We start from the raw sequence: 288,358 nt of genomic DNA on the forward strand, positions 1-288,358 counted from the left end.
GCGTCCCCAGCCCCCTGTCTTCAAGGGCACACGGCCATCGATGCATGTTCATCCTGCAGGTGCAGCCCCAGCAATGGCCATCACTAGTGGTGGCGCTGCTGACTGGCAGCTCTTGGGGGTGTTCTGCCATTCCTAATAGGGATGGCAGCCCCAGTGGCGGCCGCTTAATTGGCCACCATTGGAAATATGCCTCCCTGGGTCCTGCTGCCAACAGAATCAGGGTTGCTTCCCACTTGCTGCCCCAACGGCGGGACTTCAGCCTCCTTCACAAAATTCAGCCCTATGCTTCTAATAGTGTCAGACAGCTCCTCTTGTTCTATTCCAGGTGGTGAAGGATACAACTGGAGACAATGTTTACACACTTTTCTAAGCTTTTAGTCACAGAGATACATATTCCAAACATGCACCTCATAACCCAACAGCCACAGTTCCTGGACATTACTATTCATAGAAGCAAAGTGAATCCCCAGTTAATTCCCCCCACCTGCATACAATTAAACAAAATGAATATACAATTATCTGGTTCCCTTGTCTCTTTCAAAATAAAAACAGCAGACGTTATAAGTACAATATTTCAAAAACAAACTAAATCAAAGACTTACATGTTCCACACAAAGCATTATATTGGAGATGCCCCTCGTCTAGGACCTCTAACAATTTCTTTGTTTGACTAAAAGAAATGCAGGTACAATAAGACTGTTGACTTTCAATCACCATTTAATTTTAGAGATTTCCCTTCTTTCCAGCTTTTGTTTCAATCTTTGTGCAGTAGCATGATGATAAACTGGAATGGAAGTAAAACTAAATCGGATTGTTTATTGAAAATGATTTCAGACCTACTTTTCTTAACATCTAAACCAATATATTTAAAAGTCCCACAAGCCTGACTCCCAGTTTTAAATTCTACTCAATTCTTATCAATAACACATTTCTCCAATTCCACAGTACCACACATAAGAAATCATCAACATGCACGATGAAGATGCCAGAACATTTTATTTAATAATACTAATAAAACACTGTGCGATCTGCTTTTAGTTAAACACAATCTATTTCAGCAAAACATATCTTACTGAAAATTACCACACCCTGGAAGGCATCATTCAGGCCAGAGACATTTTTGTTTAGGTTACATTATTTTCCTTCTGCTTCTGTTGCCCCTTTAGGTGGTTTCAGAAAGGCTTCTCTCTGAAAAGCACCACCCTGCAGAAATCCAGCTTTTATGTCGATTGATCTTACACTCCCATGAATATGTGGCCAAAAGAACTAAAATAATTTTTAAACTACTTTTACGCCATGGCAAAGTCCTCTCTAACATCTGTATCACCCAGTCGTTCTTCAAAACCCCAGCTTCCAGCCCTTCTTTAGCCTCATAACTACCATCTACAAGGACTTTTTCAGTACAAATCCACCTATGCGGCAAAGCTGGTTGCCCCTTATCTGCTACCTCAGAAAAAACTCCCGTTTTCCTAATTCCCTTTGTTTTGCCTCTCTTATTAGTTTATCCTCAAGTTTATCAGCAACCACCAAAACGTCACCATCATGAGGATTTCTACTTCTAGTTCTTTTATGTGACTGTTCGGTGGCCTTTATTTAATTGTCGAATCTATTCAAGCTACAGCCTCTACTTCTACTTTGATGTCCGTTGGGACGACTACAGTGGGATCTTCCTCTGCACTAATGGAGGGTTTTTTCTCCAGCTTGTGATAATTTTCTGATGCAAGAGTCACTTCCAGCCCCGCTATTAGAACTTGTACTGCACTTCCTTACTCTCCACTCTTTCACCCTATTCTGCCAGTCCATGGACCTCACTTCTTGGCCATTATCCTGAACATTAAACTTACCGGTAGCTCTTCCTGCACAACCTACAATCATCGCTTCCCTGCAATCATTAGATTCCGTTGGAACATATGTCACCCGAGCACCCACTCTGGGTAATAGTCTTGTAGATGTGTTAGCTTTGTCATGTGTGTCATGTCTTGATCTACTGAAGTGATTTATGATTTTAACCCGTTACGGGGACTAAACCAAATCAGGAAACAAACAGAGAATATTACCATCTTTTGGATAGCCTATTTTAAAAATAATTATGGCTAAGTCAGAAATATCCCAGATATTATAAAGGTCTGGGAAACGCTCTTCAATATGTGTCTCCCCACTTAAAGGGACATAGAGAGGCTGAGTGGTTCCAGCATTTCTTGTTTTTATTTCAGATTTACAGCATCCACAGTATTTTGCTTTTATTATAGAGAGGAGGTTCTTGCAGCTGTATACAGAATACTATATGAGACGATTTATTAACTTTAACATGCAATACACTTTTAAGTGGATAAGTATATCACAATATTAAATATTACTAAGAGATGTAAAACATAATCTTATTTCTAAAATAGAATCCAAAAGTTTAACCTTGACATTGTTACAGCAAATATCTTAGAATATCCATCAAAATTTAACGTAAACTTTTACCTTAAATTCCCCGAGTAAGCCATCGGGTGAGAAGTATTGTTGAGGAATTCAACACTTCTAATTTTTGCTTCAGGACCCCTCGTGTTTATACTGTTTTGAAGATATCATGTGACCTTTTAGCATATAGGTGTTACCTTTCTGTGTGTGTTTTTCCTGCTCTTGAAATCCATATATGGTAGTATCATGAACTAACATCTCCACTTAATGTTTTGCTGGAATTCCCCTGCTCTTGAGATTGTGAGCATTTATCTGGTCAAAATGTTTATAATTGTGTTTACTTGACCTCTTGTTCCTGTAAGTACTATTCCATTTATTGTTTTATTATCTATAATTGTGTTTTTATGGTACCTTATAACAACCTTTTGAGCCGATCTGTCTACATCACCAACCAACACTATCAATTAATTTTATTGCTACCTCTTACTGATGTCACACAGGATATTTCAATGTGTGTTTATCCTCCAAGTCCCTCGCAACAGAAACGCTGAAATGGATTTCCCAACTTAAAAGGTGTTTCTCGTTCACTTTCTATTGTAACAGGGACTTTGAAAGACCTTGAAATTTCTAACTCTACCTTCTGAAAGAGGAATTTCAGTGAGTCTTGAAAACTGACCATTTATTCAATCTCTAATTCTAAAAGGTATAATATATTAACTATATCTGAATTCTACCTAATTAAGCCTATTATACCTATATTCCATCACACTACTGCATTCTGTTGCTCAGGCCCCTCAAAAGGTGCCTCAATTGCTTCTATCATTTGCTCAGAGTCTGAGATTTTGTAATTATTTCTGATTAATTATGTAGAATGAACCTTAACAGTTTGATTACCATGCTTGATAAGTACCATCTTGCCATCGGGACCTATGACCTTATCAAGGCCTTTCCATTCCCTATGATCCTCTCTTCTATAGTATTCCAGGTCTCCTGAATCGATCTCTGTTTCAGATGGTCTAATATGACTCCTCGAAGCTCCACAAATTTTCTCTGAGACCTCAGCCTTGATAAAAGCCAATCACTCTTCATGGAAAGCATTCAAATGTTCAGAAAAAAAATGGAACAAATTGTAGTACCTTCTAGACTAGTTGAAAAGGATTATATTCTCTAACCATCTGGAGAGAATTCTTTGTATGAACCCCCATGTCAGGATGGTTGTCAATTCACAGTCTGGTGGATCAGATAAAATTTTATGCACCATTTCATCGATCACAGCATGATTCCTTTCACAAAGACCATGTTTATGGCCATGATGTTCATGTTTTCACATATCTCTGAACTTGTCGTTAGCAAACTTATGTGGGTGCCTTTGCCTGGACCGACTAGCTGACAGGCAACTGGACGGGTACTGTTGGCGTGGCAATGGTGGGAACACTGTCATCTTAAGAGAGGACAGCAGGTTCACACTCCATGGAGACATTTCCACTTCCCCAAGGTGGTGCCTCAGCAATCCTAGTAATCTGTTGGGGATTGCTGGATGGCTGTGAGACCCTGAACATTCCTCTGAGCATTGTTATTCACAGCCATGATGGCAACGGTGTGAGCTGGTATGACAACAAGCTGAGATTTTATGACCTCAGACTGAGCTTCTTCTGCATCACTCAGATGTTCGGTGGCTTCTGCTTGTGCTGCAATGGAAGCTGGGACATCAACTATCAGATGCTGCATCATAAATAGATCCCCAAATGTTACCTTGGAGTTACCACTTCCACACTGGAAAGGATGAGCTCCAAGCTCTGTGCCATGTTAGAGCCAGATTCCTCTGTGATGCTTGACAGTGACAGAAGGCTCTCTGTGAGCCTGCCAATGTGCCATGCATTTCTAAGTGCATGCCCATCAGCACTTTTCTGTACATTGTCCCATCAACTGATTCCTCTGCAGCAGCTCCCCTCTGGGGAGCTGGCACCTGCACAATCCTTTCCCCCTGCCCTTGCTGCAGCCCACTCATGTCTGGTGACTCACTACCTATAGATCCTGCCTTTATTTTACCCTTTATAGTACGTGCAGTGTTTTTTTCTGAGCTGGTGACAGTGAGTGTGAGACCACTGCCTGACCATGTGTCAGTTCTTGGGCATTTGAAAGGAGAATAGCACAAGGGTAGAGTTGCGCTGAGGGGATAGAGTTGGGGGAAGTAAGAAGTTCATGCTGAAGCCATTCATTTGGAAGAGGGTGAAGTGGGGTTAGGTGGGATCTTCCGCCATCTTTTTTGGTCTGAGGGTGTAGTTGAATGTACTCCCAATATTGCCTGTAAGCTGTGCACAGGGCTGCTGAGCAATCTGGAAGGTGCCACACAGACTACTCACAAGTTGCTCCATTTAAAGTGTCAGCTGTGGCTCAGTTGGTCTTTTCTCCTCTGCAAAGCTTGAGTATTCGAATCAGGCTCAAATCTTAACAGCCTTTTGCTGTATTGGTGATCAGAGAGCAGCTGTCCCCTCAGAAACAGCCCACTGGTCTCTCTCTCTCTCTTTAGGCTGTGCAGCAGACTGCCAATCTTCACCTCCTTTCAGTTCCCAGACCTAGGAAAGCCTGTCAAATTTATCCAGATCAACAGACAATAGTCCTTTACCTTTGACAATTCTCAGAGACCATAGCAAAACAACTAGGGCCTTCCTTTGCATTTTTGAGCCCCTGGTTCCCTGTTTAGAATCTAAGAGTCTAGGAGAATGAAACCCATTGTTTTTTAGGTGTGACAACCTTGCACCCTGTTTTCAAAAGGGTCTTTGAATGGCTTCCTTGTTCCCATGGTAACCAAGACCCTTGGCTTGTCTCTGGCTTGATTTTGAATGAGGTCACATGTTTCCTCTGAATGTTCAGAGAGAGGTGAAGAAGGCCGAGTATGAGATGTGTGTGGGGGAGAGAGCAAGAGAAAGATGTTTGAGGTAGGTTAGGACGGACATTGAGTGTGAAAGAAAGGAAGCAAGAGAGAGTGAGAGAGGTGAGGTAGCCAAGGCAAGAGAGAAGATATAGATAGATAAACAGGTATGAGGCAGGCCAGGCAAGAGGATTGTGGGAGAGAGAAGGAGAGGTGAGGCTGGTCAAGTGATAGAATAAGAAAGTGATGAGACAGAGACAGAGAGAGAGAGAGGAAGTGAGGCAGACCAGAGAGTGTGTGTGTATGTGTGTGAGAGAGAGAGACAGAGACAGGTACAGAGAGAAAGAAAAGTGAGACAGGCCAGGTGAGAGTGACTGAGATTTGCCTTTAGGAAACCCGTGACAGTGTGCTACTAATATCAATGGGTCTCTATATGTGTGTTAATATATATTGTGTATTTGTTGGAGAATTTTATTGTACAAAGAATGTATCTGGTTGTGTTTTAATGTGTGCAGGTTGTTATGTAATTCAGTTAATATTTACACCGGGAGTGAGTTAATGTTCACGGGGTTTCTCTGCCTCTCATTGTAAATATGAACTAGGTGTCTGTGGCAGTGTTTTATTCATTACTGTCAGCCTTTGGCAGTAACACTGGCCGCTCACACGCTGTAACGTTTAAGATACCGTGCGTGCACGACCGTGCAAGAAAACTTTGAGTTACTGCACATTCAAATGAACAGGCTATATGCAACAGAAACAATTCAGTGGGGTCCTGCTTAGGCCTTTAAAGCACTTTCAGCATTGAATGCATGAGTGTGGAATCACACTCCTACTGCTGATCTCGTAGGCAACCACCAGTCAGGCCTTCTTTGTTTCGATGGCAGGCTTCTTCCTCCTGACTGGAGAGAACAGTGTGTTCTCACCAGCCCTAGCATTACATCCAGGGAGGTGCCACTAAACCAAGGCACAGCCTTTCAACCTGTGTACTTCATTCTGTCAGTTTGTTCTGTTCTACTCCCAACCCTAGAATCCATCAAATTCCATGTTGAAATGTCCCATTAAATACTGGAATTGAAATCAATACATGTGGGTTGTCACCATCATCTGCTCAGCTTATTAACAATATGTTAATGCAATGGCTGGATTGAAAAGCTACTGATAGACACACAGCACTCACTTCCGGGTTCCCACTCACAAACAAACCTCCACGCCAGTGTCCTCTTGAAGTCTATTGCAATCTACCTATCTGTTTCCTCCTACACTTCCAAATTTCTCATTCTCTGCAAATTTCAACACTGTGCCCTGTACCCTCAGTTCCAAGTCATTAATGTGTATTAAATCCAGCAGTGTCCTGGTACTGAAACCTGGGGAACACCATTAAATACTTCCCTCGATGCTGCTACTGCAAAAAGCCTACTTGACCTTGCCCTCACCAATTTACCTGTCGTAGATGCATCTGTCTATGACAATATTGGTCGGAGTGACCACCACAACACTGACCTTGTGGAGATGAAGTCCCATCTTTACTCTGAGGATACCCTCCATCGTGTTGTGTGGCACTACTACTGTGTTAAATGGGATGAATCAGAACAGATCTAGCAGCTTAAAACTGGGCATCCATGAGGCACTGTGGGCCATCAGCAGCAGAATTGTATTTAACCACAATCTGTAACTTCATGGCCCACCATATCTACACTCTACCATTACCATCAAGCTGGGTTCAATGAGGAGTGTAGGAGAACATGCCAGGAGCAGCACTATGCGTAATTAAAATGCAGATGCAGAAGCAACACGAGATAGACAGAGCTAAGTGATCCCAACAACCAATGGATCAGATCAATGGTCTGCAATCCTGCCACATCAAGACGCGAATAGTGGATGCACTGGCCATGATTTTCCAGAATCGCTTAGATTCAGGAATGGTCCCGTCAGATTAACAAATGTTACACCACTTTTCAAGAAAGGAGGTAGAGAGAAAACAGGGAACTACAGGCCAGTTAGCCTAACATCAGTCATTGGGAAGATGCTGGAAACTGTTATTAAAGAAGTCTTAACATTGCATTTGGAAAAGCATAGTATGATTAGAACAAATCAGCATGGTTTTACTAAAAGAAGATCCTGTTTGACAAATTTATTGGAGTTTTTTGAGGATGTAACTAGTAGGGTGGATAAAGGGGAACCAGTAGATGATGCATACCTGGATTTCCAAAAGGCATTTGATAAGCTGTCTCATAAAAGATTAATAGGCAAGATAAGGGCTCATGGTGTTGGTGGCAATATATTAGCGTGGATAGAGGATTGGTTAACAGACAGGAAGCAGAGAGTGGGCATAAATAGGGCATTTTCAAGTTGGCAGGCAGTGAATAATGGGGTGCCACAAGAATCAGTGCTGGGGCCTCAGCTATTTACAATCTATATTAATGACTTGGATGAAGAGACAGAGTAATGTATCTAAGTTTGCTGATGATACAAAGCCCAGTGGAAAGGTAAGCTGCGGGGAGGATGTAGAGAGGTTGCAAAGAGATATAGACAGGTTGAGTGAGTGGGCAACAAGATGGCAGATGGAGGATAATGTAGGGAAGTGTGAAGTTGTTCACTTTGGTTGTAAAAATAGAAAAGCAGAATATTTTTAAAAGGTGTGAAACTGGTAAGTGTTGATGTTCAGGGAGACTTGCAGTACACATACAAGGAACACACAAAGTTAACATGCAGGTGCAGCAGGCTATTAGGAAGGCAAATGTCATGTTGGCCTTTATTGCAAGGGGATTGGAGTACAGGAATAAAGAAGTCTTACTAAAATTGTACAGGGCTTTGGTGAGACCGCACCTGGAATATTGTGTGCAGTCTTGGTCTCCCCATTTAAGAAAGGATATGCTTGCACTGGAGGAAGTGCAGTGAAGATTTACGAAATTGGTCACTGGGATGAGGGGATTGTCCTATGATGAGAGGCTGAGTAAATTGGGCCAATATTCTCTGGAGTTTAGAAGAATGAGAGGAGATTTAATTGAGACATACAAGATTCTGAAAGGGCTTGATAGGGTAGAAGCTGAGAGATTGTTCCCACTGGTCAGGGAATCTAGAACACGGGGACACAGTCTCAGGATAAGGGATCAATCATTCAGGACTGAGATGAGGAGAAATTACTTCACTCAAAGGGTTGTGAATCTTTGTAATTTTCTACCCCAGAGGGTTGTGGATGCTCCATCATTGAATACATTTGAGGCTGGGATAGATAGATTTTTGGCCTCACAGGGAGTCAAGGGATACAGGGAGCAGACAGGAAAATGGAATTGAAGCCCAAGATCAGCCATGATCATATTGAATGGCAGAGCAGGCTCGATGGGCCATATGGTCTACTTCAGCTTCTATTTCTTGTGTTCTTGTGTTGGACAATTAAACAACTAACCGGAGTAGGAGTTTCCACACACATCCCCATCCTAAATGATAGAGGAGCCCAGCACATCAGTGCAAAAACCACGACTGCAGCTTTGCAACCATCTTCAGCCAGAAATGCCAAGTGGATGATCCATCTTGGCTTCCTCTAGAGGTCCCAACCATCATAGATGCCAGACTTCAGTCAATTCGATTCACTCCAAGTAATACCAATAAATGGCTGAAGGCACTGGATACAGTAAAGACTACGGGCCTAGAGAACACCCCAGCTCTAGTAGTGATGACTTGTGCTCCAGAACTAGCTGCACCCCTAGCCAAGCTGTTCCAGTACAGCTACAACACAAGCGTCTATTCGACAAAGTGGAAAATTGTGTAGGTATGTCTTGTCCACAAAAAGCAGGACAAATTCAATCCAGCCAACTACTGTCCAGTGTACTCTCAATTATCTGCAAAATGATGGATGATGTCACTGACAGTACTATCAAGTGGCTCTTACTCAGCAATAATCTGCTCACTGATGCTCAGTTTGCGTTGCGCCAGGGCACTCATTCCAGACCTCATTAAAGCCTAAGTTAAAACATGGACAGAAGTGCTGAATTCCAGAGGTGAGGTGAGAGTGACTGCCCTTAACATCAAGGCAGCATTTGACTGAGTGTGGCATCGAGGAGCTCTAGCAAAATTGAAGTCAATGGGAATTGGGGAAAACTCTCCACTTGTTGGAGTTATACCTAGCACAAAGGAAAATGATTGTGGTTGTTGGAGCCCCATCATCTCAGCCCCAGGACATTACTTTGGAGTTCCTCATTATAGTGTCCTAGTTCCAACCATCTTCAGCTGCTTCATCAATGATTTTCCCTCCATCATCAGGTCAGAAGTGGGGATGTTCGCTGATGATTGCACAATGTTCAGTATCATTCGAGACTCCTCAGATACTGAAACTAACAACAGTTTTTAAACTAAAAGAATATGATGGGAGGGGTGGGGGTAGAAGAGAATAGGGGTGCTCACATGCAGAAAGACCTGGACTACATTCAGGCTTGGGCTGATAAGTGACAAGTAACATTTGCACCACACAAGTGCCTTTGACCCTCAAGGATGCCCTCTCTTATTAGTACTAAAATATTTTCCTTAATCAAAACAGCTACCCCTCCTCCTTTCTTTCCTTCCCTATCATTCTTGAATACTTTGGAATATGAAGCATTTAATCCTCCTCTTTTTGACACTGGTCTCTTTTCTCACCTTTACATCATATTCCCATGTGGCTATTTGTAGCTTCAGCTCACGAACCTTATTAACCACACTTTGCTAACTTACACACATGCACTCCAAGCCTAACATAGACCTGTTTGAATTTTTGATAATCCCACTTAATTCTGTATTATTTCTAACTCTATCTCTCCCAGCATTCTTAGCACTTTTTTTCTACTTTTTAATTCTACATCTTCGTGCCCAAACCCCTGCCAAATTAGCTTAAACCCTCTCCATCAGCACTCGGTAAAATGCCCACAAGGACATTCGACCCAGATCCGTTCAGTTTCTGCCCATCCATCTTGAACAATTCCCTTCTGCCACCAATCTGGACCTAATGTCACATGAATCTGAAGCCCTCCCTCCTGCACCATGTCTCTAGCCACACATTAACCTGCCATATCTTCCTATTTCTATTCTCACTAGCACGTGGCACTCGGAGTGATCCATGGATTAGTGCCTCTGGGATCCTGCTTTTTAACTTCCTCCTTAGCTCCTTAAACCCTGACTGCAGACAGAACTCAGGTAATGGTAGTAGAACTGCCTGTCTGTCTCCTGACTATAGAATCTCCAATTGATACTATGTTCCTACACTTTGCTGTATCTCATTGTGCAGTCCTTTGTCTCACGGTGACAGGCTCAGGACTGCACTCCTTCAGGAAGTCGTCACCCCCAATGGTATTCATTGCTGAATACCGGTTTGAGAGTACCACACTCCCAGAGGATTCCTGCACTGCCTGCCTCTTCCTAACCTTCCAGGTGGCCTCTCACTTGCTATTTTGAACTCTATCTGGCTGTGGGGTGACTACATCCTGGAACCTGTGATTCAGGAAACATTCAGCCATGTGCCCTGCAGTGAATGTAGCTGCTCCTCACGATAAGAAACCATCTGTTTGAGTTCTAGCAGCTGGAGGCACTTCCTGCACAAGTGGTTCTCTGGGACACATGAAGCATCCTGAGGTTCCCACATGGTGCAGGAATTGCTACAGATCACAGCTGTCCCTCCATTCCCATTAGAAACTTAAAATCTCCTTAGATGTAAGATGATTAGATAATAGCCTTTAACTAGAGTCATAGAGTTGCAGAGTGACTTATGGCACAGAAGGAGGCCATTCAGCCCATCGAGTCCATGCCAGCTCTCCACAGAGCTATGCAGTCAGTCCCACTCCCCTGCTCAATCCCCATAGCACTGCAAGTCTATTTACCGTAAGTGGCATCCAACTTCCTCTTGGAGTCCTTGACTGTCTCAACTTCCACCACCTTTGTGGGCAGCAAGTTCCAGGTCATTACCACCCACTGTGCAAAAAAGTGCTTCCTCATATTCCTCCTTGCATCTCTTGCCCAAAACAATCAATCTGTGTCTCCTATTTCTTGTACCATTAGTTAATGGGAATAGTTTTTCCTAGTCTAACTTAACTAACCCTGTCATAGTCTTATACGCCTCTACTAAATCTTCCCACAATCTCCTTTGTTTTAAAGAGAACAACCCCAGCTTTTCCAACCTAACCTTATAACTAAAATCCTTCATCCCTGGAACCATTCTGGTAAATCTCCTCCGCATTCCCTCAAGGACCCTCACATCCTTCCTAAAGTGTGGTGACCAGAAGTGGATACAATGCTCCAGTTGGTGGCTTACCAGAGCTTTATAAAGATTCAACATAACTTCCCTGCTTTTGTACTCAATGTCTCTATTTATGAAGCTCAAGATCCCATATGCTTTACTAACCATTCCCTCAATATGTCCTGCCATCTTCAATGATCTATGCACATAAACCCCCAGGTCCCTCTGTTCCTGCATGCTCTTTAGAATTGTGCCATTAATTATATATTGCCTCTCCCTATTCCTTCTGCCAAAATGCATCACCTCGCACTTGTCTGTATTAAATTCCATCTGCCACCTGTCTGTCCGCTAGCCTAACTATGTCCTGTTGCAGGCGATTCATGTCATCCTCACTGTTTGCCACACCTCCAGGTTTGGTGTCATCAGCAAATTTTGTGATTCTACTCTGTATTGTAAGATCCAAGTCATTTATATATAGCAAAAATAGCAGTGGTCCCCGCACTGACCCTCGGGGAACACCACTGTCTACTATCCTCCAGTCTGAAAATCAACCATTTACTACGACTCACTGTTTTCTGTCCTTATACCAATTATTTATAAGGACAGATGAGCGTCAATTTTAATTGCTAGCATTTTATGTGATACCTTATCAAACGCTTTCTTAAAAAATCCATATTGACAACACCCACCTCATTCCCTTCATCAATCTTCTCCATTACTTCATCAAACAATTCAATTAGATTGTAAGCATGATCTGCCTTTTACAAATCTATGCTGGCTATCCATAATTAACTTGAACTCATCCAGTGCCTGTTGCTATTTTCCTGATACTTGTTTCTAAAACCTTACCCACCACTGATTTTAAACAAACTATCCTGTAGTTGTTAGGATTGTCCTTACACCCTTTCTTGATTAAGGGTGTTACATAAGGGTGTCTCCAATCGTCTGGTATCTCCCCCGTATCCAAGGAAAATTGGAAGATTATGGCAAGTCCTTCTGCTATCTTCATCCCCACTTCCTTTTGCGACCTGGGATGCAAGCTATCGGACGAGGTGACTTATCAACCTGAAGTTGACTGAGGTGACTTATCAACCTTCCTTAGTGAACACTTATACAAAGTACTCATTAAGTATATTAGCCTTATCCTGCACCTCTAAGCTTAAATTACCCTCTTTGTCCCTAAGAGGCCTCACTCCACTTCTTACTACTCGCTTACTAGTTACATGCCAGTAGAAGATCTTTGGGTTCCCTTTTATGATGACTGCCATTATATTCTCATGTTTCTCTTTACCTGTCTTATTTTCCTCTTCATCTCCCCTCACAACTTATTGTACATGGCCTGGTTCTCACTTGATGAGTTCACCTGACATGCATTATACATCCTCTCTTTTTGTTTTGTCAACATCTCTATCTCACTCGTCATCCAAGGAGCCTTGTTCTTAGTTCCCCTACCTTTTACCCTTATTGGAGTATACCTAACCTAGACCTGAAGCATCTCTTTCTTAAAGATAACCTATTGTTTTGATACAGCTCTTCCAGACAGTCTTTGGTTCCATTCTATTCTGGTTAGATTCCTTCTCATTGCATTGAAATTAGCCCTCTTCCAATCTGGACATTCTACCTTATTCTGTTCATTGCTTTTCTGCATTACTAGTCTAAACCTTATGATACGATGATCAGTCTTACCCAAACCGACAGACACTTGGTCCACTTGGCCTCATTTCCCAGCACTAGATCCAGCAATGCCTCCTTTCTAGTTGGGCTGAGAACATACTGATTGAGGAAGTTCTCCTGAACACATTTCAGAAATTCTTTCCCCTCCTTACCCTTTACTCTCAAATTATCCCAATTGGTATTTGGATAATTAAAATGCCCCAATATCACCACTCTATAGTTCTTGCACATCTCTGTGATTTCCCCGCAGATTTGCTCCTCTATCTCTCACTATTTGGAGGCCTATAGATACTTAGAGTAATGTGATCATACTCTTTTTGTTCTTCAACTCTAACCAAATGGATTCTGTCCTAACCCCTACAAGTACATCCTCCCTTTCCAACACTGCAATATCTTCCCTAATCAGTACTGCCACCCCACCTCCCTTTTTTCTTTCTCTATCCTTTCTGAACACTTTATATCCTTGCATATGAAGCACTCAGTCCTTGCCGTTTTTAAGCCATGTTGCCGTTATTGCCACTACATCATGTTTCCAAGTTGCTATTTGTGCTTGTGGCTCACCAACCTTATTCACCACACTTTGCATGTTCACACACATGCTTTGTAATCCTGTCTTTGCATTCCTTGTAGTTCTTCTCAGTCCACTCCCATCAAATATGGAATTACTCCCTTCTCTAGTACAATCTAACACTCTCACTCTGACCCCAACTAATACTTTACTATTTCCTACTCTAGTGCTATTGGTCTCTTCCAATTCTCTGTGTACCTTGGTGTTACTCTCTTGTATTAACTCCTGGTTCCCACACTCCTGTAAAGTTAGTTTAAACCTTTCCCAATAGCATTAGCAAATCCCTCCACAAGGAAATTTATCCCAGCTCTGTTCAGGTGCAACCCGTCCGATCTGTACATGTCCAAGCTTCTCCAGAACTGGTCTCAGTGTCCCAGGATAAATTCCTCCCTCCTGCACCATCTTTCCAACCATGCATTCATCTGCACTATTATCCTCCTATTTCTACACTCACTTCCACGCGGTACTGGGAGTAATCCGGTGATTACTACTTTTGAGGCACTGCTTGCTAATTTGTTACCTAGCTCACTGAACGGTTTCTGCAGGATCATATCCCTCTTCCTATCTATGTCATTGGGACCAATGTGGACCACGACTGCTGGCTGTTTACCCTCCCCCCTCAGGGTGCTCTGCAGCTGTTCAGTGACATCCTTGACCCTGGCACCAAGGCGGCAACACACCATCATCTGCGGCTGCAGAAACGCCGGTCTATTCCCCTATCAAATCTCCTATCACTATCGCTCATCCAGTATTCTTTGTGCCCCCCTGTGCAGTTGAGCCAGTTGTGGTGCCATGGATATGGCTCTGACTGCACTCCCCAGATGAACCATCACTTTCCTCAGTATTCAGAACTGAATAGGTCTAAACCATGTTAATATATTAAACAACACTGTTATTTCCTATTACCTTAAAGTAAACTAAACAAAGAATAATTATTTACTCAAGGTTAGGATGAATCACTGAGATCACGAAAAACAAAGACTCTAAGTATCAGATGTCAAGATACTTAACCTACTTACCAGAAAATCTGTGATTTGTTAAACTTCACTACTTCCTTTTGAGTTGGATGTGAGAAACTTCCTTCCTCCTCTTCACCGAATTCCTAGTATTACCGTATTCTCTGCTTTCACTATTTGTGATCCAGTCCAATTGCAATTTACCCAGCTCCATCTCCCAGCTCTGTGCCCAAACACAAATCAAATCAATGCCAGTAGAGATACCACAAAGGAGGGAACAACGCAACTGAAATTCTTTTCAGCAGCTTTATGTCCCACACATTTCTCAGAGTCAACTCTACAACTTTTGACATGTTTTTAAATTAAACAGCCAATAGTCTAAATTAAATAGCCAACCCCACACAAATCACACCACACCTCACAGATTCATATAAACACATAGTCAGTGATCGGAGATGGTATTAAACCAACTTTCTCCCTTCTGGCGCATATCATCCCCATCCCACCAGGTCTGTCACCCCTAACAGCTCTGCTAAGACTTATTCTGACATCTGTTTGTATTGTTAATTTTAAAGTTTGGACCCCTCGACATTCCTCCCCCCCCCCCCCCCCCCATATTGGGCTGAACCTTCATTCCAGTCATCATTCCTCACATAGCATCAAGCACCAACCCTGCTCCAACTCCAGGTTCCGTGTGGCTCTGCTCTGGGTTAGCTAGACTGGCAGTGCATACAATCATCTCCAACCAATGTCAGCTGAGGATCCACCTTGGGATTGAACAGAAAAGTTTCAAGGAGAGATTCTCCAGTTGTTGCCTGGATTATGTAGACTGGGATGTGCTGGTTAAGATCACTCACCAGCCAGTCGCTGCCAACCCAGTTCACACCATCGTGAGAAACCAACTTGTCCTGAAGCCTCCCAGGATAAAGGGGAAGGAGAGCCTGTCTCTGCTTCCAGCTGGTTCTGAGATTTCTGTGCCTCATGGTGCCAGAATGAAGGTGGTTCCCCCAAGTACTACCAGCTACAGTTGGTGAGCCTTTCACCAGAGACATCGATTGTCCCCTTTGGTGGCACAAACCCAGACATGAGACATTTGCGCCAGTTGATTTGTGGGACTCCCCACTCAGGGTCACCAATGCTGCAGGTGAGTTCCACTTTGGTGAAAACAGTTGTAGGTCTCCATTCACTTTTTATTGATCTGTTTCTGCCCATCAACAACTGTGGAACCACCTTCAGCCTCTACCACCAGCCCACAGTGCTATTCTGGTTCTAAGGGCTCTCACTCCCAGGGAAAATATGGCTTAATTTAGTGAGCCTGCTGCTGGTCCTGGTGGCGGGCCTGGAAATGGGAACCGTTCCTATTTGTCACCAGCGCAATCCCATGGCGGACGGCCATTTTGCATAATGGAGGCATAGGAACCCCCTCCACCCCCCTCACCCCAATTACATAGCAGGGGCAGGAGGGTCAACAATCTCCTGCGTTCTGCCATGGTGAGTGCTCCACATCTCTCTCCTTTTTAGTTATTGCAAATGGCTAAGCAGGATGACGCAGGGCATGAGGAGGGTGGCACTACAACAGCGATGGCTGTTAGTTGCGTGGCTGCATCTCGGCCACAGGCCACCTCTTTCACAGCTCACCCCCCCTTAACTCCCCTGAGAGTGGACAGTAGCACGACCTATATGTGAAATCCCAGTAGGGGATGAGGGGCTGACACAAGCAGGACTGTCATGTTGATTTCTCTGTGAAGTATAACTATCTCCATCTTTCTTCTTGCAGGACCAGAGGGCCCACAACAGGAGGGAGGCTTCCCGAACAGGCGGAAGCATTCCGGATCTTCGGCCTCTCAGCACAGCCGAGGAAGAGGCCTTAGAATTGGCAGGGACACAGGATGGCCGCACCATATCCGATGAAGAGACTGGAGTCTCCATGCAAGAAAGTGAGGATCGATTTCCATCGACATAGAGTTCACTTCTGGAGACCCACATCATGTATAGTTGGTATGCTGAGGTTTGCACTGCATAACCCACGTATGTTTGCGTTCTCTCATGCAGGTCAGCAGCCACAAAAGACTCAACCAGAAGGGGGACAGACGTCCACCTCTGAGGAGGAGGAGCACTCAGAGGATACACCATCCCATGACTCTCCTGCACTTTCCACCAGTGCAGGTACTTTCATCTCGGGTGCGTTACGACTCAGCTGTAGAATTAGGGTCACAAGCCAGTGAGAGTACAATACACGCACCCAAGAAGCTGGCTGAGGCTAAGACAGCCGAGGGCCCTGACCGTCGGAGGACTGTGGGTGGCCAGCTCCATACTGAGCCCAGGCTGATGTCGAGCCTCTGGTGTCAAGAGCACAGGGCATGCTGGAGTTGCAGAGAGAAGTAAGGCAACATCTGGCAGAGATGCCAGAGGCCATGTGCAGCCATGAGTGGATGATGGAGGAGTCCATCCTTGCCATGACTGCTGCCATGTCTCAGCCATGTGAGAACATGGCTTCCTCCATCAAGAGGTTAGTGACCCTCATGGAGAGCCAGATCCAACAGGTTCACGCAGACCTGCAGACCGTCACCTTGGCCATGAGCTCAACATAGCAGGGGCAAGACGAAAGGACGACGAGGTCCCTGGAATCTTCTCCCACTCCTTGTCCTTCTCTGGTGAGCAGGGAGGTTCCAGTAAGCCTTGAAAGGGAAGAGGCGAGGCTGACCTCCACATCTGGGGGCTGCCCTCAGTGTGCTCAGAGTGTGGACAGCAGCACCTTAACCCCTCTGCCAGAGGGCCCAGCTCCAGCAGTCGCGATGCCTAAGGAGAGTCTGGCACCAGTATAGGAAGCCCTCAGGTAGCTGGTACCCTCCAGACCTCAGGCAGCCACAGGATGAGTGTTGAAGTCATCACACACCAAGGGGCAGCCTGATCAGAAGCGTGCCTCCAACCCAGCTGCTGGTGCTGGGTTCACACCTCGTAGAAACACTCGCAAGAATATAAAGAATAACACCTAGAGACACTTGGGGAGTTTACGGGTGTTTGCTATCTGACATGTGATGCTTCATATGAAGTTCTTTTGTTCAAGCCATTAACGTTCATTGTGCCACCAGCTTTTAATGGTCATGAATCTGTAGGCAGGCCCCCACCCCCCCATCTTGAAGACCCCTGGGAGGCTGCCAAGTTTCACTGGGTGGTCTCCCCAGGCGGCTGCAGGCCCTCCTGACGCAGGCAAAGTGCCCGTGGAGGTGGCAAGTGGCCCTTAATTCACCACTTAAATGGTTCATTTGCTCTCGGCAAGTGGCTGATCTAGGTTTTCCTCTGCTGGCAAAATGGCATGGCAGCAGAAACTCCACCCCCGATGCCTGCCCGTGCCATTTTGCCTGGCTTCCCACCTCCCAGTCCGTCACCAAAGGGCTGGTAAAATTGAGCCCTGCTTCACACCATGCTGTTTGCTGGTAGTTGGTGAGCTTTAGTTACAAAAACATCAGAAGGAAGGCGATCTCTCAGTAAACTAGTCTTGTTCCTCCAATCAGAATCCAAATTGTGGGACATGTGGATCTGGTGGGGACCCTCCTACAGGGTTTGGTGCATTTCACAAATTCCCTGCCACCAAATGCACTGAGACCAGATTTACCTAACCAGAACCCACCTGCCATCCTTATTTGGACAGTGAACCTGGGGGTGGCCTGCTAATTGGCCGCCTCTTGTACAATTCAGCTGGCAGGCTCACTGTGACCTCAAACAGGGTCGGGACCCAAAAATGGTTCCAATGTTGGGTTCCTGACGTTTGCAGCAAAATTCAGCTCAATGTTTCTGCCTCAGTAACTGAATTCCACTTCATTGAGCCTGGCACAGCTTAAAGAAATGGTATCAGCTCACAGAACAATAAGCATGACACCTTCCGAAGAAGGGTCGCTGACCCGAAACGTTAACTCTGCTTCTCTTTCCACAGATGCTGCCAGACCTGCTGAGTGATTCCAGCATTTCTTGTTTTTGTTTCAGATTTCCAGCATCCGCAGTATTCTGCTTTTATATAAGCATGACACCATTATCACTTAAAAAACAAATTGAGACAGTTTTCACTCAAGCTGGAATGACACAGAAGTGGGAAATCTGGAAAACCCGCCGATTGGTTTCAAGTCTTTGCCAAATGTTGAGGTTGTGATTTTGCTGGTGCAGAGTTTGACTATAAGATCATTGGAGATCAGGCTCTGAGGCCCTGTATTCAGATCATGTCAGCAAAGTCAATGTGGAAAAGTAACAGCTTTGTCAGGGCCTGTGTGATCTCCTGGACTAGTTTTGATCGCCTAAAGGGGTCGGAGAGGAATTTTCCAGATTTTTTTCCCAGATTGGCCTGGGTTTTTGGTCTGGTTTTTCGCCTCTCCCAGGAGATCACATGGTCTGGGGTGGGATGGGGAGTGTACGTATGTGATGCACAAGGCGGGATGGATCAGAGGGGCTTTTCCTCTCTGTCATTTTTCATCTGTTTTAAGTCACGTGGTGACACTGACTGAAATTAAAGAATTTTAACATCTGGAAATAAATGTGGAATGAAATGTAACTAACATACTGTGTGTTTTCTGATTTGTACACGGATCATAGCGAGGAACAGAAAGGTGAAGAGAGATGAGTTCTCCGATGGGAAATGGGCATTGTCCCTGGGCTCAGTTACTGAACGGTTGAACTCCCCTGAGCCACACACCAGGCAGCACACAGCGTTGACTCAAGTCTGCACATATAAATGTATAAAAACACTATTGGTAAATAAATTCTATTAGGCCCAGCAAGCTCTCCCATCTCACAGACAGTATAACCTCACTTGCTGCTTTCCCATCTACTAGTAATGCTTTATCTTAGAACAGACAAGGAAACATGGCCAATTCAGCAAATAAAAATCTCTGGACAATTTAAAGAATCACAGAATTGCGACAGCGCAGAAGGAGGCTATTCAGCCCATCATGTCCGTACCAATTCTCTGAAAGAGCACCCCCCTCAGTTCCATTCCCCTGCCTTCTCCCCGTGACCTTGCACATTCTTCCTTTTCATATAACTGTCTAACTCCCTTTTGAACCTGCCTCCACCATGACCTCAACCACTCGCTGTGTGAAAAAGTTTTTCCTCATGTCACTTTTGCTACTCTTACCAAATATTTTAAATCTGTGCCCTCTCGTTCTCGATCCTTTCACGAGTGGGAACAGTTTCTCTCTATCTACTCTGTCCAGACCCCTCATGATTTTGGGTACCTCTATCAAATCACCTCTCAGCCTTCTCTTCTCCAAGGAAAACTGTCCTAACTTCTCCAATCTATTTTCATAACTGAAGTTCCTCAGTGGAGGAACCCTGGTCCACTCCTCCATTACCCCCACCACCTCGTCCCCGTCCCAGGGCACCTTCCCTTGCAATCGCAGGAGGTGTAATACCTGCCCATTTACCTCCTCTCTCCTCACTATCCCAGGCCCCAAACACTCCTTTCAGGTGAAGCAGCGATTTACTTGTACTTCTTTCAATGTAGTATACTGTATTCGCTGCTCACAGTGTGGTCTCCTCTACATTGGGGAGACCAAGCGCAGACTGGGTGACCGCTTTGCGGAACATCTCCGCTCAGTCCGCAAGCAGGACCCTGAGCTTCCGGTTGCTTGCCATTTCAACACTCCCCCCTGCTCTCATGCTCACATCTCTGTCCTGGGATTGCTGCAGTGTTCCAGTGAACATCAACGCAAGCTCGAGGAACAGCATCTCATCTACCGATTAGGCACACTACAGCCTGCCGGACTGAACATTGAGTTCAATAATTTCAGAGCATGACAGCCCCCCACTTTACTTTCATTTTTAGTCATTTTTAGTTATTTTTTCTTCCTTTTTTTTTGCATTCCTTTTTACATTTTTTACATTCTTTTTTTGCATTTATTTCATTTCATCTTAGTTTGTTCAGTTTGCTTACCCACTGTTTTTTTCAGGTTGTTTTTCTTCAGGTTTGCACTTGCTGATGTTCAATATTCAGTATATTCACACCTAATCTGTACTAATGCTTTGTCTTTCAACACACCATTAACATATTGTTTGCCTTTGCTCCATGACCTTTTGGTCAGCTATGTGGCCTGGTCCAATCTGCACCTTCTCCTTTGTTATCTCTTGCCCAACCTCCACCTCACTTGTTTATAATCTGTGACTTTTCTAATATTTGTCAGTTCCGAAGAAGGGTCACTGACCCGAAACGTTAACTCTGCTTCTCTTTCCACAGATGCTGCCAGACCTGCTGAGTGAATCCAGCATTTCTTGTTTTTGTTCCTCATTCCTGGAACCATTCTCATGAATCTTTTCTGTACTCTCTCCAATGCCCTCATGTCTTTCCTCAAGTGTGGTGCCCAGAATTGGACACAATACTCCAGCTGAGGCTGAACTAGTGTCTTATACAGGTTCAACATAACTTCTTTGCTCTTGTACTCTATGCACCTATTAATAAAGCCGTGGATGCTGTATGCTTTATTAACTGCTCTCTCAACCTGTCCTGCCACTTTCAATGACTTATGCACATATACACACAATACCCTTTATTTTATATTGTCTCTCTGTATTCTTCCCACCAAACTGAATCACTTCACATTTCTCTGCATTGAACTTCATCTGCCACCTGTCTGCCCATTCCACCAACCTGTCTATGTACTTTTGAAGTTCTACACTATCCTCCTCACTGTTCACAATGTTTCCAAGTTTTACATCATCCGCAAACCTTGAAATTGTGCCCTGTACACCAAGGTCTAGGTCATTAATACATATCAGGGAAAGTAAAGGCCCCAACACTGATCCCTCGGGAACTCCACTACAAACCTTCCTCCAGCCCAATAAACATCCATTAACCACTACTCTTTGTTTCCTGTCACTCAGCCAATTTTGTATCCATGTTGCTACCATCCCATTTATTCCATGAGCTACAAGTTTGCTCACATGTCTGTTGTGTGGCACTGTATCAAATGCCTTTTGAAAGTCCATGTACATCACATCAACAGCATTGTCCTCATCAACCCTCTCTGTTACCTCCTCAAAAAACGTCAGCAAGTTAGTTAAACATGATTTTCCCTTAAGAAATCCATGCTCGTATTTGTCCATGTGACTATTGATTTTGTCCCAAATTATTTTTTCTAGAAGTTTTCTCGCCACCGAAGTTAAACTGACTGGCCTGTAGTTGCTGGGCTTATCCTAACACCCTTTTTTGAAAAAAGGTGTAACGATTGCAATTCTCCAGTCCTCTGGTACCACCCCTGAGTCTAAGGAAGACTGAAAAATTATGACCAGTACCTCTGCGATTTCCACCCTCACTTCTCTTAGTATCCTTGGATGCATCTCATCTGGCCCTGGTGCTTTATCCACTTTAAGTGCACACAGCCTATCTAAGACTTCCTCTTTATCGATTTTAAATCCCTCTGGTGTCTGACTTATCTCCTTTTTCAACATTGCCTGGGTTGCATCTTCTTCCTTGGTAAAGACAGATGCAAAGTATTCATTTAATACCTGAGCTATGCCCTCTGCCTCCATATGTAAATCCCCTTTCTGGTCCCTAATTGGCCCCACTCCTCCTTTTACCACCCTTTTACTATTTATATACCTATAGAAAACTTAGGGATTTCCTTTAATACTAGCTGCCAGTCTCTTTTCATGCTCTCTCTTTGCTTCTTTTATTTGCTTTTTCACTTCCCCTCTGGACCTTCTATATTCAGCCTGGTTCTCAATAGTATTTTCTACCTGGCATCTGTCATAAGCACACTTTTTCTTCTTTATCTTAATCTCTCCCTCTTTTGTCATCCAGGGAGCTCTGGATTTGTTTGCCCTACTTTTCCCTTCAAGGGAACATACCTTGACTGTGCCCGAACTGTCTCTTCTTTGAAGGTAGCCCATTGTTCAGCTACCAGTTTTGCTGCCAGCTTTTGACTCCAATTTATTCGTCCCAGCTCCATTCTTACCCCATTGAAGTTGGCCTTCCCCCAGTTAATTATTCTTACCCTGGATTTCTCTTTGTCCTTTTCCATAGTTAGCCTAAACTTTATGATACGATGATCACTATCCCCTAAATGCTCTCCGACTGATACCTGATCCACTTGCCCCACCTCATTCCCAAGAACTAGCAGTGCCTCCTTTCACATTGGACTAGCAACATACTGTTGTGGAAGATTTTCCTGAACACACTCTTGGAGCTTTTGCCCCTCACTGCCCTTTACACTACTACTATCCCAGTCTATGTTTGGATAATTAAAGCCCCCATTATAACTACCCTATAATCTTTGCACCTCTCTGTAATTTCCTTGCAAATTTGTTCCTCCACGTCCTTCCCATTAGCTGGTGGCCTATAGACAACACCGAGCAATGTAACTGCACCTTTTTTGTTCCTTAGCTCTAGCCAAATTGATTCTGTCCTCGACCCCTCTGGGACATCCTTTTTCTCCAGCACTGCAATGCTTTCCTTAATCATTAATGCCACCCCTCCCCTTTTTTCCCTTTCCTATCTTTCCTGAACACCTTGTATCAAGGAATATTTAACACCTAGTCCTGCCCTTCTTTGAGCCAGGTCTCTGTTATAGCCACAACATCCTATATCCACATGGCAATCTGCACCTCTACCTCACCAGTCTTATTAACCACACTCCGTGCATTCACATACATGCACATTAATCCTGATTCAGACTTCGTTACTTTCTCCCTTACTCTGACCCGACCTAATAACATACTATTCCCTACTCTCGTGCTATCTATCTCCCCCAGTATTCTGTGCACCTTGGTATTCCTCTCTAATACTTGCTCCTGGTTCCCACACCCCAGACAAGTTCTAGTTTTGCTTCCTACCAATCTGAGCTCCCTCTCAGCTTCCCACCCCCTGTCAATTTAGTTTAAACCCTCCCCAACAGCCCTAGCAAATCTCCCTGCGAGAATATTCACCCCAGTCCTGCGAAGATACAACCCATCCATCTTGCACAGTTCCCACCTGCCCAAGAACATAGAAACATAGAAAAATAGGAGCAGGAGTAGGCCATTCGGCCCTTCGAGCCTGCACCGCCATTCAATACGATCATGGCTGATTATCCAAACTCAGTACCCTGTTCCCGCTTTCTCCCCATATCCCTTGATCCCTTTAGCCCTAAGAACTATATCTCACTCTTTCGTGAATATATTTAATGATTTGGCCTAAACTGTTTTCCATGGTAGAGAATTCCACTGGTTCACCACTCTCTGGGTGAAGAAATCCCTCCTCATCTCAGTCCTAAATGGCTTACCCCTTATCCTTAGACTGTGACCCCTAGTCCTGGACACCCCCACCATCGGGAACATCCTTCCTGCATCTAGTCTGTCCAGACCTGTAAGAATTTTGTAGGTTTCTATGAGATCCCTTCTCACTCTTTTAGACTCTGGCGAGCACGAGCCTAATCGAACCAGTCCCAATGTGTCAGAAATCAGATGCCCTCCCTCCTACACCAGTTCTCTAGCCATGTGTTCAATCAGTCAATTCTCCTATTCCTATGCTCACTTGCTTGTGGGACTGTGAGTAATCTTGAGATTATTGCATTTGAGGCCCTGGTTTTTTACCTCCTTCCTAGCTCCCTAATATCTGCTTTCAGGACCTCATCCCCTTCTTACCTATGTCATTGGTACCAATGTGGACCATGACTTCTGGCTGTTCATCCTCCCCCAGAAGAATGTCCTGCAGCCTCTCCGTGTCATCCTTGACCCTGACAGCAGGGAGGCAGCACACCATCCTGGAGTCACGTTTAGTTTAGTTTAGTTTAGAGATACAGCACTGAAACAGGCCCTTCAGCCCACCGAGTCTGTGCCGACCATCAACCACCCATTTATACTAATCCTACACTAATTCCATATTTCTATCACATCCCCACCTGTCCCTATATTTCCCTACCACCTACCTATACTAGGGGCAATTTATAATGGCCAATTAACCTACCAACCAGCAAGTCTTTGGCATGTGGGAGGAAACCGGAGCACCCGGAGGAAACCCACGCAGACACAGGGAGAACTTGCAAACTCCACACAGGCAGTACCCAGACTTGAACCCGGGTCGCTGGAGCTGTGAGGCTGCGGTGCTAACCGCAGAAATGCCTGTCTGTTCCCCTAATTAATGAATCCCTAATCATCACAGCTCTTCCACTCCTCTTTCTCCCCTCCTGTGCAGCTGAGCCACCTGTGGTGCCACAAACTTGGCTCTGACTGCACTCCTCTGAGAAACCATCACCCTCACCAGTATCCAAAATGGAAAACCGATTAGCAAGTGAGATCATATCAGGGGACGATACCTGCCTTGGTCTCTTATACTGCCTGCATGCTCGTAACCCATGATGTGACCACCTCCCTAAACATGCTATCCATGTAGTCCTTCACCTTGCGGATGCACAACAGTGACTCCAGCCATCGCTCGCTTTCCAAAACCCGGAGCTCAAGCTTCTGCAGCCAGTGACATTTCCTGCAGATGTGTTTGTCTAGGACACGTGGGACTTCCCACATGCCACAGGCTGTACATTCCACTCAGCAGAGCTGCCCTGCCATACCTTAACTTTACAGACTATTTATTATAAGTAGAATAGCTTATCGGGAAAAACAACCCAACCTGAACCCGACCGAACCACAGCGGACCTGAGCCCGACCTGGCCCGAGTCCCTCCGATTTTGCCCCGAGCCCGAACTGACCCGAGCCTGACCCCAACTCGACCTGACCCGAGCCTGACCCCAACTCGACCTGACCCGAGCCTGACCCCAACTCGACCCAACCCCAGCTTGACCTGACCATCTCTTTACTTACCTTCCGACTCGGCATCTCCAGGAAGCTGCCGTGCATGCGTGATGACGTCATAGTGAAGTCACTCGCTCACTTCGCAGACTCAGTTTCGTCCCGGACTCCCAGCTCAGGTAAGTTTTTTAATTTCAATACTTCCCGGCAGAGCACTTACCGTGTGTGTCCAGCCCAACCTGACCCGGCCCGGCCCGGCCCGACCTGGACTCGGCCCGACCCGACCTGAGCCCGAAAGCCAGATCCGGAACAGGGGCCCGACCTGACCAGAACCCGACACGTGGTCGGGTCCCGTTGAGTTTGGGTTGGATAGCAGGCCTTTATTACCAGGTACTCACCAAACTGCTCCTTCCACTGCACCGAAGCAGGAAACAAATACTGGAGGGGAAAAAAAGTAAGGAAAAAAAGTAGAAAAATGGAGCACCTCCTCCCCTTCACCGAACTCACCACTCACCAAACTCAAATCTCCACACTCAGTTTGCAATCTGCACTCCATTTGTAGGCTGCACCCAGACCTCTGTATTTATATCTTTTGAAGCTGAAACTGCAGCAACTAGATTGGACTGGTCAGCTACTTAACTAATCAACTACTCTGCAGTAGAGCCTGTTAATTGTTGCCTAAGACTGGAAGAAACTTACTTTCTTAACCCTACTTTATCGAGAAAACAAATCACAGTTAAATGCTAACTGCAGACCAGACTTTTATAAAGATAACATTTAAAATCCCTACTCACCAAACTCAAATCTCCACATTCAGCTTGCAATCTGCACACCGTTTTTGCTGTCCAGCTCCATGAGGTTCCAGGAGGCAGAGCACTGTTGCTCCCGACACAACACAATCCCAACAGACAGTAATCCCCTGTGATTGGGAATGCCCTCTAGCAAACTTGTCAAGTTCTCCTTTAAAGGACAGTATTGATAACACATAGTGCATGTTGTGCACAATGTTCTAGAGGGTGATGACTCTGTGACAAGTCATTTTTTTATTATTTTTTATTTATTTAGAGATGCAGCACTGAAACAGGCCCTTCAGCCCACCGAGTCTGTGCCGACCAACTACCACCCATTTATATTAACCCTACAGTAATCCCATATTCCCTACCACCTACCTACACTATGGGCAATTTACAATGGCCAATTTACTTAACCTGCAAGTCTTTGGTTGTGGGAGGAAACCGGAGTACCCGGCAAAAACCCACGCGGTCACAGGGAGAACTTGTAAACTCCACACAGGCAGTACCCAGAATCGAACCCGGGTCCCTGGAACTGCGAGGCTGTGGTGCTAACCACTGCACCACTGTGCCGCCAAGTCATAGAATCATCCAGCACAGAAGGAGGCCTCCTGGCCCATCGAGCCCATACTGGATCACTGAAATAGCCACCCAACCAGACCCACACCTCTTCCCCCTCCCCACTGTCCTGCAAATCACTCCCTTCCATGCACTCATCCAATGTTATGGTGGATGCAAGTTGAAGTGGAAGGAATTCTGTGATTCCCAAATTCTAAATCTCCAAATTCCATGTCAGTAAAAACTGAATTTTGCTGATTCAACAACAACTTGCATTTATATAGCACTTTAACACAATTAAACATCCCCAGGCACTTCAACAAAAGCATTTTCAAACAAAATTGGACACTGTGGCACAAAGGGGCTATTAGGACAGATGGCCAAAGCCTAGTCAAAGAAGAAGGCGTTTTAAGGAGCATCTTAAAGGAGGAGGTAGATGTATAGAGGGAGGAAATTCGAGGACTTAGGACCAATGCAGCTGAAGGCACGGCCTCCCATGGTGGAGCACTGAAAATCGAGGATGCACAAGAGGCCAGAATTGAAGGGCAGCACAGAGCTTGGATGCCTGTTGGGCTGGAGATGATTATAAAGATAGCAAGGGTCAATCAAGGCCATGATGGGATTTGAAAACAAGTATAAGAATTTTAACATTGACACATTCTCAGACCAGCAACCAATGTAGTTCTGTGAGCACAGGGGAATTGGTTAATGGGACAGCATAGTTTTGGATAACCTCAAGTTTACAGAGGGTAGAATGTGGGAAACCAGCCAGGAATGCATTGGAATAGACAAGTCTAGAGATAACAAAGGCACGAATGAGCATTTTGGCAGCAGATGAGCTGAGGCAGGGGCCAAGTTGTGCGATGTTCTGGAGGTGGAAATAGGCGGTCTTAGTGATGGTGCCAATAGGAGGTCAGAAGCTCATCTCGGGGTCAAATCTGACGCCAAGGTTACGAACAGACTGATTTAGTCTCAGACTGTTGCCAGGGAGAGGGGTGGAGGCAATAGCTAGGGAACGAAGTTCAGAGTGGGCACCGAAAATAATGGCTTCAGTCTCACCAATAATTAGAGGAAATTTCTGATCATCCAGTATTGAATGTCAGATAAGCAGTTTGATAATTTAGCAACAGCGGAGAAGTCAAGAGAGGTGGTGGTGAGGGAGAGCTGAGTATCATGAGCATACATGTGAAAACTAACGCTGTGCTTTCAGATGATGTCGCCGAAGAGCAGCATGTAGATGAGAACTAGCAGAGGGCCAAGGGTAGATCCTTGGGGATCACCACGGTAACGGTGTGGGAGCAGATAGCAAAGCCATTGCAAGTGATACTCTGCCTATGATTAGATAGTTAAGAATGAAACCAGGTGAGAGCAGTCCCACCCAGCTGGATGACAGCGGAGAGGCATTGGAGGAGGATTCAGCCCGATGTTTCTGGCTCACTAACTGAATTCCACTTCATTGAGCCTGGCACAGCTTAATAGAATGGCATCAGATCCCAGAACAATACGCATGACACCATTATCACTTAAAAAACAAATTGGGACAGTTTTCGTTCAAGCTGGAATGACACAGAAGTGGGGAAGCTGGAAAACCCGCCGATTGGTTTCAGTGTCTTTGTCAAATATTGAGGTTGTGGTTTTGCTGGTGCAGAGTTTGACTGTAAGATCATTGGAGATCAGGCTCTGAGGCCCTGTATTCAGATCATGTCAGCAAAGTCGATGTGGAAAAGTAACAGCCTTATCAGGGCCAGTGTGATCTCCTGGACTAGTTTTGATCGGCTAAAGGGGTCGGAGAGGAATTTTCCAGATTTTTTTTCCCAAATTGGCCTGGGTTTTTGATCTGGTTTTTCGCCTCTCCCAGGAGATCACATGGTCTGGGGTGGGATGGGGAGTGTATGTATGTGATGCACAAGGCGGGATGAATCAGAGGGGCTTTTCCTCTCTGTCATTTTTCATCTGTTTCAAGTCACGTGGTGACACTGACTGAAATGTTAGAATTTTAACATCTGGAAATAAACATGGAAGGAAATGTAACTAACGTACTGTGTGTTTTCTGATTTGTACACGGATCATAGCGAGGAACAGAAAGGTGAAGAGAGATGAGTTCTCCGATGGGGAATGAGGATTGTCACTGGGCTCAGTTACTGACTGGGTGAACTCTCCTGAGCCACACACCAGGCAGCACACAGACTTGTCCCAAGTCTGCATATACAAATGTATAAAACACTATTGGTAAATAAATTCTATCAGGCCCAACAAGCTCTCCCTTGTGACAAAGTGGGTAACCTCACCTGCTGCGTTCCCATCTTCTAGTAATGCTTTATCTTAGAACAGACAAAGAAACATGGCCAATTCAGCAGAAAAAATCGTCTGGATAATTGTTGTCCAACTCCATGAGGTTCCAGGAGACAGAGCACTGGTGCTGCCAAAACAACGCAACACAATCCCAACCAAACCCCTGTGACTGGGAATGTCCTCGAGCAAACTTGTCATGTTCCCCTTTAAAGGACAGTGTTGACCACACATAGTGCATGTTGCGTACATTGTTCCAGAGGGTGATGACTCTATGGCAAGTCATAGATTCATCCAGTACAGACGGAGGCCTCCCAACCCATCGAGCCCATACTGGATCACTGAAATAGCCACCCAACCAGACCCAAACCTCTTCCCCCTCCCCACTGTCCTGCAAATCACTCCCTTCCAAGCTCTCATCCAATGTTATGGTGGATGAAAGTAGAAGTGGAAGGAATTCTGTGATTCTCAAAACCTCCAGATCTCCAAATCCCATGTCAGTTGAACAACAACAACTTGCATTTATATAGCACCTTTAACACAGTTGAACATCCCAAGGTGTTTCACAAACAAACATGGACACTGAGTCTCAAAGGGGATATTAGGCCAAAACATAGTCAAAGAAGAAGGCGTTTTAAGGAGCATCTTAAAGGAGGTGGTAGATGTAGAGAGGGAGGGAATTCTAGGACTTTGTAGCTAAGCAGCCGAAGACACAGCCTCCCATGGTGGAGCACTGAAAATCGGGGATGCACAAGAGACTAGAATTCAAGAACTGCAGGGTTCTCAGAGGGGAGGAGAAGGTTACAGAGGGGTATGACCGAGGAATTTGAAAGCAAGCATGAATAATTTAAATCGAGGCATTGCTGGACTGGGAGTCAGTGCGGGTGAGCGAGCACGTGTGATGCCTGATCATGGCGGATCTGTAGCTGAACTACATTTATCCAAGGTTATCACCTTACCCAACAAATGTCTATCAATCTCGGTCTTGAAAACTTCAATTGACTCTTTGGGGAGACAATTCCAAATTTCCACTGCCCAGTTGTGAAGAAGTGTTTCCTGATTAGATTCCTAAATGGCGTAGCTGTCAAATTTTAAAATGTTGTCCCCTTGTCTGTATTCTCACACTTGGGGAAATAATTTTTCAATATTTACCCTGTTAAATTCTTTTATAATTTTAAAGATCCCAACTAGATCATTCTCAACCCTTTAAACTCAAGGGAACACAAGCCATGTTTATATAATCTGTCCACATAATTTAACCCTTTAAACCCCAGTATTATTCTGGTGACTCTGTACAGCACCCCTTTCAAGACGAATATATTCTTTCTGGGATGCAGTGTCCAGAACTGAACAGATGGCATCTGAGAAAGGCTCCACATAACTGATGCACCACATCCTCCCCTTTGTACTCCAGCCTCTTTGAGATAAATGCCATCTTTCCAATAGTCCTCTTGATGACTATTTATACCTGTGCACCAGCTTGTACTGATTTTTGTACGTGGACACCCAAACCCCTTTGCTCTTTCACACTTTCTTCTTTTTCCCACTAAGAAAATGTTCTGATTTTTTTTTCTTGGATCCAAAGTGGAAGATCTTCCAACCTTCCAAAGTTTTGGAAGCAGTGCCAGAGGACTGGAGTATTGCAAATGTGAAACCATGCTCAAGAAAGGGGAAAGGGATAAACACATCAACTACAGGCCAACCAGCCTAACATTGGTGGTGGAGAGACCTATAGAGATGATAAAGAGACACATTTAATTCTACTTGGAAAAAATAAGAAACAATAAATGACATCCAACACAGATTGTTAAAGGCAAAACAGTTACATGGCAAGACTAGAGAAGCTGGGATCGCTCTTCGAACAGAGAAGGTTAAGAGGAGATTGAATATAGGTGTTCAAAATCATGAAGTATCTTGACAGACTAACTAAGGTTAGCAAGATATAATTCAATCCAGGCGGTGATTCCCATCCCTATATACCTAAATTGATCAAGGTTGCGGGATTAAAAACAGCTAAATGGAGTTCAGGTGCAGATATGCCATGATCTAAGTAAATGGTGGAGCAGGCTTGAGGTGCTGAATGACCTACTCCTAATGTGGTAAAGATATACAATTACTTAACATAATGTGTAGAAGGAAAACAATTTCACCGCTGCCCACTCAAGAGAGCAGTTTGGGACTGAATGAATGGGAATAAATAAGAGGAGAGGCTGAGAACGAGACGCAACAACTAAATAATCAACGACTCAAAACATACACCAGCACTGAGTGCTCAGGGTTATGTCTCTAAGAATGAAGGTTCATATAACAAGTGGCTATTGAGATAAAAACTATAAAATCATTTAATAATGAATTGGATATTTGAAAAGGAAGAATGTAAAACGGTACAGGGAAAGGCAAGGATTAGTTGGTATCAGTTGAAGAGCTTGCACTGGGTACAGGTGGACAATCCAATTGGTCACCTTCTGCGCTGTAATTGAGCAGCAGTAGATGGGGAATGGGCTGGGATGGTCAGTGGGCTACAGTCATCATCTGTTCCAGCACACAGATCGAGCCAATTCGACTGTGTGAACATTTACACAGATTCAGTAACACTGAGACACTGCAAGGTCGCGTGCTTCATTTGTTGTCACTGCGAGATCTCCTGTGACTTTACCCACAGGTAGGCCGAGGCCTGGAGTGCAGTTACTGACACTTACTGGATCCAAAGTAGAAACTTAATGCTGGATGTTACTCCTCCCATTAATCCACTTGATCCGTGTTGACTGAGCTTGGTACCTGCCCACACATCTCCCAACACTGGCCCAGGTATTAACTTGCAAAAGGGAATTGAATACACATTTGTTAAAGGAGAAATATTCAGGCGACCAATTGGATAGCTCTTTCAAACAACAGCGCTGAACCAATGGGCTGAATGGCCTCATTCTGTGCTGTATAATTCTATGATTCTAGATGGGATTTCTTGAAGAGGAGAAAAGAGAGACAGACACAAAGAGCTCAGAGAGGGAGGTGGGAAAACCTTCACAAGATGGAGACCCTCACAGAGGCAACTACTGCTGAAAATGAGGGCTGTAGCAACACCTTCTATTATTTGAGCTGTCAGCGAAATCTGAAACACAAAATACTGCATTCTGGGGTTAAAAGTTGTGCTTTTTTAAACAGACAATGGAAATACTGCTCCTGAATTACTTTGTTCTGGAAAAGTTTATTTCTTAATTGAGGACTGTCAATTAAAATTTCAAAAAATCTGGAGCTTCGGCTTAGCATGTCAGTGATGCTGAAGGAGTTGGGGAGAAATTCTTGTCACAGGTGTTACTGCTGTTGTCTCTTTAATGATGAGGATCTCGCCTCCAACACTTGCTGACCAATCAGATGGCCGACAGCTCAGTAGTATTGGCAGTGCCATTGGGAGGGTGGTCACTGCCAGTACTACAAGAGGCCTGAAGCAAGCCCAGCACTGGAGACCCGGACTAAAGGTAAGTGAGGCGGGGTCACTAGGGCCAGTCCGGCAGACCCTGGCAATGGTGGGGGTGGGAGGGTGAGCGATGAGTGCAGGGGGAGGTGGTGTTAGGGGAGGTGGGTTGTTTGCTGCCAGGGCATTCCGTAGGCCACAGATTGCCCATAGAGGAGGTCCCCCCCTCCAAGCCCACAAGGAGGTCGCATCATTTCATTGGGTGACCTCCCCACATGGTGGCCCCCCCCCCCCCCCCCCCCCCACCACTGGCTTAATTCCAGCTGCGGTGAGAAGAGGCCCTTAAGCGGCTATTAATTGGCCTCAATTGGCCTCTGGGCGGGAAGGCCATCTTCAGCCTTTCTTGCCCCCTGTGACATATTCTCGGTGCGACGGGCACTCCGTCCCCTGTCTCCCAACACAGTCCTATGGGTCCCCCACCTCCTAGCCTTTCCTGGGAGGGCCATTAAATCCAGCACTCTGGCACTGAAGCCATTCTGGACCTTGTCTCTGATTCTGATGAAGATATCAATTGTGCAACTTCAAAATGGAAGGAATCTTCTGCCTTTAATACTCAGTTGGTGTTCCATGTGGTGTGTAAAATGGCGACTGCCATTTACATTTCATAACTTCAGAGGTCACGTGTACTGCAAGCCAAAGTGTACAGAAGTATTTATCCAAACATTACCCTTTTCATTAAAAAAAGTCTGTTCATTCTTGTCATTTCTGTGCCTCATATTCGCCCTGCATCTTTTGCCCAAAACTTTCAATATGTGTCTCCTAGTCCTTGTACCATTTGTTAATTGGAACAGTTTTTCCTTGTCTAACTTATCTCAGCCTGTCATAATCCTGTCCATTTCTATTAAATCTCCCCTCAATCTCACAAACACAGCCTTTCCAACCTAACCTTTCCCAATCAATCATGAAGCATCTGAATTCTTCACCCATGAACTGAGGGCCATGGTCGCTCATCACAATGTCGGTAATGCCATGACGACTGAAGTGTGATTTCAGGTGTTCTACGATCTCACTGGTGGTTGTTAACATCAGCTGGTTTAACGCCCAGTAATCTGAATGGTAGTCGCCTGTGACAAGATAATCAGTTCCAGTGAGAGTGAAGAGGTCTACTCCAAGCTTCATCCATGGTCTGTCTAGGATATCATGAATCATGAGGGAATCTTTAGCTTGTTCAGCTTGATGCTCATTGCAAGCAATGACACTGGCTGATGTAGTCCTTAATGTCATTGCCCATGTTTGGCCAGTAGAGCACTTCACTTGCCTTCCTCTGACTAGACTCGATTTCTTGATGGTTTGTGTGGACGTGCTTCAGCATCTCTTTTCTCATCTCTTTAGGGATAGTTACCATAGTCCCTTTGTACAAAATGTAATCTTGGGCAGTCACTTCATCTCTGTATGCCGAATACTCTCTTACAGCAATAGGTGTGCCCTTGATGGTTTCAGGAGTCATGCCCAGTAAAGGCATGTCCTATTCTTAACTTTAAACATGGACTGTATCCAGCATAGAATCTTCAGGAACTGAATTTTCCTTTTTTTGAAAAGTGAAACACAATGGATATTAAAAGGGCTGAATAAGATGGCTGCCGAGGGCCAGTTGACTTTTGCAATTGAATAACCATGGGTGGTGTGCTTCCTGTGAATGGGCATACCAAGACAAAACCATTTATGAAATTCACACCTCCAATTTTTTTTATTCGTTCATGGGATGTGGGTGTCGCTGGCTAGGCCAGCATTTATTGCCCATCCCTAATTGCCCTTGAGAAAGTGGTTGTGAGATGCCTTCTTGAACCACTGCAGTCCAGGAAGGGTAGGTACACCCACAGTGCCCTCTGACCAGACTCAGACACTGTTCCTGCCATCATCATATGTTCTTGCTCCCTTGTGAAGTGAGAGTCACCAGGTGAAAACCCAAACATCTGCCTTTCTGGTCCCAACAAAATGTAAATATCTGAGCTGGTGCATTGTCTGCATGAATCCTTTGACGGTGCACTCTCAGAACGATTAAGCTCCTCTGAAGAATCATTATCTGTAAATCCTGCTGTGTCTGTGAAGGGCCTGATGGAGAGAAAAGATATGAATTAGCCCTGGCAAGTTAAGAATGTAGTAATTACAGTAAAGATGATCATATTTTACTCGCTTTTGAAATCAAGTCAATGTGGATGAGTATTCTATGACATGTGGGTTGCTGATATTTAATTCTATCACTCAGTAACAGGGATGTTCCCATCTCCAAGGCAAAAGATACCGAAACACCACGAATTTCCAGTGCTTCCTCCTCTGCAGTTGTGAGCTGTGGGAGCTGGAGGGCACCATCTCCGGTTCTCTCCCTCTCCCTTGTGTTCTGGACTTCTTCTCCTGCTATGAGTAACTGTCATGGCATGTGTTCACCCGATGGATGCAGTGCATTTGTTGAGGGTGGCGATCAGGGAGAGACATGAAACTGTAGAAGGATGAGGGTAAGTGGGAGTGGTTGATGGATCAATGGGGATGTGTGGAAGTGTATAGACAGAGAGATGGGTGAACCTGAAAGCATGTGGATGTGAGGGGTGATGTGATGCAGTAGGCTTGAGAAGGCAGAGCAAGGGGATGGGGTGAATGGTAAAGCAGGAGGTAGATGAATGTGCAACTGTACTCATTTTCCTGACCTGTTTAGGTTACTAACGTGCTTCCTGCACTGAATCCAAGAGCGTGGCACACTGTTCCTGCTGCTGACCAACTGGGCCCCCTCCAGCCAGGCCTTTCTAATGGCAGCAGCACGTTTCTTCCTCCCACTGCTGGGGAAACGTTTACTTCTCCAGCTTCTCACTGACTCCAGTAACTCATCAAGTGAGGTGTCATTAAAGCCTTTAAGCATCCTGAGTCTATTCTGCAATTTCCGTCTCTGTAACAAACCTTCCAACTCCTCCAAAGTTCATCTTTGGACTGGTCCTAGTGAAGTTCAGATTGTGACATGCCCGTTGCGTGATTTCAATGGCAAACCCCAGAAGAAAAATGATAATTAAAATTCCACAGGCAGACTTACTGAACTGACTCAACACAAAAGCAAAATACTGCAGCTGCTGGAGACCTGAAATATAAATGGAAAGTGCTGGAAATACTCAGCAGGTCAGGCTGCATCTTTGGAGAGAGAAACAGAGTTAACGTTTCAGGTCGATGACCTTTCATCAGAAGTCAAACTGCAGCTTCTCTCTCCACAGATGCTGCCAGACCTGCTGAGTATTTCCAGCACTTTCTGTTTTTATTGCTAAACCTACTTCCACATTTTCCACGTGTTATCAGGCCCTATCCCATTCCCAATGCGCCTCCAAGTTAATATTGAGGTCACAGTGTCTGGGACCGAGATAAACATGCTCTGGAAACATAGGATTAAGAATTGAATATGGCCGGTCTGGAGGTGCGGGAGCAAAGCCCCGTGTACTCGATCAAGGTGATGCAAGCAGCAAGCAAACATCATGCTGTCTGCTCCTTTCCATGACTGTGGCATGCAGTCCAGTGCTAAACATGCTGCTGATGAGCTACACACTCAGCAGGGAGCCCAAGTTTGTGTAAGGCTAGCTTACACATAGCCTACACTTCTTAAAGGGGAAGTGTATTCTGGCTGTTGCAGGGGCTAGAACTGTTTGTGAAAGAATTTCCCAGCAGGAAGAAAGGGAAACAATGGAGCAGCAGGCCAGAGAGAGGGCTTCCAGACTTTTCTGATGTGGTGCTGGAGGCTTAGAGATGGAGGTGAAGAGGAGGAGAGAGTTCATCTTTCCACAGGGGACCAGCAGACCCGACAGACATACACTGCAAAGGGAATGGAAGTAGCAGTCAAGGAGGTCAATGCAAGGAGTCTGGTCCCGAGGAGCTGGTTACAGTGCCAGAAAAAATTCAATGACCTTACACGAGTGGCCAAGGTCAGTGACTGAACCTACAACTGCCATCTCCTACCCACCTCACACCAACCTCACATGCTGCTCAATGCATCACATACCCATCACTCACCCATCAGCAATATCAATCAATCAGCACTCAGGCCTAACATTCACATGCCGCACTTCACTCTCCACCCTCACACACTTATCACTGCTGCAAGCCTTACACTCACATCTCGCAGCTTCCACATACTTTCAGCTACTCAGCTATGACAGACACATCACCCAAACAAATTGCAACATACTCACTGACACGTTTCCCTCTCTCTTGCAAGACAAGGTGGCACATAACGGGGGGCAGGAGCAAGGTACATGCAGGGGACAGGCACAGCTGCATATCCTCAGCCCCTTAGAAGAGATGGTGCTCCAAATTATTGGCACAGTCACTGAGGCTGTTACAACCATCCAGGATGACGGTATATTCCTGCCTAATGCACCTTCTCAAATCCCACTTCATCCTCATCCCGCAATCTGGAATCACATACAAGATTTGAATGGTGTAACCAAGCACCTCTTGCTTTCTAGCCATCCTCTTCCCTCACCCCAACCCTCCCCTTCTGCAGTTAATCTTTCAGCTACCCAAGACCTGCCACTTGACCAACCACTGCAGCCGAACGATGAAGGGTGAAAACAAGTGCATACATCTGATGAAGAAGTATCCTCAGATACTGGCACTACTTTAGAGGCTAGTATTGAGGTGGGATTTGCACGTGGTGAGTCACTGGGCACCAAGGGGCTGCAGTCAAGCTGGGGGAAAGGATAGTGCTTGTTCCAGCTGCCCGGAGGACGAGGTCCAAGACAAGGAATGCGACGGAGTGGCATATAGAAAAAGACTGATGGGTATGCACACAGAAATGTTGGGGCATTTGCAGACCTGCCAGAGAACCTCTTTACATTGCGACACGCACAAAGGAGTCCAGCTTCAACTTGGTACAGAGCTTGGAGCTCATCCTTTCCAGCATGGAAGTGGTGACCAACTCCATGGCAGCACTTGTGGACCCAGCCGTGATGCAGTCTCTGGTGACCAATGTCTTAGCTTCCATTGCAGCACAGGTGGGAGCAACCCAATGTCTCAGTGCAGCAGTGGAAGCTTAGACTGAGGTACTGTGATCTCTGCTGACTGACTTGCAAGCCTGGCTTGGTGCTGTGCAGGCTCAGACTGCTGCCAACATAGCTGCAGATACCAGTGCTTAAAGTGACTTGCAGGCTCTCATGGCAGTCCAATAATCTGTTATGAAAGTGCTTCTGTTTTTTATTAAAAAAACATATTTTCTGAGGAATTCATAGTCAAACTGAAGAGTTGTTGACCAGTTTTTTTTCAAAGAGGGTCATCAAGAGGACACTGAAAGAATTGGTTCGACAACAACATTTACTGCTTGTCACATGACTCAGGTTAAAAACAGAACAGAAATCCTGGTAACTCGGGAAGATGTGTGCAAAGAAGTAACAGTCACGTGCCCCGTGATAGGAAAAGCACTTGAGAGAGCAGCAAACTCACAAGCTTTTGGCTGTAATGTCAGTGCTTACCTTCTGGAATGAGATAAAGTTAGTTCATGCTGCTGAAGAAGTGTCGGTGAAGGAAGAGACCAGATTCTTGCTGAATGTTTAAAGAAAAGCCTGCTAAATTAATTCTCAACACTGTTCTAAAAGATCCCAGTGACCTGTCTACATGTATTTGGAGGCTAGACTGGCCAGTTTTGGAACACAACATATCTCATCTGCTGTTTCCTTCAAGAATGAGCAAGTATTCAGCCCAAGTGTTTTTTTTTGTCTGTAACAGAGCTCTGGACAAAAAAATCCTTAATTTGTCTGGTTAACTGGTGTGTATGTGTGTGTGAGTGTGAGGGGCTAAGGTAAAAAGGGAACTTTAATATTTCAATCTGTATGTTTATTCATTACTTCATTACTGGCCAAGACTTGTTTTATAATAAAGTGATAATTTTGTTGTTCATTAAAGAAACCTGATTAGTGTGTTTCATTGTGGGAAAAATAGAGCATATGACTGACCGTATCAGTAAGTGGGAAAATTAAAATATATGTTGTAACCTGTGGAGAAGTGGAACTGGAATAAACAGTGTACTCCTCCCGCCTCGGTCGTAGCACTATGCAGGCTCAGACTGCTGCCAACATGGCTGCAGATACCAGTGCTTACAGTGACTTGCAGGCTCTCACAGCAATCCAATAATCTGTGCTCCAGCACAGGGCTTGTCGGGGTGCTACCCCGGGGGAGTGGCAAGGCCACCATGGAGCACAAACCCAGTGTCCTCACTCAGAGTGACAGCATTCATGCTCCCACTTCTGCCACCAGCCCAGACTGCTCCCACCCATGCCAAAATGGTGCAGTCAAAAGCTGGCCTGCAAGGCAGCCACCAGTGTATCACTGCGTAGGAGCACTAGGAGAGGCAAAGGCACTGGTAAGACAGGTACTAAGGGAAAGGTTGAATAGCTGAGTATTGTATGTATTATTGGAAATGTTTTTGAATAAAGCTGGTTTGGAATGATTGATTTGTGAAGTTTTTTTATTTCAGAATTGTAGCCAAGAGGATGCTTTAATAGTAAAGTGAGGAAGTTTGGAGCAGCGGTGATCTGGGAGTTTTTTCACAGGTACCACAGTCTGATCAGCCACTTCTGGACAGCACGTCTGGAGTAGGATATCCTGGATGCCTCCTCCCTTCCTCCTTCTCCTCCCTTCCTCCTTATCCTCTTCCTCCTCTTCCTCCTGAGGCAGTCAACGAAGGCCTGGTGGCAAGGGTTGCATGCTCATGATTGCAGGTTGTGGAGGAGGCAGCAGACCACCAGGAATCATAGGACATGCTGTGATGAATATTGGAGAGCTCCTCTCAAGCAGTCCAGGTAACAGAACTCAAATTCCTGGTTGTAGATTAGCTTATATTGTAGGAGCGCTGTCCACATGTGATTGGGTGTTGCAGGGAAGTCAAGAGCCACTTGTAGAGCAGGTAGCCCTGTTGCCAAGAAGACAATCTCTGGTTCGAAGTTGTGACTTGAAGACAATGAGAACGGCTGACTGGTGCGGGATGATAGCATCATGGTTGCTGCCAGCATTGTGGGAATTCACCAACATGATGCTCTGTGCTTGGTCGCACATCAACTGCATGTTCAGGATGTGGAACCATTTGGTGTTCTGGTGTATCTCCCCATTGATATGTGACTCCCACAGAGGCGCGTGCAGTCGCTGGCTCCCTGCACCATTGGGAAGCCCACTAACCGAGCAAAACCATGTGCCTGCTCCTTCTGTTTCTGTCTTAGACTTGGACTCATCAGCTGGAAAATGGAGTTCAATCTGGAGAAGTGTGAGGTAATGCATTTGGGGAAGGATAACAAGGCAAGAGAATACACAATAAATGATAGGATACTGAGAAGTGTGGAGGAACAGAGGGACCTTGGAGTGCATGTCCACTGCTTCCTCAAGGTGGCTGGACAGGTAGAAAGCTGGTCAAGAGACCATATGGGATACTTGCCTTTATTAGCCAAGGCATTAAATACAAGAGCTGGGAGGTTATGCTGGAACTGTATAAAACACTAGTTAGGCCACAGCTGGAGTACTGTGTACAGTTCTGGCCACTGCACTATCGGAAAGATGTGATTGCACAAGAAAGAACATGAAGACGATTTACGAGGATGTTGCCTGGACTAGAGAACTTTAGTTATGAGGTAGGCTAGGGCTGTTTTCTTCTGGAACAGAGGAGGCTGAGGGAAGACCGCATTGAAGTGTTTAAAATTATGAGGGCTCTAGATAGAGTGGATAGGAAGGCCCTTCCCCTTGGTTGAGGGGACCATAAACAGGGCATAGATTTAATGTAAGAGTTAGGAGGTTTAGAGGGGATTTGAGGGGAAATCTTTTCACCTAGAGGGTTGTGTGTATCTGGAACTCACTGCCTGAAAGGGTGGTAGAGGCAGAAACCCACAGAACATTTAAAAAGTACTTGGATATGCACTTGAAGTGCCATAACCTACAAGGCTACGGACCAAGAGCTGGAAAGTGGGATTGGACTGGATGGCTACTTGCAGCCAGCATGGACACGATGGGCCAAATTGCCTCCTTCAGTGCTGTAAATTTCTACGATTCTATGATTCATTGACAGAGGTCTAAGAACTACAACAATAACAACTTGTATTTATATAGCACCTTTAATCTGAAAAAGGCACAGCTAGTACAAGTTAAGGTGACCTAATTAGGGCTGGGCAGAGTGGCCTCATTCTGTGTGGTAAATATTTCTGAATTTTCTAAATATTCTAAATGTCTTAAGAGGAGGAATGTGCAGGGATGTGGGAAGGGGGTGGGGGAGTGGCAGTACGTGAATTGTTCCTGAGGACGGCCAGCACAGACACGAAGGGTCAAATAACCTTCTTCTTTGCTCTAACAATTCTATGATTCTATGATTCTATGTCCCAAGACACTTCACAGGAGCATTATAAAGCAAAATTTGACACCAAGCCACATAAGGAGATGTCAGGACTGGTGACCAAAACCTTGATCAAAGAGGTAGATATTAAGGAGCATCTTACAGGAGGGAAGAATGATAGAGGTGGAGAGATATAGGGAAGGAATTCCAGAGTTTAGGGCACTGGCAACTAAAGGCACGGCCACCAATAGTGGAGCGATTGAAATAGGAGATGCGCGAGAGGTCAGAATTAGAGCAGTGTAGATATCACGGAGGGTTGTAGGGCTGGCGGAGGTTACAGATATAGGGAGGGATGAGGCAAAGGATAGGTTTGAAAACGAGGATGAGAATTTTAAAATCGAGCCATTGCTTAACCATGAGCCAGTGTAAGTCAGTGAAAGGTGATAGGTGAACGGGACGGTGTAAGTTAGGAAATGGGCAGCAGAGTTTTGGATGACCTCAAGTTTACAGAGGGTAGAATGTGGGAGGCCGGCCAGGCATATGTTGGAATAGTCAAGTCTAGAGGTAACAAAGGCATGGATGAGGGTTTCGGCAGCAGATGAGTTGAGGCAGTGGATTCAGGCCATGTGACAGAGGAATGGAACAGATAGCTCATCTTGGGGTCAAATATAACACTGAGGTTATGAACAGTCCAGTTCAGCCTCAGAGAGTTTTCAGGGAAAGGGATGGAGTCGGTGGCTGGGGACTGACGTTTGTGCCGGGCGTCAAATATCATGGCTTCAGTCTTCCCAATACTTAATTGGAGTAAATGTCTGCTCATCCAGCACCTAATGCCAGACATGTAGTCTGACAATCTAGAGACAGTGGAGTGGTCAAGAGAGGTGGTGATGATAGAACTGGGTGTCATTAGCGTACAGGTGGAAACTGATGCTATGTTTTTGGATGATGTTGCTGAAGGGTAACGTGTAGATGAGAAATAGGAAAGGGCCAAGGATCGATCCTTGAGGGACCCCAGAGGTGACAGTGTGGGAGCAGGAAGAGAAGACATTGATGGCAATTCGCTGGCTATGATTAGATAGATAAGAACGGAACCAGCTGAGAGCAGTCTCACCCAGCTGGACAACTGGGGAGAGGTGTTGGAGGAGAATGATTTAGTCAACCATGTCAAAGGCAGCAGACAGGTTGAGGAGGAAGGGGAGGGATAGTTTACCTTTGTCACAGTCACATAGGATGTCATTTGTGACTTTGATAAGAGCCATTTTAGTACTGTGGCAGGAACAGAAACCTGATTGGAGGGATTCAAGCATAGAGTTCCTGGAATGTTGGGTACGGATTCGGAAGGCGACAAAGACTTTGGAGAGGAAAAGGAGGTCGGAGATGGGGGAGTAGTTTGCAAAGGCGGAGGGGTCAAGGATTGTTCTTTTGAGGAGAAGTGTGATGTTGACAGATCTGAAAGAGAGGGGGCAGTACCTGAGAGAGAGAACCATTAAAAACATTAGTTAACGGAGCAGGATGCAGATAGGAAGAAAGAGAAATTGTTGTTCAATCTTAAGACACATTTCCCAACAGTGACTGCACTTACAAAGAACTTAATTGGCTGTAAAGTGCTTTGGGATATCCTGAGGTTAAATACAAGTTATATCTTCCTTCCATTCTTTGTTTCTTAAGAAATAGGTGGTGGTGAGTTCATGGGCAGCTGCTGGCATTTGTAAATCAAAGCAGGTGTGCTCTCTGGCAATTTGAGACTACAGGAGGACTACTCCACCATTTCCTGCTGTAAACCTGATGTAACATTGAGATATAGCAGGAGGAGAATGGAACCAGAAAAATATACCAGAAAATTTTACTGATAAACAAAGAAATAGAACAGAATGGGAAACATTTAAAACAGTGATCAACAGAGTCCAGGAGGGATATATTTCACAAAAAGGCAAGAATAAACTGGTTGGTAATGACATATCATGGATGAATAAAGAAATAAGGGGAAAATCGAAACTGAAGGTAAAGGCAAACACACAGTACTTAGGGCTGATGCCAGTGCTCTGTAAGCCCCCCTAAGCAAGATAATGGCATTGCCCATGCTTCAGGCCACTTCCTGAACAGCCTGCGTGCAGCCTCACACTGGGAGGGGCGCCAGCATGGGCGTGCTGTGTGTGCACCGGAAGTAACAGAAGTGGTGCGATCATGACATTCCAACTGTTTTGTTGTTACTTTCAGGAACTTCACCTGCACATGTCCAATGAAAGTCTGTGCTATTCCCAGCTGAACAAGCGTTCTGCAGCATGAGGGCCCCAAATATTTCTATTTAAAGGGCCAAACGCCAACTTGCAGGCAAAGTGCTTTTGACCAACTTCTGCTTAGGCTGAGTTTGTGGAAGTTCTGTCATGTATTTTTGGAGGTGTCTTGGTGAGCTGGCACTTAACATCAGGAAGGACACAGGATTTGGTTACCAAGGTATGGGGACTGTGGCTGCAGTACCTCTTAGTCTGCAACTTGACCGTGAAATAGAGTGAAGGCTGCAGAGTGGGGGAACTCTGCAAAGAGGCTCTCCACAGAAGGCCCTACCTACCCTGGGTTTTAGAGAGTAATTCTTCTACTTCCACCTCACCCAGGAGCAATGCCTGAAGTGACTCAGGTTCAACAAGGAGGTGGTTTCTGAACTGTGACAACACCTGCAACCTGACCTGGAACCTCACACCAGGGCGCGAATGGCCCTTCTGTGGAGAGCCCTCAAGGTCACAATGGCACAGAACTTTTATGCATCCGGGTCTTCCCAGGTGGGAGTGGTGACACCTCAAATATTTCCAAGCATGCTTTCTATTGGAGCACTTGGGAGTTCACAGGGGCCATCTATTTCAGAAGAGTACTTTATTTTTTTCCTCTGTGGGGACAAGTACGATGAGAGGGTGTGTGGCTTCACTAGGATAGCAGAGGTCCTGATGGTGCAGGGCACCAACAACTGCATGCACATGGCACTGTGGGCCCCCATGACAAGAGGGAGAGGTACAGGAACCATAGGGCTACCACCCTGTAAATGTGAGTAGGTGTACAACCACTCCCAAATAATCATGTCAGTGTATGCCCACTATCCTGGCAGCAGCCATCCTGTACCAGTCAGCTGTACCCACTGTCTTTAGGCCTCCAGACAGAACCAGAGGCTGCATCTCAGGGACAAAGGCTATCCCCTTTGCATGTGACTGATGACCACCTCCAACACTATGTGAGGGCAGCGAGCGTATAATAAAAGCAACAGAGCCTCAAGAAACGTAGTGGAATAATTGGCCTGCTCAAGCGATGGTTCCACTGCATTGACCATTCCTTATATGCCAAAGGACCAGGGTCAGAAAGGGGTATAAAGTCACAGCTCACAAGTACATTGTTGCTGCAGTCAGGTAGAGTGACCTGGTCAGTCACTGAAGACATGAAGAGAACTCGTTCGGCAGACCGACCACACGGGGACGAGCTCTTGTATGCGGGGTTACCAACTACCAGTACAGTGAGTATATCTGTAGTTTGGGTATAAGGTAAATAAGCTAGTTTGTGAGAACAAATGCTTGTTATGTGCCATTGATATCAAGAGTAAAGCAAGATCCCACAATATCTGGGGGAAGATACCTTGGGGTAAAGGGGTGACCGCTGTCCTTGAAAAGGTGCTGGTGAGCAGCCTTCTTGAACTGCTGCAGTGCATGTCGTGTAGGTACTCACACAGTAGTGAGTTCCAGAATTTGATTCAATAACAATGAAGGAGCAGCGATATACTTCCAGATCAGGATGGTATCTGACCTGAAGGGAACCTTGTAGAGATCACAGGTTTGGAAGGAACTATCAAAGGAGCCTTGGTGAGTCATTGCAGTGCATCTTGTAGATCAGGGGTGTCCAACCTTTTCACAAGCGGGGTCGCATTATCATTTTTGTCCTACATAGTGGGGCTTGAGCAAATTTTGGAAAGGTAAAGGAATTACAAATTTATTTTACTATTAATCACTCTCACAAAAAATGTGCAATTTTGTGCAGAAGCTTTAAATGAGGAGACTAATTTATTAACTTACTTTCTCATCACTAGGCTGGAATTTACACTCTTGCCGCCAAAATAGGCAGCGGGCGATAACAATGATGGGCCACCCACATGGGCCACATGTCACAGAGCCACCTCGATATTAAGTGCAGCAGCTCATTTAAATAGCCAGGGCGGGCCACCCCCCCCCCCCCCCCCCCACAATGTCATAGAGCGGGCGGGCTGTCCATCCCCAGCAATGGCGTCAGCTGCCTGTGCGCAGGCGCTGACACCATTTTTCAAAGACGTCGAGCCCTACCGATCATTTAAAAGTTTTGAAGATACAGGCAATATAAAAATTGTGGGACATTTAATTTGCCCCTCTCCCACTCCCCCAATAACCACAGAACTAATTACTTGCCCTCTTCTCCCCCAAAACATTTACCTTGTCCACCTGACCTCCCCCCCAAGTACATTATCTTTACACTATAATCCTTCCCACCATCCCCTCTTCAAATGATATTAGTTTGACCCCGCTCCCACAACTCCCGCGCTAAGAAACTTACCTGCTCCCCCTTCCCCACCAGTGTTACGCTTCAGTTCCCCGGACAGGGATCCGAAAACATGGGAGTTCCAGCCACCGGCACGAATATTGCATAGGGACAGACGGTGGGAATGTAAAGGTAATCAAATGTATTTCAATATGTTAATGGCGATCCCGTCGCAAGCGGCGGGGGTGGGGGGGGGGAGGTTGCCACCACAAGCACTCACTGCCGCTGACAATATCGGGTTGGGCCCTCACGGCATCAGGGTGCATGGCGTCCCTCTTCCAGAGGCATTTTTCAGCCCCCTCTGCCATGACCGCTGACATCGGGGGGGTCTGTAAAATTCAGCCCATTATGTTGAGCACTGATTTAGTGAGGTACCTGGCATTGTTTTTGCTTGCAGAAGTAGACAATGACTGCCCTCACACTTGATGTAGCGATGCGGAGTATTCTGGATAGATGTCCATCTGTCAGGAAAGATCTCGATCCTTCTCTCCTCTCTGTCTCCCTCTCTCTGTCTCGCTTGCTTTCTCTGTCTCTCCCTCTCCCCCTGTCTCTGTTCCCCCTCTATCTCTCTCTATCTCTTACTGTATCTCCATCTCTCTCTGTGTTTCTGTTTCTGTGTCTCACTGTCTCTGTGTCGCTGTGTTTCTCTTTCTCCCCCTTCTCTCGGTGTCACCCACACCCCCCTCCCCTCCCCGCAAAACTACTCCTGGGGCCCGGTTACCCCAGCAAACTGCCCCCAGGTCCTAGGCCTGAGGCCTGCCGCCTCCTCAGGTGGCTCCTCCTCGGTGATGGTGGCAGAGATGAAGAGCCCAGGGCTTGAGGCCCAGGCTGGGTCCATACACAGGCAGAGCCAGTGCTGGGCCTGGAACCTGAGCTAAAGTTCAGGAAGGCTACACTGGGAATGGAGTTCGGGTGGGAAACACTGGCAGACATGCTGCTCAGCCTGGGTGCCGCCATCTTACTAAAGGAGCCAGAACATAAGGCACTGAAGAGCGTCCACCATCTTGGTAAAGGAAGGCATGCACAGTGAGGCGTCTCCGCCATGTCAGTAAAGGAGCTGTAGCCGTTGTCAATTGCAGAAGATTTTGGCGAGTTGGAAGAAGCCAATGGCGGATTTCCAGTGGAAATTTCTCATCATAGGTGGGCCAGATGGAAATCTTTGGCGGACCAGATTCTGGCCCATGGGCCATAGGTTGGACAATCCTATTGTCGATGGTACATATGCAGCCATTGTACACTCATGGTGGAGGTAGTAAATGTTTAAGATGGTGGATGGGGAGCGAAACAAGCAGCTACTTTGTCATGGCTGGTGGTGAGCTTCTTGAGTGATGTTGGAGTAATAGAGTCATTTATGGCACCAGAGGAGGCCATTCGGTCTATCAAGTCCATCTTCAGGGAGTCCTCAGTCAGTTCCACTCGCCTGCTCAATCCCCAATAAAATGGATGAGAACATTTCTCACCAATACTAGGAACCATGTTCTGGTCTAGATTGATAGTTTCTTTACATTCATATTCAAAGCATAGAATCATAGAATAGAATCATAGAATGGTTACAGCACAGGAGGCCATTCCATTATTCCATTACATTTCTGACTTGTGCCTTGTAGATAGGGGACAGGCTTTGGGGAGTCAGAAGGTGAGTTACTTGCTGCAGAATTCCCAACCTCAGACCTGCTGTTGCAACCACAGTATTTATGTGGTTGGTCCAATTAAGTTTCTGGTCAATGGTAACCCCCAGGATGCTGTGAGAGATTCAGTGATGACACTGCAATTGAAAGACAAGGGGAGATGGTTAGGCTCTTTGTAACATGGAACAGAAAAGACCCATATCCAGTCTCTGGCCTGTGCAGTTAGATGATCCTTTTTGGCGGACCACTGGAGTGGGACAGAGGGGTTGGGGAGGGGGCATTGCAATTGGCATCGAGGGTTGAGATTTATAATTAACATGAATCACCATTTTCAGAACAGGAGGGCAGGGAATGGGGCAAGAATATCACATACTGCTGGGCTCAGAAGCCTGCTATGTGAGGCTGCCAAGAATCAAATGAGAGATTACAAGTAAGGAACGTGTTAACATGGGCAAAGCAGTGAGTGTGAATTCCAGCACATCTTTTATTGCGATTCTAGAGCTATATGTATTCAATTACGTACATAGGATTAACAGAATTAGACGGTAGCCCAGAGTTCCATTCTAAATATAAATATCATTTATAGTTAATTAGTTACTAAAGTCAAAAATTCAGACAATGAATCAATTGTAAGTTATAAATCAATGCAAAGGCTGTGGTTTTATTGTGAGCAGCCCTGCTGGGAGGTAAGGTGACCTGTCGCTCAATCCCTCAGGTGTAGTACAAAGGTTTTCTTTCAGCTGTGTTGTTGGAATGCCCAGACTCAGCGTGTGGTGATTAGCTGTCTGTTTCTCTCTTTGCCCATCCTCTGGCTGGCACTTGCTTGCACTCTCTATCCATTATCATTGTTACAAAGTCTTTTCACCAGTCCCTACTTTCACCGAATGTACTGAAAACTTTTATAAATTTCCCTTTTTGGCATTTTTGGATTCTTTTTCGACCTTCCTTGGCAAGATTTTTCAGAAGTACGAGTTTTTTTTTAAATGACATTGTGATAATTATAACTTTTGGAAAGTTTATTTTTAAACATTTTTCAAACAACATTCCCTTCTCTGAAGTTTACGACGGCCTGGAAATGTCCATCACCGGCACTCCTGTAGCTCAGTTCGCTGTGTGGGATTATGTGGTGTTTGTGGCCATGCTGCTTATTTCTACCTTCATTGGAATCTATCACGCGGTTAAAGCCAGGGGCCAGCAATCCAACAGTCAGTTCCTGTTGGGGGACAGGCAGCTGAGGGCAGTGCCCGTGGCCATGTCCCTTACTGCCAGCTTCATGTCTGCAGTTACTGTGATTGGGACACCAGCAGAGGTTTACCGCTATGGAGCCATCTTCTTGATCTTCTGCATTAGCTATGCTGTAGTGACCATCGTCAGTGCTGAAATCTTCCTGCCTATATTCTACAGTCTGAACATCACCAGTACCTATGAGGTAAGGCCAAAAAAATTGCAAATCTAACTAAATAAACCTTACTTGTCTGACATTCAGTATTAGATGAACAGGTGTTTCTTACAACTGAAATTGTGAAGACTGAATTCATTGTCTTTGACCCTCACCACAATCTCAGTTCCTTCACCACCTACTCCACCTCTTTTCCTGGCAACTGTCTAAAGCTGAACCAGACCGTTCACAACCTTAGTGTCCTGGTTGACCCTGAGCTGAGCTCAATCCCATAATCCTCTCTATTGCCAAGACCAGCTACTACCACCTCCGTAACATTGTCCATCTTCATAGCTGCCTCAGCTCATCTGCTGAAACCCACATCCAAACCTTTGTTATCTCTAGACTCGACTATTCCGGTGGTCTCCTGGCCAGTCTCCTACCTTGCACCCTTCATAAACTTGAGATCATCCAAAACTCTGCTGCCTGTATCCTAACTCACACCAAGTCCTGTTCACCTAGCTTGCTGACCTACATTAGCTTCTGGTACAGCAATGTCTCTATTTCAAAATTCCCATCCTTGTTTTCAACTCCTTCACCTCTCCCTATCTCTGTAAACTCCCCCAGTACTACAACATACTCGACATATCTGCACTACTCCAGCTCTGGCTTCTTGCACACCCTAAATTTTAATGTCTCTACCGTTGTGGCAGTGCTTTTAACTGTCTAGGCCCGATGCTCTGGAATTCCCTCCCGAAACCTCTTTGTTGATCTCTCATTTTTTCAGTCAGTCTTTAAAACCTGCCTCTTTAATCAAGCATATGGTCACCTGTGCTAATATTTTTTTATGTGGCTTGGTGTTAAATTCTTGTCTAATTATGCTCCTGCGAAACACCTTGGTACATTAAAGATACTATATAAATGCAAGTAGTTGTCATTGCTGAACAAGAAAGAACTCCATTGTGGAGCAAGAACATATGTTTATATAGCATCTTTCAGGACCTCAGGGTGTCCCAAAGCACTTTGCAGCCAATGGAGAATGTTTAAAGTGTACTCACTGTTGTAATGTAGGAGACTTGGCTGCCAAATTGCACAGAGCATGCTCCCACAAACACCACCGGCATATAAGATCAAATAAATAAAGAAGTTAATAGGGTAGATAGAGAGAAATTGGAGTACAGAACAAAGCGGCATAACCTTAAAATTAGGGCTAGAATGTTCCATGGTGACGTCATTAAGCACAAAGACTAGTGGAAATCTGGAACTCTCTCCCCCAAAAAGTTAAATATTTTAAAACTAAGATTGATAGACTTTTGTTAGGCAAGGTTATTAAGGTTTATGGGACCAAGGCAGGTAGATGGAGCTAAGATTCAGGAAAGCCATGATCTAAGTGAGTGGCAGAACAGGCTAAAGGGACTGAATGGGCTACTCCTGTTCCTATGTCCCTATACATTATGTTACGATCAGGTGAGAAATGTGTCTAGGGGTCATTTGCTGTCCTTACCTGATCTTATTGTAACAGGGTTTAATTTTAAACACACTGTGTTTTGAGCTCCCTCTTTGTGAATCCTTGTTCACAACTTTCCAATTATAAAGCAAAAAAATGAGCACCAACAGGCTTTCTTTGCTTTAAAGAAGATGAAACTTATTAAACTTAAACTAAAAACTTTAATACTGTTCATGCTTATGGATATACAGCGCGCCCAGGCTAGCATGCACACATGATATAAACATGCAGATAGGAATAGAAAAGAGCAGAAGGAAAGATAAGTTGAACAGTTTGAGGCAATATCTTGTTACTGTTTCTCAAGCTTGCTGTAGTACTTGATTGCAGATATGGTCTTATGTTTTGTTGGGGCCCACTAGTCTTCTTAAAATCTTGTTCATGTAGGAAATCTTTCTCTCTTTGAGTTTCCTGTGTTTTCACAAGATTCAGTTCCATGGGAAGAGATGAAGGCAGGCAGACAGGAGGGGAGATGTTCTCAGTCCATGAACACATGGCATTCTGTTCAAATCCTTTGTTGGAAGTTCAAATTATCTGCAACAACCAGTTAGTCATATGACACAAACTGGTCTAACCACTTCTGTGTATTGGGGAAGCAACTACTAGGTCCCCATTGTTTCAATATTATCTGGGACTATGCAAATGTCCTTCCAGTCAGGGATTGTAATTTTAAGTTTTTGTTCATGTTGTGAAATAATGTGTGCCTCAGTCTTGGTAGGTGTGGGGGTGGGGGGTGGGGGTGTGGGGGGAGCGGTGTTGGCTGACAATTATTTAAATGTTGTTGGTTGAGGGATAAACATTGGCCAGGACACCAGGGAGAATTCCCATTATCTCCAAAAATAGTGCCATGGGATCTTTTGCATATAGCAGGGAGGACAGCTGGGGCCTCAGTTTAACTTTGCATTCAATAAACAGCATCTCCAAAGGTGCAGCACTCCCTCAACCGTGGTCTGAAGCATCAACCTAGCACAGCTGCGGCACAGTGGTTAGCACTGCAGCCTCACAGCTCCAGGGACCCGGGTTCGATTCCGGGTACTGCCTGTGTGGAGTTTGCAAGTTCTCCCTGTGTCTGCGTGGGTTTTCTCCGGGTGCTCCGGTTTCCTCCCACAAGCCAAAAGACTTGCAGGTTGATAGGTAAATTGGCCATTATAAATTGTCACTAGTATAGGTAGGTGGTAGGGAAATATAGGGACAGGTGGGGATGTTTGGTAGGAATAGGAGATTAGTGTAGGATTAGTATAAATGGGTGGTTAATGTTCGGCACAGACTCGGTGGGCCAAAGGGCCTGTTTCAGTGCTGTATCTCTAATCTAATCTAATCTAATCTAATCTAATCCAATCTAATCATATTGCACTTCAGTTTCTGGAGTGGGACTTGAACCTACAACCTTCTTACTCAAAGGTAAAAATGCTACCAACTGAGTCACCTGGTGGGCAACTGACCCAAGAGACTGCAAGTTTCGATTCCTGATCTGTGCTGAGTTAGCTGATTTCTGTTGGGATGGTCCTATTCAGTCATATGCCCAATTATCGGGCACGAGCCTGACAAGCCATGTCCCCACCTTCCTTTTTCCTTCTTGTTGGAATTTTTGATCCATTTTTGGGACAGTATATCCAGCTTTGTGAATGACTTCATTTGGCAGGATTCCCTTAGTGAGGTCATGTGTGTGTCCCAGCATCCAGCAAACTCTGCCCCCCACTGCCTCCTTATCCACATACCCTAATCCTTCAGGTCATCGAGTCATAGAGCACAGAAACAAGCCCTTCAGCCCAACGCACCTGCGCCAACCATCAAGCACCCGCCCAAAAGTAATCGCACTTCCCCGCACTTGGCCCGTAGCCATGTATGCTATGGCGTTTCAAGTGCTCATCTAAATACTTCTTAAATGTTGTGAGTGTTCCTGCCTCTACCACCCCTTCAGGCTGTGTGTTCCAGATTCCAACCACCCTCTGGGTGAAAACATTTTTCCTCAACTCCCCTCTAAATCTCTTGCCCTTTACCTTAAATCTATCCCCCCCAGATATTGACTTCTCCACTGAGGGAATATGTTTTATAGACTTTTTTTATAGAGAGATACAGCATTGAAACAGGCCCTTCTTCCTATCTATCCTATCAATGCCCCTCATAATTTTGTATACCTCAATCAGGTCCCCCCTCAGCCTTCTCTGCTCCAAGGAAAACAACCCCAGCCTATCCAGTCTCTCTTCATAACTGAAATGCTCCAGCCCAGGCAACATCCTGGTGAATCTCCTCTGCACCCTCTCCATTGCAATCACATTTTTCCGATCATGTGGTGACCAGAACTGTACACAGTACTCCAGCTGTGGCCTAACCAGCATTTTATACAGCTCCATCATAACCTCCCTGCTCTTATATTCTATGTTTCACTTAATAAAGGCAAGTATCCCATATGCCTTCCTAACCACCTTATCTACCTGTGCTGCTGCCTTCAGTATTCTATGGACAAGCACCCCATGGTCCCTCTGACCCTCTGTGCTGCCTAGGGTCCTACCATCCACTGTATATTCTCCTGCCTTGTTAGTCCTCCCAAAGTGCATCACCTCATACTTCACAGGATTAAACTTCATTTGTCACAGCTCCACCCATCTTACCAGCCCGTCTATATCGTCCTGTAATCTAAGGCTTTCCTCCTCACTATTTACGACACCACCAATTTTCGTGTCATCTGCGAACTTACTGATCATACCTCCTATATTCGCATCTAAATCATTAATGTACACTGCAAACAGCAAGGGTCCCAGCACTGATCCCTGCAGTATCCCACTGGTCACAGGTTTCCATTCACAAAAATAACCCTCTACCATCACCCTCTGCCTCCTTCCACTAAGCCAATTTTGAATCCAGTTTGCCAAATTACACTGGATCCCATGGGCTCTTACTTTCTTAACCAATCTCTCATGCGGGACCTTATCAAAAGCCTTACTGAAGTCCATATAGACGACACCCTCATCTACACCTCTAGTCACCTCCTCGAAAAATTCAATCAAATTTGTTAGACACGATCTCCTCCTGACAAAGCCATGCTGACTATCCCTGATCAATCCCTGCCTCTCCAAGTGGAGATTAATCCTGTCCCTCAGAATTTTTTCCGATAATCTCCTGACGTTAGACTCACAGGCCTGTAATTACCTAGTTTATCTCTGCTACCCTTCTTGAATAATGGTACCACATTCGCTGCCCTCCAGTCCTCTGGCACCTCTCCTGTGGCCAGAGAGGATCTGAAAATGTGTGTCAGAGCCCCTGCAATCTCCTTCCTTGCCTCACATAGCAGCCCGGGATACATCTCATCTGGGCCTGGGGATTTATCCACCTTTAAGCCTGCTAATACAGCTAATACTTCCTCCTTTTCAATGCTAATTTGATCAAGTATATCACAATCCCCCTCCCTGATCACTACACCTACATTGTCCCTCTTCATAGTGAACACAGACGAAAAGTAATCGTTCAAAACCTCACCTATGTCCTCCGGCTCCACACACAGATTGCCTCTATGATCCCTAATCGGCCCCACTTTTTCCCTGGTTACCCTCTTGCCCCTAACATACTTATAAAACACCTTGGGATTTTCCATTATCTTGTCTGCCAGCGATTTTTCATGCCCCCTCTTCGCTCTCCTAATTACTTTTTAAAATACTCCCCTACATTTTCTATACTCCTCTTGGGCCTCCGCTGTTTTCAGCACTCTGAATCTGCCATATGCCTCCTTTTTTATCCTTATCCAAACCCTATATCCCTTGACATCCAGTGTTCCCTGGACATATTGGTCCTACTCTTCACCTTTACGGGAACATGTTGGACCTGAACCCTCACTATTTCCTTTCTGAATGACTCCCACTGGTCTGATGTAGACTTTCCTATAAGAAGCTGTTCCCAGTCCACTTTGGCCAGATCCTGTTTTATCATATTGAAATCTGCCTTCCGCCAATTCAGTACTTTTATTTCTGGTCCCTCTATGTCCTTTTCCATAACAACCTTAAATCTTACAGAGTTATGGTCACTATCCCCGAAATACTCCCCCACTGACACTTCTACCACTTGTCCAGCTTCATTCCCTAGGATTAAGTCCAGTGCTGCCCCTCCTCTTGTAGGACTCTATGTACTGGCTCAAAAAGCTGTACTGAATGCACTTGAAGAATTCTGCCCTCTTTAAGTTTTTTGCACGAATACTATCCCCTCTAATATAGGGGAAGTTGAAATCCCCTACTATTATTACCCCAGTATTTTTGCACCTCTCTGAGATTTGCCTACATATCTGCTCCTCTATCACTGCCTGACTGTTTGGAGGCCTGTAGTACACTCCCAGCCAAATGATTGCCCCTTTTTTGTTTTTAAGTTCTACCTATCTGGCCTCATTAGAGGAACCTTCTAAGATATCATCCCCCCTTACTGCAGTAATTGACTCTTCAATCAACAGTGACATGCCACCTCGTCTTTTACCCCTTCCCCATCACGTCTGAAGATTCTATACCCTGGGATATTAAGCTGCCAGTCCTGCCCTTCCTTCAACCATGTCTCAGTAATAGCAATAATATCATATTCCATGTGTTAATCAACGCCCTCAATTCATCTGCCTTACTCGTAAGACTCCTTGCATTAAAATAGATACAATCCAGCCTTGCATTATTTGCCTGAGCCATAACAGGTCTATATTTACTCTGCCTTCCAGGCTGACTTAGCTTCTCACTTATATTTGATTGTACATCACCCCCTACTGTACCTCCACTCTGTATCCCATCCCCCTGCCAAATTAGTTTAAAACCACCCCCTCCCCCCGCAACAGCACTAGCAAACCTCCCAGCAAGGATGTTGGTCCCATTCCAGTTCAGGTGCAACCCGTCCAACTTATACAGATCCCACCTTCGCCAGAAACAGGCCCAGTGATTCAGGAAACTAAAGCCCTCCCTCCTGCACCATCTCCCCAACCATACATTCATTTGCTCTAACCTCCTATTCATATACTCACTAGCCCGTGGCACCAGAAGAAACCCAGAGACTACAACCTTTGAGGCCCTACTTTTTAATCTGCTGCCTAGCTCCCTAAATTCTTTTTGCAGGACATCATCCATCTTACTACCTATGTCATTGGTACCAATGTGGACCACGAGCTCCGGCTGTGCACCCTCACCCTCCAGAATACTTTGTAGCCGCTCGGTGATATCCAAGACCCTTGCACCAGGGAGGCAACATACCATCCTGGAATCATATCTGCGACCAGAGAAACGTCTATCTGTTCCTCTAACCATAGAATCCCCTACCACTGTTGCCCGCTTGTCTCTTTTTCTCCATCCTAGCACAGCTGAGTCAGCCATGACATTCCGGTCATGACTCTCGATGCATTCTCCAGAGGAACCCTCTCTCTCATCGGTATTCAGAACTGAATACCGGTTAGAAAGTGGGATGGCCTCTGGGGACTCCTGCACTACCTGCCCTGACTTCTTTGTCCGTCCGGCAGCCACCCAGTCACCCCCCAACTGTGCTTGCCTCGGCACCGGCTTGACTACCTCCTGAAACGTGCCATCCACGTAGTCCTCCACCTCGCGGATGCACCACAGTGACTCCAGCCGCCGCTCGAGCTCCGAAACCCAAAGCTCAAGTTTCTGCAACCGGAGACACTTTCTGCAGACATGTTCGCCAAGGTCACATGGCATGTCCACAACTTCCCACATTCCGTACATTCCGCTTGGCCAAGCTGCCCCGACATTACTTACTTTTACAATGAAGAAACCTGGGCTGCAGCCTTCTGCTGCCAGAAACCAGGCTCCTGCCTGCCGACCCTTTTGCCATTCCCGCTGGGTCCGCGAGTCAGTTTACCATCATTTAAATGAGGCCTGTGAGTTAAAATTGCCTCGGCCTCCCTCTAATGGGGCTTTCCCACCAGCCACGGCCTCTCCTGCCCAGTGATAAAATTGGCTCTCAGGTGCTTTATGCACATGTTTTGCTGCCATCACAGCTTTCCACTATTTACATCATGGGTTAATTGGGAAGTGACATCCAATTTTATATATTGTCATCAGGATTTTGAACACAGTGCATTTCCTATGTGACGGGGTTTGGAGAGTTTTTAATTGGCCCTTCATAGAGTCTTACTCATGCATAGTTTGCTCATTGTAGCATAAACTCCTTCCCATTCTTCATTAGAAATCTCTATCCCACACAGTTTTCTTTACCTCCAGGAGGAGAGAAGAAAACTGGATCCATAGAAACCTGGGAAATCTCTACCCTTATGGCAATCGTCCTGGGAGTCTCACACCGCTGCCTCTTCCTCCTCTATGGCCTGTGATTAACATACAAGACAGCTGGGACTTTACTCATGTATCATGCTGATGAGAAAAAACAATTAAACCTATAATTCCTAGTGTTTCCCCAGCATGTTCATTTGTACTATATGTATCTATATATACAAAACAACGATCCCAAACAAGTCCAACCCGGCTCTCACAGCAATAAAGCCACAAGAATAAGCAGCTTCATGCAAACCATTATAATTAATTTTCTCCGGATCCTGACTCCCACTGAGAGCTGTATTTAATAAAAACACTGGTCAAACCTGATAAATACAGAATGAACACTATAGAAACTGATCATTGCTGTAAAATTGATAGCTATTTACATTTAAAACAATGTGGAGAAAAAATTGAACTACTCAGTGTCAACAAAGAGACATCAGTGCTTTGAACAAGGAAGTACTACAGTTAAATAACTTATCAACACTTGATATCCATGTACGCAGGTGAGCAATGGTCACTGGTATAGGTGCCAGGTAGTTCCCAGCACTTGTTTAACTGCATTCCAGCGTCACAGCCTTCAGTGAGGTGAGGAGAAAAGTGGATGTGGGGGGTGAACGGTGAAACTGAACTAATAAACAGTGTGTCATTGCGTGTGAGACTCTACCCAATTCTAAAATGTACACAATTCGCAACTGTACCCAATCCATAACAACAGCTTACTTATAACACATACTATACGTAGCAAAAATATCCCAAAACACTTCCGGGAAGCATGATCAGACAAAATTTGACACCAAGCCACAGAAGATTTTAGGACCGGTGACCAAAAGCTTGGTCAAAGAGGTAAATTTTGAGGAGCAACTTAAAGGAGGAGAGAGAGAGTTAGTGAGGCAGAGAAGTTTAAGGAAGGAATTCCAGAGCTTAGGTCCTAGACAGCTGAAGGTACAGCCATTCAATGGTGGAGCATGTTGCACAATTGCCCCCTGAGCCTGCTCTAAATTCAATAAAATCATGGCTGATCTGACTCCAACCTCGACTCCACATTCCCGCCTACCCCCAATAACTTTTACCCCCTTGCTTATCAAGAATTTATCTACCTCTACTTTAAAAATATTTAAAGACTCGGTTTCCGCTACCTTTTGAGGAAGAGAGTTCCAAATGCTCACAACTCACTGAAAGAAAAAAATTCTCCTCATCTGTCTTAAATGGGCGACCCCTTATTTTCAAACAGTGACCCCTAGTTCTATATTCTCCCACAAGAGGAAACATCCTTTCCACATTACCCTGTCAAGACCCCTCAGAATCTTACATGTTTCAATCAAGTCATCTCTTACTTTAAGCTCCAGTGGATACAAGCCAAGTTGGACCAGCCTTTCCTCATAAGCAACCTGTCCATTCCAGGTATTAGTCTCGTAAACCTTCTCTGAACTGGCTCCAGCGCATTGGCATCCTTCCTTAAATAAGGAGACCAATACTGTACACAGTACTCCAGATGTGGCCTCACCAATGCCCTGTTTAGCTAAAGCATAACCTCCCTACTTTTGTATTCAATTCCCCTGACAATAAATGATAGCATTCTATTAGGTTGCCTAATTACTTGCTGAACCTGCATACTAATCTTTTATGATTCATGCACTAGGACACCAAGATCCCTCTGTATCTCAGAGCTCTGTAATCTCTGACTTTTTATATAATATGCTTCATTTTTATTCTTCCTGCCAAAATGGACAATTTCACATTTTCCCACATTATACTCCATTTGCCAGATCTTTGCCCATTCAATTAACCTATCTATATCCCTTTGTAGCTTCCTTATGTCCTCTTCACAATTTACTTTTCTACCATTCATTATGTCATCAGCAAATATAGCAACCATACCTTCAGTCCCTTCATCACTTATATAAATTGTAAAAGATTGAGGCCCCAACACTGATCGCTGTGGCACACCACTCGTTACATTTTGCCAACCAGAAAATTATCTATTTATACCTACTCTCTGTTTCCTGTTAGCTAGCCAATCTTCCATCCATACCCATATGTTACTCCCTACACGTGAGCTTTTATTTTCCGCAATAACCTTTGATGTGGCACCTTATCAAATGCCTTCTGGAAATCTAAGTACAGTACTTTCACCAGTTCCCCTTTATCCACAGCACATCTTACTTATTCAAAGAACTCCAATAAATTCGTTAAACATGATTTCCCTTTCACAAAACCATGTTGACTCTGCCTGATTACCTTGAATGTTTCTAAATGCCCTGCTATAACATCTTTAATAGTAGCTTCTAACACTTTCCCTATGATAGATGTTAAGCTAACTGTCTTGTAGTTTCCTGCTTTCTGTCTTCCTCCCTTTTTGAATAAAAGGAGTTACATTCACTATTTTCCAATCTAATGGAACCTTCCCCAAATCTAGGGAATTTGGGGAAATTTAGACCATCACATCAACTATCTCACTAGCCACTTCTTTTAAGACACTAGGACGAAGTCCATCAGGACCTGGGGACTTGTCTGCCCACAACTCCAACAATTCACTCAGTACCACTTCCCTGGTGATTGTAATTTACTTGAGTTCCTCCCTTCCTTCCATTTCCTGATTTACAGCTATTTCTGGGATGTTACTTGTAGTGAAGACCAATGCAAAGTACCTGTTCAATTCATCTGCCATCTCCTTATTTTCCCTTATTAATTCCCCAGACTTACTTTCTATAGGACTAATGCTCACTTTGTTAACTCTTTAAAAAAAATATCTATAGAAACTCTTACTATCTGTTTATATATTTCTAGTTAGCTTTCTCTCATACTCTAATTTTTCCCTCCTTATCAATCTTTTAGTCATTCTTTACACCTGCCACCCATCTTTGCGCAATTAGGTGCTTTTTCTTTAAGTTTGATACTAACTTTAACTTTTTTAGTTAACCACGGATAGGGGATCCTCCCCTTGGAATTTTTATTTCTTGTTGGAATGTATCTTTTATTTGTGTACTCTGAAATATCCCCTTAAATGTCTGCCACTGCATCTCTATTGACCTAGCCCTGAACCTAATTTGTCAGTTCACTTTAACTAGCTCTGCTTTCATGCCCTCATAAAAGTTTAAAATACTAGTCTTGAACCCATTCTTCTCTCCCTCAAACTCAATGTAAAATTCAATCATATTATGATTGCCTTCATTATGAGATCATCAATTCATCCTATCTCATTGCACAATACCAAGTCTCGTATAGCCTGCTCTCTGGTTGGTTCTGGAACGTGCTGTTATAAGAAACTATTCCGTAAACATTCTATGAACTCCTCAGCTAGACTACCTTTACCATCTGATTTTTCCAGCAAAATCCCCCATGATTATCACCATACTGTTCGGACAAGATCCCATTATTTCTTCCTTTATACCCTGTCCTACTGCATGGTTACTGTGAGGGGGCCTGTACACCACTCCCACGAGTGACTTCTTGCCTTTATCATTTCTCATCTCTACCCAAACTGCTTCCACATCCTGGTCTCCTGAACTTAGGTCATCCCTTTCTAATGTGCTAATACCATCATTAATTAACAGAGCTCCACCTTTTCCTAGCTTCCTGTCCTTCCTAAATGTCATGTACCCTTCAATATTAAGGTGCCAATCTATGTCATCCTGCAGCCATGTCTCTGTAATGGCTATCAGATCGTACTTATTTATTTCTATTTGTGCTGTCACTTCATCCGTTTTGTTTCGAATACTATATGCATTCAGTTTTGACCTTATTATTATTTTTGTAACGTCTAGCCTTGACTGCTGATTTACTCCTAGATTTGTACATACGACCATACGAACATACGAATTAGGAGCAGGAGGCCACTCGGCCCTTCGAGCCTGCTCCGCCATTTAATAAGTTCATGGCTGAACTGATTACTCCACATTTCCACCTACCCTCGATTTGTCACTGTCTGTTTGTCATTCTATTAGCACCTTTCTCTCTTGCTTTGTCTTTAATTTTTAATTTACCACATCTTCCCAAATTTGATCCCTTGCCCCCACTATTTTGTTTAAAACCCTCTCTACTTCCCTAGTTATGCAGATCACTAGAAGACTGGTCACAGCATGGTTCAGGTGTAGACCGTCCCAACGGTACAGCCCCCACTTTCCCCAGTACTGGTGCTAGTGCTCCACAAACCGGAACCCACTTCTATCACACTAGTCATTGAGCCACACATTAATTTCTCTAATCTTATTTGCCCTATGCCAGTTTGCACGTGGCTCAGGTAATAATCCAGAGATTATCAGCTTTGAGGTTCTGTTTCTTAATTTGGTGCCTAACACCCTGGCACCGGGCCGGCAACACAGCCTTCTGGACTCTCAATTTTTGCTGCAGAGAACAGTGTCAATCCCCCTAACTATACTGTCCCCTGCTACCACTACATTCCTTTTTGTTCCCCCACTTGAATGGCTTCCTGTACCACGGTTAGTTAGTTCATCCACCCTGCAGCTTGCTCTCTCATCCAAACAAACTGAAAGAACCTCAAACCTGTTGGACAATCGCAAAGGCTGAGGCTCCTGCACTCCTGCCCTCTGGGACCTCTTACCTGCCTCAGCTGCAGCCACACTCTCCTGTCCCTGACCACTGTCCAAATCAGAAGACCTTATCCTAAGGGGTGTGACCAACTCCTGGTACAGAGTGTCCAGGTAACTCTCCCCCTCCCTGATGTGTCGCAGTGTCTGCAGCTCAGCCTCCAACTCAATGACTCTGAGCCGAAACTCCTCGAGCTGCAAACAATTATTGCAGGCGTGTTTGTCCTGGATAACACTGGCATCCAGGAGCTCCCACATGCTGCAACCATGACACATCACCTGTCCTTCCATCCTTATGTGTTTAACTACTTAATTATTTTATTTATTTTCCTTTTATATATATTTTATTAACCTTACCACCAGTACCTATTTTAAACCTTAGGAATGGAATAGACCTTAACTACTTACCAGATACTCATCAAACAGCTAGTTTCTTCCCCTGCAGTAGATTAAGAACCAAATCCTACCAGGTGAAAACGTTAGAAAAGACAATGCAAAGGAGCTTCTCCTTCCCCGATTCACCCAACTTCCTCAACTCACTGAACTCCCAGCACTCTGTTCAAGTTGCACTCAATGCTAAGTCACACTGAGATGTCTGTATTTACACATTCTGAAACTAAAGAGATTAGCTGAGCCCCAGGTACAGAAAAAACAGTTCAGGCTAGTTTCTTTAATTAACTAACTACAGCTTCTCCCCGGTGGATAGCTTGTATATCCCTGCTTAGGTCCCTGGATGAAATTTAGAACTTAAACAGTAACTTTTACTTAAATGTTGAATACAAACAAAATTAGATTTTTTAGAAAGAGATTAAGATTCCCTCAACTCACCGAACTCCCAGCACTCTGTTCAATTCACACTCAATCTCAGGGTGAAATACGAATGCCAAAAATGCAAACAGTCTGGTTTCACCTCACATTTCTATCAAAGAAAGGACTGGAGCTTGTGGCAAGGAAACAGAATTTGTGGGAGGTTGGGGTGGGGAACCAAAGTCAATGGAGTCTCAAAATTTAATTGGAGGAAATTTTGGCACATGCAACATTGGATGTCGGAGAAGCAGTGTTAAAAATTCAGAGATAGTGGAGGGGTTGAGAGGTGGTGCAACAGTTACCAATCCATTCCTATCCCCAATCTCCAATGGTACGCAATGCATCCTTGTACCAAATAACCAACTGTACTCAATCTCTTACTGTACCTTATCCCCAAGTGTGCCCAATCCATCACTGCACACAATCCATTACTGTACTCAAACCTCAACTGTACCCAATCCATTACTGTGCCCAAACCATTACTGTACCAAATCCCCAAATGTACCCAATCCATTCCTGTGCCCAAACCATTACTGCACCCAATAATCAACTGTACCTAATCTATTCCTGTACCCAAATCTCAACAGTACCCTATCCCTTTCTTTACGCAGAGAGTAGTAGGGGCGTGGAACGCCCTGCCTGCAACAGTAGTAGACTCGCCAACTTTAAGGGCATTTAAGTGGTCATTGGATAGACATATGGATGTAAATGGAATAGTGTAGGTCAGATGATCGGCGCAACATCGAGGGCCGAAGGGCCTGTACTGCGCTGTAATATTCTAATTCTAATTCTAATTCATTACTGTACCCAATCCCAAACTAGTCCCAATCCATTACTGTACCCAATCCTGAACTGTACACAATCTATTACTGTACACTATCCATTACTGTACTCCATCCCCAACTGTACCCAATCTATTACAGTGCCCAACCCATTATAGTATCCAATCCCAAACTGTACTCAATCTATTACTGTACACATCGAATACTGTACCCAATCCATTACTGTGCCCAAAACATTACTGTACCCAATCCTCAACTGTAATCAATCCATCACTTTAATCTATCCCCAACTGTACCCAATCCATTACTGTGTCCAATCCTCAACTGTACCCAATCCATTACTGTACCAAACCCTCACTTTAACCAATCCATTACTGTACCCAAACTGTTAATGTACCTGAACTGTAACTAGTCCATTACTGTACCCAATCCCCAACTGTAACCAATCCATTACAGTACCCAAACCTCAACTGTAACCAATCTATAACTGTCCCAAACCATTACTGTACCCAAACCTCTACAGTACCCAATCCATTACTGTATCCAAACCGTTACTTCACCTGAACTGTAACTGATCCATTACTGTCCCAATCCCCAACTGTAACCAATCCATTACTGTACCCAAACCGTGACTGTACCGGAACTGTAATCGATCCATTATTGTACCCAAACCTCAACTGTACCCAATTCCCAGCTGTACCCAATCCATTACTCTACGCAAACCTCAACTGTACCCAATCCTTTACTGTACCCAATCCATTACTGTCCCCAAATCATTACTGTACACATTCCCCAATTGTACCCAATCCATTACTATACCCAAGTCTCAACTGTACCCAATTCCCAACTGTACCCAATCCATTACCCTACCCAAATCATTCCTTTACCCATTCACCAACAGTATCCAATTCATTACTGTACCCAAAAATCAACTATAACCAATCTATTACTGTTGTTATGACCAGGTGAGAAAGGTGTCGAGGGGGTCCGTCTCAGCCTTCACCTGGTCTACTGTAACAGGGTTTAATTTTAAACACACTATGTTTTTAGCTCCCCCTTGGTAGAGTTGATGATGGGGTACAGTAATGGATCCCTGCTTTCCAATTATAAGACAAAGAAACCGCACAAACAGACTTTCTTAGGTTTAAAGAAGAAAAGTTGAAATTTATTAAACTTAAACTCTAATTTGGTTGACGTCTACGGATATACGACACGCCCACACTAGCATGTATACACAATACACACATGCAAGTAGAGACAGAAAAGAGCAGAAGAAAAATAAAGTGGAAAGGTTTGAGACAATATCTAAAGAGTTGTTGTTACGGGTCTTCGAGCTCACTGTAGAGCCCTTGATTGTACATAGTTGTTGCTTTTCGTTGGGGGCTCAGTATTCTGCTAAACCTTGTTTTCTGTTGGAGACTTTTCTCTCTTGGGGTTCATGTATCTTCAGTGGATTCAGAGGCTTGGGAGAAAGAGATGGGACCAGACAGGAGAGAGATCTTCTCAATCCAGGAGCAAACAGACTTTCTGCCCAAACTGATTGTACAAATTCAAAAAACTCAGGTTGCCCAGCAGGTTAGTCATGTGACGAGCTGGTTTGACCTTGTCCGTTTGTGTATTCAGCTATCTTAACAGTCAACCTGGAATGCGAGTTCCCCCACCTTCAACGTCTGGTGATCAAGAGTCCATTGTGGGTTGAATGTGTCAGGGAATGGCTGCTTTGTCCTTCCAAACACTGTTGGTTAATATGCAAATGTTTTTCCAGCCACGGCTGATCTGTTTAACAAGTCCTTTCTTCACTCCAGTAACAGTTTAAAATCAATGTTCATGACAAAATTCATCTGCCTCATTCTTGGCAGGTGGGGGCCTAGCATGGCACTGTACCCAATCGCCAACTGTACCCAAACTGTTACTGTATGCAAACTTCAACTGTACCCAATCCATTACTGTACCCCATCATCAACTCTACCCAATCCCCAACTATACCCTATCTGAAACTGTACCCATCCATTACTGCACCCAATCCACAACTGTACCTAATCCATACTGTACCCAATCCCCAAATATACCCAATCTATTACAGTACCCTAAAATAAAAGCAAAATACTGTGGATGCTGGAAATCTGAAATAAAAACAGAAGGTGCTGGAAATAATCAGCATGTCTGGCAGCATCTGTGGAGAGAGGAACAGAGTTAATGTTTCAGTTCGATGACCTTTCATCAGAACTGGCAAAGGTTAGAAATGTAATATGATTTGAGCAATTGAAAGGAGGCATGGTGGAAGAAGAACAAAAAGGAAGGGCAGAGGGCAGCAGAGATGAAATGACAAAGATGCCATTGAATAAAAGGCAAAGGGAGTGGTAATAGTTGTAGTAAAAGACAAAGCAATACTTTCACCCTGCACTACCTCCTGAAAGTCAGAATATGGATAGTGTGCTCGCGCTTGCAACATTTGGCGAGAGAGGAGTGTCACTCTGCACCACTATCACAGATCAGTCCCTACCTTCTCCAATAGTCTGGCAAAGGGTAAAGTCTACAGTGAGCTCTCTCATCATTGTTGTTGACAGGTGGATCAGAAGAGAAATTCATTACGAGCATGAACCAGGAATTTGTTGTGTTTGTCTGAGAGAGGGAGATCTGCACACAGACCAAATTCTCTTTTATTAAAGTGACAATGAACCAAGAGTGGACAGAAAAACAAACCATTCAGTCAAACAGCTGACCATTTATGGATCATGTACAAAGCCATTGTAAATATAAGTTACTTGACACTGTTTTTTTATTCTCCAGTATTTAAGCATGAGATTCAACAAACTAGCTCGCTACATTGGGACCTCTTTATACATCATTCAAACAGTGAGTATCAAATCTGAGCTCATATGCACTTACTGTCCAGTTACATCCAAGACACTTTAGATTTTAATTTAAAAGCAAAATACTGTGGATGCTGGAAATATGAAATAAAAACAGGCTGGATATACTCAGCAGGTCTGGCAGCATCTATGGAAAGAGAAGAGAAAGAGTTAATGTTTCAGGTCTGTGACCTTTCATTAGGTCGGTCAATGATGAAGGGTCGCAGACCTGAAACGTTAACTCTGTTTCTCTCTCCACAGATCTTGCCAGACCTGCTGAGTATTTTCAGCACTTTCTGTTGAGATTTTAATTTGTCTGGGTCAGTGAGGGAAATATCAATTACAGTTCCAAAGCTACCTATCTCAGTCAAATAGCCTGTTGACACTGTCAAGGCTCGTACATGAAGACTGACCACTTGGGCAAGATATCAGGAGATGGGCAAGTTGAGTTAGCAGCTTACAGTGAGCAACTGAGGAGGAAATTGGAGGATTTATTCTAACTCCTTGAGTTTCACTCAGCTCCCCCATGTCCAGCACTAAGCATGTGGTACAATCTAGTGAGGCCTCATTAAGTTTATCAAGTGCATGAAGTCATTGATTTAATATCAGATTTGGGTCTGATTGAGATTATTGATTAATGATATTGGATGACTTTTACAGGTGCTGTACACTGGGATTGTCATTTATGCCCCTGCATTAGCATTGAATCAGGGTAAGTACAAGTTTACTGGTAAAGAATGTCAGGATTCCATACTCATCTATTGGACAATTATACTGCCACACTCGCTGTGGACGACAGGACCAAGATGGTTCTTTGTCCCACTTTGCTACTCGCCCTCACTCTTTGTCCCCACTCGGCCATTGCTGCCAGTCTCACTGTGCTCCCTCTCGGCCCCGCTCCTTTACAATCACATACGCGACAAGGATGCACGAGAGAAACCAGCAGCAGGAACACAGGAAAGTGGCAGCAGTGGTAGAGTGAGGACAAAGAGCGATGAGCCGGGAGTAAAGCCAGACAAAGAGCGAGGGTGAGGGGCAGAGTGGGACAAAGAGACATTTGGTCCTGTCGTATACATCAGAGCATCAGGAAGACACAGGCCCCGAGGCAAGTGACAGGGGTTCTCCAGGACCCTTCATGGAGCTGGTAGACTTGGAGCAGGCTTTTAGATACCCTTACAAAAACACCCTGATGCAGATCCACACGGCCTGTAACCGGGCTCACCAGCTGGACATTCTGGCCATGTGTATAATAAAAACAAGAAATGCTGGAAATACTCAGCAGGTCTGGCAGCATCTGTGGAGAGAGAAGCAGAGTTAACGTTTCAGGTCAGTGACCCTTCTTCAGAACTGACAAATATTAAAAATGTAAAAGATTTTAAGCGAGTAAAGTCGGGGTGGGGCAAGAGATAACAAAAGAGCAGGTGTTGATAGGACAAGGGTCACAGAGAATAACTGACCAGAAGGTCATGGAACAAAGGCAGCCGGTATGTTAATGGTGTGCTGAAAGACAAAGCGTTAGTACAGAGAGGGTGAGAATAGAATGTAAAGAAGGGTGAAAATTAGAAGCAAAGTTGATCAAGTTTTCTAGTTCCAGGCGGGAGCAGGAAACTTCTCTGTCAGCGAGCAGGAGAAGGCCAGCTCAAGGAACAAGGTGGTTGATGCACCTTCTTCTGGAAAGGTAAACCAGAAGAAGCGAGCCGAATCCACGGGATTGGCGTCACCATAAAAAATTAACTAGCCGACCGCCTCAGTGAGCCCCATTGTGGGATAAATGAACATCTCATGACCCGCTGGCTCACGCTAGCCCAGAAACAGCAGGCCACAGTCGTCAGCGTGTACACCCCAATCCTAGAAGCAACAGATGAGGCCAAAGAGGAATTGTACTCCAGCCTTGATCACTTGTTGTCCCATGTTCCCAAGGAAGACAAGTTGTTCCTTATCAGAAACCTCAATGCCAGAGTTGGGAGGAACACAAACCTTTGGAAAGGTGTGATTGGCAAGGAATGTGTTGGAAAGGCTAACACCAACAGAGTCCTTCTTCTGACGAAATGCCTTGAACATGGCCTGATCATAACGAACATAACGAACACCCAATTTTGTCAGTCACAATTTGTCAAGGTTAGGGGAATGAATGGTACTAATGATGGGTGTAAGGGAGCAAGGACCTTGGATGAGTAACTTCAATGTGCTGGCAGCTATTACAGGATGTGAGAGAATTGCATCAGTGATGCAAAGTAATTTTGCTTGTCTATCTCTCCCAATCATTATTGAAGAGGAATGTTTCCACATGCACTGGTAATCAACATTCCTCACACTCTCTCAGCTGTGATAATTTTACCTCTTTCAACTCTGTGTGTGCCTTTCTGTTGTAACTTAGCTCAATATTATAAAATTTTATATAATGCCAATTAGCTTATTCTATTTAATAATTTATCCAAGCCTATCCTTACAGCGTACAATCTCTTTGGCCCTGACATTGTTACAATGGCATTTCAGCAACCTTTGCTTTCCTCTGTTATCAGAAGATAACATCAAAAGACAAGATTTGCAAGCACACAGTTTAATCCAATTCTGCCTACATTATTGTTCTGTCTTTGTTTTGACTAAATTAATGTAAAAACCATATCTTATATACAGGCTCTGAGTGCCCCAGGTATTTGTGTGTATCAGTGTGCTCTATATGTGAAAGGCACTGAGATGCCCTCATATTTCAGCACATCTAAAGCAACAAACAGACACCTGAGGCTGGATTTTCCTTATGGAAGCGGGAAACAGGAGCTGGGTCTGGTTTTGGGTCAGATACCCAACTCCAGTGGGAAACTGATTCAGATTTAGATTTTCAAATGGGTAAGCCCTTAATTCCTATGGAGACAGGTTTCCTGTCCACTTAGTACCAGTCAGATCAGGAATGGAGGTCAGTCAAATCAAGTGTGGGACTCATTGCAGAAACCCCACGAGAGCCGTCACTGGGGTTGCTGGTTGTCCTGAGAGAGAGAGAGAGAGATCTGCAATTTGTGCCAAACCTTCCACTGCACCAGAGGGAAGTGAGATGTCACAAGAGAGCTGGAAGCCTGCCACCCGGGGCAGGGCAAACCCTCGCTTCATTGATGCCGACCTGGATCTAATGCTGGAGGCAGTGAGGGAGGGAAGTCCTCTTCTCAGATAGTGGCAGGAGGGGCACCTCTCTGTTCAGTGCTATCCCCCTCCGTCTCTTTTTCCTCCTCGTCTCTTACTTTCAGCACCTCTCCCCATTAGCTGTCTCTTTCCAGGGCTTCACTGTTCTCTAGGTCCACACCTCTATGGAGGGCCATGTTATGGAGAGCACAACAGATCACTACAATGACAGAGACCCTTGCATATTCAGAAGCCTGGCTGCCTGCTCAATGGTTGGCCTGCTGAGTAGGTGGCATTGGTTGTTTTGTCTCTGTGCATTTGTCTGGGGCTCCCGTAGAGGTGTCAGTAGCCATCTCTTCAAGGGATATCCCTTGTCCTCTTGGATCCATCCATGCACTTTGTCAGGTGGAGTGAAGATCTGAGGCAGCCTGGACTGGCGGAGGATTAAGGAATCACAGCAGCTGCCAGGAAAGTGTGCGCACACATGAAATAAGCTCTTGTTGTGGTCACACACCAGTTGGACTTTGAGAGAGTGGAAGCCCTTCCTGTTGATGTATTTCACTGGCCGGTCACTGGGTGCCTTGATGGCCACATGCCACAAGCGATGATGCCCTACATCTGGAGGAATCCAGTGATGGAGGTGAAACCCAATGCCCTCTGTGCCTGCACAGGACCATATGTGTCAAAGTGGATGTAGTACCCTGCCCTCCTGAATATGGCACCCATGACCTGCCTGATGGCATGACACGCTGCTGACTGCAGGATGCCATCTAGGTCCAAAGCAGATCCCTGGAATGATCCAGTTGTATAGAAATTAAGGGTGACAGTGACCTTGACAGCTGCAGGTAGGGGACTGCTTTGGGGACTGTAAGGCCTCAGGTCATTGTGGATCAGAGCACATAGGACCAAGACCATCTGCCATAGGCACAGTATCCTACGGCACTAACGTTCTGTCATTTGCAGGTAGCTGACTCTTGGAGGGGAGACTCCATGTCTTGGGTAGTGCCTTCCTCCCCTTGCAACCCCCACTGTGCTCTTCTGGCCTCCTGCTGTCCAGGAGGTTGCATCTGCTGAAGCTCATCCTAGCTGCTCTGTCCAATGTCAGGGTAGCCCGTTCCCATCTGACCTCCCTCAGCTGGGCTTTGAGTGTTCACCAGGCCTTCCCCGAACAACCTCAGCTGCCCAAGTGATGCCAGCGGCGTCATGTCCCTCTCCAGATTCCTATTGCTCACCAGTAAGAAAAGCAAGTCTTCCAGCTCCAGCAATGCCTACTCCGTGGCAATTTTGAAGCAACTGAGCTTTATTTTGTGCCTCTAAATTATTTTATTCAGCCCTTCCCATGGACCTCATTGTCCTATGCATTGTTCATGATTTGTACACATTTGAACACATGCTCCAGACATGGTGTTTTCCCCATTCCCCTCCTTTAGAAGTTGTAAACTGTGCTGACAAGCCTGTTAATGAGGTCCTCAATGAGCTCAACAGGTGATTAATTGAAGGCATGTGGGCTTGCAGTTCCCTTTAAAAATGGCGTCGTGTTCCGGAGGCAGCAGGACCCAGTGCTGACCTCCAAGAACACGACCTTTAAATTGAGCTCGCACCTGCCCCTGCACCCAGTAGGCTTTAAAAATCTAGCCTTTGATGTCCAGGGAGCAACGATTGGATTATTGGCCCCTTTGTCTCTGTTCTATTTCTGTCTGCCTTTTGCTATCTCTTGTTACACAAAGATGCAAAGGGGTGTGGGTGGTTCCCACTGTTCAACTCCTAACTGTTCACAATCGTGTTTTGTTAAAAAGTTGCATTAGCCCCGAGTGTCTTTCGGGTCAAACAAAAAGACAGGTTTTCTCGTAGGTTAAAAGAAAACTATTTTTACACAATTCCCAAAATGGTCTCAGCCTCACCAACACACACTTTCTCTCGCATGCACATTGGTACGACCAACCGCTCCAGTCAAAGCCCCCAATCAAAATATACGATTCTGATTTGTGGTGGCAGAAACGCACTGTGAATTTAATCCCATCCCTCCACAGATCACCTAACATATCATTTTAAACTTTCCAACTTAAAGAAAGACCCAGCCAAATTGTACCATCTATTAACCCCCGAATGAGGCTAACTAAACCAGGTGTCTTTAAATCAACAAATTAACTGTTTAATTAGAAAAACTAAATTCTTAAACACTACTAAGATATAAACAACATTTAAAAATAGTAAAAATGAGAGTCCTTGCAGATTTACACTCCTGCTGGATATGGAACAGTCCAAGGTTGCTTGAAGACCTCACAGATGTCCAATGGGGGAAAAAAAGGTTGTTCAACAGTAGAACAGTCCGTAGTCTAATTCAGAAGTTGAAATTGTTGCTCCTTCTTCAGCGATGAATTTCAACAATTAACAACTTGCAAACACTTTTTAGTGAAGCAATTTGGCTTTAGAATTTTTGAGGGATAATAGATTGTCACAGTCTAACTTCCCTTCCTTCAGTTTAAATTATCAAAGATCTCTGTTTTGGCTGACATTTTAGAATTTTGAGAGAGAATAATAAATCAACAGACTAAATTCTCTTCCTTCAGTTTAAATCATCTGAGAGCTCTCCTTTCAGGTGCTTCCTCTGTTAGAACAGGCAGTTTTTCCACTATAAGCCAGTTCAAAATTAAATTGTAACAATTGTATCTCTCGATGCTCAGTCCGAGTGGCTGTATCCAAGGCAACGAGAATGCACACTTTGAATCGCTGTCTCCTAATGGCTGTATCCCAGGGCAATGAAAATGCATTCTTTGACTCACCTTCTGGAGCCTGCTGCCTTAAAGCAGTATGGCTCCTTTTCCCAGCCTTAAAGGCACACTGCATTCTTCCTGGAAAAAAACTACAGGATCATAAGAACATAAACAATAGATAGGCAGAAAAGGTTAGGTAGTTTAAAGTCCAAAGTGAGGTAAGTGTTCGTGGTTTACAGTAAACCTGTTGAATACACTCAGGAGGACCATCTCTTTTAAAGGTGCAGGCCTCGGTGTTTGTAGTCTTGAACTTGTTGAGGTGTTGTACAATTCTAGTGGTTACAACTCAGCACAAAGCAGTGGTGTGAATTTTTTTACCTTCACAGATTGAGAGTCTTGAAGTCACTTTGTGATGTCTCTGCTATAGTAGCTGTTCAGTTATTGTTCAGCAGGGTTCTTCTTGCTTGGCTGGAACTCGTGCACAGCCTGTGACTAGATTGGCTTTCTAAGGTGTTGGTTTGCTCCCCCCTCTCTCTCCAGAGGACTGCCTTTTTAAGGTAAAAATCCATCAAATTAGAGTTTCTGTTCGGAGGCATTTGGCCCTCTCCCCTGTTGTGACCACACAATGGGCCAGGATATGATAACCAAGTTTATTGATTGATGTCTGAATGGGGACCATTTTGTAACATGGTGCTACTTCACACTCATTCATCTTGGTTTGGGCTGTGAGTCAGTCTGTCTCGAGAATCCTCTGTTAGTTTATTCATGTTGATAAGAGTCATTAATATGTAATAGTGTTCCTTTCAATTTCAAAGGGGTTCTCCCCAGAGCTTAACAAGGTTAATGAGTTCCATCTTTTCATACAGGTTTGTTGATTTCTAGTACAGGAGGGGGGAATCACATGAAGGGGGTCATGTGACCGCTACTCCATTTTGACTGTGGTGCAAGTGTTCATGTTCTTGTGGTTTTGTTTAACAGTTGATTTTTAAAAATTCATAATTCTTCCATTTCATTTTTTATTTCAACACGGCTCCTTCCATGCACGAGACTATATGTTTTCTGATCTTTGTCGCTCACTACCTCCTATCTTTGTTACCCTCCCTCTTGCTCTCTCCCTATTTTTCTGTCCCTCTTTATATTTCAGTTTCTACCTTAAATCACACTCTGCTCCTAACTTTCTGCCTCTCTCTCGACACGTCCGTGTGTTACTTTCTCTGTTTTCCATTCTTTTTCACAATGTTTGTCACATGTCTCTGTCTATTGTTCTGTCTCCATCCATCTCTGTATCTCTTTAATTTTCTGCTGTTGCCCTTTCTTTATACACTATTACTTGCCTCTCACTCTGCTCGACTGTTTTTATTTCCCTCATTGTCCCCATCTCTCTCTCTACCTCTGGCATAAGGATTAATTCATTTATTATTTTAGAATTACATTTAATTTTATAAGGTAAAACTATTACTGTGTAAAAGTGGATTCATTCTTTGCACTAAGTTGAAACAACATTTATTTTTTTACCAGTAACTGGATTTGATCTCTGGGGCATTCTTGTTGCAACAGGTCTTGTCTGCACCTTTTACTGTACTCTGGTAAGTTTACTCTGGTTACATTGATACATGTCTGCTAGTGCATGTATGTTCCATGTGTGTTAGTGCAGGTGGGCCATTCATATATGTTGGTAAAATATGTAGGCATATTCTGGTGTCTTTGTACAAGTACTTATGGGCACAAACCTTGGTGAAATGCGTAGGTACGAGTGTGAGACAGGTGTTTTGATACAGGTGAACCAGTATAGGTGGGTTCGTGTGGGTGTGCTGGTATAGGTGTGACAATGTAGGTGTGCTTTTACAAATGCAGGTGTTGGTAATGTATCATTGGTACAAGGCGCAGGTGAATTGGTGATGGAGAGTATTGTTGGGGATGCACTGCAAGTAGGTTCATGGGGAAGTGTTGATGTAGTTGAATTAGTGCACCTATCTTGGTCCTGGATCAGATCTGCTCATGGAGGTGTGGGGGTGTGTGGTTACGAGTGGGTGGGGTGTGTGGGTGGGCGTGTGTGATCAGGAGTGGGTGGGGTGTGTGGGTGGAGATGTGTGGATGGGGGTGAGGGTGTAGGTGAGAGTGAGTGTGTGGGTGTGGGTTAGGGTGTGGGCGGGGCAAGGGAAGGGATGTGGGTGAGGGTGGGAGTGGGGGTGAGGGCGGGGGTGGGAGTGAAGGTGTGGGTAGGGGTGTGGGTGGGGGTGAGGTTGTGGGTTGGGGGGTGAGGGCGGGGGTGAGTGTGGGGTGGGGGTGAGGATGTGTTTAAGTGTGGGGGTGAAGATGTGGGTGGGGGTGAGGGTGGCGCTGTGGGTGTAGGTGAGGGTAGGGGTGTGGGTGAGGGTGGGGGTGTGGGGTGTGTGAGAGAATAATGTACAGGCATGGGCAGTGCCCCCCGATGGAATGGCATGCCTTGCACCTGGGGGAATCCAGCGATGATCCTGAAGCCAATGGCCCTCTCTGCCTGATAGTCAGGGTTGGTGCGGTAGCACACAGTCACCGGCTCTTTGGAACATGGCATTGGTTAGTTCCTTGATGCAGGGGTGGGCTACTGCCTGGAAGACCCCACACATGTCTCCAGTGGATCCCTGGAAAGAGCCAGACACGGAGAAGTTGAGTGCCACAATGATCTTCAGGGCCATGGGCATAGGATGTCCACCAAAGCCCATAGATCACAACTCATCCTGCAGCGTGGTGCTTAAGTCAGTGATGACCTCCCTGGAGAACCACAATCCTCACTGACAATGTCACTCATATATGTGGAGATAGCTGAGGCAAGTCCCATACACTCTATGGCATAGGTGGACCCTTCTTGGCGTGGCTGGCTGCTGCCGCTCTCCTCTTGGAGCTTCACAGGTGGGCACAGATGCACCCTGGTCATCCTTTCTTCTGAGCCACTGCTGCGTGTCACAGAGATCCACAAAGATGGCGTGTATGAGACCCATGCCAGCTGATCAGTAGCCCTCCAGAGCACTGTCTTGCAGAGATGAACTTGCCTTGGCATCTTTCCCTTTGCTACTCCCCTCAGAATATGTGCTAATGCCCCTCATTGCCCATCCTTACAGAGAGGCCAGCACATGATACTATGACCACTCGGCCCTGTCACCGAAGAATGAGCCCATTCTGCCCTGTCACCCAATACTATGGCCATCTGACCCTGTTGTTAATTGTATATCAACTGTGTTTAATTATATGCAGGTGAAGGGTATTAATTAGGGTCTTACTTAAGCACATATAAGAAGCCACTTACTGAAACTGAGTGGGAGTTTGAGTTAGATGGTATGGCCAGGATTTTATTCTGGCAACAGGGGTCTCGACATTGGAAAAAGCAATGTTGAGATCTCGCATTGCCTCTTGCCAGAAGGCCCACTGAATCTAGTACCAATTAGGCACTGAAATGGACAGTGGCGGACCTTCCACAGGATCAAGGACCCTATTGCTGGAAGTGCTGCCCTTGGAGAGTTTCTGGCCAATCAGAAGCCAGCAGCTGCAGTGCCACTGCAAAGGTAGTGGCTGCTGTTGGAGGGGTACCTACCGGAGGCTCAGGAGTGTCGCTGGAGCCAGGCCACAGGTAGGTCAGGGCAGGAGGGGTCTCATGGGGTGAGGGTTGCGGGGGAGAGGGGAATGGGGGAGGCAGCAAGGGCAGGGGGTGGCTTTCAGCAAGCCCTCCCCTTCCTGATGCCGGGTCCTTTGTTTGGGCACTAAGTGCCTTTTAATGAGCGACACCCACCCTCACCCCCACCCCCAGAGCTGGGAAGCAGCCTGCACGATTTTCCCTGCTGTGCGCTTCCCACCTGGTGACACGCCCATCCACTGCTCGACTAATTGCGGCTGCGGTGGGAAAAGGCCAGTCACAGGCCTTGCCGCCCCGGACTAAATTTTGAAAGAGACAATATGGTCGCAGGAACCACTCCCACCAACCCCCCCACCCCCTACTGCCAGCATCCCACCTGATTTTATGCTCTCCCTGCTTCCAAACCTGCCACATTGGACAGCATAAAATTTCCCCCCATATATTTGTAACCTTTCAGTCTTACATTTATTTACAGAGTGAGTAAAGGTTAGCTCTCGTTTCATCTTTCAACAACTGGCTTTCTGGAGTAGAACATAGTAGCATAGGACGGTTGCCTAAAGGTGAAGGTTGAAAACTAAAAAAATGTAAAACAGAAAACTAAAATCCTAGAAGATATTGTGAGAAATGGCAGAAAGCAAGTGTAAAATGTTGGGGTTTGATTAGGCTCTGATACTCGTGGAGTCTGAATCATATGACCAGTGGAAGAATGAAGTGGCTATGTGGACATGTTTTACGTCCTGCCAAAGAGGAAACAAGGTACAGCCTTGTTGCTGTCACTTCCTACCAAAAGTAAAATCAGAACTTAAGTATTTTGTGAACTAGATGTTGATCAGTTGGATCAGTATCCAACTGACCCAGTTCTGATGCAAGGTCATCGAGCTGAAGCGTTAACTTTGTTACTCTTTCCACAGATTCTGCCAGACCTGCTGAGTATTTCCAGCACTTTCTGTTTTTATTTCAGATTTCCAGCATCCACTGTATTTTGCTTTTATATTAGGATACTGATGAAGGTTTGAATCGTCTGTTAGAATTCTTGGACGAAATTTATGAGAAAGGTGATCGAATAAATGTCTGAGGCATTCTCAGACTTTGATATAGGAAAACTGATGGTTATTCAATGGAGGAATAGATCATGAACTTTAACAGACTGTATAGAAGATTGAGGAAATTTAATTTAGAGAACCCTGGTTCAGCGCAAGCATTTAAGTTGCTAGATTGTGATAGGGTGTCACATAAGAACAGGCTCCTGGTTCCAACTGTGGTTCGGTTCTAGAAAAAAAAATCTTTGTTAGATCAGATGGCTGTTGCCGTAAAATAATTCCTGGAATAACGGTCATTTCCTGCAGCCTTGGTGGAACAAATGGGACATTCTCCATTGACACAAAGAATGGAGGACTCAATGATTGCCATATTTCGAAATGGTTCATATACTGGACGTGGGCATCAATCAATGGAAGAGTTACAGATAGGTGCAATCAGGATGAAAACATTTTTATCAGATCTGGCTATTACAGCAGAAGTCAGAATTGGAACAGTAATAATAGGCAAATGAATCCAAGGAATGCTCAAGGAGCAGTTAATAGGTGCTTCAGGCGTGACTCAAAGTATTATTATACGATGAACTGTTCAAAGTGGAGAGACAGGGTCCTCAAAATGACAGAATTCTGAAGCAGAAGATGAAGATAATGATGAAACTGAATGAATTGTACTGGTCACAAGGAGTTATAGACCTATGATGAATGTATTAGTTGCAGATTTGGTCACCTGTGCTGCGTTAGATAGTGCTTGCACTTCAGTATGTGGAACAGATTGGTTAAAATGGTATCTGGATTCATTCAGTAGTGAGGATCGACACAAGGTTAAGGAGTATAAAAATCCTTCTTGCTTTAGGTTTGTTGATAACAACACACTGAGGTCACTAAAGAGTTGTAATTCCATGTAAAATAGCTGAAATAAGCCACTTATCAGTACTGATGTAATCTCTAGTGAGATACCTTTGCTGTTGACTAAATCTTCTTTGAAAAAGGCACAAATGAAACTTGACATGGAGCAGAATAAGGCAATTGTTTTTGGAAAGTCAGTGGATTTGCAGTTAACCTAGTCTGGGCATTATTTTATCCTCAACAAAACCTAATGTTTCTCGTCAGAGTGTTAGAGAAGTATTAATAGCATCAGGTGATAAGAATCAGGAAAAAAAAGCAAATTCTCTTAAAAATACACAGACAATTTTCTCACCCTTCTTGTCAAAGATTAAAAACCCTGCTAAAGGATGCATGTGTGTTTGATGAAGAGTATACATGGTTAAAGAAGAGATTAGTGAGAAGTGTGAAATCTGTAAAAAGTATCGGAGGATGTTGTCATGCCATATTGTAAGCCTTCCATTGGCACATGACTTTAATGAGGTAGTTGCCAGGGATCTAAAGGTCTGGGACAAATACCAAAATATCTGTATTCTACATTTTATAGACCTGGCAACCAGATTTTGTCTTTCTATAATAATACATAGCAAGGACAAAAGGGATATTATAGACAAAGTCATGGAGAAATGGATAGGGACTGGACTTGCAGCACCAGCTAAGTTTCTGACTGATAATGGAGGGGAATTTGCCAATGACGAGTTCAGAGATATGTGTGAAAAAATGAACATTATGGTCATGAATACCACAGCTGAAAGTCCTTTCAGCAATGGGCTCTGTGAAAGGAATTACATGGTGATTGATGAAATGCAGCATAAAATCTTAGCTGACAAAATATACTGCGAGTTGACAACCACCCTTGCACAGGCAATTGATTGCAAAGAATTCACTTTAGTTGGTCGGAGGGTGTAGTCCCTATCAATTGGTTCATGGGCCAAATCCCAAATTGCCTTCTGTGCTATGCAATAGTCCTCCTGCTCTAGCAGGTACTACAATTAGTTCCATTGTTTTCTGCACATTTGAATGCTTTACTTGCAGGGATATAGGCTTTCATAAAGGCTGAGGTCTCTGAGAAAATCTAGAGAACTCTGAGACATCGGATAAGGCCATCTGAGAGAGAATTGAATTCAGGAGATTTGGTGTATTATAAAAGAGAAAGTCATAGGGAATGGAAAGACCCTGGTAAGGTAATAGGACATGACAACTAAAACAGTGGCTATCAAACATGCCAAACTGTTAAGGTTCATTCCTCACAATTAAACGGGATTAATTACAAAATTTCAGAATCTGAGCAGCTGATAGAAGGAAACGAGGCAACTTGTACCTCAAATGCTCATGTTTTTTGATGAAGCCCTGAGGAACAGAAGATGGTAGATCGAGGATTGGATAGTGGTAATGTCAGTTATCATGATGCGCAGAACAGAACTATCACATCCAAAAGTGAGTGGAAACTTTGATGTATATTCCAAGGGGTCCAGTGAGTGAAGGGATGCGACAATTGTGGGACATGCAGGAAAATTTAATGGTAAGTTTAAATATATTTTGAATGGTCACGATGATAGCCAAGAAGCAAGGACCATGGACTGGCAATATGGGGTGAAGGAGTGGAGAGTCAGAAAGCAAAGTTCAAGTTCGAATAGTAGGTTTGGAAGTGACTCTTGCTTTAGGAAATGATCACGTACTGGAGAAAGAGCATCCAATAGTGCAAGAGGGAGATCTCGCAGTAGTAGTCCCCGCAGACAAAAAAGTGCAAGTAGAGACCATAGCTTGCAGAGATTAGGCATTGAAATAAAGGTCATAGAGCTAGAAGCAGTCATACTCATGACCATGAAGTTTTGGTGGCTGCCAATAAACGTCAGAATAAACTAATGAGAGGCAAACAAAAGGAATTGGATAGTTGGAGAGAGTTTGTTTAGTTTAGTTTAGAGATACAGCACTGAAACAGGCCCTTCGGCCCACCGAGTCTGTGCCGACCATCAACCACCCATTTATACTAATCCTACACTAATCCCATATTCCTACCACATCCCCACCTGTCCCTATATTTTCCCTACCACCTACCTATACTAGGGGCAATTTCTAATGGCCAATTTACCTATCAACCTGCAAGTCTTTGGCATGTGGGAGGAAACCGGAGCACCCGGAGGAAACCCACGCAGACACAGGGAGAACTTGCAAACTCCACACAGGCAGTACCAGGAATTGAACCCGGGTCGCTGGAGCTGTGAGGCTGCGGTGCTAACCACTGCGCCACTGTGCCGCCCTAGCAGACTAGTTTGGTGTTTATTCTGAGGTACCAGATGAGGGACAGCCAGCCTCGTCACACAGATGGATTTGGACTGAAAAAGTCCTTGCAAATGGGACTTACAAGGCTAAAGCAAGGCTAGTTGCTTGGGGTTCTGAAGAGTGGCTGCATGATACAGATGTTAGTGAACTCTCCTACAGCTGGGGAAAGAATCTTGAGAATTTTTTAACTCTTTTGAACACATATTGGGAATAGATCATGTCGACATAAAAGCCACGCTTGTGCTGGGTGATACTTTTCAAAAAGAAGTGTTTCTGAAACTGTCCAAAGAGGCACCAGATGCAGAAGGAAAAGTATGGAAAGTAAACAAAGGTGTCTATGACCTGAATGATGCTTTCAGGGTGTGGTATTTTTTGGTGAGATCTGTTTTGATGAAAATAGGTTGTGTTGAATAAAAAGCAGACTTGGCAATGTTTTATTGGTGTTTTAAATGAAAACTTCCAGGCACCTTCATTAAGCATGTTGATTTCTTATAGGGTGGTACTGCAGAATTTGAGATATGTTATTAATAAGATTAGAGTAGAATTTAAGGTTAGGAGTCAGGATTGTGGGGCTTTTAAATATATTGGTTTAGATATTAAGCAGACTAGGTCTGGAATAATTTTAAATCAGCAATCCTATTTAGCGAGTGTAACTCCCATCCTGGTTAATTGTGCTTGCTTATCACAGAAAGATGATATATCTTAAGCAGAGGGCAAATAAAACACAAAAAAAATTAAACCTGGAGAAATGCAAACTTAATTTCCCATCCTTAGGTGATCCAAAGAATATGAAACTAGTTATTTTTAGTGATGCTTCACATCCTAATCTTCCTGATGGCTATTCGAGTGCAGCTGGTTTCAGAATATTTCTGATGGGTGAAAATGTTGTCCTTTAGCTTGGGAAGCTAAGTAAATAAAAACTGTTAAGTTACTAAAAGTATTTTCGCAGCAGAAATACAGGCTCTTGTGGAGGCAGTGGAAATGAGATTCTATTTGTCAAATATTTTAGGTGAAGGAGAAGAAGCTCCCAATGGTTGTCTTCCCATGGCGGCACTGAGGCTTCGCCCTGGAGCTGCCATTTTTCAACGGCCGGGGATCAGAAGGCACATGATTCCCGCCTGCTGTTGACTAAATTCCAAGCTCCCCATTGAATCACCATCATTTCCATGCAAAGGTATTAGAATGAGCTGTTCAGCAATTTAAATGGCAGTCCCGCTGCATTGAGGCAGCAACGCTGCCTCCAAATTTTCCTACCGCTGACAAAATCCGGAACCAATGTCACAATGTTGGGTTTCTGGATGATTCCATCTGTCCCTATTCTTCCTCTTCCACGCCTCCATTCCTGCTTCTGCTGGCCTCACAAAATTCAGCCCCACACGTGCAGTGACGACAATCAACTCCATCTCATCAACACCTTGCTCGACCCCTCCACTATCTCTAAATTGTCTGACTGAATGAGGAGAAATTTCTTCCAATTAAATTTTGAGAAGACTGAAGCCATTGTCTTCGTCCCCGCTACAAACTCCATGCTGAAGCTGAACCAGAGTGTTTGCAACTTTGGTGTCATATTTGATCCAGAGATGAGCTTTCAACTACATTTCCGCAGCACCACTAAGACAGCCTATTTCCACCTCTATAACATTGCCTGACTCCACCCCTTCTCAGCTCATCTTCTGCTGAAACCCTCATTCATGTCTTTGTTACCTCCAGACTTGACTATTCCAAAACACTCCTGGCCAATCTTGCAAGTTCTACCCTCCATAAATTTAAAGTCATCCAAAACTCTGCTGTCATGTCTTAACTTGCACTAATTCCTTGTTCGCATTGACCTACAATGGCTCCTGGTTAAGCAACACCTCAATTTTCAAAATTCTCATCCTTGTTTTCAAATCTGCCCATGGCCTCGGCCCTCCCAATCTCTGAAATCTCTTCCAGCCCTACAACTCTCCGAGATACCTGCGTTCTTCTAATTCTGGCCTCTTGAGCATTCCTGATTTTAATTGCTCTGCCACAGGCAGTCATGCCTTCAAATCCCTAGGCCCTAGCTTTGGAATTTCCTTCCTAAACCCTCCCTACCTCGCTTTCCTCCTTTAAGACATTCCTTACCTCTTTGACAAAGTTTTTGGAATCTGCTCTAATATCTCCTTTTGTGGCTCAGTGTCATTTTTTTTATAATGCCCGTGTGAGGTACCTTGCGATTTTTTTTTTACATTAAAGATACTATATGAATACAATTTGTCATTGCTTTTATTTAGATCCCAGATAAAGTAGATGCCATGTTCACTACCTCTTGTGTTTTTAGGGTGGTCTGAAAGCCGTGGTATGGACTGACGTGTTCCAGATGGGGATTATGATCTCTGGGTTTTTGGCAGTGATAATCCGAGGTGTGGTAATCCAAGGAAGCTTTGAACGGATTTGGAATATCTCATATCATGGAGGGAGACTCAACTTCTGGGAGTAAGACTCTGTCAATTATCTTTAGGGATATGGGAATAAGTTTGCGGAGAGGGGAGGGTAGCTTTCTCAGAGGATTTGATGATTTTGTAATCTGATTTATACCTGTCTGGGATTGAGTTAATGGCAGGCCATGCTAGTACTCAGATTTACACCCTGTCTGTCTGGGAGTGAGTTAGGGACAGGCAGCCCTGAGATTAAAGCATTCACTACTCAGAGATACGGTTTTAAATAAGAGAACATGGATGTGCTTCCGATGAACTGGAACATGGAGCACAATGCTTGAGAACAGAAAGAGCAGAGCCTGTCTTAACCTCTGAGTTGGTTAAAGAGGTCAGAAACTACAAATACTGAATTTACCAGCTGAAAGGATGTTGATGTCACATTTACTGCTGATTTCAGACCTCTAAATCATCACATTTATGTGAGATTTCTCCTGGGAAGTTGGCTAGAATTCTACATGAACCTTGCAGTGCTGTTGCTGGTTGACTAGGACATGGAGCCAATTTCCTGTCCTAACTTTCACTGCTGCATAACATGAGCACTGCACTCCTCGTGTACACTGGATTTGACCTCGGCGGAACCTAGCTGGTCTCGAGATCAGATAACCCCCGTGTATTGGCTGAACACATGGTGCCATTGTTGCTTCAGGCAGGAAGCTTAGGCAACCCAAAGACGCACCTATAGCACAGAACCAGTCACAACTGAACACAACCTGAACCAAGCCTAGCCATGAGGATGGACAGGGTGGGAGGTGAGAGGTCACAGCGGCACAGTGAAGGATATTCTTTATAAATCTGGAATTAAGATATACTTTTGGGTAGAAGTTTGCAAAATAAGATTCTCATGGTTCCCATGACTCAGAGGCCAGGATTTTCAATTGCTAATGGGGTCAGGAAGGAGTGCAAGTGCAGTTTAAAAACTGCGTTTCCTGGAGGGTGGCTCTGGACCCTGCCATCTCTGAAATGTGAGGCAAATTTCAAAGGGAAGGCAAGAAGAGGGGAAAGGGGAACCCACTTGCCTCCAACTGATGGCCCATTAAACTCCTTGAGAAGGTTGTTAATGAGCCAGAGAGAGGAAGAAGGCAATTTTCAATGACTGCATCACTAAACCTAAACAGTCTGGTGCACATTGGCGCACAACTGTTTGGCTCAAAGTATTGATGATGAAAAATTTTGGGAGCTGGGGGCTCTTGCGCTTTGCCTTCTATTTGGCCAATTTGGCCACTTTTGTGCCCACTGAGGCTGCTGGCCTTTTGAGGTGCTGCCTGGTCTCATCTGCTAGGCCCTTACCTCCAGCCCAATTAGGGCATTTACATTTAAAGATAGCATCACATGAGCAACATAGTTGCAGCGCAGGGTTGAGAGCCGGAAATTATCTGGGCGTAGGATTCCCAACTCTGATTTGAAAATCCTGCTAGAGACTCTGGATATCTAACTCTCAAAACTACATTCCAATTTCCAGTGTCTACCTTGCTGTATAACTCAGTCTCCACTACGTGCGTCTCAGACTCTGTAATCCACTCTACACAGTTATCAGACTTACCTGACCTTAGTAAGGGCCTACCGCCAATATTGGCATCAAGCTCAAAAATTGCCGACCCGGAGGTGCCGCAATCTGAAGCACGGCGGCTCATTTAAACAGCTGGCAGCCCGCCTCCCACTCCCCCCCAACAATTCCTGTGGAGGGGCGCAGGCTGCCATCCCTGAAATGGCATAATTTGCCTATACGCAGGTGCTGGTGCCATTTTTAAAGGGTAGCCAGCCCTGCTGGCATATTTTATAAAGAAAGATTCCCCCAAAATTAAATAAATACATTTCTTATGCCCCTTTCCCACACCCCCCCCCCCCAAAACAATTACAATAACTGTTTGCCCTTTCTCTCCAAAACACTTACCTTTTACATCTGACCTTACCCTCCCCCCCACAAAGTGCACAAAGGTTAAGATTCAACCCTTTCCACAATCCCCTACACCCATTATGTATACTTGACTCCACCCCCCCCTCCCCACCAGTGTAGCACCGCATTTCCCTGGACAGGGATCTGAAAGCAAGGGAATGCCGGCTGCCGCGCTAAAGTTCACGGCAGGCTCTCAAGATTGGAGGTAAGTGTATTCATAGAGTCATAGAGTTATATAGCACAGAAACAGGCCCTTCAGCCCATCGTGTCTGTGCTGGCCATCAAGCACCTAACTATTCTAATCCCATTTCCCAGCACTTGGCCTGTAGCCTTGTATGCTGTGGCATTTCAAGTGCTCATTTAAATACTTCTTAAATGTTGTGAGAGTTCCTGCCTCTACCACCTCTTCAGGCAGTGTGTTCTAGATTCCAACCACCCTCTGGGTGAAAACATTTTTCCTCAAATCCCCTCTAAACCTCCTGCCCTTACCTTAAATCTATGTCCCCTGGTTATTGACCCCTCCGTTAAGGGAAAACGTTTCTTACTATCTATGCCCCTCATAATTTTGTATACCTCAATCATATCTCCCCTCAGCCTTCTGTGCTCTAAGGAAAACAACCCTAGCCTATCCAGTCTCTCTTCATAACTGAAATGCTCTTGCCAGGCAACATCCTGGTGAATCTCCTCTGCACCCTCTCCAGTGCAATCACATCCTTCCTATAGTGTGGTGCCCAAAACTGTACTCGGTACTCCAGCTGTGGCCTAACTAGCGTTTTATACACTCCATCATATCCTCCCTGCTCTTATATTCTATGCCTCGGCTAATAAAGGCAAGTATCCCATATGCCTTCCTGACCACCTTATCTACCTGTGTGTGCTGCTGCCTTCAGTGATCTATGGACAAGTACACCAAGGTCCCTCTGACCCTCTGTACTTCCTATGGTCCTACAATCCATTGTATATTCCCTTGCCTTGTTAGTCCTCCCAAAAAGCATCACCTCACACTTCTCAGGATTAAATTCCATTTGCCACTGCTCCGCCCATCTTACCAGCCCATCTATATCGTCCTGTAATCTAAGGCTTTCCTCCTCACTAATTATGACACAACCAATTTTCGTATCATCTGCGAACTTACTGACCATACCTCCTATATTCATGTCTAAATCATTAATGTATACTACAAACAGCAAGGGTTCCAGCACCAATCCCTGTGGTACACCACTGGTCACAGGCTTCCAATTGCAAAAACAACCCTCGACCATTGCTGTCTCCTGCCACTCAGCCAATTTAGATTTAATTTGCCAAATTGCCCTGGATCCCATGGGCTCTTACCTTCTTAACCAATCTCCCATGCGGGTCCTGATCAAAAGCCTTACTGAAGTCCATGTAGACGACATCAACTGCTTTACCCTCATCTACACGTCTAGTCACCACCTCAAAAAATTCAGTCAGTTAGACACGATCTCCCCCTCACAAAGCCATGCTGATTATCCCTGATTAATCCCTGCCTCTCCAAGTGGAGATTAATCCTGTCCCTCAGAATTTTTTCCAATAGTTTCCCAACCACTGATGTTAGACTCACTGGCCTGTAATTACCTGGTTTATCCCTGCTCCCCTTCTTAAATAAAAGTACCACATTCGCTGTCCTCCAATCCTCTGGTACCTCTCCTGTGGCCAGAGAGGATTTGAAAATTTGTGTCAGAGCCCCTGCTATCTCCTCCCTTGCCTCACATAGCAGCCTGGGATACATCTCATCTGGGTCTGGGGATTTATCCACTTTTAAACTATTAGCTGCTAAAACAGCTAATACTTCCTCCCTTTCAATGCTAATATGTTCAAGTATATCACAATCCTCCTCCCTGATCTCTACACTTACATCATCCTTCTCCATAGTGAACACAGGTGAAAAGTAATCATTTAAAACCTCACCTATGTCCTTCTGCTCCATACACAGATTGGAACTTTGGTCCCTAATGGGCCCCACTCTTTCCCTGGTTATCCTCTTGCCCTTAATATACTTATAAAATGCCTTAGGATTTCCCTTTGTCTTGTCCACCAGTGTTTTTTCATGTCCCCTCTTCAATCTCCTAATTACTTTTCTAAGTAGCCCCCCCCACCCCCAACACTTTCTATACTCCTCCAGGCCCTCCACTGTTTTCAGCACTCTGAATCTGCCATAAGCCTCCTTTTTTCCTGATCCAATCCTCTATATCCCTTGACATCCAGGGTTCCCTGGATTTGTTGGTTCTACCCTTCACCTATTCAAATTTATTAATTCTATTGAGTTGTATATTTAAATTGTGTTCCCATCACCTAGTGGTGGGGGGCCCACCATGGAGCCTGGCCGCCACCGGGAGGATCAGACTGGGCCCTGCCGGCTTTGAGGTCCATGGCGGGCCTCATCCGGAACTATCTTCAGGCCCCCCCCCCTCACCCCCCAGGTCACAATGTCGAGGGCTTGTTAAAATCCAGCCCAGTGTTTCAGCTACCTTGAAAGGAGATGGCTGAGAGGGAACTTCATAGAGAGGCCTAAAATATTAAACCGTGTCGGAAAAGAGAAAGCGAGAACCCTGCTGCAAACTGAATCATGACAACAGAATAAGAACTCATTGGTCTACTTTAGAACTGATGTGAAAAAGTTCTTTGTTACACAAAGTTTAATGAATACATGGAATGGAATCGCAGCACCTGATATAAAGCCAGGGAGAATAGTTGTCAAGCTATACTTTACTTTAGATTGTTAGAAGAGCTATTGCACTAAATTAGACCTGCCCTGTTTGCAAATTGTTCAGGATAAGAGCGGAGTCTCCTCACAGCATCTTTCTTGATGACTAAATGAACTTTGATTTTGGAATTGGTCCCTGTGTTGGATAAGGTGCAGAGGTGTTGATGTGAATATTTTCTCATGCAAACGTCAGATAGGAATACCACTATGATATTGTGCTGTTATAATTATTTCCCCTTTCCCTTCCTTCCCACTAAAGTCACACTTGCTGGGATACATCCTACATGTGCTGCAGCTTCAGCCCTCTAATGCCTCATCCAAGAATCATTTTTTCATATGGTTACCCAGAATGCAAGGTTTTTAACTGTATATAACTGTGTTCATCAAGTCAGAGTCATTACGGCTGAGAAGGAGGCCATTTGGTCCATCAAGTCCATGCTCTCTGTAGAGCAATCCAGTCAGTCCCGTTCCCCTATTCTATTCCCATAGACCTGCAGTTTTATTTCCCCCAAGTGCCATCCAATTTCCTTTTGAAATCATTTGAAAGCCTTCATTTCCACTAGCCTTGTAGGCAGAGAATTCCAGGTTATTACCACACGCTGCGTCGAAATGTTCTTCCTTGCATCCACCCGTATCTCTTGCCTCAAACCTTAAATCTGTGTCCCCTAGTCCTTGTACCAAGAGAGTGTGGGAAAATGGCGCACTGACACGGAACACAAAAGTCCGAGTGTATCAGGCCTGTGTCCTCAGTACCTTGCTCTACGGCAGCGAGGCCTGGACAACGTATGCCAGCCAAGAGCGACGTCTCAATTCATTCCATCTTCGCTGCCTTCGGAGAATACTTGGCATCAGGTGGCAGGACTATATCTCCAACACAGAAGTCCTTGAAGCGGCCAACACCCCCAGCTTATACACACTACTGAGTCAGCGGCGCTTGAGATGGCTTGGCCATGTGAGCCGCATGGAAGATGGCAGGATCCCCAAAGACACATTGTACAGCGAGCTCGCCACTGGTATCAGACCCACCGGCCGTCCATGTCTCCGTTATAAAGACGTCTGCAAACGCGACATGAAATCGTGTGACATTGATCACAAGTCGTGGGAGTCAGTTGCCAGCATTCGCCAGAGCTGGCGGGCAGCCATAAAGACAGGGCTAAATTGTGGCGAGTCGAAGAGACTTAGTAGTTGGCAGGAAAAAAGACAGAGGCGCAAGGGGAGAGCCAACTGTGCAACAGCCCCAACAAACAAATTTCTCTGCAGCACCTGTGGAAGAGCCTGTCACTCCAGAATTGGCCTCTATAGCCACTCCAGGCGCTGCTTCACAAACCACTGACCACCTCCAGGCGCGTATCCATTGTCTCTCGAGATAAGGAGGCCCAAAAGAAAAGAAAGAAGAAAGAAGTCCTTGTACCATCAGCTAATGGGAACAGCTTTTCTTTGTCTATCTTATCTAACCCTGTCATAATCTTCTACACCTCTATCAAATCTCCCCTCAAACTTTGCTCCAAGGAGAACAACCCCAGCTTCTCCAACTTAACCTTGTAGCTAAAATCCCTCATTCTTGGAACTATTCTGGTAAATGTCCTCTGTACCCTCTCTTGTAACCTCACATCCTTCCTAAAGTGTAGTGACCAGAACATGAGGGGTGGTCGATCGAGAGGGCAGAGGGATTTGTTCTAGCAGGGGCAACCCATGCCACTGGGGGGGGGTTTCCATGAGGCACTAGATGCCCAATCATGAGGGTCCCTCTTCTATCCTGCAAGTAAGCTGCCAGCTATTAGTGAGCAGCCTCCCCAAGTAGTGAAGTGACTATCCGCTGTTGGTAAAATGCCAGTGGCTGCAGGAAGAGGCCATTAATTGACCACTTAAGGGCCTCAATTAGAACCATAGAAAAGTTACATAACAGAAGGAGGCCATTCAGCCCATCGTGTCTGCTCCAGCAGAAAGGAACTAGACACTGAATCTAATCCCACCTTCTAGCACCTGGTCCATAGCCTTGCAGGTTACAGCACTTCAGGTGCATGTCCAGGTATCTTTTAAATGAATTGAGGGTTTCTGCCTCAGCCACCATTCCTGGCAGTGAATTCCAGACACCCACCACCCTCTGGGTGAAAAAGTTTTCCTCTTCTAATCCTTCTACCCATCACCTTAAATCTGTGCCCCCTGGTAATTGACCTCTCCGCTAGGGGAAACAGGTCCTTCCTGTCTACTCTATCTAGGTCCCTCGTAATTTTGTACACCTCAATTAAGTCACCCCTCAGCCGCCTCTGTTCTAAGGAAAACAACCCTAGCCAATCCAATCTTTCCTCATAGCTGCAACTTTCAAGCCCTGGCAACATTCCTGTAAATCTCCTCTGTACTCTCTCCAGAGCAATTATGTCCTTTCTGTAATGTGGTGACCAAAACTGTACACAATACTCCAGCTGTGGCCTAACCAGTGTTTCATACAGTTCCAGCATTACATCCCTGCTTTTGTATTCTATACCTCAGCCAATAAAGGAAAGCATTCCATATGCCTTCTTCACCACTTTATCTACCTGTCCTGCCATCTTCAGGGATCTGTAGACATGCACTCCAAGGTCTCTCACTTCCTCTACCCTTCTCAATATCCTCCCGTTTATTGTGTATTTCCTCACTTTGTTTATCCTCCCCAATACATTACCTCACACTTCTCTGGATTGAATTCCATTTGCCACTTTTCCTCCCACTCAACCAAACCACTATCATTCCGGAGTCTACGGCTATCCTCTTCACTATCAACGACATGGCCAATATTTTGAGGCATCTGCAAATTTCCCAATCATACCTCCCACATTTAAGTCCAAATCACGGATATATACTACAAACAGCAAGGGACCCAACACTGAGCCCTGTGGAACGCCACTGGAAACCATTTCCATTCACAAAAACATCTGTCGACCACTACCTTTTGTTTCCTGTCTCTGAGCCAATTTTGGATCCAACCTGCCACATTCCCCTGTATCTCATGGGCTTTTTCTTTCTGACCAGTCTGCCATGTGGGACCTTGTCAAATGCCATACTAAAATCCATGTAGACCACATCCACTGCACTACCCTCATCATTCCTCCGAGTTACTTTGTCAAAAAATTAAATTAAGTAAGACATGACCTTCCATTAACAAATTCATGCTAACTATCCCTGATTAATCCGTGCCTTTCTAAGTGGTAGTTTATCCTGTCTGTCAGAATTGATTCTAATAATTTACCCACCATCAAAGTCAGACTGACCAGCGTATAATTATTTGGCCTATCCCTCGCACCCTTTTTAAACAATGGTACAATGTTTGCAGATCTCCAATCCTCTGGTACGTAGGGGCGTGCCGGCTGCCTGCCACCTCACCTGCTGCTGGTAAGATACCAGTGAGGAGGGTAGATGACGGACATGGCACCCCTGCCATCCCAACAGATTTTACAGCTCGCCCCCCCCACCCCCTCCCAGTCTGCCCCAAGGAGGGTGTATTAAATTCCAACCACTAAGTCTATTTGCCCCTCCATATCCCTTCTGCCAAAATGCATCACCTCACACTTCTCAGTATTAAATTCCATCTGTCACTTGGCTGTCCATTCTGTTAACCTATCTGTCCTGTTGCAGTCGATCGGTATCATCCTTGCTGGTTGCACCATTTATAAGTTTGGTATCATTGTCTAATTTTGAAAATTTACTCTGTATTCTAATATTTAAGTCATTTATATATCAAAAAAAACAGTAGTCCTAGCACTGACCCTTGGGGAATACCACTGTCTACCATCCTCCAACCATTTACCACGATCCGATGCTTTTTGACCTTAAGTCAGTTTTCTATCCAAGCTGACACTGACCCTCCTTTTCCATGAGCCTCAATTTTGTTAACCAGCCTTTTACGTGGTACTTTGTCAAATGCTTTGTTAAAATTCATATGCATTCTCTTCATCAACCTTCTCCATTACCTCATCAAAAAATTCAATTAGATTAGTCAAACATGATCTGCCTTTTATAAATCCATATTGGCTCTCCTTAATTAACTCAAACCTCTCCAAGTGCCTATTAATTTTTTCTTTGATTATTGTTTCCAAAACTTTACCCACCACAGATGATAAACTTCCAAGCCTGTAGTTCCTAGGAATGTCCTTACACCCTTTCTTGAACAAGGGTGTCACATTTGCTACTTTCCAATCCTCTGGCACCTCCCCTGTATCAAGGGAAGATTGTGGACTATCTTCACTCCCACTTGCCTTAGCAACCTGGGATGCAAGCCTTAGGCCCAGGCAACTTATCCACTCTTAGCATAGTCAGCCTTTCCAGTACATCTTGCCTATCAATTTTCACCCCATCCATTACCTCTACGATCTCTACTTCTACTGATATTTTGTCATCATCTTCCTTAGTAAGCACCAACACAAAGTACTCATTAAGTATTCTAACCTTGCCCTGAGACTCTAAGATATATCACCTTCTTTGTCTTTAACAGGCCCCACTCTACCTCTTACTACCTACTTACTATTTACATGCCAGTAGATGATTTTTGGGTTCCCTTTTCATGTTAACTGCCACTCTGTTCTCATAGTCTCTCTTTGCCAGTCTTATTTTCCTCTTCACTTCCCCTCTCAACTTATTGTATTTGGCCTGGTTCTTGCTTGAAGAATTCACCTAACATGCATCATACTCCCTCTTCTTTTTGTTTCATTGCATTCTCTATCTCCCCCACCATCTAAGGAGTTCTGGCTTTGGTTTTCCTGACTTTCCGTCTTGTTGGAATGAACCTAGTCTGTACCTGAAACATCTCCTCCTTAACGCTCAACAATTGTTCCATTACAGTTTTTCCTGTCAAACTTTGATTCCATTTTACCTTGGCTACATTCCTTCTCATCCCATTGAAATTAGTCCTCAAGAAGTTCTATTTTTGATTGTCCCTTGTTCTTCTCTATTACCGATCTAAATTCTATGATACTTGGGTAAGAGTGATCATTATATTCCCCCACAGACACTTGATCCACTTGGCCCACCTCATTCCCCAGCACCAGATCCAGCAATGTATCCTTCCTAGCTGGACCAAAAATATATTGGTCAAGGAAGTTCTAAACATATTTCAGAAATTCCTCCCCTTCCTTTCTCTTTACCTTAACATTATGCCAATTAATATTTGGGTAATTAAAGTCCCCCAATATCACCACTCTATATTTCTTGCACATCTGACTTCCCTGCAGATTTGCTCCTCTATCTCTTTCTCACTATTTGGAGGCCTATAGAATACCCTCAATAGTGTGATCATGCCCTGTTTGCTTCTCAGCCCTAACAAAATGGATTCTGTCTTGCCTCCTCAAGTCCTCTCTTTCCAACACTACAATGTCTTCCCTAATCAGTATGTAACCTCCCTATTCTCCTGCCCTATCTTTTCTGAACACTTTGTATCCATGGATATTAAGCACCCAGTGTTCATCATTTTTAAGCCATGTTTCTGTTATTGCCACTGCATCATATTCCCACAAGGCTATTTGTACTTGGAGCTCATCAACCTTACTCACCACACCTTTTGTGTTTACATACATGGTTCTAAACCTGTCTTTGTATTTCTTGTAGTCCTTCTTAGTCTGCTCCTATCTAATATGGTACTATTGCTTCTCTAGTACTATCCACCACTCTCACTCCTTTATGCACCTTATTCCTCTTTTCTACTTCTATATGCTGGTGCCCATCCACCCCCTGCCAGTTTAGTTTTAACCCTTCCAAACCATACTAGTGAACCTCCCTGTGAGGGCATTGCTCCCAGTCCAGTTGAGGTGTAACCCGTCCCTTTTGAATAAGTGCTTCCTGCCTCAGAACTGGTTCTAATGTCCCAAAAGTCTGAAGCCCTGACTCCTGCACCATGCCTCAAGACACACATTGATCCTCCCTATCTTTATAGTTCTACTCTCACTGGCGCGTGGCACTGGGAGTAATCCAGAGATTACTACTTTCGAGGTCCTACTCTTTAACTTCCTCCTTAACTCCTGAAAGTTTGACCATAAGCCCTCAATACCTCTCTCTGTAAGGCATTGCTACTGACCTGTACTGCAACTTCTGGCTCACTCTCTTCCCCCTGCAGAATATTTTCCACCCTCTCCATGATGTCCTTCACCCTGGCACCAGGGAGGCAGCACACCATGCAGGACTCTCAATGATGATTACAGAAATGCTTGTCTGTCCCCCTAATTATGGAATCTCCTGCAACAACTGCATTTCTCAGTGTTTCTTTTTCCCCCCCACCCCACATGCAGTCCCTTTCCCATTGGTGCCAAGGTCTGGACTGTACTCCTTCAGGGTACTGTCACTCCCAGCTGAGTACCGGTTTGAGAGTGGCACTCCTAAAGACTCCTGCACTTCCTGTGTCTTCCTACTCTTCTGGATGGCCACCTATCTACTATCCTGAACTCATTGACCTACATTGGCTCCCAGTCCAGCAATGCCTCAGATTTAAAATTCTCATCCTTGCTTTCAAATCATTTCCTGGCCTTATCCCTTCCTATCTCTGTAACGTCCTCAAGCTCTACAACCCTCTAAACACCTCACGCTCTTTGAATTCTAGCTTCTTGAGCATGCTCGATTTTCTTTATCATGCAGTTGGCGGCTGTGCCTTCAGCTGCCTAGGCCCCAAGTACTGGAATGCCCTTCCTAAACCTCGCACCCCCCACCCCCCAGCTCCTTCAAGACCCTCCTTAAAACCTATCTCTTGTCCTAATTTCGCCTTATTTGGCATGGTGTCAAATTTTGTCTGATAACACTCCTGTGAAGCACCTTGGGACATTTTATTACATTAAAGCTATACTGTTGTTGATACTTGGCTTAAAAGGCAGGAAAATGGCCACTGCCCAACACTAACATCCTACCCCAGCTTAGGGGATAGGCTTACTACTAATATTCATTATAAGCCCACTGACTCCCACAGCTACCTTGACTACACTTCCTCACATCGTGCCTCTTGTAAGGACTCAATTCCATTCTCCCAGTTTCTCCATCTTTGATGCATCTGCTCTGATGCAACTTTCCAAGACAGTGCTTCTGATATGCTTTCCTTTTTCCTCAACCGAGGATTCCCCCCCACTGTGGGTGACAGGGCCCTCAAGCGTGTCCGGCCCATTTCCCGCACCTCCACCCTCACCCCTTCCTCTTCCTCCCAGAACCGTGACAGGGTTCCCCTTGTCCTCACTTTCCACCCCATCAGCCTCCACATCCAAAGGATCATCCTCTGCCATTTCTGCCACCTCCTACGTGATGCCACTGCCAAACGCATCTTCCCCTCCCTTCCCCTGTCAGCATTCCAAAGGGATCGTTCCATTCCCTCTGTGACACCCTCGTCCACTCCTCCATTATTCCCAACCCCTTATCCCCTTCCCACAGCATCTTCCCATGCAATCACAGGAGGTGTAATACCTGCACTTTTACCTCCTCTCTCCTCACTATCCAAGGAGCCAAACACTCCTTTCAGGTGAAGCAGCGATTTACTTGTACTTCTTTCAATGTAGTATACTGTATCCGCTACTCACAATGTGGTCTCCTCTACATTGTGGAGACCAAATGCAGATTGGGTGACTGTTTTGCAGAACACCTCCGCTCAGTCTGAAAGCAGGACCCCGAGCTTCTGGTTGCTTGCCATTTCAACACCCCCCCACCCCACCCCCCCAACCCCGCCCCTGCTCTCATGCCCACATATTGGTCCTGGGATTGCTGCAGTGTTCCAGTGAACATCAATGCAAGCTCGAGGAACAGCATCTCATTTACCGATTAGGCACGCGACAGCCTGCCGGACTGAACATTGAGTTCAATAATTTCAGAGCATGACAGCCCCCCCTTTTTTATTTTCAGTTATTTTTTCTTTTTTTTATTTTAGTTTGTTTCATCATTCATTTTTCTTACCATGTGCCTGCCCACTGCTTTTTTTCATGTTTGTGCTCTGGCCCAGGGCTGTTCATTTTTCTGTCCATTAATACCCTCTCTGCACTGACACTTTGTCTTTCACCACACTAGTAACATACCATTTGCCTTTGCTCCATGACCTTCTGGTCAGTTATTCTCTGTGACCCTGTCCTATCAACATCTTCCCTTTTGTTATCTCTTGCCCCACCCTTGCTTTACTTGCTTAAAATCTATTACATTTCTAACTTTGCCAGTTCTGATGAAGGGTCACTGACCTGAAACGTTAACTCTGCTTCTCTCTCCACAGATGCTGCCAGACCTGCTGAGTATTTCCAGCATTTCTTGTTTTTATTTCAGATTTCCAGCATCTACAGTATTTTGCTTTTATTATTGGAGATGGTCATTCCTGTCCCAGACTATAATATGGACCAGGCTCATCCTGTTGGAGATCCTACCCGCTTTCAGGCTTCAGCACTGGCAGAATGGGGAGAAAGTTTGAGGCAGTTGTAGGTATCTTAGTGCCTGCAGTGTGTGCTGGACCTTTGAGACAGGCACCTTCCAGTTGCTGAAGGAGGCAGCACAGTGATTAAGGGAGCAGAGTGACATTTACACTCATCTTCTCCCAGGTGTCTATATCATCCCAGGATTACAATGCTTGCAGGTGCAGGCTTCCTTCAAGCAGCTCTTCAACACTTACAATGGGGAACATGAGTTTAACCAATAGTTTGGAGATAAAGTGGTGCATTGTTGACGCTAATGGTTTCCTGTGAATAGAGCAGGTGTCTTTTCACCCAGTTAGTGACAGACAAGGTACAAGAGGTGAGTGAGGGGGGGGTGGGAGGTCATACCACTGATCATTCTTATAGGATATGCCTGGGAAGCAATGCCTTCACTTACCTAGGTCCACTTGTGAGGGCATTGAATCCCTACCTGGAGTGAGTAGCACTTTGTGGGGTTGAAGAGGTGGCACTCACTGCCTCTGCCACACTCCCTCCATAATGCCTGTACCACCCTATTATGGGGTGTCTTGTCCTCAGGAGTCCATCCCTTTCATCTGTGGATAGGTGCAGTTCCAACAACACTCAAGAAGCTCAACATCATCCAGGACAAAGCAGCCTGCTTGTTTGGCACCACATCCACCACCTGCAACATTCACTCCCTCCACCACCGGCGCACAGTGGCAGCAGTGTATACCATTTAAAAGATGCACTGCAGCAACTCACCAAGGCTCCTTCGACAGCGCCTTCCAAACCTGTGACCTCTACCACCTAGAAGGACAAGGGCAGCAGATGCATGGGAACACCACCACCTGCAAGTTCCCCTCCAAGCCACACACCATCCTGACTTGGAAATATATTGCCGTTCCTTCATTGTCACTGGGTCAAAATCCTGGAACTTTCCTTCCTAACAGCACTGTGTACCCGCACCAGATGGATTGCAGAGTTTCAAGACGGCAGTTCACCACCACCTTCTTAAGGGCAATTAAGGATGGGCAACAAATGCCAGTCTTGATAGCAACACTAACATCCTATAAAAGCATATAAAAAAAAAAGCCTAAAGCAATTCCTGGCAATGGCTCATCACCACTCTGTCCTTGTTTCTTCCCAGCTTTGACCCAGATCCATTAAGAAGACACACCTTCTGGACGATTGTTTTTGGTGGGAGTTTTATGTGGACAGCAATTTATGGAATCAATCAATCTCAGGTCCAACGATACATCGCTTGTATAAATCAATGTGAGGCTAAACTGTAAGTACCAGCTCCGCAGTTGCCTGGGTCTATTGGAATGTGAGGCACAGGGTGCATTTTACCAGTCCCCTGACGTCAGGGGTTGTGGCGGGGGGGTGGCCCGCAAACTGCCTCCAAGAGGGTCCTGCCGCCCTCAATGCCAGGAAGGCCAGGCCCCATGATGCCAGCGGCGGCAAGGCCTCGTGGCAGCCCCTCCGCCACTCAGCGATGGGACCGCCGTCTTAATATGTTAATTAATGTTAATGAACGCATTAATTACTTACCTGGTCTCACCAGCCGTTCTGCTGCGATATTCTGGTCGGTTGCTGGGATTCCCATACCTTCGGATCACTCTCCGGAGATCCGATGCGGGACACTGGTGGGGAGGGGGGAGGAGGTCCGTTTTCAGGGTGTGGCGGGTGGGGGGGGGGGGGGGGGGATCGGGATGAAACCTTTTTGATTGGTCTAGAGGGTGGTCAAAAGGGGTAAAGTTCATAGTTTATAAACCTATGGGGGGGGGAAGGTCGGGATCGCAGGGTAAGTTCTTTTTGGGGGGGCAGAGGGCAAGTAATAAATTGTTTAGTCATTGGGGGGGTGGGAGAGGGGCTTGAAACTTTTATTAAATTTTTTTACTTTAAATTTATAATGCCTATAACTTTAAACATTCAAATTCAATGGAACGGCTTGAAGCCCTTTAAAGATGGCGTTAGTGCCTGTGAAGTGGCGCCAGATGGCGTTGCCAGTGACAGACCGCCCGCCCCCCTCCACGTCGTCGGGGCAGACCGCCCGCCCCCCTCCACGTCGTCGGGGCAGACCGCCCGCCCCCCTCCACGTCGTCGGGGTGGGTAGTTTGCCCCGGCCATGTAAATGAGCCGCTGTGTATAATATTGCGGCGGATCCACGGAGTAAAACATCTTTGACAGTTGCAGCTGATTACGGCAGAGGCAAAATAAAATGCAGGCCACAGTGCCTGGGGAGCTTGAGCTGTAACTAGTGGCTATGTCACAGGCCCTACAAATAAACAAACACACCCTGTGTTGCTCACAATCTCCACATATTCACCCACCACAGCACACCTCCTCCCCTCCTGCCGCAAACTCCATCCTGTTTGTAATACACTGCAGGAGATGCTGCAAATACCAGCCCAAAAATTGATACAATTGTGCCACTCAAGGCTTATGTTATGAATTCATAAATATGTTGAGGGATAGATCAGGACTCAATGTTGTGATAAATCTACACACAACACACATACTGAACAGGACTCACTGATTTGATTGATCTAGGCACAACATACCTTGGGCTGGATTTTGTGCTCGGTATGGAGGGAGGGTGGGGGGCCGTGGTATGTCGGAGAATCGGTGCAGCTTCGTCCACCATAGAACCCGATGCCATAACGCTGGGTTCCGATTTTCTCGGATGCAGCAATGTTCTGCGGCATCAGCTCCGCTGCTCTACGACGGAACCGTACTTTAAATATCTTGAATAGCGTTTTGCATTAATTAGTATCTAGTTTGCTGTGATCTTAGCAGCCGTTCGCAATCTTCTGCATGACGTGCGGCACTAACGTGCCTTCACTTTACCGTCTCTGAAAAGCTGGTGCCACCGCGACGAGAATCATCGGTGTCTGCAAAGGTTAGGGAAGTTATGCCTTGTTATCTTGTGGAATTTGTTTTAACATCGGACATTGCCACTAAGGTTAATCTGTAGCTGTGAAGGGGTGGGAGGAGCTCTGCAAGTGGATACTGATTGGGGGATGGGAAGGGTGGACTGTACAAGGATACTGTTGGAACTCTTCAAGTGGAAACACTATTTGTGGGGTGCAGAACTGAGAAACTGTATAGGTTGTTTTTGTCGGGGGTTCAGCGCAGGCAACTCTAATGGTATTTTGATGATCATGATAACTTGCACTTATTTACAAGTTGAGGGCAACATCAAGCCATACCATAGAGCTCATGCCAGAATACTGCCGAAGCAGATATTCACACAAATCTCTGCCCAGATAGGTGAAATTGACTTGTTGAAGGAATCAGAAGTTCAAGGAGAATAGAGATGGGTATGATTCAAATAAAAACAAGAAATGCTCGAACCACTCAGCAGGTCTGGCAGCATCTGTGGAAAGAGAAGCAGAGTTAATGTTTCGGGTCAGTGACCCTTCTTCGGAACTGGGTACGATTCACCCTGTTTTCCCGCATCCCCTTGCTGTGCTGAGACATCTCCATCGCAGGCAGGTGCAGCTCAAGAAGCTCCTGGACGTGAGCAGCAGCAGCCACCAAGGCGAAGAAAAGCCCAAATATGCCCGCGAGTCTATAGGACTCGGATGACATGCCAGTAGATGTCGGAGCGCCAGTGCCAGAGATGACTGCAGATGTCCAGAGAGGCCGCCACACAGCTCTGCACACTGCTGAATAATGATTTGCAACCAATGGGTTTTGGTGGTCACCCTGTGCCTGTGGCCCTCAAAATTACTGTGGTCATAAACATTTACACCTCTGGATCATTCCAGGGATCCACTGGCGACATATGTAGGGTCTTTCAATCCGCAGTGCACCGCTGCATCAAGGAGGTGACTGATGCTCTGTTCAGGAGGGCCGGCAACAATGTCCGTTACAGGACTGACCGAGAGTCAGGCCGAGAGGGCCATTCGATTTGGGGCCATTGCAGGATTCCCGCAGGTCCAAGGTGTGATCAACTGCACGCATTTGGCCATCAAGGCTCCCAAGGATCAACCAGCCACCTTCATAAACAGAAAAGGCCTTTTTCAATTAATGTCCAACTAGTGTGAGAGCACAGAAAGCGCTTCCTACAAGTGTTTGCCCACTTCCCGGGCAGCTGCCATGACTCGTACATACTCCACCAGTCCCAGGTGCCACTGCTTTTCACTCCCCCCGCTCACCTTCAGGGGTGGATTCTTGGGGATAAGGGCTATCCATTGATGACATGGCTTTTGATGCCAGTGAGGAACTCCACCAATGATGCAGAAGAGCTTAACAATGCCTGCCACGTCTCCACGCGAGGGACCATCGAGTAGGCCTTTGTTATGCTGAAGATGCGGTACTGCTGCTTCAATAGATCTGGTGCAGCCCGACAGTACGTACCAGACAGGGTTGGATGCATTGTTGTAGTCTGCTGCATTCTGCACAACATTGCATTATAGAGGGGGGAGGCCTTGCAAGATGAAGAAGTATGGGAGCAGGAGACAACCTCTGATGAAGAGGACATAGAGGGCATACAAGGAGATGTCCAGGACTGATCGTGGGGTGCTTGACCAAGCACGCATGGAAAATCAGAGAGCAGTGATGGAGGCCAGACATGGTGAGCAGCACACAAGGGAGTCAAGGCAGAGATTTGGGCGTTTCCACAATCCATGAATTTCTATAAATATGTTTGCTAACAAAACTCACCACCATGTATGTCGCCTCAACTCTTCTGCCTCCGTAACATTTGTCTCTCCAGCATGACTGGCAGCAACAACGGAGCCATTGCCCATGTGACATCATTCATCCAATTACACATCATGCATATTGGCATGGTAATGATGTCAGTGGTCACATTGGCAATGCTGTAAGGCTTATGATGGGATTGTAGGAGTCACAATCACTCCATGGTGGAATGTGGTTTTCAGACAATAAAGGCTGATGATTAGCAGGAAAACACATTTAATTGAAGTACACATGACATAATCTGTCTCACCCATGAATACTCATGTGTGTCAAGATGTCTTTTTATAACGTTTACGGGTGCTCCAACGCAATCTGGCCCCTGCTCTAGCAGCTGGACTGGAGGCAGGCTGCTGATGAGAATGCCCCTCGGCCTAGGATGACTTTGGCAGTCGTCCTTTGGGTGTCTGCGACCTGGAGAGCCCAGTTGCCTGAAGGCTTTCTGCACTGAAGTACTATCCAGCTGCTGGAGCTGGATTCACTAGCGGAGGAGCTGAGGAACCCGTGTCCACACTTGAATCACCCTGAGGGGAGACCCCAGATCTGCAGCGCAGCCTCTCCTCCTCCCTCTCAAGGCTTGTTGGAACTTTCCTGCTCTCCAGCGAAGGACAAGGAGCGGGAACAGTCTCCAGGCTCCTGGTCCTTCTCTCACCCTGTCACTGCTGATTTGAAGTCATGGCTAAGGTGAGGGTTTGCAGGTCTTGGTGCATCTGTGGAATGTGGCTCTCCATAAGGGTTGCTAACCTCTCGATGGATGAAGCCATATGCTCACATGCCTGGGACATGGCAGCAGTCATGGCATGGATGGACTCCTCCATCGTCTGCTCAAGGCTACGCATGGCCTCTGGCATCTCCACCAGCTGTACCTTATCTTTCCCTACAACTCCAGCATGCCCTATGCTGTTGACACCAGAGGCTTATCATCGGCCTGGGGCTCTGCCCGGGCCTGAAAACCCACAGTCCTCCCACTGTCAGAGGCCTTGGCTGTCTCAGTCTCAGCCAGCTGCTTGGGCATGTGTGTGGTGCTCTCCCTGAATCTAATCCTGTGACCTGAATTTAATGCTGATCAGATACCCACTGAGGTGAGCGTATCTACGCTGGTGGAAGGTGCAGGAGAGTCATGGGACGGTGCATCCTCTAAGTTTTGCTTGTCCTCAGACATTGTCGTTGCACCCATCATTGTCTCTAAGCATTTGTGAGCACCATCCTGCACGATACAGTGTGAAGAACAGATATGCCAACATTGCGCTTCTATATAAAATGTAATTTCATTTCCTTCTGTGTTTGTCAGTAATCACTCTCTTCAACTAGGACCCTGAGTTCAACATCCGATATGGCAGGTGCTTCCTTGTGCTCCCAACTAACTCCAGCACCTCCTTTTGGCCTGTGACCGAGGTTGCAGGTCAAGCACCCCACCATCAGTCCTGGACATCTCCCTGCTGTTGTGGGCCTGAAATGATTTATGACTTTAACCCCTTATAGGGACTAAACCAAATCAGGAGTACATCCCTATGAATCTTCTTTAATTTAGTTCAAACCAGACAAACTCTTATAGACACTTATTTGGGTCCAAAGATTTGAACTAGGTTTCCCTCAAAGAAAGAAAACTAACAGAATATTACCATCTTTCGGAGAGCCTATTTTTGATGATTATGGCTAAGTCATAAATATCCCAGACATTGTAAGGTTCTGGGAAACTCTCTTCAATACGCATCTCTCCACTTAGAGACAGAGAGAGGGGGTTCTTGTAGTTGTATACAGAATGCTACATGAGACAATTTATTAACTTTTATATATTTATTAAAGAGTTTAACATGCATTTCACTTTTAAGTGGATAAGTATACTACAATATGAAAGATTACTAAGAGATGTAAAACATAATCTTATTTCTAAAATAGAATCCAAAAGTTCAACCTTGACAATGTTACAGCAAAATATCTTAGAATATCCATCAAAATTCAAAGTAAACTGTTACCTTAAATTCCCCGAGTAAGCCTCCTCCTTAACAAGACAAAACACTCTCAGTTAAGAGCAGAATTCTCCTGTCATGCAGTCAGCTGTTCTTACCATAGGTTGAGAAACATTGATGAGGAATTTCAATACTCCTGACTTCTGATTCAAAACTCTCATTTTTATACTGTTACTAATCTATTAACTCATCTTATGGAATGTAGGTGTTACCTTTTCATGTGTTTTTCCCGCTTTCATTATCTATATATGGTAATATCATTACTTCTTCCCAATTATGGTAATATCATTAGCTACTTATTCCCAACTAATTATCTGCTGAGAATTCCCTTCTCATGAAGTTGTGAGCTTTTATCTGGTCAAAATGTTTGTAGTGTTTAATGGTAACACTAAGACTTAACTTTATAAATGTGTTTTATACTTAAAAGATTTTTAATTAAATTTATGCAGTAACTGTTGTTTCCTTTTGGGGTTAAATTGGGTTTACGTGGCATCTGTGTTTTTTGTAGGTAACCTTCCATTTTGTGATTGATCATCTGTGATGTTTCTTTGATGGTACTTTGTACCATCTCTTTAAGTCAGTCTGTCCATATCAGTAATATTATCAACTAATTAGGATTATAGTTATCAGTACAGCCCATGTCTCATTTACCTTAGAAGGGTTTCTGCTACACATTCCATTGTAACAGGGATGTTCTTGGATTTTTAACTTTGCCCTTAAAGAGAATTTCAGTGAGTCTTGAAAACTGACCATTTATTCAATCTTTAATTCTGAAGGGTATAATGTATTAATTATATCAAATTCTACCTAATTATGCCTATTATACCTATATTTCATCACAGGCCATACAGTCATAGTCATAGAGTTGTACAGCACAGAAATAGGCCCTTCAGCCCATTGTGTCTGTGCCGGCCATCAAGCACCTAACAATTCTAATCCCATTTTCCATTCATATCCCATCTTCTGAAAGAACAAGAATGCAGTTACTGTTAAATTCCAAACATCTGCACAACACATCAAAGCTAACATGGGGCCTCTTTTCTGCACCTGGGGGATGTTGCTGCTCTCATACTGACTATCTGTCATTGGTCTAAACTTGACTAAGATAGAGGGGGACTGGTCTCAATTCTGCAGTCAGAAAATCTGCTATCATTACAATATGACCCTATCATTAGGATGGCTGTGTCAACCGGGTATCTTTACACTTGTGAGCAAGCTGTGTGGAACTGCGCAATTTACCTTAGCTGAACATAGGAGGTCATTGATCCTCTTCTGCACTGGAACAGTTACGACGGGTGACCCATGGCTGCTGGCCTCCTCTGCGATCTCCTTCCAGGCTTGCTTGGTCAGGCGGGAGGACCTCTTCTTGCCATCGCTGGGGAAGAGGACCTGCCGCCTTTCCCTTGCATCCTCGAGAAGAATCAGCAGGAAGGTATCACTGAACAGTGGGGCCACCCTTGTTCTGACATCTGCCACGTTAGTAGTGATGCCCGGGGCGAATGTTTGCTGAGATGCAAACTGACACCAAACTGAAGAAGTGGTGCTGCAACAAACTGGTTTCGAATGCAGGGAGAGTAAATGCAGAGCTGGCAACCTTTTAAAGATGACACCAGCACTTGATCCAATATAAGCCCCCCCCCACCCCCAACCCCACCACATGATTGGTATCATTATGGTAAGTGGCCACCTACCGTGTAATCGCAGCGGCACAGCTGTGAACATCACATGCGGGACAGCCGACACTGCGTACCCACTGCCGGGAGCAGCGGGGCAATAACAAAGTCCAGAAAATGAATCTGGTGTTTATAACATTACAAGTGTGCAGGGCCTTTCAGCAGTTCCCAGTCAGAGACTTTTATTAAAATTCTGCTCAAAGGTCAGATTTGAAACTTTAACTCTGTTTCTCTCTCCACAGGTGCTGCCAGATCTGCTGAGTATTTCCAGCAGTTTTTGTTTTTATTTCAGATTTCCAGCATCTGCAGTATTTTACTTTTGTATTTGAGTCTTTTATGGTTTCTTTGGTATGAGGATCTTTTTAAAAACATTTCTGCTTTGTGCTGTGTGTAACCTGAAGGACAGAAGGCAGGGGACAGGGCTGGCACACGAGCTCCACATCAGCCTCTGAGAATTGACTTATTACAAGCTCTGAAACTGGTGTCTGGGTGCTGTATACAAATGCCCAGGGCTGAGAATCCCGCTTACTTCCCCTCGACGCCTGTACTGTCTTCTTTTTAATGAATGTATCAGGTTTGAAGCAACGACGTCTCCCCAGAATATGTGAGACATTCACTTCCTGTCCCTTGAAGCTGCCGTTTCTGAGACATTCTTTATTTCAGATCTCTCTACTTCAACATGATTGGCCTGTGGATAACAGCCATCTGCGCCGTGTTCACTGGGCTTACTATGTACTCCATTTATTACCAATGCGACCCCCTGACAGAAAAACAAGTCAAAGCACCAGACCAGGTAAGCCCTCAGCAGTGAGGTCACTGAGTCATGGAGCCATTTACTGTATAAAAGCAGGCTCCAAATTTGTATCATCAGCAAATTTTGAAATTTTACTCTGTATTCTAATTTCCAGTATATCCTGCCCATCAATGTTCACCTCAGCCATTACCTCTACCATCTCTGCTTCCACTGATATTTTGCCAGCATCCTCTTCCTAAATAAATACAGATACAAAGTACTCATGCAGTATTCTAGCCTTGCCCTGTACCTCTAAGCACATACCACCTGAATAGGCCCCAACCTGCCTCTTACTACCCTATTACTATTTACATTCTATTCTCATATTCTCTCTTTGCCAGTCTTATTTTCCTTTTTACTTCCCCTCTCAACTTATTGTATTGGCCTGGTTCTCACTTGTAGAATTCACCTAACATGCATCATACACTTTTTTTGTTTCATCATATTCTCTACCTGCCTCATCATCCAAGGAGCCTTGGGTCTGGTTGGTGTCAGAGCCAGACAAAATTCCTAAGGCTATAAGCTATTCAGGAATGTCCTCAAGAACAATATTTTGACAATATTCCCCAGAAAGATCCCTTGAGAACCAATTTGAGATGGGCTGCATTCCCTAGGGATCACACTTGAATAGAGGGAAGCTTTTTTTATTTGTTCCTGGGATGTGGGCATTGCTAGCCCATCCCTATTTGCTCTTGCATGTGGGGTAGGTGCACCCACAGTGCCGTTAGGAAAGGAGTTCCAGGTTTTTAACCCAGTGACAGTGAAGGAATGGTGAAATAGTTCCAAGTCAGGATGATGTGTGGCTTGGACGGGAACTTGCAGGTGGTGGCGTTCCCATACGTCTGATGCCCTTGCCCTTCTAGGTGGTAGAGGTCGCGGCTTGGAAGGTGCTATTGAAGGAGCCTTGGCGAGTTGCTGCAGGGCATCGTTTAGATGGTACACACAGCTGCCACTGTGCATCAGTGGTCAGGAAGGGCATTGTAAAGACTGGGATGGATGATATTTTCCAGGGATCATGCTTGAGCAGACTAGGAAGGACAGTATTCCCCAGGGATCTTGCTTGAACAGACTAAAATGGGCAGTATTCCCAAGAATTTGCTGGACTGTCTAGGATGGGCAGAGCTCCCTGTAATTGTGTCTTCGTGTGCTGTCTCGGATTATTTTGTGTTCTTGTGTTTTAGTTGCTCCCCTACCTGGTGATGGATATTCTGAGGGATTACCCAGGTGTCCCGGGAATCTTTGTTGCAGCTGCATACAGCGGGACTTTGAGGTACATCCAACTCCATTACGTCTGCTCCTGTATCAATGTCCTGATTCCTTCCCAATGATTTCTCCAGTATGGTCTCCTCCTGTATCAATGTCCCGATTCCTTCCCATTGATTTCTCCAGTACGGTCTCCTCCTGTATCAATGTCCCGATTCCTTCCCACTGATTGCTCCAGTACGGTCTCCTTCTGTATCAATGTCCTGATTCCTTCCCATTGATTTCTCCAGTATGGTCTCCTCCTGTATCAATGTCCCGATTCCTTCCCACTGATTGCTCCAGTACGGTCTCTTCTGTATCAATGTTCCGATTCCTTCCCATTGATTTTCTCCAGTACGGTCTCCTCCTGTATCAATGTTCCGATTCCTTCCCATTGATTTCTCCAGTACGGTCTCCTCCTGTATCAATGTCCTGATTCCTTCCCATTTGATTTCTCCAATACGGTCTCCTCCTGTATCAATGTCCTGATTCCTTCCCATTGATTTCTCCAGTACGGTCTCCTCCTGTATCAATGACCTCATTGTTTCCCATTGATTTTCTAAAGTATGGTCTCCTCCTGTATCAATGTCCTGATTCCTTCCCATTTGATTTCTCCAATACGGTCTCCTCCTGTATCAATGTCCTGAATCCTTCCCATTGATTTTCTCCAGTACGGTCTCCTCCAGTATCAATGTCCTGATTCCTTCCCATTGATTTCTCCAGTACAGTCTCTTCCTGTATCAATGACCCGATTCTTTACAACTGATTTTCTCCAGTACGGTCTCCTCCAGTATCAATGTCCTGATTCCTTCCCATTGATTTCTCCAGTACGGTCTCCTCCTGTATCAATGACCCGATTCTTTCCCATTGATTTTCTCCAGTACGGTTTCCTTCTGTATCAATGTCCTGATTCCTTCCCATTGATTTCTCCAATATGGTCTCCTCCTGTATCAATGTCCTGATTCCTTCCCATTGATTTCTCCAGTATGGTCTCCTCCTGTATCAATGTCCTGATTCCTTCCCATTTGATTTCTCCAATACGGTCTCCTCCTGTATCAATGTCCTGATTCCTTCCCATTGATTTCTCCAGTATGGTCTCCTCCTGTATCAATGTCCTGATTCCTTCCCATTTGATTTCTCCAATACGGTTTCCTTCTGTATCAATGTCCTGATTCCTTCCCATTGATTTCTCCAATACGGTCTCCTCCTGTATCAATGTCCTGATTCCTTCCCATTGATTTCTCCAGTATGGTCTCCTCCTGTATCAATGTCCTGATTCCTTCCCATTTGATTTCTCCAATACGGTCTCCTCCTGTATCAATGTCCTGATTCCTTCCCATTGATTTCTCCAGTATGGCCTCCTCCTGTATCAATGTCCTGATTCCTTCCCATTTGATTTCTCCAATACGGTCTCCTCCTGTATCAATGTCCTGATTCCTTCCCATTTGATTTCTCCAATACGGTCTCCTCCTGTATCAATGTCCTGATTCCTTCCCATTTGATTTCTCCAATACGGTCTCCTCCTGTATCAATGTCCTGATTCCTTCCCATTGATTTCTCCAGTATGGTCTCCTCCTGTATCAATGTCCTGAATCCTTCCCATTGATTTCTCCAGTACGGTCTCCTCCTGTATCAATGACCTCATTGTTTCCCATTGATTTTCTCCAGTACGGTCTCCTCCAGTATCAATGTCCTGATTCCTTCCCATTGATTTCTCCAGTATGGTCTCCTCCTGTATCAATGTCCTGATTCCTTCCCATTGATTTCTCCAGTATGGTCTCCTCCTGTATCAATGTCCTGATTCCTTCCCATTTGATTTCTCCAATACGGTCTCCTCCTGTATCAATGTCCTGATTCCTTCCCATTGATTTCTCCAGTATGGCCTCCTCCTGTATCAATGTCCTGATTCCTTCCCATTTGATTTCTCCAATACGGTCTCCTCCTGTATCAATGTCCTGATTCCTTCCCATTTGATTTCTCCAATACGGTCTCCTCCTGTATCAATGTCCTGATTCCTTCCCATTTGATTTCTCCAATACGGTCTCCTCCTGTATCAATGTCCTGAATCCTTCCCATTGATTTCTCCAGTACGGTCTCCTCCTGTATCAATGACCTCATTGTTTCCCATTGATTTTCTCCAGTACGGTCTCCTCCTGTATCAATGTCCTGAATCCTTCCCATTGATTTTCTCCAGTACGGTCTCCTCCAGTATCAATGTCCTGATTCCTTCCCATTGATTTCTCCAGTATGGTCTCCTCCTGTATCAATGTCCTGATTCCTTCCCATTGATTTCTCCAGTATGGTCTCCTCCTGTATCAATGTCCTGATTCCTTCCCATTTGAATTCTCCAATACGGTCTCCTCCTGTATCAATGTCCTGATTCCTTCCCATTTGATTTCTCCAATACGGTCTCCTCCTGTATCAATGTCCTGATTCCTTCCCATTGATTTCTCCAGTATGGTCTCCTCCTGTATCAATGTCCTGATTCCTTCCCATTGATTTCTCCAGTATGGTCTCCTCCTGTATCAATGTCCTGATTCCTTCCCATTTGATTTCTCCAATACGGTCTCCTCCTGTATCAATGTCCTGATTCCTTCCCATTGATTTCTCCAGTACGGTCTCCTCCTGTATCAATGTCCTGAATCCTTCCCATTGATTTCTCCAGTATGGTCTCCTCCTGTATCAATGTCCTGATTCCTTCCCATTGATTTTCTCCAGTACGGTCTCCTCCAGTATCAATGTCCTGATTCCTTCCCATTGATTTCTCCAGTATGGTCTCCTCCTGTATCAATGTCCTGATTCCTTCCCATTGATTTCTCCAGTACGGTCTCCTCCAGTATCAATGACCTCATTCCTTCCCATTGATTTCTCCAGTACGGTCTCCTCCAGTATCAATGTCCTGATTCCTTCCCATTGATTTCTCCAGTATGGTCTCCTCCTGTATCAATGTCCTGATTCCTTCCCATTTGATTTCTCCAATACGGTCTCCTCCAGTATCAATGTCCTGATTCCTTCCCATTGATTTCTCCAGTACAGTCTCTTCCTGTATCAATGACCCGATTCTTTCCCATTGATTTTCTCCAGTATGGTCTCCTCCTGCATCAATGTCCTGATTCCTTCCCATTGATTTCTCCAGTACGGTCTCCACCTGCATCAATGTCCTGATTCCTTCCCATTGATTTCTCCAGTACGGTCTCCTCCTGTATCAATGGCCTCATTGCTTCCCATTGATTTTCTCCAGTATGGTCTCCTCCAGTATCAATGACCTCATTCCTTCCCATTGATTTCTCCAGTATGGTCTCCTCCATTATCAATGTCCTAATTCCTTCCCATTGATTTCTCCAGTATGGTCTCCTCCTGTATCAATGTCCTGATTCCTTCCCATTGATTTCTCCAGTACGGTCTCCTCCTGTATCAATGTCCTGATTCCTTCCCATTGATTTTTTTCCAGTATGGTCTCCTCCTGCATCAATGTCCTGATTCCTTCCCATTGATTTCTCCAGTACGGTCTCCTCCAGTATCAATGGCCTCATTGCTTCCCATTGATTTCTCCAGTACGGTCTCCTCCAGTATCAATGGCCTCATTCCTTCCCATTGATTTCTCCAGTACGGTCTCCTCCTGTATCAATGTCTTCATTGCTTCCCATTGATTTCTCCAGTACGGTCTCCTCCTGTATCAATGTCCTGATTCCTTCCCATTGATTTCTCCAGTATGGTCTCCTCCTGTATCAATGTCCTCATTGCTTCCCATTGATTTCTCCAGTATGGTCTCCTCTTGTATCAGTGTCCCGATTCCTTCCCATTTGATTTCTCCAGTACGGTCTCCTCCTGTATCAATGTCCTCATTGCTTCCCATTGATTTCTCCAGTATGGTCTCCTCTTGTATCAGTGTCCCGATTCCTTCCCATTTGATTTCTCCAGTACGGTCTCCTCCTGTATCAATGTCCTCATTGCTTCCCATTGATTTCTCCAGTATGGTCTCCTCCTGTATCAATGTCCTCTTTGCTTCCCATTGATTGCTCCAGTACGGTCTCCTCCTGTATCAATGTCCTCTTTGCTTCCCATTGATTTCTCCAGTACGAACTCCTCCTGTATCAATGTCCTCATTGCTTCCCATTGATTTTCTCCATTGTGGTCTCCTCCTGTATCAATGTTCTGATTCCTTCCCATTGATTTTCTCCAGTATGGTCTCCTCCTGTATCAATGTCCTCATTGCTTCACATTGATTTTTCCAGTACGGTCTCCTCCTGTATCAATGTCCTGATTCCTTCCCATTGATTTTCTCCAGTATGGTCTCCTCCTGTATCAATGTCTTGATTCCTTCCCATTGATTTCTCCAGTACGGTCTCCTCCTGTATCAATGTCCTCTTTGCTTCCCATTGATTTCTCCAGTACGGTCTCCTCCTGTATCAATGTCCTGATTCTTTCCCATTGATTTCTCCAGTACGGTCTCCTCCTGTATCAATGTCCTCTTTGCTTCCCGTTGATTTCTCCAGTACGGTCTCCTCCTGTATCAATGTCCCGATTCCTTCCCATTGATTTCTCCAGTACGGTCTCCTCCTGTATCAATGTCCTCTTTGCTTCCCATTGATTTTCTCCAGTATGGTCTCCTCCTGTATCAATGTCCCAATTCCTTCCCATTGATTTTCTCCAGTACGGTCTCCTCCTGTATCAATGTCCTCTTTGCTTCCCATTGATTTCTCCAGTACGGTCTCCTCCTGTATCAATGTCCCGATTCCTTCCCATTGATTTCTCCAGTACGGTCTCCTCCTGTATCAATGTCCTCTTTGCTTCCCATTGATTTTCTCCAGTATGGTCTCCTCCTGTATCAATGTCCCAATTCCTTCCCATTGATTTTCTCCAGTACGGTCTCCTCCTGTATCAATGTCCTCTTTGCTTCCCATTGATTTCTCCAGTACGGTCTCCTCCTGTATCAATGTCCCGATTCCTTCCCATTGATTTCTCCAGTACGGTCTCCTCCTGTATCAATGTCCTCTTTGCTTCCCATTGATTTTCTCCAGTATGGTCTCCTCCTGTATCAATGTCCCAATTCCTTCCCATTGATTTTCTCCAGTACGGTCTCCTCCTGTATCAATGTCCTCTTTGCTTCCCATTGATTTCTCCAGTACGGTCTCCTCCTGTATCAATGTCCCGATTCCTTCCCATTGATTTTCTCCAGTACGGTCTCCTCCAGCATCAATGCATTGGCTGCCGTCACAATGGAGGACCTCATTAAACCTCACACCACCCTATCAGAGCAGAAACTTTCATGGATCGCAAAGGGACTGAGTAAGTGAAAGTTCATAGCTACTAATGATCTGATACATGTACAATCAAATTGAGCACTTTGTGGAAATCAGCATTTCATTCATCAAACTCATTCTTTACCAAGGCCTCACAATTGTGCAACAGCTTATCTATCAATTTTTCCCTCAACTTGTAAGCTGTACATTCTGAAAATCAAAGCTTGGTGTCACCTAATTGCTACTTTCTGATTTAACTCATCTGCTCTTCAGTTTTGATGTGATATACATAATATACTTTAAATTTTTAGACCCCTTTTTGAACCATCTTCACCTACACACTGTCTGCTCCTATTTGCTGAATGCAGGTGATGTGAGCCTTATGTTATTGGAGATGAGCCAGTGGGAAAATCAACATTAACTCAGGGAGACCTATTAGTGGAGATAGTGTTAATAACAATGGAACATTGGTGAATCAATTCAAAATGTCATGTCTAGGACTGTCCTCACTGCTACCCACACACCCTTTGATGCTGGAACTGCGTCAGAGGAAGTCAGTGTATCACGAGAAACAGGGAGACTTGAGGTGTCACACTGCAGGAGCTCCAATGGATTACTCTCCTCAATGACTAGTTAGAGTTTCCAATAGCTTCACTGTATGTCATCAGGATCCACAGTCATTTTCCTGATTGTGTTGAGTATGTGTTCCTGCATATGGCAGTGGATAGTGTTATGACCGACTGCTCCAGTTAAAGCCCCCAATCAAAATATACGATTCTGATTTGTGGTGGGAGAAATGCACTGTTAATTCAATCCCGTCCCTCCACAGATCGCCTAACATATCATCTTAATCTTTCCAAATTAAAGAAAGACCCAGCCAAATTGTACCATCAATTGTGCCCTGAATGAGGCTAACTAAACCAGGTGTCTTTAAATCAACAAATTAACTATTTAATTAGAAAAACTAAATTCTTAAACACTACAAAGATATAAGCAACATTTAAAGTAGAAACATTAGAGTCCTTGCAAATTTACGCTCCTGCTGGAGGTGAAAATGTCCAAGGTTGCTTGAATTCCTCACAGCTGTCCAATGGGCAGAAAAAGGTTCTTCAACAGTAGAACAGTCACCACTGATGATCGGTGCCGTTTCCTGCTCCCACCCCAACCTGGAAAACTTTATCAACTTTGCTTCCAATTTCCACCCTTCTCTCACCTTTACATGGTCCATCTCTGACACTTCCCTTCCCTTCCTCGGGACTTCTCTGTCTCCATCTCTGGGGATAGGTTGTCTACTAATATCCATTATAAGCCCACCGACTCCCACAGCTACCTGGACTACATTTCTTCACACCCTACCTCCTGTAAGGACTCCATTCCATTCTCCCAGTTTCTCCATCTCCGACGCATCTGCTCTGATGATGCTACCTTCCATGATGTTGCTTCTGATATGACCTCCTTTTTGCTCAACCAAGGATTCCCCCACATTGTTGTTGACAGGGCCCTCAACCATGTCCGGCCCATTTCCCGCACCTCTGCCCTCACCCCTTCCCCTCCCTCCCAGAACCGTGACAGGGTTCCCATTGTCCTCACTTTCCACCCCATCAGCCTCCATATCCAAAGGATCATCCTCCACCATTTCCGCCACCTCCAGCGTGATGCCACTACCAAATGCATCTTCCCCTCCCTTCCCCTGTCAGCATTCCAAAGGGATCGTTCCCTCCGCGACACCCTGGTCCACTCCTCCATTACCCCCACCACCTCATCCCCGTCCCATGGCACCTTCCCCTGCAATCGCAGGAGGTGTAATACCTGCCCATTTACCTCCTTTCTCCTCACTATCCAAGGCCCCAAACACTCCTTTCAGGTGAAGCAGCGATTTACTTGTACTTCTTTCAATGTGGTATACTGTATTTGCTGCTCACAATGTGGTCTCCTCTACAATGGGGAGACCAAACGCAGACTGGGTGACCGCTTTGCAGAACACCTCCGCTCAGTCTGCAAGCAGGACCCCGAGCTTCCGGTTGCTTACCATTTCAACACTCCCCCCTGCTCTCATGCTCACATCTCTATCCTGGCTTGCTGCAGTGTTCCAGTGAACATCAACGCAAGCTCGAGGAACAGCATCTCATTTACCGATTAGGCACACTACAGCCTGCCGGACTGAACATTGAGTTCAATAATTTCAGAGCATGACAGGCTCCCCATTTTACTTTTATTTTTAGTTATTTTTTCTTTTTTACAATTTTTTTTTGTTTATTTCATTTCATCTTAGTTTGGTCAGTTTGCTTACTCACTGTTTTTTTTTCATGTTTGTCCTTGCTGCTGTTCAATCTTCAGTCCATTAACACCCTATCTGCACTAATGCTTTGTCTTTCAACACACCATTAACATATTGTTTGCCTTTGCTCCATGACCTTTTGGTCAGCTATGTGGCCTTGTCCAATCTACACCTTCTCCTTTGTTATCTCTTGCCCCACCCCCGCCTCACTTGCTTATAACCTTTGACATTTCTAATATTTGCTAGTTCCGAAGAAGGGTCACTGATCTGAAATGTTAACTCTGCTTCTCTTTCCACAGATGCTGCCAGACCTGCTGAGTGGTTCCAGCATTACTTATTTTTATTTCAGATTTCCAGCATCTGCAGTATTTTGCTTTTATTCCCTTTACTGGTAAACTGTGGACAAGGTCTACAGTTCCCAGATATTCTCACTCTCTAGGCGTACTTTATACAAAGGTACGGGTATACACACCCTGCCAATTCCATTAACTAAAACTTAGCGTTCAAGGTGCTCTCTAGTGGAAACCTCAACCTTTCCCTAGCAAGAGTGTTTGGGTTGCTCCTGTGTCCCTGAGTACAATGATAGATTTTCCTGCATGATACGGAGTTACTCTCCCCTTTGACAGAAATTCATTATAACTCTCAGGTATTTTATTCTTAACCTCTGCACTACTTTTAGTTTTAGTATCTGGTTTCACATTCACAGCTGTCGTTAAAGCTGGTCTGCTATACTCTCAGTCAGAGTCTATTCCTCTGCACTAACTTTGCATACCCCAACAAGTCCTATAGGTTTACCTCGCAATTTCCAGCACTCTGAACAAAGATCACCTGTTTTGTTGCAATGATAACACTTCGGCTTGCGAACCTCACTTCTGCCCTCAGCATCTTCCTTTCTGACCTGAGCAGGTGATTGTGGGGTATCCCCAGGCTGTTCCTTCTTGTCCCTGGCTACTTGCTTTCCTTTCATTCTCCCACTTTCTTTCCTTCACAGGTTTATGGGGGTGACGGACAAAATAGGTTGGCCTATTCACAAGCTCCAAATCATCAGCAATCTCTGCTGCTTGCCTAGCTTTCAAAACTTTTAGGTTATCTATATGAGTTCTCACTACTGAAGGAATGGAGTTTTTAAACTCTTCTAAGAGAATCAATTCTCAAAGGTTCTCATATGTGGTTTCTCTCTTTAATGCCCGTATCCAACAGTCAAAAGTAATTTGCTTCACCCTCTCAAATTCTAAATATGCCTGCCCAGTCAATCTCCAAGTTTCAAAACTTCTGATGGCAAGCTTCAGGGACTAACTCATATGTAGCGAGAATAGCCTTTTTTTCCATCTCATAATCTGCAGAAGCCACTTCAGAAAGCATGGCATAAGTTTCATGAGCTCTGCCTACCAGCCTGCCCTGCATGAGCAATGTCCAGCTTTCTTTCGGCCATTTCATCTGTTTGGCTATTTTTTCAAAAGATATGAGAAACGCCTCTACGTCCCTTTCCTCGAACTTAGGAAGAGCCTGTATAAATTTGAACAACTTCTCTCTGGGTCCTGATCTAAATTCAGATTCATCCTGACCCTTTGTCTTAGTTCTATCTCTTTTAGCCTAAATTTCCTCTCTTCTCTTTCACTTTCTCTCTGAAATGCTCTTTCTTTCCTCTTTTTTCAATTCAAGTTTTCTTAATTCTTTTTCAGCCTCACATTTTTTCGTTTCTAATTGAATCCTAGCCAATACCATTGCTTCACCCCCAGACCTACTACCTTCATGTCTCTTGCATTCCCTTTCTTGTTCCTCATATTGCCCTTCAACTGGATCATCATCATCATCACCTTCTGCTACTAATTCCAGATGTTTGGCTATTATGTCAATTATCTCTGTTTTTTTGGTGCCTGATTTCAATTCCAACCCCAATTTCGCTGCCAATTCTTTTAATTTGTTCTTAGTTAAAGTTATCAAGTCACTGAGGGAAACATTCTGCTTTTCCCAAAACTCTGCTACAACCACTAATATCATTACAATGGTATAGACTATACCTTATCATACAAGAGACCTGGTTCTTTTAATTTCTTTGTAATTGGTGTTAGATTTAGATCCTAACAATCGAGTTTTCAACTGATATGATCCCAGACTCGGGAGCAATTAATATGATGCCAAACGCAGGACCCCAATTTAAATAGGTTATCCCAGAGACAAGTAATTACTATGAATACAAATGCGAACCCTCCAAATTAGTCTGATTCTGATCCCTGACACGAGCCACTGAATTAAATATGATTCAACTGTGAGCGAACCTCCAATTAAGGTATGTTTCAAATCCAATTAATATGTGATTCAAATCTTGAGTGAGCCCCCAATTAATATGTTACGACTGACCGCTCCAGTCAAAGCCCCCAATCAAAATATACGATTCTGAATGTGGTGGGAGAAACACAGTTAATTCAATCCCATCCCTCCACAGATCGCCTAAACTAAGATCTTAAACTTTCCAAATTAAAGAAAGACCCAGCCAAATTGTACCATCTATTAACCCCTAAATAAGGTGAACCAAACCAAGTGTCTTTAAATCAACAAATTAACTGTTTAATCAGAAAAACTAAATTCTTAAACAACATTTAAAATAGAAACAAAGAACAAAAGAACAAGGAACAGTACAGCACAGGAACATGCCATTCGACCCTCCAAGCCTGCGCCGATCTTGATGCCTGTCTAAACTAAAACCTTCTGCACTTCCGGGGTCCGTATCCCTCTATTCCCATCCTATTCATGTATTTGTCAAGATGCCTCTTAAAGGTCACTATCATATCTGCTTCCACCACCTCCCGCGGCAGCAAGTTCCAGGCACTCACCATCCTCTGTACAAAAAATTGCCTCGTACATCCCCTCTAAACTTTGCCCCTTGCACCTTAAACCTATGTCCCCCAGTAACTGACTCTTCCACCCTGGGAAAAAGCTACAGACTATCCACTCTGTCCATGCCACTCATAACTTTGTAAACCTCTATCATGTCGCCCCTCCACCTCCGTCGTTCCAGTGAAAACAATCCGAGTTTATCCAACCTCTCCTTATAGCTAATACCCTCCAGACCAGGCAACCAGATCTCTGTTTTGGCTTGAGTTTTTAGAATTTTGAGAGAATAATAAATAAACAGACTAAATTCTCTTCCTTCAGTTGAAATGGGCTGAGAGTTCTTCTTTCAAGTGCTAACACACAGCTGTCTGTCTGTTTCCCTGGTAAACCTCTTCTGTACCCTCTCCAAAGCTTCCACATCCTTATGGTAGTGTGGCGACCAGAATTGTATGCAATATTCCAAGTGTGGCCAAACTAAGGTTCTGTACAGCTGCAGTATGACTTCCCAATTTTTATACTCTATGCCCCGACCGATGAAGGCAAGCATGCCGTATGCCTTCTTGACCACCTTATCCACCTGCGTTGCCACTTTCAGTGATCTGTGGACCTGTACGCCCAGATCTCATTAGAGTCCTTGCAAATTTACACTCCTGCCGGAGGTGAAAAAGTCCAAGGTTGCTTGAAGTTCTCACAGCTGTCCAATCGTCAGAAAAAGGTTCTTCAACAGTAGAACAGTCCATAGACTAATTCTAGCAGTAAGTGATGCTTTCCTTCTCCAGCGATGACCACAGTAGATCAACAACTCGCAACCACTTTCAATAGAATCAATCTGGCTTTCGAATTTTTGTGGGATAATAGATCGTCACAGTCTAACTTCCCTTCCTTCAGTTTAAATTATCAGAGATCTCTGTTTTGGCTTGAGTTTTTAGAATTTTGAGAGAGAATAATAAATAAACAGACTAAATTCTCATCCTTCAGTTGAAATGGGCTGAGAGTTCTTCTTTCAAGTGCTAACATACAGCTGTCTGTCTGTTTCCCTTGTTAGAACAGGCTGTTTGAACTATAAGCCAGTTCAAGATTAAATTGTAACAAATGTATCTCTCAATGCTCAGTCCGAATGGCTGTATCCAAGGCAACGAGAATGCATTCTTTGACTCAGTCTTTAGAGCTTGCTGCCTTAAAGCAGTATGGCTCTTTTTCCAGCTTTAAAGGCACACCACATTCTTCCCGGAAAAAAAAATACAGGATCATAACAGTAGGCTGTGCTCCAGATGGTGATAGTTGACATTAACCTGTGATTCTAACAGATAAATCCCCAGAGTAATCTCATAAGAAGCATGAGACAAATCAACATTGCATACTGCAGACAGAAACAATGATTATTATTTCATACTGTGGAGAGGTGCATTCCATATCCTTTTCAAACATGGACAAAAGAACTGAATTCAAGAGCTGAGGTGAGAGTGATTGCCCTTGACATCAAGGCAGCATTTGACCGAGTGTGGTATCAAGGAGCCCTAGCAAAACTGAAGTCAATGGGAATCCGGGGGAAAACTCTCCGCTGGTTGGAGTCAGACCTAGCGCAAAGGAAGATGGTTGTGGTTGCAGGAAGTCAATCATCTGAGCTCCAGGACATCACTGCAGGAGTTCCTCAGGGTAGTGTCCTAGACCCAAACATCTTCAGCTGCTTCATCAATGACCTTCCTTCAATCACAAGGTCAGAAGTGGGGATGTTCGCTGATGATTGCACAATGTGCAGCACCATCCGTGACTCCTCAGATACTGAAGCAGTCCATGTAGAAATGCAGAAAGACCTGGACAATATCCAGGCTTGAGCTGATAAGTGGCAAGTAACATTCGCACCACACAAGTGCCAGGCAGTGACCATCTCCAACAAGAGAGAATCTAACCATCTCCCCTTGACATTCAATGGCATTATGATCGCTGAATACCCCACTATCAACATTCTAGGGGTTACCGTTGACCAGAAACTGAACTGGATCAGCCATATAAATACCGTGGCTACAAGAGCAGGTTTTTTCTTTTTTTACGACACCTGCGGCGAGTAACTCACTTCCTGACTTCCCAAAGCCTGTCCACCATCTACAAGGCACAAGTCAGGAGTGTGATGGAATACTCTCCACTTGCCTGGATGGGTGCAGCTCCAACACTCAAGAAGCTCGACAGGACAAAGCAGTCTGTTTGATTGGCACCCCATCCACAAACATTCACTCCCTCCACTACTGACACACAGTGGCAGCTGTGTGTACCACAAGATGAACTGCAGCAATGCACCAAGGCTCCTTAAACAGCACCTTCCAAACCCACGACTTCTACCAACTAGAAGGACAAGGACAGCAAGTGCATAGGAACACCACCATCTGCAAGTTCCTTTCCAAGTCACACACCATCCTGACTTGGAACTATATCACCATTCCTTCAGTCGCTGGTTCAAAATCCTGGAACTCCCTTCCTAACAGCACTACGGACTGCAGCGGTTCAAGAAGGCGGCTCACCACCACCTTCTCAAGGGCAATTAGGGATGAACAATAAATGCTGGCCTAGCCAGCAACACCCACATCCCATGAATGATTAAAAAAAAGATCCTTTCCATAATATGAATAGACACTATCAACATCTTCCAAACTCTGGACATCATCATCATCTTCTGTACTGTAGACACCATCACAATCTTCCAATCTATACACACCATTACAATCCTCTATGCTTTAGAAAGTATCACCATTTTCCATACTGTAGATAGACATCATCATCTTCCATACAATAGTTAGACATTTTCACTATGATCCACAATGCAGACAACATCACATTCTTCAATACTATATACAGACAGCATCACAATCTTGCAAAATGTAGATAGAAACCTTATAATCTTCCATATTATAGCTATCATCCCCAAACTGCAGACAGATACCATCGCTACCTTCCAAACTGCAGACAGACACCATCGCTACCTTCCAAACTGCAGACAGACACCATCGCTACCTTCCAAACTGCAGACAGACACCATCGCTACCTTCCAAACTACAGACAGACACCATCGCTACCTTCCAAACTGCAGACAGACACCATCGCTACCTTCCAAACTGCAGACAGACACCATCGCTACCTTCCAAACTGCAGACAGACACCATCGCTACCTTCCAAACTGCAGACAGACACCATCGCTACCTTCCAAACTGCAGACAGACACCATCGCTACCTTCCAAACTGCAGACAGACACCATCGCTACCTTCCAAACTGCAGACAGACACCATCGCTACCTTCCAAACTGCAGACAGACACCAACGCTACCTTCCAAACTGCAGACAGACACCATCGCTACCTTCCAAACTGCAGACAGACACCATCGCTACCTTCCAAACTGCAGACAGACACCATCGCCACCTTCCAAACTGCAGACAGACACCAACGCCACCTTCCAAACTGCAGACAGACACCATCGCTACCTTCCAAACTGCAGACAGACACCATCGCAACCTTCCAAACTGCAGACAGACACCATCGCTACCTTCCAAACTGCAGACAGACACCATCGCTACCTTCCAAACTGCAGACAGACACCATCGCTACCTTCCAAACCTCAGACAGACACCATCGCTACCTTCCAAACCTCAGACAGACACCATCGCTACCTTCCAAACCTCAGACAGACACCATCGCCACCTTCCAAACCTCAGACAGACACCATTGCCATCTTCCAAACGGCAGATACTATCGAAGATTTCATCGTCAACTCAGAGATAACCATTCCAGAGAATGTTTTGCAATATTCATAAATTTAATCAATAAAGTTTATCTATCAATATATTTTGTTTCGAAAGCATCTGTAGTCCTCTATTCTTGGGTTACCTCTGATGCAATGCACTGTTTACTACTGCCTATCTAACAGAGAATGACAATTGTAATTTATCTTTACCCCAATCTGAAGGGTTCCTGGCTGATAACAATAAACCTGAAGCTTCAGATATTTTTCTCTGCATTTTTCAGGGTTAACTGATTGGATGTTGTTCTACAGATGATGATGGTCATTCTTTCCTGGGATGGGTTCTAATGAGGGTGTGCATTGCTACTAAGTAACATATCACACAAACACTTTAAACCAGACCTTCCCACTGTGTTTGATAAGTGTCTATAGTCCAGGCTGGGCTCTATGATTATGAGGTAATCTCAATATTTGGCTCTTAGCTGTTTGAGGGATCTTGTTGTGGGCCAAAATTCTGGACGTGTTTGCTCGTAATAAGCAGTGAGTTCACTTCAAAAGTATCTAATTGGCTGTGATTTCCTAAATGCATATTTGTTCTTTTCCAACTTAAATTACACTTGGTTAATCAGAAGTAATGACGCGGGAGCAAATCATTGAAAGTTAGCTAGCTAATTAATGTTGATTGTTTAATTCATTTATATTCAGATTATCTTAAAAGGCTCCGTTCATTCACAAACCAAAGAAATGTGAAAATGAATCATTTGAATGGATTGTGATACAATATTACAGGAAAGGCCACTACTTAACAGTGTCTATACCTCCCAAAATTGTGTGGCAGGCAGGCCTGTCACCACACCCCCACCTTGACTTGGCTTCTCCTTCCCCCACCCCTCCATTCTAGCAGGGAAGGCCAAGCTCCTCCTCTTCACCAGCCCTCTGCATCTAAATGAAAGTGGACAGGCAACACTCAACAACCCTATCAAATACCACTGAACTTAGGGACTGCAGGGAGAGGGGTGATGGTAGACCCTGAGATAAGTCAGGAGACTCAATCATCTCCTTTTTGAAGGGAGAAGACCCAATAATGGACACCTCTCCCTCTATTCAGCAACTGCCCCTACGGGGAACATAGCTCAGTACGATTCCTATCACAGCAGTGATACAGACATCTTCAGGGCACTCCTGCCCCTTTAGTGATACCGCCTTCTCCTTGAGGTGTTGCAGTGTGTGTTCTGCTGCAGCTCTGTACGATTTTGCTGGACAGGGGCAGAGATCCCTTTCTCTATATTGGGGATTCCATCATGAACTTATCCTGAAAATAAGGCATGAGGCCCGGAGGGTAAGAGCAAGCGGCAGAAATCCCACTGTAAACACCCCTGACTGAATAGGAGGCAAATCCAGCCCAGTAACTCAAATTTAACTTTCATTACACTGGATTCCAGGATTTTACCAGTGGATTGAATTCCACCTATTTTTCTAAAAATCGTAAATCAGTGGTCTTTGCCACGGGCACACGGAAATATCAGGAATATGCTCTTCTATACCAGTTACTTATGTGTTTCCATAGGTGTAATGTTTGGAATCATCTGTATTGGAATGGCTGCATTATCGTCTCTGATGGGAAGCATACTCCAGGTAGGATTCACTTGTATTATAGATGTGATAAGATTTCACTTCACTTTTGGTGAATTTTAGTCTTCATCAGCATGACCAATGTTCCTGCTGATAAATGCAACATTCTTTCATTTTGAGCAACCAGCATCAGGGATAGCACATTGTGGTGCTGAGGAATCACAACCACTCTACTCTCCAACAATACACCTCAGCCACTCACTCCAACAGTTCCTACTGCACCACTGTGCAATTGTCATTTTCTATGCCTGTCATCCCATGGTCAAATTGTCAGTGAGATTGCCAGTTTAGTTTGATAGCCTATCCCACTAGTAACTGAATTGAGAAATCCATTACACATAGGATCTTTACACCTAGGAGACAGAAAACACCAAGTCTGGCCTGTATTTGAACCCAATCCTACCGCTGAAAGAGCTGTGGGCTAACAGTGCACCCCAACTGGGCTTCCATATTTCAACTACACTTTTACCTAATTTGTAAGTCGTAGGAAGTCCTACCAGTGGAGAGATTTCATTGTGTTACTACTGCTGAACATCAGGAGCAGGAAATACCTGAAACAGACATTTTTCAGTCTCCCCAACGGACTCTGTTCAGACAGTCCCACCCAAAGGGCTCAGCAGACATTGGCTGGACAACAGTGGAACATTCAAAAAGACTGCTGTGGACTATATTCCTAGTGAGTCATCAAAAATATCAAGTTCAAGAAATATTTTTGATTCTACTGACGTCATCACTACACAGAGAGGAAAGTCATTATTCCCCCAACCCTCCAACACACACAGGAATATTATGCTCTCCCCCGCATTGGGTTTGGAGATGGGGAAAGCATATAATTGGGAGGGATGGTGACAGGAGAAGACCACACCAACTTTCCGGCTCCATCCAAATTAAGTCCAGGACAGGAAGGACTGTGAACGGCCATCCCACCCCCACCGCCAATTGAGGCCCTTAAGTGGGCAAATAATGCACAATTAAAGACCTTATCCTGCCACCACCAGAATTAGCCCAGCAGCAGATGGACCTGTCGCTGCATGGGCAGCATGCCAAGCAAATCCATATGGCTTGCTTGCTGGCTATGAGGCTCCCTCATTAAAAGGCACTTAGTTCCTGAACAAGGGACCTGGCATCAGGAAATATGGGGGTGGGGGGAGTCATTGAGAGCCACACCCTGCCCTTGCTGCCGACCCCACCCCCCAAAGCCCCTCCCACCCTGACTTACCTGTGGCCTGGTTCTAGTGCCTTGGGTGAATCTGTAACTGGAGGCAGCCACTGCATCTGCAATGGCACTGCTTAAATAAAGAGCTGCCGGCCTCTGATTGGCTGACAGCTCTCAGCAGGCGGGACTTCCATTACCAGGATCCTTGATCCTGGGGAAGGCCCGCTGCTGTCCATTTAAGTGCCTAATTGGCACATGATTCGGCAGGCCTTCCCCAGAGGAGCCAATGTGGGGCTCTTGCTGGCGCTTTAGCTGGTGGTCGAGACCCCTGTCACCAAGACAAAATCCTGCCCAGAGTGTGAAGTGTTGAATCAATTAAGATGGGAAATAAGTATGAACTATTCACATTCTTTGAAAAACTTACAAATTTCATTCCCCCCTCTGCCCCCCAAAGTACATGGGGAAGTTCTATTAAGCTGACACATCCTGGGATGATTTTGCTGTTTTACAGATTGAACTGAAGTGTAACAAAATATCTATTTTATAATTAGCAGTAGACTGAATGGAAATATCTAGGAAATGATGTCACCAAGCATCAACCGAACAGATCTCCCTGCTCAGCATAGTGGGGAAAGTCTTCTCTCGAGTCGCTTTTAAACAGGCTCCAGAAGCTGGCTGAGCACGTCTACCCTGAGGCACTGTGTGGCTTTTGAGCAGAGAGATCCACCATTGACATGCTGTTCTCCCTTCGCCAGCTACTGGAGAAATGCCGTGAAGAACAGATGCCCCTCTACGTTGCTTTCATTGATCTCACCAAAGCCTTTGACCTCGTCAGCAAACGTGGTCTCTTCAGACTACTAGAAAAGATCGGACGTCCACCAAAGCTACTAAGTATCATCACCTCATTCCATGACAATATGAAAGGCACAATTCAGCATATCGGTACCTCATCAGACCCCTTTCCTATCCTGAGTGGCGTGAAACAGGGCTGTGTTCTCGCACCCACACTGTTTGGGATCTTCTTCTCCATGCTGCTCTCACATGCATTCAAGTCTTCAGAAGAAGGAATTTTCCTCCACACAAGATCTGGTGGCAGGTTGTTCAACCTTGCCCGTCTAAGAGCGAAGACCAAAGTACGGAAAGTCCTCATCAGGGAACTCCTTTTTGCTGACGATGCTGCATTAACATCTCACACTGAAGAGTGTCTGCAGAGACTCATCGACAGGATTGCGGCTGCCTGCAACGAATTTGGCCTAACCATCCGCCTCAAGAAAACGAACATCATGGGACAAGATGTCAGAAATGCTCCATCCATCAATATCGGCGACCACACTCTGGAAGTGGTTTAACAGTTCACCTACCTAGGCTCAACTATCACCAGTAACCTGTCTCTCGATGCAGAAATCAACAAGCGCATGGGAAAGGCTTCCACTGCTATGTCCTGACTGGCCAAGAGAGTGTGGGAAAATGGCGCACTGACACAGAACACAAAAGTCCAAGTGTATCAAGTTCGTGTCCTCAGCACCTTGCTCTACGGCAGCGAGGCCTGGACAACGTATGTCAGCCAAGAGCGACGTCTCAATTCATTCCATCTTCGCTGCCTCTTTGGCATCAGGTGGCAGGACTATATCTCCAACACAGAAGTCCTCGAGGCGGCCAACATCCCCAGCATATACACCCTACTGAGCCAGCGGCGCTTGAGATGGCTTGACCATGTGAGCCACATGGAAGATGGCAGGATCCCCAAGGACACACTGTACAGTGAGCTCGTCACTGGTATCAGACCCACCGGCCGTCCATGTCTCCGCTTTAAAGACGTCTGCAAAAGCGACATGACGTCCTGTGACATTGATCACAAGGCGTGGGAGTCGGTTGCCAGCGATCGCCAGAGCTGGCGGGCAGCCATAAAGGCAGGGGCTAAAGTGTGGCGAGTCAAAGAGCCTCAAAGAGGCAGGAAAAAAGACAGAAGCACAAGGGGAAAGCCAACTGTGTAACAGCCCCGACAACCAATTTTATCTGCAGCACCTGTGGAAGAGTCTGTCACTCTAGAATTGACCTTTATAGCCACTCCAGGCGCTACTTCACAAACCACTGACCACCTCCAGGCGTTTACCCATTGTCTCTCGAGACAAGGAGGCCAAAGAAGTAGACTGAATGGAAATATCTAGGAAATTATGTCACCAAGCAACAACCTAACAGATAATATCCATCACAAAGTGAAGCCTGTGCATTTTATCACCATTATCTGAAGACTGAGATTAGATTAGATAACACAGGGTTATTCCTTTGTACCTTGTATTTACTTGTGGTTTTATTCAGTTCTGCCTCTTAGTACTGGGTTCAACGAAATTGATAAAAACATTATCAATTCTTACCTCAGTGCTGCACATTTATCAAGAAAATTTTCTAATTCAGAAATTTCAAACCAATAAATATTCAGGACCATTAGCGGCAGTTACTTCAGAGGAGCAAAGTTTAGTTCATGGAGAATTGGAAATCTCATACAGCCACAGCTCAGAGCATGCAATACTAAAGGGTTAATCGTAACTAATTATCGTGGTGATACCAGCAGCTGAAGGTTGAACACCAGTGTTAACTAATAGGCAGGAGAATCGCAAATAAATCTGTTGATTGTCACTGGTGTTGGCAATTTCTCCTTTTAAAACTGCTTCACATCTCTCTGTCACAGACATAATACAAATATAACAACCGTCCACTTTCTCCTTCTCTGTTTTCCAGGCTGCCCTCACTATTTTTGGGATCGTTGGTGGTCCACTGCTCGGATTCTTCCTATTAGGCATGCTATTCCCTTGTGCGAATTCAATTGTAAGTACCTCCTAGATATCTTTGCGGGGGGACGGTGGAAGTTGATGATAGGGTCAAAACAGGCACTAAATGGGTGCTGGACCTAAAAAGGACAGAAACAGCGGAGCCCAAAGACATATGGGGGCCCTGGTTTGTAGATCATTAAAATATCATGAACAGGTAAAGAAAAAATCAAAAAGGCTAATGATCTCTCTCTTTCTCTCTACGTCTATCTCTCTATCTCAATCTATCTCTCTATCTATCTCTGATTAGAATACAAGGAGGTAGAAGTCATGCTTCAGCTATACAAAGCCCTGGCTAGCAGTTCTGGGCACCATACCTTACGAAGGGGTATATTGGCCTTGGAGAGAATAAGGCATAGAATGATACATGGACTCAAAAGATTAAACTACTAGAAGAGATCAAACAAACTATGGTTGTATTCCCTGAAATTTAGAAGGGGTGATTTGATTGAAGTTTTCAAGATATTAAGTGAATAGTTAGGATAGATAGAAACTATTTCCACTGGCTGGGGAGTCCAGAATGAGGGCATAGACTAAAAATTAGAGCTGGACCTTCAGGAACTTAGGAAACATTTCTACACACAAGTGGTAGAAGTTTGGAACTCTCTTCCACCAATGGCAATTGATGCTAGATCAATTGTAAATTTTAAATATGAGATTGATAGATTTTTGTTATACAAAGATATTAAGAAACATGGAGCAAACGTGGATACTAACCACACTGTTTAATGGCTTCCTGCATCAGCAGGGGACTCAATATCATTATTTGCTAGTACTAATTAAAGCTAGCCTGCACTTCTTAAAGGCAAGGTTCATAGTGGCTGCTGGAGGTATTGAGATCATTTGGAATAGTGTTGTATAACAAACAACAATGGTTAATTATGAGAGCGAGCGAGAGCACACCAAGGTTTTCTAACTGCAGATCTTAGTGGAGGAGATGGAAAAGAAGAGAGATGTGCTGTATCTGCAGTAGGGGCAGGAGAACCTTCAGACAAAAGATGAGAAGCTTCAGTTATAGGTTAGATACATTCCAACAAGGGTGAAAGGTAAGGAACCAAAAACAGGGTTCCTTGGTTGACAAGGGAGATAGAGATTCTGATAAAACAAAAAAGAGGTGTGATGCATGTCAGGTGAATTCTTCAAGTGAGAAGCAGGCTTTATACAATAACTTGAGAGGGGAGATGAAGAGGAAAATTAAACTGGCAAAGAAAGAATATGAGAATTGAATGGCAGTTAACATAAAAAGGAACTAAAAATCTTCTACCAGCATGTAAATAGTAAGCGGGTAGTAAAATGTAGAGTGGTGGCATATTAAGGACAAAGAGGGTAATAGAGGCACAGGGCAACACTAATATACTTAATCAGTACTTTGTATCAGTGTTCACTAAGGAAGTGGAATCTGACAAAAGATCAGCAGAAGCAGACAGAATAGAGGCAATGGATAGGGTAAAAATTGAGAGGGGCGAGGTACTTAGGATAGATAAGCTAGCCGGTCCAGGTTGCTAAAGGAAGTGGGGATGGAGATTGCGGAAGGGCTTGTCATGATCTTCCAATCTTCCCTGGATACGGGGGAGGTGCCAAGGATTGGAGAGTAGCAAATGTGGCATCCTTATTCAAGAAAGGGTGTAAGGACAGTCCTAGGAACTACAGGCCAGTTAGTTTAACAGTGGGTAAAGTTTTAGAAACAATAATCAGGGAAAAAATCAAGAGACACTTGGAGAGGTTTGAGTTAACTAGGGATAGACAGTACAGATTTGTAAAAGGCAGATTGTGCTTGATTACTCTAATTGAAATTTTTGATGAAGTAACAGAGAAGGTTGATGAAGGGAGTGCAGTGGATGTTGTTCATGTGGATTTTAAGGAAGCGTTTGATAAGTACCACATAAAAGACAGGTTATCAAAATTGAGGCTCATGGAATAGGAGGGTCAGTGTCCAATTGAATAAAAATTGACCTAAGGACAGAATACAGCGAGTTGTAGTAAATGGTTGTTTTTCAGACTGGAGGATGGTAGACAGTGGTGTTTCCCAAGTTAAATGCTAAGACCACTGCTTTTTTTTTGTGATATATAAATGACTTGGATCTTGGAATACAGAGTAGAATCTCAAAATTTGCCAACAACACCAAACTTGGAGATGTGGCAAGCAGTAAGGATGATATGAACCACCTGCAACAAGACATAGGCTAGCAGAATGGGCAGACAGGTGGCAGATGGAATTTAATATTGACAAGTGTGAGGTGATGCATTTTGGCAGAAGGAATAGGAAGAGGCAATATATACTTAATGGCATGGTTCTAAAGAGTGTGCAGGAACAGAGGGACCTGGGGGTGTATGTACATAGATCTTTGAAGGTGGCAGAAAGTACCAAGAAGACAGTGATGATGAAGATACATCGTTGTTGATTTCACACTTGCAGCCACCAGCTCAGATACTGACACCATGCACATGTTAGAGGAGAGCATTGCCGAGGTGGTGGTGGGCGGGGATGTGGAATGGGTGGAATCTGCTTGTGAAATACCAGGCATAAGTGTGCTGTAGCCAGGGTAGGTGCAAGAATGGCACAGGTGCCAGTTTGCCAGAAGGTGAGGTCACACATAAATTCTGCTACAGGGCACTCAGAGGAGGATTTTGATGGGCTAGTTTACAGAGGAAGGCTGACGGGTGTACACAACAAAATACTTGGAGATTTAGAAAGCCTACATTTAATGTCAAGAAGGACAAAGGAATCTGGCACCCACATGCTACAGAGATTTGCGTTGAGCTTGAAGCCCATTCATTCCAGCATGGAAGTGGTGGCCAACTCCAACAAACTTGTAACAATCAACCCTGATGCAGCATCTGATGGCCAATGTCTCAGATTCCATTGCATCTCAGGCAGCTTCCACCTAACATCTGAGTGCTGCAGCGGAATCTCAGACTACTGCCATCATGGCTGTAGATACCAGTGTTCAAAGGAGTTTCCAAGGTGTAACAGCAGTCCAACAATCTGTAGGACTCCTAAGACCACTAAGACACTGCCGCACAGCGTGGGGAGCGGGGGGGGGGGGGGGGGGGGGATGGTGGAGGTTGGCAGTGGCTCCATGGAACCTGCTGTCCTGTCTCAGGATGACAGTATTCGTGCTCCCACCACTGCCACTCTGCCTGCACCTTTGCTCTAGGCTGCCAGCCAGCCAAACTGCTACCACCCATGCTGAGATGATCTGAAGCTGGGCTTTCTCAGCCCAGAGCTGTTTGAGTCATCCTGCAAAATCTGAAGCCTCTTCTACTGAAAATCACTAGCCACTGCATAAGTGCGGTAGGACAGACAAAGGCACGCAGAAGACAGGCGCTAAAGGAATGCACACGGGTGGTTAGTTTAATTCCATATACAATATAGCATGATTTAACGTATAAATTTGGTTTGGAATGTGTATTTCTGTTGGGTTTTTTTGCATTGTGGTCAAGGTGACACGTGATGGTCAGTGACAGAGGGAAGATAAAGAGAGTGGGACAGTTGACAAATAGGAATTAAGGTTAAAGTACTGGTACTTAACTTGAATTAGTCCTTCGCATATAGCCAGGCAGAAAGGGCTGTCTCTGTTGCAGCCTCCCTTCCTCTCCATCCTCTTCTGCCTCCTCCTCTTCTTCACCCTCCTCCTCCCTCTTCAAGCAGCTTGTCTTGCTCTATGTGTCATCTGCTCATTCTCCCAGAAGTGCTTGATTTCAAGAGCAAAAAAAACTCCTTCAGCATCTATCACACCACTCCCTGTAGACTTTTGAAACTTGAAACAATAGAAAACACCAAATATGTGTAAAATTGTAGGAACAGCCGAAGAAATAAACCAACAACTAACTTGTAGGCACTAGATGATCCCTTTAAATAATGCTGGTTGGCAGGGGAGAAGGAGGTCCTTCCTGCTGTATGACTTGTGTTCAGCTGTGCGAGGTTAAACCAAGGCGTTGTCTGGAGCATGGCGTTCCAAAATGGTGGAGTAGCATTATATTAGTGTTGCACTTCTGTTGATGTCATCATTTGTCTGCTCTGTATACATCCAGTGGGTGTTATGTACACACGTGCTAAACCTTTTACGAAGCTGGCATCCAGTCCACTTCATGTCAGAAGTGTGCAAGCTTGCTGTGGACACCATTTTCGAACCCTAAGTGCACTGGTAGTGCCAAACAATTGCAATACTGAGCCCAATTTCATCCCACCCTCTTCCACTGAAAGTGTGGAGTTTGGCTGGCTGAGACACACTGGCACATTTCAGGATTACTCAGGGACCAATTAAGAGATTCTCCAACATGGCACTGGAGGTCCTGGTGGAGAAAGAGCAGAGGAGGAGGGATGTCCTGTACCCACGGAGGGGAAGGAGCCCACCTCGCCCTCCTGTCATTTACTGCAGTAGCTGGTGCTGCTCTGCTTGGCCTTTTTTCCTCCTCGCATTCCTCCTGCAGACCGCAAGGGATCCCTACGAAGATGCCGATGACCAAGCACTCACTTTTTCCTGTAAGTTGTCCAATAAGATTAAGTCACACAGCATTTACTCTTTTTAGGTGAAGTCCTCAGAGAATTTCTGGAATAAATGATGATGGAGTGCTGATGAAGTCTTGACAAAGTGTCACAGAAAGTGTGATCAAAGTTTCTTCTTTAAAACTCCAGCTGCTTGATCTTGAGCTCAGGATTTCTGAGCTTGAGTTGCAGCTGGAGTCACTGCGGAGCATTAGAGAAGATGAGAGTTTCCTGGATCAAACATTCCAAGAGGTGGTCACCTTGCAGGCAGTAAGACTTCAGGGTAATAGACGGGTGGCCATCCGGAAGAGTAGGAAAAGGCAGGAAGTGTAGGAGTCTTTGGGTTGTGTGCCACTCTCAAACCAGTACTCAGCATTGGAGACTGCTAGGAGTGACTACACCATGAAGGAGTGCAGTCCAGACCAATGGGCATGGGACTGCACAGGAGGAAACTGAAGAGTAGAAATGCAGTCATTATAGGAGATTCCATAGTTAGGGTGACAGACAGGTGTTTCTGTAACTGACATCATGAGTCCTGCATTCTGTGTTGCCTCCTTGGTGCCAGGGTAAAGGACATCAAAGAGACAGGATAGAATATTCTGCAGAGAGAATGGAGTGGGCCAAACATTATGGTGCACATCGGTACAAACAACATAGAGTGGGCAGTTATTAAGGTCCTACAGTCAGATTTTTCAGGAGCGAGGGAGGAACAACAACTTACATTTATATAGCACCTATAATGTAATAAAATGTTCCAAGACGATTCACAGGACTGTGACAAAACAAAATACGACACTGAGCCATTTAAGGAGAGATTAGGTCAGATGACCAAAAGCTTGGTCATTAGGTAGTTTTAAGGAGTGTCTTATAGGAGGAAAGCCAGGTAGAGAGGTGGAGAGGTGTAAGGAGGGTATTCCAGACCTTAGAGCCTAGCCAACTGAAAGTGCAGCCAACAATGGTGGAGCAATTAAAATTGGGGATGCTCAAGAGGCCAGAATTAGAGGAATGCAGATATCTTGGAGGGTTGTGAAGCTGCAGGGGATGACAGAGGTAGGGAGGGGCAAGGCCCTGGACAGATTTAAAAAGAAGGGTGAGAATTTTAAACTATTACATTACTTGACCGGAAGGCACTGTAGGTCAGTGAGCACAGGTGAATGAGACTTGGTGCAGAACTTTGGATGGCCTCAAGTTTATGGAGGGTAAAATGCGAGAGACCAGCCAGGAGTGCGTTGGAATAGTCAAGTCTGGAGGTAATGAAGGCATGAATGAGGGTTTGAGCAGATGAGCTGAGATGAGGCGAAGTCGAGCGATGTTACAGAGGTGGAAATAGGTGGTTATAGTGATGGTGCGAATGAGGTTGGAAGCTTATCTCGGTATCAAGTGTGACACCAAGGTTGTGAACAGACTGGTTTAACTGCAGACCATTGCCAGGGAGAGAGATGGAGTTGGTAGCTAGGGAAGGAAATTAAAGAGTAGGATCTCAAATCTTTGGTTACTCCCGGTGCCTTGCATGAGTGATGGTAGAAATAGGAAGATAGGAAGGATTAATGTGTGGCTTGAGGCCTGATGCAGGAGGGAAGGCTTCAGATTCTTGGGGCATTGGGACCATTCTGTAGCAGGAAGCACCTATTGAAAAGGGACAGGTTGCATCTCAACAGAACTGAGGTCAATGCACTTGTGTGGAAGTTCGCTAGTGTGGTTGGGGAGAGTTTAAACTAAATTGGCAGGGGGATGGTCACCAGCATATAGAAGTAGAAAACAGGAATAAGATGCATAATGTGAGAGTGTTGGATAGATAGGAAGTAGAACCAAATTACATAGGAGCAGACTAAGAAGGACTACGAGAAATACAAAGACAGGTTTAGAATACACATATGCATACACACAAAATGTGGTGAATAAGGTTGGTCAGCTACAAGCTCAAATAGTCGTGTGAGAATACAATGTAGTGGCAATAACGGAAATGTGGCTTAAAAATGGCGACCACTGAGTGCTTAATATTCAAGGTTACAAAGTGTTCGGAAAATATATGGCAGGAAAAAAGGGAGGTGGATGGAAGTACTGATTAGAGAAGATATTGTCGCATCAGAAAGAGATATCCTTGAGGAGCAATGCACAGAATTCATTTAGAGTCCTTGAGAAGCAAGAAAGACACGATCACACTACTGGGGTGTTCTATATACTTCCAAATAGTGAGGGAGAGAGAGAGGAGCAAATCTGCAGAGATGTGCAAGAACTATAGAGTGGTGATAGAAGCCTTTAATTACCCAAATATTGATTGGGATGATGCTAGAGTAAAGGAAAAGGATGGTGAGGAATTTCTGAAATGTGTTAAATAGGACTTCCTTGATCTGTGTTCTCGGTCCAACTGAGAAGCAGGCATTGCTGGATGTGGTGCTGGGGAATGAGATGGGCCAACTGTCTGTGGGGAACACTTGGGTAAGAATGATCCTCGTATCATAAGGTTTAAATTAGTAATGGAGAAGAGCAAGGAACAATCTAAAGTAGAATTTCTAAATTGGAAAAGGGCTAACTTGAGTGGGATGCAAAGGGATCTAGTCAGGGTAAAATGGAATCATCGACTGACAGGAGGAGATGTTTCAGGTACAGGCTAGGTACATGCCAACAAGGGTGAAAGGCAGGGTAACCAAAGCCAGGCCTCATTAGATGATGAGAGAGATAAAAGAGTGTATGATGCAAGCCGGGTGAATTCTTCAAGCGAGAACCAGACCAAATACAAAAATTTGAGAGGGGAAGTGAAGAGGAAAATTCGACTGGCAAACAGAGAATGAGAGAATTGAATGACAGTTAACATAAAAGGGATTCCAAAAATCATCTTCTGGCATGTAAATAGTAAGCAGGAATAAAGAGGTGGGTGCAAAGAGGGAGATTGATATATGCTTAGAGGTGCAGGGCAAGGCAATACTTAATGAGTACTTTGTACTGATGTTTACTGAGAAACGTAAGAACATAAGAAATAGGAGCAGGGGTAGACCATACAGCCCCTTGAGCCTGCTCCATCATTCAGTACGATCATGGCTGATCTTCTGCCTCAAGTCCACTTTCCTGTCTGCATATCCCTTGGTTCCCAAAAATCTGTATATCACAGCCTTGAAAATTATTACAGACAGGTAGTAAGTGGTGTGGGTGGCTTCCACCTTTCACCTCCCAACTGACCGCTGATAGTGCTTTGTTAAAAATATGGTGTGTTAATCCCTGAGTGTTTTAGTGGCTAAACAGCTTTTCTCATAGGTTTAAAAAAAGGAAGATTAAACTTTTAATTCAACAGCAAAACCCAAATTGTTCGCAAATTTCACCCACTCACTCATTCACATGCACATGCATACACAAGAATAGATAAAGAAAGAAAAAAGGGTTGGATGCAATTAAAGTCGAGGTGATGTAAGAGTTCATGGCTTACAGAAACCTGTTGAATCTTCTTGGGAGGAAAGTCTTTTCAAAGTTGCGGTCCGCGATGTTTGCAGTCTTGAACTTACTGAGGTGTTGTAGACTTCTGATGGTTAAACCTCAGCCCAAAGTTGTTGGTGTGAATTAGGTTCATTTTCACAGATGGAGAGTCTCAAAGATGCTTCGTAATTTCTCTACTGCAGTGGTTGTTCAAGTTGCTCTACAACAGGGTTCTTCTGTTTAACTAGATCGCCTCTCACAGCCTCTGGCTAGAAAATTGGCTTTCTATGGTCTTGGCTTGATCTCTCTCTCTCTCTTCAGAGGGCTACCTCTTCAGGTAAAAAAAAATCATCACATTTGAGTCTGTCAGGTGACACAGGGCCCTCTCCTCTGGTGTAACCACACAATGGTCCAGGATATGGAAACCTTAGCTATCTGTTGGTGTCTGAATGGGACCATTCTGTTGCAATGGTGCTATTTCACACCTGTTCAGCTTGGTTTGGGCTATGAGTCAAACTGTCTACAGAACTTTTGTTAGTTCATTCCTGTATATAGGAGTTATCAATATGTAATGCTGCTCCTTTCAATTTCAATGGGTTCTTCCCTGAGCTAATTCAGACAAGGTTAATGAGTTTCATCCTCAACAAATGGAGGTGTTTATTGCCAATGCAGGAACACACCACTGCTCCATTTTGTCTGTGGTACAAATGTGCCCATTTTCTTGTGGTTCAGTTCAACAGTTGACTTTATATTTAAAAATTTCTCCAGTTAATTGCTTATTTCATCATGGCTCCTTCCGAGCATGACAAAATACTCAACAATGGAGCATCCACAGCCTTCTGGGGTAGAAAATTCCTAAGATTCACAACTCTTTGAGTGAAGAAGTTTCTCCTCTTCTCAGTTTTAAATGATTGACACTTATCCTGAGATTATGCCCTATGTTCTAGATTCCCCAGACAAGGGAAACAACTTCTGTGTCACCCTGTCAAGCCCCTTCAGAATCTTGTATGTTTCAATGAAATCACCTCTCATTCTTCTAAACTCCAGAGTATAGGCCCAGTTTACTCAGCCTCTCATCATAGGACAACCCTCTCATCCCAAGAACCAACAAAGTGAACCTTCGCTGTTCTGCTTCCAATGCAAGTATATCCTTCCTTAAATATGGAGCCCAAAACTACACACAGTACTCCAGGTGTAGTCTCACCAAAGCCCTGCACAATTGTAGCAAGACTTGCTTATTCTTGTACTCCAATCCCCTTGCAATAAAGGCCATCATGCCATTTGCTTTCCTTAATGCTTGCTGTACCTGCATGCTAACTTTGTGTTCCCTGTACGAGTACACCCAAAACCCTCTGAACATCAACATTTGAAAACTCAATGCCTTTGAAAAAATATTCTGCTCTTCTGTTCTTTCTACAGGGCTACTCAGCAGTGTCTTCCTAGAGCTGTGGAGACAGTGAATTTTTTCTCATCTTGCCCATTACAGAGGCAGGTGACTCGCCTTTTTCCCTTGTGGTTTGCGAGCTGCGAATTACAACTCGGGAGGGTAATTTTTGGTTTCCCCAGAACCCATTTGTGGAATCCAGCTACTCCATTAGATCATAGTGGACCTGTCAACTGGCACAGGATACATGTGTCATTCCAGCTTCCATCATACCTGCCACCAATATGCACTGTGTATGTGTCAGCTCTGACTTAGTGATAGTCCACTCACCTTTGAGCCAAAGGTCGTGGGTTCATGTCCCACTTCAGAGATTGAGCACATACAAACAATGACAGATAAAGATCCTCCGGTCCATCCAGCCTTTTCTGCACAATTGCAGTACCTTGTGCATCATTATATATATTCCCTACCCCATCCAAAATCTTGTGAACCTCTGCAGAGGTAAAAAATCCAAATTAAAAACCCAAGCCAATTTAGGGGGAAAAAATCTGGGAAATTCCTTTTCGACCCATCGAGGTTATCAAAATTAGTTCAGGAGATCACTTTTCCATTATCCTTTTTAGCTGATCTATTAACAGCCTTAGTTTCCTGTAGGTGTTCCTTGTACTTAACTGTTCAGTTGAGTATTAGGTGCCTTTAGATTGTTTTTGTACATGGCCAGTCAACCCCCTTGGATATTTCTTATCACACTTCCTTCTATTGACTTTGCTACATATTTGTCTCCTTTTTTATATTATTCTTAAAAACTCTGCATTTGTATTTTACGTCAATCTCATCACCACCAGGAGGGTTAGCTAATTCACCTGTTCCAAATCTTTAGCTATTTTCGCCAAGTTTGCCCTTCTGAAATCTGGTGTGAGTTATCGAGTTTCACTGTATCTCAGATGCAAGATCAGGCTCAGTAATAAACACTAGATCTAATAAGTGCTTTTCCCTGGTTACTTCATTGACATACTGAAACAGGAAACAGTCTTCTATATTTTCAATAAATGTTTCAGTTGCACTCTGACCACAGCAGAAGGTACACCAGCATACCACTGACTCTAGGCTGACACGCCAATACAGGACTGTGGGAGTACTGCATTGTCTGAGGTGCCATCTTTCAGATGAAATGTTAAACTGAGGCCCTGTCTGCCCCCCTCAGGTGGATGTAAAAGATCCCATGATACTATTCAAAGAAGAGCTGGGATTTTTCCCCAATATTTCTTTCTCAACCAACACCACTAAAATAGATTATCTGGCCATAATATCATTGTTTGTAGGGTCTTAACATGTGTAAATTAGTTGCCACATTTCCTACATTATAACAGTGTCTACTGTTAAAAGTACTTAACTGGCTGTAAAGCACTTTTGCATGTCTTAAGGTTGTGAAAAGTGCTATATAAATGCAAGTCTTTCTTTTTGTAATGGTCTCATACAATATGCCCACGGATGGAGTGGAAGCTCTTCCTACCATAAAAGCCGTAGTATGATGGGCGGCACAGTGGCGCAGTGGTTAGCACTACAGCCTCACAGCTCCAGGGACCCGGGTTCAATTCTGGGTACTGCCTGTGTGGAGTTTGCAAGTTCTGCCTGTGACTGTGTGGGTTTTCGCCGGGTGCTCCGGTTTCTTCCCACTGCCAAAGACTTGCAGGTGATAGGTAAATTGGCCATTGTAAATTGCCCCTAGTGTTGGTAGGTGGTAGGGAATATGGGATTATTGTAGGGTTAGTATAAATGGGTGGTTCTTGGTTGGCACAGACTCAGTGGGCCAAAGGGCCTGTTTCAGTGCTGTATCTCCAAATATAAAATATTGTGACAAGGAGCAGCAAAGTTGAGTCTTTCCAGCATCAGCCTTCTGGGATGTAGTTTGCATTTTGGGCTTCCTTTGGGTAGAGGCTGAATTTGGAATTCATTTTGAGGATATGGGGTAAAACCCTAAGATCACAAGCCCTGGCTTCACAGAGCAGCAAGTGGGACCAGGGCTCTTGGCTGGGGTGGATTATGCCCAGTGAAGGGGTGGAACCTGGTGGCTGAAGTTAGTTACTGTTTTACAGTGCCAGCATTCAGCACTGCTCATTGACCTGATGATTGTTGCTCTATTTTTTCACAGGGTGCAATATCTGGTCTTGCTATCAGTATCATACTGACACTGTGGATAGGAATCGGTGGACAGGTCTATAGCCCACTACCTGATCAAACGCGACCTTTATCCCTTAGCATAGCAGGATGTTTCTTCAACAGCACTGAGCCTCCAGACCCAGTGACAGGAAGCCCATGGACAACAATGAACCCAGTTACAGAGCTGAACTCCAGGTAAAGTGAGAAGAACTGAGGCCTTGGGCAAGGAGCTTATGGGTATTAATATTCCTAGAGTGTTGTACTGTGGTTCTGCTGTTGGAAGTACATCATTTTATTCATTTACTTTTTCCATTTTTTATTTCTGTCTCCCTTCCTTAGATATTCCCCTTCCTCCTCCCAATAAAGGTCAGGCTAGTGACCTGTTCCCACATCTCTGTCAGAATTACTCTTAAACTGACAACTAGGATGATTATGAAAATCACAAGGTCAACATGCCTTCCATTCCCTTTTCTCCCTATATTTAGAGCCTGGTACATGGAGAATTGTCGGCACGCTCTCTTACTCTCACCAAGCAAGTGCACCGATTGAGCAGAGCGGTTAGCCCACTAGCTCAGCATGACAGCCATCTACCTACGCCGGTGACCTCTGACACTAGATCCTCCCAAACTAATGTGAGGTCAGGTGGAGATGCTTAGTTTTAATAGTGCAGACAGGCTTCCACATAACTGGGGACACTTCTCACATTTGGGAAAGGGAAGGATGGCAGAGAAGCTGGGAATCCTGGTGATGGGTGCCCAGTGCCAGAAAATATTATACTTTGCCCTTTCATAAAGAGGAGGGATGAGAAATAAAGGGGAAAAATTTCACCAATCTTTGATCCAGTCTTGCAGCTCCATGGTGGGCCTCAGCTTCACCATATGGTCTGAGTGTACCAGCCCACTGTCCTTGGCCAGACCACGGGCAAGGAAACCCCTGATCCACTAGATGTAGTATACCTGGATTTCCAAAAGGCATTCAATAAGGTGCCACACAAATGGTTAATAGGCAAGATAAGGGCTCTTTGAGTTGGGGGCAATATATTAGAATGGACACAGGATTGGTTAATGGACAGGAAGCAAAGAGTGGCATAATCGGGGCACTTTCAAGTTGGCAGGCAGTGAACAGTGGAGTACCACAAGGTTCAGTGCTGGGGCCTTAGCTATTTACCATCTATATTAATGACTTAGATGAAGAGACAGAGTAATAAATCTAAGTTTGCTGATGTTACAAAGGTAGGCAGAACAGTAAGTTGTGGGCAGGATATAGAGAGGTTGAGTGAGTGGCAACAAGATGGCAGATGGAGTATAATGTACGGAAGTGTGAAGTTATTCACTTCGGTCATAAGAGCAGAAAAACAGAATATTTTTTGAAAGGTGTGAAACTTGTAAGTGTTGATGTTCAAAAAGACTTGGGTATCTTGTACAAGGAACACAGAAAGTTAGCATGCAGGTACAGCAAGCAATTAGGAAGACAAATAGCATGCTGGCCTTTATGGCAAAGGGGAGTAGAGTACAAGAATCTTTATATGATCAAGAGTCTTGATACAACCGTACAGGGTTTTGGTGAGACCACATCTGAAGTACTGTGTGCAGTTTTGCTTTCCACATTTAAGAAAGGATATACTTACATTGGAGGCGGTACAGCAAAGGTTCATTTTGTTGTTTCTTGGGATGAGGGGGTTGTCCTATGATGAAAGGCTGAGTAAGTTGGGCCTATATTCTCTGGAAATTGGAAGAATGAGAGGCGATCTAATTGAGACATACAAGATTATGAATGGGCTAGACACTGAGAGATTGTTTACACTTGTCAGGGAATCTAAAACAAGGGGGCACAGTTTCAGGATAAGGGGCCGATCATTTAGGACTGAGATGAGGAGAAATTACTTCACTCAAAAGGTTGTGATTCTTTGGAATTCTCTACTCCAGAGGGTTGGGATGCTCCATCATTGAATACATTTAAGACTGGGATAGATAGATTTTTGGTGTCTCAAGGAATCGAGGGATATGGGGAGTGGACAGGAAAATGGAATTGAAGCCGAAGATCAGCCATAGTTGTATTGAATGGTGGAGCAGACTCAATGGGCCATATGGTCTACTCTTGCTTCTATTTCTTGTGTTCGTGTGTTTTTTTTATTCTTTCATGGGATGTGAGCATCGCTGGCAAGGCCAGCATTTGTTGCCCATCCCTAATTGCCCTTAAACTGAATGGCATGTTCTTGTGATCTGAACCTCGTATTTGTCTGGTGAGGGTGAGGCTTCAGGTCCCAGCCCAATTCATGGCTCTTATGACTGGCTAGGCTGTGGCATATCAGTAGGAAAGCACAGGAAGAGACGCGGAGGCCCAGGTCTCCCAGTATCCTTGAAGAGATAACGGTCTGAAACCAAATACTGCAGGAACCATGGAAGGATCCATGTTTTATCCTTTCTTCAATGATCTCTCAATCCTCCTGGCATGGAGCCACTCATTGCTGAAATGTTGTTTCTAAGGCCATTTTCCTTAAATAGCTCTCAGGTTTCCTCCCAGGTTTCTCCCCAGGTCCCACCATAACTTTGGTGAAACCCCTAGAGAAACAACACAACCAGGATCCTCCTTCTTCTGAGGCAGTCCCTCGGGAACGAGGATGACTTTCTTCCACTCCAGGTTTGTGGGTCCTTAGGTGACTGAATAGTCCAATTCTGGATCCATGCACTCGACCACAGGTGGGGCAGGAGGTGTTTGGTGAGGCGAGTGAATGGGATGCTCAAAATTACAAATGATCCTTCTGTTGTTTGCACTTGGTTGCTGCCTGGGCATGTCGACGTTGTTCGAACTGGCTGGCACCGTTGCGGATGCTTCTTCATTTTGGGCGGTCTCAGGCAAGAGATTCCCACGAATCAGTGAAGATGTCACATTTTTTAAGGGAGGCTTTAAGGACATCCTTGTAGTGTTTCCTCTGCCCTCCTGTTAGCCGCTTGCCGTGATGGAGCTTGGAATACAAAGCTTGTTTTGGGAGTCTTGTGTCAGGCAGGCGAATGATGTGGCCCATCCAAAGTAACTTTAAAAAAATTTTTTCCTGGGATGTGGGCATCACTGGCTGGGTCAGCATTTATTGCCCATCCCTAATTGCCCTTGAGAAGGTGGTGGTGAGCTGCCTTCTTGAACCGCTGCAATCCATGTGGAGTAGGTACATCTACAGTGCTGTTGGGAATGGAGTTCCGGGATTTTGACCCAGCGACAGTGAAGGAATGGTGATATAGTTCCAAGTCAGGATGGTGTGTGGCATAGAGGGGAACTTGCAGGTGGTGGTGTTTCTATGCGACTGCTGCCCTTGTCCTTCTAGGTGGTAGAGAGGTCGCCGGTTTGGAAGGTGCTGTCGAAGGAGCCTTGGTGCGTTGCTACAGTGCATTTTGTAGATGGTACACACTGCTGCCACTGTGCGTCGGTGGTGAAGGGAGTGAATGTTTGTGGATGGGGTGCCAATCAAACAGACTGCTTTGTCCTGTCGAGCTTCTTGAGTGTTATTGGAGCTGCACCCATCCAGGCAAATGGAGAGTATTCCAACACACTCGTGACTTGTGCCTTGTAGATGGTGGACAGGCTTTGGGGAGGTGATTTACTTGCTGCAGAACTCCTGGCCTCTGACCTGCTCTTGTAGCCATGGTATTTATATGGCTACTCCAGTTCAGTTTTGGTCAATGGTAACCCCCAGGATGTTGATAGTGGGGGATTCAGCGATTGTAATGCCATTGAATGTCAAGGGGAAATGGTTAGATTCTGTCTTGTTGGAGATGGTCATTGCCTGGCATTCATGTGGCGCGAATGTTACTTGCCACTTATCAGCCCAAGCCTGGATATTGTCCAGGTCTTTCTGCATTTCTACACTGACTGCTTCAGTATCTGAGGAGTCGCGTATGGTGCTGAACATTGTGCAATCATCAGCGAACATCCCCACTTCTGACCTTATGATTGAAGGAAGGTCATCGATGAAGCAGTTGAAGATGGTTGGGCCGAGGACACTACCCTGTGGAACCCCTGCAGTGATGTCCTGGAGCTGAGATGATTGACCTCCAACTAAAGCATGGCTCCCGAGCTGAACCCGACCAGATCCGACGACATACAGTCACAGAGTTATACAGCACAGAAGCAGGCCCTTCGGCCCATCGTGTCCGTGCCGGCCATCAAGCACCTAACTATTCTAAGCCCATTTTTCAGCACTTGGCCCGTAACCTTGTATGTTATAGCGTTTTAAGTACTCGTCTAAATACTTCTTAAATGTTGTGAGGGTTCCTGCCTCTGCCACCTCTTCAAGCAGTGCATTCCAGATTCCAACCACCCTCTGGGTGAAAACATTTTTCTTCAAATTCCCTCTAAACCTCCTGCCCCTTATCTTAAATCTATGCCCCCTGGTTATTAATCCCTCTGCTAAGGGAAAAAGTTTCTTCTTATCTAAACTATCAATGCCCCTCATAATTTTGTATACCTCAATCATGTCCCCCCTCAGCCTTCTCGGCTCTTCGGAAAACAACCCTAGCCTTTTCAGTCTCTCTTCATATCTGAAATGCTCCAGCCCAGGCAACATCCTGGTGAATCTCCTCTGCACCCTCTCCAGTGCAATCACATCATTCCTATAGTGTGGTGCAGGGATGTCTTGCTGCAATTATACAGGGCCTTGGTGAGGCCACACATGGAATATTGTGTGCAGTTTTGGTCTCCTTATCTGAGGAAGGATGTTCTTGCTATAGAGGGAGTGCAGCGAAGGTTTACCAGACTGAGTCCTGGGATGGCGGGACTGACGCATGAGGAGAGATTGAGTCGGTTAGGATTATATTCGCTGGAGTTCAGAAGATTGAGGGGGGAATCTCCTAGAAACCTATAAAATTCAATTAGGACTTGACAGGGTAGATGGAGGAAGGATGTTCCCGATGGTGCGGGAATCCAGAACCAGGGGTCGTAGTCTAAGGATACGGGGTAAACCTTTCAGGACTGAGATGACGAGAAATTTCTTCACCCAGAGAGTGGTGAGCCTGTGGAATTCGCTACCACAAAAAGCAGTTTGTCCAAAACATTGTATGTTTTCAAGGAGTTAGATATAGCTCTTGGGTCTAAAGGGATCAAAGGGTATGGGGAGAAAGCGGGAACAGGTTACTGAGTTGGATGATCAGCCATGATCATAATGAATGGCGAAGCAGGTTCGAAGGGCCGAATGGCCTATTCCTGCTCCTATTTTCTATGTTTCTATGTTCCCAGAACTGTACACAGTACTCCAGCTGTCACCTAACTAGCATTTTATACAGTTCCATCATAACCTCCCTGCTCTTATATTCTATGCCTCAGCTGATAAAGGCAAGTAACTCATATGCCTTCCTAAACACCCTATCTACCTGTGCTGCTGCCTTCAGTGATCTATGGACATGTGTCTGGTTTGGGTCGGGTCAGGTCTCTCTTCCGGGTACAGCGCTCGGTCTCAGGTCGTGTCGGGCTGGACATGGACAGTGCTGCCTTCCTCCGGGAAGGAATCTTCAAATGAACATTCAGGACGTCAAGGCGGGAAACGTGCAGTCTAGACTCAACACTCAGCAATAAAGCCTGGCTACCCAACCAAACCGAGTTCGGGTCAGGTCGGGCATTTAAAAAAATTAAAGGACTCGGGGCCCTTGTCAGGACGGCTGTTATTAAGTCAGGTCTGGGTCGGGTTTTAATTTTATATCCTTTGCGCTAGGTACAACTCCAACCAGTGGAGAGTTTCCCCCCTGATTCCCATTGACTCCAGTTTTGCTTGGGCTCCTTGATGCTATACTCAGTCAAATTCTGCCGTGATGGCAACGGCAGTCACTCTCACCTCACCTCTTGAGTTCAGCTCTTTTGTCCATACCCTGGGCAATTTTTCACATTGCCAGATAGATGCCAGTGTTATAGTTGTACTGGAACAGCTTGGCTAGAGGCGCAACAAGTTCTGGGGCACAGGTCTTCAGTACTATTGCCGGAATGTTGTCAGGCCTATAGCCTTTGCCTTCAGTCATTTCTTGATATCATGCGGAGTGAATCGAATTGGCTGAAGACTGGCATCTGTGATGCTGGGGACTTCAGAAGGAGGCCACGATGCATCATCAACTTGGCACTTTTGGCTGATGTGCTGGGCTCCCCCATCATTGAGGATGGAGATATTTGTGGAGCCACCTCCTCCAGTTAGTAAAATAAAAGCAAAATACTGCGGATGCTGGAAATCTGAAATAAAAACAAGTTAGTTGTTTAATTGTCTACCACCATTCACAACTGGATGTGGCAGGATGTGTTGGTTATGGGATTGCTTAACTCTGTCTATCGCATGCTGCTTACGCTGTGGCACACAATGTAACTGACTAGCCATGACCAGTGTCTCGATACTGGGGATGTTGGCCTGTGAGAGGACACTGATATTGGAGCGCTTGTCCTGCCACTAAACTTGCAGAATCTTACAGAGGCACCACTGGTAATATCTCTCCAGGACTTTGTGATGTCAGCTGTACAGTGTCCATATTTCTGACGCGTGCAGGAGGGCAGGTAACACTGCGGCCTTGTAGATCATGAGCTTGGTGTCAGATCTGAAGTCTTTGTCTTCAAACATTCTTTTATCATACGACCAAAGGCTACAATGGCACACTGGAGCCGATGCTGAATATTATTGGCGACGTCTGCGTTTGGTGAGAGGAGGCTGCCAAGGTATGAGAAGTGATTCATATTGTCCAATGGTGGATCTTGATAGTCGGGGGCAGTGTTGCGCTGCGGGAGCAGGCTGGTAGAGGGCCTTTGTCTTCTGGATGTTTAGCTTAAGTCCTATTCTTGTATACGTCTCTGTGAGCGCATCGACGAGGGTTTGAAGCTCGGCCTCTGAGTTTGCACATATGCAAGCGTTATCAACGTATTGCAGGTTCACTGACAGAGGCTAGAGTGGCCTTGGTTCTGGACTCAAGGCGACGTAGGTTAAATAGTTATCCACTTATCCTGTAGAGTAGATCTACTCTCACAGGGATTTTCAAGGAGATGAGGTGGAGTGTTGCGGCGAGGAAGATGGAAAAGAGCATTGGTGTGATGATACAGCCTTGCTTGATCCCAGTTTGCACTTGGATTGGGTCACTGGCAGATCCGTGGGCAAGGATTACAGCTTGCATGTTGTCATGCAGCAGGCAGAAGATGGTGATGAATTTCTCCGGACAGTCAAATTTGAGGAGGATGTTTCATAATCCCTCCCAGTTGATAGAGTCGAAGACCTTTGTGAGGTTAGAGAAGGCCATGTATAAAGGTCGCTGCTGCTCCCGACATTTTTCTTGGAGTTGTCTTGCTGTGAAGATCATGTTCCCTGTGGCAGACAGCAGGGAAACCCCACCATAGTTACCACAGTCTTTCTTGTCACCTTTTTTGAAGATGGTCATAATTACGGCATCTTGGAGATCCCCTGGCATGCGCTCCTCCTTCCAGATGAGGGATGAGACCATGTATTTGTGTCAAGAGTGCCTCTGCACTGTATTTTAGAATTTCGGTGGGAATTCTGCCTATGCCGGTGGCCTTATTGTTTTTTAGCTGTCGACTGGCCTTTTCGATCTCATGTTGGGCTGTGACCATGCTGACGTCGTGATGGGTAGCACGCTGTGGAATGTGGTCGAGGGCACACGCATCAAGGACTGAGTCGTGATTGAGAAGATCTTTGAAGTGCTCCTTCCAATAAGCACTGACTGCCTCTCGGTCCTTGATCAGTGTCACTCCATTCTTTGCTGTCAGTGGGAGAGGTCCTTGGGCCGTAAATGATCTTGACTGCGCTGAAGTATCCACACGTCATATCTGTCAGTGAGTTGCTGTACTTGCTGTGCTCTTTCAGCCCACCAGCTGTTCTTTAGGTCACGGGTTTTTTGTTGAACCTCGCTCTTCAATTGTCTGTATAGCTGCTTTTTTCCCATCCAATTTTGGTGATGCTTCCAGTTCAGGAATGCTTTGCGCTTGTGATTTAGTTGCTCCTGGATCTCCTGGTTGCTCTCGTCAAACCACTCTTGATGGTTCCTCGTCAGGAAACCAAGAGTATCTTCACAAGTGCTGATTATGGTAGCATTGAGGGTAGGATAGGGTAGGAAGCGAGGATATGAATGCAAGGAATGGAACACATTCTCACTACTGCTGGCATGTATCAATTAGGCACAGCCCAGTGTATCTGACAGCTTCAGCACTTCTGCAAAGCTGTATTGTTAAAGGCTCGTTTGTCATTAGGATTAATGGCAGAAAAGGACCATCTCTGGAGTTTGTTTTCATTCATTCATGGACTGTGGACACTGCTGGCAAGGTCAGCATTTATTGTCCATCCCTATTTGCCCTTGAGAAGTTGATGGTGAGCCACCTTCTTGAACCACAGCAGTTCTTGTGGTGTCTTTGGTGCCATATTTGACCCCGAGATGAGCTTCTGACCACATTTTGACACCATCACTAAGACTGCCTATTTCCACCTCCATAACATTGCCCAACTTCACACTTGTCTCAGCTCATCTGCACTTGTAACCCTCTTTCATGCCTTTGTTACCTCAAGGCTTCACCATTCCAAAGCACTCCTGGTTGGTCTCCCTCATTCTAGGATCTGTAAATGTGAGGTCATCTAAAACTCTGCTGCCCATGTCTTATGTTGCATCAAGTCCCGTTCACCTATCACTCCTGTGCTCACTGACCTACACTGGCTCCCGATCAAGCAACGTCTTGGTTTTAAAATTCTCATCCCTGTTTTCAAATCCCTCCGTGGCCTTGCCCCTCCCTATCTCTGTAATCTCCTCCAGCTCCACAACCCTCCGAGATATCTGCGCTCCTCTACTTATGATCTCTTGTGCATCTCCAATTTTAATCGCTCTACCATAGGTGGCTATTTCTTCAGCTGTCTCGGCCCCAAGGTCTGGAATTCACTCCCTACACTTCTGCCTCTCTAACTTGCTTTCCTCCTTTAAGACACTCCTGAAAATCTATCTTTTTGATCAAGGTTTTGGTCATCTGACGTAATATTTCCTTAATATCCTTACGTGGCTTGGTGTTATATTTTATTGTTGTTAGTCCTTCAAAATGAGGATGATGCCTATTAGGCTTCATGACTTGTGTGTCTTCAGGTGACTCAGCAGGCCAATCCTGGAGCCACTGTTCTTTGGGCAGAGAGGACAGGAGTTGGCCTGAGGAAGGAGGATTCTCAAATAAAAACAAAATACTGCAGATGCTGGAAATCTGAAATAAGTACAAAAAGTGCTGGAAATACTCAGCAGGTCTGGCAGCATCTGTGGAGAGAGAAGCAGAGTTAACGTTTCATGTCAGTAACTTTTCATCAGAACTGGCAAAGGTTAGAAATGTAATAGGTTTTAAGCAAATAAAGTGGGGGTGGGGCAAAAGAGAACAACAGGGAAGGTGTTGATAGGGCATAGGGTCACAGAGAATAACTGACAAGGAGGTCATGCGGCAAAGGCAAAGAGTGTTTTAATAGTGTGGTGAAAGACAAAACGTTAGTGCAGAGAGGGTGTTAAATGACAGAATAATGGAAGCCAAAAGCAAAAGCATGAAAAAAAGAGAGTGGGCAGGCACATGGTAAAAAAAAATGAAGCAAATTAAAATAAAATGAAATAAAAATAAAAAAGTAAAACTAAAAGTAAAAAGGGGGGCCAGTCATGCTCTGAAATTATTGAACTATTGAACTTGGATTCTCAAGCCACGGTTCTGTTCCCTCTCCTTCTGCGTTCATCACTTCTCTGCAGCAGAGTTTACGTGGTCAATTTCCCACTGTGTTTCAGCTTGTTACCAATGTCAATTTGTTCTCTTTTCAATGAGCATTCAGACGTTTCTTAAAACATTTTCTCTGTCCTCCTTGAGATCGGGTGTTATCCTTAAGTGGTGAAAAGAGGATCTGCTTCTGAAACCAATTATTTGGCATGTGGATGCTGTGTCCAGACCAGCGGAGCTGATTTCACATCATCATGTTTGCAATGCTGGAGGAATTGGCTTCAGTGAGGATGCTGGAGTTTGTTCACCTGCCTTCCCACGTGACTTTGATTATCCTGCAGAGACACTGCTGGAGGAAATTCTTTAGCTCCTGGAGTTGCCTTTGGTAGGTGACCCAATTCTCACTGCCATATAGAAGGGTGGTGACAACAACTGTATTATAGACTAAAGGCTTTGTCCTCTTATGGAGATCTCTGTTGTCAAAGACCCGGTTGTGCAATTTTTGGAAAGCTGCGCTAACACAGCTGACTCTGTGCTGCATCTCAAGTTCAATGGTGACCTTTTGAGAAAGGTAGCTGCTAAGATATGGAAAGTGTTCAATGACTTCTAAAGTCTCCCCATTAATATCAAAAATGGAGATATAGCTGCTTGTCCAGGGGAGGGCTGGTGGAGGATTTTCGTCCTGCCGATGTTGAGTGAGAGATGAAGCCTATCGTATGCTGAGTTGAAGGGGTTGAGGGTGGTCTGAATGTCACTTGCCGTGTGGGCCACAAACACACAGTCATTGGCATATTATAAGTCGTGAATGTGCTGGAGGGTCACCTTAGTCTTGGCTTTCAGCCAGTTGTGGTTCAAAGTCTTTACATTGAGTCGAAACTCAATCATGACCCTTTGTGGAAGTTGGTCACGAATGAGTTCCATGACCAAGCTGAGTACGTAGTGAAGAGAATAGGCACAATTACACAGCATATTTTATAATGCTCCTTTGAAGCACCTTGGGACTTTTTATTATAAGTTGTTGTTGGTGTAGGTGCATCCACAGTGCTGTTAGGGAGGGAGTTCCAGGATTTTGACCCAATGACAGTGAAGGAACAGCGATATAGTTCCAAGTCAGGATGGTGTGTGACTTGGAGGGGAACTTGCAGGTGGTGGTTTTCCCATGCATCTGTGGCCCTTGTCCTTCTAGATGGCAAAGGTTGCAGGTTTGGAAGGTGTTGCCAAAGGAAACTTGGTGAGTTGCTGCAGTGCTTCTTGTAAATGGTACACACTGCTGCCACTGTGCATTGGTGGTGGATGAAGTGAATATTTAAGGTGGTGGATGGGGTAGCAATCAAGTGGGCTGCTGGATGGTGTCGAGCTTCTTGAGTATTATTAGAGCTGCACTCATCCAGGAAAGTGGAGAGTATTTCATCACACTCCTGACTTGTGCCTTGTAGATGGTGAACAGGCTTTGCAGAATCAGGAGGTGAGTTACTCTGTCTAACCCAATGGTTTCAGATCCCAGACGGTAAACGAATCCAAGTACCTGGTGTTTTCTAAGCCCAGACTTCCACCTTCAGAAGAGAACCTTTTATTGTACCACTGACATTTCCATTTTCCAAAAGTATCATCTCTACTGAGGCTACCAGTTCAGTCATGGGCAGTGTTATAATGTGAAACTGCCCAAACATAGGACACTAATAGCCAGCAGGCAGCAAAGACTTCCATCCATTAGTCTGACTGAGATTTGAACCCAGATTCAAAATTTGGAAGAACAGTACACAGACCAGTTACTCTTCTCAATTCCACTTAACTCTTCATTACTAACATAATCTACTTCACAGTATAACACCTATGGTCTTTGTGATACTTCAGTACTATCCTTAAAATGTGCTCTTTTTTATTTCAGGCCAGCAATTGCAGACACTTTGTATTCAATCTCCTACCTTTACTTGAGCCCAATAGGATCCTTGACTGTCTTGATTCTTGGGCTCATAATCAGCTTGCTGACAGGTTGGTGCTTCCTCCTCAAGTATATAAATGTATAATAGGCAGGTCAGAGGGTAACACTTTATTTTAAAGCATCATAAAGAAACGTAAAGTTCAATTTCAGTGCAATAAAGAACCATGTAAATGGAGTCAAGAGTTATTCTGTGGCTACAATTAGATAGATGAGATTGGAAGCAACTAGGGCAGTTCCACCCAGCTGGGCGATGGAGAAGAAGTGTTGGTGGAGGATGACATGGTCAATTGTGTTGAAAGCTGCAGATAGGTCGAAAAGAATGAGGGATAGTTTATCATAGTCACAGTCACAAAGAATGTCATTTGTAACTTTGGCAAGGCCCATTTCAGTACTGTGGCTGGCTGGAAACTGATTGGAGGAATTTAAGCATGAAATTGTGGGAATGATGGGCACAAATTCGGGAAGCGACAATGCATTCAAAGAACTTAGAGAGGAAAGGGAGTGGAGATGAGGTGGTAGTTTGCAAGGGCAGAGAGGTCAAGGGTAAGTTTTTTGGAGAGGGGTAATGACAGCAGATTTGAAAGGTGAGGCAAGGTAACAGTGACTGAAGAGAGGGAACCGTTGACAATATCCACTAACATGGGACCCAGGAAGGGAAGTCGATTAGTCAACAGTTTTGTCAGTATAGGATCGAGGGAACAGAAGGTGGGTCTCATGGATGAGATGAGGTCAGAGAAAGCGTTGCAGGAGTTGAGACAGAATCTAGAAAAAGATGTGAGTTCAGGGCTAGGGCAGCAGGAAACATTTGGGGAAGTTTGTTCCGATGGGTAAGGGGAACAAAGGGAAGTGACAGAGGCAGCTGAACTGATGATTTTTTTATTATCTTACACAGCCCTGTCCAAATATGGGCTGCTACTAGGGTAAAGAATGAGAATTTGCACCAAATCCCCAACCTGAATAGGAAGGAGCTGGAGCTTCACCACTTGCACCAGATCCCCCTCCCGACAGGAATGAGCTAGGAGCTCTACATTTCTAGTTGAGCTATTCATTGACCCAATGTATTGCTGGTGAAACCAAACAGGATTTAGAGTTTCTACCTAGTACAACTTGCTAGGTCCCAATAGTGGGGGTGAGGGGCTGCTGAAGTCGAGAGAACAGGTTAATTTTAATGTTTCACATCTGATAACCTTCCTTCAGAGTTCTAATGAGTTCCAGTGAAAAGTCACAGACCTGAAACGTTAACTGTGTTTCTCTTTCCACAGATGCTGCCAGACCTGCTGAGTATTTCCAGCACTTTCTGTTTTATTCCAGATTTCCAGCATCTGCAGTATTTTGCTTTTGTATCAGGTTAATTTTAATCTATACAAGTTGAAGTTGATATAATTTTGTGAGACACTATTTATGTAAAAGCTAGTCTCCTTTCAAATTGATTTAATGAAGCACTAATTTCATTAAAAATCAAAGTGTTCCTTCATGGCACTATTTGTGTGTGATACCATCCCTGTGACCATGTTCACAGCTCAAACATAAAGGTTTGTGAAAGTTTTGTTGTAAAGACAATGCCTCTTTAAAAGCAGAAAGTGCCCTGTCACAGGAGTTTGCCGAAGCTGTACTCTGACTGTTAGACTGTGACAGAAACATTCACCCAGTTCTTCCCATGAGAGGATCATTTGGCCTCTACAGCTGTTGATGTGGCTGGGATCAGCTGTTTGTTCTAAGTAGAATCAGCCCTGAAGTCACATCTCACTTCTCCATTCTATGTGAGTTTTAGTAGTTGACATTGTTCCTGTCCAATGATTGGTGTGCATTGAACCCTGCTCTTGATTCTCAGGAGGGAGGAAGAACAAGGTGGATGAGAAGCTCCTGATCACAAAGAAGAATCTGCTGTGCTGCTTCTCCTTTACTCACACGAGTGATCACTCAGAGGTACTCAATGAGGACAGTTTGAACTGTGCTTTCTACTTTTAGGGGTGTTATAGACTACGTTAGAGATTTAGAGATTCTCTCATGTTCAGTGTCACTGGTCTCACATGAATGGGCACTGCGACCCTTACAATCTGGAGATAACCTCTACTCCAGTCATATGATAGTGTGAACTGGAGGGGCAGGTGTTGGGGACACTGTAGCTGATATTTCATAAAGTAGGTGAACAGACAGAGTAACGATTAGAGTGAATCATAGATCATAGAATCACAGAAACGTACAGCATGAAAAAGGCCATTCTGGGTGACCAGGAGTCATCCAGCCTAATTCCACTTTCCAGCTCTTGGTCCATAGCCTTGTAGGTTCTGGCATTGTAAGTGCATATCCAAGAACCTGTTAAATGTTATGAGGTTTCTACCTCTACCAATCTTTCAGGCAGTGAGTTCCTGCTGGGCGAAAAGATTTCCCCCAAATCCCCTTTAAATTAGAATATTACAGCGCAGTACAGGCCCTTCGGCCCTCGATGTTGCGCCGACCTGTGAAACAATCTGACCTACACTATTCCAATTCCATCCATATGTCTATCCAATGACCACTTAAATGCCCTTAAAGTTGGCGAGTCTACTACTGTTGCAGGCAGGGTGTTCCACGCCCCTACTACTCTCTGAGTAAAGAAACTACCTCTGACATCTGTCCAATATCTATCACCCCTCAACTTAAAGCTATGTCCCCTCGTGTTTGCCATCACCATCCGAGGAAAAGGACTCTCACTATCCACCCTATCTAACCCTCTGATTATCTTATATGTCTCTATTAAGTCACCTCTCTTCCTCCTTCTCTCCAACGAAAACAACCTCAAGTCCCTCAGCCTTTCCTCTAACTTTTACCCTAAATCTACGTCCTCTGGTTATGGACCCCTCAACGAAGGGGAATAGGGCTTTCCTATCCACTCTATCTAGACTCCTCATAATGTTAAACACTTCAATTAGGTCTTGCCTCAGCCTCCTCTGTTCCAAAGAAAACAACCCTAGCCTATCCAATCTTTCCTCATAACTAAAATTCTGCAGTCCAGAAAACATCCTTGTAAATCTCCTCTTTACTCTATCTAGTGCAACCACATTTTTCCTGTAGTGCGGTGACCAGAACTGCATGCAGTAGTCCAGTTGTGACCTAACTAATGTTTCAAGGATACAGTTCAAGGATAACCTCCCAGCTCTTATATTCAGTGCCTTGACTAATAAAGGCAGGTATCCTGTAAGCTTTCTTGACCGCATTATCTACCTATCCAGGTATGCACTCCAAGGTCCCTCTGTTCCTCTACACTTCTCAGTATCCTACCATTTATTGTGTATTCCCTTGCCTTGTTAGCCTTCCTCAAATGCATAACCTCACAGTTCTCCGGATTGAACCCCATTTGCCACTGTTCTGCCCACCTGACTAGTCCATTGATAACTTTCTGCAGTCTAGAGTTTCTTCTTCTTCATCAGCTACACAGTGCGGCACAGTGGCGCAGTGGTTAGCACTGCAGCCTCACAGCTCCAGGGACCCGGGTTCGATTCTGGGTACTGCCTGTGTGGAGTTTGCAAGTTCTCCCTGTGTCTGCGTGGGTTTTCTCCGGGTGCTCCGGTTTCCTCCCACAAGCCAAAAGACTTGCAGGTTGATAGGCAAATTGGCCATTATAAATTGTCACTAGTATAGGTAGGTGGTAGGGAAATATAAGGACAGGTGGCGATGTTTGGTAGGAATATGGGATTAGTGTAGGATTAGTATAAATGGGTGGTTGATGGTCGGCACAGACTCGGTGGGCCGAAGGGCCTGTTTCAGTGCTGTATCTCTAATCTAAAACCAATTTTTGTATCGTCTGCAAACTTCTTAATCATACCCCTTATATTCAAGTCCAAATCATTGATATAGATCACAAAAAGCAAGGGACCTAATACATAGCCCTGCGGAACTGACTGGAAACAGACTTCCAGTCACAAAAACACCCATTGATTATTACCCGTTGTTTCCTGCTTCTGAGCCACTTTTGGATCCAACTTGCCTCTTTGCCTTGGATTCCATGGGCTTTTACTTTCATGACCAGTCTGCCATGTGGGACCTTAACAAATGTCTTGCTAAAATCCATATAGATTACAACAAATGCACTACCCTCATCGACTCTTCTTGTTATCTCCTCAAAAAATTCAATCATGTTAGTCAGACATGACCTTCCCTTACAAATCCATGCTGGCTGTCTTTGATTAATCCGTGTCTTTCTAACTGGAAGGTTTATCCTGTCATTCAGAATTTTTTCCAATAATTGCCCCACCACTGAGGTTAGTCTGACTCGGTCTATCCTTTTCTCTCTTTTTAAACAATGGTACAATGTTAGCTGTCCTCCAGTCCTCTGGATTCACACCTGCAGCCAGAGAGAATTGGAAAATGATGGTCAGAGCCTCCATTATTTCTTCTCTTGCTCAACATAGGGAGAAGAAGAAATATTAAGGGTTTAACATCTTTGCAGCAGCAGAATTGTACTCAACCACAATCTGTAACCTCATGGCCTGGCATATCACCCACTACCATTAAGCCAGGGGACCAACCCTGGTTCAATGAAGAGTGCATGAGGGCATGCCAAGACCAGCACCACGTATACAGAAAAATGAGGTTTCAACCTGGTGAAGCTACAACACTGAACTACCTGCATGCCAAACAGCGGAAGCAGCATGCATCAGACAGAGCTAAGTAATCCCACAACCAACAGATCAGATCAAAGCTCTGCAGTTCTGCCATATCCAGTTGTGAATGGTGGTGGACAATTAAACAACTAACAGGAGGAGGAGGCTCCACAAGTATCCGCATCCTCATTGATGGGAGAGCCCAGCACATCAGTGCAAAAGACAAGGCTGAACCATTTGCATTCATCTTCAGCCAGAAGTGCCGAGTTGATGATCTATCTCGGCCTCTTCCTGAGGTCCCCAGCATCACAGATGCCAGTTTTCAGCCAATCCAGTTCACTCCACGTGATATCAATAAACGGCTGAAGGCACTGGATACTGCAATGGTTAATGGCCCTGACAACATTCCGGCAATGGTTCTGAAGACTTGTGCTCCAGTAGAGGTACAACCCTGGCATCTACCTGGCAATGTGGAAAATAGCCCAGGCATGTCCTGTACACAAAAAAGCAGGACAAATCCAACCTGCCCTATTAGTTTACTCTTGATCATCACCAAAGTGATGGAAGGGGTTGTTGACAGTGCATCAAGCAGCACGTGCACAGCAATAACCTTCTCACTGATGCTCAGTTTGGGTTCTGCTAGGGCCACTCAGCCCCTGACCTCATTACAGCCTTGGTCCAAATATGGACAAAAGAGCTGAATTCCAAAGGTGACATGTGAGTGACTGCCCTTGGCATCAAGGCAGCATTTGACTGAGTATGGCAACAAGCAGCCCTAGCAAAACTGAAGTCAATGGGAATCAGAGGGAAAATTCTTCACTGGTTGGAGTCATACCTAGCACAAGGGAAGATAGTTGTGGTTGTTGGAGGTCAATCATCTCAGTCCCAGGACATCACTGCAGGAGTTCCTCAAGTGTCCTCAGCCCAACCATCTTCAGCTGCTTTATCAATTACCTTCGTCCATCCTAAGGTCAGAAGTGGGGATGTTCACTGATGTTTGCACAATGTTCAGCACCATTTGTGACTCCTCAGATATTAAACCAGCCCTTGTCCAGATGCAGCAAGACCTGGACAACATCCAGGCTTGGGCTAATAAGTGGCAAGTAACATTCGCACCACACAAGTGCCAGGCAATGACCATCTCAAACAAGAGGGAATCTAACCATTTCCCCTTGATGTTCAATACCATCACTGAACCCCCCACTATCAACATCCTAGGGGGTTACCATTGACCAGAGACTCTACTGGACCAGCCACATAAATGCTGTGGCTACAAGAGCAGGTCAGAATCTGGTAATTCTATAGTAACTCCCATCCTTTCTCCCCAATGCCTGTTCACCATCTACAAGGTAGAAGTCAGGAGTGTGATGGAATACTCTCACTTGTCCGGATGGGTACAGTTCCAACAACACTCAAGAAGCTCGACACCATCCAAGACAAAGCTGCCTGCTTGATTGTCACCCCGCACACCACCTTCAATATTCATTCCCTTCACCACTGACAGTGGCAACAGTGTGTACCATCTACAAGATGCACTGCAGCAACTCACCAAATCTCCTTCAACAGCACCTTTCAAACCCGCAACCTCTTCCACCAGATGCATGGGAAGACCACCACCTGCGAGTTCCACTTCAAGCCACTCACCATCCTGACTTGGAACTATATTGCTGTTCCTTTGCGGTCGCTGGGTCAAAATCCTGGAACTCCCTTCCTAACAGCATTGTTGGTGTACCTACATCCCATGGACTGCAGCGGTTCAAGAAGGTAGCTCACCACCAGCTTCTCAAGGGCAGTTAGGGATGGGCAATAAATGCTGGTCTCGTCAGCGATGCCCGTATCTCACAAATCAATTTTTTTTAAAGTATTCATTAAGAACCATACCAACATCTTTCCCTTCCACATACAGGTCCCCTTATGATCCTTAATAGGCCCTGCTCTTTCTTTAGTTATCCCCTTGCTCTAAGTGTTAATTTGTAAAAGTTCTTTGGGTTTTCCTTGATTTTCTTTGTCAATATTTTTCATGCTCTCTTAGCTTTCCCAATTTCTTTTTTAATTTCACCTACACTTTTTTCTTCCTCTAGGTTTTCTGCAGTATTGAGCCCACAGTATCTGTCATAAGCTTCCCTTTTTTTCTTCATCCTCTCCTTTAGGTCCCTTGACATCAGGGGCTCTGGATTTGTTAGTCCCACTCTTTTCCTTTAAGGGAACATACTTGCTCTGAACCCTCACTATCTCTTCCTTTAATGCTTCCCATTGGTCTGGCACTTATTTACCTTCAAGTAGCTGTTTCCAGTCTTCTTTAGCTAAATCACAGGTCAACTTAGTAAAATTAGCCAATTAGGAACTTTTATTCCTGGTCTATTTTAGTTCTTTTCCTTAATTATCTTAAATCTATCTGAGTTATGATCACTTCCACCAAAGTGCTCCTCAACTGTTACGCCTTCCACCTGCCCAGCTTCATTCCCTAAAAGCTAAGTCCAGAACGCCCGCTCTCTTGTTGGCCTTGCTACATGCTGGCTAAAAGAGTTCTCAATGCTCCCTCTGTGCCGTTCACACTAATTTGATGCCAGTTAATATTTGGGTAGTTGAAAGCCTCCATTATTACTGCCCTGTTTTTGCACTTCTCAGATATTTGCCTACCTATTTGCTCTGACTGTTGAGGGTCCATAGTATACTTCCAGTAATGTTATTGCCACTCTTTTGTTCTTCAGTTCAACCCGTATGGCCTCATTTGATGACCCTTCTACCATATCATACCTCCTCACAGTTGTAATTGCTTCTTTAATCAATATTGCAACCCCACCACCCCTCCTTTTCTATCCCCCTCTCTATTTCTTCTGAAGACCCTGTAACCGGGACTGTTAAGCAGCCATTCCTGCCCTTCTTTCAGCCATGTCTCAGTAGTAGCAATATCTTACTCCCACATGTCAATCTGTGCTCTCAGCTCATTTGCCTTATTTCCTAGACTACTTGCATTGAAGTATATACCATTTGGTACTGCCAAACGCCCTTGTTGTCTATTTTATAGCCTTTGTTTCCTCTGCCTTTCAAACATGCTTAGTAATTATTTTGTAACATTCCTCATAACATAGACAATAACCAAATACACCACACTGTCACTGCTAGTGGGTTAAATCCACCTTTCAGACCAACATTCTCACTGAAGGTAGTCAGCCCGGTGCTTAAGAAGAATGTCTTCACTCTCGAAGGTTGGCTTCTTCAGCAAATCTCCCCAACTGTGCAAGTTTCTGTTTCTCCTTTCTCAGCTGACAGGAAGCTAGAAGCTTGACCTTTCACCTTCCCCCAGATCTCTCTGCCTGGGAATTGAACTGCAAAACCTTGGACACAGGATTTTCCATTGGGCCCAGTCTCCAACATTCAGAGAGTGATCCAGAGACATTCCCAGGGGACTTTGCTAGTTTTCAAAGTGGCCCATCAGCAAATGTAAAAAGCCAGCTTGCTGTCCTTCATTGGCACATCAAATGTCGGGCCAGACATCCACCTCCCACCTGCAGTCAATCCCAGGCCAACGATGTGATGCCTCAGGGTGAGAGTCAATCTGGAGAAATTTAGGCTTTTCTGATTCTCACTGTGATAGGTATAAAATAGTGACCAGTATAGAAATTACTAAGGCCAGAACACTGCTGCAAAGTGATTCATGACAGAAGGACAAGGGGAAACTGCCTCAAACTAGTAAACAGTAAATTTAAGAGCTGATATTGGGAATTATTTTTCTATGAAGAGTGCACTACATGTGGAATGAACTTTTGGGTAGGATTGTGCATGTGAAATACCTGGAATCTGAAACAGCTGGAGTTGATGATGGGGAACTGTAGGCTGTCTGGATTGATCCATGTAAATGGGCCAAGTGGCCAACCTTACCTAAATCTGTCTTGTGATCTGAGATGTTGAGATGTCTTCAGGGTGGGATGAATGGTCCGGCCTTCGCCAATCCAGCAGATATAGTAGCTGTACTATAGTAGCAGCTATAGTAGCTTCTTTCAAGTGAAAGAATGGCTGCAGATTTGGCACCCACTGTATTTGTGCTTTTCTGTAATTGTTATAACTTCAGACATGAGGCCAATATGATGGTGGGCATTGAAAGCACAGAGTGCCCCATCCAGCACAGAGGCCCAAGGGCCTGCAAGACTCTTGAGCTGCCTACAACAGCCCAATATGGCCAGCACGCACCAAGGGCACTGGGAGCTTGCACACAAACTGTTTGGAACAGGCCCCATAGAGAGGCCATCATACACAGAAGAAAAACTCCACTACCTGGCCTTCCTCCATACCTCCCTTTCCTCTAGGAAATTCTGCTGGCATGCAACAATCAGCCAAATTCCTGTCATCTTTGCGCTCCCGTCACTGTGCAATTATTTGAAATGATTTGTACTCAGTACGTGCCAAGTGTACCCACTCCTGTGCAGTGAAGGCAACCCGTTTCAGAATAAATGTTGTGGGCTGCAGTACCACCATGTACCCAATGGCGGTGCTGCTGAGAAGACTAATGACTGCTTTCTGGTGCTGCTGCGCCACCTAACAACACTCAGTGGTACTGCAGATTTTTCGACAATCTGAAACATACGCTGCGAATTTTCTCGGGTTTTGACCCAAGTGGCCACCCTAACTTCGGTGGAAGCCCCTGACACATCATGTGACCAGGATTTACACTGAGATGCCTGTTGATCAATTGGGAGAAGAACCTGAGGAAGTTCCTGGTGATTTTTATTGGCAGTACAAATTCACAAACAAGTGAATGGATGGAATTTGTCCTTCTAAAAGGCTGCGGATTGAAACTGATTGTATTGTATTGACTCTGTCTTGCCCTGTGTCATTGCCCCTTTAACTATTTCCTTCTCTGTGCCCACAGGTTAAGTTCGGCAAGGAGAATGCGGATGGAACAGCCGACAGAGGGGAGGACAACCCCACCTTCAGTCACCAGGAACTCAACAACTCCGAGAAACAGAATCACATTCTATCAATGACATACTTATAGGGAGCAGGTGTACCTCCTCCGATAAAAGTGCAGTCAACGAGTTGAGAATGAGGATATTCATCAAGCTTTGGGGATTTCATTTCCTCTGGCTGGCGTACTGGGTGACAGGGCTGTGTAAAATAGACTTGTGTATGTTTAAAGGGGCCAATGGACTGGAATTTCTGCAGAGATCTCCCCACCCCTCCCTGTGCTACTCTTCCCAAAGTGCAGCGTAAATGCAATTTTCCACTGCAATTCCAATGAAATAACACCAACAGATGCAGCTGTAAAGAATTTCCAGATCATTAACTTTAAACACTCGTAATAGCTGTCTTTCAGTCGAAAATAAATTCTACATAAAGACATTGTCCAATATATCACCAGAGGAAATCAAACCTCTCTGCTGTTTAGTGACCTTTGACAGAGAGTCCTGACTCTGACTTTGTAAGTTTTTAGTTCTTGCACTAAGAATGTTTTACAGTAATAAATGGGGACTGTAATTTTATACAGAGACAGAAAGATTGAACACATCTCTCACATCTTCACACGAATGCAGTGCATGTTATGTGAGCAGTTGTGACATATCTGGACCAAGAACATTTGGAGCTATCAGCTATCCGGACGCAAATTCTGTTCAAAATTGTATAGTTTCAGAAGTGTCTTCTTTGCTAGTATTTCAGCTCAAACTTATTTGCATATCGACAAATGTAAAATCTGTCATGAGTCAGTGCAATTGAGCAGTGTTTTATTACTAATTAAACATTAACATTTAAAAGACATGCCTATTAGTCATAGAGTTATACAGCACAGAAACAGGCCCTTCGGCCCATCTTATCTGTGCCAGCCATCAAGCACCTATCTATTCTAATCCCATTTTCCAGCACTTGGCCCGTAGTCTTGTATGCTATGGCATTTCAAGTGCTCATCTAAATACTTCTTAAATGTTATGAGGGTTCCTGCCTCTACCACCTCTTCAGGCAGTGTGTTCCAGATTCCAACTACCCTCTGGGTGAAAAATGTTTTCCTCAAATCCCCTCTAAACCTCTCGCCCCTTACCTTAAATCTATGCCCCCTGGTTATTGATCCCTCCGCTAAGGGAAAAAGTTTCTTCCTATCTATCTTATCTATGCCCCTCATAATTTTGTATACCTCAAGCAGAATCCCCCTAAGCCTTCTCTGCTCTAAGGAAAACAACCCTAGCCTATCCAGTCTCTCTTCATAGCTGAAATGCTCCAGTCCGGGCAACATCCTGGTGACTCTCCTCTGCACCCTCTCCAGTGCAATCACATCCTACCTATAGTGTGGCGACCAGAACTGTACACAGTACTCCAGCTGTGGCCTAACCAGCGTTTCATACAGCTCCATCATAACCTCCCTGCTCTTATATTCTATGCCTCGGCTAATAAAGGCAAGTATCCCATATGCCTTCCTAACCACCTTATCTACCTGTGCTGCTGCCTTCAGTGATCTATGGACAAGTACACCAAAGTCCCTCTGACCCTCTGTACTTCCTAGGGTCCTACCATCCATTGTATATTACAATCCCCCTCCCTGATCTCTACATTTACATCATCCTTCTCCATAGTGAACACAGATGAAAAGTAATCATTTAAAACCTCACCTACGTCCTCCGGCTCCATACACATTGCCACTTTGGTCCCGATTGGACCCTACGCTTTCCCTGGTTATTCTCTTGCCCTTAATATACTTACAAAACGCCTTAGGATTTTCCTTTATTTTGCCTGCCAGTGTTTTCTCATGCCCCCTCTTCACTCTCCCAGTTACTTTTTTGAGTACCCCCTACACTTTCTGCACTCTATATAGGGCCTCCACTGTTTTCAGCCCTCTGAACCTGCCATAAGCCTCATTTTTACCCCTTATCTAATCCTCAATATCCTTTGACATCCAGGGTTCCCTGGACATGTTGGTCCTACCCTTCACCTTTACGGGAACATGTTGGCTCTGAACTCTCACTATTTCCTTTTTGAATGACTCCCACTGGTCTGATGTAGACTTTCCTACAAGTAGCTGCTCCCAGTCCACTTTGGCTAGAACCTGTTTTATCAGATTGAAATCAGCCTTCCCCCAATTCAGTATTTTTATTTCCAGTCCATCTTTGTCCTTTTCCATAACTACCTTAAATCTTACAGAGTTATGGTCACTATTCCCAAAATGTTCCCCCACTGACACTTCTACCACTTGTCCAGCTTCATTCCCTAGGATTAGGTCCAGTACCGCCCCTTCTCTTGTAGGACTTTCTATGTGTTGGCTCAAAAAGCTCTCCTGTATGCACTTTAAGAATTCCACACCCTTTAAGCCTTTTGCACTAAGACTATCCCAGTTAATATTGGGGAAGTTGAAATACCCTACTATTATTACCCTATTATTTTTACACCTCTCTGAGATTTGCCTACATATCTGCTCCTCTATCTCTCCCTGACTGGAGGCCTGTAGTACACTCCCAGCCAAGTGATTGACCCCTTTTTACCCATATGGTCTCATTTGAGGAACCATCTAAGATATCATCCCTCCTTACTGCAGTAATTGACTCCTTGATCAATAATGCAATGCCACCTCCTCTTTTACACCCTCTCCCCTCCCCCGTCACACCTGAAGATTCTATACCCTGGAATATTGAGCTGCCAGTCCTGTCCCTCCCTCAACCATGTCTCAGTGATAGCAACAATATCATATTCCCATGTGTTAATCAATGCCTTCAATTCATCTGCTTTACTTGTAAGACTCCTTGCATTAAAATAGATGCAATCCAGCCTTGCATTATTCACTTATGCCTTAACAAGTCTATATTTGCTCTGCCTTCCAGACTGACTTAATTTTTCTTCATATTTGGCTGTGCATCACCCCCTACTGTACCTCCACTCTGTATCCCATCTCCCTGCCAAATTAGTTTAAACCCACCCCCCCACCCCACCAACAGCACTAGCAAACCTCCCAGCAAGGATGTTGGTCCCGTTCCAGTTCAGGTGCAACCCGTCCAACTTACAGAGGTCTCACCTTCACCAGAAACAGAACCAGTGATCCAAGATACTAAAACCCTCCCTCCTGCACCATGTCTTCAGCAATGCATTCATCTGCTCTATCCTCCTATTCCTCTACTCATTAGCACGTGGCACCGGGAGTAATCCAGAGATTACAACCTTTGAGGTCTTGCTTTTTAATCTGCTACCGAACTCCCTAAATTCTTGTTGCAGGACCTCATCCCTCTCTCTACCTATGTCGTTGGTACCAATGTGAACCACGACCTCTGACTGTTCACCCTTCCCCTTCAGAATGTCCTGCAGCTGCTCCGTGACATCCTTGACCCTAGCACCAGGGAGGTAACATACCATCCTGGAGTCATTTTTGGGTCCACAGAAACGCCTATCTTACCCTTACGATAGAATCCCCTATCATTATAGCTCTCCCACTCTTTTTCCTCCCGTCCTGTGCAGCTGAGCCACCCGTGGTGCCACAGACTTGGCTCTTGCTGCATTCCCCTGAGAAGCTATCTCCCTCAGCAGTAACCAAAGCAGAAAATCTGTTAGAGAGGGCCTTTACGCCTAAATGTAGCTTAACTTTTAGAGCCTCCTCGAAGGCTAACAGAGACAATTAGCGAAAACTCTCAATGGTGATTAATTAGATCAATGGCATGGCCAGTTCTGTGGGTGGGGGCAGTTTCCAGCACAATGTTTCTTAAAAGATCATGGAAATTTGATTTACAGTGGATCTAATTTCTGGTTGAAATTCCTCAATCTATCAACATCAGAGGCTGGGAATTCTGCAGTGACTAACCCATCTCCTGACTCTCCAAAGCCTGTCCAACATCTACAAGGCACAAGTCAGGAGTGTGATGGAATACCCTCTACTCTCCTGGATGGTTGCAGCTACAACAACACACAAGAAGCTCGACACTATCCGGGACAAAGCAGCCCACATGATTGGCACTTCATCCACCCACTTCAAGATTCACCTCCTCCACCACCAATGCACAGTGGCAGCAGTATGTATTATCTACAGGATGCACTGCAGCAACTCACCACGCCTCCTTCGACAGCTCCTTCCAAACCTGTGACGCCTTCCTCCTAGAGGAACAAGGGCAGCAGATGCATAGGAACACCACCACCTGCAAGTTCTCTCCAAGCCACACACTATCCTGACTTGGAAATATATCACCATTCCTTCACTATCGCTGGATCAAAATCCTGGACCGTCCTCCCTAATAGCACTGTCAGTGTACCTACAAAAGATGGGCTGCAGCGGTTCAAGAAGGTGTCTCACCACCACCTTTTCGAGGGCAATTAGGGATGGGCAACAAATGCTGGCATTACCAGCGATGCCCACATCCCATGAATGAACAAAAAAATTCTTGCACTGATTTGACCAATTTTTGGTGAATTGGACTTAAAAACCCAGTGCAACCTAGTGGAAACTCCAGGTATATGTTTATTTTTAGATTTTGGTGCGAGATACATTACTTGGGTTTAGTATCAATAACCACTCTCATAGACAGCCCACCTCATTCCCTTTATCTAGGTGAATGCAGCAAGATCCCAGGATCAAACAGAGAACTCATGCAACTGTATTCCAAATTACTAGGAAGTATTATTCGCAACCACGTGATATTTTTGTTTTCAGTGGGAGGATTGACCATAAATTCCTCTTACCAAAGTTTAAAACTCTGGCATGAATTTATCAGACACGGCACAGCCTTGTGCAGCTTCTAGCTTTTAATCCAGCAATTGCGAGCGGGACTTTGATTTCATGTGAGTGTTTGCTGAGAATGTTGACTTTGACAACAAGACCTCCGTCTGCTCTCCATCAGAACCCCCCATGCTCTCCATCAGACCCACCCTGCTCTCCATCAGACCCACCCCGCGCTCCATCCAGACCCACCCCGCTCTCCATCCAGACCCACCCTGCTCTCCATCCAGACCCACCCTGCTTTCCATCAGACCCACCCTGCTCTCCATCAGACCCACCCCGCTCTCCATCCAGACCCACCCCGCTCTCCATCCAGACCCACCCCGCTCTCCATCCAGACCCACCCTGCTCTCCATCCAGACCCACCCCGCTCTCCATCCAGACCCACCCTGCTCTCCATCAGAGCCACCCTGCTCTCCATCCAGACCCACCCTGCTCTCCATCCAGACCCACCCTGCTCTCCATCCAGACCCACCCTGCTCTCCATCAGACCCACCCCGCGCTCCATCCAGACCCACCCCGCGCTCCATCCAGACCCACCCCGCGCTCCATCCAGACCCACCCCGCTCGCCATCCAGACCCACCCTGCAATCCATCAGATCCACCCTGCTCTCCATCCAGATCCACCCTGCTGTCCATCCAGACCCACCCTGCTCTCCATCCAGACCCAGCCTGCTCTCCATCCAGACCCAGCCTGCTGTCCATCCAGACCCACCCTGCTCTCCATCAGAACCACCCTGCTCTCCATCCAGACCCACCCTGCTCTCCATCCAGACCCACCCTGCTCTCCATCCAGACCCACCCTGCTCTCCATCCAGACCCACCCTGCTCTCCATCCAGACCCACCCCGCTCTCCATCCAGACCCACCCCACGCTCCATCCAGACCCACCCCGCTGTCCATCCAGACCCACCCCGCTGTCCATCCAGACCCACCCCGCTGTCCATCCAGACCCACCCTGCTCTCCATCCAGACCCACCCTGCTCTCCATCCAGACCCACCCTGCTCTCCATCCAGACCCACCCCGCTCTCCATCAGACCCACCCTGCGCTCCATCCAGACCCACCCTGCTCGTCATCCAGACCCACCCTGCAATCCATCCAGACCCACCCTGCTCTCCATCCAGATCCACCCTGCTCTCCATCCAGACCCACCCTGCTCTCCATCCAGACCCACCCTGCTCTCCATCCAGACCCACCCTGCGCTCCATCCAGACCCATCCTGCTGTCCATCCAGACCCACCCTGCTCTCCAACCAGACCCACCCTGCTGTCCATCCAGACCCACCCTGCTGTCCATCCAGACCCACCCTGCTGTCCATCCAGACCCACCCTGCTCTCCATCCAGACCCACCCTGCCCTCCATCCAGACCCACCCTGCCCTCCATCCAGACCCACCCTGCTGTCCATCCAGACCCACCCTGCTCTCCAGATCCACCCTGCTCTGTCTCTGGACCTGGCCTCACTCTCCATCCAGACCCACCCTGCTCTCCATCCAGACCCACCCTGCTCTCCATCCAGACCCATCCTGCTCTCCATCCAGACCCACCCTGCTCTCCATCCAGACCCACCCTGCAATCCATCCAGATCCACCCTGCAATCCATCCAGATCCACCCTGCAATCCATCCAGACCCACCCTGCAATCCATCCAGACCCACCCTGCTCTCCATCCAGACCCAGCCTGCTCTCCATCCAGACCCAGCCTGCTCTCCATCCAGACCCATCCTGCTCTCCATCCAGACCCATCCTGCTCTCCATCCAGACCCATCCTGCTCTCCATCCAGACCCAGCCTGCTCTCCATCCAGACCCAGCCTGCTCTCCATCCAGACCCAGCCTGCTCTCCATCCAGACCCATCCTGCTGTCCATCCAGACCCATCCTGCTGTCCATCCAGACCCATCCTGCTGTCCATCCAGAACCACCCTACTCTCCATCCGGATCCACCCTGCTGTCCATCCAGACCCACCCTGCTCTCCATCCAGACCCAGCCTGCTCTCCATCCAGACCCAGCCTGCTCTCCATCCAGACCCATCCTGCTGTCCATCCAGACCCATCCTGCTGTCCATCCAGACCCATCCTGCTGTCCATCCAGACCCATCCTGCTGTCCATCCAGACCCACCCTGCTCTCCATCCAGACCCACCCTGCTGTCCATCCAGACCCATCCTGCTCTCCATCCAGACCCATCCTGCTGTCCATCCAGACCCAGCCTGCTCTCCATCCAGACCCACCCTGCTCTCCATCCAGACCCACCCTGCTGTCCATCCAGACCCATCCTGCTCTCCATCCAGACCCACCCTGCCCTCCATCCAGACCCACCCTGCTGTCCATCCAGACCCACCCTGCTCTCCAGATCCACCCTGCTCTGTCTCTGGACCTGGCCTCACTCTCCATCCAGACCCACCCTGCTCTCCATCCAGACCCACCCTGCTCTCCATCCAGACCCACCTTGTTTCCTCTCCAGACCCACCCTGCCCTCTCTCCAAGCCTGCTCACTCTGCATCATTTCTTATTTTATATGTTATGAGGAATGTTATGAAATATGTTGAGAAATACTTTGAACTTTAATCTGTTCATTCCTAATTAGTTACAAAAATATACCAGTTTGTTCTTTCACTATTGTGTGCTATCAGGCCACTTGCCAGAGGATAGGAGAACCACAGGAGATTATAGCATCCACGTCACACAACACGGGTTATGTTGTTACAAGCTCTGAGTCACGCTATTGTACAATTAGCCATTGGAGAATTAAAGTCCCTGATCATAAGGGACACGGGGTCTGCTTACAGAAATGGTCAGAGTTTCTGTAAGCAGGATGGGAGCAACATGGGGCATTAAGGGAGGCAATTTTAGAGGTGACAGAATAGTGACCGAAAGCGCAGAATTGGGATAAGCCAATGTTCAATGAGAGGAGAGAATAAGGCTGAGCGAGATTGTTCAGGGAGGGTGAGAGGAGGGAATGGAAGAATTTCAAGTGAGGAAGATCTTCAAATCCATTTTCTGGGCTTGGGGAGTCAGTGGATTTTGGTGAAGATGGGTTCAGGTCATTTGTGTGAATAAGGTCATGGGTCACAAGGGTGAGTTCATGTTTGTTGATACTGAAAGCGGAGGGAGTGGTAAGGAAAATATCGAGCCTCAAGCAGCAGTGGGTGACAGTAGGACTGTGGTCACATGATATTTCAGATGGAACAGAACGTATCCTCATTACTGCAGACAACAATACTTGGCAAAGTAAGGAAGACAAGAACTTTGTGTAGAATAAGTTTCTGTTGCATTGTTGGGTCTTCTTACCAAGCCTATCTCATGTGACTGTTACCTCATTACTTGTACATGGGGAGGGGTCTCTCACTGTTTAGTAGTAACACTTTACATATTTATACTACAGTTTCTGGGCATCACTGTTCATATTAAAATGAATGAAGTAGTAAATCTTTCATCACACATCTCACTCAAACCAGCCAGATAGTAAGATGGTCCTGAGAATAATGTTCAAACCCCTGTGGTTTGATGAGCAATGTAGTCGAAGACACTTACAATGATAGAATCGTAAAGCAGGACTACCAGCTCACACTCACAAACTAGCAGTATTAGCTTATACTCACTAACTAGCATAACTAGCTCCCACTTACTTATCAGCACTACTAGTTCACACGCACTCACAAACTAGCAGTACTAACTCATAGAATCATAGAAAGTTTAGGGCACAGAAAGAGGCCACTTGGCCCATCGTGTCTGCGCCGGCCGGAAAAAAAGATCCCAGCCTAATCCCACTTCCCAGCATTTGGTCCTTAGCCCAACAGGTTACTGCCTTTGAGGTGCATATCCAGACACTTATTGAATAAGTTGAGGGTTTCTGCCTCAACTACCCTTTCAGGCAGTGAGTTCCAGATACCCAAAACCCTCTGGGTGAAAAGGTCTTTCCTCATCTCCCCTCTACTCCTTCTACCAATTACTTCAAAACTATGCCCCCTCGTCACTGACCTCTCTGCTAAGGTGAATAGACCCTTCACCCCCACTCTATCCAGGCCCCTCAAAATTTTGTACATTTCAATCAGATCTCCCTCAGCCTTCTCTGTTCCAAGGAGAACAACCCCAGCCTATCCAATCTTTCCTCATAGCTGCACCCTTCCAGTCCTGGCAACATCCTCGTAAATCTCCTCTGTACCCTCTCTCGCGCAATTACCTCCTTTCTGTCATGAGGTGACCAGAACTGCACACAGAACCCAAGTTGTGGTCAAACCAATGAGTTATACAGTTAGAGCATAATCTCCCTGCTCTTATATTCTATACCTCGGCTAATAAAGGAAAGGATATCATATGCTTTCTTATCCACTTTATTGACCTGTCCTGCTACTTTCAGGGATCTGTGGACATTCACACCAAGGTCCCTCACTTCCTCCATATTTCTCAGTATTTTCCCATTAATCGTGTATTCCTTTGCCTTGTTTGACCTCCCCAAATGCATCATCTCACACTTCTCCAGGCTGAATTCCACTTGCCACTTTTCTGCCCATCTGACCATTCATCAATATCTTCCTGCAGCCTACAGCTGTCCTCCTCGCTATCTACCACACAGCCAATCTTTGTGTCATCTGCAAACCTCTTGATCATGCCCCCTACATTTACATCAAACCATTAATATATACCACAAAAAGCAGGCGACCCAGTACTGACCCCTGTGGAACGCCACTAGAAACAGCCCTCCAGGCGCAAAAACAGCAGTCAACAATTACCCTTTGTTTCCTACCACTGAGCTAATTTTGTATCCATCTTGCTACATTTCCCTGGATTCCATCGGATTTTATTTTTTTAACCAGTCTGCCATCTGGGGCCTTGTCAAAAGCTTTGCTAAAATCCATGCAGACTACATCAACTGCACTACTCTCATCTATCTTCCTTGTTACCTATTCAAAAAATTTGATCAAGTTGGTCAAACAAGATCTTCCCTTAACAAATCCGTGCTGACTATCCTTGATTAACCTGTGCCTTTCTAAGTGATAGTTTATCCTGTCTCTCAGAATACATTCCAATAATTTGCCCACCACTGAGGGTTATTTTTTATTCATTCATGGGGTTGTGGCATCGCAGGCTATGCCAGCATTTCTTGCCCATCTCTAATTACCCTTGAGAAGGTGGTGGTGAGCTGCCTTCTTGAACCACTACAGTCCATGTGGGGTAGGTAGACCCACAGTGCTGTTAGGAAGGGAGTTTCAGGATTTTGACCCAGCGACAGTGAAGCAACGGCGATATAGTTCCACGTTGGGATGGTGTGTGGCTTTGACGGGAACTTGCAGATAGCGGTGTTTCCATGCGTCTGCTGCCCTTGTTCCTCTAGGAGGAAGAGGTTGTGGGTTTGGAAGGTGCTTTCGAAGGAGCCTTGGTGAGTTGCTGCAGTGCATCCTGTAGATGGTACACACTGCTGCCACTGTGCGTCGGTGGTGGAGGGAGTGAATGTTTGTGGATGTGGTGCCAATCAAGTGGGCTGCTTTATCCTGGATGGTGTCGAGTTTCTTGAGTGTTGTTGGAGCTGCACCTATCCAGGCAATTGGAGAGTATTCCATCACACTCCTGACTTGTGCCTTGCAGATGATGGACAGTCTTTGGGGAGTTGGGAGATGAGTTACTCGCCGCAGGATTCCTAGCCTCTGACCTGCTCATGTAGCCACGATATTTATATGGCTTCTCCAGTTCAGTTTCTGGTCAATGGTAGCCCCCAGGATGTTGATAGTGGGGGATTCAGTGATGGTAATGCCATTGAATGTCAAGGGGAGATGGTTAGATTCTCTATTGTAGGAGATGGTCATTGCCTGGCACTTGTGTGGCACGAATGTTCCTTGCCACTTATCAGCCCAAGCCTGGATATTGTCCAGGTCTTTCTGCATTTCTACACGGACTGCTTCAGTATCTGAGGAGTCGCGAATGGTGCTGAGCATTGTGCAATCATCAGTGAACATCCCCACTTCTGACCTTATGATTGAAGGAAGGTCATTGATGAAGCAGCTGAAGATGTTTGGGTCTAGGACACTACCCTGAGGAACTCTTGCAGTGATGCCCTGGAGCTGAGATGATTGACCTCCAACAACCACAACCATCTTCTTTTGCGCTAGGTATGACTCCAACCAACGGAGAGTTTTCCCCCGGATTCCCATTGACTTCAGTTTTGCTCGGGCTCCTTGATGCCATACTCGGTCAAATGCTGCTTTGATGTCAAAGGCAGTCACTCTCACCTCACCTCTTGAGTTCAACTCTTTTGTCCATGTTTGAACGAAGGCTGTAATGAGGTCAGGAGCTGAGTGGCCCTGGCGGAATCCAAACTGAGCGTCACTGAGCAGGTTATTGCTAAGCAAGTGCTGCTTGATAGCACTGCCGATGACAACTTTCATCACTCTACTGATGATTGAGAGTAGACTGATGAGGCGGCGATTGGGCAGGTTGGACTTGTCCTGCTTTTTGTGTAGAGGACATACCTGGGCAGTTTTCCACATTGCTGGGTAGATGCCAGTATTGTAGCTGTACTGGAACAGCTTGGCTAGAGGCGCGGCATGTTCTGCAGCGCAGGTCTTCAGTACTATTGCTGGAATGTTGTCAGGGCCCAAAACCTTTGCAGTATCCAGTGCCTTCAGTCATTTCTTGATAGCACGTGGAGTGAATCGAATCGGCTGAAATCTGGCATCTGTGATGCTGGGGACTTCAGGAGGAGGCCGAGATGGATCATCAACTTGGCACTTCTGGCTGAAGCTTGTTGCAAATGCTTCTGCCTTATCTTTTGCACTGATGTGCTGGGCTCCCCCATCATTGAGGATGGGGATATTTGTGGAGCCACCTCCTCCAGTTAGTTGTTTAATTGTCCACCACCATTCATGGCTGGATGTGGCAGGATTGCAGAGCTTAGATCTGATCCGTTGGTTATGGGATCGCTTCGCTCTGTCAGCTGCATGCTGCTTACACATTTTGGCACACAAATTGTCCTGGGTTGTAGCTTCACCAGCTTGACACCTCGTACAGGCTGACTGGCCAGTAATTATTTGTTCTGTCCTTCGCTCCCTTTTTAAACAGTAGTGCAACGTCAGCAGTTCTCCAGACATCCGGCACCACACCTGCATCCAGTGTGGACTGGAAAATGATGGTCAGACCTTCTGCTATTTCCTGTCTTGCTTCTTTTAACAGCCTAGGGTACATTTCATCCGACCCTGGTGATCAACTTTCAAGGATGCTAATCCCGTTCATACTTCCTTTCTCCCTATATTTATCACATCCAAAACTTCACACTCCTCATCCTTAACTACAAATAGAGCATGGCTGCCCGACCCGAACCCTACAGGACCCAACGACATGTGTCAGGTTCGGGTCAGGTCAGGTTGCTCTTCCGGGTCCGGCATTCAGGCTCGGGTTGGGTCGGATCTGGTTGGACACAGTGACAGCCAGGACGTCAAGGTGGGAAACACTCCACACTAGTCTGCAGTGAGCGATTCCAACCAAGGTCTCAATACCTCTTCAATGGAGTTGATTATATTCCGGTGGTCGGGTTGGGTTGGACACGGGAAAAAATGAAAGGACTCCGGCTGGGTCAGGCTCTGGTCTGATGCGGTTCTGTCGGATTTCATTTGCAGAACCGAGCAGGTCTTTAACTAAAATATCTGCATCGTCCCCCTCTTTTGTGAAGACAGATACAAAGTATTCATTAAGAACCATACCAACATGATCTTCCCCTACACATAGGTTATTTTTTTGGTCTTTTATGGGCCCCACTCTCTCCTTAGTTATCCTCTTACTCATAAAGCATTGATAAAAACATCTTTGGGTTCACCTTGATTTTGCTTGCCAATATTCTATCTTTGCTTTCCTAATTTCCTTTTTGATTGCATCCCTCCACTTTCTATAGTTCTCTCAGCTTTCTGCAGTATTGAATTCTCGGTGTCGGACATAAGCTTTTCTTTTCTGCCTTATCTTACCCTGTAAGCTCCTTGACATCCATGGGGCTCTAGATTTGGCCATCTCACCCTTTTACTTTGTGGGAACATGTTTACTCTGAACCCCTTGAATCTCCCCTTTGAATGCCTCCCACTGCTCTGACACTGATTTACCTTCAAGTAGCTGTTTCCAGTCCACTTTTGCTAAGTCACTCCTCAGTTTAGTAAAATTGGCCTTGCCCCATTTGAGAACTCTAACTCCCGTTCTATCTCTGTCCTTTTCCATAATTATGTTAAAACTGACTGAATTATTATCACTACCACCAAAATACTCTCCCACTGCCATTCCTTCCATCTGCCCATCTTCATTTCCTAAAACTAAGTCTAAAACTGCACCCTCTCTTCTTGGACTTGCTAAATACTCGCCAAAAAAGTTCTCCTGAATGCACCTCAAATTTTCTGCTCCCTCAATTCATTTCATGCTAAAATTATCCCAGTTAATATTGGGGTAGTTAAAATACCCTACTATTACTGCCCTATTGTTTTTGCACTTCTCAGAAATTTGTGAACATATTTTCTATCTACCTCTGACTATTTGGTGGTCTATAGTACACTCCCAGCTGTGTGATTGCCCTTTTTTTGTTCCTTAGCTCAATCCATATGGCCTCATTTGATGAACCTTCCAACATATCATCCCTCCTCACAGCTGTAATAGTTTCTTTGACCAAAATTGCCACTCCTCCTCCTTTCTTATCGCCTTCCCTATCATGTCTGAAAACCCTGTAACCAGGAATGTTGAGCTGCCATTCCTGTCCCTCCTTAAGCCATGTTTCTGTAATGGCTAAGGTATCATACTGCCACGTGTGCCATCATCTCAATTGCTTTCGTTGCTATACTCCTTTCATTGAAACAGATACCCTTGAGCACTGCCAAACTTTTTTTTATTTTCTAACCTTTGTTTCCTCTGTCTTCCAGCCTCATCCATTAATTTTCCACCTTCCATTTTCATTTCTGATTTTGTCCCAACTGAATCTACCCTCAGGTCCCCATCTCCCCTGCCTAACTAGTTTAAATCCTCCCCAACAGCATGAGCAAAACGTCCCACAAGGAACTCAGTCCCGGCTCAGTTCAGGTGCAACCCATCCGGCCTGTACAGGTCCCATCTCCCCCAGAGCCAGTCCCAATGTCCCAGGAATCTAAAGCCTTCCCTCCTGTACCATCTTTCCAGCCACGCATTCATCTGTTCTATCTTTCTATTTCTATACTCACTTGGCGTGGCACTGGGAGTAATCTGCAGATGACTACTCTTGAGGTCTTGCTTGCTAATTTCTTATATAACTCCTTAAATTCTGACTGCAGGACCACATCCCTCTTTCTACCTATGTTGGTTCCGATGTGGACCACGACTGCTGGCTGTTCACCCTCTCCGTTCAGGATGCCCTGCAGTCGCAAAGTGACATCCTTGACCCTGGCACCAGGGAGGCAACACAACATCCTGGATTCACGTCTGCGGCCACAGAAACGCCTGTCTGTTCCCCTGACTATTGAATCACCTATCACTATGACTCTTCCAGTCTTCCCTGTACCCCCCTGGGCAGCTGAGCCACCTGTGGTGCCATGGACTTGGCTCTGGCTGCACTCCCCAGGTGAAGCATCACTTTCCTCAGTATTCAGAACTGAATACCTGTTGGAGAGTGAGATGCACTCAGGGGTTTTCCTGCACTACCTGGCTGATTCTTTTTGACAGCCTGGCGGTCACCCATTCCCTCTCTCTCTGCATACTTTTAGGCTGCGGGGTGACCACATCTATAAACGTGCTATCCACGTAGCGCTCACCCTCATGAATGCACCGCAGTGTGGCCAGCTGCAGTTCGAGTTCCAAAACCTGGAGCTCAAGCAGCGCAATTGACAACACTTCCTGCCCAAATCGTTCTCCAAGATACAGGAAACAACCTGGAGTTCCCACAGAGCACAGGAGGTGTACTCTCGAGGTTGAAGCACCCCTGCCATTCCTTTATTTATCAGTTGACCCTTTGCTATTGCGAAAGAAATCTTACCAATATTACAACACCTTAGAAATATTAATAAAACCTTACTAGTATTGATAAATCCTACTAATAATCGATACAGTTCACTAGTTAAAATAAACCTTACTGAAAAAAACTCTCCAGCTGCTCACTTGTTCCTTATTATTAATACTTAATTTTTACTCTTTTTAGTCTGCCAGTTGTTGAGACACTATAACCCAGCTATTTACACATGCACCCTAACAGTAATGCACTAACCCAGCTATTTACTGATACTCCTTACCAGCAGTTACTCACCAACCAATCACCTTGTAGCTTTCTTGTGATGTCACTGTTCACTTTATTTTCAAACTCCAGCATGCCTGGACTTCTCTCCACTGCTCTCCCGGAAGGTAAGTGCTGTCGGCCGCGATCCTTGTGCTTTATTTATCGGTTCCCCACTCCGTGTTCTTCCTGCAGGTCCACTGCTCTCCCAGAAGGTAAGTGCTTTTGGCCACGATCCTCGGGCTTTATTTATCGGCTCCCCGCTCCTCTCCACCCTTCTCCCGGAAGGTACCTGCTGTCGGCCGCGATCCTTGGGCTTTATTTATCAGCTCCCCACTTGGTGTTCTTCCTGCTGGTCCGCTCCTCTCTGCTGCTCTCCTTGAAGGTAAGGGTCATCGATGAGAACTGAAAAAGGGGCATCCCAACAATCCTAAACTGGGATGGGGATGGTAGTAGAGACATTTTGAAACTCCCATTGTTTTTATCAAGAAGAATTACTATCCATACCCCCTGGCCATTAGACAGCACAATATGCTGAAGCAGCAGCACTACGGTATTCTTTTGAGAAAGCAGACCCTATTAAACCAACATTAATCTGTACAGTAAGTGACTATTATAAAAGGTGATACAACCAGGACTTAGTATTCTGAGCACAAACAGGATTTACAGGTTAAGCCCATAAAACATAAGTCATTGTGGGAGTACATTCTCCATTTGAGGGCGGAAAAACAAAATTGTCACGTAATTCATGTACATGGGCATACCACTGGGACAGTACACTCAGAGGGCAACGGTCTTGCAGATGAACTAGTGATACATTCGGCCTACATGACACCCCCTCGAAAGGGGCCTGCCAAAGTTAGTGTTATCACTAGGGCAGAAAGGGCAGCTAATCAGGATGAGGAACTGACGTGGCTTATAGACCCAATAAAAGAGAATCCACCAGGATATCCATCAAAGTACTTTTATTCGGAGACCCCCTACTGGTATTGTACTGGTTAAGTTGCCCAAGGGAAACTGAAAAGTTCCCCTAAATCATAAATGAGAACAGCTTGTAAATGAAGCTCATGAGGCTACAGGCCAGGCACATTGTGGTGCCATAACAACATTTTGCAAAATGATTCCTTTGTACTGGTAGCCAGGCATGCTTAAAGCATGTAAATGCATGTGGCTAATTGTGAGCCATGCAATTTAACCAATAAGTCATCACTTGTTAAACCACCACCATTTGCTCCTATAAAGTCTACTGAACCAATACAAAAGGTATTTATTGATTTTGTTGGACCACTTCCCCCATCATTGGGATATAAACATGTTCTCATGTGTGTTGATGGCTGCACTTCCTTCTGCTGGCTGGTCCCCACAAAATCTGTTTCTGAAAATGTACTCGTCAATGCCATTACTGAAATCATTACTGTCGCTGGTGCATCAAAATGCTATACTCTGATCAAGGTCTTCAAAGATTATTGTAAACAAAGGGGGATTGGGTTAGAGAACAGCACACCACATCATCTGCAATTGGTGGGACTGGTTTCCCAACCTTCCTTCCCACGACACCAACACAGATTCTACTGCAGATTCTACAATTGTTCCTAGAAAGGGTTGTCCTAGAATGACACATCTGCTCATATTAAGGTACCACTTCCTTTTGGCATCATTTCAATACCTCAGCCTCAACCACTTGTGTTATCACATGGCTCTATTTATCAGCCCACACAGATTGAGTTCAACACTACAATATTAGTTAAGACGCTTGAAATTAAACATGTCCAAAAGGAAAATGAACTGGTTACATAACCTAATGCGACCATAAACAACCTTCAAAAAGAAAATCCAACCTTCCAGATGTCAGTTGGAGATCCTGGTCAAAAGACTAGACATTAACAATGCTTTGAGCAGGTGGGATATTGTTACATTATTGACTGGGGTAAGCAAAAATATTATCCTCATTCCAACGTGATTGGAAAAGATCCCCATTCTGCATCCCCGAACACTGATTTTCCAACAGCTATGGTGTCGTCACGGACACAGACATATTCCTATAAGGGAGTGATATGGAACCATTGTGAATCATCCCAAGGATCAGGTGTGTTTGGATCCACTTCTCCTATTTGGCAATATGTCCCTAACTCAGCCCCATCTTTTCGCCTTTGGCACCATAATAAACCCATGATTTTACCTCCTGTTGATGGAGGATTGCCTTACAATTCTACAATATTTTGTTGCTCAAAATTTTACTCTGAATCCTTTAAGAATACTTAGACTTATGACAGGATGAAAGAGATTGATCAAATGCTCATTGACAACTGCAAGACACAAAATTTCAATTCGTCAGATGACAGGTATCAGCTCGATGGATCCTGCCTGCCCTGAGATTGGAATTCAAATGGTGCTGGACAATTCCTTATTAAAGACCTTCCAGATGCGAGAAGTGCATGTGAAACGCCAGAAATGTCTTATAATTTATCACACTATGCGATTTCCTGCAGAAGTGCGGAGATCAAGTTCTTTTCTAAGTTTAACCCAAATCATGTCTGGATGGGTGGTAAAGAGTGTGACAGGCCCATTCGCTATAACATTGCTTAGGTATGATGGCACAAAGGAAAACACAGAGGAAGGAACCGTCGCCAAGTTATCTTCCAACAGTAAATACACCTGTTATAAAGATAATCAAGTGCCCAATGACACTTCCATCCAGGACACACCAAAATTTTCTGATATCAGAGTTTATTCACTTTACTCCAAGTCATAGAGTGATGCAGCATTGAAACAGGCCCTTCGGCCCACCGAGTCTGTGCCCACCAAAAACCACGCATTTATATTAATCCTACATTAATCCCATATTCCCTACCACATCCCCACCATTCTCCTACTACCTACCTACACTAGGGGCAATTTACAATGGCCAATTTACCTATCAACCTGCAAGTCTTTGGCTGTGGGAGGAAACCGGAGCACCCGGCGGAAACCCTTGCGGTCACAGGGAGAACTTGCAAACTCCGCACAGGCAGTACCCAGAACTGAACCCAGGTCGCTGGAGCTGTGAGGCTGCGGTGCTAACCACTGCGCCACTGTGCCACCCCCTAATCACTGCGCCACTGTGTAAGGACGTTTGCTGGGATACAGTCAAGAATAAACCACAAAGAATATTAGTTTATGCCAACAGAACCTTACCAATTCAAAATTGAGCAGACGCTATCACATTTTACCTTTCTGCTGACTCATTATCATCTGGCGAAAAGTTTGATAATACTTCTCTCCCAATACACCAATCTGTTGTTTATAACGCAGTTGTACCTTTCAATCAATATTTTGTGGACTTCATCAAATCAAGTGACTCTTCCCGATGTCGCAAGAAACTGACAACCACCTGCTTGCTCCAACAGATTTCTCTGCTGCTAGTGGCATCTGTTCTCATGCTGAATCAATGGAACAGAGATCAAGATCACAGCCTCAAAAAGATTGGGGATTTTAAGCTTCTGAAATAATTTATAGTCACTGGTCTTTGAACTATGCTTCAAGAACACTCCTCTCTGCAGTTGAGGGCATTAGATTCAATAGCCTTATGACAACTATTCACATGTCTCTTTTAAAGCTCCAGTCTAATCAGTTCCCTTGGTTGTGGTATTGAGATTCTTTCCTCAATGACCTTGGACTCAATACCATAAGAGAAAAATCACTTGCTAAACTCACATCTCATGCCATGCTTCATAATATTAGTTCCCTTTCCACTGAGAGAACCATACTCAGTGATACTGTTTGGTTAGCTGAATCTATCAAATGGAGACTGGATATCCTCCTTACAGTCCCATTGATAAAACAAATGAAAATCTATTACAAGCAGTGGACGATCCTTAATTTAGGCCTTATTAAGAGCACAGGGTCATTCAGGGCCCTGGTAACAGAAAGGCATCCGGATGACAAGATGGCCCATCCACCCTTGGAGGCTAATTCCACTTTCAATTATACCTCCATGAAACATGATTTTTTTTATTCATTCATGGGATGTGGCCATCACTGGCCAGGCCAGCATTTATTGCCCATCCCTAATTGCCCTTGAAAAGGTGGTGGTGAGCTTCCTTCTTGAACCGCTGCAGTCCATGTGAGGTAGGTGCACCTACAGCGTTGTTAGGGAGGGAGTTCCAGAATTTTGACCCAGCGACAGCGATATAGTTCCAACTCAGGATTGTGTGTGACTTGGAGGGGAACTTGCAGGTGGTGATGTTCCCATGCATTTGCTGCCCTTGTCCTTCTAGTTGGTAGAGGTTGCGGGTTTGGAAGGTGCTGTCTAAGGAGCCTTGGTGAGTTGCTGCAGTGCATCTTGTAGATGGTACACACTGCTGCCACTGTGAGTCAGTGGTAGAGGGAGTGAATGTTTGTGGATGGGATGCCGATCAAGCGGGCTGCTTTGTCCTGGATGGTGTCGAGCTTCTTGAGTGTTGTTGGAGCTGCACCCATCCAGGCAAGTGGAGAGTATTCCATCAGACTCCTGACTTGTGCCTTGTAGATGGTGGACAGGCTTTGGGGAGTCAGGAGGTGAGTTACTCACCGCAGGATTCCTAGCCTCTGACCTGCTCTTGTAGCCACGGTATTTATATGGTTACTCCTGTTCAGTTTCTGGTCAATGGTAACCCCCAGGATGTTGATAGTGGGGGATTCAGCGATGGTAATGCCATTGAATGTCAAGGGGAGATGGTTAGATTCTCTCTTGTTGGAGATGGTCATTGCCTAGCACTTGTGTGGCACAAATGAGCCATTGCAGAGCAATGCACTGACCAGGGATTCCTTATCCGTCATTAATGGGAGAAATTTAAGTGGAAAAGTTTCAGAAAAGGCAAACTGCCCTGTCACCTTTACACCAGTTAGTCTGGATTGCTGATGACATTTCTCTTTGGGAAATGGATCCTATGCAGTCATTACAGCTTCCAGGTGCTCCAACTGTGTCGGACATAGACACCTGGATGACAACACCCTCTAAAGATGTCAATTGTTGTGGACACATTCTCCAGTATATTAAATCCTCTAGCTCTAGAAATTTCTATATCCCTCGTACTATTTATACACCTATTAAACTTAGCAAGCTTAGAACTGTTCTTAGCCAGTTACAGGGGGTGGAACTGATTCTTACCGTTACCAATTACTCAGTCAAGGATACTGCTAGAAGGGCACAACACTTGCTGTCACAGATTGAATTAAATAATATTTGGCAAGCTCCAGATTGGCTTCAGGTTATAGGTCAAGGTATGACAGAGGCAATACCAGGGTTAACTTCTGTTACTAAATCTGATATTGAATGGATCACTCATACTGTCTCAGGAGCATTTGGAAGTACTTCTGGTGTCTTCTCATACATCATTCCAGTACTCACTGTAATTAAGATCATGATCTTCATTTTGGTCATTAAATAATAACTTCTCTCCAACAATGAAATGTGGTACGATTACCTTTGCAGACATTTTTTTGATATAATAGCTTCCTTCAGATTTGAGAATTGTGTCTAATCACAGTATTGAACGACCTTGCTATAAGCCTACAAATGAATGTTCAAAACTTATCTTCTGCCACCGCATTTCACCTGAATTCTTCACCTTATCGACAGGATTCTACTATTGATTGCTCATCTTCATACATGTAGCTAAGTGTGCTAAGCTTCGGCCAGCTCATCAGACACTGAGACTTCACCTTGACTCACCTGACTACCTCAACCGTACAAATTTCATTCCTACCCATCATTGTTCAAAACTCTGCCTGATGTATAATGAGACTAAACATTGTTCTTGGGATGGTTTAACGGAGCAGTGCTGTAGCACATGCTTAGACTATTCTAAATATCGCAGTATTGAAATTGTTCGTTGTACTCTTGAAATCTCATTTGATAAATATTGGCACTCTGTTGAATATCTCACTTGTGGATATCACTTGGTTAAGCCTACCCTTACTGCTCTCATTCATGCTGGTCAAGAGGGGGGAGTGAAGGAATCCGGCCATAATACAGGATTATAAGGTTAAAATGTTATTTTCCTATGCATTAAGGATTAAAAAAAACAAAAGCAGGATTCATCTTCCTAAAAGGTTGAAAAAAGTTAATAGGCATGACTTGACATGCCTCTGCAGTGAAGGGCTTGCCTGGTCTTAGAGCATAGAGGCAGCTTCTGATAAGAAAGATTCACTCCTAAAAAGTCATGAACCTCATCACACAGCAAAACATTGATCACACATTTTGCAACTGATCACATAAGCTACCACAGTGTAATAATTGATAGAACAGTCTTATGCAGACAGCCCTAAGCCACAGCCAAAACTGACCAAACCCAAGAAACTGAATTCTAATCTTGATACACAGTTAGGTGATGAAGGGAATTGATCATCTTGAGAGGCTTCGACCTTGCTGTTGGCCTAGCTTCTCTTAGCAATCAAAGAATCATAGAATCATAGACAGCTTAAGGCACAGAAAGAGGCCACCTGGCCCATTGTGTCTGTGCCGGTTGAGAAACGATTCACCTATTCTAATCCCACCTTCCAGCATTTGGGCTGTAGCCCTGCAGCTTATGGCACCTGAGGTGCATATCCAGACTCCTTTTGAATGAGTTGAGGGGCTCTGCCTCAACTACCCTTTCAGGCAGTGAGTTCCAGACCATCACCACCCTCTGGGTGAAAAAAGCTTTTCCTCATCTCCCCTCTAACTTTTCTACCAATCACTTTAAATCTATGCCCCTTCGTCACTGACCCCTCAGCTAAGGTGAATAGACCCTTCACCTCCACTCTATCCAGGCCCCTCAAAATTTTGTACATTTCAATCAGATCACCCCTCAGCCTTCTCTGTTCCAAGGAGAACAACCCCAGCCTATCCAATCTTTCCTCATAGCTGCATTTTTCCAGTCCTGTCAACATCCTCATAAATCTCCTCTGTACCCTCTCGAGTGCAATTACATCCTTTCTGTAATGAGGTGACCAGAACTGCACACAGTACTCAAGCAGTGGTCGAACCAATGAGTTATACAGTTCCAGCATAACCTCCCTGCTCTTGTATTCTATATCTCGGCTAATAAAGGAAAGGATTCCATATGCCTGTTTAACCACATTATCAACCTACCCTGCTACCTTCAGGGATCTGTGGACATTCATTCCAAGGTCCCTTACTTCCTCTACACTTCTGAATATTTTCCCAATAATCGTGTATTCCTTTGCCTTGTTTGACCTCCCCAAATGCATCACCTCGCACTTCTCCAAGTTGAATTCCATTTGCCACTTCACTGCCCATCTGACCAGACCATCAATATCTTCTTGCAGCCTACAGCTATACTTCTCACTCTCTACCACAATCTTTGTGTTGTGTGCAAACTTCTTGATCATGCCCCCTATATTTACGTCCAAATCATTAATATATACCACAAAAAGCCGGGGACTCAGTACTGAACCCAACGGAATGCCACTGGAAACAGCCCTCCAGTCGCCAAAACAGCCATCAACAATTACCCTTTGTTTCCTGCCACTGAGCCAATTTTGTATCCACCTTGCTGCATTTCCCGGGATCCCATCAGATTTTATTTTTTACCAGTCTGCCATGTAGGACCTTGTCAAAAGTCTTGCTAAAATCCATGTAGACCACATCAACCGCACTACCCTCATCTATCTTCCTTGATATTTCTTCAAAAAATTCGATCGAGTTGGTCAAACAAGATCTTCCCTTAACAAATCCATGTTGACTATCCTTGATTAACCTGTGCCTTTCTAAGTGACAGTTCATCCTGTCTCTCAGAATAGATTCCAATAATTTTCCCACTACTGAGGTTAGACTGACTGGCCTGTAATTATTCGGTCTATCCTTCGCTCCCTTTTTAAGCAGAGGTACAACGTTAGCAATTCTCTAATCCTCCAGCACCACACCTGTATCCAGTGAGGACTGGAAAATGATGGTCAGACCCTCTGCTATTTCCTCTCTTGCTTCTTTTAAAAACCGAGAATATATTTCATCTGGCCCAGGTGATTTATCAACTTTCAAGGATGCTAATCCCATTAATACTTCCTCTCTCCCTATGTTTATTACATCCAATACTTCACACTCTTCCTCCTTAACTACAATATCTGCATCGTCCCCCTCTTTTGTGAAGACAGACACAAAGTATTCATTAAGAACCATACCAATATCTTCTGTTCCTACACATAGGTTATATTTTTGGTCTTTTATGGGCCCCACTCTCTCCTTAGTTATCCTCTTAGTCTTAAGGTACTGATAAAACATCTTTGGATTCACCTTGATTTTGCTTGCCAATATTCCTTCATGCCCTCTCTTTGCTTTCCTAATTTCCTTTTTGATTTCACCCCTCCACTTTCTACACTCCTCTCGGCTTTCTCTAGTATTGAGTTCTCGTTGTCGGACATAAGGTTTCCTTTTCTGCCTTATCTTACCCTGTCGGCTTCTTGATTTGGCCATCTCACCCTTTTTCTTTGTGGGAACATGTTTACTCTGAACTCCCTGACTCTCCCCGTTGAATGCCTCCCACTGCTCTGACACTGATTTACCTTCAAGTAGTTGTTTCCAGTCCACTTTCGCTAAATCACTCCTCAGTTTAGTAAAATTGGCCTTGCCCCAATTGAGAACTCTAACTCCTATTCTATCTCTGTCCTTTTCCATAACGATGTTAAAACTGACTAAATTATGATCACTACTACCAAAATGCTCTCCCACTGCCACTCCTTGCATCTGCCCATCATTATTTCCTAAAATTAAGTCTAAAACTGCATCCTCTCTTGTTGGACTTACTACATACTAGGTAAAAAGTTCTCCTGAATGCACCTCAAGAATTCTGCTCCCTCAATTCCTAAAACTAAAACTATCCCATTTTATCCCAGGTAATTAAATCCTCTACTATTACAGCCCTATTGTTCGTGCGCTTCTCAGAGATTTGCCTACATATCTGCTCTTCTATCTCCCTCTGACTGTTTGGGGGTCTCTAGTACACTCCCAGCAGTGTGACTGCCCCTTTTTTGTTCCTTAGCTCAATCCATATGGCCTCATTTGATGAACCTTCCAACATATCATCCCTCCTCACAGCTGTAATAGTTTCTTTGACCAAAATTGCCACTCCCCCTCCTTTCTTATCGCCCTCGCTATCATGTCTGATAACCCTGTAACCAGGAACATTGAACTGCCATTCCTGTCCCTCCTTAAGCCATGTTTCTGTAATAGCTATGATATCGTACTGCCACGTGTCTATCTGTGCCCTCAGCTCATCTGCTTTATCTGCTATACTCCTTGCATTGAAATAGATACCCTTAAGCATGGCAAATTCTTTTTTTAAATTTTCTAACCTTTGTTTCCTCTGTCTTCCAGCCTCATCCATTAATTTTCCACCTTAAGTTCTGATTTTGTCCCAGTTGAGTCTACCCTCAGATCCCCATCCCCCTGCCAAACTAGTTTAAACCCTCCCCAACAACACTAGCAAAATATCCCGCAAGGAACTCAGGAGGTGGATCTTAACCAGAAATTAACAGTTTTACAGCCTTATTTGGGAAATAAAAGGGGATGAACCTACTTGCAAGAGAGGTAACACCCCTATACGTAAAAAGAAACAGTGTAAACATTGCAACCACACAATGGATCATTGGATTCATTCCAGCCTTTCTCACTGTAAAGGTACAAGCTACCTGGTGCAGCGATGATAGTTCTTACTTTAATTGGAACAGAGGTATCTTGCTCAACTCTGCAGCTTTCTAATTAGAGATTCCAGGTAAATGCTGCTTTCAATCTTGACACATATCCTAAATATTTTACTGCAACATTATTTAGACTTAGATCTGGGATTCTCTACTAGGAATAAGATTATACTCTCTTTCTTTTCCTGGAACTATTAGCATTGCAATTGTTTGATTCATCAAAGTGTGAATTGCATGTGCAGTTCTTTAATAATCTTTTATATAATTTAGAAAACATATTGTCTTATATAGTCTTCCATACTTCAACTCCAGTACCCATCTCTGTACTCTCTTTAGTGAAGGGGTACATTTTTGAGGAGATATACCTGGACCCTTACAATATCTGGGTTGTTATAATCTAGCTAAAACTTTTGAAATAGGCTACCTGCAGGACTCTGCTGGTTCCTTTCCTTCAGGGAGAGTGAGATCAGTTCTTCAGACCCATTCAAGTGTCTGTGAGATCTGTCTTTCTCAACCTTAACTGAGAGTGATCATCTGAGCAGTATGCTTGATCTGGGATTGTCCTAAAAAGGGGCTAGGATTATAATTCACTTCACCTCAACCTGTTCTGCCACCTTCAATAATTCTGCACATATACCCCCAGGTCGCTCTGCTCTTGCACCCTCTTTAGAGTTGTACCCTTTATGTTATATTGTCTCTCCATGTCCTTCCTACCAAAATGAATGACTTCACATTTCTCTGCATTGAACTTCATCTGCCACTTGTCCGTCCATTGTCTATGTCCTTTTCAAGTTCTACGCTATCCTCCTCACAGTTCACAATTGCTCCAAATTTCATATCAACCGCAAATTTTGAAATTGTGCCCTGTACACTAAGGTCCAGATCATTAATATATATTAGGAACTACAAACCATTCTCCAGTTGGAAGAACATCCATTAACCACTACTCTCTGTTTCCTGTCACTCAGTCAATTTCATATCCATGTTCCTACTGTCCCTTTTATTCCATGAGCTATACTTTTGCTCACAAATCTGTTGTGCGGCACCGTATTAAATGCCTTTTGGAAGTCCACGTACACCACATCAACAACATTGACCTCATCAACCCTCTCGGTTACTGCTTCAAAAAACTGCAGCAGGTTAGTTAAACATGATTTCCCTTTAACAAATCCAAGCTGGCTTTCTTTAATTAACCCGTATTTGTCCATGTGACTATTAATTTGTTCCCGAATTATTGTTTCTAGAAGTTTCCTCACTACCGAAGTTAAACTGACTGGCCTGTAGTTGCTGGCCTTATCTTTACATCCTTTTTTGAACAAGGGTGTAACATTTGCAACTCTCCAGTCCTCTGGCACCACTCCTGAGTCTAAGGAAGACTGGAAAATTATGGCCAGTGCCTCTGCAATTTCCAATCTCACTTCGCTCAGTATCCTCAGATGCATCTCATCTGGCACTGGTTTTTTAACCACTTTTCATCCAGCTCTGGTCCCCACTGGCTTCTTTTAATAGCCTGGGGTACATTTCATCCGGCCCTGGTGATTTATCCACTTTCAAGGATGATAATTTCCTTAATATTTCCTCTTTCCCTATGTTTATCACATCCAATACTTCATACTTCTCCTCTTTAACTACATTGTCTGCATCATCCCCCCACTTTTGTGAAGACAGACAGAAAGTATTCATTAAGAAACATACCCACATCTTCCACCTCAACACATAGGTTACCTTTTTGGTCTTTTATGGGCTCTCTACTTACCTTCGTTATCCTCTTACCCTTAATGTATTAATAGAACATCTTTGGGTTCTCTTTGATTTTACTTGCCAATATTCTTTCATGCCCTTTCTTTGCTTCCCTAATTTCTTATTTGATTTCACTCCTCCATTTTCTATACTCCTCTCGGCTTTCTGTAGTATTGAGTTCTCCGTGTCTGACATAAGCTTTCCTTTGCTGCCTTATCATGCCCTGTAAGCTCATACTCACTAACAAGCATAACTAGCTCCCATTCACTTACTAATTAGCACTACCAGTTCACACACACTCACAAACTAGCAGTACCAGATCAAATCACTCTAACTAGCATAACTAGCTCAGATCCACTCACTAACTTGTAGTACCAGCTGAGACTCGCTCACAAACCAGTATCTTTCTAAAGTCTAAAGTCCAAGGCCTTACATACCCCCACACTGAACTCCATCTTCTACAGTTTTAACCGCTCACTAATCTATCAATGTCGTTTTGCAACTTTTTCCTTCCATCTACTCCATCTACTGTGCCACCGAACGTAATTTCACCAGTAGACTTAGAAATACAGCTTTCTATTGTGTTATGACCATGTGGTGAGGGATGTGGTGGTTCCCACTGTTCAATTTTTACCTGACCACAGTGTGTTTTTGTTATTAGAGTTTTATTTGTCAAATAAACAGACAGGACAGGTTTTCTTCTAAGTTTAAAATTTAAAATGTAAAGATTAATTATTTATTGAGCAATATGCCTTATCTACATCGACATATGCATTCACTCACACCCACACATAAGAAACAGATAGAGAGGAAAAGGGGTAAGTGGCTTTCAAGAGAGGTAGTGTTTCGGGGTTCATGGTAAACCAGTTGAATTCTCTCAGACGTCAAGTTCTCGCTGGTTACAGGTCTGAGGCATTTGTAGACTTCTCTCTTGGTGGAAAGTTCAGTTTCAAGACAGAAGATCACTTTCAATTCACTGCTGCATAGGTTGGAAATGTAGAATTCACAGCAAAGTCCCCTTCTTCTGGCTTGCTGGATTTTTTCCCCAGCTCTGAGCTGGACAAGCTTTTTGGTCATGCTTCTAGCTAGGTCTCTCTCTCTCTCTCGGGCTGCTTTTTTAAGGTAAAATTTTGTTATGTCATATTTCGGTAGGTGACACTTTGATCACCTCCACCCCCACCCCCTCCCCCCCCCGCCCCCACCACCACATGGTGATCACACAATGGCTCAGGATGAGAATAATTCGGTTATGATATTTCCGCTTCATCCCTTCTTTGTTTCAGTAGAACCTATTCAATTCAGGAATGTTTCAGGATGGGTGTAATTGACACTTCTCAACCTAGTTAGGCATCCTTTGTTCTAAACAGTGTGGTAATGTTTGAATATACATGCAGCCATCTTTTGCAGCATTGTCCATTTTTATAACTCTTCAGTTTTAGTCTGCATTTTTCATTGTCACACTTCTCATAAGCATGACAATTGTTTCATCCATTTCTAAATCGAGTGAAATGCTGAGGCCGCAGTACAGATTCCTGAGGGACAATGTGGGCTAAATTTTCCTGCCTCGCCAAGGCTGAGAATGAAGGCATGACACGAAAGTACCAGTGCTGTCCAGTGTGCCAGTTTTGTGACACTGTTCCTGGAACTGGCCATGTTCACCAAGGTGGGGCAGCGTTCCCGCCTGATGCCCAATTACAGGCAATTAAAGTACTTGACGAGTTCATTAAGAGTTCATTAATGGGGGAAGTTGAGAGTTTCACAGGGGTGCATGGGCTACACATGCTGTCTGGGGCAGGCTAGATGACAGGAGACATTTTCAGAGTAGGGAGCCAGTCATAATTGCCCCAGGAATTACTCCAGAGCCATAAAAGTTTCAACAGGTGCAGAGGGGGACTCACCATTGGGAGACAGGTATCCTTGGCACTGCACAGATGCTAGGGACAGTGGGCAGACAGTGCTTGGGCAGTGCAGAGGTTGTCACCGTCCTGGTATCACACTGGCAGAAGAGCTGGGAACTAGGCAGCCAAGATCAACTGGACAACCAACTGAGCACAAGGAAGGCAACAGCGAGCAATGGGAGCACGAATCTCAGATTTCCAGCCCAGTGGCGATGAGGAGCAACACCCTCCACAGGAAGAGCAGAGCCCCAGGCATCAGGACAGTATGGGAGAGGGGCAAGGGGCAGGAAGGACATGGACTCCATACCCTCTGCATAGAATCTACCACCAAAGAAGGGCCTACTTGTAGATGACCGAGGCCCAGTTCTGCAGGAGACTGTGACTCTCCAGGCAGATAGTCACCTCACAGCATTGGTTGCCATGCTCTGGCAGTAGTCATCAAAGTCACTGTGGCCTTGAACCTCTTTGCTTCTGGATCATTCCAAGGATCAGCTGCAGATCTTGGTGGCATATCACAAGCAGTTGCACATCACTGCATCTCACAGGTCACTGATGCTCTATATGCCATGGCCAGACAGTCCATTCAGCTCAGAACAGATAAGGCCTCAAAGAGACAGCAGGCAGTGGGTTTCGCCACCATTGCTGGATTCCGCCAGGTGCAGCGCATCATCGATTGTACCCATGGGACCATCAAGGCACCCAGTGACCGGCCACTCAGATTCATCAACAGGAAAGACTTTCATTCCCTCAACTTGCAGCTGGTCTGTGACCATAACAAGAGATTCCTTCATGCACTCACTTTCCTGGCAGCTGTCATGACTCCATCATCCTCCAGCAGTCAGGCTGCACAAATCTTCAGTCCAATACCCAAACTACAAGGATGGATCCCAGGAGACAAGGGACATCCCTTGAAAAGATTGTTACTCACCCCTCTACAAGAACCCAAGATTCTGGAAGTGAGGATGGAGGGGGGATACACAGGAGTCTAACTCTGCATTCTGGAAGTGAGGAGGGAGGGGGGATACACAGGAGTCTAACTCTGCAATCGGGAAGGGAGGAGGGAGGGGGGAAACACAGGAGTCTAACTCTGCATTCTGGAAGGGAGGAGGGAGGGGGGATACACAGGAGTCTAACTCTGCATTCTGGAAGGGAGGAGGGAGGGGGGATACACAGGAGTCTAACTCTGCAATCGGGAAGGGAGGAGGGAGGGGGGATACACAGGAGTCTAACTCTGCAATCGGGAAGGGAGGAGGGAGGGGGGATACACAGGAGTCTAACTCTGCATCCGGGAAGGGAGAAGGGAGGGGGGATACACAGGAGTCTAACTCTGCATCCGGGAAGGGAGGAGGGAGGGGGGATACACAGGGGTCTAACCCTGCAATCGGGAAGGGAGGAGGGAGGGGGGATACACAGGGGTCTAACTCTGCATCCGGGAAGGGAGAAGGGAGGGGGGATACACAGGGGTCTAACTCTGCATTCTGGAAGGGAGGAGGGAGGGGGGATACACAGGAGTCTAACCCTGCAATCGGGAAGGGAGGAGGGAGGGGGGATACACAGGAGTCTAACTCTGCATTCTGGAAGGGAGGAGGGAGGGGGGATACACAGGAGTCTAACCCTGCAATCGGGAAGGGAGGAGGGAGGGGGGATACACAGGAGTCTAACACTGCAATCGGGAAGGGAGGAGGGAGGGGGGATACACAGGAGTCTAACCCTGCAATCGGGAAAGGAGGAGGGAGGGGGGATACACAGGGGTCTAACCCTGCAATCGGGAAGGGAGGAGGGAGGGGGGATACACAGGGGTCTAACCCTGCAATCGGGAAGGGAGGAGGGAGGGGGGATACACAGGAGTCTAACTCTGCATTCTGGAAGGGAGGAGGGAGGGGGGATACACAGGAGTCTAACCCTGCAATCGGGAAGGGAGGAGGGAGGGGGGATACACAGGAGTCTAACTCTGCATTCTGGAAGGGAGGAGGGAGGGGGGATACACAGGAGTCTAACCCTGCATTCTGGAAGGGAGGAGGGAGGGGGGATACACAGGGGTCTAACCCTGCAATCGGGAAGGGAGGAGGGAGGGGGGATACACAGGAGTCTAACTCTGCATTCTGGAAGGGAGGAGGGAGGGGGGATACACAGGGGTCTAACCCTGCAATCGGGAAGGGAGGAGGGAAGGGGGATACGCAGGAGTCTAACACTGCAATCGGGAAGGGAGGAGGGAGGGGGGATACACAGGAGTCTAACACTGCAATCGGGAAGGGAGGAGGGAGGGGGGATAAGCAGGAGTCTAACTCTGCAATCGGGAAGGGAGGAGGGAGGGGGGATAAGCAGGAGTCTAACTCTGCAATCGGGAAGGGAGGAGGGAGGGGGGATAAGCAGGAGTCTAACTCTGCAATCGGGAAGGGAGGAGGGAGGGGGGATAAGCAGGAGTCTAACTCTGCAATCGGGAAGGGAGGAGGGAGGGGGGATAAGCAGGAGTCTAACTCTGCAATCGGGAAGGGAGGAGGGAGGGGGGATAAGCAGGAGTCTAACTCTGCAATCGGGAAGGGAGGAGGGAGGGGGGATAAGCAGGAGTCTAACACTGCATTCTGGAAGTGAGGAGGGAGGGGGGATACACAGGGGTCTAACACTGCATTGGGAATGGAGGAGGGAGGGGGGATACACAGGAGTCTAACTCTGCAATCGGGAAGTGAGGAGGGAGGGGGGATAAGCAGGAGTCTAACACTGCAATCGGGAAGGGAGGAGGGAGGGGGGATAAGCAGGAGTCTAACACTGCATTCTGGAAGTGAGGAGGGAGGGGGGATACACAGGGGTCTAACACTGCATTGGGAATGGAGGAGGGAGGGGGGATAAGCAGGAGTCTAACACTGCAATCGGGAAGGGAGGAGGGAGGGGGGATACACAGGAGTCTAACTCTGCAATCGGGAAGTGAGGAGGGAGGGGGGATAAGCAGGAGTCTAACCCTGCATTCTGGAAGGGAGGAGGGAGGGGGGATACACAGGGGTCTAACTCTGCAATCGGGAAGTGAGGAGGGAGGGGGGATAAGCAGGAGTCTAACCCTGCATTCTGGAAGGGAGGAGGGAGGGGGGATACACAGGGGTCTAACACTGCATTGGGAATGGAGGAGGGAGGGGGGATAAGCAGGAGTCTAACATTGCATTGGGAAGGGAGGAGGGAGGGGGGATAAGCAGGAGTCTAACCCTGCATTCTGGAAGGGAGGAGGGAGGGGGGATACACAGGGGTCTAACTCTGCAATCGGGAAGGGAGGAGGGAGGGGGGATACACAGGAGTCTAACTCTGCAATCGGGAAGGGAGGAGGGAGGGGGGAAACACAGGAGTCTAACTCTGCATTCTGGAAGGGAGGAGGGAGGGGGGATACACAGGAGTCTAACACTGCAATCGGGAAGGGAGGAGGGAGGGGGGATACACAGGAGTCTAACTCTGCATTCGGGAAGGGAGGAGGGAGGGGGGATACACAGGGGTCTAACCCTGCAATCGGGAAGGGAGGAGGGAGGGGGGATACACAGGAGTCTAACTCTGCATTCTGGAAGGGAGGAGGGAGGGGGGATACACAGGAGTCTAACCCTGCAATCGGGAAGGGAGGAGGGAGGGGGGATACACAGGAGTCTAACTCTGCATTCTGGAAGGGAGGAGGGAGGGGGGATACACAGGAGTCTAACCCTGCAATCGGGAAGGGAGGAGGGAGGGGGGATACACAGGAGTCTAACTCTGCATTCTGGAAGGGAGGAGGGAGGGGGGATACACAGGGGTCTAACCCTGCAATCGGGAAGGGAGGAGGGAGGGGGGATACACAGGAGTCTAACTCTGCATTCTGGAAGGGAGGAGGGAGGGGGGATACACAGGGGTCTAACCCTGCAATCGGGAAGGGAGGAGGGAGGGGGGATACGCAGGAGTCTAACACTGCAATCGGGAAGGGAGGAGGGAGGGGGGATAAGCAGGAGTCTAACTCTGCAATCGGGAAGGGAGGAGGGAGGGGGGATAAGCAGGAGTCTAACTCTGCAATCGGGAAGGGAGGAGGGAGGGGGGATAAGCAGGAGTCTAACTCTGCAATCGGGAAGGGAGGAGGGAGGGGGGATAAGCAGGAGTCTAACTCTGCAATCGGGAAGGGAGGAGGGAGGGGGGATAAGCAGGAGTCTAACTCTGCAATCGGGAAGGGAGGAGGGAGGGGGGATAAGCAGGAGTCTAACACTGCATTCTGGAAGTGAGGAGGGAGGGGGGATACACAGGGGTCTAACACTGCATTGGGAATGGAGGAGGGAGGGGGGATAAGCAGGAGTCTAACACTGCAATCGGGAAGGGAGGAGGGAGGGGGGATACACAGGAGTCTAACTCTGCAATCGGGAAGTGAGGAGGGAGGGGGGATAAGCAGGAGTCTAACCCTGCATTCTGGAAGGGAGGAGGGAGGGGGGATACACAGGGGTCTAACTCTGCAATCGGGAAGTGAGGAGGGAGGGGGGATAAGCAGGAGTCTAACCCTGCATTCTGGAAGGGAGGAGGGAGGGGGGATACACAGGGGTCTAACACTGCATTGGGAATGGAGGAGGGAGGGGGGATAAGCAGGAGTCTAACATTGCATTGGGAAGGGAGGAGGGAGGGGGGATAAGCAGGAGTCTAACCCTGCATTCTGGAAGGGAGGAGGGAGGGGGGATACACAGGGGTCTAACTCTGCATTCGGAAGGCAGCAGGGAGGGGGGATACACAGGAGTCTAACTCTGCAATCGGGAAGTGAGGAGGGAGGGGGGATATGCAGGGGTCTAACTCTGCATTCTGGAAGTGAGGAGGGAGGGGGGATACACAGGAGTCTAACTCTGCAATCGGGAAGGGAGGAGGGAGGGGGGAAACACAGGAGTCTAACTCTGCATTCTGGAAGGGAGAAGGGAGGGGGGATACACAGGAGTCTAACTCTGCAATCGGGAAGTGAGGAGGGAGGGGGGATATGCAGGGGTCTAACTCTGCATTCTGGAAGTGAGGAGGGAGGGGGGATACACAGGAGTCTAACTCTGCAATCGGGAAGGGAGGAGGGAGGGGGGATACACAGGAGTCTAACTCTGCAATCGGGAAGGGAGGAGGGAGGGGGGATACACAGGAGTCTAACTCTGCATCCGGGAAGGGAGGAGGGAGGGGGGAAACACAGGAGTCTAACTCTGCATTCTGGAAGGGAGGAGGGAGGGGGGATACACAGGAGTCTAACTCTGCATTCTGGAAGGGAGGAGGGAGGGGGGATACACAGGAGTCTAACTCTGCAATCGGGAAGGGAGGAGGGAGGGGGGATACACAGGAGTCTAACTCTGCAATCGGGAAGGGAGGAGGGAGGGGGGATACACAGGAGTCTAACTCTGCATCCGGGAAGGGAGAAGGGAGGGGGGATACACAGGAGTCTAACTCTGCATCCGGGAAGGGAGGAGGGAGGGGGGATACACAGGGGTCTAACCCTGCAATCGGGAAGGGAGGAGGGAGGGGGGATACACAGGGGTCTAACTCTGCATCCGGGAAGGGAGAAGGGAGGGGGGATACACAGGGGTCTAACTCTGCATTCTGGAAGGGAGGAGGGAGGGGGGATACACAGGAGTCTAACCCTGCAATCGGGAAGGGAGGAGGGAGGGGGGATACACAGGAGTCTAACTCTGCATTCTGGAAGGGAGGAGGGAGGGGGGATACACAGGAGTCTAACCCTGCAATCGGGAAGGGAGGAGGGAGGGGGGATACACAGGAGTCTAACACTGCAATCGGGAAGGGAGGAGGGAGGGGGGATACACAGGAGTCTAACCCTGCAATCGGGAAGGGAGGAGGGAGGGGGGATACACAGGGGTCTAACCCTGCAATCGGGAAGGGAGGAGGGAGGGGGGATACACAGGGGTCTAACCCTGCAATCGGGAAGGGAGGAGGGAGGGGGGATACACAGGAGTCTAACCCTGCATTCTGGAAGGGAGGAGGGAGGGGGGATACACAGGGGTCTAACCCTGCAATCGGGAAGGGAGGAGGGAGGGGGGATACACAGGAGTCTAACTCTGCATTCTGGAAGGGAGGAGGGAGGGGGGATACACAGGAGTCTAACCCTGCATTCTGGAAGGGAGGAGGGAGGGGGGATACACAGGGGTCTAACCCTGCAATCGGGAAGGGAGGAGGGAGGGGGGATACACAGGAGTCTAACTCTGCATTCTGGAAGGGAGGAGGGAGGGGGGATACACAGGGGTCTAACCCTGCAATCGGGAAGGGAGGAGGGAAGGGGGATACGCAGGAGTCTATCACTGCAATCGGGAAGGGAGGAGGGAGGGGGGATACACAGGAGTCTAACACTGCAATCGGGAAGGGAGGAGGGAGGGGGGATACACAGGAGTCTAACTCTGCATTCTGGAAGGGAGGAGGGAGGGGGGATACACAGGAGTCTAACCCTGCATTCTGGAAGGGAGGAGGGAGGGGGGATACACAGGGGTCTAACCCTGCAATCGGGAAGGGAGGAGGGAGGGGGGATACACAGGAGTCTAACTCTGCATTCTGGAAGGGAGGAGGGAGGGGGGATACACAGGGGTCTAACCCTGCAATCGGGAAGGGAGGAGGGAAGGGGGATACGCAGGAGTCTATCACTGCAATCGGGAAGGGAGGAGGGAGGGGGGATACACAGGAGTCTAACACTGCAATCGGGAAGGGAGGAGGGAGGGGGGATAAGCAGGAGTCTAACTCTGCAATCGGGAAGGGAGGAGGGAGGGGGGATAAGCAGGAGTCTAACTCTGCAATCGGGAAGGGAGGAGGGAGGGGGGATAAGCAGGAGTCTAACTCTGCAATCGGGAAGGGAGGAGGGAGGGGGGATAAGCAGGAGTCTAACTCTGCAATCGGGAAGGGAGGAGGGAGGGGGGATAAGCAGGAGTCTAACTCTGCAATCGGGAAGGGAGGAGGGAGGGGGGATAAGCAGGAGTCTAACTCTGCAATCGGGAAGGGAGGAGGGAGGGGGGATAAGCAGGAGTCTAACACTGCATTCTGGAAGTGAGGAGGGAGGGGGGATACACAGGGGTCTAACACTGCATTGGGAATGGAGGAGGGAGGGGGGATACACAGGAGTCTAACTCTGCAATCGGGAAGTGAGGAGGGAGGGGGGATAAGCAGGAGTCTAACACTGCAATCGGGAAGGGAGGAGGGAGGGGGGATAAGCAGGAGTCTAACACTGCATTCTGGAAGTGAGGAGGGAGGGGGGATACACAGGGGTCTAACACTGCATTGGGAATGGAGGAGGGAGGGGGGATAAGCAGGAGTCTAACACTGCAATCGGGAAGGGAGGAGGGAGGGGGGATACACAGGAGTCTAACTCTGCAATCGGGAAGTGAGGAGGGAGGGGGGATAAGCAGGAGTCTAACCCTGCATTCTGGAAGGGAGGAGGGAGGGGGGATACACAGGGGTCTAACTCTGCAATCGGGAAGTGAGGAGGGAGGGGGGATAAGCAGGAGTCTAACCCTGCATTCTGGAAGGGAGGAGGGAGGGGGGATACACAGGGGTCTAACACTGCATTGGGAATGGAGGAGGGAGGGGGGATAAGCAGGAGTCTAACATTGCATTGGGAAGGGAGGAGGGAGGGGGGATAAGCAGGAGTCTAACCCTGCATTCTGGAAGGGAGGAGGGAGGGGGGATACACAGGGGTCTAACTCTGCAATCGGGAAGGGAGGAGGGAGGGGGGATACACAGGAGTCTAACTCTGCAATCGGGAAGGGAGGAGGGAGGGGGGAAACACAGGAGTCTAACTCTGCATTCTGGAAGGGAGGAGGGAGGGGGGATACACAGGAGTCTAACACTGCAATCGGGAAGGGAGGAGGGAGGGGGGATACACAGGAGTCTAACTCTGCATTCGGGAAGGGAGGAGGGAGGGGGGATACACAGGGGTCTAACCCTGCAATCGGGAAGGGAGGAGGGAGGGGGGATACACAGGAGTCTAACTCTGCATTCTGGAAGGGAGGAGGGAGGGGGGATACACAGGAGTCTAACCCTGCAATCGGGAAGGGAGGAGGGAGGGGGGATACACAGGAGTCTAACTCTGCATTCTGGAAGGGAGGAGGGAGGGGGGATACACAGGAGTCTAACCCTGCAATCGGGAAGGGAGGAGGGAGGGGGGATACACAGGAGTCTAACCCTGCATTCTGGAAGGGAGGAGGGAGGGGGCATACACAGGGGTCTAACCCTGCAATCGGGAAGGGAGGAGGGAGGGGGGATACACAGGAGTCTAACTCTGCATTCTGGAAGGGAGGAGGGAGGGGGGATACACAGGGGTCTAACCCTGCAATCGGGAAGGGAGGAGGGAGGGGGGATACGCAGGAGTCTAACACTGCAATCGGGAAGGGAGGAGGGAGGGGGGATAAGCAGGAGTCTAACTCTGCAATCGGGAAGGGAGGAGGGAGGGGGGATAAGCAGGAGTCTAACTCTGCAATCGGGAAGGGAGGAGGGAGGGGGGATAAGCAGGAGTCTAACTCTGCAATCGGGAAGGGAGGAGGGAGGGGGGATAAGCAGGAGTCTAACTCTGCAATCGGGAAGGGAGGAGGGAGGGGGGATAAGCAGGAGTCTAACTCTGCAATCGGGAAGGGAGGAGGGAGGGGGGATAAGCAGGAGTCTAACACTGCATTCTGGAAGTGAGGAGGGAGGGGGGATACACAGGGGTCTAACACTGCATTGGGAATGGAGGAGGGAGGGGGGATAAGCAGGAGTCTAACACTGCAATCGGGAAGGGAGGAGGGAGGGGGGATACACAGGAGTCTAACTCTGCAATCGGGAAGTGAGGAGGGAGGGGGGATAAGCAGGAGTCTAACCCTGCATTCTGGAAGGGAGGAGGGAGGGGGGATACACAGGGGTCTAACTCTGCAATCGGGAAGTGAGGAGGGAGGGGGGATAAGCAGGAGTCTAACCCTGCATTCTGGAAGGGAGGAGGGAGGGGGGATACACAGGGGTCTAACACTGCATTGGGAATGGAGGAGGGAGGGGGGATAAGCAGGAGTCTAACATTGCATTGGGAAGGGAGGAGGGAGGGGGGATAAGCAGGAGTCTAACCCTGCATTCTGGAAGGGAGGAGGGAGGGGGGATACACAGGGGTCTAACTCTGCATTCGGAAGGCAGCAGGGAGGGGGGATACACAGGAGTCTAACTCTGCAATCGGGAAGTGAGAAGGGAGGGGGGATATGCAGGGGTCTAACTCTGCATTCGGGAAGGGAGGAGGGAGGGGGGATAAGCAGGAGTCTAACTCTGCATTCGGGAAGGGAGGAGGGAGGGGGGATACACAGGGGTCTAACTCTGCATTCTGGAAGTGAGGAGGGAGGGGGGATACACAGGGGTCTAACTCTGCATTCGGAAGGCAGCAGGGAGGGGGGATACACAGGAGTCTAACTCTGCAATCGGGAAGTGAGGAGGGAGGGGGGATATGCAGGGGTCTAACTCTGCATTCGGGAAGGGAGGAGGGAGGGGGGATACACAGGGGTCTAACTCTGCATTCAGGAAGGGAGGAGGGAGGGGGTTACCCAGGAGTCTAACTCTGAATTCGGGAATGGAGGAGGGAGGGGGGATACACAGGGTTCGAACTCTGCAATCGGGAAGTGGGGGGGGGGGCTAGACAGGAGTCTAACTCTGATTTCGGAAAGGGAGGAGGGAGGGGGGAATACACAGGAGTCTAACTCTGCAATCGGGAAGTGAGGAGGGAGGGGGGATACACAGGGGTCTCACTCTGCATTCTTAAAGGGAGGAGGGAGGGGGGAATACACAGGGGTCTCACTCTGCATTCTTAAAGGGAGGAGGGAGGGGGGGATACACAGGGGTCTCACTCTGCATTCGGGAAGGGAGGAGGGAGGGGGGATACACAGGGGTCTCACTCTGCATTCTTAAAGGGAGGAGGGAGGGGGGGATACACAGGGGTCTCACTCTGCATTCTTAAAGGGAGGAGGGAGGGGGGGATACACAGGGGTCTCACTCTGCATTCGGGAAGGGAGGAGGGAGGGGGGATACACAGGGGTCTCACTCTGCATTCTTAAAGGGAGGAGGGAGGGGGGGATACACAGGGGTCTCACTCTGCATTCTTAAAGGGAGGAGGGAGGGGGGGATACACAGGGGTCTCACTCTGCATTCGGGAAGGGAGGAGGGAGGGGGGATACACAGGGGTCTCACTCTGCATTCTTAAAGGGAGGAGGGAGGGGGGATACACAGGGGTCTCACTCTGCATTCGGGAAGGGAGGAGGGAGGGGGGATACACAGGGGTCTTACTCTGCATTCGGGAAGTGTGGAGGGAGGGGGGATACACAGGGGTCTTACTCTGCATTCGGGAAGGGAGGAGGGAGGGGGGAATCACAGGGGTCTTACTCTGCATTCGGGAAGGGAGGAGGGAGGGGGGAATCACAGGGGCCTTACTCTGCATTCGGGAAGGGAGGAGGGAGGAGGTATACACAGGAGTCTTACTCTGCATTCGGGAAGGGAGGAGGGAGGGGGGATACACAGGCGTCTTACTCTGCATTCGGGAAGGGAGGAGGGAGGGGGGAATCACAGGGGCCTTACTCTGCATTCGGGAAGGGAGGAGGGAGGAGGTATACACAGGAGTCTTACTCTGCATTCGGGAAGGGAGGAGGGAGGAGGTATACACAGGAGTCTTACTCTGCATTCGGGAAGGGAGGAGGGAGGGGGGATACACAGGGGTCTTACTCTGCATTCGGGAAGGGAGGAGGGAGGGGGGAATCACAGGGGCCTTACTCTGCATTCGGGAAGGGAGGAGGGAGGAGGTATACACAGGAGTCTTACTCTGCATTCGGGAAGGGAGGAGGGAGGAGGTATACACAGGAGTCTTACTCTGCATTCGGGAAGGGAGGAGGGAGGGGGGATACACAGGGGTCTTACTCTGCATTCGGGAAGGGAGGAGGGAGGGGGGATACACAAGGGTCTAACTCTGCTTTTGGGAAGGGAGGACGGAGGGGGGAATACACAGGGGTCTAACTCTGCAATCGGGAAGGGAGGAGGGAGGGACGATACACAGGAGTCTAACTCTGCAATTGGGAAGGGAGGAGGGAGGGGGATACACTGGAGTCTAACTCTGCATTCGGGAAGGGAGGAGGGAGTGGGGATACAGAGGGGTCTAACTCTGCATTCGGGAAGGGAGGAGGGAGGGGGATACACTGGAGTCTAACTCTGCATTCGGGAAGGGAGGAGGGAGGGGGGATACATTGGAGTCTAACTCTGCAATCGGGAAGGAAGGAGGGAGGGGGGATACACAGGAGTCTAACTCTGCATTCGGGAAGGGAGGAGGGAGTGGGGATACACAGGGGTCTAACTCTGCAATCGGAAAGGGAGGAGGGAGGGGGATACACTGGAGTCTAACTCTGCATTCGGGAAGGGAGGAGGGAGGGGGGATACATTGGAGTCTAACTCTGCAATCGGGAAGGAAGGAGGGAGGGGGGATACACAGGAGTCTAACCCTGCAATCGGGAAGGGAGGACGGAGTGGGGATACAGAGGGGTCTAACTCTGCATTCGGGAAGGAAGGAGGGAGGGGGGATACACAGGGGTCTAACACTGCAATTGGGAAGGGAGGAGGGAGGCGGGGATACACAGGAGTCTAACTCTGCATTCGGGAAGGGAGGAGGGATACACATGGGTCTAACTCTGCGTTCGGGAATGGAGGCGGGTTGGGGGATACACAGGGTTCTAACTGTGCATTCGGGAAGGGAGGAGGGAGGGGGGTTACGCAATGGTCTAACTCTGCTTTCTGGAAGGGAGGGGGTCTGGGATTCCTGGAGGGAAAGCTGTGCTGGCATGAAGGGAGGTACCGTGTACCATCCGTCCATTAATGAGCATACGCTCTGGCTTGTCGCAGTCTTGGAGGGCCGAATGGCCTGTTCCTGTGCTGTACTTTTCTTTGTTCTTTTTATGTTTGTGAGGGGGCAATGGCACACTAGGCAGCCTGTGTGTGGGGAGGGTGCCAGAATGGGCAGGAACATTAAGTTTTATGGACGGTGGGAGCAACCGATTCAGCTGGTAGGATCTTGATGTGGTCATGCTGTGCCACTCTGAGTGTTGGCCAAGATGGGCAATGCCATGGCACGCCACATAGCTGATCCAGGAAAGCCGTTGATGTACCTTTCAACACCAATCCATGCCCTGTGAGGAACCTTCGAATACTTGCAGGGTTCAACTTTGTTTATCACATGGAAATAGGTATGGCTCATCCTACATTGTGTGATCCTCTGCACGTGAGGATCTGTAAGCACCAGAGGCAATACCAACAGGTAGGTGTGATCCACATTGAGGCCCCTGGTCGTGAGCAGCAGCGCCCAAAGCGAGCTCACCATTAAGGTTGTCATGCATCTACAGGCCCCACACGACATGCCATCAGATGTCAGAGCACCAGTGTCAGAGGAGATTTCACATATAGAGAGGGTGGTGACACGTCTCTGTGCCCTGCTCAAGGATGACCTACAGCACATGGGCTCCAGTAAACATCCCATGCACTTGTTCCTCATAGTGGCAGTGGTTCTCAAGTCGGATGCCTCTGTAGCCTTTTAGGGGCTCAATAGAGGCCTTTGTGGGGTCACACAGTCAGCAGTGCACCGCTGCATCAGGGAGGTCAATGATGCCCTGCACTGGAAGGCCAGTGAGTATGTCCGCTTCAGGACGGATTCTCACAGCCAGGTCCAGAGGGCCATTGGTTCTGGCATCATTTCCGGAGAACCATCGGTTGTAATGTTCATACACTGCACTCATGTGGCCATCAGGCCTACTGCCAGGCTACCACCTGCAGACGTCACCATTAAAGGAGCCCTCTCAATCTAGGTGAAGCTGGTATGTGAACACCACCGATAATTGCAGTGAATGTGTAACCTCTTCTCAGGCAGCTGCCATGACACCTGGGTCTTGTGCCAGTCCTTGCTGGCGCCTCTGTTCACTGAACTGGCTCAGATGGAGGGGTGGCTTCTTGGAGATAAGGGCTATCCTTTGCAGACATGGCTCCCGACACCGGTGAGAAACTCCACCACTGCTGCAGAGTAGAGATACAACGCCAGCCACTGAGCTGCATGAGCCACCATTGAGCAGGAGATCAGTATGCTGAAAGAGTGCCTTCAATGCCAGGATGGATGGGGTGATGCCCTGTACGACGGGCCAAAAAGGCCAGCTCCTTTCTTTGCTGTTCTGCACATCTACCCACCCAATAGGGGCCAGGTCTGGCACGATGAGGACAGAGGTCAACAGGATTGCTCCTCGGACTGTGAGGACGCTGAGGACCTACAACATGAAAGACGCATGGGAGGGCAGATGGCACCCAGGCTCTGCACACAGGGCTAAAAGTGAGGTAGGGATGTACGGATGTGACATCAGACAAAGGCTGTTTGCTCCATAGGAACCGACACGAGCTCTGCAAGCCACACATCACCCTCGCTCACCTGCTGTGCACCAGTCCACATCTGCAGCATCCCTGTTTAAACCATTAGAGGCAGCAGCTGACTGAGACAATGTCCATGTCACTGCATCCGTGGAGACGCTCATGAGTAATGGTGACATGGCATTGATGTTATTGCATACGTTGGCACTCTTGAAAGGCCAACGGTACAAAGGGATGTGACATTGATGCTACATACTGACACACATTATTTGCACAGCAAAAACGACACACATGTTGGTGAGGAACATTTAGTGAAAGATGTATTTACATTGCTGTGACAACCGTGTGACTTCCCATTTGTGTCAGTGTTAACCTCTGTAATACCTTTTATGGTCTATTTAAGTCTCCCGTCCTGGAATGTGCAAATTTATGATTATTCACCCAGGTGCAGCACGCCGACAAGAAGGAATGTTACAGTTGAGTGGGAGAAGAGGATTACAACTTCACAGGACACTGGGACACAGCAGGGTAAGTGTGTGGCAGCAAAGCAGAAAGTGCTGGGGTAACTCAGCAGGTCAGGCAGCATCTGTGGAGAGAAGCAGAGTTAACTTTCAGGTCTGTGATCTCGGATAAGTTAACTCTGCTTCTCTCTCCACAGATGCTGCCTGACCTGCTGGATTTCTGCAGCACTTTCTGCTTTGCTGCCAGATTGACAGCAGCTCCACTCTTCAGCGGTCAGGTAAGTATTCTTTGACAGCTGTCAGGAAGCAAGTGCTGGGGCCCTTAAAATAGGGTGCCAGCACCTGCTGCACAGCTGTCAAAGGGTTCCTCACTGCTCTGAATGTCCCACCTCTCCCCGCATAATATCGGGAGAGAGGCTTGGTGCAGTGATGCTAATGAGCCCCTGCATGTAATATCACGGGAGCTCTGTGGCGGTCGCTAAATGCGGGCGCCGCGCTGAGCTGAAAGGGCACCGCAGCGCGCCGCCCGAATAAAATTCATCCCAGAATGTCAAAGCATTACACCTACTATGATCAGTTACTACTATCAGTTAAATATAGATTATCAGTGAGTTATTGTATGACTGTTTGTTATGAGGGGAATCTGAGTTACCAGTATTACTATTATTTATCAGTGTAACTTCAGTGAATTACTATTAGTTATTCATGGAATCAAAGTTCTTCTCAACTCTGGTTTCTCCTCTGAGAATTGCGCCCCACCTTTGATTTCCTCTCTTCCACACCTTCGATTTCCTCTCTTCCTCACCTTCGATTTCCTCTCTTCCTCACCTTCGATTTCCTCTCTTCCTCACCTTCGATTTCCTCTCTTCCACACCTTCGATTTCCTCTCTTCCTCACCTTCGATTTCCTCTCTTCCTCACCTTCGATTTCCTCTCTTCCTCACCTTCGATTTCCTCTCTTCCTCACCTTCGATTTCCTCTCTTCCTCACCTTCGATTTCCTCTCTTCCTCACCTTCGATTTCCTCTCTTCCACACCTTCGATTTCCTCTCTTCCTCACCTTCGATTTCCTCTCTTCCTCACCTTCGATTTCCTCTCTTCCACACCTTCGATTTCCTCTCTTCCACACCTTCGATTTCCTCTCTTCCTCACCTTCGATTTCCTCTCTTCCTCACCTTCGATTTCCTCTCTTCCTCACCTTCGATTTCCTCTCTTCCACACCTTCGATTTCCTCTCTTCCACACCTTCGATTTCCTCTCTTCCTCACCTTCGATTTCCTCTCTTCCTCACCTTCGATTTCCTCTCTTCCTCACCTTCGATTTCCTCTCTTCCACACCTTCGATTTCCTCTCTTCCACACCTTCAATTTCCTCACTTCTTCACCTTCAATTTCCCCTCTTCCCAGACCTCAGTTTCCCCTCTTCACCTACTCGTGAGAGACCTCCTACTTCTCAGAACATCTCGCACAATTGCTGGCCTGAAACCACAAATAAAGATACTCCACTACCGGGGACTCAACATTTATAAGGTAAGTGCAATAACATTTGTAGGAATCATGTGATCTAAACTCACGTGATCATGCATCACCATTACCATCAAGCCAGGAGACCAACCCTGGTTCAATGAAGAGTGCAGGAGGGCATGCCAGGAGCATACCTCAAATTAAGGTGTCAATCTGGTGAAACTACAGCACAGGACTACTTGCATGCCAAACTGCATAACCAGCATGCAATAGACAGAGCTAAGCGATCCCATAACCGATGGATCAGATCTAAGCTCTGCAGTCCAGCCACATCCAGCCATGAATGGTGGTGGACAATTAAACAACTAACTGGAGGAGGTGGCTCCACAAATATCCCCATCCTCAATGATGGGGGAGCCCAGCACATCAGTGCGAAAGATAAGGCTGAAGCATTTGCAATAATCTTCAGCCAGAAGTGCCGAGTTGATGATCCAGCTCGGCCTCCTTCTGAAGTCCCCAGCATCACAGATGCCAGACTTCAGCCAATTCGATTCACTCCATGTGATATCAAGAAATGACTGAAGGCACTGGCTACTGCAAAGGCTATGGGTCCTGACAATATTCCGGCAATAGTACTGAAGACCTGTGCTCCAGAACTTGCCGCGCCCCTAGCCAAGCTGTTCCAGTACAGCTACAACACTGGCATCTATCCGCCAATGTGGAAAATTGTCCAGGTATGTCCTGTACACAAAAAGCAGGACAAGTCCAACCCGACCAATTACCGCCCCATCAGCTTACATTCAATCATCAATAAAGTGATGGAAGGCGTCATCAACAGTGCCATCAAGCGGCACTTGCTTAGCAATAACCTGCTCAGTGACGCTCAGTTTGGATTCCGCCAGGGCCACTCAGCTCCTGACCTCATTGCAGCCTTGGTTCAAACATGGACAAAAGAGCTGAACTCAAGAGGTGAGGTGAGAGTGTCTGCCCTTGATATCAAAGCAGCATTTGACCGAGTATGGCATCTAGCAAAACTGAAGTCAATGGGAATCCGGGGGGAAACTCTTCGCTGGCTGGAGTCATACCTAGCGCAAAGGAAGATGGTTGTGGTTGTTGGAGGTCAATCACCTCAGCTCCAGGACATCACTGCAGGAGTTCCACAGGGTTGTGTCCTAGGCCCAACCATTTTCAGCTGCTTCATCAATAACCTTCCTTCAATCATAAGGTCAGAAGTGGGGTTGTTCACTGATGATTGTACAATGTTCAGCACCATTCGCGATTCCTCAGATACTGAAGCAGTCCGTGCAGAAATGCAGCAAGACCTGGACATTATCCAGGCTCGAGCTGATAAGTGGCAAGTAACATTTGTGCCACACAAGTGCCAGGCAATGATCAACTCCAACAAGAGAGAATCTAACCATCTCCCCTTGACATTCCATGGCATTACAATCGCTGAATCCTCCAGTATCAACATCCTAGGGGTTACCATTGACCAGAAACTGAACTGGAGTAGCCATTATAAATACTGTGGCTGCAAGAGTAGGTCAGAGGCTAGGAATCCTGCGGTGAGTACGTCACCTCCTGACTCCCCAAAGTCTGTCCACCATCTACAAGGCACAAGTCAGGAGTGTGATGGAATACTCTCCAATTGCCTGGATGGGTGCAGCTCCAACAACAGTCAAGAAGCTCGACACCATCCAGGACAAAGCAGCCCGTTTGATTGGCACCCCATGCACAAACATTCACTCCCTCCATCATCGACGCACAGTGGCAGCAGTGTGTACCATCTACAAGATGCACTGCAGCAATGCACCATGGCTCCTTAGACAGCACCTTCCAAACCCGCGACCTCTACCAACTGGAAGGACAAGGGCAGCAAATGCATGGGAACACCACCACCTGCAAGTTCCCCTCCAAGTCACACACCATCCTGACTTGGAACTATATCGCTGTTCCTTCACTGTCGCTGGGTCAAAATCCTGGAACTCCTTTCCTAACAGCACTGTGGGTGTACCTACCTCACATGGACTGCAGCGGTTCAAGAAGGCAGCTCACCACCACCTTCTCAAGGGCAATTAGGGATGGGCGATAAATGCTGGCCTAGCCAGTGACGTCCACATCCCATGAATGAATAAAAAAAACATAGTCAGCTGATATGTGGTCAGAACAGCATGTGATCAAACCTCAAGGAATGCCACCATCAAAGCTGGTAGCCTTGTGAAGATCCAACTGGGTCGGGGCCACACGTGTGTAACATGGGAGTAACTAGGCTCTCTGCAACTCATCAGAATAAATGTGAGATGTTCAGTGGTCATGAAAAACTCTGTATTAATGAAAGACTTTCTTTTTTTTCCCCAAAGGAACTTCACGTATAGACATTTGGCACTTCTCGTTATGTCATTTATTTCTCCTGTTCTGAAGGTAGAGGCTCTGGGTGTTGGTAGTTGTTGTATCTCTTGTCCAACTGGCCATATGTGATCAGAGATCATAGATATCAATTTCCTATTTGACAATGAGTGCCATTGCAACCAAGCCAAATCCTCCTCCAATATCCATACATCCCCATTCCCAAAGTGGATCACTGGATAGTGATCAAAAACAGAAACACTGGCTTAATTCCTCTGCACCCCCCAACTCCTTACCTTGGGATACGGAAATCAATTGAAATGTCCCTGTATCTTCTCTGGCCCAAGACTGAACTTGGAGCCTTCGCTGTCTGATCTAAGAATGGCCATTGCAAGTGGCATTAACCAAGTTTGAAGGCCATCAAATCTGTACATAGGTGATTTTATATAACCAGTTTGCTTATTATTAAACCAGTGATATTGGTGGTGGGCTGTTAACAGAAAAAGGAAAAAAAGCTATAATTCTGTAAAAAGGCAGTGACTGATGTGTGTATTGTAAAGGCCAGAATATCCAGTCAGTCATTTTCCAGACCGTGTCCATTGGTTGATGAGCTGTGATTATCATTCAATAGTTTCTGAGTCAGACACAATGCTCAGCACAGAAATTCAGCACATCCAGTTATGTCCGTTTTCCCCCAAGCTGGGCTTATATCGGCTGATCCTCTGCAGAGCTGATCTTGTCTCAGCTCAGCTGTATAATCCATTCATGTTTTCTTACCAGTCTTTTGGATGAGGCATTAAACCGAGGCCCCGTCTGCCCTCTCAGCTGAATGTAGAAGATCCCATGACACGAATTGAAGAGCAGGGGAGTTGTGTCAGTGTCCTAGCCAATATTCATCTCTCATCAAACATCACTAAAACAGACCACCTGGCCATTTAACACATTGCTTTTTTTGGGACCTTGCTGTGTGCAAATTGGCTGCTGCATTTACAACATTTCAAGAGTGGCTACATTTCAACAGTATTTAAAGGTTATCAACATGCATGTTAACTCTTTCTCCACAAATGCTGCCAGACTTATTTCCTACATTTTCTGTTTTTATTTCAGATTTCCAGCATCTGCAGTATTTTGCTTCTGGCTTTCAAAAGGGAATTGAATAACTATCTGATGAGAAAAAAATTTACAGGGCTATGGGGAAAAGGCAGGAGAGTGGAATTAGCTAAATTGCTCTTGCAGAGAACCAGCACAGACATGACAGGCTGAATGGCCTCCTTCTGTGCTGTAACCATTCTATGACTTCTATTCGTGTTTAAGTGACTGCCACTTCTCTTCCACATATGCCCACCTTGAAGAAGTTTTGCTCTTCTCTCTGACGGGATTTCCGTTTTTCTCTGCTTCCTTGTTCACACTCATTGCTTTCTATTTCCCTTCTCATGGTCGATCAACTACCAAAACTCCCGTTCACAGCCACATCTCCTTCCTTAGCAACTGTTTCCAGCTCCAGCTTGTTCCACGTGGATTCCAACTGAAATTCCATCCTTCGTGTTTTAGATCCACCCTCAAATACAGATATCTCCTGGATATTCAGCATTCCTTGAACTGCTGTTCCTGAGATCTACGCTCGATACCATGCACTGCCACATGCACACTCTCAATCTCTCTATTCAGCAGCACCGACTCACTCGATCTCATAGCTGTCCTGCTCCATAGTTTAATTTCATCCTTCACCTCATCCGATGCTTTCACAAAAAACTTTTTGTCTTCCTTTCAGACGTGAAGGATTGCAAGCTTCAACAATTCATGGGTACCAACACCCCTCTGGATCCTTTTTTTCCCTTCACTTCCCTCTGACCCCAACCCTTCTTCCAATCTCACCCCTTGACATGTATTCACAATACCCTCTGACCTTCCCCGACCCTGAATGATCTGTCTTTAGCAAAGGCTTCAGCTTTATCCCCTTATATCTCCACCTCTATGAATTACGAGCTCAGCATGACGCTGAGCTCTTCTTCCGCCATCTTATTCTCTGTGCTCGCTTCTTTAGATAGGAGTTTTTTTTCCCCCTTTTCAGAATTCTCCCTTCACCTGGATCCCTCCCTCTGGCCTCTTACCCTCCCTGAGAGCTGCCAGCGCACTGTGACATCGGCCGGCTCAATTTCTCTGCTCCTCTCACTCACTCTAACCTGTCTCTCTCTGAATCTGCAGCATTCCGTTCTCTCAGGTCCCACCCTAATATCGTCATCAAAGCTGCTGATAAGGGTGGTGCTGTTGTTGTCTAATGCACTAACCTCTACCTATCAGAGGCTGGATGCCAACTCTGACACTTCCTCCGGACCAGGACTCCACCACTAAACATCAAGACTGTCACTGACTTCATCATCTCTAGAGAGTTTCTTGCCACAGCCCCCAACCCTTAACAGCCCACTCAACCTTGTTCCCAAGATACACAACAAGGACTATCCTGTCTTGCCCCACTGAACTTTTTTTAATTTTATTTTATTTTTATTTAGAGATACAGCACTGAAAAAGGCACTTCGGCCCACCGAGTCTGTGCCGACCATCAACCACCCATTTATACTAATCCTACACTAATTCCATATTCCTACCACATCCCCACCTGTCTCTATATTTTCCCTACCACCTACCTATACTAGGGGCAATTTATAATGGCCAATTTACCTAACAACCTGCAAGTCTTTGGCATGTGGGAGGAAACCGGAGCACCCGGAGGAAACCCACGCAGACACAGGGAGAACTTGCAAACTCCACACAGGCAGTACCCAGAATTGAACCCGGGTCCCTGGAGCTGTGAGGCTGCGGTGCTAACCACTGCGCCGCCCTGATCTCTTTCTATTTCAAATCTGCTTTCTCTCCCCTTGTCCAGTCTGTTCCCATATTCATCCCTGACACTTCCATGCCCTCCATCACTTTAACAGTTTCCAGTTTCCTGGCCCTATCCATCTCCTTTTCACCATGGACGTCCAATTTCTTTACTTCTCCATCACCCTAACAGGATGATCTGAGAGCTTCTTCCTTAAAGGGAGACCCAACCAGTTCCCATCTGTCACCACCCTCCACTGAATGGGTGGACTTGTTGTCACAATGAACAATTTCTCCATTAAGTCCACTCACTTTCTCCAAATTGAAGGTTTTGCTATGGGAACCCACATGAGTCTAGCTATGCATCTCTTTTTATGGGATACGTGCAACATTCCTTGTTCCGGTCCTACTCAGGGCCCTTCCCTTGCCTCTTTTTTTCAGTACATTGATGTCTATATCGGTGCCATTTCTGCTCTCATCCTGAACTAGAAAATTTCAACAACTTTGCTTCCAATTTCCACCCTTCTTTCACCTCTTTATGGCACATCTCTGACTTTTCCCTTTCATTCTTTGATTTCTTTGCTTCCATTTCTGGGGATAGTCTATCAACCAATATTCATTAAAAGCCCACTGACTCCTACAGTTACTTTGACTACAGTTCCTTATACTCCACTTCCTGTAAGGACTCTATTCTATTCTCCCAGTTTCTCTGGACTGGATTTTTAAAGTGTAGGTGGGAAACAGGAACATGGTCTGGTTTTTGGTCTGAAACCTGCCACCTCTGGGAAGCTGATTCAGATTGCAATTTTCAAATGGGAAAGCCTTAATTGGTATGGAGACGGGTTTCCTGTCCACTTGGATTGAAAATGGTCGTGGCTCAGATCGAGGGCTGGATTCTGCCGGTCCCCCGACGTCGGGGGTCATGGCGGGGGGGCCCAGAAAATGGTCCACAATGGGCCTCAGCACTGGGAAGGCCCAGCCCTATATTGCCATCAGCGGTGAGGCCTCGTGGTGGCCTCCCGCCACTCGGCAGAGGTATTGAAATTTGCTTATGTTAATTTATGTAAAATACTGAATTAAATATTTACCCGCTCCTGCTGTCGGTCCCTGTGCGATATACGTCCTGGCGGACGGCATTCCTGCGCCTTCGGATCTCCATTCGATGCGGGACACTGATGGGGAGGGGGGAGCAGGTAAGTATTTAAGTGTGGTGGGGGGGGGAGGGGAGCAGGGTCAAATCAATCTAATTGGTGGAGGGGATGCTGGAAGGAGTTGAAGTGAAAAGTTCATAAACTTTGGCAGGGGGAAATGTCACGTAAATAAGGTATTTGCGGCGGGGGGGGGGGGGGTGGTGGTGAGAGGGCAAGGAATAAACTGAATGGATATTGGGGGTGTGGGGGAGGGGATCGAAACATTTCTTTAATCTTTTACATTAAATTTAAAATGTCTATTACTTTCAAAATTTAAAATAAAGGAAAGGAATGGAAGCCCTTTAAAAATGAGGTTGGTGCAGCGCAGTGGCGCCGAATGCCATTGGTGGGATCAGAGCGGCCACCCTCTCCATGCCAAGGGTGGGGGGTGGGGGGGTGCGATCCACCCCAGCCATGCTGGATGAGGGAGGACCCATTTCCACAGGGTGGCAGGAGGAGGCCACCTCCTCATGCAGCAGGGGCACCTCTTTGTTCAGTGTTACCCCCTCCGCCCCCTCTTCCTCCTTTCCTACCTCCAGCTCCTCCCTGATGAGCTGTCTCCTTCCAGGGTATCACTGTCCTCGACAGGGAGGGGTCATGTTATGGAGAGTGCAGCAGGCCACCACAATGACTAGACCCTTGCCGGATGATATTGAAGGGTATCATCCAACTGATCCAGGCACTGGAAATGCATCTTCAGAAACCCGATGGCCTGCTCAATGGTTGGCGTGCTGAGCACGTGGCATTGGTTGCTGCACCTCTGTGCCTCTGTCTGAAGCTCCCATAGTGGGGTCAGTTAGCTATTTCTTCAAGGGATTTCCCTTGTCCCCTAGGATATATCCTTGCACTTTAGGGGATGGAGTAAAGATCTGAGGCAGGATGGACTGGTGGAGGATGAAGAAATCATTGCAGCTGCCAGGAAAGCAACACAAACATGGACAAATGTCTTGTTGTGGCAGTGGACCATTTGGATGTTGAGGGAGTGGAAGGTTTTCCTGTTGAAGCATCTCATTGGTGGGTCACTGGGCATGTTGATGGCCATATGGGTACAACCTGATGCCCAGCATCTGAAGGAATCCATCAATGGTGTCAAAACTCAATGCCCTCTGTGCCAGCACAGGCCCATCTGTGTCAAAGTGGGTGTAGTTCCAGGGGACCCATGAGTTGCCTGATGCTTAATGAAATGCCAACTGCGAGATGCCACCTAGGTGCACAGCTGATCTCAGGAACAACCCGGTTGCAGAGAAGTTCAGAGCAACTGAGACCTTGACGGCTGCAAGTAAGAGATGTAATATAATGTACATAAACTGTTGCTGAGTAGATTATGTATATAGATCTTAAGCATCATCACATGATGTGATGTCACGAATCTGTACCTTATGCAACTTCTGTTAATTTGACACAGGGTCTGCTTTCCTCATTCAATATTAATAGCACATTGACAAGATAGCACAGGGACTGCCATGGGAGCCATGAGGCCTCAAGTCATTGTGGATCAGAGCACACAGGACCAAGACCATCTGCCTGGATAGGTGCAGCCTCCTTCCTCATCGGCACTCTGTAATTTGCAAGTAGCTGTTTCTTGGGCTGTGCACCTGAAGTCTTGGGTAGCACCTTCCTCCCCTCATAGCCCCCCCTCTGTGCTCCTCTGGCCTCTTGCTGTCCAGGAGGGTACAATCCTCATTGGCTACAGGTGAGGTCCCAGAGGACTGGAGAATAGCCAATGTTGTTCCTTTGTTTAAGAAGGGTAGCAAGGATAATCCAGGAAGTTATAGGCCGGTGAGCCTTACGTCAGTGGTAGGGAAATTATTGGAGAGGATTCTTCGGGACAGGATTTACTCCCATTTGGAAACAAATGGACTTATTAGTGAGAGGCAGCATGGTTTTGTGAAGGGGAGGTCTTGTCTCACTAACTTGATTGAGTTTTTTGAGGAAGTGACGAAGATGATTGATGAAGGAAGGGCAGTGGATGTTGTCTACATGGACTTCAGTAAAGTCTTTGACAAGGTCCCTCGTAGCAGACTGGTACAAAAGGTGAAGTCACACGGGATCAGAGGTGAGCTGGCAAGATGGATACAGAACTGGCTCGCTCATAGAAGACAGAGGGTAGCAGTGGAAGGGTGCTTTTCTGAATGGAGGGATGTGACTAGTGGTGTTCCGCAGGGATCAGTGCTGGGACCTTTGCTGTTTGTAGTATATATATATAAATGATTTGGAGGAAAATGTAGCTGGTCTGATTAGTAAGTTTGCGGACGACACAAAGGTTGGTGGAGTTGCGGAGAGTGATGAGGATTGTAAGAGGATACAACAGGATATCGATCAGTTGGAGACTTGGGTGGAGAAATGGCAGATGGAGTTTAATCCGGACAAATGTGAGGTAATGCATTTTGGAAGATCTAATGCAGGTGGGAGGTATACAGTAAATGGCAGAACCCTTAGGAGTATTGACAGGCAGAGAGATTTGGGCATATAGGTCCACAGGTCACTGAAAGTGGCAACGCAGGTGGATAAGGTAGTCAGGAAGGCATACGGCATGCTTGCCTTCATTGGCCGGGGCATAGAGTATAAAAATTGGCAAGTCATGCTGCAGATGTACAGAACCTTAGTTAGGCCACACTTGGAATATTACGTGCAATTCTGGTCGCCACACTACCAGAAGGATGTGGAGGCTTTGGAGAGGGTACAGAAGAGGTTTACCAGGATGTTGCATGGTCTGGAGAGTATTAGCTATGAGGAGAGGTTAGATAAACTCGGATTGTTTTCACTGGAACGACGGAGGTGGAGGGGCGACATGATAGAGATTTACAAAGTTATAAGTGGCATGGACAGAGTGGATATTCAGAAGCTTTTTCCCAGGGTGGAAGAGTCAGTTACTAGGGGACATAGGTTTAAGGTGCGAGGGGCAAAGTTTAGAGGGGCTGTGCGAGGCAAGTTCTTTACACAGAGGGTGGTGAGTGCCTGGAACTTGCTACCGGGGGAGGTGGTGGAAGCAGATACGATAGCGACACTTAAGAGGCATCTTGACAAATACATGAATAGGATGGGAATAGAGGGATACGGACCCCGGAAGTGCAGAAGGTTTTAGTTTAGACAGGCATCAAGATCGGCGCAGGCTTGGAGGGGCCGAATGGCCTGTTCCTGTGCTGTACTGTTCTTTGTTCTTTATATGCTGCAGCTCATCCTGGCTGCTCTGTCCAATGTCAGAGTTGCCTGTTCCCATCTGACCTCTGTCAGCTGGGCCTTTACGCTCACCAGGCATTCCATGCCACACCTAGCTGCAACAGTGATGCCAACAGGCTTAGTTCCCTATCCAGTCTCATGTCAATCTCATGTATCATCTAACATCTGCAACAATATCCTCAGTGAGACACATCTGAAGCAGCGAAGTTTCATTTCCTGCCTCTGCTTTAAATTAAACAGCTATTTCCATTGCCCTCATCTCCCTCCACCATGCCCACATCCTCATTACCCTGCCATGTTGCCCCCATGGCTGTATCCCTGTTCCTAGCATTTAAAAATAGCTCCCTGCTCCTGACAAGCCTGTTAATGATCTCTTTAATGAACTCAATAGGCAAATAATTGAACCAACCCGTTCCCCCCACCAGCCCGCTGAAATTTAAAAATAGGATTGCATTCCAGAGGCAGTGGGACCCAGTGCTGACGTCCAAGAACGCAATCTTCAAATCACGCTTGCTGCCGTCCTCTATCTCAGCAGGGATTGAAAATCTGGCACTCTGCCTCTATTGCATCTGTTTGAATGATGCAACCTTCCATACTAGCACTTCCAATATCTCGTCCTTTCTCCTCAACTGAGGTTTCTGCCCCGCCCCCCAGGGTGGAATGCAGGAGAGATTAATAAAGGAAAAGGAATTATGGTGCAAGGCTAAAGGGAGTGATCATGGGACAAATAAAGAAACAAAAAAAGTGTCTAGAGGAGGTGTGAATGGCAGAATCATGAACATCTGCCATCCGAAAACAAAAAAAAATTAGGAAAGGCAGAGGAAATAAAATGGGGACAGAGGTTACAATATGAAATTGTTGAACTCAGTGTTGAGTTTGGAAGGATGTCAAGTGCTGTATTGAAAGATGAGGTGATGTTCCTCGAGCTTACATTGAGCTTCATTGGAACAAAGCAGGAGGCTGAGGACACAGAGGTCAGAGTAAGAGCCAAGTGGAGAATGAAAAGGACAGGCGACCAGAAGCTCTTGTGGACTAAATGGAAGTGCTCCACAAAGTGGTCATCCAATCTGTGCTTGGTGTCCCCAATATCGAGCAGACTGCATTGTGAGTAGTGAATAGAGTATACTAAATTGCAAGAAGTAGATGTAATTCGCTGTTTCACCTGGAAGGAGAATTTGGATCCTTGGACGGTGAGAAGGAGGGCAGGTGTTGCATCTCCTGTGAAAAGGTGCTGTAGGAAGGGGAGAAGGTGTTGGAGGTGATTGAAGAGTGGATCAGGGTATCATGGAGGGAAGGGTTCCTTCGGAATGCTGAAAAGGGAGGAGAGTGGAAGATGTGTTTGATGGTGGCATCACGCTGGAGGTGATGGAAATGGTGGAGGAATGATCCGTTGAATACAGAAGCTGATGGGGTGAGGACAAGGGGACCCTATCATGGCTCTGGGAGGGAGGGAAATGTGAGACAGCAGAAATGCAGGAAATGGACCCTGTCAACCAGAATCACAGAATGCAGGGAGTAGAACATAAGGTACAGGGTGCAGGGCACAGACACAGGGCACAAGAAACAGGATACAGGGCACAAAACACAGGGTGCAGAATGCAGGATACAGGGCACAAAGTGCAAAATGAAGCAAACAGGGTGCAGGGCATATGTTGTAGGATCCTGGGTGTAGGGCACAGGATGCAGGGCACAGGCTGCCTATTGCAGGACGTAGGTCATAGAGCACAGGATACATGGCAATAGGATACAGAAAGCAGGGCGAGAAATGCAGAGTGTAGCACGCAGAATACAGGGCACAGGACATGTAGTGCAAGATGCAGGGTGTAGGGAACAGAATGTAGGGCGAAGACACAGGTGGTAGAATGCAGGATGCAACGAGCAGCGTGCAGAGCGCATGACAGAGGGCACAGGATGCTGGGTGCAGAAAGCAGGGTGCAGACTGCAGAAGGCAGGATGCAGGACACATGACATATAATGCTGGATTCAGGCAGAGTTCAGTTTAGTTGGGTGGGTCACATTGTAGAATGACATTGCAGGCTGGTTGGAAATGGAAAGTGGGTCACTGTTGGGTATTGTAATTCTAAAGGAACTTTTACCATGAGGGAGAGGCACTTTGCTTTACATTCCAGATTAACAACACAATAAGCCTCTTCCAGTCATTGTCTACTCTGTTCCATTATAAAATGATTAAGATCATCTAATCTTGGAGAATGATAATAAATTTGCAAGTTCTGGCATTTTCACTTCTGTCGATCTGACTTTGTCACTAACTTTCTCTTTAATTGTTTTAATCAGGAGGCCACGCACAGAATTCCATTACAGACTTTTCCAAAAATAGCCTGCCTGGTCTGGTTCCAGCCTCATGTGAGAGCCACGGTTGCCCTTGGTGCGAGTGAAGTATGAGCGAGGCATATGATCTGTGGCAGGGCTGGTTGTCAGGCAGTCTCTGCAGAGGGTTACCTGCAGCAAGTATGTGTGGTGGGGATGTGGGGGGTGGGGAAACCATTCTGATGTGGTGTAAGTTTGAAACCCTGACTACTGGATATTCAAAAAAAAAGAACAGAATCTCAAACAGAAACACAGGTTACAGTTTTGGGTCAGAGCCTTTGTCAGGAAATGTTATAGGTACAGAACTGACAGAGTGGAAACAACTATGAAAAAATGTCACAAGATACCAGCAACCCATATTAGCCCACTGTGAGTTTAATTGCATTGGGGCCTGGTATTTGCCTTTTTCAATACACTGACAACTTGAGCATTGTAATGCGTTACCATGGCTCTCAAAATTCCACCAGATTTAACCCAATAACGCCTGGATTCACTGCATGAAAACTGGGCACTGAGAGCTGTCCTCCTGGAATTTGGTTCTCACACACTCGTTTCAATTGCTATCAAAAAGTGTGGTTCACAAATATATAAGCTTTCCTAACAATTAGCTTTTAGAAGATACAATTGTCTTTAATTTAAGAAGATTTTTGTTTATATTAGTCATCAATGAGATTAAAGTTTATTGCAATGCAACTTGATTTCATGCATAATTAGTCTGAATAAGTAATAAAATATTGTAAGGAGCCACAAACATGTTAATCTCTGCTCATTAAGGTAAGCAAATAAACCAGTGCAAGTAATTGTAAAATGTTTGATGATTTTTAAAAATGATCAGATTAAAAAGACTGCACAGGCACCAGTCAAGCCAATAGCCATGAATAAGTCAGCAGAGCTTGGATCAGATAGATGTAGGAGGCTGAGGGAGGGTGAGGAGTGGAGATCTGCAGTCTGAGGCTGCGAAGGGTAGGAGCAGACACCTGAGGCCAGGTAGAAGAAATTGGCTGCTGAAGACTGAGGAAGGGGTGACTAGCAGGCTGACTAGGGAGGAATGATAGCCTGAGTCTGGAAGTGAGAATACACATGCCTGAGGTCAGGGGAGCTCAAGAATGGGGCCCAATATTGGAACAAGGAGCTGGTTGAGCCCAATGACATACTGGAAGCCAGGCATCTGAGTGGCCCAATGCACTAATGGGATGGACCAATCAGATCAAAAGTCTTGTGTTTATCATAAACCAAGCAGGTTTTCCCCAACAGTCCACTTTTTTAATTATTATTTTATGAACCCATGAAAAGAGCACTAAATCAATGAAGTGCTCCTGGTACATACAGAAATGGTGCAATCACATACAACATTGATTCACCCACTAATCATGCAGTCGGCTGGGAGAGTAAACAGACAGGAAAAACTATTTCCCAATTCAAAATAAACTCTAGCAATTTTCTCTCAAGGTGATCAAGCAAAACTCCAGGAGACTGATATAGCCCTTTACTCCATAAGCCCAGTTAGCGAGCAAGTTACCGTCTATTACTGGTAATGTCCTCTTCACTCAAGAACTTGTCAAGCTCTCTAAGAATACTGCACCAAATCCACACACAACACATATTTAGCTAGTCTGTCCCAGAGACTGATGATTTTCTGCAAAAAGAAAAGCAGAAACTTGCATTTATATACCTCTTTTAACGTGAACATCTCAAGGTGCTTCACAAATGGATGCAATGAAAATGAACACCTAGCTGGGAAGGAAGAGATAGGAGGGGTGACTAAAAGCTTGCTTAAAGAGTTAGGCTTTAAGGATATTATTAGAGGTGGATAGAAAGAGAGATCCAGAGGCAGAGATATTTACAGAGGAAGTTCCAAATTGAGGTCACTGAAGACTCTATGGGGAAAGATTGAGCAGCTGGGGTTCTTTTGTCTGGAAAAGAGATTAAGAGGGGATCTAATGGAGGTCTTTAACTTCATGAAGGGAGTTGATAGTGTGGATGTGGAGAAACTGCTTCCACTGGTGGGTGAGTCCAGAACAAGGGCATAAATATATACAGCATGGACTCGATGGGCCAAATGGCCTCCTTCTGTGCTGTAATGATTCTATAAGATGGCCACTAACAGATCAAAGAAAGAATTTAGGAGCAATTTCTTTGCACATAGACTGGTGAGAACGTAGAACTCACTACCACATTGAATGGCTGAAGTGAATTGTATTGATGCACTTAATAGAAGACTTGATGCACACATGAAGGAGGATGGTAGTACAGAACTTGAGTATTGCTGAAAATAGAGACATGTTGTCGAAGCTTTTCGTCTTGCTCTCATCAGGACAATCGCAAGAATAACCAATGTAAGGGAAAACAACAACTTATACTGCATGAGAAGAAAGTGCTGATTGGTTGGCAAGTGAACTCTGATTGGTAGAGGTGTTGCCATGGCAAATGCACCAGATTATGGTGACTGACAGTTAACTGCCAAGCTTTGTTTAAAATTTAAACCAGCCAGCTTGACTCTGATCCCTCAGGGCAATGCCTTGACCAATGAACCAGCGAATGGCTGTCACTTATTTTGTTTAGATGAAACAGGCGCAATGTTTGTCCATATTTTTTCTGTCTGCAAAGAACAGGGCCCTGTGTATTAATATATGTAGCTTCTAGTACACGTAAATGTGCCACACTGAGAGCCCTACTGACAATCTTAAATTGGTTGTCAGCGTAATTCTTAGCATACTGAGGATTATTTAGCAAACATTGTCCAATCGCAGAATCACATCCAATGTTGGACACTGTGTTTTGTAAGCACGGGCTGGTTGGGTACGGCATATACCTTGCCCGTTGCGAACAGCAGAACGGACATGTTGTTTGATACGATCCGCCAGTCTTTGGGACGTACAGCCTATATACCCAACATCAAACTGGCATTGAAATTCAGATATCACATTATTCATTTGTATGATAGGCAGAACATTTTTTTGACTTGACGGCAGCATCCTGTTAGTGGCGAACACCACGCATGTTGCTACTGCATAGTGGCAGTGTGAAACAGCTAGCATTACCTGTTGTTCAAATTTTTGGGATACATTACCCTTCCAGGTAATTTGTGGTACACTGGGCACTTTTCAGGGCCGAAATCTAGACACTGGAGTTAAAAATTCACTCCTCTTTGGGGGTATAGAAGGAGCAGCTTTTGTGAGATAGAGGGAATTTAGGATGGAATTTCTAGTGAGTTGGGAAAGAGGCAGCAGAGTTTGGATGAGCTAAAGTTTATAGAGGATGGAAGATGGGATGCTGACTAGAAGAGCTTTAATATAGTCGAGTCTGGTAGTGACAAAAAAGTATGTACCCTTAAATATTCTTGCTTTGCCTCATTCCAAGCTAGCTGTGATGCTGCCCTATGTGGAATGTAGAGCAGAGTCCTGCCCAACAAGCAACTTACTGAGTATCACCATGTGCTAACAGTCATGGTGGCTGTAAACTAATGGATCAGTCACATTGCAGGAAAACTAACTTTAATATTTCAAGATGTATAAAAAGGCTATTGCCTCTACAGCACAGTGACATATTACTCTTTCATAACATTAATTTCAACAGCTATAAGCTGCACTATGGAATTAAGCCATTTTAAATTATAGGTAGTAAGGTCTGTACCTTTATGAACCATTTCTTTAATAGCAGTTATTCAAAGCTACAATCATTACTTCAGCACATTGACAAGCTAGATGATACAAAATGAAATTTCACTGTTGGCTGAAACATAAAAACATTTTATTTAGCACTTTATTACATCACCCAGAAACTCCCAAAGCACTTCGTGTACAAAGTGCTGTTACAGAGGCAAATATAGCTGCTATATTGTACATAGTAAGATCCCACAATCAACAACAAATGGAGGTATATTGACTAAGCCAATGCCATGCTCTCCTTTGAGCCCTTTAACATCCACCTGAAACAGCAGAGAGGGCCTCAGTTTAACATCTGAGCCCAAGGACAGCACTTCCAATGAAGTAGTACTCCCTCACTGGAGCATCAGCGTAAGTTATATAATCAGGTCCCAGAGAACAACTTTCTAGCTCAGAAGCCAATAATTGAGCCACGCTGCCACTTTAAATTCACTGGCTCACATGATAGTTAGTTTTGAAAAGAAGTACAACAAAAGGAGGCAGAACAAAATCTGTTCCCCTCTCCTTTCATTCTCTGCAATGTTAAAGCTTGAGGTAGCATTAATTGAGAAGAAATCCAATTTCTCTCAGTGATCCTCTGTGTCTCTTGCTCATAGGCCTCTGGGCAGGAGGAAAGAAAAGGCAAATACAAATTAAAATAGTCTACACTAAGGCCAGGGAGTGAGCTGTTAAGGGGATGGAACCTGCTGGGGGAAAGCAAAGGAAGGTGGGAAAAGGTAAAAGCTTTAAACATGCTTGATGAGCATCAACAGTAAATTATAGTTTACAGCAACAAACTAGTTACTATTACAATGCGTTTCATGGTTTGTTTGTTTTGACAGTTTATTTGTATGTAGGATTGTTCGTGTAATTTCACACAATTCTTTATAAATGATGCTACTTACGATAAACTGATATTCTGGAAAGGTATATGAGACATCAAATGGGATACAGTAAGCAAATTCAGATTAGCACAGCAGAACAAGAGAGTGCAGGTTCAAGGGTGTGAGGGTAAATTTAGGATGATTGTATTTCTGTACACAAAGGATGATCAATAACTGGAAAGTGTTTGAAGGAAGGGTGGCTGAGCTGGGGCATATGGATTTTTAAAAAATTCTTTCATGGGATGTGAACGTCGTTGGCAAGGCCAGCATCGGTTGCCTATCCCTAATCGCCCTTGAGAAGGTGGTGGTGAGCTGCCTTCTTGAATTGCTGCAGTCTATCTGGTGTTAAAGGCCTGCTACCCGACCCGAAGCCGACGGGACCCGGCGACATGTGTCGGGGTCGGGTTGCACTTCCGAGTCTGGCATTCGGGCTTGGGTCGGGTAGGGCCAGATCAAACACACTCTCTCACAACCTCAAGTAAGTGACTCTAATGTTAATTTACTTTTTGGACTTTAAAGGTGGTTTTGTTACAGTTATTTTAAGCTTGTGCAGGTAAGGAACAAAGTGAAAAACGGAAGGTAAGTTAACCGATGGTCGGGTCAGGTTGGGTCGGGTCGGACGCGGGAAAAACTGGAAGGACTCGGGCCAGGCCGGGTCGGGTCAGGCTTGGGCTCGGATGGGGTTCTGTCGGGCTCGGGTCGGGTCTCATTTGCAGACCTGAGCAGGCCTTTATGTGGTGTAGGTATACCCACAGTGCTCATTTCAGAAACAACTTGCCACCTTAATAGAAACATAGGAAAGTGAGTATTTTGTCAAATTGAGATCAAATGGGCTGCACAGCTGCCTTAATCAAGCCTTGTGTGGTTTCCATTATATTGCCATGCTATTGCAGCAACCTTGAATGTACTCTTGTATCATTTTAACAGAGTGACAAAGTGATAAAACATCGATGATGAGGACACCATTTTGGGCTGTTCTGTTGTCCTTAGTTTCTAAAAAAATATCAGTGGTACTTTCATAAGATGCCATCTTTTTGACTGTCTGATTTCACTGCCTACAAGAACTGAGAGCCAATCTCAATATATCTGCCCAGTTCCTTCCCATCTAGTAAATATTTGCTTTTACTGTATTTCATTCCCTCCTAGCAAACTGAAACTCAGCAGTTAGATTGTTAAAATGACTGAAGAAATAATATAATATTTCAACCCAGGTGTATTGCTTCTAGCAGTTGTCATGGTGAAACACAAAGTTTCAGGGCCCTTCCTTCTGGTTATGTAGAACAGGTTTTTGATCCTGCTGCTCCCTACTGCTCTCTCTCTCTCACAGCCTCTAGGGAGTGAGAACAATGAAATGCCCCGGAAATGACAGCAAGGCAGAACTTGTTAGTACTCTAGCAGTGAGACCAGGTGGTGTAGTTTACTGTCAAGCCATAGGTACATCAATCCTCAGCAACTTTAACATTTCATAAAATCACCAAAACTGGACATCAGAAGATTGCCTGAAACTTTATCAGCTTTGTAATTAAGGTGAGTTTGATATAGAATTTGTTTCAATAGAATCCTGACTAGTATTTAGAACAACAGGAAATTATGGGTAACCAGTGACTGCCTATCCTTTATGGGTGTGACCATTAAAGACAAGCAGACTGTTTAACAACTGATAAGATTATATAAGAATAAAAGGTTTTCAAAGTAAAAATTTCAGTGGCTTAGAACGTTCAACGTTGCAGCATTGAAATTTCTTTTTGGCTCGTTCGATACTGTTGGTAGATCTGGTAAGGGCTGGGGGAGGGGAGTAAGAAATATTTACAAATAACGTGCTAATCAGCTTTGTTGAATGCTTTTTAACGTCAATTTGGAATGTGATTCTGCTGAAAGTTCCCAGGGTTTCCCATCGACTTACTAGAACATTGTCTGGGCCTCACACTTTTATTATGAACGGTATGTTGCACTGTTCTCTTTAATACATGCAATATCATTACTGCAAAAATTAGTTAATGATTCATAAAAAAGCACAGGACTTTGGCATTAAGCTGAAAATAAAAACTAGTATTAAATGGAAAGGCAAAACTTAGTGTGAAATTATTGGGAGTGTGCAATTACAGTCCAGTGCTTTGAAGTGTGGAAATGCAACTCCTCTTCTGAAATTTTAATGGGACTTTTCTCTTTGAACCTAAGCAGTACATTCTGTTGACAAACTTTATTTCAAGCACTGAGCTACAGATCAATATATAATTGTGTCATCTGTGTACTTTGGCGGACATGATTAGTTATTGAAATAATTTTGTAGGAGAGTTTAAGCTCATTACATACAATCTTAATGGCCAGTGATTTTGACAAGTTTTCTCAGACATAAGCAAACTGATGGTCATCTAGGAGCACCAGGTGGTGGCCTTATTATTGAGTATTAGTGTTACTTGGGTTTCTGTACATGTATTGCGAGTGGTGTTAATGAAGAAAGGTTGGGTTTGTCTTCAAATCACACACACACACCCAGAATGAATCACAGCCTGACACAAGTTAGAAAAGTGAGTAAGCATGACTACTGCAAACTGGGCATTATGTCAACTGATCTTAACATTCAGTATAAACAAGTCAACTATCTTTACATGTTGCAGAAAAATCATTGTGCATTTATTGGAAACTATGTTTTAGAACTGTGCAAGTTGAAGATTCTCTGTTTCTTTCCAAACAAGTTGTTACTTGCTGTCCATGGGATGTGAAAGAGGAAATTACTGTTGCAATTGTAAAACCAAATCTTGGTCAGAGCTGCTACTTTATCCAATTCCAACATCAAACAGAGTTAGTGATAGATAGGCAGTAGGCTCCAATGCTTTCTTCGCTTGTGGTTGTAATTGATTTAAAAGACCAATAACAACAACTTGCATTTATATAACATCTTTAATGTAGGAAAATGTCCCAAAGCAATTCCCGTAAGCGCTATTGGACAAAAATCGATAGAAAGTCAAAGAAAGAAACAGTAGGACTGGTCCCCAAAAGCTTGGTGAAAGCTGCAAGTTTTCAGGAGGGTCTTAAAGGAGAAGACAGGGAGAGATCACAGTTCATCCAGGACTGGATGTCAGACAAGCAGCTGCACAACACAGAGGCAGCTGAGAGGTTGAAAGAAATGGTGGTGTGGTAGAGCTGGATATCATCAGGGTACATGTGGAACCTAAGCTTGTGTTTTCAGATAATGTCCAAGGGTGTTTTTTAAAAATATTTGTTCATTAAAGAAGAGAAAGGAGTGGCCAAGGAAAAGTCTTGTTCAGTCTCTAGAGATTAACAGTGCATGGGTGTGAAGAGAAGGCATTGCAGTTCCTCTAGCACAGGCTATGATTAGATAGACAAGGCACACAAAGGCAGTCCCACTCAGCTAGACAATGGAGGAGAGCCATTGGAGGAGGATGGTGTGGTCAACCATGTCAAAGACTGCAGACAGGTCAAGAAGGATGAGGAGGGATGCTGCACCACTGTCAAAGAAGTTGTTATTTGTGACATTGATTAGGGTTGTTTCAGTGATGTGGCAGAGGTGGAAATCTGATCAGAGTGATTCCATCATAGAAAGATAGGCACGGCTTTGGGAGGCAACAATATGTTTAACCACAAAAACCTCCACCTCATAAGGCACAGGAGTAAGGACAAATCGCTGTGCTAAGGGCATATATTACAGGCACTCAAATTCCTGATATGTATTCCTAACAGGCAAAACTCTGCACAAGAAGCTTTTGAATTCATAAGATCTAGTCTCTAGTTTACTTTGAAGAAATTACCAGACATTTCACTCAAAAGCTTGATTTTGCGCCCTTTAACTATCCAAGTAGCACCTCTAAAATTCAGGGTCATTGGGGTAAAAAGAATAAGCATTATTGTCTATGTTAGATTATGGCCCAGGAACTTCCAAATGTGCATGTATATTTGAATGGCTGCACTCAGCCCAGTCAGTCTGAAGCCGGCAGAGGTATGGACAGAATCTATAGCTTCAAAATTGCATTTGCCATTTAAGAAGTGAGTCACTTTAAATCAGGGATAAAGTTTATGTTGGTGCTTAGCATTACTATTATTACTTTGTAATTTTGAGGTGAACAGTGGTAGCTGATGTAAGTATACTGTTTGTAATGGTAATTGTAATGTCAAATACTTTAGTCTCTTCATTTATAGGCCAATACAGTATAAATTTATTCTCCTGCCAAAGACTTGGAGATCACCTGATGGCTCATGATATATTACAATGAGCCAGAGTATAGTGGAAAGGTTTGTTAGTCCCTGGGTGTCTCTATTATTTACCTAGATATTGGGGTGGTCAAGCGACACTTGAAACACTGCATTCAAGAGGTGCGGGGTCAGCTTACCAGACTGGGCACTGATACTGAACCCAAGGGCTTACCTCATGGTTACAGGTTTGAAAAGCAGAAAAGAAAGTTTCTATGGACTTGTTCACCTTGCACAGTGATTTGAAAAGTGTCTAGAAAGGGGACAATCAATTCAGTTACAGGTTATTTTCAGGCATCTGTGTAATATTTAATTTTTGAGGCTTTGCATTAGTATTTCACTTTCTACCAACTGATCTCAGTGTAACATTTCTAAATGATCAATTAACAAAAACTTTTAAAAAATTGTTTGCTATAATGCCAAGCACAAATATTGTCTCACTTTGCCCATTCACGCATAAAGAAAACAAGTTAATAAAATGGAAAGTGCTTCCACTGACTGAAACTGAGAAAATATAAATCAGCTGGCAAAGTGCTGTCTTGGAATTAGAGGTGTCATGAGGAAACATTGTTTTACACAGCAAGTTGCTGTGATCTGAAATGTACTGCCTGAAAGGATGGCAGAAGCAGATTTAAGAGTAACATTCAAAATTATGGGGCTTTTGGGAAAGAGAAGGGGAGCAGGGCAAATTGGTTAACTCTACCAGAGTGGGCAGAAGCACAATGGTCATGATAGCCCTGTGCTGCATCATTTCACAATTCTATGAAAGTGGCTACATGAAATTTACTCCAGTGCAGTGTTCGGTTTCAGGGCACATTCATTTCACTAACACAATTGTATTTTCAGGCACGAAAATCTGTGGAGGGTTTGCTCCAGGTCTGATGTCAATGCATATTTCACCATTTCTCTGCAAACATTAGGAAACCAGCACCTGTGTTATGGAACTAAGCACAGCACAGTCCAGTTGGGCATGGGCTCTAATTCAGCAAATAATAATATCCTGTATAAAACTGTCACAAATGGCATGGGAAAAAAAAAAACTGTTGCTGTGTGTCTAGGAAACATCCAAACATTAGTTTTAATTATGTTTCCATCTTTTGCTTTCTGTCCAATAAAGATTTCCATTAGGACAGCACACAGCACCACTACTACAGCCAGCCACAGCAATTACAATATAAAATATGGGCAACAGAGCTGAGAGGGGCAATGCATGCAAGCCACCATCATGCACCAACACATATTTTACAAAATATGTTCTTACAATCTCAATACAAACTGAATCATATCACGTGTGGATTTGTCAGTATTTAGACAGCATCTTAGAGACCCAGTCAGTGTGTCAACACAACTGCCCCATCATCACCCACTTCACCCCTATCCTATTCCTCCTGAATCTGTGGCTGATGAGTTGAATAGGCCTAACAGCTCAGCAGGTCAGGCAGCATCTGTGGTGACAGCAATAGTGTTAATGTTTCAGGTCAATCACCTTCCATCAGAACTGGAAAAAGTTAGTGATGTAATAGGCTTTCAGCAAGGACAGAGGCAGGGAAAGGGGGAGGAGGTAGAAGAACAAAAGGGAAGGTCTGTGACAGGATGGAAGGTAGGAGAGATTAAAAGACAAAAAGGTCAATGGTAAAGACAAAAGGAGATGAGACAAGTAAAGAATGAGACAAGTAAAGAAACAAAAGATGGGCCTGGAGGTGGTGAATTTGGAAAAAAGCAGAATCACCAACAGCTGCCATCCAAAAAATAGAATGGCACAGAGGTTATGGTCTGAAATTCTTGAACTCAATGTTAAGTCTGAACGTACCTATTTGAAAGATGAAGTGTTGTTCCTCGAGCTTATGTTGAGCTTCATTGCAACGGTGTAGGAGACTGAGGACAGATAGGTCATAGTGGGAGTGGGATGGCAAATTGAAGTGAGAGGCAACTGGAAGTTTAGGGTTATGCTTGCAGACTGAATGCAGCTGTTCTGCAAAGGGGTCACCCAATCTGTGTTTAGTTTCCCAAATGTTGAAGAGTGGAGGGGTAGAGCAGAACGCATAGTTAGAACCAAATGCAGTATACTAAAAATTGAAAGAAGTACAATTGCTATTTCATCTGGAAGGAGCATTTGGGGCCTTGGACAATGGGAAGGAGGTGGTCAAAAGGCAAGTGCTGCATCTCTGTGTTGCACAGGAAGGGGAGAGTGCATTGGGGGTGAGTGAAATATGGACCAGAGTCATGGAGTGAACAGTCCCTTTGGAATACTGAAAGTGGAGGGGAGAGGAAGATGTGCTTAGTAGTAGCATCACATTGAAGATGGCAGAGGATATTGAATGTGGATATTGATGGGTGGAAGGGGAGGGCAAAGGGAACCCTATCATGGTTTTGTGAGGGATGGGAGGAGGTGAGAGCAGAAGTGCAGGAAGTGGAATGGTCATGGTCAAGGGCTCTCTTAACCATGGTGGAGGGAATTCTCAACCATAGATGCTTTTTATTTCAGAGTTCCAGCATCCACAGTATTTGTTTTTGAATGAGTGTAGGACTATTGGCCTGGAAACAGTAGGGGTGAAGGTCTGTGACAGGATGAAGGCAAGAAAGATTAAATGACAAAAAAAAGAGATGGTGTAAAATAAAAGGAGATGGTAATGGACAAGTAACGAAACAAAAAGATGGGTCCAGATGAGGTGAAATGGGAAAAGGAAAATCTGTTTTGTTATTATTTCACAGTACAAGACACTAATTAACCACAAACCATACTCTTGCACAGAACAAATGCTGGAAATAATTACAAACTGTATCCTATACAGATAGGAATGATAAACTTTCACATGAGCTATACTCAGAAATTGAAGACAGACATACCTATTAAAAAGTCTCAACACTGAATCATCATATCTTTGGTTGCTTGGCAACAGCTATTACAGACTTAGCTTTGTTAGTGTAAATGACTAAGCAATACTTCCCAGAGGAAGCTGTTAAATTCCAGCAAGTTTGTTTATGGAAGGATTTCACCTTCATTGTGCAAAGTAAAAGGACTACAAACACACACCTCCTCATTCAAAACTCTCCGTGAGTGTATGCTGATAAATACTCAACTGAGACCTCAATTAATGCCCTTCACCTGCATATAATCAAACCAATGACACATAATTAACAGATTAACACAAGCCTTGTGTGAACTGAAACCAGCTCTTTGATTATCTACCATGATTTCGAGTTAGTTATGAGTTCTGGATTGCACAAAGCTAAACATGGCAGGCTGCTCACTCAAGAATATATAGGATGCCCATTACACCTTCTATCACCCCTAAAGGTGAAGAATATTACATAAACAGATTATTCTATGCAGGCTAAAACAACTGCTCCAGATTCAATTCAGAGAAAACAATATGCAAATGCAGAAATATTGGTAAGATACTATTTAGTGCTTTAATTTGGCATGGCTAAATGGTAGCACAAACAACTCTGGATCAGAAAGTCAAGCATTCAAGTCCCAATCCAGAGACTTCACATAATCTAGGTTGACACTTCAGCACAGTTCTAACTGAGTGCTGCACTGTTAGAGACAGTATCATAGACACAGCACAGAAGGAATCCATTTAGCCCATCATACCTGTGCTAGCTATTTGGAAGAACAATTAGTCACATTCTGCTGTTCTTGCCTCAGAGAACAGCAACATTTTTCTTTTCCAGTATTTATCCAATTCCCTTTTGAATCTATTTCCACCACCCTTTCAGGCAATGCATTCCAAATAATCATAACTCGTTACATAAACATTTTTTTCCTCATGTCACTTCTGGTTCTTGTGCCAATTATGCTAAATCTGCGTCCTCTGGTTAACAATCCTTCTTCCCCTAGAAACAGTTTTTCCTTATTTACTCAATTAAAATCCTTCAAGATTTTGAACAGCTCTATCAAAAATCCCTCAACCTATTTTGTTCCAAAAAGAATAATCCCAGTTTCTATAGTCTCTCAACATAACTGAAGTCCTTCATCCCTCGTACTATTCTAGTAAATCTCCTCTGAACCCTTTCAAAAACCTTGACAGCCAAGGTGACATGCCCAGAATTGGACACCACAGAGGGAATCTTAACCAAACAAAAGGGTGTATTTGAAATGGGGTGGGGGGTGCGGTGATGGGAGTTAAAGACTGAAAAATCTGTTTCCAAATCCAACCCCGCTTCCAAACAACACATTTCTGGCTTAATTGAGGCCAGAAGTTGGCAGGGCAGCCAATCCACTCCAAGGTAGTTTGGAGCTTCATCATCATTCAGATTTTCAACATAAACTTTGGTCAGCCAGATTTCCAACACTCAGTAAACTTGGCAGCTACATTGAAGTAAAGATATGGTCGATTCAGGAGGGCAAGTGCCTTCTCACCAACTCTTGGATCCAGGTGCCTGGCTGAGAGACCTCCACAATCGTACCCCCTCCCCCAACCCATAAATAGCCTTCGCCACAAGGTCTCCAACATTCCCCACCCCCAACCACCATCCCCCGGGCCTTAATTCCCCGATCCTTTCCTCCACCAATCTCCATAAAATTCCAGAATGCGTTGGGAATCCCGTATAGTGGATTCTCTAAGACTTTCTGATGGACCTGTTCCCTGCGGCTCAAGTAATTAAAAATTCACCCCAATATTCCAGCTAGGACCTAACCAGGGTTTTATAAAAGTTTACATAAATTCCTTGCTTTTGTACTCTATGCTTCTATTTATAAACCCAAGGATCCCATATACCTTTTTAACTGGCTTCTCAACCTCTCCTACCACCTTCAAAGATTTGTTGTACACACAACCCAAGGTCTCTCCATTCCTCCACCCAATTTAAAATTGTATAATTTCGTTCATATTACCGCTCCTCATTTTTCCTACGAAGGTGTATCACTTCACACCTCTCTGCATTAAATTTCATCTGCCGTGTGCCTGTTATTTCACCAGACTGTCTATGCTCTCCTGAAGTCTGTTACTATCCTCCTCATTGTTTACTACATTTTGTGACATCTGCAAACTTTGAAATTATGCTCTGTTTATTCAAGTCTAGATCATTAATAAATATCAAAAGGATCAGTGGTCCTAATACTGACCCCAGGGGTCACTATTATATACTTCCCTCCAGTCTGAAAAACAACGGTTCACCACTACTCATTGCTTTCTGTCCCTTCGACAGTTTTGTGTCCATGCAGCTACTGTTCCTTTCATCCCATGGGCTACAATTTTGCTAACAATTCTATTATGTGGTATTTTATCAAACGCCTTTTGAAAGTCCATATAGACAATCACAATGCACTCATCTCCATTTCTTCATCAAAGGAGTCAATTAAGTTAGTCCAAAATCATTTCACATTAATAATGTTCCGTCTTCTGGTTCCCAGATGTTGGAAATAATCACACTTTAAGATTGGAAAGGCTAAAGCATTTGTTTGTTTATTCATTCAGCCACCATGCTGCCTGGTGTAGGACTGGTTTCCTGTTACAGATCACATGACTCTTCAGTGCCACCATGAATGTGGCCCCACTGGAACACTTACACAAAACAATTAGTTCACAGCTAATTAGTTCCTAGCACTTTATAGATCGTATAACAATATATAACATCCCTCTTTCTTTAAAACATAATGCCTCTATATCAGTATAATTGTCCCAGTTATTCAATTTTCTTTAAACAAAAGATTATCAACCAACTTTTGGAAATAATCTGAACCCCTTTTTAGAGTCTTTTCTAAAAATATTCACGGTATCGGTTGGGTGGTAAGATGTTGTGCCTCCATCTTGTAGATTTGGCATTCGTTGCTCTCGGTTGTGAGTTGGCACGCTGCACAGGCGATGTTGTGTCACTTGCTGATGATGTTGTTAATGTTGTCTCGCTGGATAGTGATGTTTCTGGTGTTGTTGATGGTCTTTTCTGTTGTTCCAGCTCAGGTGTAGGTCGAATATAGATTTTGTTCCTTCTCATTTGGTCACCAGTTTTAGTCTCAATGATGTATACGACCTTGGGGTCTTAACTTCACCAGTAACTTTTGCTGGGCTCCAGGTTTTCATGATTGGATCCTGTACATCTACAGTTTGTCCTTTCAACAGCTCGGGTAGGGATTTAGCATATTTGTTGAAGTGTTGCTCTCCTCTTACCTGTGCTTCAGTGAGTTGTTGTCTCACTTCCACCTGGTCACTTGAAGGATGTATTTTGCTTGGCAGAGTAGTCTTACATTTTTATATAACATATTATAAAAACAGAAAGTGCAGGAAATACTCAGCAGTTCTGACAGTATCTGTGGAGAGAGAAGCAGAGTTAACGTTTCAGGTCAGTGACCTTTCATCAGAACTAGCAAAGGTTAGAAATGTAATAGGTTTTAAGCAAGTAAAGCGGGGGTGGGAGGAAAAGAGAACAAAAGGGAAGGTGTGTGATAGGGCAGAGAGTCAGTGAGATTAATTGACAAGGAGGTCATGAGGCAAAGGCAAAGAGAGTGTGCTAATGGTGTGATGAAAGACATTAGTGCAGAGAGAGTGTTAATGACAGAATAATGAACCGGCCTAGCCAAAAGCACAGACATGAAAAAACCAGTAGGCAGACACATGGTAAAAAAATGATGAAACAAAATAAAATAAAATTAAAATAAAAAAGGGCCAGTCATGCTCTGAAATTATTGAACGCAATGTAATCGGAAAATGAGGTGCCATACCTTCAGCTTGCATTGATGTTCACTGGAACACTGCAGCAGGCCCAGGACAGAGATGTGGGTATGAGAGCAGAAGGGTCGGGTGTTGAAATGGCCAGCAACCGGAAGCTCAGGATCATGTTTTCGGACTGAGCGGAGGTGTTCTGCAAAGTGGTCACCCAGTCTGCGTTTGGTCTCCCCAGTGTAGAGGAGACCGCATTGTGAGCAGCAAATACAGTATACTAAATTGAAAGAAGTACAACTAAATCAATGCTTCACCTGGAAGGAGTGTATGGGGCCTTAGATATTGAGGAGAGAGGAGGTAAAAGTGCAGGTATTACACCTGCTGCGATTGCGTGGGCAGGAGACAAAGTGTTGGGGGTAATGGAGGAGTGGACTAGGGTGTCGTGGAGGGAACAATCCCTTTGGAATGCTGAAAGGGGAGGGGAAGATGTGTTTGGTAGTGGCATCACGCTGGAGGCGGCAGAAATGGTGAAGGATGATCCTTTGGATGTGGAGGCTGGTGAGATGGAAAATGAGGACAAGGAATGCTGTTGCAGTCCTGCGAGGGAGGGGAAGGGGTGAGGGCAGAAGTGTGGGAAATGGGTTGGACACAAGGGCATAGTCTTATATTTTCTTCTATTCAATAGTTCTGTCGGTGATTTCATGTCAGCCTTGAGAGGTGTGGATCAGAGTGTCAATAAGGCCAGGTTTGGGGTTTCCTTCATCTCTTTTTGCCCCACTTATTCCCTTCTTCAGCTTTGCCCTGTACTTTTTGTGTTCAGCTTGATTCTCTACTGAATAATGAACCAACATTTAACAGAAACCTCCTTTCCCCATTTCATTTTAATCTCAATATCTTTTGTCATCCAACTTTGGATACCCTTCTTTTCCCCTCTTAGGAATGTGTACAGTCTGTACCTGAACTATCTCCTCTTTGAAGGCCTCCCTTTGCTCATTCATTTTTTTCCTTTTTTTCTTTTTTCAACATATGGGACAGTGTGGAGGGAGCTTTACTCTGTATCTAACCCTGTACTGTACCTGTCCTGGGAGTGTTTGATGGGGACAGTGTAGAGGGAGCTTTACTCTGTATCTAACCCCGTTTTTTTTTTTTTTCTTTTTTTTCTTTTTTCTTTTTTCACAAGGTGACCTTTATACCCCAGGCCCCTTTTATATTTTCCACATCGAGGGGGCCTTTATTCCTCAGGCCCCCTTTATACATTTTTTATGTCGAGGGGGCCTTTATTCCTCAGGCCCCCTTTATATACACACTTATATTTTTAAAATAACTTTATTAAAACAGATAAATAAACAAAAAAACTCAAATTAAAATGCCATTCTCGGCGTCGACGATGCACTCCAGTCCCTGCGGTGCCCACCGGTCGCGGAAGGCCTCAAGCGTACCGGCGGTTTGCTCATTCATTGTTTTACCTGCCAATCTTTGATTCCAACCCACCGGGGCCAGAATCCTTTTCAACTCAATGAAATTAGCGCTTCTCCAGTTGAATATATTCACATTTAATTTTTTTCTTGTCCATTTCCAAAAAACAACTCTGAACATGATGATATTGTGTTCACTCTTTCCCAAATGCTCTCCCACTGAAACATGCTGCATTTGCCCCATTTTGTTCCCCAGAACTAGATCCAACACTGGTTCCTTCTTTATTGGGCTGAAAAAACACTTATGAAGAAAGTTCACTTGTACACATTTCAGGAATTCCTCCCCATCTTTACTCCTTACACTATTATTTTCCCAGTCCATATTAGGATAACTGAAGCCCTCCATTATCACTACTCTAAAATTCTTGCATATTTCTGCTATTTGTCTGCAAATTTGCATCTCTATCTCCTTCCTTCTATTTGATGGTCTCTCGTATACACCCAACTGTGCAATAGCTCCACTATTGTTCCTTAATTATAACCAAAATTGGACCCACAAATACATCATCCCTTTCTGGTGCTGTAACAGTATCTTTGATCAAAATTGCCAGCTCTCTTATTTTTCTTTCATGAATTCATTGTAGCCAGGAATGTTATGTGCCCATACATCCCCTTGTTTGAGCCAGGTCTCAGTATTGCCACTATATCATAAACCTACGTGGCTACTTGTGCCTGCAGCTTATCAACTTTATTTACCATGTTTGGGCATTTACGCACATGAGCCACAAAATGTGGTTCCATAGCAACCATACTTTTGGTGCTATGAGTACCTTTTTGGTGCCAAAATCACTACTGCGCTGCGCGCATTTGGAAGTTTGCGGAATAGTTGGATTGTGATGTCACTCAGCTGATTTGATTTCCAGTGCTGCCATTTTCAATCTTGCTGTTCCAGTCTATGTCCTCTCTTAAATATGCACAGCTAAGTTTGCATTCAGGACGAAGAAGAACCTTCCACCAGGGCTATTTCAAGAGATCATCAAAAACATGCAGTTTAGTTGCTGATTAGTTTCTGCTGACTGGAATTTTACATCCCCCCCCAAAAGAGCAAGATGGTGGGGACGTAAAATTAAGTGGGAGACTCGGGGAGTGGGGTGGGGGTGGGGGGGGGGTGCCCTTCCAGACCCGCTCCTGCCTCCATTGCCATTTTATACAGGGCGGTGGTGGTGAAAAATGGCCCGCCTGCCCCAGGCCAATCAAAGCCCTTAAGTGGCCAGTTAACGACCACTTAAGGGCCTCCACCCGCTGCATTGGGGATTTTACCCATGGTAAGCGGGTGGCCCAGGCCCGAGAAAAGCCGCCTGTTAAAAGGAGGCGGCTTGCTGACAGCCTCGAAAGGGAGCCCTCCCGATCAGGCACCCTGTGCCCGATGGAGGGCCATCCCCGATGCCCCAACTACCCCTGAACTGAAGTTCCACCTCAGACCAATTAAGGGCCTGGGGACTGTAAAATGCTGGATCTCCAGGACAGGTGGAGGCGGGATCGCCACCAACGTTTCGGTCGGTGGATGGCTCCCGTCTGACGAAAGTAAAATTCCAGCTGCTGGCTCTGTTTGAGTTTGTAGAAGTGCTTGGTGGTTTGGAGAGTTGGTGAAGTCTGCAGGGAGGGTACTGCACCTGGAGAAGGCCTTGATTGTGATTGCAATTCCTCTGGTCAGACCACTCTCTCCCAGTCATGGGTGCTATAGTTGCAATATTCTGTGGGATGCAGCATGATAGGGAGATGGAGCAGAGGCAGCATAGAAGATATCAAGCTGCTTGCAGAGGGAGGAGGAGAAGAGGTCTCAGCAGAAGGTCTAATCCATGTAGGGTCTTCCCGGAGCACACCTCTAATTAGCACCTAAGCCAGGAACAGTGCGTGCATTGTCTGTAATTTATGAAGAAGGTGCTCACAGAACTCTGCCACCTCTTGCAATCAGACCTGCAGCTCAGAGCAGGGCAAGAACAGTGTTGCCAGTGGCTGTGAAGGTGACCATGGTACTGAATCTCTTTGCTGCGTGATCCTTCTAGACTGGAGCAAGTGCCATCTCTAACACATCCCAGGTTGCTGTCCAATGCTGCATCAGAGAGGTGACAAATGTCCTTTCTGCCAGGAGAGGGAGTTCATTGTGTTCAGTCTGACCAAAGAGAAGCTGACGGCGTGTTCACATGGCTTTGTCAGGACATGGATTGGGGATTTACTTGAGCTCCTATAAATAGGAGCAGACTGAAACTGTAGTTGTTGGATTTGGAGGTGCATGTTTGTAATGTGTATCTCTGAAAATAAAAGCTTATGTGGTTCAATGTGCTTAGGTGATGTGCCTTTCATAGTTGAATAGCTGGCAGTGCATGCAAGCTGTGAGATTTGAGCGTGAGGCTTGCAGCAGTGCTGTGAGGGTGAGGTGAGGTTATGATTACTGGGTATGAGTTGTGCTTGATAGGGACTGTTGGTAGGTCAGTGAAAGGGGAGTGGTTTGAACAATGTGTGAGGCTAGTGTAAGGATATGGCATGTGAAGATGCATTCACTGACCCTGACGACACATGCAAGGCTATTGAATTTTTTGCAGCACGGTATCCAGGTCCATGGAGTTAGACTGCTGGCATAAACAGCAATGGCTATCTGCTCCCACTGCTTTGGAGTGTCTCTCTGGAGGGCCTCTCTCCTCCTATTCACATCCTTCACCAGAATCTCCCGTGCTGCATCAGAGAACCTTGGAGCATGCTCTCTGCCTTTCTACATCATTTTCACTCTTCCTTCTGCTCATAAACTCTTCCCCTACCACTTCTAGTACCTGTTGCAGCCAGAATGCACCTTGCCTTTAAGAGGTGCAATCTGGCCTAAAGTAGTGCAGGCTAACGTTAAGTGATGCTCGCTTCACAGGAACTTGGTCCCCTGCTGAGGTGTGTAGCCACTCATTTAGCCAGTTCATTTAGCCCCCTGACTGATTCCTTTGTAATGCAGGCCCAGACCTGTCAAGAATGAAGCACAATGGTTTTGTCATATGAACATTGATTTTTAGCTGTTGCTGGAGTGAGGAAATGACTTGTTAAACAGATCAGCTGTGGCTGGAAAAAAGAAATTTACATACTAACAGACATCAAAGATGAGGAAGCACATTCCAGGGCCTGCTAAGGAGGATACAGTCCACAAGGGCCACGACTGGTTAGACCAGCTGGTCACATGACCAACTGGCTGTTCCAGGGTTTTCTTTTGAACTGGCCACAGAGAGTTTGAGCACAAAAAGACTGTTTGATCCTTGACTGAGAAGATCTCTCCAGTCTGCTCCCATCTCTTTCTCACAAGCCTCTGAATGCACTGAAGACACATAAACCCCAAGAGAGAGAAGTCTCCTACAGAGAACAAGGTTTAAGAAGAATACTGGGCCCCATTGAAAAGCAAGATCTACCTGCAATCAAGGACTCTACAGTGAGATCGAAGATCCGACACAAAAAACCCTCTTCAGAGGTTGCCTCAAGCTTTTCCAATTTATTTCTTCTGCTCTTTTCTGTCTCTATCTGTATGTGTGCATTGCATATGCATGCTAGCATGGGCAGATCATGTATCCATAGGCGTCAACCAAATTAGAGTTTAAGTTTAATAAATTTCAACCTTTCTTCTTTAAACCTAATAAAACTTATTTGTGCTAGTTGCTTTGCTTTGTAATTGGAAAGCGGTGAACAAGGATTCCCCAAGGGGGAGCTAAAAACATGGTGTGTTTAAAATTAAACCCTGTTACAGTAAGACTAGGTGAAGGCTGAAAGGAAACCCTAGACCTCTTTCTCACCCGGTCGTAACATCTTCTATTTCTGAACTACTCATCATTCGAATATTGTTCATCTCTCCTAGCCACCTTGTATATCCTCACTGATGCTTCACCAGATTAATTGAAATCCTCTCTCACAGAGTTAGTTAACCTCCCTGTGAGGACATTGGTGCCAGCTCTGTTGAGGTGCAACCTGTCCATCTTGTTACAGGTTCTTCCTGCCCCAGAACTAGTTCAAATGCCCCAGGAATCTGAAGCCACCCTCCTGCACCATTTCTCCAGCTATGCATTAACCTGTCTTATCATACTGCTCATATGCTGACTAGCATGTAGCACTGGGAGTAATCCAGAGGCTACAACTTTTGAGGTCCTGCTCTTCAGCATTTTCCCTAGCTGCTGAAACTCTGTAGGACTTCAACCCTTTTTCTACCTACATCATTCTTTCCAACATGGAGTAGGAATTCTAGTTGTTCCCCTTTGCCCCACAAAATGTTCTGCACTGGTTCAGTGATTTCCTATACCCTGGCACCAGGAAGGCAAGACGCATGTCAGTGGTTGCAGAAGCGTCTGTCTATCCCCTGAGAATCAAATCTACGATAACTACTAATGTTCTACACTTTGCTTCTTTGCTTTGCCTCTCTGTGTAGTCATTTTCCCCACCGTGCCATGAATACACTCTAGACTTCACTTCCCCAGAGTGTCATCTGGTACTGAGCACTAAAAGTCAGTTTGAGAGTGTCATACTCCCAGAAGATTCCTGGACTACCTCTTCCTACCCTGCTGGATGTTCACTCACTTACTATCCTCCTGAACTATCTGTAGCTGCAGGGTGACCACCTCAGAAACCCTGAGTTTCAGTTCGAGAAATAGGAGACATTTCCAGCACATGTGGTAATCCAGGATACATACAGCATCCTGAATTCCCACATGACACATGGGTTAGAACATGTACTTGGGTTATTTATATATATATATATATATATATGTTCTGTGGCCTCTCGAGAGACAATGGGTAAGCGCCTGGAGGTGGTCACTGGTGTGTGGAGCAGCGCCTGGAGTGGCTATAAAGGCCAATTCTATAGTGACAGACTCTTCCACAGGTGCTGCAGGAAAATTTGTTTGTCGGGGCTGTTACACAATTGACTCTCCCCTTGCGCTTTTGTCTTTTTTCCTGCCAACTGCTAAGTCTCTTTGACTCGCCACACTTTAGCCCCGCCTTTATGACTGCCCGTGAGCTCTGGCGAACGCTGGCAATTGACTCCCACGATTTGTGATAAATGTCACAGGACTTCATGTCGCGTTTGCATGACGTCTTTGAAGCGGAGACATGGATGGCCAGTGGGTCTGATACCAGTGGCAAGCTCGCTGTACAATGTGTCTTTGGGGATCCTGCCATCTTCCATGCGGCTCACATGGCCAAGCCATCTCAAACGCCACTGACTCAGTAGTGTGTATAAGCTGGGGATGTTGGCCGCCTCGAGGACTTCTGTGTTGGAGATACGGTCCTGCCACCTGATGCCAAGTATCCTCTGGAGGCAGCGAAGATGGAATGAATTGAGACGTCGCTCTTGGCTGACATACGTTGTTCAGGCCTCGCTGCCATAGAGAAAGGTACTGAGGACACAGGCCTGATACACTCGGACTTTTGTGTTCCGTGTCAGTGCGCCATTTTCCCACACTCTCTTGGCCAGTCTGGACATAGCAGTGGAAGCCTTACCCATGCGCTTGTTGATTTCTGCATCGAGAGACAGGTTACTGGTGATAGTTGAGCCTAGGTCGGTGAACTCTTGAACCACTTCCAGAGCGTGGTCGCCAATATTGATGGATGGAGCATTTCTGACGTCCTGCCCCATGATGTTCGTTTTCTTGAGGCTGATGGTTAGGTCAAATTCATTGCAGGCAGCCGCAAACCTGTCGATGAGACTCTGCAGGCACTCTTCAGTGTGAGATGTTAAAGCAGCATCGTCAGCAAAGAGGAGTTCCCTGATGAGGACTTTCCGTGATTTGGACTTCACTCTTAGACGGGCAAGGTTGAACAACCTGCCCCCTGATCTTGTGTGGAGGAAAATTCCTTCTTCAGAAGACTTGAACGCATGTGAAAGCAGCAGGGAGAAGAAAATCCCAAAGAGTGTGGGTGCGAGAACACAGCCCTGTTTCACGCCACTCAGGATAGGAAAGAGGTTCGATGAGGTGCCGCCATGTTGAATTGTGCCTTTTATATGGTCATGGAATGAGGTGATGATACTTAGTAGCTTTGGTGGACATCCAATCTTTTCTAGTAGACTGAAGAGACCATGTCTGCTGACGAGGTCAAAGGCTTTGGTGAGATCAATGAAAGCAATGTAGAGGGGCATCTGTTGTTTGTGGCATTTCTCCTGTATCTGACGAAGACTATATATATATATAGTTAAGACCGAGGCAGGAGCAATGCACTGCCAATTCAGTCCCATCACTTCACATGTCACAGTATATTATTAAAGTTTTCCCACCCACCTGGAAAACAGCCAAATTAAACACTCTAGTAAACCCCAGAATAAAACAGACCAAACCAGGTATCTTTAGACAATAACAAATTAACTTTATTAAAACTAAATCTTAAACACTATTAAAATAAACCAATGTCGAAACACCTTATAACTTCTTATTTTAACCTAACTCCCCCATTCACTCACATACACTCAAAATCAACAGTTAACCATTTTAAAAAATTATGTTTTAAAAATTAGCTGTTTCTTAAGAATAAATAAATAACTGGGTTATAAGTCTTTGTGGGTTATGTTCCTGATGGGTCAGGTATCCTAGTGTAAAAATAATCAGATGCCACTTGAAGTCTCCATGCAGATTTGATGAAATAGTCTTTTCTTGATAGGCATTCAAAGTACTTCAGCTGCAACAGGCATCAAACAGTTCTTTCAACACGTGGTATAACGACAGGTCTATGTTTGGATTTTAAAATTGGTCGATTTCAATTGAAGCTTTACTGCAAATTCCAGAAAACACAATCAGTCAAGAGAGATTCAATCTTGAAGCCACGACTCCTTAGATTGGAAATAAAGGAAAAGGAATTTTGCTACCTCCAGCAATATGAATGTTCTCTTCAAAAAGGATTTTATCTCCTTCTTAGGCAATTAACATAGCCTGTGGATCATTGTAGAATTTCAGCTGAGAGAACTCTCTTCTTTCAAGGCAAGCATGCTTCACTGGTGTCTCCCAAAACTGGTTCGAACTGGTTTTTACACACAGTTTAATTGAAACATTACACCATGTGACCTCTCTCTGCTACTGTTGCCTCGGTAACAGGTGCAGTTGCAGCATACTGTTCTCAGAAATCTAAAACTTTTCTCTGTCTTAAAGGTACACTGTTTTCAACAGTGGAGAATATATATATATATATCTTTTTCTTTTGGGCCTCCTTATCTCGAGAGACAATGGATACGCGCCTGGAGGTGGTCAGTGGTTTGTGAAGCAGCGCCTGGAGTGGCTATAAAGGCCAATTCTGGAGTGACAGGCTCTTCCACAGGTGCTGCAGAGAAATTTGTTTGTTGGGGCTGTTGCACAGTTGGCTCTCCCCTTGCGCCTCTGTCTTTTTTCCTGCCAACTACTAAGTCTCTTCGACTCGCCACAATTTAGCCCTGTCTTTATGGCTGCCCGCCAGCTCTGGCGAATGCTGGCAACTGACTCCCACGACTTGTGATCAATGTCACACGATTTCATGTCGCGTTTGCAGACGTCTTTATAACGGAGACATGGACGGCCGGTGGGTCTGATACCAGTGGCGAGCTCGCTGTACAATGTGTCTTTGGGGATCCTGCCATCTTCCATGCGGCTCACATGGCCAAGCCATCTCAAGCGCCGCTGACTCAGTAGTGTGTATAAGCTGGGGATGTTGGCCGCTTCAAGGACTTCTGTGTTGGAGAATAAGGGGATGCCTATATATATATATATATATATATAGGCATCCCCTTATTCCTACTTATTATTTAATTTGTGTATACCACTTTTTATTTAAGGCAATTTGGATCCCTTTAATATTGGTATCCTCCACTTGGTTAATTTTAATTTTATCCCCTTAGATCTAACTAATTACTCTGAATATTTATTTATTTACTTGTTTACTGTTGCCCCTTGGTTTACTAAGCACCTCCTTCTTCCTTAGCACCTAATTCCTGTCATCGCTCTCTTTAGCAAGCCAGTCCGTTGAGCAGATTCACCTAGCTCTCACCCCACAGCTCTGTGCTGTAGCAGATAGCCTTCTAATATATATCTTTTCGAAGAACACTAGTTATAGCTGGTAAGTTAATCTAGTAAGTAACCCACTTACAGTTGATTGACCATTTACTGTTAACTGCCACTGTTACTGTCAGAAAACTAGATTAGATTTCAATTTGATAACAATAAACTATCTGTACTACTCACCCACTACTTACCAGTGAATTCCCACTCTCACCAAATTCTGATCATCACTCTGTTCAGTTGATTCACCCAACTCTCACCCAGCTCTGTGCAAGTGAATCGAAAAGATGCCATGTCAGTATTTTGAAGAACAGTAGGTGACTTCTCCTCAGTGTCCTATCCAATATTTATCCCTCAAACAATGTCGCAAAATCCGATATCTGATCATTTATCTTAGCACTGTTTGTGAGATCTTACTTTGTGCAAATTGACTATCACCCATTATAACAGTGACTACACTTCAAACAGTATTTCATTGGCTGTAAAGAATTTGGGAAGTCCTGTGGTCATGCTATCCTATCATTATTCTAGCTTTTCTCTGCTAACTCTTAGAAAGACACACACAAGAAATTTGTACACGATTCTCCCCATCGGCTGCCATCACTTTGGCAGAACCCTGAATAAACAGCATAAATAGCATTTCTGCTGATCTCCTGCTAATTGGGAGAAAATCCTAGTGACAGACAATCTCTACTGATACATATGTCATTTTCTTTTTCATTATGAAGCTCTATCCATCACTAATCATTTATCAAGGCACAGTGACAGGAATATTGATTAATAGACACTTGGTCTGATATTTATACATTGGATCCCTTTCCTTTGATGTAGTAACAGGCTCTTAACAAACAGGATCTGTACCGACTAACATCAGATTAAATAATGGGTAAACGGCGAGGAATTAGTGGCGTTCGCACCTTTACAACCAGCCTGGTTTTAATTAACAAATATAAGGATCCTTCCTTTGTACTGCCTTAGAATGATTTCCTCAGATTCTGCACTTACTGTAAGTACCAGTTTCCTGTGGATCAATGCTGCCCATGTTCTTGCAATGCAGAGTCTTATTGTATTGTATTTAGTTTCACTTCTCAAACAGGTACACTAGGATAATCATTAACCAGCAAAGTTAGTGAGTTCTAACAACAGTTGAAAATTATATTCTCAGACTCTAATCACCAAGATGAATTGAAATAATTTAGCTTTGCGAAGGATCACACAGAATAAAAACAATAAATCCCTGGGCATTTGGACAGGGATACAAAACAAAACAAAAACAAGCTTAGTGTGGGTATTTGCATTAGATAAGTTGATGAAGGCTATCTGTAATGCAACCAGTCCTGTATATTAATGATCTGCAGACTAACTTTACCATAGAACAAAGGAAATTGGATATAGGTATTCCCGAGACCAAGCTGACTGATGTCATTTTTGATATGAATTTATCATATTTAAACTCTCATAATAAACAATAGTCAAAATAACCTTCATTTTTGTCACAGTAGCATGTATAAATATTAAGTTCTGCTTAATTAGTGACAAATTCATTTCAAATATAGAATAGATGACATTTTTACTGAGTCGAAGAGACTTAGCAGTTGGCAGGAAAAAAGACAGAAGCGCAAGGGGAGAGCCAACTGTGTAACAGCCCCGACAAACAAATTTTTCTGCAGCACCTGTGGAAGAGCCTGTCACTCTAGAATTGGCCTTTATAGCCACTCCAGGCACTGCTCCACACACCAGTGACCACCTCCAGGCGCTTACCCATTGTCTCTCGAGATAAGGAGGCCAAAGAAGAGTTAATCCAATTATGGTTTTGCTGCAAACTCTATGCTAGCTTTTCTAGTGAAGGTGGCCCATGAAAGGTAATTTAATTTGCATGAAATGAAATGCATGCTCTCAATGAGAAATGGGACTGCTCGTTCCAGCATCATGTCACTATCCCGAGCACAGGTTAAGTGGAGCACAGTAACCAGCAGTGTAGCAATGCTATCAGGACATCTATCAAGGTGAGTTATTGATGTGCAAGTCAAAATTACAGGATGATCAGGTGAAAGGAATACCTTCATAAGGTTTTCTATAAGAAAGCATCTCTTAATGCTACACCTTTGTCATTTATCTCAGCACTGGAAGTTGTGTGTAATCTATTACCCATTCTTTATATTTTACAGGGTAAACTTAAAAATTGAAGAAGATCACAGTCTACTGTAGATAAAAACCAGTAGAAGGAAGCAATATGAGACCCAGGATTTGGCCTACTGCATTTTACATTCTATTTACTCGATGTGTTGTTGACTCAGCTGTGAATTCTACTGATGCAACAGAGCAGAAAGTTTCTGTCGCTACTGATTCCCTTGACAATGAAGATACTTCTTCTAAAGGTCTTAATACAACAGGCTCTCATAACAGCTTCTTTGCAACTGGATCCAATCAGACAGGGGCAGTATCACTTTCCACATCCAAACAGAACTCAACAAGTAACGACATTAGCACCTTAGCCCCTGGGACGACTGTCACCATGTCAACCAATTCAATGAAGCCTTCAGTGCCTGTTAGTTCTCAGCCTCCTATGACACCAACAACACCACCCCAAGTTTCAAGCCACTACATGCCTGAGTCCTCTGTAACTACAGCACTTAGTAGAACAGCTACAGAAAGCCAAATTAATAAAACACATCAAGTCTTGCCGTCGATATCAACACCTAATCCAAAGTCTACACAGACAAAATCCACTGTAACAAGTGGGCAAGCAACCAACACTGATGTCACACAACCTTATACAGGTTCATTGTATTCAATCCTAACCACTAGAACTTCAGGTAAGACCTAACCTTTGACAGAAATACAATGGATCAGATATTTTTTTTTTTAATTATCATGTTTCAGGATGTTTTGATTATTTTTCCACTGAAAGGATTTGGAAAACAAATTGCTTTTAATGTTCCGTTTATAAAAGCAATGAGTATTCTCATGAGTTTTTATTAAAAGACAAAAAAGGTACTTAATATGTTAAAAGCGCAACTATGTAATAAAAAAGGCTCATACACATTGGGCTGAATTTTACCCTCGGTGGACAGGAGCCGTCCATCAACTGAAAAGTCGATGACGAGCCTGCCTCCGCCTGGCCTGGGGATCCGGACTGCATTTATGGTCCCCAGGCCCTTAATTGGTCTGAGGCTGGACTTCCACCTCATTGAAGCAGGACACCCCCGGGAGCGGTGGCCACCGCTGGGACTGCAAACTGGCCATCGGAAGGAAGATGTCAGGGAGCCCCAGAAAGAAGGTACGTTTTTCGGGCCTTGCCAGGAGTGATCGTTCAGGCCCCGGCGAGGCAAGGGTGGTCGACTGGGGGACTAGGGGCATGTTGGGAGTTGGGGGTGTTTTGGGTAGCGAGGGCGGCCCTCTGTCGGGCACAGGGTGTCTGATCATGAGGCACCCCCCCATCCCTAGCCATCAGAAAGCTGCCTGCTTTTGTCAAGCGGCTTTTCACGGGCTTGGGCCACCCAAGCAGCCTAGGGTAAAATCCCTGTGGCAGTGGGTGGAATCCCTTAAGTGGCCGTTAACTGGTCACTTAAGGGCCTTGATTGGCCTGGGGTCGGTGGGCCATTTTTCACCGCCGCCACCCCACGTAAAGGGGCAGCGGAGGCAGGAGCGGGTCAGGAACAGCCTCCCGCTCCATTTTACGTCCTGCCCCACCACCTTCCTGCTCTTTGGGGGGGTGTAACATTCAGCCCATTGTGTTGGAGAGCACTTTGATCCTTCTGCATGAATAAATTCAAGATAAAGGCTAGAGCATTGACAGAGAGAGAGGCTTTTGAGAATAGCAGGGTATTCAGGTTTGTTAATGGGAAGGTTGTAAGGCATTTGCTAAGGTGAAGAGGTGCTGGATGAGTTGGAAAAATTCTTGTTGAGTAAAGCAGGGCAGCCACTGGTATAGAGGAGCATAGTCTTCTATTTTGTATTGTTACACAAAGGTAAGTTGTACTGATTGCACTATGAGTCTGATCATAAATGTTGCTCTGCTTGTTCACCTCACTAGGAAATAAAGTAGCTTAATAATTTATATGAAGCCTCGTCTGACATCATATTAACTCAGTATGACTTTGAAAAGGTCAATCAAGTACATAGGAAGAAGGGAAGAAAATTAACATAAGAATTAAAACAAAAGTTTTAAAAAGGCTGTAATCAATAAACTAAAATAAACTATGATGAAAATATATCCTACCGCACTAGTTTTCCTGTTAACCTGTTAACTCTGTATTTGGTCCAATGAACAGCTCTGTATTTATCCAATGAGCACCTCTGTATTTGGTCCAATGAACAACTCTGTATTTATCCAATGAGCACCTGTGTATTTGGTCCAATGAACACCTCTGTATTTGGCCAAAAGAGCACCTATGTATATGGTCCAATGAGCACCAATGTATTTGGTCCAATCAATACCTCTGTATTTGGACCAATGAATACGTCTGTATTTGGTCCAATGAACACCTCTGTTTTGGTCCAATGAATACCTCTGCATTTGGTCCAATGAACACCTCTCTATTTGGTCCAATGAGCACCTCTGTATTGGTCCAATGAACACCTCTGTATTTGGTCCAATGAACGCCTAAGTAATTGGTCCAATGAATACCTCTGTATTTGGTCCAATGAACACCTCTGTATTTGGCCAAAAGAGCACCTATGTATATGGTCCAATGAGCACCAATGTATTTGGTCCAATGAATACCTCTGTATTTGGTCCAATGAACAACTCTGTATTTGGTCCAATGAACACCTCTGTATTTGGTCCAATGAACACCTCTGTATTTGGACCAATGAATACGTCTGTATTTGGTCCAATGAACGCCTAAGTAATTGGTCCAATGAATACCTCTGTATTTGGTCCAATGAACACCTCTGTATTTGGCCAAAAGAGCACCTATGTATATGGTCCAATGAGCACCAATGTATTTGGTCCAATGAATACCTCTGTATTTGGTCCAATGAACAACTCTGTATTTGGTCCAATGAACACCTCTGTATTTGGTCCAATGAACACCTCTGTATTTGGACCAATGAACACCTCTGTATTTGGTCCAATGAACACCTCTGTATTTGGTCCAATGAACGCCTAAGTAATTGGTCCAATGAATACCTCTGTATTTGGTCCAATGAACACCTCTGTATTTGGCCAAAAGAGCACCTATGTATATGGTCCAATGAGCACCAATGTATTTGGTCCAATGAATACCTCTGTATTTGGTCCAATGAACAACTCTGTATTTGGTCCAATGAACACCTCTGTATTTGGTCCAATGAACACCTCTGTATTTGGACCAATGAATACGTCTGTATTTGGTCCAATGAACACCTCTGTTTTGGTCCAATGAATACCTCTGCATTTGGTCCAATGAACACCTCTCTATTTGGTCCAATGAGCACCTCTGTATTGGTCCAATGAATACCTCTGTATTTGGTCCAATGAACGCCTAAGTAATTGGTCCAATGAATACCTCTGTATTTGGTCTAATGAGCACCTCTGTATTTGTTCCAGTGAACACCTCTGTATTTGGTCCAATGAGCACCTCGGTATTTGGTCCAATGAATACCTCTGTATTTGGTCCAATGAACACCTCTGTATTTGGCCCAATGAATACCTCTGTATTTGGTTCAATGAACACCTCTGTATTTGGTCCAATGAATACCTCTGCACTTATCCAATGAGCACCTCTGTATTTGGTCCAATGAATACCTCTGTATTTGGTCCAATGAACACCTCCATATTTGGTCCAATGAATACCTTCGTATTTGGTCCAATGAACACCTCTGCATTTATCCAATGAGCACCTCTGTATTTGGTCCAATGAACAACTCTGTATTTGGTTCAATGAACAGCTCTGTATTTATCCAATGAGCACCTCTGTATTTGGCCCAAAGAGCACCTCTGTATATGGTCCAATGAGCACCAATGTATTTGGTCCAATGAATACCTCTGTATTTGGTCCAATGAACAACTCTGTATTTGGTCCAATGAATACCTCTGTATTTGGTCCAATGAACACCTCTGTATTTGGACCAATGAATACGTCTGTATTTGGTCCAATGAACACCTCTGTTTTGGTCCAATGAATACCTCTGCATTTGGTCCAATGAACACCTCTCTATCTGGTCCAATGAGCACCTCTGTATTGGTCCAATGAACACCTCTGTATTTGGTCCAATGAACACCTCCCTATTTGGTCCAATGAGCACCTCTGTATTTGTTCCAGTGAACACCTCTGTATTTGGTCCAATGAGCACCTCGGTATTTGGTCCAATGAATACCTCTGTATTTGGTCCAATGAACACCTCTGTATTTGGCCCAATGAATACCTCTGTATTTGGTTCAATGAACAACTCTGTATTTGGTCCAATGAACACCTCTGCACTTATCCAATGAGCACCTCTGTATTTGGTCCAATGAATACCTCTGTATTTGGTCCAATGAACACCTCCATATTTGGTCCAATGAATACCTTCGTATTTGGTCCAATGAACACCTCTGCATTTATCCAATGAGCACCTCTGTATTTGGTCCAATGAGCATCTCTGTAGTTGGTCCAATGAATATGTCTGTATTTGGTTCAATGAACAACTCTGTATTTGGTCCAATGAACACCTCTGTATTTGGTCCAATGAATACCTTCGTATTTGGTCCAATGAACACCTCGGCATTTATCCAATGAGCACCTGTGTATTTGGTCCAATGAACACCTCTGTATTTATCCAATGAACACCTCTGTAGTAGGCCCAAAGAGCACCTCTGTATTTGGTCCAATGAGCACCAATGTATTTGGTCCAATGAGCACCTCTGTATTTGGTCCAATGAACACCTCTGTATTTGGTCCAATGAACACCTCTCTGTTTGGTCCAATGAACACCTCTGCATATATACAATGTGCACCTCTGTATTTGATCCAATGAATACCTCTGTATTTGGTCCAATGAACACCTTTCTAGTTGGTCCAATAAATACCTCTGTATTTGGTCCAATGAACACCGCAGTATTTGGTCCAAAGAGCACCTCTGTATTCATCCAATAAGCACCTGTGCATTTGGTCCAATGTACACCTCTGTATTTGGCCCAAAGAGCACCTCTGTATTTGGTCCAATGAGCACCAATGTATTTGGTCCAATGAATACCTCTGTATTTGGTCCAATGAACACCTCTGTATTTGGACCAATGAATACGTCTGTATTTGGTCCAATGAACACCTCTGTTTTGGTCCAATGAACACCTCTCTATTTGGTCCAATGAGCACCTCTGTATTGGTCCAATGAACACCTCTGTATTTGGTCCAATGAACACCTAAGTAATTGGTCCAATGAATACCTCTGTATTTGGTCCAATGAACACCTCTCTATTTGGTCCAATGAGAACCTTTGTATTTGTTCCAGTGAACACCTCTGTATTTGGTCCAATGAGCACCTCGGTATTTGGCCCAATGAATACCTCTGTATTTGGTCCAATGAACACCTCTGTATTTGGCCCAATGAATACCTCTGTATTTGGTTCAATGAACAACTCTGTATTTGGTCCAATGAACACCTCTGCACTTATCCAATGAGCACCTCTGTATTTGGTCCAATGAATACCACTGTATTTGGTCCAATGAACACCTCCATATCTGGTCCAATGAATACCTTCGTATTTGGTCCAATGAACACCTCTGCATTTATCCAATGAGCACCTCTGTATTTGGTCCAATGAGCATCTCTGTAGTTGGTCCAATGAATACGTCTGTATTTGGTTCAATGAACAACTCTGTATTTGGTCCAATGAACACCTCTGTATTTGGTCCAATGAATACCTTCGTATTTGGTCCAATGAACACCTTGGCATTTATCCAATGAGCACCTGTGTATTTGGTCCAATGAACACCTCTGTATTTATCCAATGAACACCTCCGTAGTAGGCCCAAAGAGCACCTCTGTATTTGGTCCGATGAGCACCAATGTATTTGGTCCAATGAGCACCTCTGTATTTGGTCCAATGAACACCTCTATATTTGGTCCAATGAACACCTCTCTGTTTGGTCCAATGAACACCTCTGCATTTATACAATGTGCACCTCTGTATTTGGTCCAATAAATACCTCTGTATTTGGTCCAATGAACACCGCAGTATTTGGTCCAAAGAACACCTCTGTATTCATCCAATAAGCACCTGTGCATTTGGTCCAATGTACACCTCTGTATTTGGCCCAAAGAGCACCTCTGTATTTGGTCCAATGAACACCTCTGTACTTATCCAATGGGCACCCGCGTATTTGCTCCAATGAGCACCTCTGTATTCATCCAATGAGTACCGGTGTATTTGGTCCAATGAACACCTCTCCATTTGGTCCAATGAGCACCTGTGCATTTGGTCCATTGAACACCTCTGTATTTATCCAATGAGCACCTGTGTATTTTGTCCAATGAACACCTCTGTATTTGGTCCAATGAACACCTCAGTATTTGGTCCAATGAACACCTCTGTATTTATCCAATGAGCACCTGTGCATTTGGTCCAATGAATACCTCTGTATTTGGTCCGATGAATACCTCTGTATTTGGTCCACTGAAAACGTCTGTATTTGGTCCAATGAATACCTCTGTATGTGGTCCAATGAACACCTCAGTATTTGTTCCAATGAATACCTCTGTATTTGGTCCAATGAATACCTCTTAATTTGGTCCAATGAGCACCTCTGTATTTGGTCCAATGAGCACCTCTGTATTTGTTCCAATGAACACCTCTCTATTTGGTCCAATGAGCACCTCGGTATTTGGTCCAATGAATACCTCTGTATATGGTCCAATGAACACCTCTGTATATGGCCCAATGAATACCTCTGTATTTGGTTCAATGAACAACTCTGTATTTGGTCCAATGAACACCTCTGCACTTATCCAATGAGCACCTCTGTATTTGGTCCAATGAATACCTCTGTATTTGGTCCAATGAACACCTCCATATTTGGTCCAATGAATACCTTCGTATTTGGTCCAATGAACACCTCTGCATTTATCCAATGAGCACCTCTGTATTTGGTCCAATGAGCATCTCTGTAGTTGGTCCAATGAATACGTCTGTATTTGGTTCAATGAACAACTCTGTATTTGGTCCAATGAACACCTCTGTATTTGGTCCAATGAATACCTTCGTATTTGGTCCAATGAACACCTCGGCATTTATCCAATGAGCACCTGTGTATTTGGTCCAATGAACACCTCTGTATTTATCCAATGAGCACCTGTGTATTTGGTCCAATGAACACCTCTGTATTTATCCAATGAACACCTCTGTAGTAGGCCCAAAGAGCACCTCTGTATTTGGTCCAATGAGCACCAATGTATTTGGTCCAATGAGCACCTCTGTATTTGGTCCAATGAACACCTCTGTATTTGGTCCAATGAACACCTCTCTGTTTGGTCCAATGAACACCTCTGCATTTATACAATGTGCACCTCTGTATTTGATCCAATGAATACCTCTGTATTTGGTCCAATGAACACCTTTCTATTTGGTCCAATAAATACCTCTGTATTTGGTCCAATGAACACCGCAGTATTTGGTCCAAAGAGCACCACTGTATTCATCCAATAAGCACCAGTGCATTTGGTCCAATGTACACCTCTGTATTTGGCCAAAAGAGCACCTCTGTATTTGGTCCAATGAACACCTCTGTACTTATCCAATGAGCACCTGCGTATTTGGTCCAATGAGCACCTCTGTATTCATCCAATGAGCACCGGTGTATTTGGTCCAATGAACACCTCTCTATTTGGTCCAATGAGCACCTGTGCATTTGGTCCATTGAACACCTCTGTATTTATCCAATGAGCACCTGTGTATTTTGTCCAATGAACACCTCAGTATTTGGTCCAATGAACACCTCTGTATTTATCCAATGAGCACCTGTGCATTTGGTCCAATGAATACCTCTGTATTTGGTCCAATGAATACCTCTGTATTTGGTCCACTGAACACCTCTGTATTTGGTCCAATGAATACCTCTGTATTTGGTCCAATGAACACCTCAGTATTTGTTCCAATGAATACCTCTGTATTTGGTCCAATGAATACCTCTTAATTTGGTCCAATGAGCACCTCTGTATTTGGTCCAATGAATACCTCTGTATTTGGTCCAATGAATACCTCTGTATATGATCCAATGAACACCTCTGCAATTATCCAATGAGCACCTCTGTATTTGGTCCAATGAATACCTCTGTATTTGGTCGAATGAACACCTCTCTATTTGGACCAATGAATACCTTCGTATTTGGTCCAATGAACACCTCTGCATTTATCCAATGAGCACCTCTGCATTTGGTCCAATGAACAACTCTGTATTTACTCCAATGAACACCTCTGTATTTATCCAATGAGCACCTGTGTATTTGGTCCAATGAACACCTCTGTATTTATCCAATGAACACCCCTGTATTTGGTCCAATGAACAACTCAGTATTTGGTATAATGAGCACCTCTGTATTTATCCAAAGAGCACCTGTGTATTTGGTCCAATGAACACCTCTGTATTTGGTCCAATGAATACCTTCGTATTTGGTCCAATGAACACCTTGGCATTTATCCAATGAGCACCTGTGTATTTGGTCCAATGAACACCTCTGTATTTATCCAATGAACACCTCCGTAGTAGGCCCGAAGAGCACCTCTGTATTTGGTCCGATGAGCACCAATGTATTTGGTCCAATGAGCACCTCTGTATTTGGTCCAATGAACACCTCTATATTTGGTCCAATGAACACCTCTCTGTTTGGTCCAATGAGCACCTCTGTATTCATCCAATGAGTACCGGTGTATTTGGTCCAATGAGCACCTCTGTATTAATCCAATGAGCACCTCGGGATTTAACCAATGAATACCATTGTACTTATCCGATGAGCATCTCTGTATTTGGTCTAATGAACACCTCTGTATTTATCCAATGAACACCTCTGTATTTGGTCCGGTGAACACCTCTGTATTTCGTCCACTGAACACCTCTGTATTTGCTCCAATGAGCAACTCTGTAATTGGTCAATTGAACACCTCTGTATTTGGTCCAATGAACACCTTTGTATTAATCCAATGAGCACCTCTGTATTTGGTCCAGTGAACAGTTCTGTATTTGGCCCAAAGAACACCTCTGTAATTATCCAACGGATACCTCTGTCTTATTCCAATGAGCACCTCTGTATTTGGCCCAATGAACACCTCTGTAGTTATCCAATGAACACCTCTGTATCTGGTCCAATGAATACCGCTGTAGTTATCCAATGAACACCTCCGTATTTGGTCTAATGAACACCTTTGTATTTGGTCCAATGAAAACCTCTGTATTTGGTCCAATGAACACCTCTGTATTTGGTCCAATGAGCAGCTCTGTATTTGGTCCAATGAACTGCTCTCTATTTGGTCTGAAGAACACCTCTGTATTTGGACGAGTGAACGCCTCTGTCGTTATGAAATGAACACCTCTGTATTTGGTCCAATGAATAGCTATGTATTTGGTCCAATGAACACCTCTGTAGTTATCCAATGAACACTTCTGTATTTGGTCCAACGAACCCTCTGCATTTGGACTAATGAATACCTCTGTATTTGGACCAATGAACACCTCTGTATTTATCCAATGAACACCTCTGTATTTATCCAATGAGCACCTCTGTATTTGGTCCAATGAACACCACAGTATTTGGACCGATGAACACCTCTGTATTTATCCAATGAACACCTCTGTATTTGGTCCAATGAACACCTCTGTAGTTATCCAAGAACACCTCTTTATTTATCCAAAGAGCACCTCGGAGATTTCCAATGAACACCTCTGTACTTATCCAATGAGCACCTCTGTATTTGGTCCAATGAACACCTCTGTATTTGGTTCAATGAGCACCTCTGTATTTGGTCCAATGAACACCTCTGTATTTGTTCCCATGAATACCTCTGTATTTGGTCCAATGAATACCTCTGTATTTGGTCCAATGAATACCTCTGTATTTGGTCCACTGAACACCTCTGTATTTGTTCCCATGAATACCACTGTATTTGGTCCAATGAACTCCTCTCTATTTGGTCCAATGAATACCACTGTATTTGGTCCAATGAACTCCTCTCTACTTGGTCCAATGAATACCTCTGTATTTGGTCCAATGAACACCTCTGTATTTGGTCCAATGAAAACCTCTGTATTTGGTCCAATGAACACCTCTGTATGTGGTCCAATGAGCAGCTCTGTATTTGGTCCAATGAACTGCTCTCTATTTGGTCTGAAGAACACCTCTGTATTTGGACGAGTGAACACCTCTGTCGTTATGAAATGAACACCTCTGTATTTGGTCCAATGAATAGCTATGTATTTGGTCCAATGAACACCTCTGTAGTTATCCAATGAACACGTCTGTATTTGGTCCAACGAACACCTCTGCATTTGGTCCAATGAACACCTCTGTAATTGGTCGAATGAACACCTCTGTAGTTATCAAATGAACACCTCTTTATTTATCCAATGAGCACCTCTGGAGTTTTCCAATGAATACCTTTGTACTTATCCAATGAGCACCTCTGTGTTTGGTCCAGTGAACTCCTCTCTGTTTCGTCCAATGAACACCTCTGTATTTGTTCCAATGAACACCTCTGTATTTATCCAATGAATACCTCTGTATTTATCCAATGAACACCTCTGTATTTGGTCCAATGAAAACCTCTGTATTTATCCAATGAACACCTCTGTATTTGGTTCAATGAGCACCTCTGTATTTGGTCCAATGAACACCTCTGTATTTGCTCCCATGAATACCTCTGTATTTGGTCCACTGAACACCTCTGTATTTATCCATTGAACACCTCTGTATTTGGTACAATGAACACCTCTGTGTTTATTCAATGATCACGTCTGTAGTTGGTCCAATGAACACCTCTGTATTTGGTCCAATGAACACCTCTGTAGTTATCCAATGAACACGTCTTTATTTATCCAATGAGCACCTCGGGAGTTTTCCAATGAATACCTCTGTACTTATCCAATGAGCACCTCTGTATTTGGTCCAATGAACACCTCTGTATTTGGTTCAATGAGCACTCTGTATTTGTTCCCATGAATACCTCTGTATTTGGTCCAATGAAATCCTCTCTATTTGGTCCAATGAATACCTCTGTATTTGGTCCAATGAACACCTCTGTATTTGGTCCAATGAACACCTCTGTATTTGGTCTAATGAACACCTCTGTATTAAGTCCAATGAGAACCTCTGTATTTGGTCCAATGAACACCTCTGTATTTGGTCCAATGAGCACATCTGTATTTGGTCCAATGAACGCCTCTGTAGTTATCCAATGAACACGTCTGTATTTAGTCCAATGAATACCTCTGTATTTGGTCCAATGAACACCTCTGTATTTGGTCCAATGAACACCTCTGTAGTTATCCAATGAACACGTCTGTATTTAGTCCAATGAATACCTCTGTATTTGGTCCAATGAACACCTCTGTATTTGGTCCAATGAACACCTCTGTATTTGGTCTAATGAACACCTCTGTATTAAGTCCAATGAGAACCTCTGTATTTGGTCCAATGAACACCTCTGTATTTGGTCCAATGAGCTTCTCTGTATTTGGTCCATGAAGTCTTCCCTATTTGGTCCAATATACACCTCTGTATTTCATCCACTGAATACTTCTGTATTTGGTCGAATGAACACCTCTGTAGTTATCAAATTAACATCTCTCTATTTAGTCCAATGAATACCTCTGTATTTGGTCCAATGAGCAACTCTGTATTTGGTCCAATGAACGCCTCTGTATTTGGTCCAATGAACACCTCTGTGGTTATCAAATGAACACCTCTCTATTTAGTCCAATGAACACCTCTGTATTTGGGCAAATGAGCAACTCTGTATTTCTTCCAATGAACACCTCTGTATTTGGTCCAATGAGCACCTCTGTATTTGGTCCAATGAACGCCTCTGTATTGGGTCTAATGAGCACCTCTCTATTTGGTCCAATGAACACCTCTATATTTATCCAGTGAATACCTGTGCATTTATCCAATGAGCACCTCTGTATTTGGTCCAATGAACACCTCTCAATTTAGTCCAATGAACATCTCTGTATTTGGTCCAATTGAACACCTCTGTATTTATCCAATGAACACCTCTGTATTTGGTCCAATGAACACCTCTGTAGTTATCCAATGAGCCCCTCTGTGTTTGGTCCAATGAACACCTCTCAATTAATCCAGTGAACACCTCTGTATTTATCCAGTGAATACCTGTGCATTTATCCAATGAGCACCTATGTATTTGGTCCAATGAGCAACTCTGTATTTCGGCCAATGAACATCTCAGTATTTGGTCCTATGAGCACCTCTGAATTTGGTCCAATGAACGCTTCTGTATTTGGCACAATGATCACCTCTGTATTTGGTCCAATGAACACCTCTGTAGTTGGTCCAATGAAAACCTCTGTATTTGGTCCAATTGAACACCTCTGTATTTATCCAATGAACACCTCTGTATTTGGTCCAATGAACACCTCTGTAGTTATCCAATGAGCCCCTCTGTGTTTGGTCCAATGAACACCTCTCAATTAATCCAGTGAACACCTCTGTATTTATCCAGTGAATACCTGTGCATTTATCCAATGAGCACCTCTGTATTTGGTCCAATGAGCAACTCTGTATTTCGGCCAATGAACATCTCAGTATTTGGTCCTATGAGCACCTCTGAATTTGGTCCAATGAACGCTTCTGTATTTGGCACAATGATCACCTCTGTATTTGGTCCAATGAACACCTCTGTAGTTGGTCCAATGAAAACCTCTGTATTTGGTCCAATTGAACACCTCTGTATTTATCCAATGAACACCTCTGTATTTGGTCCAATGAACACCTCTGTAGTTATCCAATGAGCCCCTCTGTGTTTGGTCCAATGAACACCTCTCAATTAATCCAGTGAACACCTCTGTATTTGGTCCAATGAGCAACTCTGTATTTCGGCCAATGAACATCTCAGTATTTGGTCCTATGAGCACCTCTGAATTTGGTCCAATGAACGCTTCTGTATTTGGCACAATGATCACCTCTGTATTTGGTCCAATGAACACCTCTGTAGTTGGTCCAATGAAAACCTCTGTATTTGGTCCAATTGAACACCTCTGTATTTATCCAATGAACACCTCTGTATTTGGTCCAATGAACACCTCTGTAGTTATCCAATGAGCCCCTCTGTGTTTGGTCCAATGAACACCTCTCAATTAATCCAGTGAACACCTCTGTATTTGGTCCAATGAGCAACTCTGTATTTCGGCCAATGAACATCTCAGTATTTGGTCCTATGAGCACCTCTGAATTTGGTCCAATGAACGCTTCTGTATTTGGCACAATGATCACCTCTGTATTTGGCCCAATGAACACCTCTGTAGTTTTCCAATGAACACCTCTGTATTTGGTCCAATGAACACCTCTGTATTTGGTCCAATGAAAACCTCTGTATTTGGTCCAATGAACACCTCTGTATTTGGTCCAATGAGCACCTCTGTATTTGTTCCAGTGAACGCCTCTCTATTTGGTCCATTGAACACCTCTGTATTTCATCCACTGAACACCTCTGTAATTGGTCGAATGAACACCTCTGTAGTTATCAAATGAACACCTCTCTATTTAGTCCAATGAACACCTCTGAATTTGGTCCAATGAACAACTCTCTATTTCGTCCAATGAACACCTCTGTTTTTGTTCCAATGAACACCTCTGTAGTTTTCCAATGAGCACCTCTGTATTTTCTCCAATGAACACCTCTGTATTTGGTCCAATGAACACCTCTGTATTTGGTCCAATGAAAACCTCTGTATTTGGTCCAATGAACACCTCTGTATTTGGTCCAATGAGCACCTCTGTATTTGGTCCAGTGAACTCCTCTCTATTTGGTCCATTGAACACCTCTGTATTTCAACCACTGAACACCACTGTAATTGGTCGAATGAACACTTCTGTAGTTATCAAATGAACACCTCTCTATTTAGTCCAATGAACACCTCTGTATTTGGTCCAATCAACAACTCTGTATTTATCCAATGAACACCTCTGTATTTATCCAATGAATACCTCTGTATTTATCCAATGAGCACCTCTGAATTTGGTCCAATGAACACTTTTGTATTTGGCCCAATGATCACCTCTGTGGTGCAATGAGCACATCTCTATTTGGTCCAATGAACGCCTCTGTAGTTATCCAATGAACACCTTTGTAATTGGTCCAATGAGCACCTCTGTATTTGGTCCAATGAACACATCTGTAGTTTTCCAATGAGCACCTATGTATTTTGTCCAATGAACACCTCTGTATTTGGTCCAATGAACACCTCGGTATTTGGTCCAATGAACACCTCTGTATTTGGTCGAATGAACAACTCTGTAGTTATCAAATGAACACTTCTCTATTTAGTCCAATGAACAGCTCTGTATTTGGTCCAATGAACAACTCTGTATTTCGTCCAATGAACACCTCTGTTTTTGTTCCAATGGACACCTCTGTATTTATCCAATGAATACCTCTGTATTTATCCAACGAGCACCTCTGTATTTGATCCAATGAAAACCTTTGTGTTTATCCAATGAACAATTCTGTATTTGGTCCAATGAAAACCCCTGTAGTTATCCAATGAGAACCTCTGTATTTGGTCCAATGAACACATCTGTATTTGGTCCATTGAACACCTCTGTAGTTATCCAATGAACACCTCTGTATTTATCCAATGAGCACCTCGGGAGTTTTCCAATGAATGCTTCTGTATTTGGCCCAATGATCACCTCTGTATATGGTCCAATGAACGCTTCTGAATTTGGTTCAATGAACACCTTTGTAATTGGTCCAATGAGCACCTCTCTATTTGGTCCAATGAACGCCTCTGTAGTTTTCCAATGAGCACCTCTGTATTTTGTCCAATGAACAGCTCTGTATTTGGTCTAATGAACACCTCTGTATTTGGTCCAATGAAAACCTCTGTATTTGGTCCAATGAGCACCTCTGTATTTGGTCCAATGAGCACCTCTGTATTTGTTCCAGTGAACTCCTCTCTATTTGGTCCATTGAACACCTCTGTATTTCATCTACTGAACACCTCTGTAATTGGTCGAATGAACACCTCTGTATTTGATCCAATGAAAACCTCTGTGTTTATCCAATGAACAACTCTGTATTTGGTCCAATGAAGACCCCTGTAGTTATCCAATGAGAACCTCTGTATTTGGTCCAATGAACAGATCTGTATTTGGTCCAAAGAACTCCTCTGTATTTGGTCCAATGAACACCTCTGTATTTGGTCCAATGAAAACCTCTGTATTTGGTCCAATGAACACCTCTGTATTTGGTCCAATGAGCACCTCTGTATTTGTTCCAGTGAACGCCTCTCTATTTGGTCCATTGAACACCTCTGTATTTCATCCACTGAACACCTCTGTAATTGGTCGAATGAACACCTCTGTAGTTATCAAATGAACACCTCTCTATTTAGTCCAATGAACACCTCTGAATTTGGTCCAATGAACAACTCTCTATTTCATCCAATGAACACCTCTGTTTTTGTTCCAATGAACACCTCTGTAGTTTTCCAATGAGCACCTCTGTATTTTCTCCAATGAACACCTCTGTATTTGGTCCAATGAACACCTCTGTATTTGGTCCAATGAAAACCTCTGTATTTGGTCCAATGAACACCTCTGTATTTGGTCCAATGAGCACCTCTGTATTTGGTCCAGTGAACTCCTCTCTATTTGGTCCATTGAACACCTCTGTATTTCAACCACTGAACACCACTGTAATTGGTCGAATGAACACTTCTGTAGTTATCAAATGAACACCTCTCTATTTAGTCCAATGAACACCTCTGTATTTGGTCCAATCAACAACTCTGTATTTCGTCCAATGAACACCTCTGTTTTTGTTCCAATGAACACCTCTGTATTTATCTAATGAACACCTCTGTATTTATCCAATGAATACCTCTGTATTTATCCAATGAGCACCTCTGAATTTGGTCCAATGAACACTTTTGTATTTGGCCCAATGATCACCTCTGTGGTGCAATGAGCACATCTCTATTTGGTCCAATGAACGCCTCTGTAGTTATCCAATGAACACCTTTGTAATTGGTCCAATGAGCACCTCTGTATTTGGTCCAATGAACACATCTGTAGTTTTCCAATGAGCACCTATGTATTTTGTCCAATGAACACCTCTGTATTTGGTCCAATGAACACCTCTGTATTTGGTCCAATGAACACCTCTGTATTTGGTCGAATGAACAACTCTGTAGTTATCAAATGAACACTTCTCTATTTAGTCCAATGAACAGCTCTGTATTTGGTCCAATGAACAACTCTGTATTTCGTCCAATGAACACCTCTGTTTTTGTTCCAATGGACACCTCTGTATTTATCCAATGAATACCTCTGTATTTATCCAACGAGCACCTCTGTATTTGATCCATTGAAAACCTTTGTGTTTATCCAATGAACAATTCTGTATTTGGTCCAATGAAAACCCCTGTAGTTATCCAATGAGAACCTCTGTATTTGGTCCAATGAACACATCTGTATTTGGTCCATTGAACACCTCTGTAGTTATCCAATGAACACCTCTGTATTTATCCAATGAGCACCTCGGGAGTTTTCCAATGAATGCTTCTGTATTTGGCCCAATGATCACCTCTGTATTTGGTCCAATGAACGCTTCTGAATTTGGTTCAATGAACACCTTTGTAATTGGTCCAATGAGCACCTCTCTATTTGGTCCAATGAACGCCTCTGTAGTTTTCCAATGAGCACCTCTGTATTTTGTCCAATGAACAGCTCTGTATTTGGTCTAATGAACACCTCTGTATTTGGTCCAATGAAAACCTCTGTATTTGGTCCAATGAGCACCTCTGTATTTGGTCCAATGAGCACCTCTGTATTTGTTCCAGTGAACTCCTCTCTATTTGGTCCATTGAACACCTCTGTATTTCAACTACTGAACACCTCTGTAATTGGTCGAATGAACACCTCTGTATTTGATCCAATGAAAACCTCTGTGTTTATCCAATGAACAACTCTGTGTTTGGTCCAATGAAGACCCCTGTAGTTATCCAATGAGAACCTCTGTATTTGGTCCAATGAACAGATCTGTATTTGGTCCAAAGAACTCCTCTGTATTTGGTCCAATGAACACCTCTGTATTTATCCAATGAGCACCTCGGGATTTTTCCAATGAATACGTCTGTACTTATCCAATGAGCACCTCTGTATTTGGTCCAATGAATACTCTGTATTGGGTCCAATGAACACCTCTCTATTTGGTCCAATGAATACCTCTGTATTTGGTCCAATGAGTACCTCTGTATTTGGTCCACTGAACACCTCTGTATTTATCCAATGAACACCTCTGTATTTGGTGCAATGAACACCTCTGTATTTATCCAATGACCACATCTGTGTTTGGTCCTTTGAACACCTCTGTATTTGGTCCAATGAGCAACTCTGTATTTCGTCCAATGAACACCTCTGTATTTGGTCCTATGAGCACCTCTGTATTTGGTCCAATGAACACCTCTGTATTTGCTCCAATGAACGCCTCTGTATTTGGCCCAATGAACACCTCTGTATTTGGTCCAGTGAAAACCTCTGTATTTGGTCCAATGAGCAACTCTGTATTTGGTCCAGTGAATACCTCTGTATTTGGTCCAATGAGCACCTCTGTATTTGGCCCAATGAACACCTCTGTATTTGGTCCAGTGAATACCTCTGTATTTGGTCCAATGAGCACCTCTGTATTTGGTGCAATGAACACCTCTGTATTTATCCAATGACCACATCTGTGTTTGCTCCTTTGAACACCTCTGTATTTGTTCCAATGAACGCCTCTGTATTTGGTCCAGTGAACACCTCTGTATTTGGTCCAATGAGCACCTCTGTATTTGGTGCAATGAACACCTCTGTATTTATCCAATGACCACATCTGTGTTTGCTCCTTTGAACACCTCTGTATTTGTTCCAATGAACGCCTCTGTATTTGGTCCAGTGAACACCTCTGTATTTGCTCCAATGAACGCCTCTGTATTTGGCCCAATGAACACCTCTGTATTTGGTCCAGTGAAAACCTCTGTATTTGGTCCAATGAGCAACTCTGTATTTGGTCCAGTGAATACCTCTGTATTTGGTCCAATGAGCACCTCTGTATTTGGCCCAATGAACACCTCTGTATTTGGTCCAGTGAATACCTCTGTATTTGGTCCAATGAGCACCTCTGTATTTGGTGCAATGAACACCTCTGTATTTATCCAATGACCACATCTGTGTTTGCTCCTTTGAACACCTCTGTATTTGTTCCAATGAACGCCTCTGTATTTGGTCCAATGAGCACCTCTCTACTTGGTCCAATGAACGCCTCTGTATTTATCCAATGACTACCTCTGTATTTATCCAATGAGCACCTCTGTATTTGGTCCAATGAACACCTCTGTATTTTGATCAATGAACACCTCTGTATTTGGTCCAATTGAACACCTCTGTATTTATCCAATGAACACCTCTGTATTTGGTCCAATGAGCACCTCTGTAGTTATCCAAGGAACACCTCTGTATTTGGTCCAATGAACACCTCTGTATTTGGTCCAATGACCACCTCTGTGTTTATCCAATGATCACATCTGTCTTTGGTCCAATGAATACCTCTATATTTGGTCCAATGAATACCTCTGTATTTGACCCAATGAACACCTCTGTTTTTATCCAATGAACACCTCTGTATTTGGTCCAATGAACATCTCTGTATTTGGTCCAATGAGCATCTCTCTATTTGGACCAATGAGCACCTCTGCAGTTATCCAATGAACACCTCTGTACTTATCCAAGGACCACCTCTCTGTTTGGTCCAATGCACACGTCTGTCATTATCCATTGACCACCTCTGTATTTGGTCCAATGAACACCTCTGTATTTGGTCCAATTGAACACCTCTGTATTTATCCAATGAACACCTCTGTATTTTGTCCAATGAACACGTCTGTATTTGGTCCAATGAACACCTCTGTATTTGGTCCAATGAACACCTCTGTGTTTATCCAATGATCACCTCTGTCTTTGGTCCAATGAACACCTCTCAATTTAGTCCAATGAACACCTCTCTATTTGGTCCAATGAATACCTCTATATTTGGTCCAATGAATACCTCTGTATTTGACCCAATGAACACCTCTGTTTTTATCCAATGAACTCCTCTGTATTTGGTCCAATGAACACCTCTGTATTTAGTCCAATGAGCATCTCTCTATTTGGACCAATGAACACCTCTGCAGTTATCCAATGAACACCTCTGTACTTATCCAAGGACCACCTCTCTGTTTGGTCCAATGCACACCTCTGTATTTGGTCCAATGAACACGTCTGTAGTTATCCATTGACCACCTCTGTATTTGGTCCAATGAACACCTCTGTCGTTATCCAATGTACTCCTCTGCATTTGGTCCAATGAACACCTCTGTATTTGGTCCAATGAGCATCTCTGTATCTGGGCCAATGAACACCTCTGTAGTAATCCAATGAACACCTCTATATTTCGTTCAATGAACACCTCTGTATTTATCCAATGAACACCGCTAGATATGGTTCAATGAACACCTCTGTATTTGGTCCACTGAACACCTCCGCATTTATCCAGTGAACGCCTCTGTATTTGGTCCAATGAACACTTCAGTATTTGGTCCACGAAACACCTCTGTATTTATCTAATGAATACCTCTATATTTCGTTCAATGAACACCTCTGTATTTATCCAATGAACACCTCTAGATTTGGTTCAATGAACACCTCTGTATTTAGTCCACTGAACACCTCTGCATTTATCCAGTGAACACCTCTGTATTTGGTCCAAAGAACACTTCAGTATTTAGTTCAATGAACACCTCTATATTTTGTCCAATGAACACCTCTGTATTTGTTCCACTGAACACCTCTGGATTTATCCAATGAATACCTCTATATTTGTTCCAATGAACACCTCCGTATTTGGTCCAATGAACACCTCTGTATTTGGTCCAATGTACATCTCTGTATTTGGACTAATGAGCTCTTCTGTAGTTCTCCAATGAGCACCTCTGTATTTATCCAATGAGCACCTCGCGATTTATCCAATGAATACCTCTGTACTTATCCAATGAGCATCTCTATATTTGGTCCAATGAACACCTCTGTATTTAGTCCACTGAACACCTCTGTATTTATCCAATGAATACCTCTCTATTTGGTCCATTGAGCACCTCTGTATTTGGTCCAATGTACACCTCTGTATTTGGACCAATGAACACCTAAGTATTTGGTACAATGAACACCTCTGTATTTATCCAATGAGCAACTCTGTATTTCGTCCAATGAACACCTCTGTATTTTTTCCACTGAACACCTCTGCATTTATCCAATGAACAGCTCTGTATTTTGTCCAATGAACACCTCTGTATTTGGTCCATTGTGCACCTCTGTATTTATGCAATGAGCACCTCTGTATTTGGTCCAATGAACACCCCTGTATTTGGTCCAATGAACACCTCTGTATTTGTCAAATGAATACCTCTGTATGTGTCCTATGAGCCCCTCTGTATTTATCGTATGAGTACCTCTCTAATTATCCAATGAGCACATCTGTATTTCATCCAATGAGCACCTCTGTACTTGGTCCAACAACTACCTCTGTAGTTGTCCAATGAACATCCCTGTATTTGGTCCAATGACCAGAGCTGTATTTGATTCACTCAATACCTCTATGTTTGATTCAACTAACACCTATATATTTGATTCAAAGTATTCCTATACTTTATTCAAAATATTCCACGATTTTATTTGAAGTACCTATGCATTTTATTCAAATTATGCCCCCATTTAATTCATAGTGCCCCTCTATTTAATTTAAATCTGTGTCTATTTCTTTTTCAATTTGTTCATCTATTTTATTCCAAGTTGCCAATTTATTTAAAATATGCCTTCATTTTACCCAAAATACTCCTCCAATTTTTATTGAAATTATCCCAATTTATTTGAAGTTCTGCATTGTATTATTTATTAAAAAATAAGAATATGAAACTATTCATTTCACGTCATCACAATACCATAACTTGGAAATTTCTGTTAGTGATATTAATGGATTTTATCAGAAGCGTCTATCCATTTAAGATAGATAAACTGATGGCATTGTGAAAATTACAGATTCAGGAATCTAACAGGAACATTTTAAACATTCATCCTCCGATATCTCATCTGGCCTCATGCATAATTAAATTTATGTTTGCAATCTGTGTCGTACCTGCTAGATTTTTAAATTCATTTTTGGGATGGGAACGTCGCTGGCTGGCCAGGATTTATTGCCCATCCCTAATTGCACTTTAGAAGGTGGGGGTGAGCTGCCTTTTTGAACTGCTGCAGTCATGTAGCGTAGGTACACCCACAGTGCTGTTAGGAAGGGCTTTCCAGGATTTTGATCAGCGGCAGTGAAGGAACAGCAAGATAGTTCCAAGTCAGGGTGGTGTTCCCATGCATCTGCTGCCCTTGTCCTTCTAGGTGGTAGAGATCACGGGTTTGGAAGGTGCTGTCGAAGGAGGTTTGATGAGTTGCTACAGTCTTGTAGATGGTACACACTGCTGCCACTGTGCATCAGTGATGAAGGGTGTGAATGTTTGTTGTCAGGCAAGCCCCATCTTCATAGACTGAGGCACACATTATTTCACTACATGAACATTAAAACTTAAAATTGCAAGCCCCTGACTGGAAAGACATTTGCATAGTAACAGATAGTGTTGGAACAAGGGACCCAGTCATTGCTTCCCCAATACACAGAAGAAGTGGTCAGACCAGTATAAGTCACATGATTAGCTGGCTGTTGTTCTTTTGAACTTGTCACAAATTTGAACTCAGAAGGCTGTATGCACCTGGACTGAGAAGACCTCTCTCCTGTTTGCTCTCATCTTGCTTTCACCAGCTTCAGAAACCATTGAAGACATATGAACCCCAAGAGTGAAAAGTCTCTTTCAGTAAACAAGGTTTAAGAAGAATACTGGGCCCCAACGAAAAGTAAGAGCTGTCTACCATCAAGGATTCCACAGCAAGTTGGAAACACAGAAACAGTAACAAGAAACCCCCTTTTGCCTCAAACCTCTCCATATTATTTTTCTTCTCTTTTCTGTCCCTCTTTGCATGTGTGTATCACATGTGTATGCTAGCATGACCGAGTCGTATATCCGTAGGCGTTAACCATATTAGAGTAAGTTTAAGGTTTAAGAAAATTTACTTTTTTTCTTTAAACCTAAAGAAAACCTGGTGTGCTCGTTTCTTTGCCCTATAATTGGAAAGCTGTGAACAAGGATTCACAAAGGAGGAGCTCAAAACACAATGTTTAAAATTAAACCCTGTTACAATAAGCCCAGCTGAAGACAGTAAAAGACCGCTAGACACCTTTCTCACCTGGTTGCAACATTGTGGATGGAGTGCCAATCAAACGGGCAGTTTTGTCCTGGACGTGTCGAGCTTCTTGAATGTTGTTGGAGCTGCACCCATCCAGGCAAGTGGAGAGTATTCCATCACACTCCTGACTTGTGCCTTGTAGGTGATGGACAGGCATTGGGGAGTCAGGAGGTGAGTTACTCGCCGCAGAATTCCTAGCCTCTGACCTGCTCTTGTAGCCACGGTATTTATATGGCTACTCCTGTTCAGTTTCTGGTCAATGGTAACCCCCCCGAATGTTGATACTGGAGGATAGTAATGCCGTTGAATATCAAAGGGAGATGGTTAGATTCTATCTTTTTTTAGATAGTCATTGCCTGGCACTTGTGTGGCACAAATATTACTTCCCACTTATCAGCCCAAGCCTGGATATTGTCCAGGTCTTGCTGCATTTCTACACGGATCGCTTCGGTATCTGAGGAGTCGTGAATGGTGGTGAACATTGTGCAATCTTTAGCGAACATCCCCACATCTGATCTTATGATTGAAGGAAGACCATTGATGAAGCAGTTGAAGATGGTTAGGCCTAGGACACTACCCTGAAGAACTCCTGCAGTGATGTCCTGGAGCTGAGATGATTGACTTCCAACAACCATAACCACCTTCTTTTGCACTAGGTACAACTTCAACCAGTAGAGAGTTTCTCCCCGACTCCTATTGACTCCAGTTTTGCCAGGGCTCCTTGATGCCATACTCGGTCAAATGCTGCCTTGAGTCAAGAGCAGTCACCCTCACCTCACCTCTTGAGTTCAGCTCTTTTGTCCATGTTTGAACCAAGGCTGTAATGAGGTCAGGAGCTGAGTGGCCCTGGCAGAACCCAAACTGAGCATCACTGAGCAGGTTATTGCTAAGCAAGTGCCGCTTGATAGCACTGTCAACGACCCCTTCCATCATTTTACTGATGATCGAGAGTAGACTGATGGGGCGGTAATTGGCCTGGTTGAATTTGTCCTGCTTTTTGCGTACAGGACATAACTGGGCAATTTTCGACACTGCCGGATAGATGCCAATGTTGCAGCTGTACTGGAACAGAATAGCTCGGGGCGCAGAAAGTTCTGGAGCACAGGTCTTCATTACTATTGCCGGAATGTTGTCAGGTACCATAGATTTTGCAGTGTCCAGTGCCTTCAGTCGTTTCTTGATATCAAGTGGAGTGAATCAAATTGGCTGAAGACGGGCATCTGTGATGCTGGGATTTCAGGAGGAGGCTGAGATGGATCATTGACTCAGCACTTTTGGCTGAAGATGAATGCAATTGCTTCAGCCTTGTCTTTTGCACTGATGTGCTGGGCTCCCCCATCATTGAGGATGAGGATGGGGATATTTTTGGAGCCACCTCCTCCAGTTAGTTGTTTAATTGTCCACCACCATTCACGACTGGATGTGGCAGGACTGCAGATCTTAGATCTGATCCGTTGGTTGTTAGTAGCTAGTAAAAATGTTGCTGCTCACATTTCCTCAACATGGCACACCTGCCAGTGCTAATTGATTAGAAAGATATATAACAAGTCGAAATTCAATTTATTCCTGTCTTCAATCTCTTATTTCAACACTGCGTGTTGCTGGAGGGCACAAAAGTGTGAAGAAGGGAGGCTGGTAAGTGAGGGAATTCGGTGAGGAGAGGAACTATAAATTAAGTAAGAAAAAATAAATTTAATTAAATTAACACAAAGATGGCAGGACAGGTGACGTGTCACAGCTGCAGTATGTGGAAGCTCCTGGATGCCACGGCAATCCATGGAAACCACGTCTGTAGTAAGTGTCTGTGGCTTGAGGAGCTTCAGCTCAGAGTCATTGAGCTGGAGGCCAAGCTGCAGACACTGTGATGCATCAGGGAGGGGGAAGTTACCTGGACACTTTTTTCCAGAAGGCAGTCACACCCCTTAGAATAGGGTCATCTGTTTTGGTCATGGACAGGAAGGTGTGACTGTGAGTCAGGCAAGTAAGAGGATCGAGGAGGTGGGAGGAGACTCAGCCCTTGCAATTCAGCAACAAGTTCGAAGTTCTTGCAGCTTGTATGGACAAGGGCGAGGGCTGTAGTGTGGATGAGTAACCTGACCATGGTACAGGAAGCAGGGAGGAGCAAAAAGGAAAGTAGTGGTAGTAGGGGTTGTTATAGTGAGGGGGATTGACACTGACCTCTGCCGCAAAGAGCGAGAGCCCAGACGGCTGTGTTGCCTGCCCGCTGCCAGGGCTCGGGACATATGCTCAGGGCTGGAGAGGAATCTACAGTGTGAGGGGGAGGATCCAGTCATCATGGTCCTTGTAGGCAGGACAAGAAAAGAAGTTTTGGTTATTACTGAGCCTACTGCAAGTTGGAATCGAGCAACTAAAATTAGAGAAATGATTGCGTGGCTCAAAGACTGGTGTGATAGAAGTGGGTTCCAGTTTGTGGGGCATTGGCACCAGTACTAGGAAAGTGGGGACTGTACCGTTGAGACGGCCTACACCTGAGCCCTGCTGGGACCAGTGTTCTAGTGAGTCGGTAGAGAGGGTTTTAAACTAAATAGTGGGGGGCAAGGGATCAAATTTGGAAAGATGTGGTAAATCAAAGGCAAGAGAGAAAGGTATTAACCTGGGACAGACTGTCACGAGAAGGGACAATGAGTACAAATCTAAGAGTAAATCAGCTGACATGACTAGAAGTTGCAAAATAATAACAGGACAAAACCAAAGGCTCTGTATCTCAATGTACGTAGGATTTGAAACAAAACAGATGAACTGAAAGCGCAAATAGAAATAAATAAGTACAATCTAATAGTTATTCTAGAGACATGGCTGCAAATGACATAGGTTGGGACCTGAATATTGAAGGGTACATGACATTTAGGAAGGACAGGAAGCTAGGACAAGGTGGAGGGGTGGCTCTGCTAATTAATGATGGTATTAGCACAATAGAGAGGGATGATCTAAGTTCAGGAAACCATGATGTAGAAGTGTTTTGGGTCCAGATGAGAAATAATAAAGGCAAAAGATCACTTTTGGGAGTGGTGTGCAGGCCCCCTAACAGTAACCACATGGTAGGATGGGGTATAAAGGAAGAAATAATGGGGGCTTGTCAGAAAGATACAGTGATAATCATGGGGAATTTAATCTACATATAGTCTGGAAAAATCAGATGGGCAAAGGTAGCCAAGATGAGGAAGTCATAGAATGTTTTCAGGATAGTTTCTCAGAACAGCATGTTCTGCAACCAACCAGACAGCAGGCTAAACTAGATCTGGTATTGTGCAATGAGATAGGATTAATTCATGACCTCATAGTGGAAGACACCCTGAGGCAGCAGCGATCATAATATGATTGAATTTTACATTCAGTTTGAGGGAGAGAAGTGTGGGTCTAAGACTAGTATTTTAAACTTAAATAAGGGCAATTATAAGGGCATGAAAGCAGAGTTAGAAAAAGTGAACTGGCAAAGTAGATTAAGGGATGGGTCAACTGAGAGACAGTGGCAGACATTTAAGGGGATATTTCAGAATACACAGAATAGATATATTTCAACGAGAAATAAAATTCCAAGGGTGGGACCCGCCATCTGTGGATAACCAAAAAAGTTAAAAATAGTATCAAACTTAAAGAAAAAGCATATCATTGCACAAAGATGGGAGGCAGGTCAGAAGATTGAACAGAATATAAAAAGCAGCAAAGAACGACCAAAAGATTAATTAGGTGGGAAAAATTAGAGTATGAAAGAAAGCTAGCTAGAAATATAAAAACAGATGGTAACAGTTTCTATAGATACTTAAAAAAGAAAAGAGTTAACAAAGTGAGTGTTGGTCCTATAGAAAGTGAGTCTGGGGAATTAATAAGAGAAAGTAAGGAGATGGCAGATGCATTGAACAGGTATTTTGCATCGGTCTTCACTATAGAGGATACAAGTAACATCCCAGAAATAGCTGAAAATCAGGAATTGGAAGGGAGGGAGGAACGCAAGAAAATTACAATCTCCAGAATGTATTACTGAGCAAATCGTTGGAGCTGTGGACTGACAAGTCGTCGGGTCCTGATGGACTTCATCCTAGGGTCTTAAAAGAAGTGGCGAGTGAGATAGTTGGTGCATTGGTTTTAGTTTTCCAAAATTCCCTAGATTCAGGGAATGTTCCATTAGATTAGAAAATAGCCAACGTAACTCCTTTATTCAGAAAAGGAGGGAGACAGAAAGCAGGAAACTTCAGGCTAGTTAGATTAACATCTGTCACAGGGAAAATGTTAAAAGCTATTATTAAAGAGGTTATAACAGGGCACTTAGAATAATTGAAGGTCAACCTGGTTTTGTAAAAGGGAAATCATGTTTAACAAATTTATTGGAGTACTTTGAAGAAGTAACAAGTGCTGTGGTTAAAGGGGAACTGGTGGATTTCCTGTACTTAGATTTCCAAAAGGCATTTGATAAGGTGCCACATCAAAGGTTATTGCAGTAAATAAAAACTTATTGTGTACAGGGGTAACATTTTGGCATGGTTAAAAGTTTGTCTAGCTAGCAGGAAACAGCGAGTAGCCATAAATGGGTAATTTTCTGGTTGACAAGATGTAATGTGTGGTGTGCCACAGGGATCTGTGCTGGAGCCTCAACATTTTACAATTTATATAAATGATTTGGATGAAGGGACCGAAGGTATAGTTGCTAAATTTGCTGATTGCTTATAGGTAGGAAAGTAAGTTGTGAAGAGGACATAAAGAGGCTACAAAGGGATATAGGTAGGTTAAGTGAGTGGGCAAAGATCTAATGGAGTATAATGTGGGAAAATGTGAAATTGTCCATTTTGGCAGGAAGAATAAAAAAGAAGCATATTATCTAAATGGTGAGAGATTGCAGAGCTCTGAGATGCAGAGGGGTCTGGGTGTCCTGGTGTATGAATCACAAAAGGTTAGTATGCAGGTACAGCAAGTAATTAGGAAAGCTAATAGAATGTTATCGTTTATTGCGAGGGGAATTGAATACAAAAGTAGGGAGGTTTTGCTTCCATTATACAGGGTATTGGTGAGACCACATCTGGAGTACTGTGTACAGTATTGGTCTCCTTATTTAAGGAAGGATATAAATGCGTTGGAAGCAGTTCAGAGAAGGTTTACTAGACTAATACCTGGAATGGGCAAGTTGCCTTTTGAGGAAAGGTTGGACAGACTAGGCTTGCATCTGCTGGAGTTTAGGAGAGGAAGAGGTGACTTGTTTGAAACATATAAGATTCTGAGGGGTCTTGACAGGGTGGACGTAGAAAGGATGTTTACTCTTGTGGGAGAATCTAGAACTAGACATCACTGTTTAAAAATAAAGGGTCACCCATTTAAGACAGAGATGAGGAGAATTTTTTTCTCTCAGAGGGTCGTGAGTTTCTTCCTCAAAAAGCAGAAGAAGCAGAGTCTTTGAATATTTCTAAGGCAGAGGTAGATAGATTCTTGATAAACAAAGGGGTGAAAAATTATTGGGGGTAGGTGGGAATGTGGTGTTGAGGTTACAATCACATCAGCCATGATCTTGTTAAATTGCGGAACAGGCTCGAGGGGCCAAGTGGCCTACTCCTGCTCCTGATTCATATGTTCGTATGACAGTGGGAACCTGTCATGCAACATTAGGACTATTTCAGATGAAATGAATGTTCATGTGTGTTTGTTTGTGTGGATATAAATCACTGTCCCATGGCACTCTTCACAGTAAGTCAGAGGATTTGTTGTTTTATAACACTCGAGATATTTATGCCACATAGGATAACAGAAGAGTCACTGGATTACAACTGAATAAGTGAAATTCTATTTTTGTCTTTATTTTGTGAAAACAGCAACTGAGTTGTCTTTATTTTATATATATTTTCCTGTATATATGTATTTCATTCACATCTTTTACAATTCCTAAAGGTGAGAAAATGTAGCAAGATGCACCAAATGAAATGGGTCAGGGATGTGGGGAAGACCTGACTTACCAAAGCTCCAGCCTACTATATGTAAATACACTTAGGAAGCAATATATGCATTTTGTCACGCTAGGCCCCCACCTACCCAGAATGAGGCACATCAATTTTGTCAGGAACATTGATTTTTAACTGTTGTTGGAGCAAGAAAATGACATTAAATAGATCAGCCGTGGCTGAAAAAAACACATTTACATACTAACAGACATCGAAGGTGAGGAAGCGCATTCCAGGGCCTGCTAAGGAGGATACAATCCACAAGAGCCCCGACTGGTTACACCAGCTGGTCACATGACTAACTGGCTGTTTCAGGGTTTTCTTTTGAACTGGCCACAGAGAGTTTGAACTCAGAAAGATTGTTTGCTCCTGGACTGAGAAGATCTCTCCTGTCTGTTCCCACCTCTTTCTCATAAGCCTCTGAATCCACTGAAGACACATTAACCCCAAGAGAGAAAAGTCTCCTACAGTGAACAAGGTTTAAGAAGAATACTGGGCCCCAATGAAAAGCAAGATCTACCTACAATCAAGGACTCAACAGTGAGCTCAAAGAACCATAACAAAAACTCTTCAGATATTGCTGTGAACTTTTCTACTTTTTTTCTTCTGCTCTTTTCTGTCTTTATTTACATATGTGTATCGCATATGCATGCTAGCGTGGGCACGATGTGTATCCATAGGCATCAACCAAATTAGAGTTTAAGTTAAAGTTTAATAAATTTCAACTTTTCTTCTTTAAACCTAAGAAAACCTGTTTGTGCCGGTTTCTTTGCCTTATAATTGAAAAGTGGTGAACAAGGATTCACCAAGGGGGAGCTAAAAACAGTGTGTTTAAATTTAAATCCAGTTATGGTAAGACCAGATGAAGGCTGAGAGGGCCCCCTAGACCCCTTTCTCACCAGGTCATAACAGTTTGATTTTGATGCTTTTTGTAGAGCACCTAGGTAAGGGTTTCAGCAAACTTTTTTACCTGAAGAACCTTTTTAAAAAAAATTGCCTGAAATTAGAACTATTGGGAGCCACAAGACAAAAATTCATCATTTCTAAACAAATACTTGGCAAATTGTGAAGTATCTTTGGTAGAAGGCATAATTTGCATTTATAATAAATAAAATACATGTATTGAATTGATGCACCAATAGAAATAAAAGGAAAATTAAAATAGACTTAACTCGGAATCATTGTGTTTTTGATTTTTTTTACTATAGTTTTGTTGATGAAGTCATCCTTAAAACAAACTTTAGCTTAAGATTGTATAGAATTAAGACAATTTTTGGCTATTGATTCTTGGGATAAAAAAAATTAGCTTCACATTCAGAATAATTTATCATGTCATCTATATTGGGAACAATAATAGTCACAACCAGAAAACCTGTTCCTTGAGTCAAAGGCATTATCTATAACCATGATGTTGCTATACCACTCAAACAGGTTTATATAGAGCATGATGATGCTTTAAATTAAAATAATTTGAAACCATGAAGTGCAGCATAATGATTAGCATTTTATCCCCACAATAAAAACACAGCTCTTACTTTTCTTGAATTAATTTTTTTAGGCTTTTTTTCTTGTTAAGGCGATCCAACTGGAAAAGATTGGGAACCGCAAATGAGGTGTTAATGAGCCGCATGCAGCTCTGTAGCAGCAGGTTGCAGACTCCTGATCTAGGCAGACCAAAGAAATTGATTAATTTGCATCAAAAGAGAAACAAGGAAGAGGCTAATAGTTCTATTTTTTTTCCAGGCGCAGTATTGCATCTGAGAAAACAAGAAATAATTCTGACCATCTGCTTAAGCACAATTCTTGGAGTGGTCATTCTAACCATTATTATGTATAATGTCACCAAATGCAAACAAAGGAGAGCACAGTATTCACATCGCCCTCTCTACACCAGTTCATATGATGAGTCAGGTATGTCTAGTAACACAACAAAATCAAAAATGCTGCAACTACTCAGCTGGTCAGATCTGAAAGGTCAACAATATGAAATATTAACTCTGTTCTCTCTCCACAGATACTGACTAACTCCTGAGTATTTCCACATTTTCTGTTTTTATTTCAGATTTCCAGCATCTGCAGTATTTTGCTTATATATAGTAATGCAATCTGTCTAATCTATGTAGGTAGGAAAGTGATTTGTTCAGCTTTGTTTAGTAAAACTAAACCAAATAAAGTACAATCAAGTGCTTTGGGTCTTTGATAGTGAAGTCAAGTATAATTTGTGATATAATTCAGGTTTTTCCCATAACTTTCTGGCATGTTCACAGATGTACAGCAGTTTCCATAAGCACATCAAAACATAGATCTTTATTCTCCACCAGTTATAGGTTAGTATTAGGGTTGCCAAACCTCTAGGATTGTCCTGGAGTCTTCAGAAATTACATATTAATCTCCAGGACACTGTTGCAAGTCACCTGGGAGAAAATTCAACAGGGCATTAAAAAGAAGTTGCTTTTTTAAATTTTCCTTGAATACGTTTGTTTATTAGTTATAAAAAATATTGCAGGTGGATAAAAGACTGTTGACTGAGAGTCAAGAATCATCCAAATGATTACAAAAAGTCTATTCACTTCCAATTAGTGCACCGTGAGCATGGACATGTTGGGCGACCAATGAGGTGATCATGGGGTTGGATCAGGTGGATGCAGAAGGTCATTTGATGAAGCCTCCAGGAGTATATCACACCAGAGTTGGCAACTCTAATTAGCATGCCCAGGTTTAATAACTGACTTCTAGTCCAGAGTTTTCTGGGCCAACTGGGGACAGGCTCGGAGGCGGAAGTGAAGAGTAATGGAGGGAAGATGTCAGAGCGGAAGCCTGATATCTGTACATCTCTGCTGGATATTCCCGACAGTATCTAACATGGCGGGTGGACATTGCATATGAAGGCAGCAGCAAGGTAATTTAGCCAATTACTTGAGCGATTGAGAGCAAATTTAAGGGTTCTTTTTTTATTTTACTAACAGAACATGGGAACCAGGGGGCTTTAGAGCCTTGCAGGAAAAGGAGGTGGAAAGCTTAGTTTCCAGCTTCATCCAGTAGCCATCACAGAGCCAACGTGGTGTGCTAGAGAGGGTGGAGTAGAGTGGGCAGTGGCAAATGAAGGTGCAGGGGAGGGAAAAGGCACTGCGGGGCATGCTGCCAAAGTCCCATTTGGTCATTGGCACCTGAGTACAAGAAACGGGGGGGTGGGGGGGGGTGGGGGGTGTAGGGTGAGGAGGCTTTCACATAAAGTGCCTTGGAAACTGAGAGGCCACCTGCCATGGGCCTTATTCACCCAGGCCCAGGAGGAGCAGCAGGGAAGGAGGGAGATCCAGCCCAGCCAGCAGGAGATCAGCAACCTCAGGGCCTGCCTTGGGGTGGGGATGTAGGAGAAGGTTATGCAACCAGCCTCCCGTGAGCAGAAGAGGTTATCTTCAGAGAGGGTTTACCGTTCAAGGCTCATCTACCTACAGATGTCCGAGCGGCAGTGTCTACAAGGACTGCACCTCTCCAGGAAGACCGTTGCTAATCTGTGTGCCATGCTGGAGGACGAGCTGAGCCCCATGGGAGGTCACGGCCAACTAATGCCAGTGGCACTGAAGGCCACTGTAGAACTGAACTTCTTTACCTCTGGATCTTTCTACAGATCTACTGGAGATATGTCTGGGATCCTGCAGTCTGCGGCACATAGATGCATCAATGTGCTAACCGATGCCCTGTTCAAGAGGGCCAGTGAGTATGTATGTTTTCACACCGATCCAGACAGTGAAGCTGAGAGAGCTATTGGGTTCAGGGCTATTGCTGGATTCCCCCAGGTGCAGTCTGTGATCAACTGGACGCATGTGGTCATTAAGGCTCCAACAGACCAGCCAGCGGCCAACATCAACAGGAAGGTGTTCCATTCCATCAATTTCCAGCTGGTCCACAGATGGATCCTTCAGGTGTGTGCATGGTTCCCAGGAAGCAGCCATGATGCATACAAACTTCAGCAGTCCCAGATGCCATAGCTTTTCTCAACCCCCACCTGCCTTTAGGGATCGATACTTGGAGGTGCCTCATCAGACCCCTTTTCTAACCTGAGTGGTGTGAAACAGGGCTGTGTTCTCGCACCTACACTGTTTGGGATTTTCTTCTCCCTGCTCTCACATGCGTTCAAGTCTTCAGAAGAAGGAATTTTCCTCCACACAAGATCATATGGCAGGTTGTTTAATCTTGCCCATCTTACAGCGAAGACTAAAGTACGGAAGGTCCTCATCAGGGAACTCCTCTTTGCTGACGATGCTGCCACACAGAAGAGTGTCTGCAGAGACTCATCGACAGGATTGCGGCTGCCTGCAACGAATTTGGCCGAACCATCAGCCTCAAGAAAACGAACACCATGGGACAGGACGTCAGAAATGCTCCATCTATCAATATTGGCCACCAAGCTCTGGAAGTGGTTCAAGAGTTCACCTACCTAGGCTCAACTATCACCAGTAACCTGGCTCTCAATGCAGAAATCAACAAACGCATGGGAAAGGTGTCCACTGCTATGTCCAGACTGGCCAAGAGGGTGTGGGAAAATGGCCCACTGACACGGAACACAAAAGTCCAAGTGTTTCAAGCCTGTGTCCTCAGTACCTGGCTCTACGCAGTGAGGCCTGGACAACATATGTCAACCAAGAGCAACGTCTCAACTCATTCCATCTTCGCTGCCTCCGGAGAATCCTTGGCATCAGGTGGCAGGACCGTATCTCCAACGCAGAGGCTGCCAACATCCCCAGCATATAGACCCGACTGAGCCAGTGGCGCTTGAGATGGCTTGGCCATGTGAGCCTCATGGAAGATGGCAGGATCCCCAAGGACACATTGTACAGCGAGCTCGTCACTGGTATCAGACCCATTGGCCGTCCATGTCTCCACTTTAAAGACGTCTGCAAACGCGACATGAAGTCCTGTGACATTGATCACAAGTCGTGGGAGTCAGTTGCCAGTGATCACCAGAGCTGGCAGGCAGCCATAAAGGCGGGGCTAAAGAGTGGCGAGTCGAAGAGACTTAGCAGTTGGCAGGAAAAAAGACAGAAGTGCAAGGAGAGAGCCAACTGTGTAACAGCCCCGACAACCAATTTTATCTGTAGCACCTGTGGAAGAGTCTGTCACTCTAGAATTGGCCTTTATAGCCACTCCAGGCGCTGCTCCACACACCACTGACCACTTCTAAATGCTTACCCATTGTCTCTCGAGACAAGGAGGCCAAAAAAAAAAGAAGAAAGACTTGGAGACAAGGGTTACTCATTGGGAACATGGCTGTTAACACCTGTGAGGAACCCATGCACAGATATTTTTTTTCATCTGTTCTTGGGATGTGAGCCTCGCAGGTAAGGCCAGCATTTATTGAACATCCATAATTGCCTTTGAAAAGGAGGTGGTGAGCTACATCCTTGAACCACTGCTGTGAATGTTCTGCAGCGGTTTGATACAACTGAGTGACTTGCAAGGCTATTTCAGAGTTAAGAGTCAACCACATTGTTGTGGATCTGGAGTCACATGTAGTCCAGAGCAGGTAAGGATGACAGATTTCCTCCCCTGAGGACATTATGGAACCAAATGGGTTTTTACGACCATCTGGTAATTTCATGATCATTATTAATGAGATTAGCATTTTATTCCAGATTGATCAATCGAATATACTTTCACCCCGCCCACCCCCAGATGCCATGGTGGGATTTGAACTCATGTCTCTGGAATACTAGGCCAGGCCTCTGGATTACTCGTCCAATAACATTACCACTATGTTACCGTCCCCTGAATGCAGAGGAGAGGTATAACACCTGCCAGGGGGCAAAGTAAGTGACAATTGAACAGGCCATAGGGCTTCTGAAGTTGTGATTCAGGTTCCTTGATCGATCCGGTGGAGCCCTTCAGTAGGCCCCAGCGAGGGTCTCGCATATCGTGGTGGTCGACTGTGCACTGCACGACCTGGCACTGCAGAGGGGGCAGGCGCTGAACAATGAGGATCTCATGGATCATGATGCCTCCTCTAACTGGGAGGATGTGGAGGAGACTTCTGACCAGGCGGTGCATGATGAAGATATGTGCAAGGGAGGCTCAGGACACACTAATACACAGATGTTTCATATGATCCTCACTACCTGTTGGTTCCATACCAGTAAGACCTTACCTTTGCAGCCTTGCTGTTGCCTCCTTCATTTACCATTCCAGCACCCAGTTGCACATTTTGCAGCGGCAAGGGTGAAGCGTCGACCGCATACAGCAAAGTCCCTTGCAGCCAGCCCATTGAGGGAGACAGGGTTTAACTGAAGTCCCAAAGGGCAGCACAAAATGGAAGTAGATGTAGCACCAATACATTTATCCTTCATTATATGTCAAAAGAAATGTGAGGCTTCACAGTTTAATACTTTATTCACCTAAGTACAGCTAGATTTATTTATTCATTCATGGGTTGCGGGCATTGCTGGCTAGGCCAACATTTATTGCCCATCCATAACTGCCCATGAGAAGCTGGTGGTAAGTTGCCTTCTTGAACTGCTGCAGTCCTTGGGTGTAGGTACACCAACAGTGCTGTTAGGAATGGAGTTCTAGGATTTTGACCCAGCGACAGTGAAGGAATGGCAATATATTTCCAAGTCAGGATGGTGTGCTGCTTGGAGGGGAACTTGCAGGTGGTGGTGTTCCCATGCAACTGCTGCCCTTGTTCTTTGAGATGGTAGAGAGCGTGAGTTTGAAAGGTGCTGTCGAAGGAGCTTTGGTGAGTTTCTGCAGTACATCTTGTAGATGGTACACACTGCTGCCACTGTGCGTTAGTGGTGAAGGGAGTGAATGTTGAATGGATGGGGTGCCAGTCAAGTGGTCTGCTTTGTCTTGGATGGTGTCAAGCTTCTTGAATGTTGTTGGAACTGCATTCATCAAGGCAAGTGGAGAGTATTCCATCACACTCCTGACTTGTGCCTTGTAGATGGTGGACAGGCTTTGGGAAGACAGGAGGTGAGTTACTCACTGCAGAATTCCCAGCCTCTGACCTGCTCTTGTAGCCACAGTATTTATGTGGCTGCTCCAGTTCAGTTTCTGGTCAATGGTAACACCCAGGATGTTGATAGTGGGGGATTCTGCAATGGTATTGTCATTTAACATCAATGGGAGATGGTTAGATTCTCTCTTGTTGGAGATGGTCATTGCCTGGCACTTGTGTGGCGCAAATGTTACTTGCCACTTATCAGCCCAAGTCTGGATATTGTCCAGGTCTTGCTGATTTTCTACACGGACTGCTTCAGTATCTGAGGAGTCACTAATGGTACTGAATATTGTGCAATCATCAGTGAACATCCCCACTTCTACCTTATAATGGAAGAAAAGTCATTGATGAAGCAGCTGAAGATGGTTGGGCCTAGGACACTGGCCTGAGGAACTCCTACAGTGATGTCCTGGGACTGAGATGATTGACCTCCAACAACCACAACCATCTTCCTTTAGTTTAGTTTAGTTTTTGTTTAGAGATACAGCACTGAAACAGGCCCTTCGGCCCAACGAGTCTGTGCCGACCATCAGCCACCCATTTATACTAATCCTACACTAATCCCATATTCCTACCACATCCCCACCTGTCCCTATATTTCCCTACCACCTACCTATACTAGGGGCAATTTATAATGGCCAATTAACCTATCAACCTGCAAGTCTTTGGCATGTGGGAGGAAACCGGAGCACCCGGAGAAAACCCACGCAGACACAGGGAGAACTTGCAAACTCCACACAGGCAGTACCCAGAATTGAACCCAGGTCCCTGGAGCTGTGAGGCTGCGGTACTAACCACTGTGCCACTGTGCCGCCCCAAGTTATGCTAAGTATGACTCCAACCAGTGGAGAAGTTTCCCCCTGATTGCCATTGATTCCAGTTTTGCTCAGGCTTCTTGATGCCATACTCGGTCAAATGCTGTCACTCTCACCTCACCTCTTGAGTTCAGCTCTTTTTTCCATGTTTGAACCAAGGTTGTAATAAGGCGAGGAACTGAGTGGACCTGGCAGAAGCCAAACTGAGCATCAGTAAGCAGGTTATTGCTAAGCAAGTTCCACTTGAGAGCACAGTTGACGACCCCTTCCATCACTTTGGTGATGCTGGAGAGTAGACTGATGGGGCGGTAATTGGCCTAGTTGGATTTGTCCTGCTTTTGTGGACAGGACATACTTGGGCAATTGTCCACATTGCCGGATAGATGCCAGTGTTGTAGCTGTACTGGAACAGCTTGCCTAGGAGCATGGCTAGTTCTGGAGCAGAAGTCTTCAATACTATTGTTGGAATGTTGTCAGGCCCCATAGCCTTTGCAGTATCCAGTGCCTTCAGCCATTTCTTGACATCACGTGGAGTGAATCGGATTGGCTGAAGTCTGGCATCTGTGATGCTGGGGACTTCAGGAGGAGGCTGAGATGGATCATCCACTTGGCATTTCTGGCTGAAGATGGATGCAAATGGTTCAGCCTTGTCTTTCGCACTAATGTTCTGGGCTCCCCCATCATTGAGGATATTTGTGGAGCCTCCTCCTCCAGTTAGTTTTGTAATTGTCCTCCACCATTCAAGACTGGAAGTGGTCGAACTGCAGTGTTTAGATCTGATCCGTTGGTTATGGGATCGCTTAGCCCTGTCTATCACATGCTGCTCCCGCTGCTCGGCAGGCAAGTGGTCCTGGGTTGTAGTTTCACCGGGCTGATACCTAATTTTTAGGTTTGTCTGTTGCTGTTTCTGACATGCCCTCCTGCACTCTTCATTGAACCAGAGTTGGTCCCCCGACTGGATGCTAACAGTAGAGATGGGGATATGTCGGGCCATGAGGTTACAGATTGTGGTTGAGTACAATTCTGCTGCTGCTGATGGCCCACAGCGCCTCATGGATGCCCAGTTTTGCATTGCTAGATCTGTTCAAAATCTATCCCATTTAGCACGGTGGTAGTGCCACACAACATGATGGTGTGTATCCTCAATGTAAGACGGGACTTCATCTCCACAAGGACTGTGCATTGGTCACTCCTACCAATACTGTCATGGACAGATGCATCCATGACAGGTAGATTGGTGAGGACAAGGTCAAGTAGGCTTTTCCCTCTTGTTGGTTCCCTCATCACCCAGTCTAGCAGCTATGTCCTTTAGGACTCAGCCAGCTCAATCAGTAGTGGTGCTAATGAGCCACTTTTGGTGATGGACATTGAAGTCCCCCACCCAGAGTGCCCTTGCTACCCTCAGTGCTTCTTCTAATTGGTGTTCAACATGGAGAAGCACTGTTTCATCAGCCGGGGGGGGTGGGGGGTGGGGGCAGTAGGTGGTAATCAGCAGGAGGTTTCCTTGCCCATGTTTGACCTGATGCCATGACACCTCATGAGGTCCGAAGTCAATGTTGTGGACTCCCAAGGCAACTCCCTCCCAACTGTATACCACTGTGCCGCCACCTCTGGTGGGACTGTCCTGCTGGTGCGACAGGACATACCTAGGGATGGTGGTGGTGGTGTCAGGGACATTGCTCTTCTTAAATTTCTTACATGCACTCCTACATGATGCTCCCCCTGAGCTTGTAGCTGATGTGGAGGCAGGCTGCTAACCTTGCTACACCGTGGCTTGGGATGACCTTGGCAGGCACCCTGTGGCTTCCTGAGGCATGGTGGGCCCCAATATTTTAAGGTGTTCCTGCACAGGTGCAGGACCTTCCCCTGTCTTTGTGGCTACTTGAGGCACTGCTGACACTGACAGGGAGGCTAAGGAGCCACTGTCAACATAGCAATGTCCTGAGAGGAGTCCCGAGATACAGAAGGCATCTGCTCCCCCTCCCTTGCAAGGCTCATGTACGTCCCTGATAACCTAAGAAGTGCGAGGATCTGGCAGAGACTCCAGGCACCAGCGTCCCCCACTTTTACCCAGCCATAACTGCACAGAGCTCCTGGACCAGGTGATATCAAGCAGCTCTGAGTGTATCTATGGCATCCACTGAGTGGTTCGCTGGATCTGGTTCTTCAAGAGAGTTGCCTATCTCTAGATCGTAAAAGCCAAGCACGCAACCGGCAGAGACATGGCAGCTCTCAAACCCTGGATGGACTCCTCCATCAGCCACACTTGGGTGCACATAACCTCTGGAAGCTCTGCCAGATTATCCCTTATCTCACGCAGCAGCTCCAGCAATTACTGTGTTGCCGATGACTCCAGAGGCATGTCATCAGCCTGGGCTTAGCATAGCCTTGGCCTCCAACAGTCCTCCAAGTGTCAGGTGGCTTCGACTGTCACAGCCTTCATCAGCTGCTCAGGCACGTCTGTCATGTGCTCACCAGCTTGTGTCCCCAAATCTAAGTGCGAAAGGATACCCGCCTATGTGACAGTATTTGCGCTGTTGGATGGTGCAGGGGAATAATGTGATGGTACACCTCGTAAGGGTCTCTCCTCCTCCTCAGAGGCGGTCAGCTGTTCCCCAGTCACTCCAGCTCTTTGTTATTTGGCCTGAACTAAATGAGAGACAAATAGATTAAAGGGTTATTGGCTTCCCAATGCATCCTTCCAACTACGCCTAGTGTGAAGTTCCATTTGTCCAGTAGTGGACACACGAGCACAATGCCCCGTGTGTGCCAGAGGCTCCCTTGTGCCTCTGCACGCTGCTACACAATCTCTTGGGTCTACACTCCTGTCTCACCATCAGCAATGGAGCGGCCACCCTGCTTTCCTGCTAATTATAACTCCTCCTCCTCCATGGGGGTTAGGATGGTCAGGAATGAAACTCCTCCGCTAGTATTGGCCCATACCTTGAAGCTATGGGCTGATGCAAGCAGAAAGATGAATACTTTTGGTCTCCCCATGAGGTCAAGCACAACACTTATGCTGGTGGCAACCTAGTTGTCCAAAAATGGAGGCGCACGAATGCCTTCTGCATATGGCCAGTCTCAATGGACCTTGTGGGGGGACAGTAATCACAGATGGGCACCTCTCGCCGAAATGCAGCCATGCCTCTGACAGGATATGCTGCTGCCTGACCCCATTGCCACCAATTGGGTGGTCATTCCCTCTCCATCAAAGTCACCCTCTCGCGTTCTACATGCAAGCCCCAAAGGGAAAAAAGGCATGGAGCATTCACCTTGGCAGAACAAATAATGTAATTGGCGTCATTGTAGCACTGGATCCACGTTCTGGAGTGACCCTATGACTGCTGACCTCCTCTGCTATCTTCATCCAGGCTTGCCTGGTGAGTTGCACTGGTCTCTTCCTCCCATCACTGGGGAAGAGGACCTCCTGCCTTGCCCTTGCAGCCTGGAGGAGAACCTTCAGGGAGGCATTGCTGAACCAGAAGGCCACCCGGGCTCTTCCTTCTGCCATTCTTGCTGCCACTTTCCTTCCTCTGTTCAGGTTTCCTGGCGGTCCCCATTACATGTAGCGCTGGCTGACCTTTAAATATGGCACCACCACATGCCTTGGCAAGACTTTACGCACCTCTGTAGTGGTTCAGCCTGCCTCTGCTCTCTCAGTGATCAGCCTCCTTGCCTCCCGACTGTTAGTTGGCTGGTTGCTGGAAGATGGTGTGCGGCAGGCCAATCCCCACTCAAGAGGAAAGCGGCTTCTGCTTCTGATCCCAACATTGGGACCGGCATCCTAACCGTAAAATTCAGCCCCTAATCACAGGAAACCAAGTACTGCAGAATACATAGGATGCCAACCATGTTGTTCAGTCACCTTCAAAGGAGGAAAATAAAATTTGCCATATCGCTTAAGAAGTTATAGGAGTGACTAACAGCACTGAACCTGAGAATCTGTCTATGGCAATATTATCATGAACATATGGCATTCCTTTGTCCATTATTTTAAGCAAATTAACATGTGTTAAAATAGCTGACAGAAGTTTGTCAATGAAAGCATAACTCCATTAGTCTTGGCTACACACATTCTAAGTTAATAATTTAAAGTATTGCTTGTTAATTTTTATTACCCTTTTCTTTGTAAATTGAAGCTTCAGATAAAATTTAAAGTAACTCTCTAATATATTCATATTTATAATGATTTCACTACAGTAACAAAGTATAGAGCAATATATTAGAGTAAGTACTAATCTGGTTGTTATCTCTAGAAATATCGTAAATCCATTTGTGAAGAATTCCTTTATTCATCATTTGTAGCAAAATCGTCAATGTGTCCTCTTAAGAATATATTTACAATTTTGCTAGGAAAACCTCACCATCGGAACACATTTGTTCTGTTGTGACCCTTAGAAATTTTCACTTTCAATGGGACAATTTGAATTTTTGGACAGCCTGTCTGTGCCCAAACATTCTGAGGGTAAAGAGGATGGAGCTATTTCAAGGTCATTGCCTTATTTAAATGGAACCAGTGAACTGTGGGAAAGCTGCTTCCATTCAGGCTGGCCCAATAGTGGGTGACCCAGAGGTGGCCATCCCAGTAACAAAGTGAGTACTGGGGGGAACAGAGTGGAGAACATAATCGTAGAGGGAGCAAAGTCTAGCCATACAGATTCCTGCTGCTCTTAGTCCCACTGAAATTATTTAATAGTTACCGATCTAGGACCTCTCCCAGCTATATGACCAGTGGAACTGATCAGAAAATTCACAGTGCAAGCTCTGACCAGTTCTGTCCTGAAACAGCAAGTGTGGCTCCTTGTACATAGGACCCTCATTTACATATTAAAAGCGGCTTATTGGCTGAAGCAGGCAGGCACTTCAGGTGCCAGGTTGCCAAACTTGCAGGATTGTTCTGAAGTCTCCAAAAATTAAACTAATCTCCAAGATACTGCTACGTGAAACCCTGGATAAAAATCATAGAGACATTAAATATTTGTGTGTTTTCTTCATTTTCTTTTGACAATTTAGTTTCTTATTATAAAAGCATTGGAGATTGGGGGGAAAAATGGCTGTTTGGCAGGCAGTGTAGTTGGAGGTCAGGTGATGAATCTTCCAGGAATAAATCCCACTAGAGTTGGCAACCCTATTAGTGATAGGCCCCTTTGAAAACGGCAGTGGGTCGACCATTGGAATGGATGGGGTGATATACTCTTGATCAAATCCCGTTACTGTCCTGTTAATGCCAATTTTGGCAAGTTAAAATTGACCCCAATATTTTTCACGTGTAAAACTACTTCTGTTGTGTAAATGCCTGTTTTCTTTTATTTAGGCGGAAGTTACAATATTCCAGATGATACCTTGGTAATTTCAGGAGGTCTTTACGATGAATCACGTGTTTATAATCCCAACATGACTGTTCTTGAAGAAGATGAGCTACACAGTGAATATCCCGCATTTAGTTCCAAGTACAGCCAATTCAGGCTGGAATTTTTACCAGAAGAAAGGGAGGTCACAGATCAAGGACCTTCCTTTGGTACATTTCAACCAGAAACATAAGCTCAAAGTATTAATTTACCTGTGTTTCACATCTAGGCTTTTATCAACAATAAAATAAATGAACACTAGGTAGATTTTCATACTTTGGCCTTAAGCTGTCATTACAGAACTTCCAAACTAAGCATCTATTCTGCCATGTGTGTGCCTCTGTATCTGTACCCCAGACTTCCAATAGATGCCATGGGACACAGAATAAATGTGCAAAACCTGTTTGTAAAGCAACTATCAAGTAAATATGCTCCAATGTGCAAAAAAAGGTTCAGTTGTCAAAATAGAGAAAAAAGCCTTATTTTCCTGAATTTTCAAAAAATGCAGAACAATGTTTCTTTGTAACATTGTGCACTTAATTTATTTGAAACAATCTTCCCAGGGTAATCATTTCTCTCTGATGACTGAAGAGCAAGGTTTCCTCTTTGTGCTCCATGTAACAAAACAGTAAGTGCGTCCTTTATAAATATGTTTATGATTTTGCTGCAAATAGAAAACAGTATCCATGTTTGTTTAACATGCTTTTATTATAAACACCTTATGAAATCCTGTATGATGTGAATATATGTAACAGAATAATGTTATAATCCTTGCAATTTAACTGCCTTAAGAATTGTCTTCCAATACTTAGCTTCCCCAGATCAGAGAGATAGGTGACCAAATGCTAGTCCTTGGTGCAAATTTCCAAACGAGTATAAATCAGGTATAGACAGTCCTAATTTATATCAATGTACCATTATATCTGTAACAGCAGGGAAATCAAACATCATCATGTCAGAAAACTATCAGTAATTTAAATGCACAAATATGTATTCTCAATGGATACTTTCAATTGTTTAAAAACAAGTCTGATCACTGAGCTGCTCTCAGCTGCCTGTTTGTGCATATGCCCTAAAGTCAGGGAGAATGGGAAATTGTCACTTGGTAGCTTGCAGCATCTATCCATGCCAACCTGCTCCTTCCATTAGCTACATATTAGCTCTCTGATGGCTTTGCTCATGGTGGACAGAGGACGAATAATGGCAAATTTAACTTGGAGACAGACACAATGGAAACAGTAGCTATTCTGCTATGAACAGTAAACTCCCTTTATAAAATAAGGATTAGTTGAATCTGAAACTGTAAGCTTCATCCTCATTATGAGTTCACATTAATTACTCTTTTTGATCTGATTAAAAATAGACTTAACGTCAGGTACAAAGCCTAGACTTCCAATGATATAAGAATATGGCAAGTTCTACTGGGGCCACGTAACCATGATGCAATATTTATTATAGAAGAAGGGCTGTAATTGGTGATTATATCTTTTAGCACAATGTTTAAACATAACTCTGGGTCTGAAACCTGATTAAAATCTATTTTAGAGTTGTATAGATTTATTTTTTATAAACAATTTTATATTCTGGCATGTTTATCCGAGGGTCTTGATAAAGTTAAAACTTTCCCACAATCTAGCACCCACCATTTCTTATTTCGTAGCCTTCTATTGTATCATTTGCATCTCACTTTACCAAAATAGTGTCAAATATTGTGCTGCAATAAGAGAGTGAATAAACTGCTATAAGTATCTAAATGTTGACTAGACAACGCATTGGGAGGTGTCTTAATAGTTGTACTTAATATAAGTTTTGAGACACAGATGTATCATTGATAAAGGGCATGCTACTGATCCGAACTTAAATATATTGTCAATGCTGGGGAAAAAGGAGAGGGGTTGGAAAAGAGGCCAGTGTCAGAGTAACAGAGATCCGAGGTTGGTGGTGGGGTATGGGAGGTGTGGTTGGAGCAGGGATAGGCACAGACATGTTGCATCATGGACATTTGACAAAATTATTGATATAGCCTCAGACATGGGAGCAATTAATCTGTATATAAAGTGTATAGCGATACTCATGCCATCAAAACACAGTCCAATTTAAAACACATTTCTCCATATAAATAAAGTAGCTAAGCATACAAACATCAATGGAAAGAGGCACAACTGTATTATCTAGCTAGCAAGCAAATAGTATACAATGCCAATGCAAATTACTTTTGTTGACAGAATAGAGCTACTTACACCATGTCATGGGGTGGTAGATGGACATTATCGGATGACCTCTGTGAATTTATACGGTGTCAGGAGTGAAAATTCATCCAATAAACCATAAAACTCAAGGAGAGGATTGTTATTGTGGTTATTGAGGTGAGGCAGTAGAAAAATCAGCAATAGGAAGATGGACCATTTCTCACACCACTGTTGTCACAAAGCAATTTAACCCATGATGGTAAATGTCTGTGCAACTTCTCCACCTGCTTGTAAAATGTGTCTGAAGACAGGGCAGCCAACAAAAGGGCAGTGATCTCCAAATCAGGAGAATTTTATAAGATGGAGCAGATAGTACTTCAGAAGAGTCATGTAAAACAGAAAAGCAGAGTGGGACAGGAAGGGACAGAACGGTTAACGGTAGGTAGCCAAGACTAGTTTATTCATCTTGACAGGCTGTTAAACTAGCTCATGGATTCCATAATACAGAAACAACAGAATCTCTAATGGTCAAAATGTCATTTACTCAAAAAAGCTAGTGACAGAATTATATGAACATAATTACAAATAAAGAGCACCCTTCAGTTCCTCCAATAAAATGATTCTCTTAAATTCACTTACGTCTATATCTTAGTCCATCACTGTTGATTCTGATTCAGCTCGAAAAAGATAATTATGAGCAAAAAGCTTTTCTGCAAAAGGTTGAGTGGTTGTTACTGCATGTATTATTCAGTTACAAAATGTTTAGTCGCTATCTGTAAGAGTGTACTCCAGACTAAGTAATTTATGTCCAAGCCAAATCTCTTACCTGTTAGCAAAAGTGCACTTTTAACATAATGTAATTATATGATTCAGACAACTTGCAAATTACATTGGCCACTTAGGTTATCTGCCCTCAAACTGGATAGTGAATGATACACATTTCAGTTTCTAATCTTTGACATACTTGGAAAAGTTGTTCTTTAATCCAATTTGCAGCAAATAAATTCAGTTCAGGACTGTTTCTAACATGGCCATTGAAACATAACTTTTTACTATGTCTTCCCCAACAGTTTTCAAAACTGCAACTGCAGCATGGATTTTTAAAGGAATCGTAGCCAGTTCACTATAGATTAGGGTTTATTAAATCTACCTGTTACACTGTATTTACTAACTATTGTATATGGGTCAGCAGCATGATGTTTTTGCCAATATCACTCAGCGCCATTACACCATTCTCTTGTATTCATGAAGAATTTACAATGCTGACTTCTGGAGATTCATTGGATTTTCTTGCCTGTTTTTTCCCTCAATACAGTTTCTGGAAAAAATGTGATTCCAAATGGCTAGCAGCAGAATTGAAACATTTATATAGAAGTAAAAGTCCATAAACTTAAAAGATGTCACTTAGCTTGTGTCCCAAATGAAAGTAATATGTGCCAGAGCATATAAATTGAGACATTCCCTTAGTGACTTTTGTCATTTAAAATGAGTTTACATTACACAAGCCTTTAAACATAGCTGTTAGGTTATTTTAAAACACAACATTAAAGGCTTGGAGCAGGGGTGTCCAACCTCTTTGCATTGGGGGGGGCACATTACAATTTTTGTCTTACATAGGGGGCTGGTAAGACAATTTTGGAAAGGTAAAGGCATTAAAGATTTATCTTACTATTAATCAAAACAACAACAAATGTGCATTGTTGTGAAGAAGCTTTAAATGAGAAGTCTAATTTATTGACTTACTTTCTCTTCACTATGTTGAACACTGATTTAATGAGATACCTGGCATTTTTTTTGCTTGCACAAGTACTCAATGTCTGTCACACACTTGTAGTGATGCAGTGTATTCCAGATAGATGTTCATCTTTCAGGAGTGATCTTGATCATGCTCTCCCTCCTCTCCATCTGTGTGCCTTTCTCTCTCTCTCTCTCTCAATGTCTGTGTCTCTTTCTCCCTCCCTCTCTGTGTTCCTCCTCTCTGTGTCATTCCCTCCCTTCTCTGTGTTGTCCATAGAACCATAGAGCCATAGAAAAATAATGGCACAGAAGGCGGCCATTCTGCCCTTCGTGTCCGTGCCAGCCAAAAAAACTAGCCGCCCAATCTAATCCCAACTTCCAGCACCTGGTCCACAGTCTTCAGCTTACAGTATTTCAGGTGCATGTCCAGGTACTTTTTAAATGATTTGAGGGTTTCTGCCTGCATCGCGGTTCCTGGCAGTGAATTCCAGACACCCATCACTCTCTGGGTGAAAAGGTTTTCCCCATGTCGCTCTCTCTGCCCTCCTCTCTCTCAGTTCCCCTCTCTCTCTCTGTCGCCCCTCTCTCTCTCTGCCCCCCTTACTCTCTCTCTCCCACTCTCTCGCTCTCTCTTCCCCACTTTCTCGTCCTCTGTTCCCACCAACACCCCGTACCCCAGTCCCCCCTCTCTATCTGACAGTTGCTGAGAGTGGGAACTGACAGCAGAGCAGCTTTGTGGTTGGCCAACTTAAACAAATGGTAAATGACAGTTTCACAGCTGACAGGTGCTAAGAGCAAGAACAGCGCTTCCAAAATTTGGAGAACTTCATAGTTTTCCAGCAGGGTTTTAAAAATAAATCAGAAACCGTTGGAAAACCATGAAGCTGTCTAAGTTCAGAATGCTATTCCTGTTCTCAGCTCCTGTCAGCTGTGAAAGAGACAGTTGCGATTTTTTTTTAAAAGCTGGTCTGGTCGGAAGGAAGAAGCCAATGGTGGATTTCTGAAATCCACCATTTGGCAGAAGTTTCTCATCCCTGAAATTATCAGTCATGAACCTCAAATTGTTTTTACCACAGACATGGTGTCCATGCACGGACACATTACCAACCCCTGGGTTGTAGATGTCGGCCTGTAGGAAGTTATAGAGATATGGAGGGCTGAAGCCATTAAGAAATTTAATGTGTTTCTAAGTTTTGGGGGATTGCTAGCCAATATAAATCAGCAAAGGCAAGAACAATGGGTGAGCAGGTCTTGATGTTGAATAGGATAAGGGCAGCTTAGGATGAAGTAAAGTTTACAGAAGGTGATGGATGGGAGGCCAGCCAAGAGAACATTGGAATAGTCAAATCTGGAGATCACAAAGGCATGGATGCAGATTTCAGCAGTAGATAGGCTGAGGCAGAGTAGAGGTGGGCAATATTTTGAAGGTGCAAGTGGTTGGTCCTAGTGGTGGAGAAGATATGGAGTCAGAATTTCAGTTCAGGGTCAAATAGAATGCCAAGGTGGTGAAGAGTCTGGTTCAGCCTGAGATAATGGCCAGGGAAGGAAATGGATACAGAGGCAACGGCAATGGCACAGGGCAAAGTTTAGAGGGCATTGTGGCTCATTAGCAGAACAACACCTAACAACACAGAGGCTGTGGAGGGGTCAAGAAGTGTGGTATAGAGGTAGGGCTGGATGTCATCAGTGTACACGTGGAAGCTAATCCCACACTTGCAGATGATGTCACCAAGGAGCAGCATGCAGATAAGGAAGGGGAGGAGACCAATGATCGATCCTTGGGGGACTTCAGATGTAACTGTGCCAGGGTGAGAAAGTAAGGCTTTGCTGGAGATGTTCTGGTACTGCTGTAATGTAGGAATACATAGTAGCCAATTTATGCACAGCAAGGTATCACAAACAGTTGAGATTAATCAGATAATTTGCTGGTTGAGGGATAAATGGTACAACAAGACACTGCTTTTCTTCAAATGTAATGCTATGGGATCTTTTCATTGCATCTGAGAGACAGACAAGGATTCAGTTTAACATCTCATCTGAAGGACAGCACCTCCAATGGTGCAGTACTTCCTCAGCGCTGAACTAAAGTGCTAGCCTAGATTATGTGCCCAGGGTTTGAACCCATCACCTTCTGATTAGAGGCAAGTATGCTACACTGAGCTAAAGAACAGATGAACATAATAAATAGGAGTTACAGTAGGCCATTCATCCTTTTGAATCTGCTCCGCCATTCAGTAAGATCATCTTCTATCTCAGTTACACCTTCCAACACCATTCCCATTTCCCTTGATTCCTTTAGTGTCCAAAAATCTATTGATCTCTTACTTGAGTATAATCAACAACTGAGCATCTGCAACTCTTTGGGGTAGACAATTCAAAGGTTCACAATCTTTTGAGTGAAGAAATTTCTCCTTATCTCAGTCCTAAATGGCTGACCCCTTATTCTGAGACTGTATCCTCTAGTTCTAGACTCCACAGCCAGGGTAAACATCCTCCTAGTATCTACTCTGTCAGGTTGCATAAGAATTTTATGGACAGAAATTTGGGCAACATATTGCCTATACCTTTGGCACTACAGGTTCCATTTCAATACCAAAATGGCTTTACAGCGCATGTGCACACTTCTAATGCATCCTGCACTATATGCTATCTTGGTGAGGGTGGCAGCAGTGTTTTTATCATTCAATCACAAGATGTGGGCATCACCATCCCTAATTGCCCTAAAAAAGGTGGTGGTGAGCCACCTTCTTGAATATGACTGAGTGGCTTGCTAGGCCATTTCAAAGCGCAGTTAAGAGTCAACCACATTGCTCTGGGTCTGGAGTACATTGGTGGACCAGATGTTTTTACAACAATCTGATAGTTTCAGGGTCACTATTCTAATATTAGCTTTTTATTCCAGATTATTTTTAATTAAACTTAAATCCCCCAGCTGCCATGGTGGGATTGGAATGTATATCACCAGATCAGTTCAGGCCTCTAGATTACTAATCCACTATCATAACATCTATGCTACCATTCTCATATGCAGAGTAGGCAGATCAAGATGTCAGTCAGCATGTAAAGTTAATTTGATGCCAGAACATTTCGACGTTCCTGCTCCAATTAACGCCCTCTCTTAAACATTGTTACAACCAAGGCAGGAGCAATGCACTGCCAATTCAGTAATACTGCTCCACAAGTCATAGCATATTATTAAAGTCTTCCCACCGACTGGAAATTAGCAAAATTAAACACTTTAATTAACCCCCCAGAAAAAAACAGACCAAGCCAGGTATCTTTAAACAACAACAAATTAACTATTTATTAATAAACTAAATCTTAAACAATATTGAGATAAATGTATTTCTAAAGACCTTATAACTTCTTATTTTCTAACCTTCATGCACACGCACACATTCAAAAACCAATGGTTAACTCAATAAAATTAGAATTGTTTCTTAGAAATAAATGTATCACTGGGTTGTAAGTCTTTCGGGGTTATGTTCCAGGTTTGGTGAGGTGTCCCAGAGCCGAACAGTCAGATGCCACGCGAAGTCTCCAGGCAAATTCGACGAACAGTCTTTAATGGATAGGCATTCAAAGCACTTCCGTTGCAGCAGGCGTCACATAGTTCTTTCAACAAGTAGTATAGCAACAGGTCTATTTGGATTTTTAAATTAGCAGTCTTTCAATAGAAACTTCACTCCAACAATGCAAATGTTCTTTTCCAAGGTTTTTCCCTCCTTAGGCAACACAGTGCCAATAGTTCAATGTAGATTTTCTCTGCAAGGAGAGAGAGATACTTCCTTCAGTTAGCATGCTTCACTGGTCTCCAGAACAGACTGGTTTTAGCCGGTCTTTACACAGTTAACTGTTACAATACAGCAGGTGGCCCTCCCTCTCTCCTGCT

At 44.9% G+C, this 288,358-nt stretch overlaps 2 protein-coding genes across 2 annotated transcripts; both read left to right on the forward strand.

Moving 5' to 3' along the window:
* The first annotated feature begins 47,716 nt into the window (after nucleotides 1-47,716).
* Nucleotides 47,717-157,535, forward strand: slc5a8l (solute carrier family 5 member 8, like). The gene is made up of 15 exons (XM_068057631.1): nucleotides 47,717-48,372; nucleotides 65,000-65,065; nucleotides 65,722-65,773; nucleotides 72,408-72,475; nucleotides 81,001-81,155; nucleotides 95,275-95,415; nucleotides 103,141-103,270; nucleotides 104,452-104,540; nucleotides 109,692-109,801; nucleotides 120,164-120,231; nucleotides 124,124-124,210; nucleotides 135,646-135,848; nucleotides 147,229-147,332; nucleotides 149,114-149,208; nucleotides 156,736-157,535. The coding sequence occupies exons 1-15, from the start codon at nucleotides 48,019-48,021 to the stop codon at nucleotides 156,859-156,861; spliced, it is 1,848 nt and encodes a 615-aa protein (XP_067913732.1). The 5' UTR covers nucleotides 47,717-48,018; the 3' UTR covers nucleotides 156,862-157,535.
* A 60,510-nt stretch (nucleotides 157,536-218,045) lies between these two features.
* Nucleotides 218,046-281,272, forward strand: si:ch211-105j21.9 (sialomucin core protein 24-like). Its single transcript, XM_068057632.1, has 4 exons — nucleotides 218,046-218,211; nucleotides 239,115-239,762; nucleotides 269,127-269,294; nucleotides 280,507-281,272. Exons 2-4 carry the CDS (start codon nucleotides 239,180-239,182, stop codon nucleotides 280,731-280,733), a joined length of 978 nt encoding a protein of 325 aa, XP_067913733.1. The 5' UTR covers nucleotides 218,046-218,211; nucleotides 239,115-239,179; the 3' UTR covers nucleotides 280,734-281,272.
* The last annotated feature ends 7,086 nt before the right edge of the window (nucleotides 281,273-288,358 follow it).

This window comes from Heterodontus francisci, chromosome 25 (genome assembly GCF_036365525.1).
Source record: "Heterodontus francisci isolate sHetFra1 chromosome 25, sHetFra1.hap1, whole genome shotgun sequence".
In the NCBI taxonomy this organism is placed as follows: Eukaryota; Metazoa; Chordata; class Chondrichthyes; order Heterodontiformes; family Heterodontidae; genus Heterodontus; species Heterodontus francisci.

Bases quoted from the DNA above. Each gene is read 5' to 3' on its own strand.
- si:ch211-105j21.9 (XM_068057632.1), top strand. From the start codon at position 239,180: ATGAGACCCAGGATTTGGCCTACTGCATTTTACATTCTATTTACTCGA. The intron at 239,763-269,126 runs GTAAGACCTAAC...TTTTTTTTCCAG, and splicing joins CCTAACCACTAGAACTTCAG to GCGCAGTATTGCATCTGAGA. The intron at 269,295-280,506 runs GTATGTCTAGTA...TCTTTTATTTAG, and splicing joins CAGTTCATATGATGAGTCAG to GCGGAAGTTACAATATTCCA.
- slc5a8l (XM_068057631.1), top strand. From the start codon at position 48,019: ATGTCCATCACCGGCACTCCTGTAGCTCAGTTCGCTGTGTGGGATTAT. The intron at 81,156-95,274 runs GTAAGACTCTGT...GTTTCTTCCCAG, and splicing joins GGGAGACTCAACTTCTGGGA to CTTTGACCCAGATCCATTAA. The intron at 95,416-103,140 runs GTAAGTACCAGC...TCTTTATTTCAG, and splicing joins AATCAATGTGAGGCTAAACT to ATCTCTCTACTTCAACATGA.